The 244,674-nt window shown below is 43.4% G+C and overlaps 4 protein-coding genes across 13 annotated transcripts in view; 2 read left to right on the top strand and 2 right to left on the bottom strand.

Annotated features, from left to right (window-relative positions):
- Positions 1-1,555: 1,555 nt before the first annotated feature.
- On the bottom strand, positions 1,556-56,806 carry Kiaa0895 (KIAA0895 ortholog). 6 transcript variants are annotated; one of them, XR_005974743.1, is made up of 8 exons: positions 41,212-41,446; positions 28,618-29,312; positions 18,954-19,097; positions 17,549-17,681; positions 16,365-16,670; positions 9,650-9,747; positions 3,989-4,578; positions 1,556-1,598 (listed from the first exon to the last, which is right to left on the bottom strand). XR_005974743.1 is itself a non-coding variant. In XM_041657281.1 (7 exons), the coding sequence occupies exons 1-7, from the start codon at positions 56,804-56,806 to the stop codon at positions 4,420-4,422; spliced, it is 1,578 nt and encodes a 525-aa protein (XP_041513215.1). In that variant the 3' UTR covers positions 3,955-4,419. The 6 variants fall into 6 exon arrangements, 2 of the variants coding, with proteins under 2 accessions (XP_041513215.1, XP_041513214.1); XR_005974745.1 differs by having other exon boundaries at positions 28,618-28,913; XR_005974744.1 differs by lacking the exon at positions 18,954-19,097.
- Positions 56,639-117,845, top strand: Anln (anillin actin binding protein). Of its 3 annotated transcripts, none has more exons than XM_041657278.1 (24): positions 56,639-56,776; positions 63,875-64,025; positions 65,731-66,042; positions 69,245-69,630; positions 71,483-71,705; positions 74,633-74,823; positions 75,941-76,048; positions 79,596-79,722; positions 83,781-83,891; positions 85,574-85,803; positions 87,046-87,191; positions 87,499-87,646; positions 89,377-89,512; positions 89,832-90,014; positions 92,341-92,467; positions 94,584-94,632; positions 94,726-94,782; positions 96,320-96,358; positions 96,690-96,711; positions 99,378-99,490; positions 107,243-107,329; positions 109,676-109,783; positions 114,364-114,536; positions 116,261-117,845. In XM_041657278.1, the coding sequence occupies exons 1-24, from the start codon at positions 56,759-56,761 to the stop codon at positions 116,382-116,384; spliced, it is 3,369 nt and encodes a 1,122-aa protein (XP_041513212.1). In that variant the 5' UTR covers positions 56,639-56,758; the 3' UTR covers positions 116,385-117,845. The 3 variants fall into 3 exon arrangements, with proteins under 3 accessions (XP_041513212.1, XP_041513213.1, XP_041513211.1); XM_041657277.1 differs by having other exon boundaries at positions 56,640-56,776; positions 85,571-85,803; XM_041657279.1 differs by lacking the exon at positions 83,781-83,891 and having other exon boundaries at positions 85,571-85,803.
- Positions 117,846-128,854: 11,009 nt separating this feature from the next.
- On the top strand, positions 128,855-202,934 carry LOC121451515 (zinc finger protein 420-like). 2 transcript variants are annotated; one of them, XM_041657100.1, is made up of 9 exons: positions 128,855-128,994; positions 131,699-131,780; positions 139,966-140,058; positions 150,987-151,081; positions 161,521-161,647; positions 165,211-165,303; positions 168,100-168,206; positions 169,318-170,359; positions 202,016-202,934. In XM_041657100.1, the coding sequence occupies exons 4-9, from the start codon at positions 151,067-151,069 to the stop codon at positions 202,879-202,881; spliced, it is 2,250 nt and encodes a 749-aa protein (XP_041513034.1). In that variant the 5' UTR covers positions 128,855-128,994; positions 131,699-131,780; positions 139,966-140,058; positions 150,987-151,066; the 3' UTR covers positions 202,882-202,934. The 2 variants fall into 2 exon arrangements, 1 of the variants encoding a protein (XP_041513034.1); XR_005974736.1 differs by lacking the exons at positions 150,987-151,081; positions 161,521-161,647; positions 165,211-165,303; ... (1 more) ...; positions 169,318-170,359; positions 202,016-202,934 and adding an exon at positions 143,706-143,817.
- Positions 202,935-229,704: 26,770 nt separating this feature from the next.
- LOC121451237 (zinc finger protein 809-like) overlaps positions 229,705-244,674 on the bottom strand; it is a 20,379-nt gene continuing 5,409 nt past the window's right edge. The window contains exons 4-6 of one of the 2 annotated variants that reach the window (XM_041656696.1): positions 237,701-237,795; positions 232,114-232,362; positions 229,705-229,934 (exon numbers count right to left, since the gene is read on the bottom strand). In XM_041656696.1, the coding sequence (XP_041512630.1) occupies positions 229,857-229,934; positions 232,114-232,362; positions 237,701-237,795 (422 nt within the window). In that variant the 3' untranslated portion in view covers positions 229,705-229,856. Of the gene's footprint in view, positions 229,935-232,113; positions 232,363-235,880; positions 236,989-237,700; positions 237,796-244,674 lie in introns of those variants that run through there. The other variant, XM_041656695.1, reaches the window with a different exon arrangement.

The raw sequence follows: 244,674 nt of genomic DNA, 5'->3' as shown, positions 1-244,674 counted from the left end.
TCAGATCCCGCTGCCATCACTGCCTCTGCTCCATTCCCCTTTGACACCTTGGAGGTCAAAATGCAGCGAGGGCATCTTCATCTCAGCTTCATCTGCAACCAGCTCTAAGTGAAAGCCATGTTTTTAGCACCCCGTGCATACTGTTGCCCTCTTTCCTACACTGGGAACTTAGCATGTCTCTACTTCCAACTGGGCAGCATCCCAGGCACCCCACGGGTGCTGCTTGTTGTTGTAAGACTGGCTGACAGGCTGCATGAATTAACTAGTTAGATTCTAGGGTCTGAGTGTCTTCCAAAGAGGGTATGATAGCTAAAAGTGAATACATGCAGTATGGTACCACAGCCACCTGTTAAAGCCAGCAGAGTTGTTTTCCAAGTGTTCCTAAAACCAAGTCAGGGCCCATTCCTGCACCCCCCCCCCCCCCATAGATTCATCTCTGTATCCAGAATCAGGCACATAACGGCACCTGAGTGAGTGGGTAAAGGAATGAGAGCTTAGGGAGTCAAGGCAACACGGGAAGAAGTTTGGGGGACAGAAGGAGCAGCACTCGGCTCCTGGGCGTGGCATGTGCTTTGGCTCACCTGCCAAAGGAAGCACCAGGCCCCAAGCAATAGAGAGGCCAGGGGAGACAAAGGTCTCCACTTGAGCCCTCTGCTGGCCACGTCAGCAAAGACCTGAGCACTGAACAGAGAAACTTGTGTTGGCCAGTGGAAGCCAGTGCTGGCTTCTCACCTGTGGGGTGTCTCTCCCTCCTCCACTGTGCAGCCTCTGTGCTTCTGAGATTCCTCTGGTCCCATTCGCCCTTTGGGACTGGGTGCCCCATCTTCATTACTGTCAGTGGAAGCCAAGCCAGTGAAGGGTGGAGATAAGCTGGACAGAAGGTGGACAGCCAGTGTGACAGCTTCAGAGGTTTCATCATGGCGGGAAGCATGGTAGCAAGCAAGCAGACCTGGTACTGGAGAAGGAGCTGCGGATTCTACATCTGAATCTGCCGGCAGCAGGAATAGAGAGACAGACACTGGGCCTAAAGTGGCATATTCCTCCAATAAGGCTACACCAAATCCAACAAGGCCACACCTCCTTATACTTCTGATGACTAAGCATTCAAGCATATAAGCCGATAGGGGCCATTCTTATTCACCCACCACCACAGGTGGTTTTGGGCTTTCCCAGACCTCGCTTTTATGGCATTGATGGGGAAATGCTGAGACGGTGGCCCTGAGAACGGCAGCATATGCCAGAGACTGTGGAGGGGTAGCCCTGTTAAATCTGTTGTGCACAACTAAGCATGTTAGTGGCAAAGCTTTCGTGACAGCACCCGGCCCAGAACCAGGAGGACCCTTCAATGTGCACCAACATCATGAGGTATAGGGAGATGTGACCAGGTAAATGACTGATCCGGAGTGGTTTGCTGGGGTGCAGTAACTGTCCGGGTCGGTGTACAACTGTGCTTTAGCAGGATATTTAGTAAAGAGAAATAGTTCCAAGTGTCTGTGTGATAGAAGATGCAAGGTCATGGGAGCCCTCTGGCTTCCATCGTGATGAAGTAGTTGTTACACGATGGAGCTCAAATTTTGCTGTGGGAAGTTGGCAGGGACCTGTAGAGAAACGGCGCTGTGGGAAACAAGCGACAGTGACAACAGGAGGAAGAGGCACTGTAGCTCGCATGGGCAAGGATTCCTGAGGCTTTCTGCGTCCCAGAAGCTACACAGCTAATTGTGATTGGCCTGGGAGTTTGGTCCAATCTCAGAATCATAGAATACAAAAAACAGATAGCAGAGAGGCAGGAATGGCTGGGACCACCTGGGATGGCAAGAAGAAGGGCAGGGGATCAGCACCTGAGCCTTTGGTCTGCTTCCCAGGGTATCCCCATCCTCCCAGGGACAGAGGGCCACTTTGGTTTTCAGTTGTGGAGCTCATTGTCCATGCTGGGTGTGGCAGTGTGCCATTCTAAGGACAACTAGAGACAGCAGTGGGCAGAGTGTGCTCTGTTTCCTCATAGAGATGACTGACTTGCCTCCTTACAGGTGGCCGGGGCAGGAAGGACAAGGAAGAAACGCTCTCTTCCTGCAAGAGGCTTTTGGCCTGTTTCTCCTTTCCTGAGTTTGGGTTTACTTGGCTCTGGGTTCTGGGGCTTAGCAGGGTGAGTTTCAGTGGTGAGTGGAGGATGGAAGATGGGATTATTGAGAGGCAGGTGGATCTCTGAGTTTGAGGCCAGCCTGGTCTATAGAGTTAGTTCCAGGACAGCCTGGGCCATACACCGTCCAAAAACCTTAAAAAAATATTTTAGGAAACAAAAACTGATCTTACGCTCAATATAAGAAAGAGAATAAATATCATCAACCTTAACTTATTTTTTTGCTGCTGTTGTTTTGAGATAGGGCCTCACTATGTCTCCCTGGCCTTTCCAAGGACTCTCCAAGACAGTCCCAGGTCTTCAGACCCCTCTGTTGTTCTGAGACCACTTTTAGATGCTGTTAACTTTTGAAGATTTTTAAGGCCAGTCAATGTGATTTAAGGTCATTTTTTTTTCTCTTCAGAATGCTTCTGAATTTTATTCCTTTTATTTTTGCACCAAAGTGGTAAGGCAAGAAAGCAGGTTCCCTTTCCAAACCGGCCAGAGACAGAAGGCCCACTCACTCTGGAACCACTGCAGATAACCCTAGAGGAAATTAAGGCAGCTCAGATTCTCCTTTACATGTTAACCCTAAGGTAAGATTGCAACTTTACCGCCAGCAAGAGTTGACTGCGAGCTTCTGGGTGTAGATCCCAAGACATAAACACTGCCCTTCTTTCTCCTGCAAGACTGCTTGCAGTCACTTGGATGAATTAGGTGAGAGAACGTGAGATAAGGCTGGAGCATCTGCTGCAAGGAGAGGTACACCTGAGAGGTCAGGAGCAGACGTCTTGCCTCTCCTAAGTCCTGCCCCTCTGGCAAACGCTGTAGGGACACCTGTGGGTTATCATTGTATGGAGTGAAGAGGTAGTTTTTCAAGCTCCCAAAGGCCTTGCTCTACTGCCAAAGGCAAGAGGTGGGGCTCTTAGTTAGAGAGCCTGGGGTTACTTGTGACATTATTTTCTGAAGGAAGCCCTTCCCATCTGTGGTCTGTGAAGGAGAAGAATCATAACTCAGGCTTTCTAGCAGGCTCGGCTTCACAGTATATGTCTCCAGCACATTTCTGCCTGCGCTGAGGCAGAGATGAGCTCTCAGAGGTGTTGGAAGCCAGCACAGCAATCCTGGAGCAGTTACGGCAGCACTCTTGCTGGTCGGTAAATGGTAGGAAAAACCAATTATGAGCCTGGGTGCACAGGCTACAAAGTGTACATGGAATTCTCCTAAGTTCAAGCTGGATCAGAATTGACCAAAGGCCCCAGAAATTTCATTTTTTGAGCCATGGCCAGGTTTATTCAAGGCCAGCCTGTCTGTCCTCGCCTCATGACACATTCCAAACAAGGTGAGTGGCCTCACTTTTCCTGACTGTTTCATCTGAGTGGATGGATGGATGGATGGATGGATGGATGAGCGAATGAATGAAGGACTAAGATAAAAGGCAGAAAGCAGCGACTCACTTTCGAGCCACTCGCTGGAGGGAACTGTCACTCGATTCCCTTGCCAAGGGAAGGATCTTAAAAGCTGACTGAAGATTAAAGGGGCAACTATGTTTTCATATATGTGTGGTTCGGAGGTAACTGGACAGGCCCTGAGCTGTGGGTGACCTCTAGTTACAACCACCTGCTGTCCTCTTCAGTGTACTCTAGAAATGGTGGTGGGGAGGACAAGGAGAAACAAACGTAGAGCCTTGGGTGTGGATCAGTGGCAGATTATACCCATGTCTGATCCTTTGCCACACACACACACACACACACACACACACACACCTTCTCGAGCTTATATAAACTCAGAAAAATAAAAATGAAAATGTATAAAACAAAGAACTTAATGAAAAGTTTTCAAATTTCTTTTCATTTTCCTTTTAACATTACTTACCATAGGAAAAATAAGAACTCTTAGATATTGCCAGCCTTTTGGCAAGTTACAAAATGAGTATTTTGAAGAAGAACCATCACCACTGTTTAGCAGAGGAAATAGAACCTTGGAGTTTATACAGTACAGCGTGGATCTTGGCCACCTCCACCCTGGAGCTGGCGTCGGTGCTCAGGTTTACAGTTCATCCCGGAGTCTTCAGCAGCAGCAATCTCCATTTGTCTCTGCTGAGACCTGGATGAAGAGAAGTGACTTCCACCTGCAGGCTATAGAAACATTTTAGGAAAATAGTTTCAGGTTTACATATAACCTAAATTTCAGCTGGATACTGAGGGCTGGTCTTCGGAAAGCTGAGCTCAGCCACCACTCTCCTCTGCGGTGCAGGCGCTAGGTGCCCCAGCCACTAGCAGCCGTGGAGGAGTCGCCGCCACTGCTTAGATGAGGTCTTTCAGCTCGGCATCAGTCAGCTCATTCACCTCCATGATCCTCTCCAAGTGCTCCATGTAGCGGCTGTGGTCTTGCAGGAAGTGGGGGACTCTCATGTTCTCAGTAACTGCCAACCCTTTTAAGCGATCCACATCTTCATAAGATACCTGAAAAAAGGAACTGCTTTTTACAACTACAAGTTACATTCTGGAAGTGATTTTTTTTTTTTTCTCCAGGACCTTAAATATGTGGATATGAGACCAGGTGTGGTGGCTCTCATCTTTAACCCCAGTGCTTGGGAACTTGGAGGCAGATATCGGTGACTCTCTGAGTTTGAGGCCAGCCTGGGCTACATGATGAGATCCTGTATCAAAACACAAAACAAAAAACAAATATGTGGACTGTCAGGTTACTAGCTGCAAAATACAAAAGCAAACAAAAATTGTCGTTTACTTTCCTTTACTACATTAAATATTATTTTATGCCCTCTCACGGCTAAGCATAAGCATAAAAGAGAGAAAATCAGTATTTGACTTCACACTCTTATCTTGGAACAGAATCCGTTTGTTTAAAGTCAGGTGCTAAGCTTCCTGTGTTGGTGGTGACGCTGAGGATCAGACTTTGGCCTTGAACATGCTAGGCAAGTGAACCATTGAGCTGTATTCTCAGGTAGGAGAGACTAAACTCAAATCTCTTGATTTAAGAGATGATGCACGCCTTTAATCCCAGCATGCAGGAGGCAGAGGCAGGCAGGCAGGCAGATCTCTGAATTGGAGGCCAGCCTGGGCTACACAGTGAGTTCCAGGACAGAAAGGACTACACAGAGAAACCCTGTCTTGAAGAGAAAAACCTAAATAAGGGAAGCAAAATGCAGCTAGCATGATGAAACCTGAAGAAGAAAACTCTTGTGGACTGACTTCTTGACTCTCCCATCAAGCTGGCAGACATAACTTGTTATATTCTCCTGCTTCTCACCCTCCATGCTGGTCAGCTTTCCCAGAGCCAGAGGTGATATGCAGGCTGCTGGGGTGGAATTGTCACCCACAGTCTAACTCAGCTGTAGTCTCTGTGATGTGCCCACTGAGGGCAAGCAGTGGAAGTCTTACAGGGACAGCCAGCTGCTGCTGGTCACAATTGAGGCTCGCTCCATAGGAAAGAATCTGTGTAAAGGAACTGTAAAGCTACCCCGAAGCCTGTGACTGAGGTTGTAACTCTAGTTGGGAAGCTGCTGCTGCTTGTCTGGTAGAGAAGGCAGTGTGCCTACCAAATGACCATCTAAATAACCGTGTGTATGCCCACGGATGAATACTACTATCTGCTATCAGAGCAGCTTCATTTTGCAGGGGGCAGGAGTTAATGGAGAAACACCTAACTGATCAATGCATCAAGAACTAAGTGCCATTTGAATGGGCAGCCCCAAGTGAGCCATCTCTAGCACTCTCCCGCACTCAGGGCACATCACAGAGGGTCAGACAGAAGGGAATAGGGAGTGGTTTGGGATGCTGAGTTCGGCTGAACTCACAGCAGCTGGGATGGCTCATGAAGCCCACCCCTCCCTGAGGATCCTAAGAAGTTGGTGGTTGGTGGAAAATGAGAGACATTTTCCTCAGTGTTGCCATTGTCAAGTTGCCCATGTGTCTATAATCAACCCTTCACCCAACTTTAAAGAAACTTGTTGAGTCATGAAAACCATACGTGGAGCAGAGAATAGTGTCACACACCTTTAATCCCAGCACTCGGGAGGCAGAAGCAGGCAGATTTCTGTGAGTTCAAGGCCAGCCTGTCTACACTGGAGTTCCAGGACAGCCAGGGATTTACAGTGAGAGAGACCCTGTTTCAAAACAAACACGCCCATGAAAGTAGAAGGGGATCTAGTTGAGAAGAAAAAAACTTCTTATAAGTCTTTAAGTTATTTTTACCTTTAAATTCCAAATTAAGGCTGAATTTATTTATTTTTGAGTTTGGGGTCTCTCACTATGTAGCCCTGTTGGCCTAGTACTCACTATATAGATGAGGCTGGCCTCAAACTCAGAGATCCGCCTGCCTCTGCCTCCCAGGTGGTGGGATTAAGGCATGCACCAAGCCTGTCCTGGTAAGGCTGATTTTCAATACTCCGACTTCTGATTACCACTCTTCCAGGTTGGCAGGAAGTCTTTTTGAGAAGAAATCATAGTCATATCTCACTTTTATCTTATGAATCTTAATGTTTATATTTCAGTTACCTACTACTATCTATACCCCTAAATGTAATAGAAATAGGTTTTCTGTTTATGACAGAGACAAGAGGAAAATGTCCAAGAGTATCTTGTCTGCCACAGGACATATTGTATTGTTTACAGACTTCTGGGTAATGGCAGCCCTGCCTTAAGCAAGTCTAATGCTAACTTTAAAAAACACATTTTTTATGTACTCAAGCAGGGTGTGGGTGTACTTTAGTGCACTGGAAGGTGCAAGCACAACTTGGCAGTTGTCCGGCTTGGGCGAGTGCCTTTACCAGCAGAAACAGCGTGCCAGCCCAAATGGCAACATTTTTAAACAATATTGACTCATTTCCTGTTTTTATCATATTTTGATAATTTTTCTCATAGTGCTTCAATATAACAACATATATAGCCAATTAATCACCCTACAACAGCCTCTGTTTAAAAAAATTCAAAGCCGTTAAATAAGACAAGAAATGAGTAAACATAGTAAACAGTGCATGCCAAAAGAAAAGAGAAGCTGCAACCTGTGCCAAACCACCAAGCCATGAACAGAGGCATATATGTGTGCCTGAAGGACATGAAACATGCTGGCCCAGTGAACACGCAAAGGATAAGAAAACAAAACAGCCTGGCAAGGAAAAGTTTCAGTGGTTTGGACAGAGGAAACCAGCACAACAATCCTTAAGGAAAGGTCTGATCCAGATGAGGGCTTTCACTCTGCAACTGTGGCGCTGGCCGAGCTGAGGGAGCTGCACCAGACAAGGTGGGGCTTAGAACACAAAGAGCAGGGAAAGCAGCAGTGCTGCTGCAGGAGCGTAGGCACAGCTGTTGAGTCCCAGGCCACCCAGGGCTACATGGTGAGACTGCAGTAATTTAAAACAAAATGTCCCCTAAATGGATTGTCACTATTATAAGGTGTGGCCTTGTTGGAGGAAGTATGCCACTGTGGGGGCAGGCTTAAGCTTCCCACAGTGTGACAGTCAGTTGACTTCCTGTTGTCTGTAAGGTGTGGTACTCTCAGCTCCAGCATCATGTCTGCCTGCACCCCGCCATGCTTCCTGCTATGATGATAATGGACTGAACTCTGAAACTGTAAGCAAACCACCCCAGTTAAATGATTTCTTTATAACAGTTGCCATGATCATGTTGATTTCACAGCAATAAACCCAACTAAGACAGAGACCCTATCTCAGAATAAATCAGTAAAATCAGAGAGTTACAGACAAGCCGCTCTCTTGTAAGGAGTGAATGTGGTCGGCTTGAGTGGAGGCCAATGCTCACTAACTGTCCCCAAATTCCTAGCGCCCGAGAATGACACTGAAGTCTATTTACTCTGCCTGTGCAGAGGCCAGGTGGCAGTGGATCTGTTTGTAACACGACTTCCTAAATAGACATATTTTAAACGTTTTTAAAAATATGTTTGTTTGTCTGCATGTATATGTGTGTATGACATATGTGACTGTACTTTTGAAGAGCAGAAGAGGGTTCTGGATCCCCGGGAACTGGAGTTATGGATGGTTATAAGCTGCCATGTGTGTGCTGAGAATGAATCCAGATCCTCTGCCAGAGTAACAGGTGCTCTTAACCCATCTCTCCAGCTCCCTAAATAAATTTTCTAATGACTTATTTTTATTTGTGTATATGCAGGTGTGCATGTGTATGCAGGTGTGCACAGGTGTGCGTGTGAGTGCAGGTGTGCATGTGAGTGCAGGTGTGCATGTGTATGCAGGTGTGCATGTGAGTGCAGGTGTGCACAGGTGTGCGTGTGAGTGCAGGTGTGCATGTGAGTGCAGGTGTGCGTGTGAGTGCAGGTGTGCATGTGAGTGCAGGTGTGCGTGTGAGTGCAGGTGTGCATGTGAGTGCAGGTGTGCGTGTGAGTGCAGGTGTGCATGTGAGTGCAGGTTTGCGTGTGTATGCAGGTGCCTACTGAGGTCAAAAGAAAGAATAGGTCCCCTGAAGTAGAGTTACAGGTGGTTATGAACCATTCCATCTGGGGTGCTGAGAACCAAGCTCAGGTCCTTTGCAAGAACAGCAAAGGCTCTTAGGAACTGAGTCATCTCCCCAGGTCCCCAGTTTCTGGAATATTTGAAGCACACTGTTATGACTTGTGTAGAAAGGATTCCTTTCAAATGTCAGCATTCAATGTCAAAGCACTTGGTCATCTGAGTCCCCAAGGGCCACATGCAACAAGATTGGTACTGTATTTTAATGTTATAATGAATTAATGATAAATTAGATAATATCCTTGCTCACGGGAGAGCTTAGCAAGGCAAAGTGCCACAACTACAGCTTCCTTCATACTTTTACAGAGAAACCCTTTTCATTTCATTTATTTATTTATTGTGTACACAGTGTTCTGCCTGAATGTCTGCCTGCGGGCCAGAAGAGGGCACCAGACCTCAGATGGTTGTGAGCATGAGGTTGGTTGTGAGCATTAGGTGTTGGGAATAGAACTCAGACCTCTGGAAGAGCAGCCAGTGCTCTTAACCACTGAGCCACCTCTCCAGGCCGAGAAAACCTTTTTAAAGATAGATATGGTAGTGCATGCCCAGAATTCTTGCAGGCACTGTCCAAAAAATAAAATAAAATATAAAAGACTTAGTGGTAGTGGCACACACCTTAACCTCAGCACTCAGGAGGCAGAGGCAGGTGGATCCTAGGACAGCCAGAGATACACAGAGAAACCCTGTGTTGAAAACAAAACAAGCTTAGAGTCATCTTCAGCAGCACATCTATTTGGAGGCTATCCTGGCACGAGATCCTGGTTCAATAACAGACAAAATCCAAAAGCAAACCCAAAAAGATGTTTTGTTTTTTAAAAAAGATGCACATAAAAATAAGGTATTTTCCCAAATTCCCTATTCCTCTGTCTCTTACTGATCACACAGAAAGTTTCCTTCTGTTGTCACAATAAGAAACTTGTTCCAACAACAACAAAGTAACAAACAGTTTGAACTTGAGTGTTTGACCGCACAATGGAAGGAAAGGCAATGCTGACAGGGAGCGCTGGAGGGCTGGGTCGCTGTGCACTCACCTTGCCCAGGGCAGTCAGCAGATGAAAGTCTATGGACTCTCTGAATCGAAGGATTTGAAGGATTCCATCCAAGTACACCTGGTCTTTACTGAAACACCCTGGAGGAACCAGAACAATGTTTACTTTCTTTCTCTTTAAGAGACTATTTTATTTTTAATTTTGTGTGTGTGTGCTTGTGTGGTGTGTGTACCTCAGTATGGACACCTGAGGAGGCCAGAAGCCTTAGCTCTCTTGGCTGAAGCTGTGAGTTGCCCAGAGTGGGTACTGGGAAATGGACTCAGGCCCTCTGCACAATCAGCACACATTTCATTGCTCAACCATTTTTCCAGCCTCAGCGGTTACTTTTTATGTTTAAAGAAACATAAAATTGGATGCTAGCCATTCTCTTTACAAAGGAGCAGCTCTGTTTTTAAAATAGCCTACTTTTATTTTTTGAGACAGGGTCGCACACACTAGATAGCTTTAGCTGTGCTGGCACTCTCTGTAGACCAGGCTAGCCTTGAGCTCTGAGAGATCCACCTGCTTCTGCTTCGTGCTGGGATTAAAGGTGTGCACCACCATGCCCGGCCCATGTTTGCTTTTATTCAATTATTTTTACAACATAAAATGCAAGATCTTGGAAAGTAACAAATAGTATTGATAGTACACAGCCCAGTACTTTGACCTGAAGAACTCATTTTACTGCTTTTTGTTAATTAAAATGACATCCTCCCCAAATTTAAACACTGGGACTTAAAAGTCAGTGCCTTACAAACATTACCCCACCACACACCTGAGCATGAAGGTGATGCCTTGGTGTGATGGGGAGATAGGGTAGAGGTCTTACGAGGGCACTATGGACATGAGGGTTCTATTTTCCTCTGTTTGCTCTGCCCTGCCCTAACTCCTTCATAAAGATCATGACACTGGACACTGGTACGTTCCTGTGACTGCAGCTATTTGGGAGATTGAGGCAAAAGGATGTTGAATGTGATCATCCTGGGTGAAATAACATGATACTGTTTTGGTTGATTAGCATTGTCTTGTTTTTGTTTTCATTTTTTGAGACTAGAGTTCAGGCTCAGGAAACATCTCAGTCTGTAAAGAGCTCGCCTCTTAAACATAAAGACCTGAGTTCAATTCTAAAAACCTACATCTAAGAACTGTCAATGAAACTGACTCTTGTTGTGAAGCCCAGGCTGGCTTTGAAGGCACATCCATTTCCCACCTCAGCCTCCCAAGAGTGGAATTACAGGCATGTGCTATCACACCCAGCTAAAACTATGACTTAATGGTTTAAAAACCAGAAAGCCAAGATTGAGCTACACAGGGAGTTCCTAGTCAGCCAGGCTTACATTGAGATTCTATCTTAAAACAAAACAAAAACCTAACATCATGGGTTTGTACTCAGTTGGTACAGTGCATGCAGGGACCCCTGGCTTGGACTCCCAGCGCTACACAAACCTGATAGTGGTGCACATCTGTAATTGTAGATCAGAAGTACATAGCAAATCTTAAACCAACCTGGACTACCAAACCTTGTCTCAGAAAAACATAAAACAGCAAAATGCCAACCAACCAACCACCCCCCCCCACTACACACACACACACACACACACACACACACACACACACACACACACGTAATGGATGCCTGTAATCCTGATACTCTGGAGGCAGAAGGAAGATGATCTCAAAGTCAACAATAGTCATAGCCACATAACTGCAAGGCTAGCCTGAGTCTCATAGTGAGCCCGACTCAAAATATAAATAACTCGAAATAAATACACTCCATGTGATTTTTATATCGTTTCTCCCAAGAAAGTAGGGATGACACCCAGAATTTAAGGAATGTATAGGATTAGACCAGGCATGATGGCCCACACCTTTAATCCCAGAACTTGGGAGGCAGAGGCTGGTGAATCTCTGTGAATTTGAGACCAGCCTGGTCTACAGAGTGAGTTCCAGGACAGGCTCCAAAGCTACAAAGAAATCCTGTCTTAAAACAAATAGACAAGCCGGGGGGTGGTGGCGCACGCCTTTAATCCCAGCACTTGTGTAGCGAGCTGCATGGTGTCACACCTGATGGAGATGTATAATCAACTCCTGAGATGGCTAAGGCCTGACCTATGCCTGATTACGTAATGATTACCAGCTGCTTGCATATGCATGGGCCTATGGGCAGTGCCCACCTGGCAATCCGGGATTGGCAGCCCGTGCCTACTTAAGGGCTGGGAGAGGTTTGCCCGGGGAGAGAGGAAGGAAAGAAAGAGGAGAGAGAGGAGAGAGAAAAAGGAAAGAAACAAAGAGAGAAAGGAGAGAGCGGAAGAGAGAGAGAGTGAATAAAGGTCCTGGAATAAACTGCAGTGAAAAGAGCTCCGGTGGTCGCGTCATCCTTGCGGGTCGAGGGTGGACGTGACACACTTGGGAGGCAGAGGCAGGTGGATCTCTGTGAGTTCGAGACCAGCCTGATCTACAGAGCTAGTTCCAGGACAGGCTCCAAAACCACAGAGAAACCCTGTCTCGAAAAACCAAAAAAAAAAAACAAAAAAAAACAAATAAACAAACAAAGAATAGAAAATTTCATAGGTTTCTTGAGCTTTTAAAAAACAATATGTAAGTAGACTATATTCTATATAGCCTCATATTAAGGAATTCTTGCTAATTTTATTAGGCATGCTAGTAGCACAGTGATTAGGAACGATACTGTTCTAATTACCTAGAGATACACACTGAGACATCCGTGATATGATATCTGAATTAGATTTACATTGTTATAGGAAAGCAGGAACACTGAAAAGCAGATGATTCAGTAAGAATATGTCAGTGAAACCCTGTCTCGAAAAATCAAAAAAAAAAAAAAGAATATGTCAGTGGATGCTAAGCTCAAGTAATGTATTCACGAGGGCTCATTGAATTAAAATTGTCCTTGTTTTATATAAATTTCAGGATGTCTCCTTTTTTTGAGACAGGATTTCTCTGTAGTTTTGGAGCCTGTCCTGGAACTAGCTCTTGTGGACCAGATTGGACTCGAACTCACAGAGATCTGCCTGCCTCTGCCTCCCGAGTGCTGGGATTAAAGGTGTGCTCCACACACACACAAATGTTATTCAAGAAGTAAAAGGTCAAGTGAAATGAAGAAGCAATTCTCAAAAGAACTATAAATGCTAATAAATACATAAAAGTATGCAGCATCCTTGCCCATGGGAAACATGTAGATCAAAACCGCATAGACCCTGCATTTCATCCTGGTCAGAATTGCTACCATCAAGAAAATAAATCACTGCAAATGCTGGTAATGATGTACGAGGAAATGGATACTGAATATTAACAATGCAGCCACTATGGAAATCAGTATGGAGAAGTCCAAAAAGGATAAATAGAAACTGTTCTCTTCTTCCTGATTTTTTATATTAGTACCAGTTTTGGGGTTTTTTGTTTGTTTGTTTGTTTGTTTGGTTGGTAGGGTTTTTTTTTTTTTGGCCCATAGTAGATACATAAAAATTGAATAAATGATAAAAAAATAAAAAAATAAATAAAGGTATGCTCCACCACCACCCGGCTCAGGATGTCTCTTTTAAAAAAGTTTTCAGGGGTGGAGTTGCTGCTCTTGCAGAAAACCTGAATTTGATTCCCAGCACCCACACTGAGGCTCACAACCATCTCTAACTCTAGCTTCAGGGGATCCGACAAACTTTCTGCACTTCATGGATACCAGGCATGCATAGATATACATGCAGGCAAACACCCATATACATAAAAATTTTTAATTAAGATTAAAGAAAAAGTCAAAAGAGCTCAAGTGGCCTAGTCAGAGACGTGCTTGCTGTGGAAGCGGGCCTGAGTCTGACCTCCAGCACCTCTGTAAAGAGCTGAGGTGGTCATGCATGCAGATAATCCCAGTGCTGTGAAGGCAGGAGACCAGTGGATCTCTGGAACTTACTGGACAGCCAGTCTAGTAGAGCCCATGCGCCTAAGTCCAAGTCAGAGACTCTGTCTCAAAATATAAGGTAGGAAAACAAAGTTGGGTAGGCAGCACAGTCACTTCCTAGGTATGGAAGAGAATGCAGTTAAGGTCATTCTTGGGTATACAATTGAGACTTTGTCTCAATTATTTTTAAAATGGGGGTGGGGAGTACGGTGGTAGGCCATGGTGGCACACGGTTTGAATCCAGCAAGTGTGAGTTCAAGGCCAACAAAGATTACAAATGGAGTTTCTATGCTAGCTAGGGCTGCTTAGCAGGACTTGTCTGGGGAAAGCTTGAGGCAGCTCAGGGGGCTCACAGTGGGCTTACCATGTCCACCTAATTCCCTGAGTTCCAGCCCTGAAACCCATGTGAAAAGCTGGATGCAGTGGTAGCATCTGTAGCAGGAGCTTCCTGAGAAGCTTGGGGAGCCAGGCAGCCTAGAGCAGGTAACATGGCGGAAACATGTTGTCTCCTGTTTCTTCCTCAATAAAGTGAATGGACTCTCAAAAGCTGTCCTGTTGTACTGAGAACTCAAGAACAATGGCAAGGGGTTTTTGATCCTACTGCACGTACTGACTTTGTGGGAGCCTAGGCAGTTTGGATGCTCACCTTACTAGACCTGGATGGAGGTGGGTGGTCCTTGGGACTTCCCACAGGGCAGGGAACCCTGATGGCTCTTTGGGCAGACAGAGGGAGGGGGACTTGATCGGGGGAGGGGGAGGGAAATGGGAAGCGGTGGCAGGGAGGAGGCAGAAATCGTAAATAAATAAATAAATAAATAAATAAATAAATAGAAAAGCTGTCCTGTTATCTCCACATGCATGCCATGGCGCCTGTGAACCTATACAAACATATCTCACACACACACACACACACACACTCACACACACACACACACTCACACACACACTAAAAAAATAAATAAAAATTTCTTCAAATAAAAACATACTATGAAGGTATATGGCACTTTGACAAGGATACTGGAAGCTGACTTCTGATCTTAACATGTTTTCTCTCCACTAAAAACCTCAGACAGAAAGCTAGGAAAAACAACAACAACAAACCTAACCCTGCCTCCTGTATCCTCAGTATGGATAGGTGGCTGAAGCTGTCAAACACAACATGATCAAGAAACTGAATGATAAAAATATCTGGAAAAAAAAAAAGCCCAAGCAGATAGAAAGAAATACAAAGATCAACTAAACAAATTAAAAGATGTTCCACACCATAATCATCAGGTAAACACAAATCAAGACTACAGTAAGATGCGGTTTCACATTTAAACCAATTGTTGGTTTAAACAATGAAAATCGCAAATGTTAGCAAAGATGTGGAGAAAACCATTTAACACTGGTGAGGATGAGCCAGCAGTCACACGGTGCCTCTGAAGCTCAACAGTCACCCTGTTCCTGGACTATTCTACTCCTGGGCAGAGGTGACCCCGGAAGCTGAGGTGAAGAGTTCAGCAGGATGAGCTGTGGAGGAGATGTGTAGGCAGAGTAATGGAAACACAGCTGCACACGAGCACATAAACACAGCGGAGCGTTATTCCTGAGGGCCTAAAGATGGAAACTAACGAACAACCGCCAGATGGCAAAAAAATAAAGAATTATTTCAGCCACAGCATGAATCTGAAAGTGTCCATCCAGGTCTGGTTTCCCATGACATTAATCCCTGCACTCAGAGGCAGAGGCAGGTGAATCTCTGTGAGTTTGAGGCCACCATGGTCAACAGAGTGAGTTCCAGATCATCCAGGGCTACACAGTGAGATAGTTTCAACAAGAAAAACCAAAACTGGGGGGTAGGGGGGTGGGGGGAGGTCCTGATGACTGGAGGAATCCAGCTAAAAAGGATCACATTATAATTCTATTCATATGACATATGACATGTTCAAAGTAGGTAAATTTACAGAAACTGAAAGGAAAACCCACTGAAAGTACTGCCTGAAAGCTGTGAGAGAGAGTATATGGGGCATGAACGCTAGTGGATATCTGTTTCTTGGGAGGGGGGGGGGTGAGGGCTGGGTGGAGAGAATATTCCAAAATTAGTGGTGATAACTGTGTGGCTCTATAATATTGAAAAAAAATGAAGCTTACATTTTAAATAGCTGAACTAATTGTAAGGCATATGCTGTCTCCAGTATCTCAATAAAGGTGTCTCTAAAGGTTGGAGAGATGGCTCTGTGGTTAAGAATGCTTACTGCTGTTACAAAAGACTCAGGTTGGGTTTCCATTACCACATCAGGTAACTCAAAACTGCTGTAACTCAATTTCCAGGGATTCTGATGCCCTCGGGCCTCTGAGGGCACCAGGTACACACATGGTACACATGAACTCATAGAGGCACACACACATACACATAAGTAAAAATAAATAAATCTTAGAAAATGAGAAAGAAATAGCAAAAAAAATTAATAGCTGGTTAGTGATTGGTTGATCAAGAAGGTTGTATGTGTGCTCATTCTATTTTTTAAGTTACAAAAATTTTTACATTTGTGTGTATATGTGTGTGTGTCATAGTGCTCAAGTGGTTGGATCAGAAGGCAACTTGTAGAAGTCACCTCTCTCCTTCCTCTGTGTGAAGTCTCAGGGATCAAATTCAGGCCACAGGTTTGGCAGCTAGCACCTTTCCCTGCTGAGTCATCTTGCTGGCCCTCCTGGCCTTTTTAAATCAGGGTCTCACTATATAGCTGGCTAGCCTTAAACCTGTTAGCCTCCTGTTTAACAACTAGCCAGACAGTCAGTATCCTGCCACTGAGGGACACTTACCTGGCTGGGAAGTATCAGTCCACCCTCTCTTGGCTCTTACACAGTAATCCCATCTTGTATTAGGGTCCTTGACAAACTTGCTGATATCTTTAAAGAGTTCACAGAAAGACATCTGGCTGGCTTGATACACTGTATAGTAAAGGAGGGCAGCCCTCCATAGGAAGGGGTCTTTTCTGAACAGGACGCTATGAATGCTGGCCAGCCCTTCCTCTGTAGGGTTGTTTGGCTTTAGCTCATGTTTTTTGCGGCCAATCCAACTGTTCCATGGCTGCTGGAGGTTGTTAATTCCCCGAAAGTAATGCGTGCCTACAGAGAGAAAAAGTATGAATGACAGGCAATGACACTGTTTTGATAACTTCCCCAAAGAAAATTTGCATTTAGGTCTGGAATATTCTCCCTTCAAGTCCTAAGTGCTAAAGGCTTGTCCCCAACATGGAGCTCCTAGGAGGTGGTAGGACTGAGGGTAAGGCCTAGTGACAGTGTGGAGTTTTTCCTCTGCCTTCTCTGCTGTCTTGGCCATGTTCGGTGGCCACATACACCCACCATGATGTCTTACCAAGCTGTCTTACCAGGCTCAAAGGCAGTAAGGAGTTTAAACCTACAAAAACATCAGTCAAAATAAACATTTCTTTTTAAGTTGACTGTTTTGGGCTATATGAGACCTTGTCTCAGAAAACAAATTTAAAAGTTAAAGAAAAAAATCCCCAAGCTCCTAAGGCCAGAAAAAGGTCTTTCACAGATCAAAGACCTAGACACTCTCTTCATGTGTAAATTTTCTCTTCATGCATACTATTTGTAAAGGGATACAAATATCTCTTTAAAGAGATAATATACCTTCCCTTCTCAGAAAGCAACCTCCAGTACGGTGGCTTGTGGGACAGCAGCCAGGGAGCATGTTAATCCTGGCTGGTTCTCTGAGTCTTCAGAGAAGGGTAACTTTTCCTTTTCTTTCCTAAGCATGCATCTCCTCAACTTCAGATGGAAGACTAAATCCCAAAGAACTGAAATGAATTTCCAAGAGTGTTCTAAAATTATAATTTGAAATGACATAAATTCCAAGTAAAGCTTAACAGCCTCATGAATTTTTACCAAATACTGCTAGGGAAAAGCCACACCCTCTGGAAGAATACTTCCTTAGGGGGATTCGTGACAGTAAAATGAGGACGTGGAAAGGGTTGTCCTACCTATCTCATGCCTCAGCATCCCCTCCAGCCAATGCTCTCGCGCAGTAGAAATATTGATGGTTAGAGTTGGGCATCCATTTACCACTGTCATGGATGCCCTGGAAAGCAGGTCTTCAGTGAGATGAACTACAATCTAGGTAGAGAAAAAAGCACATTTATACGGCTGGGAGGACAACCCAGTGGGTTAGGGCACTCAACATAAAGGCTGACAACCGAAGCTCTCCAAAACCAACATGTTAGAAGGAAAATCAACTCCCTAAAGTTGTTCCCTGTCCCCTGACCACCATACACACTGTGGCATGCATGTTTCCACAAACATACACATACAAATATATAATTATATAACATACACATGCACACACACACACACACACACATAGACTGGGAAAAGGGAGAAAGTTTTTACAAAAAATAATGGGCGCATACATTAACTAAGTTGCATTAATTAATTAAGTTGATAAAATGTATATCCGGTCACATTTGAACCTTCTAATCTTAACCCTCTGAGAATTTAAGAACCTTTATTGGACTGAAAAGAAAGTGAAGGGGGCTGGTTGTGGTAGCACACGCCTTTAATCCCAGCACTTGGGAGGCAGAGGCAGGGGGTTCTCTGTGAATTCAAGTCTACCCTGGTCTACACAGCCAGTTCCAGGACAGTTAGCAGACCGATAGCACGAGAGAGAGAGAGAGAGAGAGAGAGAGAGAGAGAGAGAGAGAGACCCTATCTTTAAAACAAAGAAAGTAGTTGGCTGTGCTAAGGAAGACAGAACTACAATTTGTAATTTTAATGGTGGAGAAAGGGGTACAATGGGGACTAGGAGGATCAAGGCAAGAGGAACAAGGTCTAGTTGGCTACAGAGAGAATTCAAGGCCACCCTGAGTAATTTAGTAAAATTCTGTCTCAAGCAAAAAGAAGAGGGAATAGAGCTTCAAGGTAGCGTGCTTGCCCAAGGCCCTGAGTTCAAGTCTCAGTGCTTTAAAAAAGGGGGAGGGAGTGACAAGATGGCTCAGTGGACAAAGGTGCTTGCCCTGCAAGATGGCAACTCAAGTTTGCGCCCCAGAATCCACACGGGGACTAGGAAGAACCAGCTCATGGGTGGGGAGTGGGGAGGACCTGTTCCTTGTCAGTGCCAAGGTTTTGAGACTGAGAATGAGACTGGTCTATCAACAAGAGAACACTGCAGCAAATTCTCCCAGTAATTCTTCCTGAGTAACACACAAAATACCATAAGCTGCACATATAAGAATCAAATAAGAGCAAAAGAAAGGTGGCAAGAGGCCAGTTCAGTGAATTAAAGGGACTGATCAGACAAAACCTGCAGGGAAAAAAAAAAAAACATGTATGTGTCACTGACTGCAAGTGCCAATATCACAGCCAGGTCCCCAAGTCACCCACGGCCCATACCTCTCCTAGGCAGCCTTCCTTCACCATGTACTTCCTAACATGACTCCAGATTCGAGTTTTAGACAACAAGCTACCACCAGTAGCTTGTTCGAATTTCTCATAACTTCCGTATTTCTGTAAAGTCAGCTCCATAATATTGATGGACTGTAAAAGAAAGGGAGATAAGGACAGTGAACAGCTCATGCCACTCTGAAACGAGACAAAGGGAGCTAATTATCACCTAATTTGTCAAGACTTGTTCAGATTTATTGATTACTGAATTAAGCTGCAATCCCTGCTGTGCATTTTTCTAAGTTTAAACAGTTTCCACCGACTTTTCCAAATTTGCAAATGTTCTTCTTGCTGGCCCAGCATTGCATTCATGGTCTACAGAGTCAGATCCTCCCAGGGCTGCACGGTGAGACTGACTACAAAGGTCCAAAGGGAGAAGGCTGGTGAACAACACTCTCTTTCCTGTCTTCTCATGTCTTTAGCCAGAGCAGAGGCTAAAAACCGCACATCATGCCTACACCTGCTGCTGGGCAAAGAAGGTTCTGGCTCCTGGACAAGATATATTGTGGCTTCGAAGAACTCCAATATAAATAAAGTATGTCTCTAGGTCAGTTAATATGCTATAAGTACCATTTAAATAAAGGGAAAAAGTCCTTTAAAAACATACAAAATAACCAGTCCTCTGTAACAACCTATAAAATCTGCTTACAATGCATTTATTTATCTATTTATTCTATGTTACGGGTGTTTGCCTGATGGATATCTGTGCACCACTTGCATGCATCTTCTATTGTCTTGCTTTGTTTTGTGAAAAGTAACAAGAAAATTTTATTCAAAAGGAAGGCAAAAGTACTGGTCAGAAATACAGACATCAGGCCACAAGAATGAAAGAGTACTTAAGCGCCAAAAGCTACTTTTTATTCTGGTGCCAAAAAAAGTAAAACAAAATCACAGTCTTAAAATCCTTCCGTCTTTCATCCAGGGCAACGTTTCATCTACTTCCCATCACCCTAAAAAGTTGAGACCTTTTCCCAACACACACAGAAAAGGTGAAGACTACTAAAAATCTGGTGATAAAAACAAATCATTAGAGCCTCCAAGAGAACCACAGGATACAAAAATGTAAGTCAGAAGAAACCTGTTCTTCAAAGATCTTTTGGGAAGGAAAAAAATCCCCCGTATCTGGCTGCTCTTGAGAGGCCCCACCCTGGCTCCCGGCACTCACACAACGGCCCACATGGTCTGTAACTCTAGTCCCAGAGGATCTAACACTCTCTTCTGGCCTCCGCAGGCATCCATGCATGAAGCGGACTTACCAACATACAGGGAAAATACCCATACACATAAAAATAAACACATCTCTTTAAAACCACACATATGCATACAAAGAAATCTTTAAGAAAATCTATGAAAAGAAATCTTATTTCTGGGCTTTTGTGGACTGGAAAGGATCTAATTGAGAAACAGTTACAGGGTCATTACATGCCCTGTGCTGCCAGGCTGTCTCCCATATTCTAGGTGTGTCACTGTGACCAATCACTGAAGTGTGACACCCAGTGGTGGGTGTAATAATAATGACAATCTACGTCATAGCTGAGAAAATGCATCAACCTTTGTCGTCGGTCAACTATTACATCATCACTGCTGTGGTTCCATTCTTTATTAAACAATGCACTTGAATGTCATACCAGGAGGGGACAATCACACCACAAATGTAGCAACGCACAGATACATCCCTAACCAACTAGGACGGCATCAGAAAGTTACCACACGACAAACTACTCCTGAAAGCCTTGTTATTCAGCGTGGCCGAGGGCAGAGACACTGGAGTAGCCAAGCTGTCCCGAAATGTAGACCTCAATGCTCATCTTTAAGCCTATTAAATCAGAACCTGGGTTTGGCTTGTTTGTTTTTGTTTTGGTGGTGGTAGTGCTTCGAGAAGGGGACTCAATGTATACAGATCAGACTGATCACAGTTCACAGAGATCTGCCTCCCTCTGCCTCTTGAGTGCTGGGACTAAAGGTGAGGGACAGCATGCCAGCTTTCAAACCCTGCTTTTGAAACAAGGTTCCCAGGTGATTCAAATACAGTAAAGTGCAAGAAATATGCAGAACTGTAAGTAGAGCACAGGAGTCCCCGTGTGCTGATTGCTTTGTATGACAACTAAGATGACTAAAAGTACAAATTAGCAATAATTAAAACCAGATCAACAAGGACATTTTACATACTCCAGTGAAGAGTGTGGGAGCTGGGCTTTAAACACCGCAGAAGAGAGTGAGTGTCCCCTCTGTATTGGAGAGGCAGACCTAAAAGAAGTTTAAATTTTTTGGTTGTAATTTATGCTTATGCTTTTCAAATGTTTTTCTTTCCATATTTAATTTTTCCTTTATTATTCCTCCAAGGGTCTTCTTTAAAGCATGCACTTACGATGTGGTCATCGGCTTACTACACAGGTGTCCCTTCTATTGATACCCTTGTCAAAGAAGAAGTACAAATAGTGGTGTGTGTTCAAGAGGGCACACAACAGAACACCATTTCCTCCACCCCATCTTGACTTGTCCGACACCACCATAGCAGCAATACTATATAGGGTTACACGGATGTTTCCAAAAACCTTGTTTAAATATTTCACACCAACAATTGGGACTGCAGATACATCTTGCCTGGTAAGCATGGAGTCTCAGGTCTGATGCAGTACTGCATTAAGTAAAAACAGACAGACAGACAGGGGTCTGTAATCCCAGCACTGGGGAGGTCAGAACTTCACAGGCATTCTCTGTTAGAGAGTTTGAAGCCAACCTGAGCTACAGAAGACCATGTCTTTAAAAAGAAAAAGTCCATCGTATGTGGCTTATATGGACACAGTATTTAATATCTACTAGATGCTCAAAAAATAATTTTGCTTCTTCCTGTCATCAGTAATTCTGAATGTTAGAATCTCTGCCCCCAGAATCGAAAGGTAAAGAACATGACTGAACAGAAGAAGAGGGCCAGGTTTTCCTGTTTTTCTTCCTCTCTCGGAGACAGTTTTCTGTAGCTAAGACTGGCCTCAAACTCCTAACCCTTCTGTCTTTGTCTCCAAAGTTGGGATTACAGATGTATGTATCACAATGGGCTCTATTTTCCTGTGTGTCCACATTCTCAATACAGATGTGGGATGCAGGGCATCAGTACAAGTCAATGTACCAGTCAACAAGTCTCAGAGGCCGCTCAACTTTATAATTAGAAATCAATCTATCACATTTTCCAGACAACATTTACATTTTCTTCTTTTTTAAGTTTTTTTAAAAAATATTTTTAATGTGTTTTGCCTCCATGTATCGGTGCATCACGTGTGTTTGTGCCTGCAAAGGCCAGAAGAAGGCATCAGACCCCTGGAACTGGAGTTTTAGATGGTAACTATGTGGATGCTGGGAGCTGAAGAGGATACAGTGCTCTTAACCATTGAGCCATCTCTCCAAGGCCTAGATTCTTTTAAAAGTAAGCAAATTTCTTACTGATGGCAGGCAGACAGAAATTCTAAAATATGAAAAATGAAGAGAAAACTACTTCATATCCACTAGGCTGACTATAGGAAAAAACAAAACCAGAACAAGAACACAAAAAAAGCTGATGAACATGTAGAGAAACCAGAACCTCTAGTCACTACTGAGTGATAGCAGCCAGTGGTAATCATTTTGAAGTTCATTGTAAGGTTAAAACTAGCACAAGAGGGCTGGAGAGATGGCTCAGTGGTTAAGAGCATTGCCTGCTTTTCCAAAGGTCCTGAGTTCAATTCCCGGCAACCACATGGTGGCTCACAACCATCTGTAACAAGGTCTGCTGTCCTCTTCTGGTCTGCAAACACACACAGATTGAATATTGTATACATAATAAATAAATATTTAAAAAAAACTAGCACAAGACATCTAAGTAATTTATCTACAAAATGAAAATCTTTTTCTCTATAAAATGTCCGCCATTGTGTTTGAGGGGATGACAAACTTCCTAAAAATTTCCGTGTCTGCTAACTGATCTGCTTTTGGTTTACTTGCTGGTTTTGTCTTCAGTTCAGTAACTGCGAAGTCTGACCATCAGTCACAGGCACTTCCACAGTTGTGAGCTAACAAAGCAATTTCTCCTCTCAAGTGCAGTCCCCGTCAGAGAAAGCCTTGCACGCTGGAGGCACGGGCACACAGCCATGTGAGCCCGCTAGAGGGCAGTTAGGTTTGCCTTTCCCAGATTCGCCTCTGCTGGTAACACGGAGATGCCAAGTCCTTGCCCTACTTACCTTACAGAATTGCTGTACGGATACAATGGAGACGGGAAGTGAGCATGCTTTGTGATCTGCTTCCAAAACCACTGGACAGTGTTGAATTTGTCAGAACTTCTAGTCTTTAATTTTAGAATTCGGGGTAAACATTTTACCCTCTAACTTTTTTTGGTTTTGGTTTTGGTTTTTTGAGACAGGGTTTCTCTGTGTAAAAGCCCTGACTGTCCTGGAACTAGCTCTTGTAGACCAGGCTGGCCTCAAACTCACAGAGATCGGCCTGCCTCTGCCTCCCGAGTGCTGGGATTAAAGGTGTGCGCCACCACTGCTCAGCTAAAAATTTCTTTAATTAAAAAAAATTCTGGCTGTATTAGGTAATGAACCTGGGGCCTCATGCACTCTAGGCAAGAGCTCCAGCACTGAACTACAGCCATAGGCTGTCTTAGTGAGCTATGACTGCCAACTTGACACAGCCTAGAGCCATCTGAGAGAGAAACTGCCTAGACTAGATTATCCTGTGACAAGTCTGGGGAAATGTCATTATTGTTAACTGATGTGGGAGGGCCTAGCCCAGGTGGCACCATTTCCTGGGTAGGTAGACCTGGGATATATAAAAAAAGCTAGGGAAGTATGACCCTGCCTATAAGTGAGCCATCAAGCAGACTTTTCCCATGATTTCTGCTGCATTCCCTTAGCTATGGCGAGTCCCTTGGTTAGAGTAATGCTTCATGGAATAGCAAGCAGGCCTGCCTTCCAACTCCAGCCCTGTGTGTGCATGCATATAGATCCTTGGGAGCTATCCACCATGATTTTGGTTTGTTGACTTCGGAACGCACACATTCCTCCTGTTTGCAGACCAACAAGCTGCAGAGATCTGTGGTTATAAGTGGAGCTTTTTACATGAGCTTGGAGATCACACTCAGGTGTTCATGCTTTAGTGCCAAGCACTTTACTAACTGAGCATCTCCCCTGCCACCAAGTCTTTTTCTTTACATCAATGCTGTCTAAACCATTTCCCAGAAGTCATCTACATAATTTCATATTGAAAGATTTCATGCTCAAGTGAGTTTAGACAACGTTAGATGACATAAAGTCACAATACTCTTAAGTCACTATTGTGACAGCTGTGCCAGGGCGCCTCGGCAATGAATAGAACGTGTGCGAAGCAATGCACAAACTCTCTCCTCTCTCTAAACTCAGAACGAAAAGCAACATTTCAAACCTACATGAGTTTTCCAATGGTGGTCACTTCTTCTTGGCAACAAATTTGACAAATAAATACTTATAATTGCTTAATCAGATCATCACAGCCAAATTTGAGGGGATGTAATAATAAACTTACATAGCATTGCCCACAGTAGTGGCCACACCACAAGGTCTTCAATGTAAGCAGTAACTATTGTGTAAAGTACTGCATAACATACTCAGGAAAGACAACATAAGAGCACTTTAAAAAATCTCTACGCTGTAACCAATATACAAACAGTATGTAGGCTGAAGTTGACCCATGGGTCACTAAAATTGGGCCTTCTCTAAAATTATACCCACCAGGAAAAAGAAATATTAATTTGTCTAGCTGTTATTCATTCAAACTTAAGCCAACTCCTGTGTCAATCACTATTACTTTCATATTTCAGAATCTAAGTTCATCTCCTGCTATTAGGCTGGCAGAGATGACATCTAAACACACATGATGATACTCTGAATGTGTTACAAAGAAAGTATTGTGAAATCATGGGAAAATGCAAGTAGATGTGGGACATTAGAGGAAACAAGCTATTACAGGCAGAGGGGATGGTTACTGTTAAAACACACAGGGATCAAAGACGGTGAATCCTGGTTTGGGGAAGCTCAGTGCAGGGAACTGCGCTGAACCCAGTGATGGCTGGAATATGTAACCTACCCTGTTAGTAAGGAGGTGCTATCTAGGAGAAAAGGCAAACGGAAGCTTGACAGTTATAGCGGTGGATAAATGCAATGGCAGGTACTTGTACAAGATGCTCTGAGGGATAGCACTAACTGGTGAAAGGCTTTGCAGTTTGGACTTAGGGGCCGAGAGAGTGCCTGACGGCCGACATGGTAGAAGAAAACTGACTCCCACAAATTGTTCTCTGGCTCCACACATGCACCATGGCATCTGAGTACTCCAACAAAAACAGTATTTTTTTTAAAGCTTTTTGGTTTCAATATAAAATTTTAGGAAGCCTGAAATGTTGCTGGGAGGGAAAGTGACATGACCAGATCTGAACCTTAGGAAGACCTGACAGCAACGTGGGAAGCAGGGAGGAGACTAGGACAAAGACAACACTTCTGCCAATAATCAAGTTTGCCATAACATAAACTGCATTATAATAAAAAGAAACATCCCAAATACTTATAAACCATTCTACCTATCCACATATGTAGAGCCCAGGGAACGAACAGACCCTAGACATTGAGTCCTGTCCAGTACATGCCAAAGTCAGACATAGGAGGGGAATGGCACTAGCCTGTTCCTCTTCTATGTTCTGTGTGGTCAGGGCTGGAGGTGGACTGGGTGCATACAAAGGTGAGAGGACATGAGAATGCGATGGCTACTAGGGTATTTGTAAACAGCATAACAGTGCAAACCATTCCCTCACACCTCCCACGGAACAAGCAGCTTCCTAGTAAAGCCTGTGGAGCGCATGCGCTGCCACTCCCAAAGGTCAATGTGCAAAGCCTTCAGTGCCGCATCAACTCTGGTGTGAAAGAGAATCCTTTGGTTATGAGGTTAAGAAATGACCCCACTTCTCCTCTATGTAGTATATAAAATTTCCAAGGGACATAGTAATCTCCAAATAACCTATTAGAAAGCCTTATTATGTTGAGGTATGTGTAAAAGATTTGTGATCTTCTAAATAGAAAAATGTGTCATCTGGAGAGAGGTGTAATTGAAAAACTTGGTTTCTTTTCTCTTCTATTTTTTAAGACAGGGTTTCTTGGTCTCTCTACATAGTCCTGGCTGTCCTGGAACTCACTACGAAGACCAGGCTGTCATGGAATTCACTGTGTAAACCAGGCTGGCCTTGAACTACATACTCCTGGATGTCCTGGATCTCACATAGTTCTGCCTGCCTCTGCCTCTGAGATTAAAAGCCTGAACCACCACACCCACCCCTAGGTTTCTGGAAAGTTTAAATATATCCAAGAGCAGGAAGACTGAGGCTACGCCAGTTTCTAGCCTATCTAGACAGGGCTCACCAAACTCTGTCCTGGCTCATAGTCCAGCCTGCTGCCCAAACTGGACACCGTGGTGGCTTAGTCCCGGAACTCCTTGACCACTGGCAGGGAGACCAGTGGGAATGGTCAGAGTCTGCATGCCACCTTGTCCCACTCTGGTAGGCTGATTGCTCTCCAGTTCATGACCGTAGTGTCTCCAACAGCAGAGAGACTGCCTCCGATGCGCCCAGAGTAGGAGGCTCACGACACTGCTGCTGAGTCCTGGGGGCCTCTTCGTTTTCAGGGCCGGGCAGGGGAGATGTGTGACTTCGTATTATAACTCAGATCCTGAAGAGGGTTTTAATCATCATTTTCTACATTCTGTGATTTTTCTTTCAACTTGATTAAAGTGCCTTAAAAAGTAAAACTGGAATAGATTCCATTTCCCTGCTTATGGTATTTAAGGTACACGCCAGCTAGGATTACTGGTGCTATTTGAAACCTGGGGCAATTCAAATACATTTAATTACTGCAGATGAAAGTGGGTTAACATGACAGTAGAGCCTCAGGGCAGCCAGTGTCAACTGCCTTCCAAAGAAATGATAGAGAATTCATTTTGATGTGAAATGGTACTTTCCTGCTCAATGCACAGGGATGCTGTATACTGAGCTTCATATTAAAGAATAGTGGTACATAAATCTCAGTTGGCATTTTCAGCACTGAGGGAAAATAAATAAATAATATTTTTACAATTATAAAATTTAAATTTATGGCCGGGTAGTGGTGGTGCACGCCTTTAATCCCAGCACTCAGGAGGCAGAGGGAGGCGGATCTCTGTGAGTTTGAGGCCAGCCTGGTCTATAAGAGTTAGTTCCAGGACAGAGTCCAAAGCTACAGAGAAACCCTGTCTCAAAAAAAAAAAAAAATCAAAGTTGATTTAGTAACATTCTTGACAAAAAACAGGGGGTATAGGAGTCACTGTCAACTAAAAAGAACAGCAAAGTAGGCTTGGGATGTAGCTCAGTTGGTAGAGGATGAAGTCTAGAGTTTGATCCCCAGCACCACAAAAAGTAAGCAGACAGGTTGGGTGGTGGCCCAGGCCTTTTATCCCAGCACTTGGTCACCATCTTTTCTGTTTGTCTGCTTTTGTGTTGTGAGAAACAGAGGCAGGAGGATCTCTGTGAGTTCAAGGCCAGCCTGGTCACAGAGTGAGTTCCTGGACAGGCTCCAAAGATACACAGAGAAACCCTGTCTTGAACCACGCCCCCCAAAAGGTAAGCAGACCTTTTGAGAGAAGATCAAGGTCACCTCCCTACGTGGGGGGACTCTAGGCCAGGCTGGGCCACCTGAAATCCTGTCTGAACCACAAACAGAAGGGTGAGTGCTCACTGAGAAATACAAAGGCAAGAGTAAGAGAGTTCTTTTACCAAGGAAAATACATAGCATATTTGAAATCATTTTAATAATTTGAGAACACTTTATAAGCTATGTGTGATAACACATTCCTGTAATCCCAGGAGTTAGATTCTATTTATTTTTAGTAACATTGTACGTGAGGGTGGCACATACATGCACGAGAAGTCAGGACAGTCTGCAGAAGTCAGTTCTCTCCCTCCTAACCTTGTGGATCTTCGAAATCGATTGACCTGAGGTTGTAAGACTTGGTGGTAGGCACCAATACCTGCTGAGCCTTCTCACCAACCCAATCCCAGCACTTGAGAGGTGGAAGCAGGAATATCTGGAGTTCAAGACTAACTTCAGCCCTCGGTTAACCTCGGTTACTGGATCCTGTCTCTGATACGTTTGTGAAGGGATGGTGGTGTTAGAACAATTGCTTAGCATGTACAAGACCCTGGGTTTGATCTCCTGTACTCCAAGGAGAAAAAACTGACTATAAAACAAACAGTAAAGTCTACCTAACCTTCATCTGTAGGCTAGCTAATGAATCACAAGTTCACAACTTCCAAATCAAAGCACAGAATCAGAAGTGGTTCCCAAGTATAGTGTCTTTTAGTCAGAGAACACAGTGTAGTCTTTGTATATTTTGATTGGTGCAACACAGTTCTCATGGACCAAAAACACGAGCAAAAACACTCACCTGCAGATTGCTTATCACATAGTTACCCATCCTTGGTGGTGGTTGATCACAGAGGATAGTAAGGTGTCTCTTTTTGCTTATAAAATGGTAGGTAACTGCTTTCGCTACATAACCATGATACACTACTACAGAAGTGGCATTTTACCTGCTTAAGAAATCGGTCAGAGGCGTTGCTGTGTTTGGCTAACACACCAGGCAGAGCGGGGTTGGCATATTCAAACTGAGGGTTGTAAGTATAGTCTGACTTGAAGAACCGTAGCTTTTCTTTCTCCAGGTTGGTGGGCTTTATGGCAGTAAGGATACAGAGCTTCTTCCCAGAAAGCTCGTCTCCCTTCTCAAAGCTTCTACACAACTGAGGCTGCTGCTTGGGCTTTGGGACGGGGGTGACACTGCGGCGGCTCACCTTGCTTTTCGGTTTAGGTGGCAGTGCTAGGCCGCTCCCTGTAACAGAGATACCACGGGTAAACTTTACAGGACTTGGTACTGGATTAGGGACAAAAACAGCAGACTGCCTGTCCAGGCAGTACCAAGTACCACTGCTGATTACAGACACCAGGGCTGTCATCCTGTGAGAATCTTTGCTATGAGAGGAACTAGGAGATTTGCTGGGCTTTCTACATCTTTTGGAGAAGGTAGAGGAAAACTGCTTTTGTGAATGGTGCTTTCTCTCCTCCTTGCTTTGTAGTAGAACATTGTAACTACTGGTTCCAGTTGTAAAAGTGTCCTTGAGCACTCCAGAGGACAAACTTGAAAAGCTTCTTTTGCTGTCAATGATCAATGCCTCTTCTGCATTTAGAACAGACTTCTTAGCAAGTTCATGTTCAGGCCAGTGAAGCTTTTCTGTGATACAAACAAAACCAAAACAGAAACAATAGAGATGCCAGGTGAAGCAAACTACTTATTAGATGGGAAGTATCCTGAAGGGTCTGCGTATAACTTGCAAGCATCTTTAGGAATGCTATTCTAAATATTAAAAGGTCATATTATGATCCATAAATTATATATCAAATTGTTCAGCTTCAAGCTATGCATGTGGTCAAAGTCTAAAAGCACATGCAATAATGCATAAGAATATTCTAAATACCTCACTACTGTGAACTTCACAAGGATAGATTTTATAATATCAAAGCACAATCCAAGACACTCCCAAGGTAAATACAATCTTGACATCTGGAACTAAATACAAAGATAGCCACCAGTAAAAGCAAACTGCAGGCTGTGGCACCTCCCACCTGTAATCTCAGAATTCAGGAGACTGAAGCAGAAGGACTATCTGGGGTCTGAGGCCAGCCTGGACTAACTAGTGAGTTCCAGCCCAGAGTTAGAGAGGAAAACCTTATTTATCTTAAAAACAAACAATAGCTGGGAATGTTGGCACATGCATTTAATCCTAGCACTTGGCAGGCCAAGGCAGGCGGACCTCTGAGCTCAAGATCAGTTGCTGGAGTTCCATGACACAGAGACAAACAACTCAAACCAAATAAACACCCACTTCCAAAAAGCAAAACTCCCAAAATACAAACACAGCAGTGTCATGAATAATCTTTCTGTGTGCTGCGAAGATGTGTCCCTTGGATTGGTTTAATAAAGAGCTGAACGGCCAATAGCTAGGCAGGATTTGGGGGCAGAGAAGACGCTGAGAGGGAGAAGAGCAGATGGGTGAGCCAGACGCGGCCTAATGGGAAAGGACATAATGGAGATGAGGGAACGAGCGCTTGGGAGAACACAGATTAAAAAATATGGGCTGCCGGGCGGTGGTGGCGCACGCCTTTAATCCCAGCACTTGGGAGGCAGAGACAGAAGGATCTCTGTGAGTTCCAGGCCAGCCTGGTCTACAAGAACTAGTTCCAGGACAGGAACCAAAGCTTCAGAGAAACCCTGTCTCGAAAAAAACAAACAAACAAAGAGCTAGTTAGAAAGAAGCCTAAGCTAAGGCTGAGCTTTCATAATTAATAATAAGTCTCTGTCATTTTTAGTGAGCTGGTGGCCCAAAAAGAAAAGTCCATCTATACAACAATACGTTTCTACCTGGAAAAAAAATTGTTTAAGATTCGAGAGATAATCAGCTAGGTGCAGTGGCACAGACCTTTAATCTCAGTGCTTGGGAAGCCGAAGCAGTGGATACGTATGAGTTTGAGACAGCCTGGTCTACAGTGCATTTCAGGTCAGCTAGGGCTCCACAGTGACACCTGTTTTAAAGGGAAAAATCAACTGATGATATGTGTTTAACTATGTTTTAGTAAGATCAGTCACCATTTATAACTGAGAGCTGGGGATGTAGCTTGGTGACAGAATGTTTGCTATTTCTCCAGCACAAAAAACCACCGCAACAATATTAATTTTGGGGGGAAGTGGTGGTAGCACATGCCTGTAATTCCTGAATTTAAAAGGTAGAAGCAAGAGGATCATAATTTCAAGGTTATCCTTAGATGCATACTTTCGAGCCAGCCTGGGCTACATGAGATGCTGTTGCCAAAAAAGAAAAAAAAAGATCATTATTACAAAAGTCCAGTATTTTGAATGGCAAATTGAAGACTTTGTCTTTAAGTCTTCCAAATGCTTTAAACAGCTAAGAGCCATCTAGGCTACTGCCCGTGCACTAGTTTCAAGCTGTTAGCTGGGCAAGGTGGCTCACATGTGGATTCCAGCATTTCAGAAATACAAGTTGAAGACCAAGAGTCTAAGATCAATCTACACAGAGAGCTCTAATATAACCTGGGTACATGAGACCCTATCTCAAAAAGTTATTTATGTCATTTATATCATCTTTCTATTCCACAAATGGATGGCATAGTGGGCACATATATCTAACAAACATCTACATAAATGCATATTGAAATTGTTCCTGTACACAGCCTGCTTTCCCCACTAGTGCTAGGGACTGAGGCAATGGTCTCCATACTCTAGGTAAGCGCTCTACCACTTGTCTCTCACCTGACTTCTGACTCTGAAGACAGGGTATCCCTATGAAGCCTTTTAATAACAGCACAGCCCATGGTTAAAAGAGGCATTATGGGCTGGGCCGTGGTGGCGCACGCCTTTAATCCCAGGACTTGGGCAAAAGGCAGGTGGATCTCTGTGAGTCTGAGGCCAGCCTGGTCTACAGAGTGAGTTCTAGGCCAAGACTACACAGAGAAAGCCTGTCTGGAAAAACTAACAAAAAAGAGGTGTTATGGCTATCTCGGGGGGGGTGGGGCTCCTGTAATGTTAGGGGCAGAGACATGGGGGGGCTCCTGTAATGTTAGGGCAGAGACATGGGGGGGCTCCTTTAATGTTAGGGGCAGAGACATGGGGGGTGCTCCTGTAATGTTAGGGCAGAGACATGGGGGGGGGCTCCTGTAATGTTAGGGCAGAGACATGGGGGGGCTCCTGTAATGTTAGGGCAGAGACATGGGGGGAGCTCCTGTAATGTTAGGGGCAGAGACATGGGGGGGGGCTCCTGTAATGTTAGGGGCAGAGACATGGGGGGGGGCTCCTGTAATGTTAGGGCAGAGACATGGGGGGGCTCCTGTAATGTTAGGGCACAGACATGGGGGGGAGCTCCTGTAATGTTAGGGCAGAGACAAGGAATGGTGGCAAACGTCCCTCACAGGACAGTTACCAACACAATGAAATATCCCAAACCAACATCATGTCAAAGTAGAACAATGTCTCACTTGGTAGCCCAGGGTGGCCTAGAACTCACTATGCATCCTAGACTGACCTCAAACTCACAGTGATCCTCTTACTTGGCTTCCCAAGTTCTGTGATTATAAACGTGTGTCACCAAGGCTGGTGAAATGTCAGTTTTTACAGTGTAGAAGTTCATGGGTTACAGTGAAGAAACAATGCTAGGTCAAAGATAGACAATAGACATTCCGGGCATGTAAGATATCTAAAAACCCTTTAACTAAAAGTTCTTGTCTATAATCCCAGTACTCACTGGGGAGGTAAAGGCAAGAGGATCTGGTCATTTTGGTCAGTCTGCGTCATGTGAGACCCCGACTCAAACAAACAACAAAAACAAAATAAAATTTCTTAGACAATGTAAAAGTTTAATTTTAGTGTCTAAAGGATAATGTAAAAGTATGGATTTGTAAGAGCCAAATGTAACTATATGCAAATGTTTAGAGGTGGAGGGGCTGAAAGGATGGATGCCTCAGTGGTTAGGAGCACTGGCTGGTCTTCCAGAGGACCTGAACTTGATTCCCAACACCCACATGGAAGCTCACAACTGTCTGTAACTCCAGTCTCAGGGGATCCAATGCCTTCTTCTGTTCTCCTAGGGCACCAGGCATGCACATGGTACACAGACATACATGCAAACAAAAGGCTCATAGACATAAATTAGATGTAGCAGGTTTTATGGGGTCATACTGTAGACTGGACAAAGGAGTAATTTAAGGTGTTAAAGATTCAATCAGCCAAAAGTAAAAGGACAAATATCATTTCCATCACAGACTGGTTGGTAACAGTTTCCCAGGGTAATCAAATTGGGCTGGCAAGGCAGATGAGCTACAGAGCACCAGGACATAGGACAATGTGGATGAGCTACAGAGCACCAGGACACAGGACAAGACGGATGAGCTACAGAGCACTAGGACACAGGACAAGGTGGATGAGCTACAGAGCACCAGGACACAGGCAGTGCTCCAAACGCCTAGGAACAATGTCACTTTCCCTAAAAGGACACAGGTCAGGAGATAAGAGGTCACAATGGAAGGCAATGAGATGGACACAAAAGGAAAAGAGAGGACAGAGAACATGGGAATTGGAAGACTCGGGGAGCAGGGTAGGATCAAGAGCACCCTGGAACGGAAAGGGAGGTAACCAAGTTCTTTTTCCCATCTGATCCTCATGGATCAAAGTAAGTTAAGCCATAGTAAAGCCAATTAATAAAAATTACTCTGTAGAATTCCCAGAGTGTTGTGCTGATTTCTATTATTTTATTTTTTGAGACAGGGTCTCACTCTGTGGAAGCCAGACTGGCCTGGAACTCATTTGCAGGCCAGGCCAGCATTCTCAGTTCCCCAGTGCTGAGATTACATTCAGAAATTTTAAAGTACTCTTAAGACCCAGGTTATCTCATTAATTTATTTTACTTAGCATAAAGTACTACAGACCTCCAAATCAACATTTTTTTTTCCAGTTTCAAAAGGCTGGGCATGGTGGCACACACCTTTAATCCAAGCAGAAGCAGGTAGATCTCTATAAATTGAAGACCAGCTTAGTCTATATAGTGAGTTCCAGGCCAGCCAGGACCACACAATGAATTACTATACTCCAGAGTAATTTTTAAAAAATCCCTGAGCCTGAAGATGTAGCCTACTTTACCTAGCAAGGATGAAGCTCTGGATTCAGTGCCCCAGCACCATGTAACAATGTTGCAGCACACTTGGGAAGGAGATATTAGTTCAAGGTTATCTTAAACTACACAGTATTTGAGACAAGCTTGGATTACAAAAAAAAAAAAAAATTAAAAAAAACTAAAGCTCTCACCTCTCCCTTGAGGAGTCCACACCCACACTTGGAGAGGTCTTACTTCCCCTGATTCTGCTTTGAGAAGTCATACCAATGCTTTCTTAGGTGTGTTTTTGCTTCCTTCTGAGTTCCTCTCTTACCCTTGTGTTTAGCCCTATATGAAAATGTCTTTATTTATCCCCACTGCTTTCAGGATTGCCTGGGAGGAGCAGGAGGGAGAAGCTGGAAGTGCATATAATCAAGTGCATGTGATTGTTAACGTGTGTGGAACTGCAAAGAATAAAGATGTTCTATGAAAAACAACAATCCTGCTTGAAAATACAAAACTGCAGAAATTTTTATGGAGGAGTAGGAAGTAACAGAGGGATGCCTGACAGAACTCCTCTCCCCAGGCATCCTGGCATTTCAGTTCACTTGGTAATGATCTACTGGAGGCCTCCTTCCATCTGTTCTAGAGTCTTCCAGAACGTATGGTGAGGCCAGTCCTGCCAAATGCTGGATAGCTCACAGCATCCAGCCAAGTGGGCCACATAGCAGTCCTGCAGGAAACTCATTTAAGATGTGTACAGTTTATTCCCCAGTCACACTAACCCTAGTTCAGCTGTATTAAACAGTACAGAGCCTACGTTGTTAGTGGCTCACACATCTAATCCTAGTACTTGGGAGGCTGAGGCAGAAGTATTGTCATAGTCAGAAGTGAGCCAGAGCTACAGAGCAAGAATCTGGGTTTCAAAGAACAAACAAAAATTATAAGGAACATCAAGATGTGCCATGGGTAAAGGCATTTGCCATCAACCCTGTCAACTTGAGTTGGATTCCTGGAACCCACATGGTCAAGAGACAGAACAGTTCCCAAAGCTGTCCCCTACCTCCAGAGCACTTCAGCCAATCACAGATCTTTCATTAAAAACCTGGACTGACTGCAGAGCTAGCCAGGAACCTATGGCTGAGGAGGTCGGATGCCCTTGGGAAGAACCTACTACTGTTATTTTGCTAAATAGCCATAGCATCTTACTGCCTAATAAACCTTGTCCTTATCCCGTAGGTCAGGACAGCTCTTGGCCTCATTGCAGGAGACACTGTCTAACAGAGAATTACATATACATGACTGTGGAATGGTCAGCCCAACACAACATCTGTATCAGCCCCTACTTCCAGAACTCAGGGAACACAGCAGAAAAGAAGGTGAAAGGGTTGTAAGAGACAGAAAATAGGGTGGATTGCTGTGAAGTAGGGTCTTCTGGACACAGGAGGGCTGCTGCACCCATATAACTCCGAGCAGCTCTGGCTGCCTACATAAGACCTATATAAGATCAAGCCAGCAATGGCTGCTGGAGGAGGGAGAGAATTTTTCATTAGTGGTCACTGGTAAATTGCTCATATTCCTGTAAGTGTCCCTCCACAGGCCAACAAAGCATGAAGTGGAGAGGACGCCCTGGAAGGAGGACAGCATGGGTGTGAGAGAGGGGTGAGAGGATGGGGAGGGTCGAGTACAACACCAGTACAATATATACACATCCCATTACTACAACCAGGCTAGACTTGTTGGCCATTTTAAAATATCAACAGTATTACTGCATTAGAATCACTTCTCAGCATTTGCACTCCGGTAGATATACTGAATTTCCCCAAACGACGGAAGCTTCCGATGTATCTAGAACACGAGAAAAAGACACTTGGACTCCTGGCTTCATCCCCAGCTCTTTCAAAGGCTCTCTGTAATATCAGCCTAATCATTAAACTCATCAGGGGCTCTTGTTCCTTATCTAATAGTATGGGGGAGAAGGGCCACTGCTCAATAAACAAGTGTTCCCCTATTGGGAATGGTTAGGTTTCAGCAGAATTTTACAAGGTCCTTGCTGGAAGACAGACCAAGGAAAGCAACACCGGGTGGAAAAACACTGAGTAAACAAAATGGCCTTTTTGTTTTTGTTTTTGGCCTACAAAATGGCACTTTTTGTTTTTCTGTTCTGGGTCTATCTTCCTGTTTTTTGGCTCAGCATTTTGTTGTTTTGTTTTTAACGTGTCTTTCTGTCTGTCTGAGCGAATATATGCCCCTTGTGTACAGGTGCCCTCAGACGCCAGAAGAGAGACAGTCGCCTCTCTTGGAGCTTGAGTGACTGGTGTGGTGGGCACAGAGGTACTGAACGCTGGTCCCCTAAAAGCAAAAAGTACTCTTAACTGATGAGCTGTCTCTCCACTCCCCACCCCTTTTCTTTGTGCAAGATCTCACCGTGTCACTCTGGCTAGCCTGGAACTCTTTATGTAGAACAGGCTGGCCTAGAACTCAGAGATCTGCTTCTGAATACAGTTCTGGGTTTTGAACCTAGGGTCCTAAATATGCTACATAGCGGTCCTGCCACTTAGTTATACTCCCAGCCAAATGAATATTTCATAGGATTCATTAATACTTATAAAACCTGTCAACTTGGATTAATGTTGAAATAGGAAGCGCAGTTGCAAAAAGGAGTGTAAAACAGAACAAAACAAAACTTCATAATGTCCAAAGATAAACGCTCTAATGTTATTGAGTATTTCATCACTTAAGCTCAAATGACGTCTATCAACAATATTAACTTCTCAGAATACTGGAGTAGTCTGCATGGAAATTAAACTGAGGTTACAAGTGACAACGCTGGGGAACATCAGAGAAAGCTGGATAAAGGAAGCCGGATCAAGGGAGTGCATGGTTACATTTATATTTAGTTCAGAAGCAGCAAAAGTAGTTTAGGCTTCTGTGGCTTATGCTTGTAATCCTAGCACTTAGGGGGTGCTAAGAAAGGAGGCCAGCCCAGGTTACACAGTGAGTTCCAATCTGGGCTAGAATGAGAACCTATCTAAAAGCAACACTCTCTCTGCCCCGCACAAAGAAAGAATAGAAACCAAGGTCCAAGCAAACAATTCTCTCCTCTTTCTTTCTTCTCAGTATCTCCCTCCCTAGGCTACCTTTCCTAAGCAGGAGGAAGCAGGAAGTGAACAAACCCGCTGTCAGCAGTTCTGCACTACAGGAGAGTTCACGGTGTTGCTGGACAAGGTTATCAATACAACAACCATGAGGCTGCAACGGTGACAGTCGCTTCATGGAGGTGACTTCAGGGTGCTAGGAGAGTCTGGTATGCAGTGAAATGCCCTTACAAAGTGCTCTTCGAAATGAAGAATAAGAAGCTACTAACCAAACATCCCGAGAGAAGAGGTGTCTAGGGATAAAATGACGAGTTGAGAGACTGACAACATGACAGGAGTGGGGAGATTAAGGGGGATGCGGGAGATGAGGAAGTAGGGGAAGGATCTGACTTGGACTGCATAGCTGTGGGCAGTTTTCTCCTAGAGCTGGGGAGAAATTTGTCTCTGTTGCTAAGTTACGGTCACTGCTCTCTTTTACTACCACCACCGCCATCAGGGCTTCTGTAGGGCTTTGCAGACTTCTCACTGTGAACAACAGAAAGTCAGTCTCATTAAAAGATGCTTATTAGGGTTGGTGAGATGGCTCAGTGGGTAAAGGTGCTTGTCACATCTGACAACCTCAATTCCATCTACAACTTACAACGTAGGAGAGAACCAAATCTTGACAATCATGCTCACCTCCACATGTACGCTGCTGCACGCTCATCCCCACAAGTCATCTTCATATATATGCTGCTGCACGCTTATCTCCCCAACCCCTTACACATGCACATGCACGCGTGTGCGCGTGCGCACACACACACACACATAGTGTAAAGAGAAAAAAAATAACTGCTTAAGGATTGTTATTAATAAGGTAACACTAAAGCAGTCTCAACCAGAACTATGAAGTAGACGTTTTAAGTATGTTAAGTATGGTGGTTCTTAACTGTAACCCTAGCACTTGGGAGACAGAAGCAGGAGACACTCAAATTTAAGGCCGTCATGGGTTATATAGTAAGACTGTCTCTAAAAACTGAAAGAAAACCAGGCATTGTGGAGAATCCCTTTAAACCCAGCACTCTGGAGTCTACAGTAGGTGGGTCTCTTGATTGAGGCTAGTTGGTCTACTAGAAAGTTCCAGGACAGTCAGGGCTGCAAACTGACAGCCTGTCTCCAAACAGAAACTGAGAGCAAAAAAAGAGGGGGTGCTGAAATGCCGTTCCACATACTGGGGTTGCAGGTGTGAGTCACCATGCCAGGACACTGTCGGTTTTGTTTAGTCTTCTGAGACAGCGTCTCACATATCCCAGGCTGGCCTCAAACTAACTGTGTAGCTAAGGATAACCATGAACCCCTGATTTTCCAAATCCTGAGGTTTCAGGTGCCTCCCACCATTTGGCTGGTTGTCGGAGTCTTAATGGAAAAGAATATTATCGCAGAAAGGTATAAGCCAATGAAACAGCTGGTGTGGTTCCTCACGAGATCCTGGAGACAGGATCCCTCTGTGAGTCCTGTGCCAGTCATAGCTACAAAGTGAAGCAGTGTGCCTAAAAGGAAACAGAAGAAGAACAAAAGGTTATAAGAGGTGAGCTAGGTATGGTGTTGCTGACCATAATTGCAGTACTCAGGAGACAAGGCCAGAAGCCACTCTGGGCTATGCAGAAAATAGGAGAGAAAGAGAAAGGAGCAAGGGAGAGAGGGGAAGGAGAGGGGAGTGGGAAAAGGTAAGGAAACGTTTCTGCCTTGATGACATTTTTCCGTAGCTTCCATGGGGCCTTGGGTCATCTTACCCTCCAGTCAGCAGTGTCACTGGGATGTCTTGTTTATAGCACATCGTGACTAGGTCAAAAGTGGGCATCGTATAAAATGACCTCACAAAAAAACTGCACTTCAGTTTTGAAACGAAAAATTCCACTTTATATTTATAGCTTTTTTTTTCTGTTTGAACTTCTGATCCTCCTACCTCCTGAGTGCCAGGGTCATAAGTGTGTACTACCATGGTGCTTGGCAGTAGAACCAGGCCTTCTTGTATGCTATGCAAGCACTCTCTCAGCTGAGCCATATCCCCAGCTCCCAGCTCCTTTATGTTTATTTTAGGATAGGCTCTCAATAAATTTCCCAGTAAGACCTTGAACTCGCCATCTTTCTGCCTCATCTTCCCAAGTAGCTGGGATTACAGGCCTATGCCACCAGGCTACTGCGAAGCTTAAAAAAAAAAAAGGAATGCATTTTCATCAATACTCTTATCACAATCAAGTTGTTCTACTAGTGGGAAGAATGATCACCTGAGACATGCAGAGTAAGGGAAGGTCAGGGTAGTCCAGGGTGTGTTTTACGGTTTGGTTGTCCCATTCATTGATTGATTGACATTTCAGTAAAAAAAGCTAGACTACAGTAGAGTCTGTCTAAAATAATGATGATGATGATAATGAAACCCCTCTGTAACAGAAGTGAATGTTTAAAAATTCTAGAGACTAAAGTCTTCTAATGGATAGTGTTTCTCTACCAAATTATCTACATCAGTGTATGCAAGACCAACTTGGAGCAGTGCTTGTACTCCACTGAATTATGGGGAAAGAACTGACCCAACAAAAGTGGGTCTTCTGTTTAAAAATCAATCCATCCGCAAGCTGACTCTACATACTCAGGCAATCTTCTCTGTATTGCAGACTATCAAAATATCTACTTTCTAACATTATCCTTAAATCATACACTATGTTAATCATATACTATACTAATATTTTAATCATATTCTCACTATAATGACTTTAGATTTGGGAGAAATTATTTTAATCAGTGCAATTTCTAAACCCAGTGACCCATGTGGATGACAGAATCTATTTTCCTCAAGGCAATGTTTTTAACTAGATGACAGGGAGAGGCATATTTTGCCGCCCACAGGGCATTTTTAGTTGTCACAATTCTCTGTGTGAGAAAACAGTCACTCACAATAAAGAATTAACTTCTCCAGTATTAGAGGCTGAAGTTGAGAAGTCTTGCTCTCTATCATAAAAAGGACTGGTATTTTAAATTAATGTTTTTAGTATATAAAACTATGTACTTCTGTCTGTGTGTCTTGCTGTAAACCTAGTTCACGGCAGGAAAGCAGGCTATCAGACCTACTATGACACCCTCATGCACTCAGTCACTGAAACTTGCTTACATTGTCCCCTTCTGCCAGATTGCTGTTTTCAAGCAGCTTTGGACATTGTGTTGTTTTGGTTTTTTTGTTTGTTTTTGGAGACAGGGTATCACTGGCTGGCCTGGAACTTGTTATTATAGGCGGGGCTGACTTCAAACTTGTGGAAACTGGCCTGCGTCTATCTCTGATGCCCTATTCTAAGATGAAAGAGTAATATCTACATCAAATCACAATTTCAAAAGCCTACTGCCAATTTAAGTGGCCTCTAAGATCTTGGCTTTTATAACTGTAAGTTTCCTGTCAACCTAACAACAGGGTAAACTGTAGGTTATTAGGACTGCACAAAATCACTTCTGCACATAGCATAGAAAATTAAGATTAGATATATTTTCAATGAAAAAATAACTTAGTTTTTCCATTTTAAAAACACTGCTGCAACATACATACCTGAGTTTCAAAGCACCATTATGAAACCTATTACTTTGCATGCTAACTTAAAAAAAAAAAACAGCCAGTGATGTCCATAATCTCAGCCCTTGGGAGACTGGAGCAGGATTATAAATTCAAAGCCAGTCTAGGTAACATAGACAGTCCCTGCCTCAAATCATCTAACTCAGAAAATTGGCCTACTGGGTACTCCAATACCCTGAAGCTAAAAGTTCTAGACTTATTTTTGACTCTAGTTTGGGAAATAGTTATTTTCCTTAACTTTCGTGTTTTTGTACCTATCCTGAAGAAATGTTTTCATGCAGAATCAAACTCATGGGAAATGGCCCAGGAACTGTATAATATTATTATAGATTTAAATATTGCTAATATGCAAAGTAACTTAAAAGTGAAAGACAAGTCAACTTTCCAGCCTTGAATCTAAACACCCATTCTTGTTAATAACATCAATTCAAGCTGTTTAAGAATAAAAGCATACAAAGCATACACAACGTAAACTGAAATGTGGAGATGTTTCCTTAGCTGACTTTTTTTTTTAACATTCTAGAAAATATAACACCTCACTACACACCTAAATGCTCCGAAATAGGCTGTACTCTAGACTACACTCTTAGATTGCACAGCTCGTGCCTGTGGCTAGTTAACTGACAACAGGAAAGGGACAGTGTTCCCTTCATTCTGCAGGCATCGGGGTGCGGCGCTGCGTACATGCGCGACTGCTGCGTCCTGGTTCTCCGAGTCCAGACCCCAAAGGTCTCCACCCGCTGCAGCCGCACCACCCTGGAGGGCCCTGTCTGCACTCACCCGTCACGCGAATAGACTCCAGCATCGTCCCACCGCGGCCAAGGCCGAGGCAGGAGGGCCGCTGCGGGGAAGACTCCCGGGAGGTAGCTTGGGACCAGCCGGGGCAGGAACGACAGCGCAAGGCGGAGGAGGACGTCGGATACAGCTGCTGGAAGGTGCACTGATGGTTCCACCTGGCCTCAGCGCTGAGAACCCGCCACCATGACGTCGCTGCTCCCCCGTTGCTAGGAAACGCTTCTGCCTTCTGTGCACACCCGGCGCCACCAAACGTGCTCGCCGCTGGAGGCGCTCCTGTGACTGAGATCCTGCTCGCGGGGAGAGAGGCGAACTACAACTCCCAGTGTGCACAGCGCGGACCAGCTCCGGAGGGGCTGGTCCACCACCACAGTTTAGGTGTCTAGGCGGAGGCACACTTGGTTTTGAATTTGACAGTTAGGGAAAGTCTGTAAGACTCAAGGGGCCTTAATTTTCTGATAGCCGCGTGAAATAGGAATGGTGTGATGATTCTCAGTTTTAGCTGAACATGGCAAATGTAGTTCCCTGACCCTTCAGCTAATTTACATGATATGAAACAAGTCGATTTTAGATTGAACCAATTTTTTAAAAAGTGGATGGCCAGGTGTGGTGGCACACGCCTACTGTAATCCCAACATAAAGAATAAACAAACAAACAATATTTTTTAATTGAAAAAAGAGGTGACAGAGAGATGGCTCAGCAGTTAAGAGCACTTGCTGCTTTTGCAGAGGATCTGGGTTTGTTTCCCAGCACCCACATGGCAGATCACAACTACCTGTAACTCCAGTTCCAGGGGATCTATCCCCCCACTCCGATTGTTTTCCCCAGGTACCTGTGCTCACACAGTCCACAAACACTCATGACACATATACACACAATTTTTTAAAAAATAAATTGAAAAAGGAAGCATACTGGGGATGTAGCTCAGCTGGGGGAGGGCTTGCCTGGCATTCACAAGCCCTGCCTTTGGTTCCTGGTGTGCACAAACCTGGCCTGAGAACTAAGCTGTGATTAGGGAAGTGGGGGCAGGAGGATCAAGATGTGTTCCTCTGTGAGCTTGAGGCCAGCCTGGGTTACAAAGATTTGATTTGTGTACCCAATTTATTTATCTATACATTGGGGTTGCATAAAGGGATTTTCAGAGGAAAAGGTTAATAAGGAATAATTAAATCATAAATTTATTTTAAACCAATTATTTCTATACATAGAATTTCACCATTTTTAAAATATGAAAGCAAATTTTCACACTGATATGGATGTGCTGGTTCATTTTTACATAAAGAATTAATCTCAGCTGAATATTTAAGAATGTAGGACAGAGCATCTTCAATACTGCTTTCTCTTTGTGTGTGTGTGTGTGTGTGTGTGTGTGTGTGTGTGTGTGTGTAAGCCCTTGTGTGCAATGGCATGTGTGGAGGTCAGAAGACAGCTTGCAGGAATCATTTCTCTCCTTCCACTAAATAGGTTCTGATACTCAAGCTTAGATAGTCAGGCTTGGTGGTAGACCCTTTACCTGCTGAGCATCTCACCAGCCTTCATCTTCCACATTTTTTAGAGGTGATTTTTTTTATAATTATCAAGAAGAGAGCACCATTTTACATAAGCACATAGTACAAAATTACATATGTATGTTTAAGGATATTTCAGAATGTCATAAATTCTGTCCTAATCCCAAAACTAAATTCATTTCAATTAAAAAATAAAATAAGCCAGGTGGTGGTGGTGCACACCTTTAATCCCAACACTTGGGAGGAAGACGCAGGTGGATCTCTGAGTTTGAGGCCAGCCTGATCTACAGAGTGAGTTCCAGGACAGGCTCCAAAGCTACAGAGAAACCCTGTCTCACAAAAATCAAAAACAAAACAAAAACACCTCAGCAACTCAAAAAGCCAATTTTTTTCCTTCAGGGATTGTGGTAGTGGTGACACAAGGCTTCATGTAGCCCAGGTTGACCGAGCACTCACTACACAGTTGAGGGTAACTTTGAACCCCTGACCCTCCTCTTTGTTCAGGCACTCAAGTGCTGGGATTATAAGAGTGTACCAGTGTACCACTACACATGGCTAAAACAACACTATTCTTAACACTTTTAAAAGGTCCTTAATGTGGACTTTAAAAAATTATTTTGTGTGTCTGAATGTTTTTCTTCAAGTGTGTGCTACATGCATGCCAAGTGCCCACAGAGGCTAGAAGAGGGCATCAAATTCCCTGAAACTGGCTTTATGGATGGTTCTGAGCCACCACATGGGTTCTGGGAACTAAACCCAGGTCCTCTGCAAGAGCAGCAAACGCTCTTTACTACTGGGCCATCTCTCCAGCCCTTCAAACATTCTAACACAATACAATCCACACATATACTAGGTACTTACATGCTGAGGGGTGATGGTGGAAAAATATTAAAATCCTTTGCTTCCATTATTACATCATTACATTGTGCTTCCATAAGAGCAGAAAACCTTATCTACACAATAAAAACACTGTGACTCTTAACATCCAGTCGTCTGGAATCCAAGCTGAGGAGTTTTAGGTGGCATTCATCCGTGTTGATGGGTGACAGCCCGCAATGTAAAGTACGTCTTGTGTTCACAGCCAAGGCTGCAGCAACTCACTTCATGTCATGCAGGAGAGTGATACCAGAAGAGCTCTGCATTCAGTACACTGATTGGAAGTCAATATTTGATCATTACATGTCCAGAAACCTTTCACTGCTGACAAAAGTTTTCAAAGCCCCCACATTCAGTTACATGACTCCATCTGGAGTTGCAACCCTGTTTCCAAAGCAGAGTCCTAGATGATCCTTGCAGTCTCACCCTGACTCAAGTCTGTTTTCACAGCCCAGTGGACGGAAAGGTCCTACTGAAGTCAGATCGTGTCACTCTCTCACCTCCCCTGTGAAGTCCTTTATGACCTAGCTCTGGTCTTCTTTTTGATGTCATCTCCTACTGTGCCCTCAGTCCCTCCTAGAGACCTGGTGGCAACCTTGATGCTTCTCAATGACAGACACTGCATTTGTGATCGATCCTTCCTGCTTGGAATGCACCTCCCCCACTTCAGTCCTGTCTTGATCCAAATGTCACTCTTCTCTAAGGCTTTTCCAGCCGCACTCCTTAAAATTCCTCTTCTCCATACTGCATAGCCCTTTTCTGCACGTAATTTCCCCTTAGCACTTATTTGGCATTGTTTTTTTCCTATGGTTTTCTGGAATTTTTCCTACTGTCCGTACCATTCACAGGACACACAATGTTGTGTTCCTTTAGGGCTATAGAGGTTAAAACTAGGGCCTTACACATAAACTGACCTCTGCTTGTTCACTTCTGCCCTCTCATCAAGAACAGTACCTAGGGAGTGGGGAGCTGGAGAGACAGCTCAGCGGTTAAGATCGCTTTTTGCTCTTGAGGAGGACCTATATGCCAGCTAGCAACCATCTAGAACGCTGGTGTTGGGGGATCCAGTTATGACTTCTCAGGCACAACAAGCATGTAGTGCACAAACATATACAAAAAAACCCTTACATATGACATAAAAATAAAAAAAAAATTAAAAGGGAAAAAGATGAAGAAGAGTGCCTGGTACCTAGCAGACAATAAACGTCTGTGAACTGGAAAGTGAGCAGCAGAGTGTATGCTTGTCAGTGCTGAACTCAAGAAACAACAGGATCAGATGGGTCTCCAGATGCACCTGCATTTTAGGTCAAGTATTTGCCTAAACAGTGAGAGTGGCAGTACAGGGCTATATTCAGAAACTTGTTTTTCAAGTTTTCTATGAGCACCTTACCCTTCAGATTTCTAGTTTCTAAAGTAACTGTAGCTTTCAGGGCTATTTCCCATAAAGGAAAACTTGTGGACAGCAAACAGTCCTATACCCATTGTGCAGCCTGTTGCCCTTAACAGTATATACAAGACAAGGGTCTTGAGAACCTCAGTTTCGTCACAACACAGAGCTGTCCCTGGCATGGTCTCACTCTCCGCCCAGGTGCAGCACACAGGAGTGAGTTCACTTCAGCTGCTGTCACTCATTTGCCTCTGTGGAAACACGTCCTTGTGACTGAACGCCTTACACACATGATGTCTCGTAACCCTCAGAGTGTAAACTGTCGGGTGCGCTCAGTAAAGCTGCTACTGCATGAGACGTTAGACCACTCTCATTTTTAGGCCCTGCTCTCTAGGGTTCATGTTGTCAACCAGAAGGGTAGAAGGTTTATAAAGTCATAAGCTCATAGTTCATGCAGCGTTTACTCTGAATGTGTTTACCAGCATGCTTAATCAAGTGTCAGTTTTCTTTGTATGTCACTAACTTTTTTATTTTTCACTGCTGGCTATCCAATTCAGAGCTTTGTAGGTACTATGCAAGAGTCTAGCGTTGCACTATGACCTCAACCCCACTTTCATTACAAGTTTAAATAACCAAAATGTATGCATTTCACAGAGTTTTATATACAAGCATCTGGCTTAATGTTTTAGAATATAGAAGAACCTTACTGACTAGTAGGGAAGATTTTAAATACTGATATGCATTACATATATGAATATATATTACATGCATACATACACATATATACATACTTAGTATATATACATGTATATTAAAAGTATACCTCCTCTTCAGTGTTCATCAGTCTTAAGGATTTTGGGGTTTGGGTTGGTGGCACACGCCTTTAATACTAGCACTTCAGAGACAGAAGCAAGCAGATCTCTGGCCTGCTTGATCTAATGAGTTCTATGCCAGTCGGAGCTACATAGTGACACCCTATCTCAAACCAAAATCAAAAATGAAAACCTTAAGAATTCTAAAACTGGGGTTGGAGAGATGGCTTAGTGGTTACTACTTGCTGTTGCAGAGGACCTGAGTTCAATTTCCAGCACCCACAACCATCTGTAACTCCAGTTCTAGGGGCACCAACACCTTCGGACTTCCACAGGCACATGGTACACATAAATGCAAGCAGACAAAATATTCATATACATAGAATAAAATGAATAAATCTTTTTTTAAATTTAAATATGGCCAGGTGTGGTGAGGTATGCCTTTAATCTCAGTACTATGGAGGCAGGGACAGGTAGATCTCAGTGAGTTTGCTCATCTACAGAGTAAACCAAAGAAATGCAGTGAGACTGTTCTTTTAAAAGACAATTCTAAAACTGAATTTGGTGAATTTGATGCCTTTGTACTTATCCCAATTATAATCTTAACCTCACCCTTATTTTTATGTTCATCCTACCAATACTTTTTGTCTTTTTTATTTTAAAATTTTTTTTTCTTTTTGGGCTTTTGAGACATGGTTTCTCTGTATAACAGTCCTGGATGTCCTGGAACTCCCTCTGTAGACCAGGCTGGCTTCAAACTCACAGAGATCCTCCTGCCTCTGCCTCCTGAGTGCTGGGACTAAAGGCATGCACCACCAGGGCCCCACTTATTTTAAAAAACTTTAATAAGTGCTCTACGAAGAAATATGTCAATATAATGAAAGCATTTAAAATTATGTTTTACATCTATTATCCAGGCACTTGCTAACAAATTCATGAACACGAGTTTTTCTAAGACAATAGTGCTGCTTTTCACCAATCCCAGCTATGTAATTATTCATCTTCATCAAATCTGTACATGTGCATTGTTAATTATTGACTCATTCATTGCCTGCTCAGTGTCTGCACTGGGCACAGCATCTGCAGCTGTCCCATTCTACTGTTGAGTCAGCACTGTTTTTACACACTGCCAGAATAATGAACAATTCTTTCTTTCTGAGAAAACTTGTATACCTGTTTCTACATCCACCATTAAGACTGAGATAAAAGGACTGATTTAATTACTACTTACTCCTCTAATTTGCTCTCCCTCTCATCCCTCCTTCTTTATTCCCTATCCCCTTTCTTCTTTCCTTTTTCCTCCATTTTCAAATTGCTGTAAAAATCAAGATTGTATTAAAATTAAAGCCAGGTGTAGTGCCATATACTCATAATCCCAGCACTTGGGAGGTAAAAAGATTAGGAATCCAAAGTTATCCTCTACATGGTTTGAGGCCATCCTGAGCTGCAAGAGTCTCCAACAAAGAAAATAACAGTTGGTCAGTGGTGGCGCATGCCTTTAATCCCAGCACTCAAGAAGCAGAGGCAGGCTGATCTCTGTGAGTTTGAGGCCAGCCTGGTCTACAGAACGAGTTCCAGGACAGCCAGGGATTTTACACAGAGATCCTGTCTCAGGGGTAGAGAGACAGAGACAGAGACAGAGAGAGAGACAGAGAGGAAGGGAGGGAGGTAAAGAGGAAGAAAGGAAAGAAAAAAGAAAAGAAGGAAGGAAGGAAGGAAGGAAGGAAGGAAGGAAGGAAGGAAGGAAACAACAACAAAAGTCTAGTCAGACTAGGTGATGCTTGGGAGACAGAAGTGATGGGATCCTAACTTTGAGGACAAGGTCCAACATGGGACCTTACCTCAATAACATCTTTCTCGGGCTAACAAAATGGCTCAATAAGGTCCTGCTGCCAAGCCTGAGGCTCTGAGTTCAATATCTGGAACCCACGTGGCAGAAGAATAGGAGTCATTCCCACAAGTTGTCCTCCGACTCCACATATGCATTATCTTTGGATTCTGTGAATGAGAAAGGCAGTCTTAGTCAAGGCTTAGACAGAAGGGGAAAAAAGATAGGAAGAACCAAATGACATTCCCTCTTTCAAACTGATTCTATAGAGTGTCAAGATGGCATAAAACTAGCCAGCACAATGTATGTGAAACTTGTCAAGTCCCTCTTCTGAGTCCATTGAGATCATCATGGGATGTCTGTCTCTCTTTTCAGCATGTTTGGTATTTATTGTTGTGGAGACCTGAAGCCTTGGCTGTTTGCGCAGATGCAGCTGCTGCTCCTGCCTTATAGTCTGTAGCGGAGGATGTTGGTTCTGTCTTCCTGGGCTGTAAGTCTAGAGACTTGACTTCTTTCCTTGTAGAATTTCCTAAGACTTTGTTTATGTGTTTGGTTCATGATGGTCAGGACATGAGTGATGGGGTTTGGTGACAACTCAGGTCATAGAGAGCTTGGATGTGGATGTGTTGCTTTAGTGACCTGCAGCTGGAACAGCTCCACCTGCAGACCATCCAGCGGCTTCCGCAGCTCCACCCTTCCTTGCCTCAAAGGTTCCCAGCTCAGCTATGGCTGGGCTGCTCATTGTTACTTTGACTGGTCCAGATTTTTAATCTTTTAATTTGGTTTTTAAATATTTTAATTTGTTAAGTATTTTAATTTGTTTTTAAATCTTTTAATTTGGTGGTTTATGATGATTTGTGAGTTTTAAAATTTGTATATATTGAACCAACCTTGAATCCCTTACATGAAACTACCTTGCTTGTGATGTATGTTTGGTTTGTATGTTTGCTTGGTTGGTTGGCTGGGTTTTTGTTGTTGTGGTTGTTGTTTTGTTTTTTGCTTTTTTTTTGAGACAGTCTTTCATTATGCAGTCCTGGTGGCTGGTACTCAAGAGATCTGCCTGTCCCTTCCTGTCACGTGCCAGGTTTATAGGCATGTGCAACCAAATATAGTGTATGACTATAACGTAATCTTGACTTTATAAGTAATTTGGGAGACTCTGCGTCTATGTTCATCAGACAGACTGGTTCGTAGGGTTTGTTTGTTGTGTCATCATCTGCTTTGGGTATCAGAATTATGCTAGCTTTACAGAATGAGTTTGGTAGTGTTCTTGCCCTTTCTTCCTTATTCGTATTATTATGTGTGTATGACACATTAGTATGGATGAGGATGTGTGCCACAGGAAGCCAGAAGAGGATATTGGATCCCTGGAGTGTTTGTGAGCCAATATCAGTGTTGGGACCTGAGAAAAGAAGCAAGCATTAACTGCTGAGCCATCTTTCTGGCCCCTGTGGGGAGTCTTTTAACTACTATTTTTTTAAATTATATTTCTTATCCAACCACAATTATTTTTAATCTATGAAATAGTTTCCTTACAAATTAAGTCATTTTTAGAGGAGTGACATTTACTATTGATGTGATCTGTTTGCTTAATATGACTGTAGTCAAAAAGGAAGTTAGGCTTGTTATTTTTCCAGAAATTGCAAAGAGTACCATCATTAAGAAAAGGAAGAGAGGTGGACTGGAGAGATGGCTCAGTGGTTAAGAACACTGGCTGCTCTTCCAGAGGTCCTGAGTTCAATTCCCAGCAACCGCATGGTGGCTCACAATCATCTGTAATGAGATTTGGCACCCTCCTCTGGTGTGCGGACATACATGGAGGCAGAATGTTGTATACATAATAAATAAATAAATCTTTTTTTTTAAAAAAAAAAAAAAAAGAAGGACGGGAGAGATGGCTCAGAGGTTAAGAGCACTGGCTGATCTTCTGGAGGTCCTGAGTTCAATTCCCAGCAACCACATGGTGGCTCACAACCATCTGTAATGAGATCTGGTGCCCTCTTCTGGCCTGCAGGCATACAAGGAGGCTGAACACTGTGTACACAATAAATAAATAAATCTTCAAAAAAAAAACATTTATCATGTGTTCCTTGATTAATAAAAAAAAAAGAGAAAGATTTGTACCCATCTTTTTGGGACATGTAAGTAGAGAGTGAAGTTTCACAGTTGGAGAATCTGTGGATGTTGTTGGAGGAGCTGGAGATGTTCTCCAGCAGGCAGGGAATCCGTCTTCCTCAAACACTGCTGTTGGGGCCAGAAATTTTTACCCCAGATGGGTACGAGTGGATGTGTTTGACCTTTGTTCCTGTTTGTAAGAGTTGAAATGACAGAATACTGAATTCTCAACTCTTAGCTTCTGGTAAGGCCCTGCATCCAGTACAACCATTTTGGGTGTCACACTGTTGCTGGCCTCATGGTCTTGTAGTGGCACTTGAGCTCCAGTGAGCTGGATTCCAAACAGAGTGGCTAGAGAATTACTGATGCAGTACGTGCTTTTCTTGCAAACAGCTAAAGCACAGAAGAGAATATCATTTTCTTCATGCCACTAGCACCTTGTGTTGATTATATTTAAAAAAATCAGTGCAGGAGATGAGGAAATGACTCAGTAAAGATGATTTCCATGCAACATTCGTGAAACCCAAATCCCTCCCCCAAACCCATGTAAGGCAAAAAGAGAAAACCAATTCTGTGATTTCTTCTTTGACAACAACATGTCTGCCATGACATCCTCACAGACACAAGCTTAGTGTACACCCTATAATCCTAGCATCTGGGAGGCAGGGGAAGGAGGATTAGAACTTCATGGTTAGCCTCAGCTACATGGGGAGTTAGAGGCCACCCTGGACTACATAAGATTCTAGCTCAAAGCAAAACAGAAGAAAATAAGATAGCAAAATAAAAGCCAGGCATTGGTGGCGCACACCTTTAATCCCACACTTGGGAGGCAGAGGCAGGCAGATCTCTGTGAGTTCGAGGCCAGCCTGGTCTACAAGTTCTAGTTCCAGGCTCCAAAAGCTTCAGAGAAACCTTGTCTCGAAAAACCAAAAAAAAAAAAAAAAAAAAAAAAAAAAAAAAAAAAAAAAAAAGGTAGCAAAATAAAATAAAGTCATTTCCCTGCAAGTAATTTTAACTAAACTCATTAGGTCACAAAACAAACAAACGAACGAACAAAAAAGGAAAAAAGAAGGAAAGAAAGCTCCATGAAAGTAGAAATGGGGAGATATGAAGAGGAAGGGAAAGAATAGAATGGGAAGGGAACACAAGAGGGTAATGAATAATTAAAATGCATTACATATATGTACAAATATGTCATCATGAAAATCATTAATACATATTTAATGAATGTATGTTAATTATGTTAATAAAAACTTTTTAAAAAGAGGTTGGGCAGTGTTTGAAGAATAAATCCAGTGGTATGGATAAGTCCCCCAAGATTCAGCCAATGGCTATGTATTAAAGGCAGTAAGTTAGGGTTTCTATTGCTGTGGAGAGACGCCATGACCACAGCAACTCTTTTTGTTGGTGTTTTGTTTTTGTTTTTTTTTGTTTGCTTTGCTTTTCCATGATTGTCCTGAAACTCACTTTGTAGACCAGGCTGGCCTTGAACTCACAGAGATCTGCCTGCCTGCCTGAGTGCTGTGCTGGGATTAAAGGCACCACCACTGCCCAGCAGACCACAGCAACTCTTATAAAGGAATACATTTAATTGGGGGTGGCTTACATTTTAGAGGTTTAGTCCATTAACATGACCGTGTGGCATGGAGGCATACAGGCAGACATGTTTCTGGAAAAGGACCTGAGAGTAGTACTATCTCAACCTATAAGCAACAGGAAATGAACAGATACACTGGGAGTGGCTTGAGCATATAAGAGATCTCAAAGTCCGCCTCCACAGTGACACACTCCCTCCAACAAGACCATACCTACTCTAACAAAGCCACACTCCTAGCAGTGCCACTCCCTATTAGCTTATAGGGACCAATTATATTCAAACTACCACAAACACCAAATGGTTAGCCTTGAAAACACACATATATATATATGTTTTACAAGTAACATTATGTAGATTAACCAGGTTGTATTTATAAGTATATATACACACATATGCACAAATAGGTATGTAGTAACAATTAAGAAAAAAGAGGTCATAAATTTGAAAGAGAGCAAGAGGTATGTGTATGTGGAGGTTGGAGGGAGGAAAGGGAATGAGGAAACGATGTAGTTAAATTGCTATCCTTGTATGTCTGTATAATGAATAGGCACATGGATGCTAGGGCATGCTTGTGAAAGCTAGAGTACAATTTTGGTATTGATCTGGGACTAGAGAGCACATGCTCTTAAGGATTGAGCTATCTCTCTAGTCCCAGTTCAATGCCATGTCTTGTATGTTCTCATTTGCCTTTCTGGTCTGCTTTGTAAGAAGACCTTTTTAATTGTGAAGCCTGTGTCTTAGACTGCTCAGTCTGCAAAATAAGAAATAAACTTTAAAAAATTACTAAATGTTGGTCAGGCATGGTGTAGTCCATGCCTTTATTTATTTTTATTTTTTTATTTTTGGTTTTTCGAGACAGGGTTTCTCTATAGCTTTGGAGCCTGTCCTGGAACTAGCTCTTGTAGACCAGGTTGGCCTTGAACTCACAGAGATCCACCTGCCTCTGCCTCCTGAGTGCTGGAATTAAAGGTGTGTGCCACTACTGCCTGGTTGGTACATGCCTTTAGTTCTAGCATTTGGGAGGCAGAGGTAAGGAGGATCTCTATGATCTATAAAAACCCTAGGACAGCCAGAAGAATATACAAGCCCTGTCTCAAAAAATAAACAGAAAGAGCTAAGTTATGAAGTTTTGTCGTGGCAGAAGATGAACTAACACAACTGGATGATGTCAGACTCTTGAAGGTAGGGGAGCAGAAAGTGAAAAGGACTAAATGGTCCCTGCTTTGGAAGTTTAGTGAGAGGAGAGATGAATTCTAACAAAAAACTTGATGCATTTCTTTGACTAAAATCTAAGGGAAATATGTCCTTGGCACTCGGAGAATGTGGGTATTGAGCCAGGAGTGCTGATGCTGAGTTCCAATCACAGCAGGAGGCAGAGGCAGACAGAGCTCTGTGAGAAGGAGGTCACAGTGAGACTGCCTCAAAGCACCAAAACCAAACACAACTACAAAGTAAGTTTTATGAAAATAGCCTTATGAAATAAATGTGGGTATGGAAAAGTCATATACACACACATATATTAATACATAAATTATAAGATTGGTACAGTGGCACACCTGTATTATATACATAGTCTCCGTCTTTGGAAGGTGGAGGCAGAAAGATAGGATCATCTTCAGTTTGAGGCTATTCTGGGATATAGGTAACCTAGTGTGGGGAGTCCTTCTGTATATGTGTTGCTTTTATCGGTTAATGAGTAAAGAAGCTGCTTTGGCTTGTGATAGGGCAGAATAGAGCTAGGCAGGAAAACTAAATTGAATGCTGGGAAAAAGTAGGCAGAGTCAGTGAGAGGCCAGGTAGCCACCAGAGGAGAAAGACGCAAGCTGGTATTTGGATCCTTGCCTCATAGTAAAATATAAAATAATAGAATGGGCTAATTTAAGATATAAGAGCTAGCTAAAATATGCTTAAGCTATTGGCCAAACAGTATTGCAAATAATATAGTTTCTGAGTGATTATTTCAGGTCTAGGTAGCCGGGAATCAACAAGCAGATTCTGCCAACAGCAACCCTTTCTCCAAAAAAAAAAAAAAATCCCCAAATTCAAACAAACTGAAACATTTTCATTGACTAAACTAGGAAAGGGAAAAGATTACACAATGCTAAAAGCAATTAATAACACAGTTCATTTTTGATAATATTCCCCTACCACACCCAATAATAGAGATTGTACACAGGGCCCCTCCTACATGCTATACAAACACTCTATCACTGAGTCACATCCAAACCCATTTTTAGTTACTTTAAGACAGAATCTCACTAAATGACCCAGTCTGGCTCCAAATTTGTAACCCTCTCACCTTAGTCAGTCTGAAGTGGCTAGGATTATAAGCATGCACCACCATGCCCACCTGTGTATAAAATTACTGTTTGTTTTTAAAACAAGGTCTTACTAGGTAGCCCAAGCTGGTTTGAAGCTCACTATGTAGCAAAGGCTAGCCCTGCATGGAAGTCATTCTGCCTCAGCCTTTTGTCCCCATGCTTCACTTGATATTAACTTTTGGTAGTTCTCATTTCTTCGCTACAATACATGTATAAACAAGTGGCCATCAGCCAGGTAACCTGAGGCGGAGAACTTTTGTCTGATCCTTCTCGTCACTGCCTTCTGCTCAGGTCTCGGCCTTTTTTCCCTCTGTAAAAATACAAATATCTATGTTATTGTATTACTTTGTCAATTGTGGGACTGTATGTGAATTTTGAAAAATTAACTGGAAATGGATGTATTTGGAGTTCTTGATGAGGTTAATGCTACCACATTTTTGTGGGGTCTTTAAGCTCCCCATTACTTTTATCTACAAGAGACATAATTACTTGTTTGAAAGAACAGATCTTCCAAAGAGGAAATACTCATTTTCTCGAGCTCATCATCTCTGCTTTGTCTTTATAAAAGACATACATTTTATGTATGGGTGGTCTGCCTGCATGTAGTTCTGTGAATCATGTGTGTACCTGGTGTCCACAGATGCTAAAGGGGGAACTGGACACCAGGGATTGGCGTTATGAATGGTTATGAGACACTGTGTGACTGCTGGGAATTGAAGGTGGGTCCTTTGGAAAAACCGCAATGCTCTCGATTGCAGAGCCATCCCTCCAGTCCTTGGTTATCATTTTAAATGAACATGTATGTATGTGTATTTTTTTTCTTTCCTTCTTTTTCTTAGGCAGAGGTTGGTCTTGAACTCCTGATTCTTCTCCCTCCTCCCAAGTGCTGAGACTGTATGCATTACCACCACAGCTAGCAAAGATTTTTTTAATGAGAAAAGTTATTCCAGGTAATAAACAAAAGAATGAACTGCCGTGGGAGACAACCGTGGCCGTCTAGGGGAGCAGCCTTGAATCTGAAGCATGGTGTCTGGTCATACCAGGCGCTTCCGACATGGGAGCTATGGGACTGTGGGAGCTACTGTCCCTACTGTTACTACAACTAAGACATAGTCAATGGCCAATGCTTCAGGGCTTGTACGGAGAGAGAGACTACAAGTTTAGAGCAGGTCTATTGCTTTGCGCAAGCTGGCTAGAATCAAATTGTTGTTTATAATGAAACCAAGGATCCCAGAGCAACAGCCACAAGGCACAACGGCTACATAAATTTCCCATGACTCATTCCCAAGACTGACATACACAACCACACCCCACATACACACACCCCTTTACTGAATCTTAAAAAAGATTCAGGCTTCGTTTCCCTTTGGTTCATAAGTAGCACATTTGACTTATATTCTAGCAATCCCATACATGACACACTTTTATCATCCCACAGCTCCAAGGAACTGGGGAAGTTTATTATTCCTGTTATATTGTGGTCCCAGCATGGAAGCTGTGTTATTATTATTATTATTGGTTTTTCGAGACAGGGTTTCTCTGTAGCTTTGGAGCCTGTCCTGGAAGTAGCTCTTGTAGACCAGGCTGGCCTCAAACTCACAGAGATCCACCCGTCTCTGCCTCCTGAGTGCTAAAAATAAAGGTGTGCGCCACCACCTCCGACAAAGCTCTATTCTTAAAAGCTGTATTCTTTTATTCCATGTCCAGAATTCAGTTTATGACGATCTATAGATTATTTTTGTTTTTACATGCATTTATTTACTTTGGGTGTGCAGGTCACAGGACAATTTGCTGGACCTGATTTTGGCCTAGAATTCAGGTTCCAAGGCTTGGCAGCCAGGGCCTTCATAGCATGAGCCTTGTTGCCAGTCCCAAGCTTCCTATTTTTATTTAGCTCTCTGACTCGGGACGTGACCCTTCGACACGTTGCCGTCGAGTTTTCTGCTCAATAAGGAAAACATCCTCCATCCTGTCATGGGCCGAGTTAGTATACACAAACTCACCAGAAGCCTTGCTCATGTATTTTTCTCTTACACACTCCTCAGAACTTTAGGTCTCACAAACCAACCTGGGCACACAGAGCATGTAGATTTGGGTGCTTTCTCAACCGTTTTGGGTAAGGCAAACAGTTCTACAACTGGAGCTTTGACAGCCCTGTTTTGTTAGACACACTGCTTCTTGGACAGCCTGGGTCTGAGCATCTACAAACTCCCCTCCCAGGAAGAGGAAAAAGAAACTCAGATAAAGAGATATTGGGGAAGTAATTTCTGTCCTGCTTACTGGCTGGTAAACGGGAACTTTTATTAAAAACGGGCCTTTCAATTGTCCCTGCTCTCAAATGTGGACGATTGAACTAGGAGGCTTCCCTAGTGTTCTCAGTGCTGACCTTTGGGTACAGGTGGGTGGGATTTGAAACCGAGGGGCCTGTGAATGAACTTGTCGCACGGTCTATTACTGTTATTTTTCCCAAGGACAAAGAACTAGTCACTGAATGCGAGTGTGGGGACCCACCAGAGTGGCCTCTCAGGAGTGTCAAGCTTGCAGCCCAATGCCTCTTCTGGTGGCAGGAGACAGATGACATCAAGCCCAAGGGCCAAGAAGACCCAGGCCGGATTCGTAAAGGCCCACCGAGGAAGAAGGCAGGGCGGAGGGAGCTGACGGAACCACGAAAGGACCTGCTAGGGCATGCGTGGGTGCGAGCGGGACGGCAGGCGCTCTCCCTAGGCAGTTCAACGGCAGGAGCGACCCCACCCACGACGACCAGCGAGGTCAGCAGCTCGGGACAGGCAAGAGCAGCCGTGTCACGTGACCAGGCTCCGGGGCGGGGACAAACGCGGCTCAGCCCGTCCGGCCCCGCCCGGCTCCCGCGCATGCGCGCCGTCCGGGGCGCTGAAATTCAAATTTGAACGGCCGTGGTCAGCGACAGAACCGGCACTGTGGGCAGAGCCGACTGGGTGTGGAAGAGCCCGCCGCCCGGCCTCCTGCCTTCCTCCGGAGCTGCGCCGAGCCCGCACTCACTTCTTTCCTCCTCCTGAATTTGAACCACCGGACCCACCGTCTCGTCTGCCACTCGTGAGGCCTGGGGCGATGGACCCGTTTACAGAGGTGAGAGACTCTGCGGGTGCTGTGAACCATGACCCCCGCGGACCCCCGCCCGCGCTGCCTGTCAGCGTGCGGCCCACCGGCGGGCCGCCCGGCGCGTGCGCTCCGCGGGCGTGCAGCCGGGCGGAAGCCGCGGGGTCGCAGGCCGCCTGCCAGGCTTTGCGGCGCCGCCTGCGGCTCCGGCTGCCGCGGAGGAGACGGCGGCTTTAGACTCTGGGGTAAGGCAGGGAAGACAGGGCCTCAAAAACCCCGCCCTGGCCGCGAACTCCTTCCTCCACCTCCCAAGTGCGAGCGCCGGGCGCTCTGGCGTGCCCCGGCCCTCCGGTTCCCGGTGACAGAGAGCGCACTTCCCTCCTTTCTCCGTCCCGCCTTCTCCCGGGAGAGAGCGGCTTGCGGTGGGCTGGGACCGGTCCTGCCGGAAAGCTGGAATAGTTGGCAGGGTGGAGTCTGCCCGGTGACTCGTACTGTGTGCTGGGAATCCGATGGGAGGTGATAAAGGGCTTCACCGGCCCTGAGGAGCTGTGCACTTAAAGAATCCCGTGATGAAATCAGCCAAGTCCCAGCGACCAGGTGCTCTAGCCGCGAGTTCCTTCGGACGTCTCTGCTCTGCTAACTTTAGACGTCTCATGCGCAGGATTAACACTGATTAAAAGGGAACAGTGTTTATTGTGTGAACCGGAATTATTAGCCTGTGATGGAAGGCTACTGTACTGTCCAGTGTTTATGTAGCACATCATTCCAACAGTGTCTTCCTCTTCTCTCCCTTGGGAATAGGGTCTCGTACGTTGTTAACCCTATTCTTTATCTCTAGTTTTAGCTTCGTGTTGCAGCTGTGCTCTGACATTAAGGAATTTCCCGTTGCTATTTGCCCACTCTTTTATTCCAGAACAGTTCCTCTTTTTCTTTTCTTTCTTTAAGCTGATTTGCAAATTTCAAGACTATGTTGTGAGTTTTGCAAAGTGGGCGTACGGTGTTTCTTTACTACATTGGAAAATGTCATAGAAGATAGTAATAATTTAATTTGGGTAGTGTACCTAATAGTTAAATTCACAAGCTAAGCCTAAGATATTGAGTTTCAACAATTAAAGGTTTCAACACGACCGTTGTGTTTTCCCCATGTTTGAAGTTCTCCGTTATTTTGAGGGAAACAACACTTTGTTAACTTTAACCCAGAAGAGGGTTGGAGAGATGGCTAAGCTGTTGGAAACACTGACTGCTCTTCCAGAGGACTCAGGTTCAAGTCCCAGCACCCATTCTCCTCTCACAGCAGTCTGTGACTCTGGTCTCAGGAGATCCAGTGTCTCCTTCTAGCCTCCACAGGCGCCAGATCCATACACATGTGGTACCCAGGAGCACGTGAAGGCTAAAGACCCTTACACATAAAAATAAATGAACTGCAGAAAATTCTCGTGGAAACATCCAGGACATTGTGGCAGCTTTAGAGAATAGGGATGACTGTTCACCAAATACTTGTCATTTACAGTGAATCTCTGAAAGATTGACTTATGTCAGCTGGACAGTGGCAGGCAGATCGCTGAGTTCAAGCCAGCCTGATCTACAGAGCAAGTTCCAGGACAGCCATGGCTACGTACACAGAAACTTTGTCCCAAAATATATATTCGTTTGCCTATGAGTTTGAATTTTTTATTGAAAGCATTTATTCTTAAAACTTGCATGTCAGTAAAAATTACCAGAATTCTAGATTATATTACCATTAAAAATGATATTCCATATTACTAAAAGAATAAAATAGGGGCTAGAGAGATGGCTCAGTGATTAAGAGCATTGCCTGCTCTTCCAAAAGTCCTGAGTTCAATTCCCGGCAACCACATGGTGGCTCACAACCATCTGTAATGAGGTCTGGTGCCTTCTTCTGGCCTGCAGGCATACATGCAGACAGAATATTGTATACATAATAAATAAATAAATATTTAAAAAAAGAATAAAATTACTTTGAACAATGCTGTATGTTTTTAATAATCGACAGGATCAACACACTTCAGAAGTTTGGTTGAAATTTGTACTTTTACTTAAAAATGCCCTTTGGAAGCTCGTACAAAACTCAGATAAAGAGAATCTTCCAGTCTGGGGCATTTTAGAACGTGTTTGGAAAGTGTGCATGCCTTAACTTGTAGTTTATATTCTGAAAAGCGAGGTCCGTTGCTACTGGAATCACAGCTCTGACAGCTTTACCTTAATTGGTAATGAGGGCCCCGTAGTGAGCTCCAGCTTCGAGGTGCTCAGTGATAGCGTTCATAACATTTATGCACTGTGAAATGAATTTCTGATAGGGTTTTGGTTTTTTTTTTTTTTTGTCTAAAAAAGGACTAATGTCAATATAAATGACTTTTTAAACAAGTGTCTTACTCAAAACCATGCAACACAGAAAGTTATTAGGAATTATTTTTAAAAAACTTCGCCCAGAGTGATTCCTTACCAATGCTGTCATGAAACAGAAAAGAAATAAACCCATTGCCTCATTCTCTTACTAACTCCTGTTTCACATGCTACAGTCCTGGACAACACTCTTTCCCTCTGGCCTGTGCTCTCTGCTGCCCTGATGTCGGCGGTTCTCACTTTACCAGCCTTTTCTGCTGTATAAACTCACATTTAGTTTCCAGTTTGCAAGTTCATCTCTGGAGCTTCATTGCCAAATCACAAATATCACTTGCAACTATCTGTTAAATGTGTTTCCTTCCAGAATGTGTGCATTCTAAATGGGCTGTTTTCTCCCATTCAGACATGTTTTCTCCAACATCAAACATACTTAAAAGCATCTTGTTGAATTAACATACCAGAAGTTTTACTTTTGGTCAGGATTGAACACAAGTCCTTGTAAAGACTGAGCTACACCCCCACACCCCATTTGAGATAGGCTCTGTGCATCCCATATTGATCTCCAACTTTCTGTAATCTTGAAGTCCTGATCCTCCTGTTTCCATCCTCCGGGTGCTAGGGTTATAGGTGTACTCTACCACACCTTCCTGAAGGTGTGATGAAACAGTAATAGCATTTGAAGCCGTGGGTTTCACTACAGCATTTCCATACGGATGTGTCGTTTTACTTTGTTTTACTTCATCCCTCTCTCCCACTGCTTTCCTTTTTACGTCCTCCATCCTATTCCTCTGGCTGGTTCCTGAAGCTCTATTTTTTTTTTTTAAGGAAAATATTTTATATTTAAATGATGCAATATAAAGGTCTACTTAAAATACTGAGCACTTACATTTATGTAATTTAGAGGACATTATTTCTTGAATAAAATACCTTTGGCACTTAGTAATCTTATTTTGTTCTTTAGAGTATTTAAAATTTTCCTCTATCATGTGTGAGTTTTGACTCCATTGCAAACAGTAGAGCACTTGTGTGTATTTGAATGGCAAAACCAACCACATTCTTGTGTTGTGAACCATTGCTGTGCCGACTCAAGTACTTGACTGGAGGGAATGGAATGCTGGGCATGTCCATGGTGGATATAGTTAGGGTGATGGTGTTTTCTCAGAGTGATAGACTTTCTCAAAAGATTAGCAAACTGTTATGAATTTGTATAGCAGTCTGATCACTTTTGAGTTGATTGAAGAAGAATTCTTTAGGGGATGAAGGTCGTGGGCTCATAAAATATTTTATTTTTTTTCTTTTTTACTGTGTATATTTTTTTTTAATTTATTTATTTATTAAGGATTTCTGCCTCCTCCCTGCCACCGCCTCCCATTTCCCTCCCCCTCCCCCCCATCAAGTCCCCCTCCCTCATCTGCTCGAAGAGCAATCAGGGTTCCCTGACCTGTGGGAAGTCCAAGGACCGCCCACCTCTATCCAGGTCTAGTAAGGTGAGCATCCAAACTGCCTAGGCTCCCCCTCATAAAATATTTTAATTGCCCAGCATTTTGATTGTCATTTCTTTCAATGAACCTTAAGTTAGAAGAGGTATCTAAGTGCAGAGTTGCGCCTTAACCCAAATTTTATTCATGTTTTGTTTTGTTTTAGGTGGAGTCTTTCTTAAACACCAGGCTAGCTGGAACTAGCTTTGTGTATCCCATGCTGGCTTCCCACTCCTGATCTCTCTACCTCCTCCCTCCTCAGCCTTGCGAATACTGGGACTACAAGAGTGGCCACCACACTTGATAGGCCTTGTGCTCCTTCTAAGGCTTTCTTAAAGGAATTCAAATAAATAGCTTAATCCCTATTTGTATTAATTACTGCTTTATATATGCAGTGTAATGAATATCTATGCCTTTTAATTGTGTGCATTTGAGGGAGAGTAAATTGTTTTATATCACATTGGTTCAAATAGGAATGTCTATCAATTGAGAGTAAGAAATAAGGAATATTCATGAATTTATCCAGTGACTAGGATTTGAACTTACGATATTTTATATCTTTATTAGTTTTTATTTAATAAAACAAGATATTTTAGCATTTTTCTCCTTGGGAAGTGTGTTATGAAAGCCTTCCTGTTTGGGTGACTTTTTTGCTGTTTGTCACAACTTCAGATCTGAGCATCTGTATTAGTTTTGAAACTGTAACAAATTATAAATTTAGATGGCTTAAACTGGGTATTGTGTTGTACCCCTTCCAATCCCAGTACTCAGGAGGCAGAGGCTAGTGTATCTCTTGCGGGTTTGAGATCAACCTGGTCTACATAAGATCCAGGAGACCCTGTCTCAAATAAATAAATAAATAGCTCAAAATTTTTCAGTTCTATCGGTCATAGGTTTGAAGTGGGTTTAATCGAGTCAGAGTCAAGTGTGGGTAAGATTTCATTCCTTCCGGAAGCTCTAAGAGAAAATCTGTTTTCTCACCCCTTTGCTCTAAGGTCACATTGATAGGTCAAAGGGTTAGAACACAAGCATTTTTTGAAGTACCATTTTTCTGTCTAGCATACTGACTTAAACAACAAGTACTTTCTGTTAAATATATTTTAATGGGAGATACTGGAGAAGGTGGCTCAGTGGCGAAGAGCTCATGTTGCTCTTGAAGAAGACTTGGGCTCAGTTCCCAGCACTTATGTGGCAATTCACAGCCATCTATAACTCCAGTTCTGGGGGTGACTGTCCTCTTCTGACCTCCACGGGCACAGGCATGCATGCTGTTCACCTACATCCAGGCATATACTCAGATTTTTTTTTTTAATTTTTCTTGCTGGAGATGGTTCGGCAGTTAAAGAAAGCTGTTCCGCAGAGGGGTGGAGTTCTGTTCTCAGCACTGCACTGAGTGGCTCACAACCGCTTCTTCTGGCCTCCACGAGCACTTAGATGGATGCATGTGTGAATTTTTACATGCAAACAAACAAAGTTACGTTATTTACTTGGGGGGGGGGTGGTAGTGCATGCATGTCAGGCACATGTGGAACGCAGAAGACAATTGGTTCTTTCCTTCTACCACAGGTTCCAAGGATAAATTCTAGCGTCAAACTTGGCAGCATATGCTTTAACCTACTGTGCAGTCTCACCATATTCCCTCCCTGCTCCTCCACACCCACAATCTCTTTTTTATTCCGTGACACAGGAGTTTGGCCAGTTGGGCTCAACTGGCTGTTTATCTGTTGGTTTTATCTGGCAGTTTTGTAGCGTTTCTGAGTGTTATAGAAAATTACCTGGAGCTAAATGCCATAATGCTGGCATTCGGTGGAGTTGTTTCTCGAGCATGCCAAACCTGGACTTTGCTCATGATGTGCCTGAAGGGGAACCCCAAACAGTGGGGGCTTCCTCCCTGACCCCTGATAAGCACAAACCACACCCAAACGCCTGTTTGCACAGAGAGGAAGAAAAGTTAAAGTGGCTGCTTTCTGACTCAGGCAGAAAACAGCAAATGACCTCATAACGTGTAATTTTTAAGGGAGGTCTGTGTGAGAATGGGCTAGGATGTGGTGGTAAAGGAGATAGGGTGTGAGGGGGAAGAGGACACGGGGAAGGACAGAGGACTGCCTCTGGATAGAGAGGAGACAGACACGGCCCATAGGCAAGTGGTGGTTTATACAGGGAAAGGGAACCCTGTGTTAGGATGAGGTATTTAATTTTAATTGGCCATGTTAATGAGGTGAGCCAAAGGAGGCATTTTTTTCTTTTCTTTTTTTCTTTTTTTTTTTTCATGACAGGCTTTCTTTGTAGCTTTGGAGCTTATCCTGGAACTAGCTCTGTAGACCAGGCTGGCCTCAAACTCATAGAGATCCTCCTGTCTCTGCCTCTCGAGTGCTGGGATTAAAGATGTGCACCACCACTGGCTCAAAGGGGGCTTTTGATTTCTGGACTTTGGTACCAGGAGGAAGAAGTGGCCAAATAAGGGAATAGACATTGGTGGCTAGCTTTAGGAATGTAATTTAAAGGTTTTTAGTAAGGTAGAGGGGATGGGGGAGGAGTATGTGCCAGAGCCACATGCTCAAGAGGGCTAGTGTCCCTTCAGTGCCAGTCCAAGAAAGGGAGTACAGAAACTGCAAGCCTTTTGGGGACTTAACATTGAAAGTCACACAGTGTGTTACTTCTGCCATATTTTATTAGTCAAAGCAAATCATAAGGCCTGGCCAGCCAACCCAGATTCAAGAATGATGATACAGAGTTCCTTTGTGTGTGTGTGTTTGTGTGGCTATGTGTGCAGGTGTGCATGCGTGTGCACATGGTGGCAAGGGTTTGATGTGTTTTCTTCCTCAGTCTTTCTCCACTCTATGTCTTGAGCCAGGTTTTTCACTGAGTTTCAGGAATCCTGACCTTGTCCCTCCCTAGTGGTTCCTGATGTATGCCACCATGCTTGGCTTTAAGTGGGTACTAGGGGTCCGAATTTAGGTCCTTAATTAAGCTTGCACGGCAGGCACTTTATCCACCAAACTATCACCCCAGTCTCAAATTATACCTTTTGATTGGAACAAAAACTTGAAGCATTTTAAATCTTAGATAGGTGTCTTTACATACTGCTTGTTAATATTTAGATTGAATCTCGTAATTTTGATGTTGAGATGCTCGTTCATCTGGTAAATTTTGGTTTGATTATTTGGGATTTTACCTTTGAAATGTGTTTGACTGTTATCCTACATACCAGTTATTGGTTTTAGCAGGCATCTAAGGTTTTGTGGACCTCTAGCTAACCTTGTGTTTTAACATTGGTATAATATAGAAGTTGCTTGAACGAACCCGTGCCAGACGAGAGAATCTTCAGAGAAAAATGGCTGAGAGGCCCACGGCAGCAGCAAGGTCTGCACATGCTAAGCGAGGCAGAGAGCCACTTTCAGAAGCCAATAATCAGCAGTCCCTCTCAGGGGGTGAAGGTAAGACTGGGCAGGGGTGGGGAAGGGCTAAAAATGTCATGGATTTTGGAGGATATGAGCCCCAAACATTTTATTATGTACATATAAGAACCCGTCTTTAGAAGACAAATGCAACAGCCAATGGGGCCAGGGCAGCCTTCTGTTATTTTTCAAGGTTGTTAGCTCAGGTCTCCGATCTGCCAGAAGCCAGAACAGAGAACTTTGGTGTCTATGAAACTCATGCTCTTAACTTTAAAAAATTTAAAACTTTTTTTGGAGATTTACTTATCTTCATTTTATTTGTATAACTGTTTTACCTGTATGCGTGTCTGTGTAGCATATGTGTGCAGTGCCTGTGGAGACTAGAAGAAGGCACTAAAACCCCTGGAGCTGGAGTTCTAGACAATTGGTAGCTGCCATGTGGGTTCTGGGTTCTCTGGAAGGAAGAACGGAGTTCTCTTAGCCGCTGGACCATGTTTCCAGTGGGCATCTTCCAAGTTTTTGTTTGTTTAAAAGAATATATTGCTGTCTGTGTGGGCAAGTGTGCCCTGGTGCGTGTATGGAGACAGACCATAGGCCTATTCCTTAGATTGGTTTCCTCTCTTCACCTTTCGTGTGGGTTCTGGACAGCAAACTCAGGTTACCAGGAATGTGCAGCAAGCTTGTTTACCCACTGAACCATCTCACTGGCCTTTCATTCTAGTTTAAAATATTAATGTTCTTGACTGGGAAGATGAGTCAGTGGATAAAGTACTTGAAGCACAGTTGTAAGGACAGGAGTTTGAATTCCCAGCACTCATGTAAATTCTGGAACATGGCAAGGACACAGGAGGTGGGGACAGGGTTGTCACGGCAAACTGGACATCTAGTTTAGCTGAACTGATGAGCTCTGAGTTCAAGAGAGAGATCCTGCTTCCAGCTACAGTGATAAGATAAAGCACGTGGAGGAAGACACCCATTTCAACCTGACTGACCTGCATGTGCACCTGCACAGGCCTGTGCCATGCACAGAAGAGCACGCGTACACATCCCCTCCACATACTCTTCCCGAGAGGTGTAGTGAGGCCGTGTCCTGGGTAAAGTGAAGCCTTGTTTTGAATGATGCCCTTAGGATCTCTCACATCCCGTACAGATGGCCATAGAAGTTTCAGTGATGAGACGCTAAATATTTGTGCTGGTTTGTTTGCTTGCTGTAGAACAGATAGTTCATTTGCCCTCAGACCCACTTCTCTCCCCTTCTGCCTTACTTTAGCTATTGTCAGTGAAAGGTTGTTTCACAAACAAAAAAACAAACAAATCAGAAAGCCTGTTTTCTACAACTTAGTTTCTCCAGGCTTGATTTTTCTTCCCTTAAAATAAGGTGATTGAGCTATGAGATCCTTAAAGTTCTTTAGAGTACTTGGTATTCTTGTGTGTGTGCTGTTTGTTCCTGTTATCTTAAAACTCTATACAATCTTATGTGTGCATCTTGACGATGTTTACATTTATTTTCGTTGAGGGTTTTAACAGAAAAAAATGACATGTTTGCCCAAAAAAAGGTGGGTTGTTTTTTTTTTTTTTGCCTAATTTCAAAGTTAATAAAAGATAGGTTTTTGCATTTTTCTTATAACAGAAGTAGCTCAAGTATTAGAGAAGTCTGATCCCTCATTAGTAAGTACCCACCTAGTTTTCAGACTGTGAAACTGCAGGATTTCAGTGTGGGTTTTTGTTGTTCTTTTGAATCTAGAGAAATCTTGTACGAAACCATCACCATCAAAAAAACGATGTTCTGACAAAATTGAAGTTGAAGTTTTGGACTTGGAAAATAAAGAACCTGTTGAGCCAGCTGCTGCAAAACCTTGTTCTCCAAGGCCTGAACCCCCTCAGGCGCAGCCCCCAGCACCAGCTGCCATCAGTGATTCCGTGGCTGCCCCAACATCGCTGCTCAGCATGGGCAGAGGACTGAACTCAAGATCAGAAGCATCTGCCGCCTCCTCTGTTAAAACTCGAATGCAAAAACTTGCTGAGCAACGGCGCCATTGGGATAGTGATATAGCAGGTATTAAATGATATGGGTGGTCCTTGAATTTCTTTTGGTAAGATTCAGCTTGTAGCTGGATGTGGGGGTTCTTGTTTTTAATCCCAGCATCTGGGAGGCTGATACAGGAGGTTTATAAATTTGAGGCCAGCCTGGAGTAGCATGAAAGGTAAGTGCTTTTGTTTTATCTGTATGTGTGTTCTTTGCTTCTAGATAATTGATATGCCAGGAATATATTCATAAAAAATGAATGAAAATGAAACATTCTCACCGAAGTAGATCTTGAGGTTCTTGAACTAATACAGAAACTTCACCTAGTACTGAATTACTTTCCATTTGCAGTGAAAAAGTACTGACCCTCAGCTCTATATTCTGGAATCCTATTCTTCGGTTCACTTATCAAATTAGAGACTAAGGTGTGCAGTGCTCCTTGGTAGGGAAGAAAGGTTTCTAAAGCACAGTCTCATGCCACAGTCTGGGAAAGGGTAAATGAGTGACCCTTCCCTGCAGGCCAGTTAGTGGTTCTGTACAGTGCTATTTTTGTCACTAACTGTATGGATTCCTTGACTTGTTGGGTAAAATCCTTGAAATGGCTTCCCATAAATACCCGTATTTGGAAAGGAACTGAGGTCCAGAGAAAATATAGATAAGAAAAACTTTAGATTAGCATCTCAAAAGTATGGGGAACTCAAGGTGTGCTTTTGTCTCTTATAAAACCCTTTAATTAGGGTGCATGGCCAGAACTAAGACAAAGCAATATGAATAGATTGATAAGCTTCATTTTTAATGTAAAGAAGTTATGGGTTTTCCAGTATGTAACTAAGTATACACCGTGTATGCCTGGCCTGTTGAGCCCAGGGAAGGGTGTCAGAGCCCCAGGGACTGTTGAAAGCTGCCATGTGGTTATTGGGAACTGAACCCAGGTTTTCTGGGAGAACAGCAAATACTATTAATTGCTGAACCAAACAGCCCCTGCACCAAAAATTTAAAAGAACATTTATTTTAGTCCATGTATGCTTGTGTGCATATGTGTCTGCTTGAGTGTATACATGCATACAGCTGCACATCTGTGTCTATGTGGAGGAGGGCAGTGGGTCCGTCAGAGAGAGAGCCAGAGTTACAGGGTTGCAGGATCCCAGCTTGTTCTATGGTGTTGGGGTCTGAATAACAGTTCTTGTAATTGCACTGTAAGTACTCTTTTTTTTTTTTTTTTTGGTTTTTCAAGACGGGATTTCTCTGTGGCTTTGGAGCCTGTCCTGGAACTAGCTCTGTAGACCAGGCTGGTCTTGAACTCACAGAGATCCGCCTGCCTCTGCCTCCCGAGTGCTGGGATTAAAGGCGTGCGCCACCATCACCTGGCCACTGTAGGTACTCTTAACCCTGAGCCATTTCTCCAGCTCCTCATTACTATGCTTTTTTTTTTTTTTTTTTTTTAATTTTCGAGACAGGGTTTCTCTGTAGCTTTTTGGTTCCTGCCCTAGAACTAGCTTTTCTAGACCAGGCTGGCCTCAAACTCACAGAGATCCGCCTGCCTCTGCCTCCCGAGTTTACTATGCATTTTAACTGAGATTTTGAGTAGTATTGGACAACAGAAAGTTTGAGGCGTCTTCCTGCCCCGCCTTTATTTATTTATTTGTTTGTTTGTTTATTTTAAAGGTTTTATTTTTGTAAGTGTAGGGGTGGTAGCATTCATGGGGAGTCAGAGGACAACTTACAGGATTCAATTCTCTCCTGCCACCATGTGGTCTGGGAAATGGAACTCAGATTGTTACAGTGGTTCTCAACCTTCTTAACGCTGAGGCTCTTACACTTCCTCATGTTGTGGTGGCCCCCAACCAGAAAATTATTTTCGTTGCTACTTCTTAATTCTAATTTTGCTACTGTTATGAATCATAATGTAAGTATCTGATAATGCAGATGGTTTTAGGTGACCACTGTGAAAGGTTTTAGGTGACCCCAATGAGGTCGAGACCCACAGCTTGAGAACCACTAATCTATACCCACTGAGCCATTTTATCACCCCTTGTTTTTAAGTAAAATGAACTTATTTCAGCACATATTTATATAAAAAGAGTTTATAAGGAGGAAGAACCTTTTGAAACAAGATTCCTGAGGTTTTAGAGGGGTGGAGTTTTAGAGGGGTGAGGCCGGGGTAGAAGCTTGGGCAGAAGGAGGATGGGGTTTGGGGTGTCTCTCTCTTAATTGCATATATAGAGAATGATTTGCCCCAAACCTTGGTTTCCTTATATACAAGGTTTTTGAACATACAGGCCTAGATCCTTCATCAGGTATTACTAGCTGAGATTTGTTACACATGAAATACTGAATTGTTCAACTCTATGCTATCCTAACAGCCATTTACCATAAGTAACCTTTATTTAAATTAATTAAAATTGGGTTCCATTTCTCAGTTCCCCTAGGCACATTTCAGTCCTTACACACGTGTTGAGCGCTACGTATGTATGTAGGTGTAGACACCTCTATTATCTTAGAGCTTTATGTTGGGCATCATTGGTCGACTTCAATTTTTAAAACAAAAGGATTCTGTAGGTTATAACTCAAAGAATTAAACGTGAAATATACAATAGTATCTTTAAATTGTAAAATATTTCATTTGTTTGTATATGATACATATGTGTGCCTCAGCACATGTGTTCTCACTGTTGTGTCCATCTTTACATAGGTTGACAAGATTCAAAATCAGCTTCCCATGCTTGAATTACAGGCACTTTGTCCATGGAGCTATAACCCTAGCACCCAGCCCTACACTGGTATTTTATAGCATCCATAACCTATTAAAAAATAAATAAATAAATAACCCAAAAAAGTACATGTTATAAGTGTTTCGGGGCTGGAAACACTCAGTGGTTAAGAGCACTGCCTGCTCTTCCAAAGGTCCTGAGTTCAATTCCCGGCAACCACATGGTGGCTCACAACCATCTGTAACGAGGTCTGGTGTCCTCTTCTGGCCTGCGGGCATACACACAGACAGAATATTGTATACATAATAAATAAATAAATATTTAAAAAATAAATATTTATTAAAAAAAGAGTGTTTCAATTTGGATTAAGTACAATTTGATTTGAAAAACATGTCACATTTAAGTAATGTAATATTTCATGCATGCAATTAATCCCTTAAAAATTCTGTACGAGTTGAATGTGTGATTATACATAAAAAACTGTTGAATATGGCTTTTGATTTATCTGAAAACATTTTCAGATGATGTATCGGAAGGCTCACACTTCTCACCAATGCCATCTGAGGAAAAGGCTGCTTCTCCTTCCAAGCCACCCCTTTCAAATGCCTCAACTACCCCAGTTGGGAGAAGGGGCCGTCTGGCCAACCTTGCTGCGACGATTTGCTCCTGGGAAGATGATGTAAGCCACTCATCTGCAAAGCAAAATAGTGTACAAGAACAGCCTGGTACCACTTGTTTATCCAAATCTTCCTCTGCAAGTGGAGCATCTGCTAGCATCAATAGTAGCAGTGTTCAACAGGAAGCTACATGCTGTTCCCAAAAGGATTGCAATGCCTCTGTCAGTAAAGCTCCATCTTCAAGTGCTGCCGATAGATCATTGCTTAAAGCCTCGGCGTCCAGCTCTGTGGTGAGTCAATACCATTTTGGTCTTTTGAAACTTTTGTTATAAATAGTAATATTACTATGTATTATGTAGTATATGTCCTGCATATTTATGTGTTTTTTGAATGTTTTATAAAAAGTGAAAACTATAAATTTGGTAATTAAGATAGATTAACATTAACATTAAAATTAACATTTTGTGACTGAAATTATATTAATTAAATTTTTAAAATCAAGAGTATATAATAATGGAATATGATGGGGCCTCTTTGGGGCCATTTGGGGAAAAACTAAAATTAATCCCTCCATTAAAATACCTCTATAAGTATGTATAAATATGAAATACTGACTATTTCTGGGTAGAGAGTATAACCCTGTATTTGTAGTTGCCTCCAAGGAAGGCCCATTGACAAACAGGAATGTAGCAGTGACATTTTCTCTATTTAACACTTGAAGTGTTTGGAACTTTTACTTTATGCATGTAATGTTATCTCAGTAATTTAACAAAAAGGAAAAAGAGTGTTGATATTATTGCTGAAGATGACCTGTCAGTGTAGACAGTTTTGGATCAACCTGCCTTCAATCCCACCTCTGAAATATAGTGAGAAATGTGACTAGGTACAAGTTATTTAATATTGTAAAAGCTTATTTTCTTTATTATATAAAATCAGCGTACGGGGTTATTAGAAAATTAAGTTGATCTGCTTAAAATACATAGCATAGTTCCTGGCTGAATCCTAGTTATTTTTATCATCAACTTTTAAGTCTATGATTCAGTGTTTGAACAGTTCTAATCTCAAATATTCAATTCCAAAGTGATTCAAAATTCTGAATGAAGCCTTCTGAGTGCTTGATACTACAAGTGGGAAGTTCCACGAGAAACTGCTTCATTTCATGCATTTTGTTATTTGTGATACTGGGAATTGAACCCAAAGCTTCCTGAATGCTGAGCAAACACTGTTTCATTGAGCTGTGCTCCCACCCTTTCTGCATGAAAAAAAATTTTTTTTTATCTTTTCTGGTGTTTTGAGACAGGGTTTCTCTGTGTAGCCCTAGCTGTCATGGAACTCATTCTGTAGACCAGGCTGACCCTAAACTCAGAAATCTACCTGCCTCGGCCTCCCAAATGCTGGGATTAAAGGTGTGCACCACCACTGCTAGGCTGAAAGTATTGTTTTGTTTGAGTTTGTTTGGTTTTTTGAGACAGGGTTTCTCTGTAGTTTTGGAGCCTGCCCTGGAACTAGCTCTTGTAGACCAGGCTGGCCTCGAACTCACAGAGATCCACCTGCCTCTGCCTCCCGAGTGCTGGGATTAAAGGCGTGCGCCACTACCGCCCAGCGAAATATTTATTTTTAAGATAATCTAAAATTGTTTCCAAGCATTATCTAAGGTATATATGTAACAGAATTTAATTATGTCTTTAAGCTTGGGTCCCATCCCAATGATACTTCATTGTTAAATATTTTAAAAAGAAATTCAAAGTCTTAAACACTTCTATCCCAAGTACTTTTGAGTCATGAATACTCAAGTCATATCTTATTGAATTGATATTAATTTAGTTAAAAATAATTTGATGTAACATAATTTGAAAGTTTAATAAAAGTACTAATCCAATAATTTGAAATTTTTCTAATAAAACTGTGAGTGACCCTACCTCTGATATCTACTTAGATGTCAATATATTGTGAGACTAAATTGCCTACAATTTAAACAGCAGCATTTTATAAGCTGATTAAAAAACATTCAAGTTAGTATGATATATTAGAGACCAGAAGAACAGTATTTTTGGTGAGTTGTTTAGTGGCTGCCAAGGAAGTGGGTCTTGAGTTGTTTGTGGCTCTAACTATGATAGAATTGCTGTTTACCCTGTGTTTCAGAAAGCTACCTCTTCCCCTGTGAAATCTGAGACTCTCACCCCCAGTACTAAGAGCTGTGAGGCCCAAATTCCTGAGATACTTCACAGAAGCGTTAGTCCTCTGAAAACAGAGGCATTGAAGCCAAGGGAGAAAGCAGCATTACCCCAGGCAGTTCAGACCAAAGAGGAAGCAAACAGGGACGTTTGTCTGCAGTCCCAACCCAGAGACAAACCTGCAACACCAGGTTACGTATGCTCATTTTCAACGTTTTATTTTATGTTCACTTATTGTTTTCCAGTTTGTGAGCCAAGATCTTTATATGTATCTCAGGCTGGCCTGGGACTTACAGTAGCCCAGGCTGGTCTCCATCTGTAGATCCCCATAGTCTCCAGGGTCTGGGGAATTGCTATGCCTACAAAGATGACCTTGACATAATGATGTTTTATCTTCCCAACCACTGAATTGAAGCTTTCTTACTGGGCTCTGATAGAAAACATATTCATTAGAGAACACTAGCTGTTTGCTGGTAAGAAGCATTTAATCTCTCTTATGTTGCAACAGTTCACACAGGATGATCAGGCTACCTCTGTTTTCTGATCTAGTAAAGCACATAAAATAGAACCTACATCTTGGGGGACTAGTGGAGATCCAGTCTTCAGGATGTAGAACACTACTTTCCAGTCTTTACTCTGACGAGAGTAAATCTAATCCTACCTTGGCTAAGCTGTGGGGGCTATCAAACTCCTAGGATCCGCTTGTCTCTGCTCCACCCCACCACTAGAGACACTAGTGTGCATATAGAATATTGCATGCCCATTATATTTACATATATGTATACTTTGTATATATAAGTAAAGTTTGTATTTCTTATAGTAGTAAGCTGATGTTCTATAAAATGCTATATTTATCTCGTGACTTATTGACTGAGAAACAGAAGACTAAAACAGCATAAAATACATGGTGACAGACTTTGCAGTGCACTGTGTAACTTTGTGTGTGATGCATACGTCTGAGTATATTGGAGTGCCTGCATGCACATGTGGAAGTGAGAGGAGGGCATTGTTAGTCTTCCTCTCATGAGACAGGATCTCCCATTAAACTGAAAACTCCATTTAGCCAGGCTAGCTAGCCAGTGAGCACCCAGGAACCATATATCTCTACCTTCCAAGGCTAGGGTACAAGCATATAAATTTGTACCTGTCTTTTTTCACACAGATGCTGAGGATTTAAATTCAGGTCCTCATGCTTGCAGGGCAAATGGTCTTACCTACTGAGCCATCTCCCTGTCCACTCCCCACCTTTTTTTGAGTGTATTTCTTTTTTTGACACAGGAGCTAATGTGCTCCAGACTTGCCCTAAGCTTACTCTGTAGGTAAGGATGATTTTGGACTTTTGATCTTCTTATTGCAGGCATGCACCCCCATGCCCAGTTTATGCAGTGCTGGGGATTAAACAATGGGACTTTGTGCCCTTTGAGTGTATATTCTACCAACTGCCATATCCCTAGCCTGTGTTTAACTTCCTGAAAACACAGTCTTTCTCAAGTAGAGTAAGCAGAAAGCCACTGACAATTTCTAGATGCACTAAGATGAGGATTAGAAATGGGGAGGTCAATGGTAGAGCTCTTGGATGCACAGGCTCTGGGTCTAATGTCCAGCACTCACGAAGCTGCAGGCGGGGTGATGACGACAGTGACAACAGAAAAGAAAGAATTACAGGATCCTTTGGAGTCACAATGATTTTTGGTTGGTTGGTTGGTTTTGGTTTTCAAGACAAGGTTTTTCTGTGTAACAGTCCTGGCTGTCCCTCAGACTCAGATCCACCTGCCTCTACTTCCCACGTGCTGGGATTAAAAATATATACCTGAAGTGGCAGTAAAAGACACGTAGTCCTCAAACTATGGCCATATGTTGAATTCTGCTGTTTGTTTTCGTTTCCTCTTCAAATAAAGTTTATTATAATAGCCACATCTGTGTATTTCTTTCCTGTGACTTCTTTCAGTCTTTACTTTCATGTCTGTCGCAAGAAAGTGTTGTCAGCCTCCAATATATTAACTCTACTTTAAATAACAACCTTTTGGTAGAGGTGGCAATATATATAAGTGTGTGTGTTGTTCTCTTTTACACTTGATCTTAGCCAAAAGGCTGAGAAGCGATGTGTTGTCCTCTTTTTAAAATAATATTCTGCAACAGGTGTGTTTGTGTGTGTGTGTGTGTGTGTGTGTACTTTGTACTGTTTCACATAGCAGTCTTTTACGACTATTAGTTATGTAACTCATAATTTATAAAAAGAAATAATTTATGTGCCTATTTGAATGCTGTGGCCTGCATGAGTGTCAGAGGACAGCTGTCTGGAGTTGCTTTCTTTTTTTGTTTTTGTTTTTTAGAGACAGGGTTTCACTGTAGTTTTAGAGCCTGTCCTGGAACTAGCTTTTGTAGACCAGGCTGGCCTCGAATTCACAGAAATCCACCTGCCTCTGCCTCCCGAGTACTGGGATTAAAGGCGTGTGCCACCACCGCCTGGCTTTGGAGTTGCTTTTTATCGTGTTATTTTTAGGCTGGGCCTCTTGTTTATTTCTCTGTTGTGCTCTTGAATTTCCAGCCATTTCTCCTCCCATTTGACTGTAGAGTGCTGAGTCTGGGATTTCAGATGAATGGTTTTAGTGAACCACTAAATCTATAAGGATTCTGAGGATCAATGCAGGCTCTCAGGGCTTTGCGGCAAGCACTTTTAACAGCTAAGCCAGCTTCTCGTCCCCTTCCCCCCTTTTTAATTAACTAAATCCTATACATTTTAGGACATAGGGGCTGAAGAGATGACTCATCATTTAAGATGATATGTACAGCTGTTTCAGAGCAAATTGAGTTCAATTCTCAGCCCTAATGTCAGGCAGTTCAAAAGTGCCTGTAACTCCAGCTCCAGGGGAATTGACATCTGACTTATTTATGTTGGTACTTCTACTAATGGGCACCACTATACAGAGACACATACATACATATAATTAAAAAATTTAGAGCATGTTATTAATAGATTCTTTGAACAATTTTAGTTTCTTTTTTGAATGACTATTTCTAGAAACAAAGCATTTTGTACCTAATGGATTTTAGAATTTTGCCTTGGATATGATAATTGCTAGTTTTTTGACTAGATTTCAAAACTATGTTTTTATAGGAGGAAGAGGAATTAAGCCTTTCCTGGAACGCTTTGGAGAGCGTTGTCAAGAACACAGCAAAGAAAGTCCAAGTTACAGAGCATCCCATAGAACCCCCAATATCACTCCAAATACAAAGGCCATCCAGGAAAGGTTATTCAAGCAAAACACATGTTCTTCTACTACCCATGTAGCACAGCAGCTCAAACAGGTAAGGGTTTCTGCATTAATTCTTATTCTATGACCTCAGCATGGAACCTAAGAAATAAATATGAGTCTCTTTAAAAAAAGATGTGCTTATTTTAAGTGTCAGGGTTTTTTGCCTGCATGTATGTGTGTGCACCACATACATGCAGTGCCTGCAGAGGCCAGAAGAGGTTACCAGATCCCCTGGAACTGGGATGGTTGTGAGCCTCCTTTGAGTTATTGGAACTGAACCTGGGTCCTCTGTAAAAGCAGGCAGTGCTCTTACCCACTGAGCCATCTTTCCAGCCCAAATATGGGTCTTTTTGGCTGAGCTAGAGAGAATCCTTTTGAGGACATGCTCTAGTTATAAGACATAACTCGTTCTGTAGCCTAGGCTACCTTGGAATTCACTAGGCAGCCCAGGCTAGCCCTATGTTCTTGGTAGTCCTTCTACCTCAGCTTTCCATGTGCTGGGATTATAGATTTGATCACTATCCCTGACTTTAATAAGCAACACTTCGGCTCACTGTACCTTTTACTGCAAATTGGACATGAAAAACTATATCATTATTAACTCCTTTCTATCAATGCTAAAATATTCCTAAGTCACAGAAAACAAAACACAACAATTCAAACACACTTTGCCTTGTTATACCAAGGCACCACCTCCTTTCTCCCTCCCATTTAGACAGAACTTCTAGCAACTGCCTATACTGGCTCTGCTCTCTTCCCCCTGCCAGCCCTGTTATGAGTCTTTATATTTTATAACTGAGTACAATTTTTTTTTTTTTGAGACAGAGTTTCTTTGTGTAGCGTTGGCTGTCCTGTAACTCGGTCTGTAAAACAGGCTGGACTTGAACCCATGGAGATCCATCTGCCTCTACCTCCCGAGTGCCACCATCGCCAGCAAGAAAAATGATTTTTTAACTCTTCCTTTGATAAGCCCTTATGAAGTTCTAGCTGATCTTTAACTAGCTCTATAACTGAGGATCATCTTGAGCTGCTCCTGCTGCCTCCACCTCCCAAGTGCTCGGACTACAGTTGTATGCTACCATGCTTTTAAGAAATGTTTTACTAGTATTTGGATATTCTTAAATGCTGTTGGCTCTTGTGTAAAATACTGCCTTATCTAACGGGTTTAGGAACGTGAAAAAGAACTAGCATGTCTTCGTGGTCGATTTGACAAGGGCAGTTTATGGAGTGCAGAAAAGGATGAAAAGTCAAGAAGCAAACAGCTAGAAACCCAAAAGGTAATGTGAACAAGAAATATAAAAGTCCCTGATGTACTAAAGTAATAGTAGTTTTTAAGTTTTTGGATTTGAGAGGATGGTCTCTAGATCTAGCTTAGACTGTTACAAACTAAGTAATCCTCTTGTTTCAGCCTTTCAAGTTCTTGGATTATAGGTGTGAGTCACTGTGCCCAGCTTCGTAAAATCGATTTTAAACACCTTCTTTCCAATGACCTTACTCTTTCCCTTTCCTGGTGCTTAGGTGTAAATAACTCCTTTCCTTGTTGTTTCCATTTCCATCCCACTCTACAGCTTTCTCACTGACCTCACAGAAAGTCTTAGTGCTCTACTTAGATGCTGATTTTAAATACTTCTTAAGAATCTATGATTCTCCTTGGTGACTATTTAAGTTTTCTACTGTTCTAGTTTGTTTCTCTATTGTGATAATGCTCTGACTAAAAACAGCTTGGGGAAAGAGGGGTTTATTTGGGCTTACATCTTATAGTCCATTATGGAAAAAAAGTCCAGGCAGAAATTGAAAGTAGGAACTTAAGCAGAGAACATGGAGGAAGGCTACTTACTGGCATGCTCTTCATTACTTGCTCAACCTGCCCAGGGATGACACCACCCACAGTGGGGTAGACACTTTCGCATCAATTATTAATCAAGAAAATGCCTCACAGACTTGCCTGTCAGCCAGTCTTCCAAGATGACCCTGACTTGTGTCAAGTTGACCAAAAACTACCCAGCACATCCACATATGATGCCTTTAGTGTCTGCAACCTTTTCAGGTTCCATATGCCTTCTAATTGTTTCTTTATTCTAGTTAGTCTTCAATAAGTCCCTCCTTAAACAGACACAGTCACACTTGGATATATAGATCCAGTTAATATTTTCTAATCTGTTACCAATCTTTCTGCCTGTCAGCCAGTGTGACAGTGTTCCAATTTTCTTTTCTCTTCCCTCTCCTTTTCTCAAGTTCATCCATGATTTTCTTTGACTGGTTTCAGATATTTAACTAGACTTCTTAGCAACGTTTGGCATTGTACCATAGTACCAGATTCCTAACAGTTTTCTCCTGTCCCTGGAGTCAGGAATCTTTAGATTATGTTGTAGTAAATAATTCCTTGGGAGCCTCTGAGATAGCAGCACTTATGCATGTGGCCAAACTTAAGAACATGATACTAACAGGGAGTTCAGAGCTTTCCTTCCCCAGAAACCCATTTGTTTATCACAAAAGGAGTAGGCAAAATCATGGGTGGAAAATACAGGAGTGTCATAAAAGTCCAGGGAGACAAACCTTTTTGAGAAGGAAGGGTTAGTTTATCCCCTGAGGGTTTAAATGAGTCCACTTGAGATTTGTCTGTTTGGTGTTTGTGCGTGCTGAGGTTTCAAGTCTGCTGTGATGTGTAAGGTGAAGAATGCAGGCATGAGGAGGGCTGGCAGGGGGAAGAGAGCAGAGCCAGTATAGGCAGTTGCTAGAAGCTCTGTCTAAATGGGAGGGAGAAAGGAGGTGGTGCCTTGGTATAAAAAGGCAAAGTGTGTTTGATTGTTGTGTTTTGTTTTCTGTGATTTAGGAATATTTTAGCATTGATAGAAAGGAGTTAAGTTAATAAGTTATGGTGAAGGGAAAGGAGCTGATGGGTGTAGGATGAGGGAGGGAACCGTTTGTGAAAAAGCAAGTGGAAACTGCTGGCCCTGATGTCTGGTGCACTGCTGGCCAGGTCTGAGGGTCTGTTAGTGGCTGTTGTGTTTATTTCTAGGAAAGGGAGGTGCTCACTTCTCTGCCTTTGACTAGAGCATGGCAGGGGAAATACTTGAAGGGAAGAGAGGCTAACTGAGAACCAGAAGGGACCAAGATAGTAGAGTTGAGACTTGGGTGGCCATGTGTCAGGGACTTTTCTGTTGAGATTCAGGTGGCCATGTGTCAGGGACTTTTCTATTGAGACTAGGGTGGGCATGTGTTGGTGACTTTTCTGCTGCTGTGATAAACACCGTGACAGAAGCCACTTAGGGAAGAAAGGGTTTGTTTTAGCATAGTGTTCCAGAGGTAGAGTCAACAATGGTGGGAAATGATGGTAACAATCAATGAAGCATAGAGGCAGGAACCGGCTGGCCATCCTTTCATCTACAAACAGAAAACAGAACAGGAAGTAGGGTAAGGCTATAAACCATCAAAACCCATTCCCGTGATATACTTCCCTCCAGCATGACTCCATATTCAAAAGGTTCCAAAACCTCCCCAAATAACACCTCCAGCTGGCAGCCACATGTTCAAATACATGAACTGTAGGGGACATTTTTTATTCAAACCACCAGAACTGTAAGAGTATACATGTGTACTATAACAATATTGCATAGGAATAGCCCAAGAGTCTAGGTGTTGATTTGAAGAATTTTGGTCAGTCCTGGGTTAGGGTTTTTCCAAACAAGAGGTCTGGAAGGTTGGTGGTATGAACACTATGATGTCATTGGTGAGGAAGTGGTTGCAGTGAAGAGTTCTGAGGTTGAGGTCCACCCTGGGTGGAGGTGAGGGATAAGAAAGTAAGTAGAATCAAGGAAGAAGAGCATCAGCTGACCAGAGGGGAGAGAGTGTTGGGGAGATTGGAGGCACAGTCAGGATTGGGTGTATGGAGAAGCACAAACCATTTTCAGGGGAGGCCAAATTGGAGTGTTGGCAAAGGGTTTTGGAGCTGACATTTTGATGCAGCTGAGAGGTTGCTTGGATAGCCCTGGTGGCCCCTTGTTGATGCAGGCCTTAAACTAGAGAAGCACTTGTGAGTTCAGAGAAGACTCTTAATGATGCTAAGAAACTCCAGGTTGTTGCTGGTGTGGCCTGTGGTCATGGAGCGCACTAAATTCTGGGGGCCAATCTTGGAGTAATAGCTTTGAACGAGGGTTAATAAGACACTGCAGAGGTGCGGTTCTCGTGTTGTCACGCTCGGGTGAGAAGTCTGTTGTAGGTGTTTTATTGTTTCCATCCTTCTCACAGTCATTGACTCACTGTGTAGACCAGGCCGGCCTGGAGTTATAGATGTGTGCCACCATGCCTGGCCATCATAAACTGTCTCCACTGAGGGGAGTTAGCAGTGGACTGGGCAGTAGTAACTAAGCCTGTCCATCAGAAAGTCCAGTATTGAGACAGTAAAACAACGCATGCTTTTCTTCTTTATTTTCGGATCTACTTTTATCCTTGTTTTGTTTTGGAATTTTATACTTTGAGTAAATGATGTTTAAATAGAATCTTCATGTCAGAACTGTCTCAGTAGAGAAAAAGACAGGGGAAATTGTTTTTGTGTTACCTTCACTTTAGTTGGTTTGTGTATAACTGAGATCTGATGTGAATTTTCATTCTTTTTCACTTCCTAGTCTTATAAAATATTTTAAATAATGGAAGTCTTACACCAGGGAAGCTATTAACACTGTCCTGGACCCTTTTAATAGTATATTATTTCTTTTATACTCAAAAACATATAGAATGTTATTTAATAATAGTTCTATTTCATTTAATAAACTAAGATTTATAATTCTGAGAAATAGAATTTACCTCTCCGTTTGCCTTTTGCAGGATATTCACTGTCAGAATACTCCCCTCAAGAAACATCAAGTTGTTCCAAACACCCCATCAGCTGCTGTAACAGATAAAGTGGCCGAAAATCAAACTGCAGTGAAGATCTCGAGTGCAGAACCTTCAGGTTAGTGTCCCCTGCTACGTAGCTGAAGCTGTGCTGCTGCAGACGGCCGAGATGACTCAGGACGAGCCCTGCTGTGCCATACACAGGCAGAGCTATTTTCCTCAACAGTCAGCTCATTTCTGACCATTTAGTTCTTCCCAGTCTAAGAACTCCCTCTTGGCTAATGTGTTGTCCCCTCCCCAAGGAGAGACAGGCTTTGTTCTGTCTTATAGCCCTAGAAAATATAGTCCTTTGTGGCAAAGGAACCATAGTGGCCAAAGCTAGGAAGCTCCCCTTCTCTCCTCTCCACTCCTCTCCCCTCTCCGTGTCTCTTCCTCCTTCCTTTCTCCCCCTCCCCCCATTTCCCCATCCCTCTTTCTTCTTGGAGATAGGATCTTACTGTGCAACCCAGACTAGCCTAGAACATTTAATCCTCCTGCTTCAGTGTGCTAAGTGTTGGAATTATAGTTGAGTCACCACACCTGGCTTATCACAAACACTTTGAAATTTTATTTTCCTTTCTTACTTTCTTTTCTTTCCTCTTACCTTCCCTTCTTGCGACAGGGTCTTACTATGTAGCTTCTGCTGTTCTGGAACTCTGTAGACCAGGCTAACCTCAAACTTAGAGATCAGCCTGTCTCTGCCTCCTAAATGCTGGGATTAAAGGTGAGCACCACCATGCACCTGGCATTTTTATCTTAATAATGTAGAATCATATAAACTCAGGTTCAGAGGATAAGAGCACTGGCTGCTCTTCCAGAGGTCCTGAGTTCAATTCCCAGCCCCTGCATGGTATCTCATAACCATCTGTAATGAGATCTGGTGCCCTCTTCTGGCCCGTAGGCATACGTGCAGACAGGACACTGTATGCATAATAAATAAATAAAGCTAAAAATAAGAATCACATAAACTCTACCAGCTTTAGCTAGGCATGGTGGTCCATGTCTTTAATCTCAGTCTTCTATGGGCTAAGAGAGGATTCATAATGTTAAATCAAGCCTGAGCTTCAATAATGAAACTCCACCCTTATCCCATCCCCCAAAACCAGTTTTAACAACTTACTGGCTTTAGGTGCACGTTTCAGTAGAGGTAACTATGTTCGTTTGTCATCAATCTCCAGAACTTAGTCAGCTTGCAAAATTGAAACTATACCTGTTAAACAAAAATTCTCCTTGATGCTTAATCCTCCCATTTTACATTGTTGTTGTGAATTTGTCTTCTTAAAATGCCTCATGAGAAGAAACACTCAGTAGTCTTTTAATCTTTAAGAATGCAGTCCGAGATTCTGTAGGAGAAGCTTAAAATTGTGACTAGCACCTGGACTCCCTAAGAACTCGAGTTCTCCTGCATGTCCTGCAGTTTTCACACGGCACCAGAACTGTCACAGCTTGATGTATTTCTGGATTCCCTATTTCTGGAAAGTGAGACCCTGGGTGAAGGAGGCCCCTGTAGCTGGACACTGTCTCCACGTGTACACTTGCAGTGCCTTCTCCCTCTCTGCTGCTATGCACAGTTTGCCTGTGCCCCTGTTGCAGTTTTTGAAGACGGAAGTACCCAGTAATGGAATTGCTGCATCATGTTTTGTTGTAGTTTCACTGTTTTATGTTCTCACTAACAGTGCACAAAGTTCTAATTTTTCTGCTTTTTACCAGCATTGTTACTTTCTGTTTTGAGTGGTTTTTGATAACGATGTTTTTGTTTTGGGTAGTAGCCATCTTAATAAGTGTAAGGTGAATCCCATTGTGTTGTTTGTGTTTCTGAATAGTGATGGTGGACATTTTTGTTTCCTCTCTTAAAACATGACTTCTGTACTCATGCATCCCACACGCACACACTGTTTTTTTTCTGGGGGGAAAAAAGGCAGGACCTTACTAGGTCGGCTAGGATGGCCTGGAATCACTTCAAATTTCTGCCACTTTCCCCGCCAGGAGCTGGGTTTATAAGCATGTACTGCCATGCCTGTTTCAGTCTGTGTGTGCATGCACGCGTGTCTACATGGGTTTGGGGTATTTTTCCTTGGGAACCGTCCACCTTTTGTTGAAACAGGCTCTCTTACCTAGAACCTGTTTTTCCCTGATTAGGCGAGGGTGGCTGATCCATAAACTGGGCTTCTGCCTGTCTCCAGCTTCCTGGTGCTGGATTAGAAGTGGACACTGCCATGTTTGATTTTTATGTGCGTTCTGGGATTCAGCTCAGGTCCTCATGCTTGTGATTATTGGCAGGTACTTCGCTACTGACTGAGCTGCCACCACCACTGCCCCCGAAACCCTGCTTCCTTCATTTTTCAGCCATCCGATTTCTCATGGTTGGGTTGTTGTAGTCGTCTGTATATTCTGGATAGTAGCCTCTTTATCATGGATAGCTTTGTAATTGTTTTCTTTCCTTTTATGTGTTGCTGAAACCAAGGGTCTTACACCTGGCAGAGAAAGTACCATTAAGCTGAACCCAGTTATATAATACATTTTAGCAGGAAATGTGGATCTTTTCTCTCTTCCAGAAATGTTTTGACTATTTAGGGGGTTCTTAAATTCTATATAAATTTGAGGATGTCTTTCTGCTCTGAAAAGGAAGATTTTCATAGACATCACATTGAGTGTGCAGATTATCTGGTCCTGCTGGCGCTTTACCAGATGTTTCCTCGTGTTTGTATCTTCCTTTTAGCAGAATTTTGCTGTTTTTAAGATACAAATGTTTGAGTCTTTGGCTGGGCTTATTCCTATGTATTTTCTTCTTTTATATTCTTACCTACCCCAAGCTATAGTCCAGGATCCCCTTGAACTTCAGATTCTCCTGCCTTCACTTCCCAAGTGCTAGGGTCACAGTTGTGCATGCGCCACCACACCTGGGTTATGCATTGGTCACAGGTGAGCATGTGCCACCACACCTGGGTTATGTGGTGGTCACAGGTGAGCATGCGCCACCACACCTCGGTTATGCGGTGGTCACAGGTGAGCATGCGCCACCACATCTGGGTTAGGCAGTGGTGAGGATTGCTCAGGCTTCCTGACAGCCAGAGAAACTAACACTCAGGAGTTATTTTGAAACTGTTCAGTGCTGTGTAGATGTATGTTTGTATGTATGTATCGTTGGTATCATTCAGTGTTATGCTCTGTAGCCTTTGCTGTCCTTGAATATGCTGCAATTCTGCTCTAGCCATGTGTTTTAAGATTTCAGGTGTGAGCCACCAATCACCCTTAGATGTTGACATTATCTCCTCTATGTAGCTTTGCTGAATTTACTAAATTTATTAGTTCTAACAGGCCATGTGCTGCCTTATGTTTTTGTTAGCATCTTCAGGGTTGTCAGCATTGGGGGATGCCATTTGTGAGCTGAAATCGTGGTAATTCTGTTCTGGTTTGGATGCCTTTTATATCTTTATTGTTTATTTGGTTGTTTTTGATAAGACTTTAAAATGATTGTGTTCAGTAGGGAGAGCAGGCATGCCTTATGTTTCCCATCTTAGAGGAATGCTGTCAGTCTCTTGTCAGTGAGTGTGTTAGTGTTACCTAAGACTTTTCATCTATTGTCTGAGGAAATGATCTTCTGGACTTAGTTTTGAGTGATTTTGTTTACACTTTTTCTTTTTTTAGGTGAAAACTAATTATGGAATAGGCTGAATAAAGAAAACTTGTACTATTGTTGTCATTTTTCCTCGTGGTGGAGAGAAAAACAGGAAATTAAGAGAAAACAGATAAAACACTTCTCCCTCCATTTATAGATTCCAATATTTAAAAGTATAAGCATGGCTTTCTTTCTTTTTCTTTCTTTCTTTTTCTTTTTTTTTTTTTCTTTTTCTTTTTCTTTTTTTTTTTTTTTTTTTTTGAGACAGGGTTTTTCTAGCTTTGGAACCTGTCCTGGATCTAGCTGTTGTAGACCAGGCTGGTCTCGAACTCATAGAAATCCGCCTGCCTCTGCCTCCCAAGTGCTGGGATTAAAGGTGTGCACCACCACCACCCGGCCAAGCATAGCTTTCTAATAAAGATTTATGACTCTCTAATTTTACATTTTCAGGTTATTCCTGGCACATATGTGCATGCACACACACACACATTAATTTGATTTTTTTCAAACTCTTTTAGGTTCCAATGAAAGTAAAATGACCAAGTCCAGCCCTTTGAAAATAACGTTGTTTTTAGAAGAGGAAAAGTCCTTAAAAGTCACATCAGACCTGAAGGCTGAGCAGGAAACTGGTTGGTTTACAGCATTATTCTTTTTAGTTCTAGATCCCTTGTAAGAAATAACAAAATAATGTAACTGTAATGTAATGTAATGTAACTCATTTTAACTGTCCTGTTACTTTACAATACCTTTTTGTCACACTAGGATGCACTGTAGCTTCCATTGGGCTGTGGTACTGTTGGTTTTTGTTTGGTTTGTCTTTTATTTTTTATTCATTTTGCATTTCAACCACAGTTGTCCCTGCTACCCACTCCTCCCAAAGGGTAAGGCCTCCCATGGGGAGTCAGCAGTGCTACCGTTAGCGGTTAAATCACTCGAGATGGGACTGATATTTTCCTGTGCTGACTACTGCATGATATGACATGTAACAATAGAAGGGACTTCTTGGACAGTGCTGTTTAAGGTTTATTATTTATTGTTTTATTTTATTTATTTTCAGGACAGGGTTTCACTGTGTGGCCATTGCTGTCGTAGACTCACTTTGTAGACCAGGCTGGCCTCAAACTCCCAAAGATCCACTTGCCTCTGTCTCCTGAGTGCTGGAACTAAAGGCATGTGCCACCATTGCCTGTAGGAGATGGGAGGCCGCTAGTTAGTTCCCGGCCGCCTGGCTAGCTTAGACCTGAAATAATCACACAGAAACTGTATTAATTAAATCACTGCTTGGCCCATTATCTCTAGCTTATTATTGGCTAACTCTTACATATTAATTTAGCCCATTTTTATTAATCTGTGTATCACCACATTGCTGTGGCTTACCGGCTAAAGTTCCCAGCATCTTTCTTTGGAGGCTCCATGGCTTCTCTCTAGGCTTTCCCTGCCTAGTTCTGTTCTTCCCTGCCATAGGCTCAAAGCAGTTCTTTATTCATTAACCAATAAAAGCAACACATAGACAGAAGGACCTCCTATACCAATTGCCTGTCGTGACTTATTATTTTTAAATTGTGTGTGTGTGTGTGTGTGTGTCTTTATGGTGGTGTGTTCAGATGTGCCTTTAGAGGCCAAAACAAAGTGTTTTGTTTTGGAGCTGGAGTTACAGGTCGTTGTGAGTTGCCCATTGTGGGTGCTAAGAACTGTACTTGGGTCCTCTAGAATAATAGCAGACTTTAACCACCAAGCCTTATCTCCAGCCCTTGAGTACCTTTTGAAAGTCAGAATCTTATTCCTATTTAATACTGTCACTTAAATCCAAAGCATTACGTTTACTTTCCTTTCTTAAAAAATATTTATTTATCCAGGACAGGCTCCAAAGCCACAGAGAAACCCTTCGAAAAACCAAAAAAAAAAAAAAAATTATTTATTTATTATGTATACAATATATGCCTGCGGGCCAGAAGAGGGCACCAGACCTCATTACAGATGGTTGTGAGCCACCATGTGGTTGCTGGGAATTGAATTCAGAACCTTTGGAAGAGCAGGCAATGCTCTTAACCGCTGAGCCATCTCTCCAGCCCCTAAGTTTACTTTCTTTGTAAATCTAATCTTTATATCTTAGAAAATATCTCAGAATTTTTTAAAATATTGTTAAATATGAGCTTTGTCTTGATTTTATAAGCATTGGAAGTTGTCCTCTCTCCATTGTTAGGAAGTGATTTTTCTTAGGGTAACCCTGTTTATTTTAGTAAACATGGAGACTCAGCCTCCTCTGCCACATTGGTTCTTAGTGTCTACCCACTGAAATGTTTTTCAGAAGTAGTGCGTGAAATTGAAATGAATGTGGATGATGATATCAATAGCTCCAAAGTCATTAATGACATCTTCAGTGATGTCCTAGAGGAAGGTGAACTGGATGTGGAAAAGAGCCAAGAGGAGCTGGAGCGAGTGGACGCAGAGAACAGCGAAGAGCAGGAAGATGCACTGAATATCTCTTCAATGTCTTTGCTTAGTCCCTTGGCTCAGACGGTTGGTGTGGTAAGTCTAGAGGTAAGAAAAGACGACATGTACACAGGCTTATAACAAAATACACTGAATAATATACTTCTTCCACTTTTGGTAGATGGATTTCCCTCTACACTGTTAGAATTCTCTTAGTAACTCTAGTAGTTCCTGTGACCTCAGGTAAACATTGACTTTTTTTTTTTTCTTTTTTTTTTGAGACAGGGTTTCTCTGTAGCTTTGGAGCCTGTCCTGGAACTAGCTCTTGTAGAACAGGCTGGTCTCGAACTCACAGAGATCTGCCTGCCTCTGCCTCCCGAGTGCTGGGATTAAAGGCGTGCACCACCACCGCCTGGCTTAAAGTTAACATATTTTTGCCAATGAGAAATAAGTTTGTTTAACTGTGTAGTAAAATGTTTGCTTTTGGACTAAACAGACTTTTGAAAAGCATTTCTGGATCCTGCTGGCTGTGAAAGCATCTTCCTCTAAATAGTGTTGTGGAGATGTTTGAGTCTGTGTTACTGGCTGACTAGAGAGGTCAGGCGAATATGGTGCATGAGGCAGAACTTTGTGACTCAGTTCAGACTTAAAGAACTTTTTTCCCTCTTCATTTTTATTTTATGTGTATGTTGTTTTGCTTGAGTGCTTATCTGTGTATCATGTATGTGCCGTGCCTGCAGAAGCCATAGAAGGAATTGGATCCTCTGGGACTATATTTTAGAGATGGTTGTAAGCCACCACCATATGAGTGCTGGGAATTGAGGCCTGGTCCTCTAGAACATTAGTCATTGTTCTTAACTACCAAGTCCTCTCTCTAGCCCCCAGTGGAGCTTTTGAAGTTTGGTTCTGTGGTGTTTGGTCCTTCTCTGTGGACCAGTACTTCTGTGGCAGTAGGTATTTCAGTTTTCAGTGCATCTCATGGATTTGCTGATTTGTGTGTTATTTATCTATTTATTTTGTAGAAATTTAATCTGTTTAGTTATTTTTATTATAAAGCAGTAGATGTGTTAGATATGTATTTCTTCATAGCAGAAAGGAATTAATTACATTCTCAGAATTAAATGAAATATCATTTAGGATTAGTGTTGTCTATCCATAACATCTGGTATGTAAATCCTGGGTGTAGTGATACATGTCTGTAACCCCAGGTTGAAGGGGGTTTTGGCAAGAAGATCAAGAGTTGGAAACTAGTCTGGACTATATAATGAAGACCACGTCTCTTAAATAAAAACAAAAAATATAAAAATGTTGAAAGTCTAACATCTCATTTACTTGTTTACTTTTATGTAGAATGTAATTTCTTCACCCAAATTGGAGTTAGGAGACACTAGCCCAAGTGCTGCAAGTCCCAAACCCGGAAAATTCCAGAGGACCCGTGTTCCTCGAGCCGAGTCTGGTGATAGCATCAGTTCTGAGGATCGTGATCTTCTCTATAGGTAAGGTGTATGGGGAAGGCTCGCCTCCACCGCATCGTCTGAGGTTGATGTGAGAAGCATCACAGCTTAGCTCTTGTTTACGAAGCTTTGTAAGCTTGGGATGACTGTGGCTGGGGAGTGAACTCAGGACCTCAGGCGTGCTGAGCAGGAAGTCTGCCACTGATGAGCAGCCCCAGCTTGGAATAACTTCTGTCGGTTTTCCTTTCACCAAATAACATTTCCGTTTTGGGGAAGTGTGCTGATGCTTCAGTCTGAGATTTGGTTTCTGTTGTTCGGTGGATTTCTGACAGTGGCTCTTTCCCTGCAGCATTGATGCATACAGGTCTCAAAGATTCAAAGAAGCAGAACGTCCTTCCATAAAGCAAGTGATTGTTCGAAAAGAAGATGTTGCTTCAAAATTGGGTGAAAAGAATAATGTCTTTTCTTGTCAAATTAATATCAAACAAAAAATGCAGGTATGTTTTGGCATGTGAAGGGAATGTGGACTTTCTTGAACTAGATTGTGAGCTTGCGGCCCTACTAACCTCAGCCCCTAGGGACTGGAGTGAGGCTAGCATGTGGGAGCTTAGTTACTCTTGATTCAGTTTAACATCAGGAATACACCCCTTTTAGAAAGTTGGAAGCTGGTTCACATTGCTGTGACATCATCACCCTGGAGCAGATTGTGTAGCTCTGTAGTATAGTGATGCCTAGCATGTGTGAGGCCCTGGGTTCAATCCCCAGCACCTCTCTACTGCCCAAAACGTAATTATAACTGTTAGTTGGATGATAGTATGTGAAACTTACTGTGATCTTAAAGGGGTTTTATGCTAAATAAAACATTTTGTTTGCTTGGGGTTTTCTGTGTGGGCGCGGGGATAAGAACCCAGGTCCCCATGCTTGTGCAGCAGACCCTTTGCCAATTGACCCACCAAATGACCGTGTGGAGCTCACGTCAGCACAATAGCAACTTCTGAAAACAAAAACTGCACTATAAAGTTGCTGCTAATTGCTAAGGAACAGTGGTAGGAAAATACTAAAAATTTGTTCCAGCCGGGCAGTGGTGGCACATGCCTTTAATCCCAGCACTTGGGAGGCAGAGGCAGGCGGTTCTCTGTGAGTTTGAGGCCAGCGTGGTCTATAAGAGCTAGTTCCAGGACAGGCTTCAAAAAGCTAGAGAAACCCTGTCTCGAAAAACAAAAACAACCAAAAAAAAAAAAAAAGTCCAATTAGTTAGGGCAGTATGGTATATTTATTTATTTTGAGACAGGGTCTCCCGATGTAACCTTAGCTGGCCTGGAGCTTGCTATGTACCCAGACTTGCCTCAGACTCAGATCTGCGTATTTCAGCCTCCTGAGTGTGGAAACTAAAGGACTGTTGTGTGTTTTTTGTTCGCTTTGATTTGTTTTGTGGTTTTTCAAGACAGAGTTTCTCTATATAGCTCTGGCTGTCTTGTAACTTTCTCTGTAGACTAGGCTGGCCTTGAACTAACTCAGAGAGATTCCCCTGCCTCTGCATATGCCACTATGCCCACCTGACTATCATGTTTTATAGGAGCAGAAAACTGCATGTATACTAAAAATTCATTTTATGGCATGGAGTATGACCTTCATAGCCAGCAGAGTCATGAACTGTGGGAGACAAAAAAGAGAGTTTGGTTCATCAGGACTTAGTAGCTGGTGTTGGTCACCAGACTTGAGTGTCTGCTCCAGCCTTTTGGATAAGGAGGGTTTTCATCCCTTCCCTTGATGAGATAACTGTGTGCTCAACATTCCGAGATCCCCTAGTAAATATCTGATCACAAAGGCCTCCATGCCTCCTGCAATACAGGAGTGTCACATTGTAGGTTGTCTTCATTGGTGTTACATGGCGTGTGATGTACATGCTGTTTTCAGAAGTATGGCCACAGGAAGGTGTGCAGGGATAAGTGCTGTCAGGAACATCTTGGATTCATCACATAATTTAACTGTGAACTAATGTTTGATTGTTTGTATTGACAACCTTTTACTGTTGTTATATTTTTTGTGATGCTCACAGTTATTTATGTTCCTAGCTAACCCACAGTTATAGAATCTGTAATCTAAACACTTGTGCAGTAAAACTAACATTTGGACTTTTCTAAAATATTTGGAAACTGTGCAGTGTAATTAGAATTAAAATTTAAATAAGGTGGTAATTAATCAATTCCTCTTGTGCTTTCACTAGGAGCTCAATAATGACATAAATTTGCAGCAGACAGTGATCTATCAGGCCAGCCAGGCTCTAAACTGCTGTGTTGATGAAGAACATGGGAAAGGATCCCTGGAAGAAGCTGAGGCAGAAAGACTTCTTCTGATTGCAAGTATGTGTATTGCACCTGGAATACAGTATCCTAAATGAACATACATGTGCACGTTCCTGTCTGTGTCTCACATCTAATGTGGGAATGGAGCAGTTGAGGTGGGAAGGTGAAAACCGATTAAAAACTGGCACTTTGTAAGGACCTGGGAACAGACTAGCAGATGACATTTCACCCAAACAGTTCCATCGAAGAGACAGTAACTGATTTTGTCTGTGTTGTTTTGTTCAGTTGCCAACTCATGTGCTCTCATGACTTGGCCTCATTCAGGTCCAGCTGCAGTTCTCATATTTAGAATCTTTGCTTGCTTATTTCTATGTAGCTGAGAAGAGAGCTCTTCTGATTGACGAACTGAATAAGCTGAAGAATGAAGGGCCTCAGAGGAGGAAGAAGGCTGGTATCGTGTCTCACAGTGACTTTGTTCCATCCAAAGGGTCAGTCACTTTGTCAGAAATCTGCTTGCCTCTGAAAGCAGATTTTGTCTGCAGCACCGCTCAGAAACCAGGTATGAAGCTGGATTACACAGAAAATTGTGAAGTCCACTTAGACTGCATTTGTTTGAGAAAGATTTAAGTATGCATTATGATACAAAACTTCCATCTTACCTTGTTGCAGTGGTATGCTTGTTCATCCTGGCTGCCCAGAACCAAAATAATAAAACAGAAACTGTATTAATTAAAACATTGCTTGGCCCATTAGCTCTAGCTTCTTGTTGGCTAACTCTTATATTAATTTAACCCATTTCTATTAATCTGTATATCGCCACATGGCAGTGGCTTACTGGCAAAGATTCAGCATGTCTATCTCTGGTGGCTCCATGGCATCTCTCTGACTCCGCCCTTCTTTCTCCCAGCATTCAGGGCAGTCCTCCCTGCCTAGCTCTGCTCCACCCTGCCCTGCTCTGCTGTGGGCTCAAAGCAGTTCTTTATTCATTAAGGGTAATCACAGCATACAGAGGGGACTCCCACATCATTACAGTTTTGTTCCTCATATTGTATGGACAATTTCTCATATTGAATAATTAGGGGAAATTTTACATAATAGGGTTAGCAACCCATGCAAGTATGTACATCCCTCTATCTCAAAGTAAGACAAAACATAATATGACAGAAAACATAGGTTTTTTTCCTAGGTTATCTTGACAAGGCATGACATTTGTCTTTCATTGGTGTAGGAGGCCCTTCTGTATTTGTGTTGCTTTCATTGGTTAATAAAGAAACTGCTTTGGGCCTGGTGATGGGGCAGAACTTAGGGAGGCGGAGAGACAGAACTGAATTCTGGGGGGAAGAAAGCAAAGAGAGAGAGCCGCTATGGAGCTGCCAGGTCAGACATGCTGAATCTTTTCCAGTAAGCCACGACTTCATGGTGACATACAGATTATTAGAAATGGGTTGAATCAAGATGTGAGAGTCGTCCAGTAAGAGGCTAGAACTAATGGGCCTGGCAGTGTTTAAATGAATACAGTTTCTGTGTGATTATTTCAGGTGTAAGCTAGCAGGGCGGCCGGGACAGAACAAGGGACCCCTCTCCTACATTTCATTATGATTAGTTTTGTTATGTGTCAGGTCATTTAAAAAGTTTACTTTATTCTTGTTAAAATTCACCCCATTTTATAAGTTCCTTCTAGAAATTTTGAATTATTGGTTGTGTGAGTGATAATTGCTCAGTGACTATACTATATTGAAGTTCTATCTCCTTTTCTTTTCTGGATTGGATAACCACAATGACCTTTTAAGATTACCTAATCTACAAAAAAATCATTTGAGAGTCATATGGATAAAGAGGAATATGGCAGTATGCTCTGAAAACAGCAGGATATTTCTAGAACACTCATGTGAAATGTTGGATAAGAATTGTTTTAAGATTCTTTTGTATTTTTATTTAATTAGAACTTTATCTTTGGAGTAAAGAAGTCTTAAAATTGAGAGGTGAATTTGAGGTTTGGGGAAAGAGTGGAGACATAACATGGTTGAGCCTTCAGTGGGACCATGTGGAGCAAGGTTGTCATCCCACTGCTTGGGAGGCTGCAGTGGTCCTGAGCTCAAGGCCAGATGAACAACTAAGTGACACCTGTGTGTCTCCAGAGTTTGGGGAGGGGTGGGGCCAGAGGTATAGTCTAAGATCCCGTGCTGCCTTACATGTATGATGAGTCCCTGAATTCAGTCCCTAGGACTTAATTTTTTTTTTTTTTTAAATAACATTCACTGGATGTGGCGGCTAGTGTTTATAATCCCAGTAGTTTGGAAGATTACAAAAGTATATCTTCTCAAATTCAAGCCCTGCCTGTGTTAGAGAAGGAGTTCCTGTTTCTGAACAAACAAATGAAGAAAAGTTTGAGTATTATTGTAGAAATGAGCCAATCTAGGTTATATTTCCTGTTGCCTGATTTTACTATAATGCCGAAAACTTGGTAATTTAGTCTTTGAAATATTGTTACTTAGTAATAAATAGTGAATAAATAGTTCATGTTTTATTACATATTATCCCTGAGTAACCCTTAATGGTTTTTAAATGTCAATTTTGAAATAACAAATCATAATTTACCTTTTAGAGGAATATACTTATTACTGCCTAATAGATTATAGCAGAAAGGGAAGAATGTAGAATGAAGTTATTTTGCTTTATGTAAGTAGAAGACTTGATGTTTATTCCTGGACCATAGGTATCAGCTTGTCTTTCTTAGTTTTTTTATTTTGAGAAATTTGATCTTAGACATTGTAAATATAAATTTTATGTGGGTCAAGTGCAGTATGACTTTTGATTCTCTAGAATGTTGTCTAGCGAAGTTTGATCCTCCTTTGCTAATTTTGCAATGTGGTTGCTTATTACAGATGCATCAAATTACTACTACTTAATTATGCTAAAAGCTGGAGCTGACCATATGGTCGCCACACCATTAGCAAGTACTTCAAACTCTCTGAGTGGTGACGCTCTGACATTTGCCACCACATTTACTCTGTAAGTAAATTGAGTATCTCATGATTCAGACAAGTTTTTCTTTAAATAGAGTGAGACAGTCTCGGCATTTGACTGATAACTTATGATCTCGTTTTATCTGTTGTAGTGCATGGGATGGAACTCAGCTTTGTGCATGCTAAACATGCATTACCAGCAAACTACATCCCAAACTTTTATAGATTTTTTTTTTTTTTGGTGTGGGGGCGTATTTTTCGAGATAGTTTCTCAGTGTAGCCCTGGCTGTCCTGGGACTCACTCTCTAGATCAGGCTGGTCTCATACTCAGAGATCTACCTGCCACTGCCAGACCCCAAACTTTTATAGTATTTAAAATGTATTTATGATTGTTTGCTAATTTATTATAATTAATGCAATATTTTTATTAGCATATGTTATATATAATGACATGTTATTTTAATTCCTGCAAATAATATATTTTTGGTTATATTAGCTCCCCACTACCCTTTTTTGTCTCATCTCACTCTGCTGATCCCTTTGTTGTCCATCTACTCTCAGTCCTTTGTCTTTTCATTTTGGTAGTACTAAAACCAAGCCTAGGACCTTGTGAACTAGGCAGGTACTCTACCACATGCATCCCCTTAATTTGTCTATTTTAGTTATTATTCAGTGAGCTAATGAGTTTAAATTAGGGTTGCACAGGACCATGGGTAAGGGGTTACTTACAATAGCATGGGCAACTTATCAGTGATTGCCCCACTGAAAAAAATGCCCCATGTCTTCCCCCACCCCAGTAACCATCAGCTGCCAGTGTCTCGGTTGGAGATAGGCCCTTGAAGCACCTCCCGCAAATTTTTTCCCTTTCTTCTTCCTCTTCCTCTTCTTTTTTCTTTTTCCTTTTAAGTTTATTTATGAGATTCTGGAGAAATGGCCCAATGGTTAAGAACATAGGCTATTATTCAGAGGACCAAGTTTAGTTCCCAATATCCTTGTGGCAGCTCACAACAATTTGTAGCTCTAGTTAGTTCCTGAGGATCCAATGCTGTCTTCTAACTTCTGCAGCCACCACATACAGGTGTGATCCATAGACATGCATGTAGACAAAACACCCGTACACATAAAATAAAAATAATTAATCTTTAAGAATGTATTTGTGATTATTATCTGTGTGTGTGTATACTTGCATGATGTGGGTGCATGAGTTTGTGTTTAATAGTGAATGTGTGGAAGTTAGAGGATAACTAGAATCTGTTCTCTCCTTCTGCGTTTATGTGAGCTCTGGGTATTGAACTTAGGTTGCTAGGCCTATGCAGCAAGCCCCTTTAGCTTCTGAGCCATCATCTGGACCCCTGTTTATTCTTTAAATATGAACAGATAACTCAATTTTCAGTTGTTCAGGTTTAGCTCGTCTTTCTGATTTATACTGATTTATATATATTGATACTTTTTTGACTATAGATATGCAGTATGTATTGTGCTTCAGTATTTTGCACCATTATTTTTATAGATGCTTTAAATCACATAATATTTTTTTATTTTTGAGTTGAGTTTTCAAGACAAGGTTTCTCCTTGTAGTCCTGGCTATCATGGTATTTGTTCTGTAAACCAGGCTGGCCTCAAACTCAGAGATCTGCCTGTCTCTGTCTTCCAAGTGCTGGAATTAAAGGCATGCGCAATCTTGCCTAGCTGTAACAATATTTTATTATCGCTAAAAGATAATTAGTATCAAATACATATTAAACTGCAGTCAAAATCTTATTTTTAAAAAATCTTTCTGCTTTTATCATTACTAGTATTATTTATTCTATAAACTTCTAAAATTGCCTGCATACAGCAGCCCAGGAATGAGGGAGTCAGAAGGACAGCTTGTGGGAGTCCTCTTTGCTCTGCCGGTCTTGGGATAGAGTTCAGTGCTCATGCAACCTCGGTGGCAGGCACATTTACCTCACTGGCCTTACTTTATTATTAGTAACACAAGTATCTCCGAACTATATCTTAGAAAATACATGTTTTACCATTTTTTTTATCATTCTTTACAGGTTTAGTTGTATACGATGGAATCTTTTACTTTGAGTCTTGTAACCGTGTTTGTGCATTGTTTTTAAAGACATGAGTTTAGTTTTTTATTACAGTTTTATTTAATACTTTTTTTTTTCCAGGAATGATGTTTCCAATGACTTTGAAATAAATGTTGAAGTTTACAGCTTGGTAAGCAGTTAAAAAGCTTTCTGAAATGAACAATAATATATTTCCTTAATAATACCAAATTTTAAGATCGTTATGCTTTGGATTTGTGTGTAGGTACAAAAGAAAGATTCATCAGGCCCTGATAAGAAGAAGAAAGCATTAAAGTCCAAGGTGAGAGTTACAGAGACCTAGTAAAAGCATCTAAGTCAGTGTTCTATTGCTGTGAGAGACTCTGTGGCCATGCAATGCTTATAAGGGAAGCATCTAATTGGAGCTAGCTTATGTTCAGGTTTAGTCCGTTATGGTCACAGCAGGAAACATGGCAGGCAGACACGGTGCTAGAGAGGTGGCTTGAGTTCTACATCTGAATCAGCAGGCAGCAGGAGAGAGAGACTGGGCCTGGCTTGAGCTTCTGAAACCTTCAAGTCCGTCCCCTGTGACACTTCCTTTAACAAGGCCACACACTCTAAGGCCACACCTTCTAATGGTGCCACTCTCTGGTAAGTTTCGGTGATTTAAAGTTTTCTTTTTTTTTTAAATCAGTTACAGGATCCAAATTTCTATTTACTGAATTAAGTATAGGTATGACTGTAGAATGTAAACATACACAAGTCATTATGATAAGTGTAATCAGGGCCCTTCTAATACATGCAAATATCTTATTTTCTGAATATTGCTTAAAAATTGAGTTTATAGCTTACTTCAGCTCCTTTGTGCTCCTGTCTCGGCAGGTCTGCACAGGCCAAGGTTGAGAAATATGATTACTGGGGTCTTGGTTTCCGCCTTTCTAATCTTTGCTCTTTTGTTTTCTTCCTAAGTCATTAGACATTTCTTCTGGCTGGGTGGTGGGGGCACATGAATTTAATCCAAACACTTGGGAGGCAGATCTTGGACAGCGTGGTCTACAGAGTGAGTTCCAGGACAGCCAGGACTACCCAAAGAAACCCTGTCTCAAAAAACCAAAAAAGAAAATTTTTTTCTCTCCCCAGTTTTAAAGTCTTCCTTTATTCTAAATTTTTTGTTGGGTAGAAGTGGAGAGAACATTATACACACACACACACACGTAGAAGTGGAGAGAACATTATACACACACACACACACACAGGTAGAAGTGGAGAGAACATTATACACACACACACAGGTAGAAGTGGAGAGAACATTATACACACACACAGGTAGAAGTGGAGAGAACATTATACACACACACACACACACACACAGTTAGAAGTGGAGAGAACATTATACATACACACACAAACACACACACAGGTAGAAATGGAGAGAACATTATACACACACACAGGTAGAAGTGGAGAGAACATTATACACACACACACACACACACAGGTAGAAGTGGAGAGAACATTATACACACACACACACACAGGTAGAAGTGGAGAGAACATTATACATACACACACACACAGGTAGAAGTGGAGAGAACATTATACACACACACACACACAAACACACACACAGGTAGAAGTGGAGAGAACATTATACACACACACAGGTAGAAGTGGAGAGAACATTATACACATGCGCGCGCGCTACTTTCAAAGAGTAAAGCAGTGTTTGAAAAGCCTTGATAAAGGAATTTGGTGTGGTCTGTAATGTTTATATTTAACAGTTATTTTCTGTGCAAGAACATTAAAGCTCTGAATTGCAATATTTAATAGAAAATATGCTAAGCTCTCTCCTTTTCCAGGCTATTACTCCAAAGAGACTTCTCACATCTATAACTTCAGTAAGTAGAATTTTTCTAAAACTCAAATTCTCTTGATAAATCTACATTTTTAATAATACTACAAATTAAGAAACTAGCTTTAGCCTTCACTAGTATAGAAGTCTTTAAAATGCACTGACGGGTCCCAGGACTTGAGAGACAGAAGCAGGGGCAAGTCCAATATGGACTACAAAGACAGACTTTCTCAAAGTAAGTGAATGTTAATTATTGGAACTTATATAGGAAGCGTGTTTTCTCAACTGTAGTCCTTGTAGTGTTAAAATTTTGTACTTTATTTCATACTAAATAATAGATAATTAATGTGTCTTCTTCATCTTTTTTTTTTTGTTAGAAAAGCAACCTTCATTCTTCAGGTGAGTGGATCTAAACTATTTGAAGCTTTAGAATAAGTAAATTTAGCAGTTTCATACCTTTATAAATATATCCAACCATGCTAGGCGGGTGGTGGCACACGCCTTAATCCCAGACTCGGGAGGCAGAGGCAGGCAGGTCTCTGGGAGTTCGAGGCCAGCCTGGTCTACAAGAACTAGTTCCGGGACAGGCACCAAAGCTACAGAGAAACCCTGTCTCGAAAAACAAAACAAAAAAACAAACAAACAAAAATTTATCCAACCATGCACACCCATATACATATGCCTTCTTGATTTGATTTGAAAAATTATTTTCTTTTTTAAGAGTTTTAAAAATTTTTTTCATGTGATGTGTATTTGTGTGTGGCTCCTCTGGAACTGAAGTTACAGGTGGCTATGAATCTCTTATAGGTACTAAGGATTAAACCTGGGTTCTCTAAAGAAGGTCCAGTGCTCTTAAGCACTGAACTGCTTCTCTAGCCCCTTAAGATAGATTTTTAATTTTAATTGTGTGTGTGCGTGTGTGTGTGCATGCCTGTTGGCACGTACATATCTCCATGTGCAATGCAGGTGCACATAGAGGCCAGAAGAGGATGTTGGATTTCCTGGAGCTAGAGTTAAAGGCAATTGTGAGCCACCCCTTAATAAGTGCTGGAAATTGAACTCTGGTCCCCTGTAAGGACATTGAGCATTCTTAACTATTGAGCCATCTCTCCAGCCACAGGAAAACATTTCCTACAGGAATTTTTTTTATTACTGGCCAGAATAGATTGTAGTCTGATTTGTTAGGCAGCAATATAAGCTAATCATTAAGGGTTTTTTCAGATTGCAGCAGTCATGACTAGTCACTTAGTAATTTCAGCCCTGCTTCACTTTTTTTATTATCAACACCATGGAGTTGGCTTCTTTTTTGGTTTTTCTCGAGACAGGATTTCTTTGTGTACCAGTCCTAGCTATCCTGGAGCTAGCTTTTGTAGACCAGGCTGGCCTCAAACTCACAGAGATCCGCCTGCCTCTGCCTCCCGAGTGCTGTGATTAAAGGCATGTGCCACCACCGCCCAACTGGTTTGCTTCTGTAACTTACTGATTTCAACTAGCATTGTAACATGTCAACAAAGCATCTCTCTAGGGCCCTGGGAACTGGGTTGCTAGTGAACAAGAAAAGTCCTCTGTAATGAATTTAGGCTCAGGTTTTCAAAGTGGGTTGTGATGGAACTGGCCTCATTTATGTTGTGTGTTTGTTCTCTCAACTGTGGTACAAGAAAGTTACTAAGATCACTCAGGATTACCAATAGTAAGGGAGTCTTTTCCATATTTCTTGTCATTTTATTTACTGATATGTGTCTGTGTATACATGCACATATATAGGTCAGAGTTTGTTCTCTTCTTACACTTTATAGGTTCCAGTGATGGAAACTGGGCCGTAAGGTTTGGCTTGGCAAATGCCTTTACCTACTGAGCCATCTAGCTGGTCAGCTTCTCTGAATTTTTTATGGGGAATTTGCTTTATGTCAAAATTTTTAGGTTCTGTGTCAATAAAAACATAATTTTACCAAATGTTAAGAAGTGCCTGCATTTCAGTTAAAAATAATTAAATACTTTTCTTTTGTTAGGAAAGCTTGATCTTTGATTTTCTTCCATATTTAAAGTTGAGGTGAGACAGTGATATGGCTGAGCAGGTAGATTCTTATATGTAGGCCTTAAGGTCTGAGTTTGATCCTGGGGTGCCACAACATGGCAGAAAAGAACTGACTTGTCAAATTGTTCTTTTTTGTTGTTGTTTTGTTTTTTCGAGACAGGGTTTCTCTGTGGCTTTGGAGCCTGTCCTGGAACTAGCTCTTGTAGACCAGGCTGGTCTCGAACTCACAGAGATCCCTCTGCCTCTGCCTCCCGAGTGCTGGGATTAAAGGTGTGCGCTACCACTGCCCGGCTCAAATTGTTCTCTTGATCCTCACAAGACTGCACGTGCACACAAACAATCAAATACACTAAAGTAAAACTGGAGGACATTGCACATGGAGCCTCAAACTTGTGAGTGATCTCGATCCTGGAAAAGCTGAAGCAAGAGGATTGCTGTGCTTTCATGGCCATTCTGGGCAGTCTGTACTTCAGCCTGCCTGGCCAAAGGGATGCATCCCTGTCACAAAAGACAAAGAATGAAAAGGAAAATGAGGCAGATTCTCTCTGGCAGGTTTTATTTCATACTTGTGGATAGTGAGAAGTCATTGCTTATTACTTAGTGTCATGGTCACCTTGCTAATGCTGTGGAGACCATGACCAAAGCATCACTTAGAAAAAAAGGCATTTAATTGGGGATTTGCTTCCAGTTTCAGAGGGTGAGTCCATCATCATGGCAGGCACCAGACAGGCTATAACTGAGAGCTTTACTTTCTGATCCACAGGCAGTGGTTTGGGGCATTGGGAGGTAGGTGTTGAAAGAGGTTGAGACTGGGCTTGGCATGGGCTGTTTAAATCTCAAAGCCCACTCCCAGTGATACATCTCCCATGAGGCCACACAGCAAGGCTATTCTAGCAAGGTCACACACCCTCATACTTCTCAAATGATTTAGCAGCTGAGAACTAAGCATTGAAACATGAGCCTATGGGGCCATTTCTATTCAAACTTAGGAAAGCCAAACTGAACTAAATTTTGCTGCATTTCTCTACAGTTATGGCCAGTCCAGGAGGTCTCGGTGCTGTGCGCACTAGCAACTTTACCCTTGTTGGATCTCATACACTGTCATTATCTTCCGTTGGAGACACTAAGTTTGCTTTGGACAAGGTAACTCTACTAGACTTATGATTGTGTGTACACTTAAAAATATTAGTCTATAGAAATTCCAAAATACTTTCAAATGTTTGAAATCTTTGGCTTAAATACACATTCTTAGAATTGTACATTTTAATAGATAGAGGTATACATGAGTGATATATGTTGGAAGTATTTTGCATATTGATACTATTAAATAGATTTAAATAAAATCTTTGGTCTAGTTTCTGTGACAATTCTGATTAACATTAAGTGTCGCATTTAGGTATTGTTTATATTTTGAAACAATTCAATATGTTATGGATTTAGCTTTATATATTTTATAGGACAAGTTCCTGCTGTGTCATTGAGGCTTGCCCAAAACTTGCTAAATAGCCCAGGCTAGAACTTCCTTGGTCCTCCTGCCCTAACCTCTCACTGTTGGGATTATAGGCATGTGCCAGTCACAGCTTTTTAATTTACGAGATCTTTCCCATTCTTCCTTCCTAAATTTTACGCTTCAGACTTCAGGTCTGTACTTTTCACTGTGGAGTGCTTCTCACCATAGTGTGAGGTGAGTGAGCATTGAAATAGACTGTGGTAGGGAGCTCGCTCAGATTGACTCCTGATAGATACATAAATATAGTGACTGTTTTTTAAATACAGATTTTTTTAAAAAATAGAGTTTTTAAATCTTAATTAAAATTTTTTATTGGCATGTAATAATTTGCGTATTTACTTTAACACATGTGCACAGTGTGTCTGATCCAGTCAAGATAATTAGATTTTATATCTGTTCATTCTTTACTGTTTAGAACTTTTGAGATCCTGTCTTAGTATTTTCTTAAAATACTTAATAGGTTATTATGCAAATAATCCTCCCACTGTGATGTGGACACTAGAATTTATTCCTTCTAATGGTAGATTTTTTTCCTGGGGTTTTTGTTTTTGAGTTAAGGACTCCCATAGCCCAGGCTACCATCAATCTTGTGTGTGGCCGAGGCTGACCCAGAACTCCCAGCCTTCCATCCCTACCTCTGAATTGCTGAGACTCCCAGCTTGGGATACTGTGCCTAGCCTGATTGTGTTCTAGTACTTGCTTGACTTCCCACCTCCTCCACTGCCCCCCTTTCCTGTTTACCTTCTCCATCTCTAATGGCTATTGACTTCAGGTGGACTGTGAAAATTCTTCCCGGGTGGAGAGAGCATGCAGCCTTTGGGTACTTTGTATTGGGTTTCTGTAGTCAGAACAGAGAGGTTAAACTGCTGAAGAGAGGCTGGGCTTCTGTCGTTCGGGCAGATTGTAGTTTATATCTCCTTCTCTGGTAGCACTGGAGGCCGACCCCAGCTTTCATGCAAGCTGTGCTGGTAACTTCATTCTCATGGCTCTTACTTCCCCGTAGGGGATATTAGATTAATACTAGTCAGCCTAACATTAAAACTATGGAAATATTAATAGACAGTGCTGACCATGATTTAATTTTTACTACTGCTAATGCAAAAATTATTTTAACATGCTAATAGCTAAAATTGTATGTGAGTTTTATTTAGTAATTTGACTAGTCTTAACACATTGAGTGATTCTGGATTTTTTTGTTTTCTTTTTGTTTTCTTTTTTGTTTATTTTAGATAAATTTTGATGTAAGAGAACAGGAGCTACTGGGCTATTTGTTCCAGGAAAAGGTTGCTTTATTTTCTTTACTTAAAATTAATGTGCTTAAGAAATCATTTTCTGCCTGTATTATTTCTTAATCATGTTATGTTAAAGCTGCTGGTTAAGTATATGTTCTGATGAATAAGTTGAACTTAATAATTTTAAAAAAGAACTAATGTTCTCTTCAAAACAATAACCAATCCTTGATTTTTGGTCCATGTGTGTTTGTTTCCATAACCACTCTTGTATATTTTTTTGTTTATTTGAATAATTAACAATATGCATGTAGAAACAAAAAATTCATTCTTTGGGCTCTTATATATGGGCGTCTTTTAATATACTTTCATAATTCTAAATTATGAAAGTTTTCTTTCATAAACTATGTAAGGTTTTCTTTATATATAAACTATATAAAGTTTTCTTTCATAAACTATATAAAGAAAACTATAAGTTTTAAATTTTCTCATTGTTTTCCTTGTAGGTTTACTTTAGAATTTACTATATATACTTCCTTCCATTTTGTGCTTCTTTGTTGTTGTTTGAGACAGGGTTTCTTTATGCAACAGCTTTGGCTGGTTGTCTGGAACTTGCTCTGTAGGCCAGGCTGGACTCAGACAGAGAGATCCACCTGCCTCTGTCTCCTGAGCTCTGGAATTAAAGGCAGTGCTACCACCGCCTGGCTTTTTTTTTTTTTTAAGACAGGGTTTCATTTATATTTGGCTGGATTTGAACTTACTATGTAGCCAAAAGATGACTGTCAACTTCTTACCTAGCAACCTTCCAAGTGCTGGAATCACAGCCCATTGGTCTTCACGGCTTAACATTGGGTGCTGGGAATCAAACCCAGAGCTTCATGCACACTAGGCGAGCACTCTACCAACTAAGCTGCATTCCCAGCCTACATTTTATAATTTTTTGAAATCTATATTCATGTTGATTATTTTTCTGATAAAATTATTCTAATTTGACTATATTTGATAGACTAAAAGAACTATTGGTATGATATTTTAAAATTGTTTTTATGTGTATGAGTGTTTTGGCTGCATATGTGTATGTGTACCATGTGTGTGCCTGGTTCCTGCAGAGGTCGCAAGGAGGGAGTTAGATCCCCAGAACCCCAAGTAGTAGATTTTTGTGTTATCTAGGCTGAAAACTAATTTAAAGGCTGAGTCCTGGCACTTAAATGGTGAATCTCAGTCAGTTGCAGTCTCAAATCCAATGCGACATCCAGAATACTTTTGCTTTATATGTTTCTGAGAAAAGGGTGTTCCAAAGTTCAGCTGACTTGAAGGAGCCTCTTATATAGAGAGAGGTTTCCTTTAGGAAGTGGAAATGTCAGTTCAAATATTTTAGGGAAAACAGTGATGAAGTAAAACCATCAGAATGACAGGATTTTGAGCTTAGAAATAGAGTGATTAGTCCATTGTTTTGGGGTCCCTGTTTCAATGGTGTGTTTGTGTGTGTTGATAATAGGTGCTTCTTCACTTGAAATGACTTCATATCCTGATAATCTCATCATCAATTGAAAATCACTTAAGATACCTAAACCTACTAAGCATGGCTTAGCCCTCCCTCCATAAACATTAGCCTGTGCTTGAACAAATTTATCTAACATAAATCCTATTGTATAAGAAAGTAAGGAGTATCTCATGCACTTTGCCAAATTTTTTAATTAGTAAAAGCTTGCCAAAGACATGAGATGCTCTAAAGTAACAGTCCCCTCTCTGTGGCTGATGAGAACCTGTGACGGGCAATGATGTCCAGCCCCGAGAGACTCAACAGAGAGCTGTACTGCGTCTCGTTAGCCTGGGAAAGATAAAATTCAAAGACAGTTTCTGCTAAGTGCATATTTACTTATTGCACAGTATCAAATGCCATAAGTTGAATCATAACTGGTTAAGAATATTTATGTGTTTAAATTTCTTTCCTTTAAAACAAACTTGTTTTCTTGTGACAAGTGATGTACATGAAAGCTCATCTGCAGTAATAGAAAGAACACCCACAGTTGACTGACTGTCGTCATGCTATGCACATTTTATTCAAGGGGCAGGTAGGATGACAAGCCTGTGGACCTGAGTTTGGTCACGGGAACCATGTAAAGGTAGAAGGAGAGAACAGACTCCATCAAGTTGTCCTCTCACCTCCACAAGTGTGCTATGTGCGCACACACAAATGAAAACCAGATAAAATAGTCCAGATGGTAAACTGTGTAAAAAATTTTTAAATTTAGGTAAATATAAAGAACTTAAGGCAAAATTCAGTGAGTTTTGACAAGTGTACACCAAGCACGGTATACAGCATTTCTACCATCCCTTGTTATCAGCCCCAGCCACACAGACGCCTGTTCTCACTTCTGCCCTCATGCGTTATTTTGGCTCCGTGTTAAACTTCCTTTAGGAACATGTGCGGTCTTTTAGTCTAACCCCTTTTGCTCAACGTTATAGGTTTTGAGGTTTATTCATGTTATGTGTTAGGAGTTCATTGTTTCGAAAACGATCAGCTGGGTGTCATGGTTTACATCTTTAATCCCTGTACTTGAAGCAGAGGTAGATAGACCTCTCTGAGTTTAAGGTCAGCCTGGACTAAGTGAGGCCCTGTCTTCCTTAGGATTCAGGCATTATGCTGGCCAGCCCCCTGTCACCTGACAGGATGCACCTAGTAGCAATTCAGACAAATACTTAGTCAGCCAGTGCCCTAGATTACCTACGCCATGCACTGCATAGCTGTTTAAGGCTCTGCAGGCATGCACAAAAGGTCCCTTTAAGAGACAAGCTCCACCCATTCCAGCTCTCCCCCACCCCCAAGAGGCAGACAGGCTTATTTGTGATTTTGTGATTCTCTATCTCTATCTCTCTATCTCTCTCTCTCCATCCCTCCCCCCCTTTCCCATTCCCTGTCTCCCAATAAAAACGTTTGTAAGCATGGTCTGTATAGCATATCTGTCTCTCACCTGCCGTGGAGTTCCTTGAACTCGCTCGCACTGGATCCTAACAGTCTTGAAAAAAGAAAAACAGAAAAACAACCCTCGACACAGATCAATAAATTGGAAATGATTCATTGAGTTAGAATTCATTCAACAAAAGTACAAACTTAAATGAACAGTTTAGTGGCACTTAATACATTGATGGGCATGTTCAGCTATCATCTCTTTTTTCCAAGATAAACCCATGTCTCCAAAACTTTGAGTTCTTCTGTGATGTTTGAGTTGTTTCTGTCATTTTAGCTTGATTCTGTGGTTGTGTGTATATCCAGGAATGTGACTGGGGAATCATAATGATAGTCTGGATTATCCTTATAAAGAACCACAGTAATAGGAGGTTCCACTTCCAGGGTTTTTCTTTTTGAGACATGACCTTCCTAGGAGCTATGAAGTGGCTTACTGGTTTGAGACAGGCTCTGCCCTCCATTTCAGGCATTTCTCCGGTTAGGGCTGTGAGTTTGAGCCACCGTAACCACCTTTCTTGTGAGTCTGATTTGCATTGAGTTTGTCTTTTGGCTCTTTTGCTGTTGAATTCTTTGGCTTTTCCAGGCACGACACATGTGGATCATTTTTTTTTAATTTTTTTTTAATATTTATTTATTTTATTATGTATACAATATTCTGTCTGTATGCCTGAAGGCCAGAGGAGGGCGCCAGACCTCTTTACAGATGGTTGTGAGCCACCATGTGGTTGCTAGGAATTGAACTCAGGACCTTTGGAAGAGCAGGCAATGCTCTTAACCACTGAGCCATCTCTCCAGCCCACATGTGGATCATTTGATTGACATGTGAGTAGTGCAAATGTCTCATGGTAAGAGGTGTCATGATAGTTCTTTTTAAATTACGTTTATTTACTTTGTGCGTGTGCTTGTGCATGCCATAGCACTCATGTAAGTTCAAGGACAGTCTTTCCTTCCCCTGTGTCAATTCCTGGGAATGAAATACAGGCTGTAAGGCTTGGTGGCAAGCATTTCTGCCCAGGGAGCCATCTTGGTGGCCCTGTTTTTGTTTATGTTGTTTTGAGACAAAGCCTTAGGTGTCCAGTCTGGCCTTGAATTTGCCTTGTATCTGAGGATGAGCTTGAACTCTATCCCAGACTCCACTCCGCCTCCTCCTGTGTAGATGAAATTTGTGCCACTACTCTGGGCTGTAATTGTGTTCATTGTTTTTAGATGTTTCTGTTAGCATATTAATATACATATTAGTGCATTTTAGTTTGTTTTTTTTTTCATACTTGCACATTCCCTCCAGAAACCCTAGCCCCTTTTGTGACTACACCACTGAAGATGTCTTCCCTCCCCACCGTTCATCTCCCTGTAAATCCCCAGGGAGGGGTGGGGCCCTATGAGCATCTCCCCCTTCCGAGACAGAATGCTGACAGGCCTAATCTTGCAGAGCTCCTGAGCGGGTGGCCACAGCCCTTAAGAGTTCAGGGATGTAGTGGCCATGTTATGATGCAGGGATCCCTGAAGCCGGTGCGTCCCACACCACCCCTCCTCTCCCTGTTAGATTATTGCCCCTTCCTTCACGCGGCAGTCCTTTGTTCTCTAAATTTTAGCAGATTATGAGTCTCTGTGCTCTTAATTTCTGAGGACCCTCTTTTCTGAAAGGTTTTTAATTTTGATAAAGCCTGTTTTTTTTCATCTTACTTGTGCTTTTTATATCTTATCTGACAATTCATTGCTAAATCTATGAGCATGAAATTTTACTTCTGTATTTTCTTCTTTTGGTGATAGTAGCTTTCATATTTAAGTCATAATCTATTCTAAGTTAACATTGATGTTATGAGGTCGAGGTTCAGCTGTTCTGCTTAGTAGGATTTTTTTTTTCTTCTCATGTTGGCATAAACTAGAATCATTTGAGATTAAGAAACCTCAACTGAGCCAGGCGATAGTGGCGCGCACCATTAATCCCAGCATTCAAGGAGGCAGAGGCGGACGGATCTCTGTGAGTTTAAGGCCAGTCTGGTCTACAAAGTGAGTTATAGGACAGCCAGAGAGACACAGAGAAACCCTGTCTCAAAAAAAATACCAGAAAAAGAAAGAAAGAGAAAACGAAAGAAACCTCAATTGAGAAAATACTTCCACCAGTTTGGCTTGTGGGCAAGCCTGTGGGACATTTTCTTTGATTGACGTGGAAGGCTGCAGCTTACAGTGGGCACTGGCACTACTAAGCAGGTGGTCTTGGGCTACATAAGACAAAAGGCTGAGCAAGCCAGTCGGCAGCACTTCTCCACGGCTTCTGCTTCAGTTCCTGCCTCCGTTCCTGCCCTGGCTTCTCTCAGGGGTGGACGGTGACTGGAAGTGTAAGATGAAATACATCCATTTCCCTCCAAGTTGCTTTGAGTCGCAGTGGGAACCCGATGAAGACACCAGCCTACACTTCTGCATGTGAATTTCCAGTTTTCTCACTACCATTTGCTCAAGACTGCTTGTTTCTTAGAATAGTCTTGGCACAGTTTTCAAAAATTAATTGGCAAAAAATAATCACATATCAATATGTGGGGTTATTTCTGGTCTCTGTCTTTGATTACTGCAGATTGGGTCAGGCTTTGTGCATGCCACGCAGTCCTCCGCCTCTGGCACAGCTTCAGTTCTTTCTTGGCTCTCGGTTCTGTTTCGTGTGCCCGTGTGTTGATCTCTCTATCTGCTGCTTTCATACTGTGTCCATTATTTCAACTTTGAATTAATTTGTGAAACTGGGAAGTATGATTCCTCCATGTGTTCTTTTTGATGGTTTTGATTACTTACTTGCAGTCCTTGCAATTTCATATAGATTTAAGGATTGGCTTTCCTGTTGTGTGGCTTATTTGTCTTTATTGCTAAGTACTGCTGCATTGTAGGAGTGTACAGTGCTGGTCTATCCAGACTCCTGAGTGTCTCCCAATAAAGGAGTCGGCAGCTCCTAGTCTCAAATCTCCTTTCTTTTCTCATTAATTTGGATCTTGGAACTTTTGTTTTTGTAAAATTCTACCTTGAATGAATTTATTCTTTAATTAAAAGTATCTATTGCTGAGGAACCAGTGGCTCTTTTATACTTCAGCTTTAGAATGTAATGTATTTTCATAGTATAGTATTTTGTGTTCATGATTTATCAAGAAAGATCAAACTTTGAAACGATTTTACAAATAAGTTCCCCTTTTTCTTCACAGGTACCTTTTTTATCTCCTTTGGAAGGTCATATCTGCTTAAAAATCAGCTGTCAAGTGAATTCAAGTGTTGAAGAGAAAGGTTTCCTAGTGAGTAACATCTCTGTTCTTCTTTACCGTCTTTTGCCTTCCTGAAGGAAGAAAGCCTATATGATCACATGATAAATTGGTTTTGTAAGGATTTGTTGCGTTTCCCTCTAAGCCACTGACTGTACTGGTGTTAGGATATAATTAGACACAGAAAAGAATCTCTTTAAATTGGCTTTAAAATTTTTAATTATATTTATTTATTTGGGAAGTGCACATGTATGCCACAGTGTGTTTATGGAGTTCAGAGGATAAGTTGCAGAAATTGGTTCTCTTTACCTTGAGGGTTCTGGAGATCAAACTTAAGTCATAAGCCGTTATCCACTAAGCCATCTTGCTGGTCCAGGAGGAGCTTTAATTTAGTATGGAGGAAGGAAGTGAACCTACAAGTGCATTACATCATAAGAGAAAGCAGAGGGCGCACTGCTGGGAACTGAGAGAGCATAAGCTGCTTAGTAAGTCAGCAGAAGCAGGGAGAGATGCTGCGGGCAAGTGGGACAGTGTCCTGAGTGTCCCTTCCCCGTCACCCCAACCAAAGGGAAGGAGGAGAGAGTGCTGAATATTTCCGGATAGTAAGGGCTTAGCCTGGGGACAGAGGTTAGAGAAATGGACCAAGTATTTTAAAGAAATTGAACTTCATTCTGAAGCCAATTGAGTGACTATTACAGATTTTTAAGAGATGAAGATAGCCACATTTTGGGTTTAGGATAATCACAGTGAGTGGTGTGTAGAAGGTGGTTTAGAGAACAGCAATCTGAAAGATGGGCTCGCTCACTAGGTCTCAGCCACTCTACATGAGAGACGAGAGAAGGCAAGCGTGGGTCCTAGTGACTTGTCTGCAGGAAGTGAGACGGAAAAGGCAGGAGAGTGCTCAGACTGATCCCTGCCTTGCACTAGTTGGGTAGCAGGATGCTGCTGAGGAAGGACACTGGGGAGTAAATCTACTTCTCTTAGTGACACTTAAAGTAGAAGTGGTGGGCTTCTTGAGATATTGGTCTCATTTTACAAAGAATATACATTGGTCATCTCAATTTTGCCATTACATTTGTTTTGTTGCTTTTTTTAACAGTCTGTTTTATATAGCACTGGTCATTCTAGAACTTGCTACGTAGACCAGGCTGGCCTTGAACTCAGAGATCCACCTGCCTCCCTGCCTCTGCTAGAATTAAAATCTTGTGCCACCACACCCAGCTCCACTCTTTTTTTTTTTTTTTTTTTTTTTGCTAGTTGGAGGATGCTTGTTCGTTCCCAGCTGCCCAGACCACAAAATAACCACTCAGAAACTATATTATTTAAATCACTGCTTGGCCAATCACTTAAGTGTATTGCTAGCTAGCTCTTACATCTTTGGTTAACCCATTTTTATTATTTTATATTTTACTATGAGGTTTGTGGCCTGCCGGCAAGGTTCCAACTAACAACTTGCGTCTTTTTTCCCCATGGTGTCTCCTCTGACTCCGCCTACTCTGTCTGTATATATATATCTTTTACAGCCTGGCTATATTTGGTTAAGCCATTGACTAAAAGCAGCTTTTTTATTCATTAACCAATAAAAGCAACACATAGACAGAAAGACTTTCCACAACATTTCCCCTTTTCTATTTAAATAAAAAGGAAGGTTTTAACTTTAACATAGTAAAATTACCTATAATAAAACAGTTATTAAGCAAGAATTATAATTACAGTATTGATATCTATTTTATCTTTTATCATAACTAAGGAAAACTATAACTATTTTTTAACTCCATCAAAGATACCAGAAGGATATAACATTACCTAAGTAAACAGGAAGTGAATTGTAAGCTACTTTCAAAACTCTAGAATTGATAGAGACATCTCGCTGCCTGGACAGTCACCCAAAGATTTTTTTGTAACATTGGAGCATCCATCTCTAGCCTACGGGCCCATAGTATTTGGCAGACTTTTTTATGAAGCAGGAAATTTTAAAGACAGCTTTGCCTATATTGGCAGATTGTCAGTCACATCAGTCTCTGCTTTATCACATTTGATAATCTAGTCATCCTTTAATCACATACTAATATTCTTCTTGTCTAAAGTCTGTACATCCCAGTGAACTTGTGTGTGATTAGGACAGCCATTCAGAAGATGTGGCACTTCAAGACAGGGACTACTAGCTTCTGCTGACCTTGACCTCACAGTGATCACAAGCACCACACTGCCCGGCTTGGTCTAGATATTCTTAAATGCATTTTTGATAGAACAATCTGACTTTTATTGCTAAAGTAAAAGACACGATAAACTCATACAAACAAATTTTCACATAAAAATATAACAGATAAAAACATTTTTCTTTAATTTTCTCATGTCAGTGTTTCAATTGACTTCCAGACCATATTTGAAGATGTTAGTGGTTTTGGTGCCTGGCATCGAAGATGGTGTGTTCTCTCTGGAAACTGTATCTCCTACTGGACTTACCCAGATGATGAGAGGCGAAAGGTAATTGATACAACTCTAGTCAGTGGTGGAAGTCCTGCTGGACTTTCCTGGTGCTTCATGCGTAAGTATCCCCTGTTCCCACCCCTTAATTCCCTTTCTATGCGTTAACACATAACTATTCATGTTTTGTTTGTGTACTCTTCTACAGCTAAAAATATGTGATAGTAATTATATATGTATTTACAGATCATTTCCCTGAGCCCCAGCCTTATATTTAATATACTTACTCAGCAGGGTTTGGTACTGCTTACCTGGATCCTCAGACTCTTTATTATATCCAGGTATCTTTGTAAAGCAATAGACATACCTGTAATGTTTTTAATAGTTTCTAAACAGCATTACATTTTACTAAATAGCATTGCATCATAATATGTAGACGGAGGCCTCTTGTCTGTTCCCAGCTGCCCAGACCATGAAATAATTACTCGAAAACTATATTATTTGCAATATTGTTTGGCCAATAGCTTAAGTGTATTTCTGGCTTACTCTTATATCTTAAATTAACCCATTTCTATTATTTTATATTTTACCACGAGGCTCATGGCCATTGTGATGATTTGAATGAGAATGCCCCCCCCCCCATAAGCTCATATATTTGAATGCTTGATCTCCAGTTGATGGAACTGTTTGGGAAGGATTAGGAGGTATACTGGCTAATTCTCATATAAGCTCAAGTTATCTAAAAGGAGGGAACCTTAATTGAGAAAATGCCTCTAGGATGATCCTATTGTAAGGCATTTTCTTAATTAGTGATTGGAGTGGGCACAGCCATTGTAGGTGGTGCCATCCCTGGGGTCGTGTCCAAGGTTCTACAAGAAAGCAGGCTGAGCAGGCCTTGGGAACAAGCCAATAAGCAGCACCTCTCCTGGCCTCTGCATCAGCTTCTGCCTCCAGGTCTCTGCCCTGTTTGAGTTCCTATCCTGTCCTGACTTCCTTCAGTGATAAACAGTAATATAGAAGTGTAAGCCAAATAAGCCCCTTCCTCCTCAAGTTGTTGTGGTCATGGTGTTTCATTGCAGCAGTGGGAACCCTAACTAGGATAGGAGGTGTGGCCTTTTTGGAGGTGTGTCACTTTGAAGTCTCAAAAGCCCATGCCATTCCCAGTTAGCTCTCTCTGCCTCCAGCTTGGGGATTAGAGGCTGTAAGTTCTTCGCTACTGCTCCAGTGCCATGCCTGATTGCTTGCTGCCATGCCCCTCGTCATAATAGACTCTAACCCTAAGGAGCCATGAGCCCCCCCCCCCCCCGCCCCAAAACATTTTCTTTTACTAGTTTAATGCTTTGAATTTGTATTCCCTTAGGATAAATTTCTTTCTGATAAAATCATAGGATCAGAATATCCTCACTTGTTTCTTAATTGCTGTTGTCATCTCAGCAACCAGTAATAGATCATTTATCTTGCCACCAACAGGGATATAAGAATTTCTATTAACCTGCAGCCAGATGATTTTTTTCTTGTCCTATCCGGACTTAATCAACCTGGGATTTTAAAAATAACCTCTGGTACTTTAATTTATTTTTAAAATTACTAAAGGAGTTGGCAGTTTTATTGGTCGTGTATAAATTCTTGTACCCATATGTATCCTTTTTATATTTCCCTGACTATTTGATGTCATTAACTTTTGTCTTCACTTTGGTTCTTATACCATAGGAATATCATAGCTTCCAATACTACAAAGTAATTATTTTGCAAATACATGATAAATATGAACATATAAAGTAAGATATATAGGTGTCCTTTTGTTGAAAAGAGAATAGGAAGCCTGGCAGTGGTAGTGCATGCCTTTAATCCCAGCACTTGGGAGGCAGAGGCAGGAGGATCTCTGTGAGTTCAAGGCCAGCCTGGTCTACAAGAGCTAGTTCCAGGATAAGCTCCAAAGCTACAGAGAAACCCTGTCTCAAAAAACCAAAAAGGAAGGAAGGAAGGAAGGAAGGAGGGAAAAAATAATGTCTATAAAAGGTAATTAAGTTGAATACGTGTTTCTTTTCTTATAATATTTATTTATTTATTTATTGTGTATACAGTATTCAGCCTGCATGTATGTCTGCAGGCCAGAAAAAGGCACGAGACTTCATTATGGATGGTTGTGAGCCACCATGTGGTTGCTGGGAATTGAACTCAGGACCTCTGAAAAAGCAGCCAGAGCTCTTAACCACTGAGCCGTTTCTCCAGCCCCGAATACATGTTTCTAATTGTTAAAAGGGAAGTATATTGGGGGGGGGGGTTCATTTACACTGTTTTGTTATTCATCTGTGTGTACACGACATACATGCAGGTGCCTGCAGAGGCCAGAAGATGGTTGGAATCCCTGGCTGCTGTGAGTCCCGTGATGTGGGTGCTGGGAACCGAAGCCAGGTCCTCTGCAATAATGTCAGGCACCCTTAGCTGTTAAGCTATCTGTTAAGCTGTCTGTCGTTTTTTGAAGTTTTCCATAAAAGTATTGTACATTTCTTTTAGATGCATAACATGGTTGGCAAGAGCCATCAGTTGGTAATTTACGTTTCTATTTGTATGCCCAGCAAATTCATAGATACCATTGAATGTTTTTATAAGTATAATATAAATTTTTACATTTATTTTTTAATTACAAACCACTTTCTGGTGTTGTGAAAGATAGTTTTCAGGTTAGATCCAGTTCGCATTCTCCAAGTTCTGTGTCCAGAGTTCACGGTATCTTCAGCAGTGGGGGCTCACTTTTAGGTTCTGGGAGGCAATGAAGAGCAATAGCAGTAGCCAGTATTGTTTGGGAGTCTCTTGGATTCCTCTGGAGCTGCTGGTCCTGGGGCTTTTCTTCAATAGTCTCTGGCTTTTATCATCCCAAGTGGCATAACTTCATTGAAACTGTCTGCCTGTCTTTCTGTCTGTCTGTGTGTGCATGTACACTTATATTTACTACATGCAATTTTAGGTAAATACCATATTCTCTACAGTTATTTCAAGTATTCTTCCCCACCCTTAACTAAGCCTCCCCATCATTTTTTTCCCTTCCCCTTTCATATGACTTGCATCCTGCTATTCCCCTCTCTGGATCTTTCCCCACTCCATGATCTGTCCCCTTTTACTTTCTTGGCTTCTGTATTACTTCAGGTCATATAGTCACACCTGGACTTGGCGCTGGGAGCCACAAAAGAGAGAGAACATAGTATTTGTCTTTCTGGGTCTAGATTACTTCACTCAATATATTTTCTGAATCCATCCATTAGTCTGCAAATCTCATTATTTCATTTTCTTTACAGCTGAATAGTATTCCATTGCATGTGTGTACCACATTCTCGTTATCCTTTCATCAGGTGAAGGACATGTGTGTTATCTTCATGTTCTAATTGTTGTGAATTAAGCAGCAGTGAACATGGCTGAACAACTGTCTGTGGGGAGGATGCTGAGTCCTGTGGGCATATGCAAAGGAATGGTGTGGCTGGTTCTTGTGCCTATTTTATTTCAGCTACCACAATATAATATCTTGTAGCTCCATTCTTGTTCATCTTTCACAAACTACAAAGTTCTCTGCTTTCTTCTAAGACAGAGCAATAACCTATTGTGTATATATGCCATAGTTTTTAAATAATTCTTATTTTGATGGACCCTTAGGTTTCTCCCATATCATAACTAATATGAGTAATCCTGCCGTAGGCTGTCTTTGACACACTAATGTTATTTCCAGAGCAGTCCCACCAGTTCTTCTGGAGCAGTGCTTCTCAATCTTTCTAGTGCTGTGACCCCTAATACTATTCTCTTGTGTGGTTGTCCACCCCCCAGCCAGAAATTACTTCATTGCTACTTCATAACTGTGCTTTTGCTACTGTTATAAACTGTTATGTAAATATCTAATATGTATGATGGTCTTTGGCAACCCCTGGGAAAGGGTCATTCAACCCGCTAAAGGGTTGAGACTCACAAGTTGAAAACCACTGCTATAATGGGACTATAATGGATCATATGTGATCCTACTTTTAAAAAATTTGAGGCACTTTCAGTTATCTAAAATGAGTTTTTCTAGATAATATTTTAATGCTTTACATTGTTTTTGGATGTGCATCGTGTATTGTGAGAATGCATATTCAGACGTGTGCACATGTATATATGCATATATTGTCATTCGATGGTAATTGGGGGGTTTCCCAAAAGTTTACGTGGGAACATAGATTTATATTATTGAGCATGTACCCAAACCCAAGTGAGCCGGAGCAGTCCATTGCCTGTATAGTTCCTGAATTGTGTTCCTTTGTATTTGAATAGAAACTGGCTGTTATCAAGTGTTTGATAAGGAAGAACTTAATCTCATTGTTTAAACCAGAGGTGTGTGCAGCCTGACGTAGGTGAGAGGTCCTAGCTGCCAATAGGTTGCTAAGTTCATTGACCAGAGAGAGATGTGTGTATGACCTAAGCCAAGTGGAGTCCCAGGCTGCTAAGCCATTTCTTAGGCTTGGCTGCTTCATGCTTGCTTGTTTTCTGGTTGTTAAATATTACATTTTAAATAACAGCTTTTTGACTTTATGCTAACTTAAGCACTACTTAATGCTTACTGCATTAAGTAACCTTGCTTGTTCTCTACTAATACTTTTTATATTTTGTTTTTAAAGAATCCCGTAGGAAGGATAAATCTGGCCAATTGTATCAGTCATCAGGTAGAACCAGCCAACAGAGAATTCTGTGCAAGACGCAACACTATGGAATTAATTACTGTCCGACCACAAAGAGAAGATGACCGAGAGACTCTTGTCAGCCAGTGCAGGGACACACTCTGTGTCACCAAGTATGTACTGCTCCCATGCTTGTTTCTGTCAACTAAGTAATTGCCAGCTTCGTTCTTAGGGTGTGTGGAAAATACAATTGATGGTCCTCAACTTTGAAAAGGGTAACATTCTGGTGAGATACATATAAATACATACACATATATAATAATAAGAGAGCAGCCTATAATATATATATATAACACATATATATTATAACCTATATTATAACTCATACATAACAGTAAAAGAAAAACCTGTAATAACTGACTAAATTTAATTAAGAAAAGTTAAAGACTGAATCTCAGTTGGTCATGGCTGTTCTCTAGGCAGTTAGCTGGTAATCTTTGAGTTAAGCTTAAAAATTTCATGTATAGTTGAGAAGTCAAGCATATTTCTCTTCATTAGGAAATACCCTCATAACTGGGCAGTGGTAGCACACGCCAGTAATCCCAGCACAAGCAGGCAGATCTCTGAGTTCAAGGCCAACCTGATCTACAAAGTGAGCTCCAGTACAGCCAGGGCTGTTACACAGAGAAACTCTTGTCTTGAAGAAGAAAAAAAAAAGTATTCTCACTTAATTAGATTACTTTTTTTTTTTTTTTTTTTTTTTTTTTTTTTTTTTTTTTGTGGTTTTTCGAGACAGGGTTTCTCTGTGGTTTTGGAGCCTGTCCCGGAACTAGCTCTTGTAGACCAGGCTGGTCTCGAACTCACAGAGATCCGCCTGCCTCTGCCTCCCGAGTGCTGGGATTAAAGGCGTGCGCCACCACTGCCCGGCATAATTAGATTACTTTAAAAATCGATTTTAGGCCGGGTGGTGGTGGCGCATGCCTTTAATCCCAGCACTCGGGAGGCAGAGGCAGGCGGATCTCTGTGAGTTCGAGACCAGCCTGGTCTACAAGAGCTAGTTCCAGGACAGGCTCCAAAGCTACAGAGAAACCCTGTCTCGAAAAACCAAAAAAAGAAAAAAAAAATCGATTTTAGTCTGCAGGTTTCTGGTTGGAGGTTAAATAACACCATGGCAAAAAGCAACTTGAGGAAAGGGTTTATTTGGCTTTCACTTCCACAACACAGTCCACCACTGAGGGAAGTCAGTGCAGGAACTCAAGTAGGAGCCTAGGGACAGGACCTGAAACAGAAGCTATGGGGAAATGCTGCTTACTGGCTTGCTCCTTGTGGCTTGCTCAGCCTGCTTTCTTTAGAACCCAGCACCACCTGCTCAATGTGGGACCATCCACCATGGGCTGGGCCCTCCCACATCAATCTGTAATCAAGAAAATGCCCCACAGAGATTTTCCTACAGGCCATCTGATGGAGGCATGTTCACAAAGGGTTCCCTTTTCCCGGATGACCCTAGTTGTATCAAGTCAGCAAAAAGACTGCCCAGCACAAATGCCCAAGAAAAACTCGAAGACGATCTTGAGTGAGCAGTTGTGACTCGAGGTGGAGATGAGAATGTGACACAATCTAGTCATCAAGCCATTGCTGGATATACAGAGGGGCTTGTGTGGAAATCACTCAGTGAGACCTGAGATCCCATCTCAAAAAAAAAAACAAGGAAACACTAAGGAATTAGTGTGAGTCATGACAGTACTCTGTTGTGCTCTTCCCTGTGTGGCTCTAGGTTAGCATCAGATGGAAGGTAGGCAGCTAGTCTTGGTTCATTTAGGGATTTATGTTTTTCTAGAACGGGTGTGTGGAGGCATGGAATGGTGGGAAGGAGGCTGACCTCTGCTTGCCCTTGCAGGAACTGGCTCTCTGCAGACACTAAAGAGGAGCGGGATCTCTGGATGCAGAAACTCAATCAGGTGATTGTCGATATTCGCCTCTGGCAGCCTGACGCTTGCTACAAGCCCGTTGGAAAGCCTTAAACTGTGGGAACTTTCGTATCATGGAGAGGCTTCGCTAGCTGTGTCAAAACGTGTCTTAAGAAGACATATAGTTAGGAGCATCATTTGCAAGTTGTATTTTATGCTTTAGATATAAAGGGTCTGTGCAAATATTCATTACATATTATGCAGTATTTATTTCCTTTTATGTAAAACTTCACCTAGTTTCTCTTGCATTCATCAGTGTTTGAGAGTCAATTCATGGTAATTGATTTGCTAAATCTTAAGAGTCTCATTTTCTAGACACCTAATTAGCCAGTTATTTGTGGCAAAAAAGAAAAAAAATCGTTAAGTTCTGAGTTGTCTTTTGGAGCTGCAGGTTTTGAGGTGTCAGGTCTCCTGTAGGTCACAAACAGAAACCTCTGGTTTGATGATTCTCCAGGCTCAGTGATTTTTTTTTAAAGGGGGGGTGATCATTCATGGCTTGTGATATGGTGTGTAGAGTACTGAACGCACTCTCAGAGGGTTTTGCAGAAACATGTTTAATGATGGAAATGAGAGAAAACAACAGAAGCTTATTAGTTTAATGTGACCTTGGGCTGCTTTCTGGAGAGTTGTGGACATAGGTGACACTATCTGATATTTGGGGCTAAATATTTTATATAAAAGCATTAAGAATCACATTGCTTGCATTCACTCCATTTCTATCTATGCAGCGTGGTGCACATTTCCATAGTGTTCAGGCTTTATTAAAGTTACTTTTTCATATAGCTTAGAGATTCTTCATATTAACATATTAATTTTTCTCTTATAAGAACAAATATAAATTAAAGAACATTTACATAAAAATATTTAAACTTTTACCAAGCTGCTGTGAACTACTACTTTGCTTGCCAAAGTTCTTGTCTTTTTCTTTCCTTTCATATCCATCTATGACAGTTTCTAGAAGTGTTTTGAGATCATTGACAAACAGTAAGCCATGTTCCCTTTAAAAGCCCAATACCTTCTTGCAGTTTAGAAATGCTGAAGTGCATGGCTCCGGTTTTCAGTACAGTTTGTTTGTCTTCTCCAACTGTGATTGATGGTTTCGTTTATAAACACTAAATTCTGTCACCTGCTATTATATTTGTTACTCATCTAAATGTCTTTTCTTATGTATATTATAAAAATATTTTATGACTGCCTACATAAATAAATAATTGTAAATGGTCAAAAGAATCATTTATTTAAGAAACACTGTGTGGTGTAATTTCTTTGTATGTCTTGGTGGTGTTGACAGTACCTCATCCATATTCTCATCTCTAGCCTAATCTTCGTCTCACTGAGTGTTGTGGGGATTGTTGTTAATAGAGCAGTATTCAGCACACTGTGGTGATGGGATGTGTATTTGAAGAGGCAGTGGATGAGACTGACAGTGATCTGTATATCCCTTACAAATATGTATAGTCTTCTGTATGAAAATGTTCCATATATACTATTTATAATATAAAGAAAAAACAAGTATGTCTTAAAGCTCATCTGATTTTCATATATATAATTATATATATGAAATTCAATTTTAAATATTTTAGTGTATATGCTGGTTATTTTTAATGGTTAATGAAACCATCTAGAATCTCCTGAGTAGGGAGTCTTTTTAATTTTTCGGGACAGGATTTCTTTAGAACAACCCAGGCTGTACTGGAACTCATTTTGTAGACCAGGCTGGCCTCAAACTCACGGAGATCTACTTGCCTCTGCCTCCCAAGTGCTGAGATTAAAGGCATGCGCCACCACCGGCCGTCTTGAGTTTAGAGTCTTTTTTTTTTTAATATTTACTTATTTATTTATTTATTATTTATACAATATTCTGTCTGTGTGTGTGTCTGCAGGCCAGAAGAGGGCACCAGACCTCATTACAAATGGTTGTGAGCCACTATGTGGTTGCCAGGAATTGAACTCAGGACCTTTGGAAGAGCAGGCATTGCTCTTAACCGCTGAGCCATCTCTCCAGCCCTTGAGTTTAGAGTCTTAATGAGGAACTATCTAGAATAGGTTGGCCTGTGAGCATTCTGTGGGGAACATTATTTTTATTTGTGTGTGTGTGTGTGTGTGTGCGTGCATGCGTGCGCACGCGCGTGTGTGTATGTGTGTGTGAGAGAGAGTGAGAGAGAGGCCATGTATGAAAACCCATTACTATTATGTATAATATATTAACATTTGCTAATAAAATACTTTAAAGTTCTTTCCTTACAAATATCTGTAGATAAGATAAACACAAAAGGTGATTATTCACAACCTGGTAATAAAAGAATTAATGTATAAAATATAAGAGACTGGCTACTGTTGAGCATTTATTGTGTATCAAGTTATCCTTGATGTTGCAGGCATTATTTTACCAACCTAATAAAATGAACTTTAGCACTAAATTAACATTTCTGGGCCACTACAAGTGACAGACATATATAACCTTTATCCACATGATTTACCTTTTTATTGTGATAGTTCTCAAATTAGTGAGGAAAAGAAAATTTAACCATTATTGAGATCTGGGTACCCACATTAGAAGTCCGAGGGCCAGGCACCTGTGGGATGCACTGTATCAAGGGTGAACATTACAGCAGAACAGTTGTTCTCTGGAAGTCTTTAGCCTTGAAGAAATCTTGGTGGAAATTCGTGCTTGTCTTCTGTGGTTTCTGGAGTTGCTTTGCTGAAGCAGCTTAACAGTCTTTGCATGCCTTTGGTGGCAAGATGAAGCTACTGGCCCACCTGAAGCTCTTGGATTACTGGGTACTGCAAATGGTACACAATAAAAGACTAATATAGCAGGGCATGATGCTTTCCTTCAGAGAAACATATAGGACATTAGTATGTGGAGCTTGTTTACCCAAAAAACAACTGAAGTCCCCCCAAAACCAAATAGGAGACCTGAGTCCCATATGGAAAAGCCTTTATTCTTACACAAGTTTGCAAACTCGGTCTCTCCATGTGTCCAATGTATTGGAGTGATCTGAGCTCAGTTGGGGTTGGGTTTTTATAGTAACAAAGGTGGGGGTGATGGATTTTTAAGGTTCAGTAGCCCTGATTGGCTGACACTTGTCAGCCAATTAGGTGTCCTGGTGAAAAGAGATGGGTGTGTGCTGGCAGGTGGTCCTATCTACAATGGGTGGAACATTAGGAATTTCCTCTGGATGGTCTGTTCCTGGGTGGTGCCTGGGTAGTCTCAGTTTGCGGTCTTTCTTGGAACCAGGGTAAACTACTAAGACGCAGGCCTCTTAGAGCTTGTCATGGCTGGGTCCCGCACTCCCCTTTGTCTCTGTAGCCACCAGTCCACCAGTCCACCTTGGCCCACCTTATCTGGTTCTCTCACCAACTCTCTCTTATCATTTCCTTCAAGCCCTGGCGACACTAAAACACGATTGAGTCACCATTTCCTATTTCCTCTCTAGGTGACCCTAGTGATCCACTTCTGAGTATTCGTGTTGTGTGGATGGTCCTAAGGATGGAACCTAGGGATCTGTGCTTGCTGGGGAAAGTGCTAGGCACTGAGCTACACCCCTGTCTTAACAACAACAACAGCAGCACCTTTTTATTCTGTGAAAGGGTCTGACTCTAGCTCTAACTGGCCTTGAATTTCTGGTCTCATTTTAACTGGCCTGTTGTAAGCATGGGCTTCCAGCCCTGGGATTCAGACTCCAACTCCTCATGAGTTCTCATACATCCTGATGTCTTGAATCCTAAGATTTTTATTTATTTATTTATTTATTTATTTATTTTTTAATTGTGTAAAGGAAGAAAAAAAAAACAAGTTTCCACCTCCTCCCAGCCTCCCATTTCCCTCCCCCTCCTCCCACCCATCTCCCCCTCCTCCCACCCTTCTCCCCCTCCTCCCACCCTTCTCCCCCTCCTCCCACTCCTCTCCTCCTCCCTCTCCAGTCCAAAGAGCAGTCAGGGTTCCCTGCCCTGTGGTAAGTCCTAGGTCCTCCCACCTCTGTCCATATCTAGGAAGGTGAACATCCAAACTGGCTAGGCTCCCACAAAGCCAGCACATTGCGTAGGATCAAAACCCCGTGCCATTGTCCTTGGCTTCTCATCAGCCCTCATTGTTCGCCATGTTCAGAGAGTCCAGTTTTAACCCATGCTTTTTCAGTCACAGTCCAGCTGGCCTTGGTGAGCTCCCAGTAGATCAGCTCCACTGTCTCAATGGGTGGGTGCACCCCTCGTGGTCCCGACTTCTTTGCTCATGTTCTCCCTCCTTCTGCTCCTCGGCCTTTTGGCTAAGATCAAGTGTAGAATCCTAAGATTTTTAACGAATCCCGGTCTCCATAGCAACCCTGCTTCTGTCTTGACTGAACCTACAGAGACGGAAAACAAGAATCCTAGTTTCCCAAGCTCAAGGGTGGGTTGTTTACAGCGAGGGAGTAGGAACCAGATGAAAGACCCGGATAAATCCAGACCCCTCCAGCAGAAAGAATAGAGCCAAAAATCTAGCAGGAAAAATAAGCCAAATATCTAAGAGAGAAGAACCAAAAATCTAGATTAGCCGGTTCAATGACTGTTCCAGGAACTAGCTGACCATAAAGTTAGATTATAATCTTGAGAATAATCTTGAGAAATGGGGAGTTACCCCCTTGTGATTATTTTCGGAATTTTTCAATGATCACTGGTATTTTTGGAATTTTCCAATGACACCCTCCTTACCCCTTTTAGATTGTGGTTTTTTTCCCTAAATACCCCCTCTCCCAGCTACTCGGGGTCGAACTCCTCTTCCCCTGCCTGGGAAATGAGTTTCGGCCCCAGCACACTGGCTCCTGTTAATAAACCTTGTGTGATTGCAGCAAGGACGGTCTCTTGTGAGTTCCTGGTGGGGGGGGGGGGTTGCTATCCTGAGACTTGAGTGAGAGTCTCTCCACTCCGGGGGTCTTTCACAGACAGCTTGGCAGGGATAGGGGCTACAGATAAATGATAAAGATGACAAACTTCCACCTTCTTTACCGTCCTGACTGGAGACAAAGGCCTCGCCGGCTTTTTCTCCTGCCAATGGGCCTCCTTTCTGGCTTACGTGTCCAGGCCACTTGAATATCTTAACCATGTTCAAGACCAGTCCTGAACAGGGTTATCTGATACTGTGGGCCGATCCAAGCCCCTTACTTCTAAGTTGAAGTCAGAGATGAGAGGAAGAGGGGCCCTTCCATCCCTCCAGGGGGAAATGGACTTTGGTTGCCAAGCCCCCCCCCCTCTCTCTCCCTCTCTCTCTCTGTACTTTGCTGTGTGTGTAGTTCTTCACCAGTGATAAAGCATGTAACCTCTTACCTTGCTGTGTCTGAGATTTTCTTGCCTTTTAACTCTTTAATGGGTGGAGAAAACAAACCCAGTCAGGACCCCCAGATGGAAACAACAGCTCTGAACATCTGGTTCAGCCTAGGCTGTAATTCTGTGCCCTGGCATGCCAGTCTACTTGTTCTGTAACACATATCTACACCACTGGATGCTGTCCCCTGGCTTCCCATTCCTATGCCATTTTGGGTTTGTCCTCTATACTCCCAGAACCTCTGGTCCCAAGCTCCAGGGGTCATCCTACCTGGGCTTCAGGGCACTGTAGCCTACACTAGTAATACCAGTAATGTGTATCACTGGGACATCAAGTTCTGTTAGCTTTCCCAGATACTTGAAGCTCTGTCTATGTTCTGAGCTCTCAGTGACTCTAGGTGGCCCTCACATGGCCCTGACTCAAGGTGGTTTACTCACCCTAGTAGTAAATCAGTTCTGGCCTGGCCTGGCCTGGTTGGGCCATCTTGAGTTGTATGATGTTTTACTGTTTTGGCTTTTTGAGGGGCCAGCCACCCAGCTCCCAAGTAAATCACACACACACACAGAGGCTTATTATTACTTCTGAATGCCTCGCCTTAGCTTGGCTTGTTTCTTGCCAGCTTTTCTAATTATCCTGACTACCTTTTGTCTCTGGGCTTTTATCTTTTTCTATTTCTGTATACTTTTCTTTCCTTCTTATTCCATGACTGGCTGGTGGCTGGCCCCTGATGTCCTTCTCGTCTTGTTTTCTCTCTCTCTCTCTCTCTCTCTCTCTCTCTCTCTCTCTCATTTCTCCTTCTATTTATACTCTCTGTTTGCTACGCCCCCATCCTTGCTCCCGCCTTGCTATTGGCTGTTCATCAATTTATTAGGACCATCAGGTGGTTTAGACAAGCACAGTAGTAACACAGATTCACAGAATTAAACAAATGCAGATAAGCAAAAGTTACACACCTGAAAATAATATTCCCCAACAGGGGACCTTAAGGATGTCACACTTGATGCCTTTTGGAATCCATGTGAATGCTGAGGTCCTTAGCATAGTGTCATACCTGCCAGGATGCTAACTGAATAGGAGTAGAATACAAGGGACTTCTGTGTACTTGAACCAGGATTTGTACAATTTGTCTTTGTTAGGGTTTCTATTGTTGTGAGTAGACACCATGACCATGGCAATTCTTATAAGGAAAAACATTTATGGAGTGGTTTACATTTTCAGAAGTTAAGTCCATTATCATCATAGTGGGACATGGGGGCATACAGGCAGATGTGGTACTGGAGAAGTAGCTGAGAGTCTTACATCTTGACCTGCAGACAACAGGAAGTGATCTGAGTCACTAGGAGTGGCTTAAGCTAATGTGAGATCTCAAAGTCTTGTTCTCTGAGGACAGAATAAGAAGTTTTAGCCAGGAAGGGTGGTTAACCAGGAGACAGTGCCAGGCCACAGTGTAAGGGATTTGGTCTGGATGACTGAAAACAAAGTCCTGGGCCTTAAGAATAAATTTAAGATCAAAGGAACCTTCAGGAGGCCATCCAGCCTGGAAGTCTGGCCACTCTAATGAGCAGAAGACCTTAAGTTGCCCTGGTTTCACACAAGCTACAGAGACTGCGTAGCATTCCTGAAGTTCTGGAAATGAGAAAGAAAAAACAAAGTCCAAGGGGGCCCTAGGTTTAGAGGAAGTTTGGCTTATGGTGGAGATTAAATCACAAGTACAAGAAGACTAGGGCTGGAGAGATGGCTCAGAGGTTAAGAGCACTGACTGTTCTTCCAGAGGTTCTGAGTTCAATTCCCAGCAACCACATGGTGACTCACAATCATCTGTAATGAGATCTGATGCCCTCTTCTGGCCTGCAGGAATATGTGCAGGAAGAACCCTGTATATATAATAAATAAATCTTTAAAAATAAAAACAAGAAGACTGACAGCAACCAAGACAATGAATAAACAAACATGAGGAGGTGAAAAGCACAGGAGAACTCTGTGATGGGCCATGTAGTCCTGGTCCAGTCCTGAAGTGCCACAAATGCACAATTCTATGGACTTCTGGCTCAGAGGTTAACAGCATGTCCACCGATTCTCTGTTGAACCCCAATTTGTCCGTACACCAGACACAAAATCCAGAGAAAACTTACAAGTTGACTAAAACCAGTAGAATAAAGTTTGCTAAAGACTGGGGTATCCCTCCAAATTGCACAAAGTCCCAGGTTCGGGCACCAAAAATGTTGGATCCCAGGGTGTGCAAATTAAGAAGAACAGATCACTGAAGTCTAGGAGCCAAAAGCAAGCTTTATTCCAATCACCATGGGGCACATAAATACTTCCATAGGTCAGAGTTCGGGCTTCTGACATTCTGACAATGGAAGCAGGTTTTGAGTCTCTTCTTTTTATTTTTTTATTTATTATGTATACAATATTCTGTCTGCATGTATGTCTGCAAACCAGAAGAGGGCATCAGACCTCATTACAGATGGTTGTGAGCCACCATGTGGTTGTTGGGAATTGAACTCAGGACCGTGGAAGAGCAGGCACTACTCTTAACCACTGAGCCATCTCTCCAGCCCCTTGAGTCTCTTCTTAAAGTCAAATCAAGCTTCAGGTGTGGGTAAAAGAGCATTTACAACCTTGAGGTCAGGGTTAGAGTCATGTTACATGTTAAGTTTTACAACTTTTGATTATATGATGCTAATTTAGGATGTTTGCAGGAGCCTGAGGCTGACACAGCCACTTCTCACTGTCCCTGAAAGGATGCAAGGCAGAGAGCAGAATCTCAGAGAGGGGAAGTTGAAAGTTAAGGGAGTACAATGCAGGGAGTCCCATAGAGGCAATGGTTAGGAGCTAAGCGGCTCTCACTGCGCTGCTGGAACTGCTGAGTTGGGAGGCAACTGTTAAAACTTTACCTCTGCACACAGTAGCTGCCAGGATATCTGCTCTCAAGGCAGAAAGCGGTTGTTAAAGGTTAACAGTGGCTTTATTTTCCCCCCAAATGTGTTTAAGCTTACAGTTTTATGTTCTGGGCTCTTCGGTAGAAATCTAGGGAACTCGGTTGACCTTGGGAGGCAAAAGGCAAAATATCATTCTAGTCCTTCTCTTCACCGTGGCAAAGGACTCCAAATATGCTTACTGAATACCATACTTGGTCAGTTACACCAGCACTGGACAGTAAATCATGTTTTAAATCTTAGCAGTTGTAGATAAAGCTCAAGTAAAAAACTAAGCAGTTTTCAACATCTTATTAAAAGATCTGAGCCAGGTGGTGGTGGTGCTCGCCTTTAATCCCAGCACTCAAGAGGCAGAGGCAGGTGGATCTCTGTGAGTTCGAGGCCAGCCTGGTCTACAAGAGCTAGTCCCAGGAGAGGCTCCAAAGCTACAGAGAAACCCTGGCTTGAAAAACCAAAAATAAAAAATAAAAAAATAAAAGATCTGAATACAAATTACATACACAGCATAATTAAGATTAGGTGTGCACGCATGCGCATACACACACACACACAGGCTCACCAAGCTAAGGTACTGTGAATGGATTGACAAAAGACAGAAAATGGTCCTTCCCCATCCAGAGTGAGTATTTTTTTTTAATTAAGATTAAGAAAAGGACATCAGAACGGGAACACTTGATTTTCTTCAAAACGTCTTTTAAATCAAAACAACGCTCAGCATTTTGTTAGCTTGGCTAAATATCAAGCTAGGCACATCCTGTCTTTTCAAAGCTAATAAGTAACAAACATAGGCACACATTTTCAAGAACTACAATATTGTTCAAAACTTAACAAAGCAGAAGGAGGGAGAACATGGGCAAGGAAGTCAGGACCACGAGGGGTGCACCCACCCACTGAGATAGTGGGACTGATTTAATGGGAGCTCACCAAGGCCGGCTGGACTGGGACTGAATTAGCTTGTGATCAAACCGGACTCTCTGAACGTGGCTGACAAGAAGGGCTGACTGAGAAGCCAAGGACAATGGCACTGGGTTTTGATCCTACTTCATGTTCTGGCTTTGTGGGAGCCTAGCCAGTTTGGATGTTCACCTTCCTAGACCAGGATGTAGCGGGGAGGACCTTGGACTTCCCACAGGGCAGGGAACCCTGACTGCTCTTCGGACTGGAGAGGAGGGGAAGGGGAATGGGAGGAGGGGAGGAGGTGGAAATTTTTAATAAATAAAAAAAAGAAGCAAAAAGCAAAAAAAAAAAAAAAAAAAAACTTAACGAAGCATATTTACAGAAATCGGTGATCTGCTGTAACTGCCTGCATACAATTAGCTTGTGTTTCTTTAGCTGCCCATTAATTGTTATTGCCTCTGATCCTGTCAGCACTGAGGAGGAACGATTCCCAGGGTCTAGGGTGACTGCTGGTATTTCCCAGATAAGAAACCTGAGAAGCATCAGTTCCCAAGAATTTTAGAGAAAAATACTTGAGGAAAACGGGGTTTCCAGGAATGATCACATCTGACCCCTGCGTGACAGTAAAAACCACCAAGAGAATCGTCAACTTTGTAAGAGAGAAGAGAGCGTGCAGGCTGGGCGGTCCCAGCAGAATTCTGGGCTGTTCCCAGGTCTGCTGGTCCGTGTTGAGTGAGAAACTGTCCCCATGGGCTTTGCCTTGTGGAGCTGCGTTGGACAAGTACTCAAATGCTGATCTGAAACTAGGCCACAGGGCTCCCAACGCAGTGCAGCATCTCAGTTCCTTGTGGTAGAAAACAGCATTGCATAGCTAAAATAAAATTTAAAACAAATTTGACATACTCTTTGTTTGCATATATTGCTTCAAGACAAAGCTGAAATGAAATTTCATTTATATTTTAATAAATAAAACTTGCCTGAAGTTCAGAGAGTAAAACATTCGCACTGCTCAGCCTTACAGACCAGGCAGGAGTGACACACACCTTTAATCCCGGTAGACCACGACCACTGCAACTCTTATAAAGGAAGACGTCTCGCTGGGGTTGGCTTACAGTAACAGAGGCTCACTTCATTATTGGCATGGTGGCATGAGGCAGACGTGGTGCTGGAGAAGGAGCTGAGAGTTCTACATTTGGGTCTGCAGGCAGCAGGAAGAGAAACTGGGAAACTGGCTTGAGCATCCGAGACCTCAAAGCCCACCCCCAGTGACACACTTCTGCCAGCAATGCCACACCTACTCCCACAAGGCCACACCTTGTAAGAGTCTCGCTCCCTGAGTCTATAGAGGTCATTTTCTTTCAGACCTCCACAGTGGCCCATTGTTGGCCATCACAATACCTTACACCTTCAGCCCTCCAACAGAAGAATGGAGCTGCCCTTTTCTTTGCTCTGTAGAATGCCTGCCTCTGTGAGTGTCTGGCTGTGCGAGTGTGTTACGGCTAAGAAGGTGCCATTTTATGCTGGGCATTCTTCTTGGTACCCACCAGCTGCTTGTCTCTGACTCCAGTCCCTGGAAGATAAGTTCCTCAGTAACTCTGATCAGAGACCCCCATGTACAGCCATGACTATCTACTTGTTATGATCTGACTGCCTTTTTTGTTTCTGTAACTTGCTTACACAGATACCCAAGGATTGTTTTGAGTTTCCTTAATCACTTGACTTGGCAGAACAGGGCAGTTTTTGCTTGATTGCATAGTTGTTGAGGGTCTTCTTTTGGCTTTCCCTTTAAAAGTTCTTTCCTATACCTTCCTTCACAGCAATCTCGAATGTGTCTCCCAGACTGTTCATTCTGATAACAGCTAATCAATACAACTTTTAATTATGATTGGATTGAGTCTATGATCTTTTCCCAGGGAGTCACAAAAGTAGCACAAGTGTAGTACTTTTAATAAAATTTGTAAATTGTTGTTGCCTGCTGTGTTTGAGATTCTTCCCTCCTGCTACCTGGGGTGCCGGAGGTTTCTACTGTCTCAGTTCTTTAATTGGCAGAGGAGGCGAACCTGCTCCAAACCCTACTTCGCCTCCAAACCCTAGGACCGGATCGTATAGCCTTCTGTACAAGGCTAAGCGCAAATGTTCAACTGGCCATCTTAGGGCACACAGGAAGCCCTACCTTAAGATACTATTCATCCCGAAAATTGCAGACAATAAACCAGTTCCACAATTGTCTAATTGGAGCAAGCTTTAGTTTAGAGGGGCACCGGGGGACTGGCCAGCAGGCTGTCTCACCCTGATCTGGGATTTTAGAGAGCAGACCCTTCTGGCCTCTTGAGGTCCCTTTTACGAGGGAGAGATAAGAACTGGCGTTAGAGATTGCTAGAGAAATACAATGAAAGAGGAAGACATCGTGTAAATGGCGTCATTATGTTTTGCAGGTTACATCAGATTTAAGGAACAAACTTATTCTTTTTGTTTGTTTGTTTCGAGATAGGGTTTCTTTGTATCTTTGGAGTCTGTGCTAGAACTAGCTTTTGTAGACCAGGTTGGCCTCGAACTCACAGAGATCCGCCTACCTCTGCCTCCCGAGTGCTGGGATTAAAGGCGTGTGCCACCACTGCAAGGCACAAAAATATTTTCTATTTAAGAATAAGTTTGTTGTCGGGCACTTGGGAGCAGGTTCCAAAGCTACAGAGAAAACCTGTCTCAAAAAGCCAAAAAAAAGGGGGGAGGGGGAAGGAAAGGATTTTTGTAAAAAAGTATGGAAGTTTAATGCAGTGGGCTTCTTCATTTACAAGGTATGTTGTTCCTGTTTTGGTCTCACATTATCTACCACCAAGAAACTGTCATTTTTGTTGTTTGCTTTTGAGACATGGTTTACTCTGTAGCTTTTGAACTCGCTCTTGTAGACCAGGCTGACCTCGAACTCACAGAGATCCCCCTGCCTCAGCCTCTTGAGTGCTGGGATTAAAGGAGTGCGCCGCCGCCGCCACCACCACCACCAAAATGTCATTCTTAAATGCTGGGAATGAAGTTAGTGGTCTAGTTTTTTGGTTTTTTTTTTTTTTTTTTTTTTTTTTTGGTTTTTCGAGACAGGGTTTCTCTGTGGTTTTGGAGCCTGTCCTGGAACTAGCTCTTGTAGACCAGGCTGGTCTCGAATTCACAGAGAACCGCCTGCCTCTGCCTCCCGAGTGCTGGGATTAAAGGCGTGCGCCACCACGGCCCGGAGTAGTGGTCTAGTTTTATCAACCCATGGATTGGTACCCCTCTCTGTCACTCAGGGTCTGAGCCGGTGAGAACTGAAGCTTTGTCCAATCGAAGGCGCCGGGGTGAGAAACGTGCAATCAGGCGAAGAGACCGAGAGTAGGGGGCGGGCTTTTGCGGTCTTGCTGGGGCCTTTGTCCCTGACACGCCGTCGGACCACCATCTTGGGATCTGGAGCCGGCCTCCCAGGTTCCGGGGACTCTGTCGGTACCGGCACGGTTCTGCGCCGCGCAGCGAGGACGCGGGGTGTCCGGACTCCGCCATGGTGAGCGCGAGGTCCCCGCGGAGCTGGTGTCGGCGGCGGCAGAGTCCCCAAGCCCTAGCCCTCCGTCCCTCCGGCCGTGGGGTGGGGGCTGGGCGGGCTCCCGGCATCCTGGCGTCCTGTCGCATCCCTGGTCCCTGCGTAGGAACTCGAGTCCGGCTGCAGCGCTTTCCGCAGCTCTGGCCTGGCGGGGGTCGCGCGGGGGACAGGACTGTGGCAGGAGGCCCAGGGTTGCAGGCCCCCGTCTCTGGACGAAGGCCCCCGCGGGGTTTGGGGCTTGTGGCACTTCTCTGCAGACAGCTGATCTGAAAGGACTTTTGTCAGCTGGCTCCCTGGCCCCAGCCACTCGTTGCCCCAGGATTTTCCTGGACCTGCGTCGCTGTACGGCTCCACCCCGCTCCCTCTGCCCTGTGTGCCTCTTGCTTTAAGTCTTATTTCTGAATCTCGGGCCCGCTCTATAGGACTAGCTTTTCAACAGTACTGATTTTAGACGTGTGTCTCTTGATTTCTCACTACCGCTTCCCCTTGAGGCGTTTATTTTCTTGAGTCCAGTTCTCTAGAGCACGGACTGGAATTCGGATTCCCACATACCCATTGGGCACTATCGTATGGCTCTCTGTCTTGGAACCCAGGGGAGCATCCCAGGGAAGCACTCTGTCACGAGCCCAGCCCGCGTGTGACAGGAGTGTCTGATGAGGAGTCCAGCAGCCCAGGTGTCCAGGCTCTTCTCAGAGGCAAACAAAGAATTGAAGTAGGGTCTTTGAAGAAAATAACCATCTCTTGAAGCGGAAAACACCCTGGCAGGAAGGATGGGGTCTCCAGAGCAGGGAGACCTTGACGTGGTCTGAAGTAGTCATCTTGTTATCTTTTGGGGACCTGGGTTAATCCCATCTCCCTACATTCAGTCTCTAGCCCAGGCAGTCTTGATCAGGATGGAGATAACCAAGGGTAGAGACCCTGGTCAATGGATGGTATTGCTATACACACACACACACACACACACACGCACGCACGCACGCACGCACGCTCTCACGCACCTGCCTTAAGTGGGAAGTTCTATCTTCCCTGCTGGCCTGTCCCTATCATCCCTGACACCCAGTCTTCTCTCTCTCTGTCCCCCACGACTCCCACCCCTGCTCTCCCCGCCCCCCACCGCACCTTTTGAGGCAGGACTCCTCACACTGTAGCCAGTCTGGCACAGCTTATGATGGTCCTACCACAGCCTCACTTCCCTGTCCCCCTTTCTCTCCCCACCCCTTCCCTGTTCCTTGTTAGCATCTCTTATAAATCCTGAGTGTGAGGACCTGACTGGAAAAGGACTTTTGCTGGCTGAGCCTCTACCCAGGCAGATGGAGGGCGCTGGGATGTGGGCTTCCAGAGGTAGCTGTGTACAGAGGTGCCTGCCTTCCTTCATCTACATGTCCCCTTAGTGCCCTGTTAAGGAGAAAGAGGAGAGGGCTTTTAGATCCAGGCTCAACTCACCTTCACGTCAGACATGGTGGTGTAGGAGGCTGAGACCAGCTCAGGCTACAGAGTTCAGGGCCACCCTAAGCAATTTAAACCCTGTCCAGAGGGCCCTGGGTTCCAATCCCAGTCACCTCTCTGTGGGACTTCAGAGATGTCAGTACTCTCTTCTTGAAGACTGGGGTGCTGTCATCCCCTGACTCTCAGTGTCGTGGCCCACAAAGGCCCAAGTGAGGAACTGCTTTGGAGAGACCCATGCTGCTCAGAGCCCACAGGCCTGACAGGAGACCTGGGGCCTGAGGGAGGAGGTGAGGGTCTGCAGGAGAGTCAGGCAGAGGGACAGGGGTTAGGATGAGGTGACTGGTGGTCTGACCGTGTAGGTCAGTTATGAGGGAGGAGAGAAGTTTGCGGAGATTTGAAGAGTGAAGGCGTGACCAGATAGAAAGGAGGAAAATCAAGGGGACATGGGAAGAGCAAGGAAGCCCCTCCTCTGCAGAACCCCTCCCTCTGGAGAACCTCTGACCTAGAGAACTCCTCACTCTGGGGAGCCCCTCCCTCTGAAGAACACCCTTTTCTGGAGGACCACCCCCACTCTACGGAACCTCTCCACTCTGGAGAACCCCTCTCTCTGGAGAGTCCCACACTCTAGAGGAACTCCCCCACTATAGAGAACCCCCCTCTGGAGAACCCCCTCTGCAGTCTGATGGAAGGAACTCTTATTAGCTGAGGGTCAAGTAAAATGTTTGCTGTGAAGTCACCAGCATAGATTGTTACTTCTATATAGCAATATCTCCATTAAGAATATTAACATTGCTGGCGGTGGTGGCGCACGCCTTTTATCCCAGCACTTGGGAGGCAGAGGCAGGCAGATGTCTATGAGTTCGAGGCCAGACTGGTCAACAAGTGCTAGTTCCAGGACAGGCTCCAAAGCTACAAAGAAACCCTGTCCCCCCCACAAAAAAAGAAAGCAAAGATATTAATATTTTTGATCTGGAGAGATGATTTAGCGGTTAAGAGCACTGGCTGCTCTTCAGAGGACCAGAGTTCAATTCCCAGCGCTCACATGCCAGTTCACAACCGTCTGTAACTGCAGTTCCAGGGGATTGGACACCCTCACACGGACATACACGTAGGCAAAACCCCAATGCATGCAAAATATAAATAAATGAATCATGAAAGAATATTGAAATTTTAATGAAACAGTCTCAAAGCTGGAGCCTCTAAGACATTGACTCTTTTGCAGATGTAAACTTGAATTCTGGGACATCCCTGCGACACTATTTCGAGAAGGCCCAAGACACTTTACTCCCTGTAGGCCGGAAACGGTGAGTGTGTGGTCTAGCTTCCAGAACCAGGGGAAGGAAATCTGTAGCCTACATAATCAGACTGGTGTAGGTCCCCATCATCCATGCAGCTTGACTGTGGGGTCCTCTCCCCCAGAGTCTCTTGATCCCCAACACTTGGAGCCTTCATATTTGATTTCTGTAAGCTGCAATTTGATGCTTTTGTGTCTTTGCTCGTGATATCAGGTTCCATTCTGTCTCCCAGAACTAAGTCTGTTTTTGCCCTGAGCTCCATCTATGGGCTCTGGTGAATTTAGGCAGCCAGCACCAGGCCCTGGTCTGCTGGAGACAACTCACTCTGGCCTGCACAGGCCGTCAGTGGGTTCCTAGGACCGCCAGTGTGTTTGAGCTGCCAGACAATGGCCCAGGAAGATGTTAGTCCTGCCAGTAACATCAGTGGAAGTGGACTGTGGCTGTTTGCAGGGGATGTTTGTGGATTCGCAGATTTGTGCTGAAGGCGGTGATGATGTTGGCCTTGGTATAAGGGCCCCTTGTCTCTGCTGCTTCTGAGTACCGGGCATGTGCGGAAGCTGGAAACTGCAGCCATAGTGGAGTGGCTTAGGAAGCTGAACCTAGAGGACTTTTGTAAGCCTGGGCAGTGATGGCCACCTGTGCACCCTGCCCAGGAGGCTAAGCTAGTGCTGTTTGCCCTACCCTCCTACCCCAGACAGCCTGTGCAGGTCTGGGCGGTGCATCTCTGGTTTTGTGGCTCCGGCTGACCAGCTTTGAACGCTTGTGACTGTCTTTCTCTTTCCAGATCCAGGCCCATGGTGCCACTCTGCCTTGTTCTTGTTGTCACTGACCCATCTTTCCCTCGTGTCCCTTGGTCTCTCAACACATCTTTCCCCTGAGGCCTTTCCCTTCAGGCCCTAGGGTTGCTTAGGTATAGGCAGGAATAAGGATTCCCACTTCCTGACTTGTTGATCTTAACATCCCCCTCTTTCCCCCATTTCTCCCTCCCTCCTTCCTTTCCTCCCTCCCTCCCTCCGTCCCTCCCTCCCCCCCTCTCTCTCTGTATATGTCTGTCTGTCTGTCTGTTTGTCTGTAACTCGGAATTGAACCTAGACATTTCAACACGCTTGACAAGCTCTGTCACCCAGCCACGTCCCCATGGGATCCTTGGTTTGTCTTTAGACAAGCTCCTGGTCTGTAGCCCAGGCTAGTCTTGAATTCAGAATTATCCTGCCTTGGACTCCCAACTAGGATTGCAGGGCTGCTCCATGAGGTCTGGGCCCATGTCCTTCGCAGCAGTGAAGAGAAGACCCCCCCACCCCCACCCCATTCAGTGACTGGCACTTGGCAGGATCCTTGAGCAAAAATGTACCTTTTTGCTTCCCAGGTTCTACCTTGGCCTCCAGCAGCAGGCCTTGAGGTTGGGGTTTCTCAAATGCTCGAAATGTGTCTTTATTTGTGGTGTTCGTGCACCCAGCCCAAGGCATTAAAGATGATGCTTGTGGAATCCAGATGTAAATGGCTATAGGGACAGGTACAGATGTGATAGGGGACTCGGGGACAGGTACAGATGTGGTGAGAGGGGACTCGGGGACAGGTACAGATGTGGTGAGAGGGGACTCGGGGACAGGTACAGATGTGGTGAGAGGGGACTCGGGGACAGGTACAGATGTGGTGAGAGGGGACTCGGGGACAGGTACAGATGTGAGAGGGGACTCGGGGACAGGTACAGATGTGAGAGAGGACTGGGGACAGGTACAGATGTGAGAGGGGACTCAGGGACAGGTACAGATGTGAGAGGGGACTGGGGACAGGTACAGATGTGAGAGGGGACTGGGGACAGGTACAGATGTGAGAGAGGACTGGGGACAGGTACAGATGTGAGAGGGGACTCAGGGACAGGTACAGATGTGAGAGGGGACTCGGGGACACAGATGTGATAGGGGACTCGGGGACAGGTACCGATGTGATAGGGGACTCGGGGACAGGTACAGATGTGAGAGGGGACTGGGGACAGGTACAGATGAGAGGGGACTGGGGACAGGTACAGATGTGAGAGGGGACTTGGGGACAGGTACAGATGTGGTGAGAGGGGACTCGGGGACAGGTACAGATGTGGTGAGAGGGGACTCGGGGACAGGTACAGATGTGGTGAGAGGGGACTCGGGGACAGGTACAGATGTGGTGAGAGGGGACTCGGGGACAGGTACAGATGTGGTGAGAGGGGACTCGGGGACAGGTACAGATGTGGTGAGAGGGGACTCGGGGACAGGTACAGATGTGGTGAGAGGGGACTCGGGGACAGGTACAGATGTGGTGAGAGGGGACAGACACAGCAAGAAGCAGACAGGCAGAGACCACTATTAGGCCTTGTGTGCTCTAACTCCTTCCTCCCCTCCCTCCTTCTTTGCTGAGAGGTGCAAGCCTTTGGATGGGGGTGGGGACAGTGGGGCGGGACTGGGGACAATGGGGCGGGGCATGGTGAGGTGATGCTCATGCTTGTGATGGGAGGCAAAGTAGAGTGTATTTGTCTCTGCCCCGAGGGGTGCCGACAGGCCCCAACTTTCAGCATTTTCCTAGGGTTGGTAACTGATAAGAGTCAAAAGTGAGGGGGCTGGAGAGATGGCTCAGCGGTTAAGAGCACGTACTGCTCTTCCAAAGGTCCTGAGTTCAATTCCCAGCAACCACATGGTGGCTCACAACCATCTGTAACGAGATCTGGCGCCCTCTTCTGGCTTGCGGGCATACATGGAGGCAGAATGTTGTATACATAATAAATAAATCTTTAAAAAAAAAAAAAGTCAAAAGTGATAGGCATAAAGGACTGGTTTTCCCTCTTTGGACCTTGAGCTTCAGAAGTTTCCACCCACCAATAGGGACAGTCCTTGGATGGGCTGTAGAAACTTACCAAAGAAGACTGGAAAGTCCTGCCTGGTGTCTAATCTCTTCCCCGTGCAAGCTGCAGGGCTGTTTTTCCTGTTTCTAGAGGAAGGAGCAGGGGATGTTACTGCTCCAGGTCCCCATGGGGGTGGAGGCCAGTCAGAAGACGGGGACCTGAGGAGGTTCTCTGTGTACTGGACGTCCTCTAGTTGAGAGGGCAGTGGGACTCAGACACCACATTTCCTTCTGCCTCAGTTTGGCTCTGTGTGGAAGTTTTACCAACTGCCCATCATCTTTGTGAGTTCCAGGCCGCTAAAGATCCCCAGCTGTCAAATCGGGAAACCAGGTTCACTCAGCAGCCACGCTTTCTTTTCACGTCTTGCTGGTTTTAAGACAAGGCTTATCCAGGCTCACCATATAGACCCAGCTGGCTTTAAATACACTTTGATCCTCCTGCTTCTGCCCTGATTGTTGGGGCTCCAGCTTTGACTACCCCTTGCTTCTGTCTTATAAATTCTGATGCTGTATTGTAGCTGCGTTACCCATGTTGGTTGCTTTCCCTCCGGGTTCCTGCACTGTGACTTTAAGAGTTGAAGACAATAACAGGTCCTTACAGGGTCACTGAACAGATTTAATTTAACACATGTGCAGATTGAATGAATAAGGGGGTGGGGGGAGGATGGCTCAGTCAGTAAAATGCATGCCATGCAACAAGAGGACCTGGCATGCTAGCGTGCTGTAACCGCAGTACTAGGGGAACAGAGGCAAGCGGATCACAGTCTGACTGAGAGAGGCACCCTGTCTCAGAAACACAGCAGAAAGTTAACAGAGGGAGTCACAACCTCGACTTCTCAGGCACACATATGTCTACACATGTGCCGTGTGCACCCACACATGGGGAGAGAGAACAAGAAGATAAAAGAATGAATGATTTTGTCTCTACCTTTTGTTTGTTCTTATTTTTTTGGTAGTGTTTGTTTTATTTGGGTAATGTTTGATTTTTGTTTGTTTTGAGATAGGAACCCATTATATAGCTCACACCGGGTTGGGATTCACTGTATAGTCCATTATGGCTTCAAACTCATGGAACCTCTACCTCAGCCTCCGAAGTGCTGATAGGCGCGCACACTATTCCTACCTACACCACTTGTCTTACCCTTATCCACTCAGCCCATGGCTTCTCGTAACCCTTTAAGCACACAGAGACAGGGTGGGTCTCCCCCGAGTCCCACTCAGAATTGACCACATAATCCGCCCCCCTCTGCACCTTGTGAAGAAAGTTCAGCTGAAGTTTACACTCAGAGCTATTTCCCAGCCAGGGACTGGGAGGAGATGGGGCTTAAACCGGCCATCTATGGCTCCAATGTTCTGGTTTCAGCAGGCCCTGACTACAAATTGGCTCTGATTTTCAGCCTTTGGTCCCAGGAGGGCATGGCTTGATGAGGAAAATGGAGCATGGGGGACTGAAGCTGTGCCTTGCGAGGGTGTCTGCAGGGGCCTGACGACACAGCCACTCCCTCTGCATCTTGGCTTTGCTGCCTCCAGGAGAAGGAAGGGCTGGAGAGAGATCCCCAGCGCAGTAGTTGGGGGTGCAGCTCTATTTATTCACAGAAGAAGCAGGAGCAGTGGATTCTCCCGACCCCCAGTGCTTGGCTTCCCCTTTCTCCTGGGCTGTGTCTGTACAGGAAGGTTTAGACATCAGGTTCCTCCCTTTGCCACCTGGGCACCTGACGCCCTGTGTTCCTCCCCTGACTACAATGGCCAGTGTAGATATGGTACTGTGTGGTCGCTGGCATCTGCCTTCAATGGGGAGGTTTGAGGGCAGGTCTCAGAAAATTGGATGTAGGACCTAAGAACACAGAGGTCCCCACGAGAGGATGAAAGACAGCTGGGGGACCATGGTACTCATCTGTAAGTGGGGTACCATCAAATCGTTTAGGTTGTGCAGGCATGGTGGTGTTTGCCTAAATTCTGACACTTGACACACTGAGGCAGGAGAACTGGGAATTTGAGGCTAGCTTAGTCTATATAGTGAGACTTCATCACCAACAGGGGTGGTGTTTGTATTTGAATTCCAATGTGATTCTAGGCAGACAATTTTTCTAGGTACAGTTTTCTCACCTATGCAGTGGATCTAGGCAATGCGGCAGGGAATGGAGCCAGGCTGGTCACCTCACTACAGCCAGAAGCAGGGCCGCATCTCAGCAGCCCCCTAGGACTTCTAATAATCTGTTCTGACCTGCTTACACCGTTTTGGTGTTTATCCTGTGGATCTGGTGTCTCACACATGTGAGATTTTATACTGTTAATTTTTCAACACTAGCGTGCATCACATGATCATAATTTATGTTTTCAAAGACAGTGTCCCATGAAGCCTGGGCTAGTTTTGAACTTGTCATATAGACAAACTTCTGATCTTCCTGCATCTACCTCCTGAGTGCTGAGATCATGGGTGTGCACCCCTGGCTCCTGTTTGTGTAGTGTCTTGGTGTTCTATTGCTGTGAAGAGACACAGTGACCACGGCAACTCCTATAAAGGAAAACTTTTAACTGGGACAGGCTTACAGGTTCAGAGTTTTAATCCATTGTTAACATGGTGGGGACCTTGGTGGTGCACATAGGCAGACATGGTGCCGGAGGAGTAGCTGAGAATTCTACATCTGGATCAGCAGGCAGCAGAGAGAGAGAGAGAGACACTGGGCCTGGCTTGAGCTTTTGTAACCTCAAAAGCCAGTGGCACACTCTTCCTCCATCAAGGCCACACCTGCTTCAACAATGCCATACCTCCTACCTGTGGGACCATGTTCATTCAAACCACCACAAGTAGTTTGCAATCTTTATGTGCTGTTCCTCTTGATTATTTTGTTGAAAAAGTTTAATGATAGCCTTTTTACCAGGTACGCATTTATTGGGGAGATGGTGTGTGTGCTGTGGTGAATATGTTGTTGTCAGAAGACAACTTGAAGGACTTGGTTCCCTCCATCATGTAGGTCCTGGGGATTCAACTCAGGTCATCAGACTTGGTGGCAAATACCTTTCTCCCCTGAGCCATCTCACCAGCCCTTGTTAACAAATTTTTTCATGTACGTTCTCAATGGTACTGGATCTGTGGTTTGACTACAGACAGTTGTGTCCATGACTAATTTTATTTATTTATTTATTTATTTATTTATTTATTTGAAATAAGGTCTTACTCTGAAGAATAGGCTGGCTTGGACCTTTGATGCCCACCTTGACCTTGATCTTGCAGTCCCTTGCCTCAGCCTCCAGAGGGCTGGGGTTACTGTCATGGGCCACTATACCCCCGAGTGTGTACCCTCATCACCACCCCAAGGTCTTAGGCTCTGTATCTGTGTCTTCCTCCCTCTCCAGGATTTTGCTGGGTATCCCAGCTTGGCCTCAAACACATGATGAAGGTTACTGAATGTAGGCATTACAAACAAGATGCCCCACTCTGGGCTGGAGACAGGATTTCATTCTTTGTCCCGACTGGCCCCAAACTCAGTTTTCTGCACCAGCCTCTCAGGTAGCTTGAAACATGTACACATCTCAGCATTCAGCTAAGCCTCTCTTAACAGTCAGTGGCTGCCTGGACACCCTATCTCCTCTGTGGCTATGGTGCGGCCATCCTGAAGCACAGGAGAAGCACGCTGCTTTCCAGGTCAGAACTGTTTTCTTTCTAAGAACTAGCGTATAATTCCTGTGCCATTTTGGAGCCTTCATTTCTCTCTGTTTCTTTGTCTTTTAAAACTCTATTGTAGCCCAAGGTAGCTTTAAACTTACTTTATATAGTTTTAAAAGCATTATGCAAGCCAGGTGGTGGTGGCTCACCCCTTTAGTCCCAGCACTTGGGAGGCAGAGGCAGGTGGATCTCTGAGTTCGAGGCCAGCCTGGTCTACAGAGTGAATTCCAAGACAGCCAGGGCTACACAGAGAGAACCCTGTCTCAAACTCCCCTTCCCCAAGAAAAAAAGCATTGTAATACTGGTAGTATGGTTATAGCTGGGAAGTCGGCAGGGCCTTTTATAAGGGATTTAGGCGTACCTCTTCAAGACTGTACAATTCTCTAGAAAAGAAGTTTGTTAGTTTCAATGTCCCTGATTGAATTGTTAGATCTACTGAGGATCCTTGAGTTTCTTGAGTCTCTCTGTGTATATCTCTCCTATGAAGATAAAATTCTCTTGCTGAAACTGTATTTTCATGTGCTTTCTCTTCTGGAACATAACACTAGTGTGTGCTTCCTTAATGTCCATTAGTATATATCAAAAGGTCAGTTATTCCTTAAGTGTTTCTCATTTCTTCACCTGCTTCAATTATTTAAAGATGAAATCATTGTGCTTTGGATTTTTTCTCTGCCTTATCAATTCAGCTGTAGAGTCTTTGCTTTTTACTCTTTTTCTTCTTTGTCTTTGTTTGTTACTTTGGAGGTTGTCTTTCCTTTTTTACATTTCTTTCTTTTGAGGCGGGTCTATGTAGTCCCTGTCGGCCTAGAACTTGCTGTGTAGTCCAAGCTGGCCTTGAACTCACAGAGATCTGCCAGCCTTTTCCTCCCCGGTGCTGGGATTAACGGCCTCTGTCCCTGTGCCTGGCTCTGTTTTTCCACTTTTTTTATTTTTTGAATTGAACTCAGAGTTTCTGACCGGTTCTTTTTATCTCTTTTCTGAGTTCCCTGTGCTCTAACGGAGTTTTTCCAGTGGTTGTATTTTCTCTTTATTATCTTCTGTTACCTTAAATAGTCTCCAGATCTTTATTTTGGGTTGTTTATCATGCAGCTTACTGCCACTTGAAGGTAGCAGTCCGGTCGGTGAACAGGGAGAGAGTGTTTCTGATTCACTTGAGGGCCGCACTCCCGTCGGGGAACAGGGAGAGAGTGTTTCTGATTCACTTGAGGGCCACACTCCCGTAGGGGAACAGGGAGAGAGTGTTTCTGATTCACTTGAGGGCCACACTCCCGTCGGGGAACAGGGAAAGAGTGTTTCTGATTCACTTGAGGGCCACACTCCCGTCGGGGAACAGGGAGAGAGTGTTTCTGATTCACTTGAGGGCCACACTCCCGTCGGGGAACAGGGAGAGAGTGTTTCTGATTCACTTGAGGGCCACACTCCCGTCGGGGAACAGGGAGAGAGTGTTTCTGATTCACTTGAGGGCCACACTCCCGTCGGGGAACAGGGAAAGAGTGTTTCTGATTCACTTGAGGGCAGCAGTCCTGTCGGGGAACAGGGAGAGAGTCTCTGATTCACTGGTCACAGTGCGGTCTTTGCAGTGGAGCCGTCGTCATTCGTGAGTGGTCCTCACTTGGAACGTTACAAAGCTGATGTGTTGTTTCCCATTTGCAGGACACCGCATGACCGGAGCAGAGTTCATCTTTAAGTGGGCGCTGAGATTCAGGCCATGGACCGTAGCAGAAGGCTCAGTTCGATGCCTCCCAGGTCAGTCAGTGCATATGGCAGAAGGGTGTCAACAAGGAGAGCACATCATGTACTGGTTGTGTTGAGCTGATTTTATACCCAAATGGTTCCTGTAGATAGTTAGTCCTGTGAGTCAGACATGTGTTTTCTGCAGTTCCTGAAGAGGGTTCTCCTATTAACACAGTCCCCAGTTTCTGCTTCGAAGTATATTTTCTTAGATTTGTTAAAATTTCAATCCTATATAGTACTTAGATCCAGTGGTTCTCAACCTATGGGTTGCGCCCCCTCTGGGGGTTGAATGACCCTTTCATAAGGGTTGCCTAAGACTATTGGAAAACACAGATACTTACAGAATGATTCATAACAGTAACAAAATTACAGGTGTGAAGTAACAATTAAACTAATCTTATGGTTGGGGTCACCACAACATGAAGAACTGTATTAAAGACTCTCAGCATTGGGAAGGTTGAGAACCTCTGACTTAGATGTTTTTATTGCTTAGTCCCTGGACCTAAATTCTCGCTTCCATTCTTTTTAAAGTTAAGCAGTTGCTAACATCGGTTTTCAACACTTGCTATGGTCCTGTTTATTCTTTATAGCTGTGGTGGTGATGCCAATAGTAATCACACAGACAACTCTGTGTAACAGCCCTGGCAGTCCTGCCTGGAACTCGCTTTGTGCACCTGGCTGGTCTGGAACTCACAGAGATCCGCTTGCCTCTGTCTCTGGAGTGCTGGGATTAAAGGTGTTATCTTACATTCATTGTAAGAAGAAAAGTGAACCAAAGATAGGAAGATTATGGTGACGTAGAGCTCAGACAGTGTTTCCTGGGAGGAGAAAAAAAGTAGGTGTGAGGTTTTAGGAAGAGTGTAAAAGCTGAACTCAATGTTAAGGAGTTATTTGTTTATTTTAGTTCAAGTTGGATTTAACTGATTTCCAAATTTGGCACATCATGCTTGATCTTGGGTGGTGGTATTTTTAATATCATTTTCTGTGTTCATAAAGTGAATGCCAGGGTTTAGACCAGCCATGAAACTCAAGAGAAAGACTTGTGGCAAATAGGAATCGAAAAAGCAGTACATCAAAGCAGTACATCAAATGAAGACTGTTGATTTAGGTAAAACATTTATTGTGAGCACTCAAACCACATTTCAGGTCCGAACATAAAGGATGAAAAGTCTTCAGCAATGTGGGACTGCACCGTAGTGAGCCTGGTGAACTGTGGATGGGAAAAGAGCCGCTGCTCTCTTTTTAAAGAGTTAGAATAAAATGTAGATTGTAAGCATTCAGCTGAAGACAAAAGGACTTGGGCAGAAAGCAAGACAGCTGAGAACGTGCGTGCTGGCTTTTTGTGTCGCCAAACCCAGCACTTTTATAACTGAGGAAGCCCTCTGATGTGCTGACCGTCTTGGTGTCTATAAGAAGATCCAAGAGTCACACTGTTATACTCCATATATTTGATGAGGGATATCCTTCAAAATCAGTGTAATCTTACTGACACATCAAGAGGTTTCATATTCAAGATGCCTCTAGGAGATTCATCAATGCTAGAAGTTCCCTTTTAAGGCAGCATTTAATGCCTAATGTGGCGCGCGCCATGGCGCCGTCATGTCGTGGGTGTGTTGGCACGGAGCCTGGGCGCCATTTGCTGTTCCATGTTAAACTTGGTAAACAACTTGTGCGCATGCGCGCATGCTCCCCTAGCACGGGGAGTCTTTCGATCTGGCCATTCGATCCGGCCAATCATAATTTAGCACGATCACTCCATTCTGGCCTGAGCCATTGGGTTGATGACACGTCAGGGCTTTGTCTGGCACCGTATATATTCTTCTGCTTCCGCGGGGATGGGGTCTTTTTGCCTCTCTCAATTCTCAAGTGTAAGCGCTCCAATAAAGTGTGTTCTGAGAAGAATCCTGTTGTGGTCGTCTCTTCTGCTGGCGGAATCGGCTTGCCGCAAGTGGTGCCGAAACCCGGAAGTGGAAGTGGAAGCGGGAGGATTCAGAACTCAGATGCTTGGAGCAGGTGGTGCCCTCCGGCCAGGAACAACCGGTTTGGGTCCCGGCAAGACTGACGAGAGAGCTGAAACGGATACAGGACAATGAGGACGACCCTCGTGGTGCTGATTCTCCTCCTGTGGATGCCAATGATAAAGATGAAAATGACGCAACTGTGGGCAGTAACCAGGGCACGGCCAATACCTATGCCTGTTCACGCTAATTCCTCTATTATTCCCACCTTGTTTTCCACCTCATGCGATATGAAAGCCCCTTGTATGGTCCCAAGAGATGATAAGATAGAACGGTTTAATTTAACTAAAGTTGTGCTTAATGGGACCTTTTGTTTTTCCTTAGAACATAAAACCCCATGCATTCTGTTAAAACAAAAGAATTTGATTAATTGGATGGATCCCTTGCTTTATAGTCAGGTGAATATAGGCATATTGGCATCAGCTTTAAATCAGATTGTTCAGGGTGCTCAATCAGGCGGTGGTACATCCAGTAATGCGACTTCAGTTAACGTTACCACCTTGATTATGAATACCACATTGTTGGTGCCTATGAAAGATCCCTCTCTTAGAGAGTATAATAGCACTGAATTTAAAGCATCCCCACATTGTCCCAGATTTTTCTTTCCCTCCCACCTATACTGCCTGTCAAGGCAGGACATGGGAGGAGTTGCAGATTTCACAGGGATTCTCCCTTTCTCCGTCTATGAAGAGATACTTTTTTTTTTTTTTTTTTTTTTTTTTTTTTGGTTTTTCGAGACAGGGTTTCTCTGTGGTTTTGGAGCCTGTCCTGGAACTAGCTCTGTAGACCAGGCTGGTCTTGAACTCACAGAGATCCGCCTCCCTCTGCCTCCCGAGTGCTGGGATTAAAGGCGTGCGCCACCATCGCCCGGCTGAAGAGATACTTTTATAATCAATCAAATGAAAATTCTACGATAGGGGATGGGTGGTCCTGGTATCAATGGTTGGTTTCCAATGAGGCAGGAGCAACAGCAGACATTTCCGCCTTAGCCCAAATACAAAAGCTCACCACCCGGCTGATTAATGTTTCTGGTATAGTTTCCGAAACATCCCTTGGTAGGCGACTTCGTGTACTTCAGGAGGAGGAGCTGGCCAATACTACCTTGGCGGCAGCACCAGTGTGTGTGCCTTCTCCTTTTGTGTTTCTGCTAACTAATATTACTAATGCTACCCAAGAGGTAGATTGCAGGAGTACCGATTGCTTTCTAGCTCAATGCTGGAATGCTTCATGGAACATTGTAGTGGTTATGAAGATACCAACATTCATGCCAATTCCTGTTAAAACGGATCCTGATGCGTTCCCACTTGTTACTCTTCTACGAGAACGAAGGGATTTTGGACTCACCGCCGCTATAGTAACAGCGATAGCGGTGTCAGCGGCTGCCGCGGTTACCGCAGCAGTGGCTATGGCCAATCAAGTACAAACTGCAGATACCATTAATAATGTGGTTGCAGAGGCCGCTACAGTGCTGGATACTCAAAGTAAAATAAATAGACACATGCTGTCAGGCATAGTGGCAGCTAATCAAAGAATTGATTTTTTACAAAGTCAAATTGATGATTTGGCTGATCTGGTTCAAATGGGTTGCATTTCGTACCAAAAGCATGTATGCATAACCCCACTTTCCTTTAATAATTCCAGAAACGAATCAAAGATCCTAGGCGAATTCCTTGCCGGCACCTGGTCCAAAGAAGCGGGGAACCTGATCCAGGACCAGCTGTTGCAGATTGCTACCTTGAATGATACTCGTGTACAGCCCATGACCCTTGGACAATTTACTGATTGGCTGCAATCCGCTTTTTCTTTAAGGAGTGGGTGGGGGTTGGCATGTTCGGTGCCATATGTTGCCTCGGCGTGTTTTTCTGCCTTTGGCTTCTGCGCCGATTTCGTGCACGGCAAGCTTGGGACAAAGCAATTATAGTCCAGACCCTTGCCGCCCTCGAACATGGCACCTCCCCTCAGGTCAGGCTGTCTAGCCTCAAGCATGACCTATAACTGGATGTGGCCTCCGCACCCCAAGTCATTAAAGACATTGCACTGGGACAGGCACACCCTATTCTCTCTGTCTTTTAAAACGTGCTGGTAGTCCTTGCACCTCATAGGCCTTGCTGCCATTGCACATGAGAGGATACACAGCATGACGTGCACAGCGCACCCTAACCCTTGATCGTTGGGGACATCATGAGGTCTCGAACTGGATCGGGTTCCTGCTTTAAAATACAAAGGGGGGAGATGTGGCGCGCGCCAAGGCGCCGTCATGTCGTGGGTGTGTTGGCACAGAGCCTGGGCGCCATTTGCTGTTCCATGTTAAACTTGGTAAACAACTTGTGCACATGTGCGCATGTTCCCCTAGCGCGGGGAGTCTTTCGATCTGGCCATTCGATCTGGCCAATCATAATTTAGCACGATCACTCCATTCTGGCCTGAGCCATTGGGTTGATGACACGTCAGGGCTTTGTCTAGCACCGTATATATTCTTCTGCTTCCACTGGGACGGGGTCTTCTTGCCTCTCTCAATTCTCAAGTGTAAGCGCTCCAATAAAGTGTGTTCTGAGAAGAATCCTGTTGTGGTCGTCTCTTCTGCTGGCGGAAGCGGCTTGCCGCAGCCTAAAATGTGAAAAACATAAGGAAGCAAACCATTTAATGGGTGTGGGATAATGTTCTATTACAGATGGAACTGAGAAAATGGTAGGTACACACGAGAAAAGTAGTGTAAATATAGTTATCCGAGAAATCTTTTGTTAAGTAGCTATACTTCAGAAAACATTGGGATATATGTGCTAGGGAAAGGCCCCATGAGTAAAGGGTTGGGAAAATATTTTTCAATCAAACGGACCTAAGAAATAAGCAGATGTAGCTATCCTAACATCTAACAAAATAGACTTCAAACTAAAATTAATCAAAAGAGACAAAGAAAGATATTTCATATTAGTCTCAGGAAAAATCCATCAAGAGGAAATCTCAATACTGAACATCTATGCCCCAAATACAAGGGCACCCTCATATGTAAAAGAAACACTTCAAAAGCTTAAATCATACATTAAACCCCACACACTAATAGTGGGAGACTTCAATACTCCCCTCTCACCACTGGACAGGTCTGTCAGACAAAAAATTAACAGAGAAATAAGGGAACTAACAGGTGTTATGACTCAAATGGACTTAACAGACATATATAGAACATTTTATCCAAACATAAAAGAATATACCTTCTTCTCAGCACCTCATGGAACCTTTTCAAAAACTGACCACATACTCGGTAACCTCAACAGATACAAAAAAAAAAAAAAAAAGAAAAAGAAAGAAAGAAATAACCCCATGTATCTTATTGGATCACCTAAAATTAGAAACCAACAGCAACACTAATACCAGAAAGCCCACAAACATGGAAATTAAACAGTGCTCACCTGAAGCATCAATGTGTCAAGGAAGAAATCATACCCAAATTTATGGGACATGATGAAAGCAATGTTACAAAGAAAGTTTGTAACACTAACTGCACTAACTGCCTACATAAAGAAACTGGAAAAAATCCCACACTAGTAAATTAACAGAACATTTGAAAACTCTAGAACAAAAGAAAGCAAACTCACCCAAGAGGACTAGATGGCAGGAAATAATCAAATTGAAAGCTGAAATCAATAAAATAGAAACAAAGAAAACAATACAAAGAATAAATGAGACAAAGAGTTGGTTCTTTGAAAAAAATCAACAAAATAGACAAACTTTAATCCAAGCTAACCAAAAGGCAGAGAGAGAATATCCAAATTAACAAATCAAAAATGAAAAGGGGACATAAAAACAGACACAAAGGAAATCTAGAGAATCATTAGGTCATATTTTGAAAACCTGTACTCCACAAAATTGGAAAATTTAAAGGAAATGGACAACTTTTTTGATAAATATCACTTACCAAAATTAAATCAAGACCAGATAAGCAAATTAAACAGACCTATAACTGCTGAAGAAATAGAAACAGTCATCAAAAGTCTCCCAACCAAACAAAGCCCAGGACCAGATGGTTTCAGCTCAGAATTCTTCATGACTTTCAAAGAAGAATTAATAACAATACTCCTCGAATGGTTCCACATAATAGAAAGAGAAGGAATATTGCCCAACTCTTTTCATGAGGCTACAATTACCTTGTTATCCAAACCACATAAAGACATTACTAAGAAAGAGAATTACAGACCAGTCTCACTCATGAACATTGATGCAAAAAATACTAAATAAAATACTGGCAAGTCGAATCCAAGAACGTATTAGAAAAAGCATCCACCATTATCAAGTTGACTTCATCCCAGAGATGTAGGGATGGTTCAACATAAGAAAATCTGTCGACATAATCCACCATATAAACAAACTGAAAAATAAAAACCACATGCTAATTTCATTAGATGTTGAAAAAGCCTTCAACAAAATACAACATCCCTTCATGATAAAGGTCTTAGAGCAGGGATACCAGGGACATTCCTAAACATAAAAAAGGCAATATACATCAAGCCAACAGCCAACATCAAAATAAATGAAGAGAAACTCAAAGCAATCCCACTGAAATCAAGAGCAAGGCAAGGTTGTCCACTCTCTCCATATCTGGCTATAGTTTTTGAGGTCCTAGCTAGAGCAATAAGACAACAAGAAGAAATCAAGGGGATATAAATCAGAAAAGAAGAAGTCAAATTCTCACTATTTACTGATAATATATTAGTTTACATAAGCAACTCCAACAATTCTACCAAGGAACTTCTACAACTCATAAACACTCTCAGTAATGTAACAGGATACAAGATTATCTCAAAAAAAAATCAGTGGCCCTCTTTTACACAGATGATAAATAGGCTGAGAAAGAAATCAGAGAAATATCACCTTCACAATAGCCACAAATAACATAAAATACCTCAGAGTAACTCTAACCAAACAAGTGGAAGACTTGGATGACAAGAACTTTAAATCTTTGAAGAAAGAAATTGAAGAAGAGAGAAAATGGAAAGATCTCCCATGCTCTTGGGTAAGTAGAATTAACATAATAAAAATGTCAGTCTTAACAAAAGCAACCTACAGATTCAGTGCAAGGCCCATCAAAATCTCAGCAAAATTCTTCAAAGACCTCGAAAGAACGGTACTCAACTTCATATGGAAAACCAAAAACCCAGGATAGCCAAAACAATCCTGTACAATAAAGAAACTTCTGGAGGCATCAAAATCCCTGGCTTCAAACTCTACTTCAGAGCTGCAGTACCAAAAACAGCCTGGTATTGGCAGAAAAACATAAAAACAGGAAGTCCAATGGAAATGAATCGAAGACCTAGATACCAATCCACACACTTACGAACACCTGATTTTTGACAAAGCAAAAAATATTACACGGAAAAAAGAAAGCATATTTAACATCTGTGTCTTCTGGCGTTTGTATCTTCCACCTTCTTTTGCTGCATCTCCATGTTCTCTTCCTTCTGCTCTGGTCACACGGTCCTCAGTGCTGAGCTTCTCAGACTCACTAAGCTAATTGTGTCCTACGGCCTTTGCCCAGCTACAGGGCTCGATCCAGTCAGTTTGTGTCTACTCAAATTCTCTACCCTGTGATCACTTGCCTCATTTTCCTCCATGTCATTGTGTGGTTTGTGTATATTCTGTAGCTGTCTGAATCTTCCCTGCTAAGATGTTTCCTTCCCCAAGGCAAGACTTCATTCTCTCACTGGTGCCTAGAACACAGCTGGTACGGTAGTGACCATTTGCCAAATGAATACACTCATCTCAGCAGTCACCCTCAACTTCACCCTTTAGTAGGCCATGGCTCTCTCATCTATGAAGTGAGGGATGTGAACTCAGGGCTGTCAAGGTCTCTGCCAAATGCACATCAAAGTCAGCCTCCAATCCAAGATACTCAAGGGCTGTATATGGAGCACAGCCTTAGCTAAAAGGAGGAAGGACTAGGTGGGATAGAGACATCACTCTTGGGCTTTTGCCAATGGAAGGGTCAATCTCCCAGCTTTTGGAAAGGCCTTTGATTTCTTTTTTTTTTTTATATTTATTTATTTATTATGGATACAATATTCTGTTTGTATATATGCCTACAGGCCAGAAGAGGGCACCAGACCCCATTACAGATGGTTGTGAGCCACCATGTGGTTGCTGGGAATCGAACTCAGGTCCTTTGGAAGAGCACGCAATGCTCTTAACCGCTGAGCCATCTCTCCAGCCCCCAGGCCTTTGATTTCATATAATGTGGGAAGTACCCTCTATTAGGGAGATGCTTGCTCATATCATGCCTATCTCATGGGATGAGGGCATCAGCTCTGCAGTGGCACCAGGCTGGTCATCTTCAGTCTCTTGACTCTCACTATGGAAGCTATGTGACCTCCAGGATTCCCTGTGGGGCAGTTGGTCCCTGCTCAGATGACAGAGAGTCCTTTCCATTGAACCCTTCTGCCTGCTTCCCAGTGGTCCCCAGCTAGAACAGCCATCCAGTCGATAGCAAAGCCGAGAGCATTCGTGAGTGTGCAAGCATATGGATGTTGGGAAAGGGCTGAGCACAGCAGTGCTGACTTTACCCATGATGCCTGGCCTTCATTTGAAGTTAGCCTAGCCAGGGCTGGAAAGATGGCTTAGTGGTAAGAATGCTCGTTGTGGGGCTGGAAAGATGTCTCAGGAGTTAAGAGCACTGCCTGCTATTCTAGAGGTTCTGAGTCAATTCTCAGCCAACCACATGGTGGCTCACAACCATCTGTAATGAGATCTTATGCCCTCTTCTGGCATGAAAGCATGCCTGCATGCAGAATACCATATGTGTGATAAATAAATCTTATTAAAAAAAAAAGAATGCTCGTTGTGCTGGGTGGTGGCGGCACACGCCTTTAATCCCAGCACTCAGGAGGCAGAAGCAGGCAGTCCTCTATGAGGCCAGCCTGGTCTACAGAGCAAGTTCCAGGACAGGTTCCAGAAGTCACACAGAGAAACTCTGTCAAAAAAAAGATTCAGTTCTCAGTACCCAATGATGGTGTAACCTTCCATAAATCCAATTCCAGAGACTCTGACCCCTCCTCTGACCTTTGAGGACATGCAGCACTCATATGATGTCCACACACATATACAGACAAAACATTCATGCAGAAAATATTTTAAAAATACTTTAAAGTGTCTGGGCTGGTAACAATGGCCATACACCTGTAACCCCCAAATTTAGACTCTTGAAGGAAAAGTATTGAGTTTGAGCCTATCCTAGGCCACATAGACCTGCATTGCCTCAGAAACAATTTCAGCTGTGTAGTAGGAGCTGCGGGCCTCTTCCCACAGCCTGGCTTCTGGTCACCTGGCCAGCTTATGCCCTGAAATAACAACACACAAATTGTATTCATTTAAACACTGCCTGGCCCATTAGCTCTAGCTTCTTACTGGCTAATTCTTACATCTTGATTCCCCTTTACTATTTATGTGTGTAGCACCCCAAGGTGCGTTTACCAGGAAGATTCTAGCCTACGTCCATCCTGGGTCGGAGCTTCATCGCGTCTGCCTGGAAGAGGGGAGCATGGCGTCTGAGCTCACTTCCTCTTCCTCCCAGCATTCTGTTCTGTTTATTCCACCCACCTATGTTCTAACCTATCAGGGCCAAGCAGTTTCTTTATTAATTAACCAATGACCTTCCTCCATCACAGATGCAGCTCAGTGGAAGAACAGCTGCCTAGAATTGAATGTTTAGGGCTGGGGCCATGACTCGGCAGTAGGGCGCTTGGCTAATATGTGCAAAGGCTTGTGTTTCATCTGTAGCAGCACTGGAACAATGAGGAGTTAACTGCCCTTTACTGCCAGATTCTTGCTAAGGCACAAACATGCAACGATTATCCAGAATATAATTCCAACCTCCACGTGATTACTGTGAGAAAATTACAGTCTAAAAGTCTAAAGTTGTATTGAGGGCATTTAATCCTTAAAGAAGAGGGCAAAGACAGTACTGAGTGAATAGGAATTATATGAATATGGTTAAAAAATATTTTTAGGAGAGCTATGGAAGTTTTGGTGAAAGCAAGAATGAAGTTTTTAATACCTACACAGTAATCATGCCTGAAAATGTACTGAGAGACAGGCAATGTGCACAGTGTGAAGAAAAGGTGTGAACTTACCCTGGGGACTGGGCTCTGTGCCCTTCACCCCAGCAGGGCTTTACCCTGAGGACTGGGCTCTGTGCCCTTCACCCCAGCAGGGCTTTACCCTGGGGACTGGGCACTATGCAGGGCTCTTTGTGACTGATCTGTCACGACTGTTGCATTGGTACCAACACCACAGTCCCCGGTGTGGGGAGGAAGAAGGAATTAACAGGAATTGAGCGCCTAGATGAGTTAAGTTTCAAACGAAGTAAGCCTGAGCTTCAGAGAGTGTCCCAGCCTGGAGTCTGAATGATTTGCCAGCAGGGCTTGGTGATATGCACTCCACTGACTCTCAATTTCCTAAGTGACAAAGCTGGAAGGGGTAGTGGGTAGTTGTACAACCAAACAAAAAAATTTGATTTAAAAGTCACGGTGTTCACTTGACTCTGTGGGAAGGAAGAATTGCCCCTGGAAGAACATGAGAGTTTTCTAGAAGTTATGAAATATTAAATGTTTGCATTCCTTAGTATCTCAGAATGACAATTTGTTCTGTTTCAAGGTGAGCCTGGTTAAGGAGGTGCAGTGCTCAGGAGTCCATAGTCTCAAGCCTGGAAAGCATAAGAAAGGCTAATAATTCAAGGCCAGCCTCTAATTGGGCTACAGTGATAGCTGCAGGCTGTCCTGAGCAGGAAGGTCTGCCTTCTGGCTCCATTTCCCTAGGCTTTGTGCCACCTGCTGTTACTCAGAGTCCGAGGGGGTGAGAAACAAAACCCTGTCTGGCCCAGCGCTAAGATGAGGAATGTCCAGTCTTTGAACAAACCATCTTGTGATCTGTCTTCAGGCTCATCTTGATCAAGAGGCTCTAATGCCACTTCTGTTTCTTGGTGACATGCTGCTCCCTTGAGAACCACAGTGAGGACAATGGAACTGGAAATGGTGAGTCTGTGACACATCTCTGGCAAGGAACACAGGCCTGATCGGTCTGTGGGCTTCTTATTTACATTACACCAAAGATATAATTTACATCATGGTTTAATGAATAAACACATTTTGCAAATCGGTTTTCTTTGGGTGGGACCCCTGGTAGGTAACCCCATGCTCCCAGGGATGGCCCCACCTTCTTGCACACTGGGATTCAATGGGTTATTTAAGGAAAAGAAGGATGTGAAGTTGGGATGGAGTGTTCCAGGGAGAAGAAGGGGTGGGCTGGGTGTGGATAAATAAAACGCATTGTCTAGACTGGCTGTGGACACCTTTAATCCCAGCACTTGAAGGCAGAGACAGGCAGATCTCAGTGAGTTCAAGGCCATCCTGGTTTACAAAGCAAGTGCCAGGACAGCCAGAACTGTTAAACAGTTGAACAGAGAAACTCTGTCTCCAAAACCAAAAAGAAAACCAAAAACAAACAAACAAAAAAAAAACCCATTGTCTTCATCTATGAAATTTTTGAAGAATTAAAAATGTTTTAGCCGGGCGGTGGTGGCGCACGCCTTTAATCCCAGCACTCAGGAGGCAGAGGCAGGTGGATCTCTGTGAGTTCGAGACCAGCCTGGTCTACAAGAGCTAGTTCCAGGACAGACTCCAAAACCCCAGAGAAACCCTGTCTCAAAAAAACCAAAAAAAAAAAAAATGTTTTAAAACTTAGGTAGAAAAATATATGTTTGTTTATATACTTTTCTTGTCTATGAAAAACAAATCTCTAACTTCACAGAGGAGACACCAAGTGACTGACCTTGGCTTGGAAACACAGGTTGTTGTAGGGAGGCCACTTGTTTGTTCCTGACTGCCCAGACCTGAAATAATCACACAGAAACTGTATTAATTACAACACTGCTTGGCCTATTAGCTTACACATATTTCTAGCTCATATATCTTAAATTAACCCATTTCTATTAATTTGTGTATTGCTACATGGCTGTGGCTCACCAGCAAGTTTCTGTCCTGCGTCTGTCTCTGGCGGAGCTATGTGGCTTCTCACTGACTCCGCCTCCTTTCTCCCAGCATTCAGTTTAGTTTTCTCACCTAGTTCTACTCTGCCCTATCAACAGGCCAAGGCAGTTTCTTTATTCATTAACCAATAAAAGCCTAGTCCAGAGCACATATGTGTGTGCCTTCTCAGCTGGTGAATCCCTGGAACCTCCTCTGCTTTTGCCATCCCCAGTCCTTAGACCTAGCCTTGCCACACAGCCTGTCTGCTAGGCTCGCCTGGTGAATGCCTGTCTTCGTCACAGTTTCTACTGCTGTGCTGAAAAAACATGACCAAGGCAACCTGGAGGAAAAGGGTTTATTTCAGCTTACATGACCTGATCACAGCGTTATGCCCAAATTATGGAGTCTCCCCAAAACCACCTAGGAGACCAAGTCCAGTATGGAAAAGCAAAGAGTCTTTATTCTTTTTATTCTTTTTTTTTTTTTTTTTTTTTTTGGTTTTTCAAGACAGGGTTTCTCTGTAGCTTTGGAGCCTGTTCTGGAACTAGTTCTTGTAGACCAGGCTGGCCTCGAACTCACAGAGATCCACCTGCCTCTGCCTCCCAAGTGCTGGGATTAAAGGCATGCACCACCGCCACCTGACATCAAAACCAACTTAAAAACCAGTGACTTCCATGCCCTCAGCAGCTGTGCCAATGGCCTCCATTTGAGGCCATGGTGACATGCAGACCCAGGTGACTGCCAAGGACCATGCCTGGGTCTGTGGTCCTTTCACAACTTGGGTCTATGTTGAAGTCCATGTCCCATGTTGCCACCAGGCCCACGCAGAGCCCCAAGGTTGGAGTCTGGGGTCCATGCTCCAGCAGGGGCCATATAGATCTGGGTGGCCTGTGCTGCCACCTCGGGCCTTGGTGTCATCTGGGCCCCAGCTGCTTGCTGAGGGCCATGTGTAGGTTCTGAGGTCTAGCTGCAGCTGGGGTCTGTGTCATCTCAGAGGATTATAAGAACCATGCATGATGAAATCAGAGGCCATGCTGAGCCAGCCCCACCCTTTGGCCCTGGGAAAGCTGGGAGAGATGGCTCCATCCCTCACCACAGGCGAGGGACGACCGACCCTGCTGGCATGAGTGTAGATCTCACTCTCCCCCTCATCTAAGGAAGGCTGCCCCAGTGGCCCGACTGACCAGCTCAGCTACCACCCAGGTCATAGCCTTGAGTTGGCACACCCTAACATCTACTACATCTAGAGCCTGGTAGAGTTTGTGAAGGAACTGGCCCTGGAGATCCGCAGCATCTCCATGACTGGGGGCAGCCACAGGATATCCCAGGGGAGTTCCAGTGAGGATCCAGTGAGGATGGTGTGTTGAATGGCACAGGTTGAAGAAACCCAGGCTAACTCCAAGATAAACAAATTTTATTTTCTTATTATAAGTGGAAAACTCATGAAACAGGAACCAGAAGTCCAACCTCAGTTGTGTAGCGTAGAAACCACAGAGAGAGAAAGAGAGAGAGAAAGCCCTGGGCACCAGCAGCTTTTCTTTAGGTACCAAAAAGGTCACTCCCCTAACCTGGTCCAACTTCTTGAAAATCAGTGACTGACAGAGATTCCCCATCACTTCCCCCTTTTGTATAAATAAGAGAGTTTTAAACCCAATACAAAGCGGGGCGGTGGTGGCGCGCGCCTTTAATCCCAGCACTCAGGAGGCAGAGGCAGGCGGATCTCTGTAAGTTCGAGACCAGCCTGGTCTACAAGAGCTAGTTCCAGGACAGGCACCAAAAACTACAGAGGAACCCTGTCTCGAAAAAATCCAAAATAAATAAATAAATAAATAAATAAATAAAGTCAATACAAAGCTATAGGGGGCTGGAGAGATGGCTCAGCTGTTAAGAGCACTGACTGCTCTTCCAGGGTCCTGAGTTCAATTCCCAACAACCACGTGGTGGCTCCCAACCATCTATAATGAGATCTGGTGCCCTCTTCTGGCCTACAGGCAGGATACTGCATAAATAAATGAATAAATAAATCTTAAAAAAACATATATACTAGGAACAGATATCAAGTATAAAATTAGGATTATAACCAACATAAACAATATTAAGCAAGGAACACATGCTAAATGTTTTAATAATAAACATTTTATCCTAAAGAGTCTAAGTCTTGCTTTGGAAATGGCTTGGCTAGATCATAAGGGTACAGTAACTATGACTATCTAATCTTTAACCCCATCGAAGGCCTGAGAAGGGAGATATTACTTGAGTAGGCAGGAAGTGTAATCAAGCAGCTTCCAAAGCGTGTAGTATATGACAGAGACAACTGGCTGCCTGAGCAATCACTCAGAGTTTCATTTGCAATGTTGAAGCAACCAACTTTGACTAAGGCCTAGCATAACTGACAGACCATTTTTAGAAGCAGGAAAATTTTCAGAACTGTTTTGTACTGTCTTGGCAAGGTTTGGCAGTCTTTTTTGTGAGTGTGTTCTGTTTATTCAGTCCAGACACCATGTACTTTGTCAGTGGTCAAGGCATAGGCAGTTCCTTGCCCAAAGGCCAGTTGTGCCAAGAAGAAAATAAACGCCAAGTAGAGTGTCTTAAGTGCTCAACATTCTCTCAGGAATAGATCGGTACTGTCAGGAACAACCGTGTCTCATGTCAACAGAACTCTAAGTTATTTAAATGCCATGATCTACAGATCCTTGAAGTGGCTGAAGATTAGCTATCTAGGCAGAATACAATCTCTCTGTATCTAAAGAACCTAATTAATCTGACTATATGTATAACATACATGAATAACTATTGACCTATAATACTTAATACCTGTATACTTAAAGACTAAGACTTCATATCAGAATATTAAATAATCTGCAAACAACTGTGAAGTAAATGAGGACAGTGACCTCAAAATGTAAACAATGTATAAGTATCTTGATCAGAGAGGTAGGGCTATATAATACAATATGATAAATATATCCTAAAAATTATATCAGTATACAAAATGTCTTAAACAGAGGTAGAAACATGCATGCATACAATCTGACAAAATAACTTTTCATAGGTATACAAATATTGTAAACAAATAACAAGATAATTTGAACTTGTATCAATATACAAGAATCTATACCAGTGTAAATTGTCCATAAAGAATAACTCACAAGTATTCATTCTAATACCCACTATTATTGGTAGTAGTATGAATAAGTTCACGCTAAATTACCTATTATCCTATTCAGTTTTTCCTCTTTTTTGGTTCATTTTTATGTCTATTTTATCATCCAGACCAGTATGATTTTTTTACAGTAGGCATTGGATTTAAAATGTTTTTTTTTATTTTTTTTGTTTTTTTTTATTTTTTATTGAAAAAAAAATTTCCACCTCCTCCCAGCCTCCCATTTCCCTCCCCCTCCTTCCGCCCCTAAAATTTTTTTGATGAGACATGTTTTCCACAGTAACTGGGAATGATTGGATCACGTTCCACGTGGAGGCCTGCAAGAGGCCCCCCAAAGGAGTTTTCTGATCGTATTGGGCTGTCTTGTGTGCCTTTGTCAACCTACACTCACTGGTTTAATGTCGGCTTTGCCACACCTTCTACATACACCTGAAGGCTGAGTCCTCCTATTCTTGGCATTTCCAGAGGAGATGTTATTCCTAGAAATTTTTTGTCTACAATCCCTTTTCAGATGTCCTATTCTACCACAGTTAAAACCTTAGGCATTTTGCCGTCTTCTCATACTGTTGGAAATTGCTTCTCCTACCCAAGCTTCGGTACTATAGTCAAATGTCTCAACATTTATCGTATGTAAGATTCATTTATCTCTTGGTGCTCATCTAACCAAGGAATGAAGTCTGTTCAGTAAAGATAATGTCATCCTTGGACGTAATTTTTATGGCGTACATATTACCTTCCTGAAGAAACACTCTATCTGTCAATCTATTATAACTGTCAATAGATTTCGATGAATACATGTAACAGCACGAATTCTCTCAGACAATGTCTCAGCACCCTCTGTCACTGACAGGGTTTTATCCGTCAAATTGGTCATGTCCTTTTTTAGAGTGCTAATAATTTTCCCTTTTAGCTTGTCATTATCAGTCTGTAATGACTATATCATTTCTAAAAGTGCTTCATTCTTGGCTCTATTATCAAGCCACTTTTTAAAATATTTATTTATTTATTATGTATACAATGTTCTGTCTGTGTGTATATGTCTGCAGGCCAGAAGAGGGTACCAAACCCCTTTACAGATGGTTGTGAGCCACCATGTGGTTGCTGGGAATTGAACTCAGGACCTTTGGAAGAGCAGGCAATGCTCTTAACCTCTGAGCCATCTCTCCAGTCCTTATCAAGCCATTTTTAAAGGAGAAAATATGGAAGGCAAAGCTAATTCCTAGAATTAAATATAGTGATGTAGAAGAGAAATCACATAAGCCTTGCATGACGCTATTCATGGTATAAGTAAAAAAGCTGTTGACCTCTTGCATCATTAAATTATCTGTCATCTTGACCTTATAAATTACAAATTTGACCTTACAAATCTCACCTGTAATGAGTTGGAGTAGGTGCAATAACCGTTACCGGACAGTAGGTGTCGCAGCTGTAGTTCTGTGGCTGGCTTGAACAGTTCGAATTGCTTTTAGCGTGTTAGATACTGAAAGATATGCTTAAATTAAAAGCGGTTATTCAGTGCAAGTAACAGACTTTGTGCCCCGCGGAAACCCCTGACTGGACGGCAGCAGCAGGAACAGCAAAGGAGCAACACCCGGGGAAGCCCACGCCTCACCTGCACTTCCGCAGGGTGCCAGGGAAGCTGGACCCAGAAGGGCTCCAAGAGGGCACCCAGGCCAGAGACTGCTGCTGCAGAGCGCAGCGCGGGGTGCTACACGGGGCCTGGCAGTGGCTGGCTGAAGCCACGGGTGAGAAGAGTCAGTGCCCAAATACCCAGATGCACCATGCGGAGCCTGGCGGCAGGAGTCCCAAATCCCCCAAGCCCCACCTTGGGCACCAACTGTTGAATGGCACGGGTTGAAGAAATCCAGGCTAACTCCAAGATAAACCAATTATATTTACTTTATTATAAGGGGCAAACTTATGAAACAGGAACTAGAAGTCCAACCTCAGTTGTATAGTGCGGGGAAACACAGAGAGAAAGAGCCCTGGGCAGGCAGGCAGCTTTTCTCCAGGTACCCAAAAGGTCACACCCTAACCTGGTCCAACAGGGTCCTTGAACCAGACCAGTGACTCGTTGCAATGAGCTTTTGCTAGTAAAGCTGACTGGACAAAGGGCAGACTGTGTGGTGCACCTCTGCCAGTGCCACTGGGATGTATGAAGAGCCGTTGGAGGGTGGAAATGCTAGAGAACTGAGCAGGTTTTTGTTTTGCTTTGTTCTTGTATTTTTGTTTGTTTGTTTGTTTGTTTGTTTTGTTTTATTTTAAATTTTCTTTTGGGAGGGCACTGCATGGGTGAGGGAAGGATATGGGGGGACTGGAAAGTGACTGGAATTAGGGTACATAATATGAGATTCCCAAAGAATCAATAAAGAAATTATGCTTAAAAAACACAGTAGACTCTATATACCAACCACAGAGAGTCCAAGAAGGAGATAATGGAAGCACTCCCATTTACAATAGCCTCAAAAGATATAAAATATCTAGGAATAACCCTAACCAAGGAAGTAGAAGATGTCTATAATGAAATCTTTAACAAAATCTCTGAAGAAAGACATTGAAGAACTCACTAGAAAATGGAAAAACCTGGATTGGTAGAATTGAAATTGTGAAAATGACTGTGTTATCATTCATGACGCAGGTGACCCTGGCAGGTCCCCTGGCAGGCAGAGAGAAGCCTAAGTATAGAGTTTATTTAGTGGGATTGGGAAGGGTATAAGGTATAAGGGTAAGGAGTTATAAAGGGGAGAGAGAGACAGAGACAGAGAGACAGAGAAAGAAAAGAAAGGAAGAAAGGGGAGGGAGAGGCAGAGACTACCTCTTCAGAGAGGGACGAAGGAGAGAGAGGGAAGGAGAGAGAGATGGAGAGGAGGCAGTAGATCAGTAGATCTGCTTGGCAGGAAGGGGGAGATTGGGAATGGGTGGGGCTTGTCTCTTAAAGGGACAGGTGACAGGGCAGACCAGCATATTTATTACAACAGACTGTTCTACCAAAAGCCATTTATAGGTTCAGCAAATCTCCGTCAAAATTCCTATAGTATTCTACATGTACACACACATACATGCCCACGAAAATAAATAGATAATTCTGAAATTCACACAGAACCACAAAAGTCCTAGCTGGGCAAAGCAATCCAAAGCAAAGGAACAGTGCTGGAAGGACGGTTACACCTGATTTCAGACTATGTTACAGAGCGATGGTAATGAAAACAACATGGCACTGTCACAAAACAAACTTGCATGTCAGCAGAACAAAGTAGAAGATCCAGACATGAGTGCATCTCGTTATAGGCATCTCAGTTTGTCAAAGATGCCCCAAAGATGCATTGGAGAAAAGACAGCATCTTTGATAAATGATGCTGGGAAAACTGGATGTCTATATAACGAAGAATAAAATAACCCCTTATCTACCACCCTGCACGGAAATCAACTCTCAATAGATCAGAGGGGTCCATGAGGAGCCTGGAGCTCTGAAACTGTTGGAAGAAAGTGAGGTAGTGCCCTGTAGGGTGTAGTTGTGGGAAGTGAGCTTTTCAATGTTTCCCAGGAGCCAAGGCCAATGATTGACAATGATTTGTATCCATACTATACAAAACTCTCAAAATCAAAGAGAAAAATGCATCTGAGGAGAGTTTTCGAAAAGAGAGCTAGAAACATGTAGGAATATCTCAAAAACCGTTCACCATCCTTAACACTTAGGGGCATGCTATTTAATACTAGTATTAGATTTTATCTCATTCCAGACCAAGCGAACAACGGACAGCAAATGCTGGCTGGGATGCAGAGAATGGGACCCTAATTCACATGAGTAGGATGCAAACTGGCGTAACCAGGGTGGTGAATTCTCCAAAAGCTAAAATCAGATCTCCCGTATGACCCAGTTACACCACTCCTTGGCATATAAAGACGTATATATTATTGATTGAAGCATAATTAGGATATCTCTTTTGGAAATTGTGTTGGGTGTCTGTAAGTTTCTGGCTTCCTGACAGAATGCAGAGCGAGGGCCTTCTTCTTCCCATGTCTGGTAATCCTTTGTTTTTTGGGTAGCCGCACCTCTCCCCTACGGCTCACCTCCTTCCCCTGGGCTTTCCATATGTGTAGGGAGCAAGCTATCAAATCCAGAGTGCTGACCATCAGGTCTAGCACTTCCTGTGTCTGGAGATGAAGTCCTAAGATTCTCCTCCCTGCAAACATTCCTATGCATTAAGTCCCTCTTCCCACATTTCTATTAAGTACCTGTTTTTCCTGGTGCAGTTTTACACAGTCGGTATTTTGTCTTTTTCTCAGCACTGAAGCTAAAATTGCTTGTGGGCATTTTCCATAAGAGCAAAGCTGAGAAGATTGGCTTGATTCCATGTAAACAATCTTTGGACTTCCTCCTCCTGCAGACTCAACCCTTGCCAGACTGCCTGCTAATTGACTGTCCCCTCAGACCTTGTGTGCGCGTCCAGTGCTTTGGCGCTGCGACACCACCATGTCATCTGCAGCATTCATGTCCAAGGTCCACACAGGAGTCACCAAAGAGATCTCCGCCATCTGTGTTGTCTCCTTTTCTATAACACCGCTAGGGAATGGAATCATTAGGAATCCATTAGTCTCTCTGAGCTGCAGGGAGATTGGCACGTGCCGGGGTCCCTTTCCTCCAGAGCTGGGGAGTTTCGCCTGTATTCCCTCAACGTGGCTTTGTTAAAGCTGAGGTAGTCAGAGCAGACTAGATTTCTGTAAGTAAGGCCTGGGCTCAGGAAGGTCTAAGATCTGCCAGGTTACTAGAGCTTTCTGTTCATTCTGCCCTGTTCATTTCTGCGGGCAAGTACGATAGAAGCTTGATTATTGGCAACAGCAGCAAGCAAACCTTGTTTGAAGTTACCTTCCAGGAGGAAATTCTGTGAGTTTGCCCTTTCTCTTCTGCCCTGGTCCCTTAGGATGAAGCCAGTGGAAACATACATTGTGTGTAAAATTCCCATGTTTTATCTGTGCTCTAGATGGGCTTGGGTGGATGAAATAGCAGAGTTTAGGTAACTGTCTTTCTCCCTTCAGAGGGATGTTAGTGGTCTGGAATTGCCCAATGTAGAACTCATGCTTGTGTGTGCCCTGACATTCCAAACTCATTTATATGGTTGTTGTCTAAACTATATAGAATTTAGAAGTCTGTCAATCATGTCCCTTTCAGAAGGGCCTCAGATATGTATAGATATTTATTGTTTGTGTCCATGTATAGAGGAAAAATCAAGTTTCTACTATTTAGGACCTTTAAAACACTTTGTATGCATAACCACTTTTCATCTGAGATATTTTATGTGACCCTAGATATATAGGTATACAAATGGCTCAAAGGTTTACTGATGAGAAACCATAAAGAAGTTATTTTAAAACGATTCTTTGGTATACATACAATTTTAATTAAAGATGAAGGCAAGGTGCATACTAAGCCGTGAAAGGCTTGTGTTTCTAACAATGCAATTCAGATATATACTAGTCTGATGCTTAGATGAAGGGTATGGAAAATGTTAAATCTTTCTATAATTAAGCCGTCATGTCTCTGTGGGAGTGGAAAATGTATTTACAATAAAAGCAGCATAGTTTAAAACATACCTGTGAGCCAGAGCTTTTCTGGTCGTTTCCCCTGGAGGTGTGTGGTGGAATCACTGCAGGGAGCTGATGAGTGCTCATACAACAGCTACGCCAGATCACGTGGTGCAGGGTGGGAGGAGCGCTGCCACACATCCCTTGGCTCCATGCACACTTAATTCAGAATTAATTTTTGGTTAACACATATTTAGGAAACCTTAAGTACTGACAAATTTTCCCCAATATCTACACCAGTGTACGTGATTCCATGTGGATTCCACAGTTGCTCCAGGCTCTCGGAATTGAACTCACGGTCCTGCCTTCCGCATGCACTATACCACAGCGGTGTGCTCCCAGCCCCATCTTCCTTTGCATTGTTTTGTTCATCCTTTACAGATTTAATGGTTACAGTATCTAAGTCTGTCTTTTGCTCATAATAATACAGACCATGCATATACATGTATTCCTCTATGAATCTGTGTTTCTGTTGTAATTCCTTAGAAAAGTTTCTGGTCATATTTTTTTGAATCACAAGATCAACACATAGATAAGACTTTTGTGTTGATTTTTTTCTCCTATCATAATACAGAATTCAAAACAGGCTACATTTTTATAAGACAATGATAAGACATATATACACATAAAATAATCAGTTCCCATTTTCTGTTCCTAAGGCTGAGCACAACTTGAATTGAAGACAAATTTGTCATTCTAGATGTTGGTATCATTTGAGGACGTAGCCGTGGACTTCACCCGGGAGGAGTGGCAGGACCTGGATGCTGCCCAGAGGACCCTCTACAGGGACGTGATGCTGGAGACCTACAGCAGCCTGGTGTCCTTGGGTGAGTCAGACTCCCGTAATTCCCAGAGGTACCAGTTGTAGAATTGTTGCTTACTTTTAATGCTAATCTGATATTGTACATTTTAATTGGCGTGGCAGCGATACGCATGGATAAGGAACAGGGTAGCTCTGTACCGCACATCATGTATGATGATCTGATTGGTGATAACTGATAGTGTACCAGCCCTGGATTCGCTTGTTTGTATTGTTGTATTTACATCTCTCTGATGTCATCTTAGAATATTTAGTTGGTGCCGTATATATGTGTATAATAGTAATAGTATTGTAGAACTTACGCTAGGCCTCCCCCTTCCTGCTATATCCTGCTAGTGCTTACCTTCTTCCCCTCCCCCATGCCCCGTGTCTTGCCCTTGCTCTATAGTTCCTATTGTTTTTCTGTCTGTTTGAGGCCACCTTTAGTTTGCAAGTTTGATGAGAACACAGAGGACTTTTCATTTTGTGCCTCACTCATTTCATCTACGCACTGTAACTTTCCTGGAGAGACTTAGGAAAAATGTGTTTGCTCCAAATACGAATGGAGTTTTATTACGCAAAGAAAGATTTCATCAGTGCTTGGTGAATATATGAGTTTATTGGGTTTATTTAGTGAGTAAATGTGACTCAGATATACAAAAAAAAAAAACAGAAGCAGAAAAAGCCTCCAACCTTAGTTAGTTTTTACTTACAGTTTTACCAACCTACAGGTGGGCAAAAGTGTGCCCAGGCTGGAATCTCAGCAGAGAAATACATGATAGTCTCGTAAGGGGATGCTACCAATCCTGGTCCCCTCCATAACGCTACATATCTTTGTTCACTTGATTACCATGGCTTTGTGCCAAGATTATCCTGTGTTTTAAGATGGTGCCAGTCTTTTCAAGCCCAGAATAACAGCCATAGTACAGATAACAGAACAGCCTGCTTGCCTGCCACTGTGACTGATGTTATTTTAAATCTATAATTCAGTGGTAAGGCATTTTGGGAAAATTTCTTTCAATTTTACTTGTAAACGTATTTGTATATCATGTTTGGGAAGTATCAATTTAGACTGTTTGTCCAGATTTAATGAGATCTTTTACTTTTCTGTGTTTAGTGAATGAGATCCTTTATATGGTCTAGAAATTAATCACTTGCTGAATAAATAATTTTATAGTATTTTCTCATTTTAGACATAACATTTAGTCTAATATAATCTCATTTGTTGGCTTTGCTTCTGTCGACTGGATTGGCATATATTAAAAGACTCCATCCGCATCATTGTTCCAGACCTTCCATGTAATTCTATGATCCATTGGTAATTGATTTCTCTATATGGTATGAAAAGAGTCTAGTCTTTGTTTGTTTGTTTGTTCTCAAGACAGTGGTCCTTTTCTATAGCATGTAAATATCCAGGTTTTGCAGAATAATTGATTCATGAGAACATACTTCTTTTCTGAATGTAAGTTCTGAAGCCTCTGTTGAGTGAGAAGCTCCCTAGCCCTCTGATGCCATGGGGGAGGGAAGATGTGTTTTCGCTCTAGGTTTACGTGGATCCTTTGTTGAGAGAGTCTTGTAGCAGGGAACACATTGCAGAGCAAGGCTTCTCAGCTCAGTCTCAGTAAGAGGAAAGGTAGGGGATGACACCTAAGTACCCCTGCAAAGTGTGTCCAGCGAGCTCCTTTCCTTCCCCTTTCACTTTCCCTGCTGATTGCATAGCAGACCACTGACCAGCACCTGCCCACCTGGTCTCTGCAGTGCATTTTTGATCCATACTAAGTATGCATGGGTTTTGTTTTGTTTTGTTTTATTCTTAACTGTGTACAGAGTGTTTTGTGCTCGTTCATTTCTATATGGAAGTACTGTTGTCTCTGGCATGAGGTTCCCTTGGTCGTTTTTGTAGTAGTTATGTTCCTCATCTTTATTTGTTGGAAATATCAGATCTGTCATTTGGATCTTGTGTCTTTGTCTGGATTCGAAGTCATTGTAATAGCTAGTATTGGAAACTTGGCTGTTCCTGTAATAGGTGCTCATTTATAAGGAACTGTAGGCTTCCTTCCTTGTGTTTTTGGGATTCTCTTTGTCTTGGAGTTCTTCTAGTTTGGATGTAAGTGATTTGTTGGTCCAAATCTTTTAGGTTCTATTGGACATGCCTGTCTATGTTTTTATAACCATTCTCTTTTCTTCTGGAACACAAATAATGTGAATGTTTATTTTCTTAAAAGGACCATGTTGGGCTGGAGAGATGGCTCAGTGGTTAAGAGCGTTGCCTGCTCTTCCAAAGGTCATGAGTTCAATTCCCAGCAACCACATGGTGGCTCACAACCATCTGTAATGAGATTTAGTGCCCTCTTCTGGCCTGCAGACACACACACACAGAATATTGTATACATAATAAATAAATAAATATTAAAAAAAAAAAGGACCATGTTACTGGGTGGTGGTGGTAGTGCACGCCTTTAATTCCAGCACTTGAAAGGCAGAGCAGGCGTATCTCTGTGAGTTTGAGGCCAGCCTGGTCTACAAAGCAAATTCTAGACAGCCAGGACTGTTATACAGAGAAACCCTGTCTGGAAAAAGGAAAAAAAAAAAAGAAACTATGTTCTCATATATATTCTTTTATTTTTAAAAATTTTGTGTGTATGGATATTTTGCCTTTTTTATGTCTGTGCACCACTTGTGTGCCTGGTGTCCTTGAAGGCCAGAAGAGGGCCTTAGATGCGTTCGAGCTGGAGCTTTAGATGGTTGTGATCAGGGCAGCATGTGCTCGTAACTACTGAGCAGACTCTCTAGACCATGTCTTCTCTTCTTCCCAATTCTTTTTTGTTGTTGTTGTTGTTGTTGTTGTTGTTGTTGTTTTTCGAGACAGGGTTTCTTTGTGGCTTTGGAGCCTGTCCTGGAACTAGCTCTGTAGACCAGGCTGGTCTCGAACTCACAGAAATCCGCCTGCCTCTGCCTCCCGAGTACTGGGATTAAAGGCGTGCGCCACCATCGCCGGGCACGTTCCCAATTCTTTAATTTCCTTTTGTTTAAGGTAGCCAGTCTTTGTCTCCGTGTTTCTCTCTGCATGGTCGTTCCAGCTGTGTGTGTTTTTTTTTCTTTGATCAGTTGAGCTCTTCCCCTACAAATCTTCTGGGTGGTTCTTTCTTTATGACTACTTTTCTTTTTTAATTTATCCTTTATAGCAGACAAATTGTCTATTGAGTTTCCGTAAGTCAGCGCTTTTACATGACTGCTGGGGACTGAACTAGGGTCTTCTTACTTCCATTACAGGGGCTTTACCCACTGTTCCACCATCCATCTCCCCTGGAAGATTTCTTAAAATCCTTAAGTGCCACTTGGGGACAACACTTCCATCAGTGGAGAGTGTGAGTGAAAACCCACTTTAATAAAAATGTGTAAATCACTGAGAGCTAGGGCTGTAGCTCGGTTGACAGTGACTTTCCTACCTAGTGTTAGGCCACAGGTTTAGTCTCTGGTCCACCCAAAAATAAATAAATAAAAAGGAAGGAAGGAAGACTTTCTAATCGCCTCCCATTAGTGGCCTTGATTAGCACTTTGTCACAACCCTGTATTGTTTCTCACTCACAGGGCACTGCATGACCAAACCTGAGTTGATCTTGAACTTAGAGCATGGACTTGGGCCATGGAGCACGACAGATGCCTCAGTCTGGAGCCTCTCAGGTCAGTGAATGAACAAGGCGAGAGAGGGCGGGACACAGAGGCCGCCATTCTGTTCATCTCAGGCCGTTTTCAACAAGGTCCATCTAAACCCAGTCCTGAGGACAGCTCGCCTCCTGGACCAGACACCTGTTCTATCCGTTTTCCCAACATTCTGTGTTAAACTACCAGTTTCTTGATGTTGAGGAATCGCTTTTTTTGTTGTTCTGCTCTTCAGAACCATCCAGCTGCCTTACCTGGGTCTTCAATTGTGTGTGTTCCCTTCCCTTTGCCACCGCATGTTTTAAGTTAGGCATTTATTGACATTATTTCAATACCAGCTTGTTGACAAGTGCTTGTCTTTGCAATTCTCATGATCCCTAATCACACACAAATGCTTCTCCTCTTAAAATACTTCCATATAGTGTGAAAAAAGCAGAGCAAGGGACATGTGTTCTGGTGAGGTAGGCAGCACAGAGAACGTTTCTCAGGCGCGGAGGGAGAACAAGAGGCTTTAGAGGGGGAAATAGTAAAGAACTTTTCGTTTATTTCAGTTTTACTGTGCGATGACTATTTTCCACATTTGCCATGAAGTACTCATGTGGGTTTAAATTTAAGACTAGCTAGGGAACGTGATTAGAAACTACCAGCCAAACAAGAGTCCAGTTTGTCTGTGCTTCTGTCACTGTGCACAGAGGACATCAGAAGAAGGGAGGGAGGGAGGGAGGGAGGGAGGGAGGGAGGGAGAGAGAGAGAGAGAGAAGGAGGAGGAGGAGGAGGAGAGAGAGTGCCAGCGAGCTCGGTCAGTAAAGTGCTTGCCTTCAAAGGCTGCAGACCTGAATTTCTGTACACAACTACAAAAATTAAGACATGGTTTGGGGGCCCCTGGTTGTAAACTTGGTGCTTCGGAGTTGGAGACAGGCAGATCCCCAGGCTTGATGGCCAGCCAGTCTCATAAATTGCTGAGCCTCAGGTCCCAGTGAGAGATATTGTCTCAAACAAGGAAGCAATACCAGAGGTTCACCCTCTGAGTTCCCCGTGTGTGTGCACATGTTCATACACACAAACACACTGCGTGTGCACTATATGAGCCTGCATGTACAAGGTCATTTTAACTCTTGTATGGAAAATTTGGCTTCTTGGATAAGAAATTCAGCAGACGGGCGGTGGTGGCGCACGCCTTTAATCCCAGCACTCGGGAGGCAGAGGCAGGCAGATCTCTGTGAGTTCGAGGCCAGCCTGGTCTACAAGAGCTAGTTCCAGGACAGGAACCAAAAAGCTACAGAGAAACCCTGTCTCGAAAAAATCAATAAATAAATAAATAAATAAATAAATAAATAAATAAATTCAGCAGAGTGATTCTGAAAAAAGATACAATCTCAGATCTTGGAAGAGAAAAGCTAAATTAAAAACAGAAACAAAAAACACTCTTTGGAAAGTACACAGTGGGGAAGAAATAATCCCAATGATGTGTTTAAGGACAACATTGAGCAAGTGTAACAATTACATAGTAATAAGTAGAAGAAGACAGGATGATTGTCAGCACTTCTAGACAGAAGAGCTCTTGGGGAGTTTTATGAGGTATCTAATCTGTGAATCTTTTATTAAACAGTGAATTGAGAATAAGGTCAACACAAAAAATACTGCATGAAATTAGTGTATAATATTGTACAAACCTTGGCCAAGAGACAGGTGTCCACATATACGGCATTTACAACTACAAGTTGCTAGACTCTGAGAATACTTCCTCAGAGGTTGTTACAGTTAAGACGCCCAGAGGACAGAATATGGGCAGAGTATTGAAAAGTATACGCAAAATGTGTGATTAGTTTGTTTGTGTTTGGTTTGGTTTTGAGACAGGATCTCACTATGTAGCTCTGGCTGGTCTGGAACATTATATAGATCTGGCTGGCCTTGAACTCGCAGAGATCTCCAGAATGCTGGCATTAAACACGTGTGCCACCACACCCAGTAGTTCCTTTTGAATATAAGTCTACTATCATAGCTGATTGATTAACAGAAACTCTGAATTCCAAAAAGTATAGTCTTTGGTGTTTTAAACCCTGAAAATATAAACTGCCAATCAAGATTATTCCATGAAGCAAAGTCTAAAATCAGATAATGTTATGAATTTCTGTGATAAGCATAAATGGAATCACTCCATGAATACTAAGTCACTATTACAGAAGATACTTAAAGCAAAGTAACAACATTCTTTTTGTAAAGGCAAGCCACAAGCAACATTTCTCATAAAAACAATCATTCCCACAAAACCCCATGGAAGATCCTGCTGTTCTTTATCAAAGCAAAGTATACTGTCTGAAACAAAGTAGCAATCTTCACCCTAACGTGGTATACTAGGGAGAGAGAATGTTTATAACCTCCATCCTAAAGGTAGCTAGTAGAGGAGGGTTTCCTGTTTCACAGATGAAGGAGCATGGCAGGATACATTTAGAAACCAGAGAAACAGGACAGGTAGAATAACAAGAGGGAACATCGCTATAAAGACACCTAAGCTGAGAAACGGGTTGGGTGTTTATTGCCATGTATTTCAACAGAGCAGCAATGCACCAGAGAGCCAGGACTTAACACTGCAGTATTTCTCAGGGTATTGTTTTATTCTAATTCGTTAAAGACTAGGAGGTGTACAATTATACGATGATATTGTAAAAGTTCAAATGCATATTAGGCAATAGTGGCGTATGCCTTTACTCTTTACTCTCTAACACTTGGGAGGCAGAGGCAGGAGATCGGATCTTGTATTTGAATTACATAAAGCTGTGCCCAATTCATAGTAGTTGAAATTTTTCCTATTTTCAGGTGTCAACAAAATGAGTAGCCTGGTCAAGACCAGCCAGAAAAATGGAGACAGACATTTCTGGCGAATTGAAATCGACAGAAATGCTTCAAACGAAGAACTCATTGAAGTAGGTAAAGCTGCTGTCAGCCCAAACTGTGTCCTGACTGACTTCATTTTCTCTGCCAGCTGAAGAATAGAAAGGCAAAAACAGGAAAGGCCGGCAGTATTGTAGGTGCCACAGCCAGCCTCAAGGGAACTATCAGATGGAGCAGGCAGATCATCCTGGAGAAAGAAAACACACGAGGCACACAGAGAAAGACCTCTACAGAGCCAAGGGCCCCAGGAGTCTGAAACCCAGTTTCTTATTAAGGACGTGAGGGTTTCAAGGGTATTTGAGTGCTCGAGGGGTCTTCACCCCTACTTTAGGGTTGGTCCATCTGAACAAAAAGAGAGTGGCTAACAGGCCCTTCACTTTGGTGGGAACTTGTACTGACCCACCCTCGCACTGATTGGAGACCCATCGCCACGGTGCCCTCCTGGCGGCAGCAGAAGCCCACCAGGCCTTTCTTTTAAGCTGCCAGGCTTTTATCTCAGGTCAGGAAAGTGAGGAAGAAGCTGCTATCATGGAAGTCCATCTTCTTTATTACCTAGTTATGGCCCCTCTTCCTATCTGGCCACCCACCAGGGACCTAACGCCACATCCCTCAAAACCATATTCCAACTTTGATCATGAAAAATAGAAACTGCTTTAGGAATGTTTCCATGGGAACTTAATCTATGGCAGGATGAACGTCTCAGTAGTGAACCTGGTGAGATGTGGGCTACAAAAGAATCTGACATTTTACAGTAATTGAAACCCTCCAGTTACCTTGCGCTTCTGGGTAACACACAGTCAATCATGCCATTTTGATTAAAGATAAACCTACAAAGGCAGGGTCGGTAACACAAAAGTTTTCGTTTGTAGAGGAGTCTTCACCCCTAGGAAATCCTGTGATAAGGCGTGACCTATTCAAGTCATGGCACGGACTAGGATGCAAAATTCTAATAGGATGTATCTGAGACAGCATTCTTTGACTAAATTCATCCAGTAAATGAAGTAAAATAGACAGCAGAGAGAAATTATTTCAATGTGTGGTTGTGAGAAGTGTCATTAAGTAATCATGATAAGCAAAACAAAATAAATTCTATAGGACTCTCCCTGTGAATACGAGGAATTTAACAAACCCTTCTGTCTTCAGGCAGAACTAAAGATACACGAGGAAATCCACCAAGGATCAAAGCCCTATGAATGTGAAGTGTGTTTGGAAGCGTTGTACCTGAAGTCAGACTGTAGCAGAGATCAGAGGTATCACACGTGTGAGAATCCGTACGAATGTAAGGCGTGCAGACAAGCTTTCTATCCTAAGTCTGCCTTCAGGCAGTGCCAGAGGCTCGGGAGGGGTGAGAAGCCCCATGCATGCATGGAATGTGGGAAAACATTCTACTGCAAGTCCCACCTGACCGTCCACCAGAGGACGCACACGGGCGAGAAGCCCTATGAATGTAAAGACTGCAGTAAAGCTTTCTATAGCAAGTCACAGCTCAACGTCCACCTGAGAATTCACACAGGGGAGAAGCCCTACGAATGTAAAGACTGTAGAAAAGCCTTCTACCGCAACTCCGACCTCACCGTCCACCAGAGGACACACACGGGCGAGAAGCCCTATGCATGCAAAGTCTGCAATAAAGCCTTCTACTGCAATTCCCAGCTCACTGTCCATCACAGGACGCACACCGGTGAGAAGCCCTACGAATGTCACGTATGTACGAAAGCCTTCTACTGCAAGTCACAGCTCGCTGTCCATCACAGGACGCACACTGGCGAGAAACCCTACGAATGTAAAGAATGCAGGAAGGCCTTCCAGTGCAGGTCGGACCTCACTCGACACTGGAGGACGCACACTGGCGAGAGGCCGTACGAGTGTAATGAGTGTAGGAAAGCCTTCTATCGCAAGTCCGACCTGACCGTCCATCAGAGGACGCACACAGGCGAGAAGCCCTACGCATGTAAAGAATGCAGGAAAGCCTTCTACTGCAATTCCCAGCTCACTGTCCATCAGAGATACCACACGGGTGAGAAGCCGTATGAATGTAAAGACTGTGGGAAAGCCTTCCAGTGCAAGTATGAACTCACGCGACATCAGAGAACACATACAGGTGAGAAACCGTATGTGTGTCTAGAGTGCAAGAAGGCTTTCTACACCAAGTCAGACCTCACTCGGCATCTGAAAACGCATGCAGGTGACAAACCCTGAGTACAGAGGGTGCAGTAAAGCCCGGCACAGCCAGTCGGTCTTGAGGTGGCATCAGAGGACACATATAAAACTATTGCCATAAAATTAGCCCTCTATATCAGAATTCATACAGATGCAAAAATACCCATGAAAATAAAGTAAGAAAGCTGTCTGCTGTAGCTCATCTCCATGTACAGACCAATACATTTAGGGAGTGCGAGCAGATTTTGTGTGGTCATCATGTAGCATTCACAGGCGAACGGCTCTTTGAATATAAAAAACCCTAGAACACATTTTTAAACCATAAAGTGCATTCAGTGGGCAGAAAAGCTCATTCAGGTAGACTTTATCAATATGTCTATCACAGAAAACTTCGATACCTAAGTCAGACCTCAGTCTACATCAGAAACCTCATAAAGATGAAGTTGTGCACAGCAAGTGATTTAGGCAGATATGGGTGTTTATCCTGACCCATGTGGGTGATCTTGGCAGAGACACATAGGGACTTGATATATACCAGCATAGCAAGACACCAGACCAAAAGATGGGGAAAGCCAGGTGTGTGGTGCACATCTTTAATCCTAGCACTCAGGAGGCAGTGTCATGTGGACCGCTGACTTTGAGGCTAACCTGGCCAACATAGCGTGTTCTGGGCCAACTAGGGCTATACAGTGAAAGCCGGCCACAAACGTGAGAAAATCTTGAGTGTCAGTAGATGCCGCGTTGTTGTTAAACCGTAAGAAAGTAAAGGATGTCAGAAACCTTAATACTTGGAACTCAACTGACATCAGAACACAACAAAAGGATGATAAAGCATCAGAGTGTTTCCAGGCGTGTAGGTGCCCCATTTCTCCTGGCCTTGCATCAGTATAGTATTCTCAGTATTCATCAGCATACACGCACTCTAGAAACCCCATTACCACAGACGCTAGGGGCTGTGCTCACACGGTAGCAAGCATGGCACTGGTTGTGAGAATAGGAACATGTCTGCACTTTTAAATTAGTAGAACTGGGATGGGGCTCAGTCACAGTGCCCTTGGGAAGCACATGCGTGTGCTCTCCGTTTGTATCTGAAGCTTCTCACATGTCACCCAGATTCTCAGCATTCGTGCTCATCAAACAGTTGTTACAGAGTGTAAGCAGTTGTGAAGAGGTTGTAACAAATCCATCATACGTCATTTTGAGCACCGTTTTCAGCCTGAGCCATTCTCATAGTCATGGTAATACTGCTTTGTGCCCTTGAGAGCTTGGATTAGAGGAATGGGCTTCCATGCAACCATATATTTCTTTAATATGTGAATTTTTTTCAGTAAAATTTCAACATTTTTATACATCATAAATTTGGGGAAGAAAATTTCAGTTTATGTAACTTGCATGTTAATTTCCAGATGGAATTGTTTGAAATGGTATTGGAAATTAAGCATTCAACTGTATACTACCAAATAAACGCAATGGTATTTCCAGCCAGTGTCTATTAAGCTTTTTGTTTGGGCATTTATATGTTCTCATAACTAGAGTTTGGTAGTGGTTAATGAATGTAGCAGGCAAAGACCAACAATGCTGATAAAGATTTAGCAGTACACAATTACTCCTCACAACAGAAATTTTTTCTGTATGTTAGTATTTTGGGTTAATGCTTTGCCTGTAGAATACTCAGCATGATGGTATAGGAAATACATATACTTTGTATAAGAAATAATAGTGAAAGAAAATGGAAGTGGTAGGATACATGCCTTTGTATGTATGTAGTCTTGATGGGAATCTTCATTATACATTGGATAGATGAATGGATAGATAGATAGATAGATAGATAGATAGATAGATGGATGGATGATAGATAATAGATTGATTGATAGCAGATAGATGATAGGTAGATAGATGATAGATTGATTGATGATACATGATAGGTAGATGGATGGATGGATAGATAGATGATAGATGATAGATAGATGATAGATAGATGATAGATAGATAGATAGATAGATAGGTAGATAGATATTGTGATTTACACTACTCATTGTCTTTCTGTCACTGTGACTAAGTCTCAGCAGAAAAAAATTAAGGATTGAAGTAGTTGTTTTGGGTTGTGGCTTCAAAGGATTTTGTTAATGGCCACTCTGCCAAAGACCAGTGTGAAGAACATTTGGTGACAGGTGGTTGTGGTAATGACAGGGAATGCACCAAGGAAGAGACCGTATACAGTATTACATCTCCCAAAGCATGACCCTAATGACTTAATTCAACTAACACCTCCAAAACCAAGTCCACATTTGAGTTCAAGTGTATGGGAGAAATTTCATTCCAAAGCCAAAATGCACTAAAAATATCCACCTTTAATAAAACTCCATTCCACTCATAAATCTTTTCCTGCTCTCTCTGGTAGAAGACAAACAGGTATCTTTAAAAATGAAAAAAATATATAAAACAAGCCTGAATAGGAGAACAAATGAGCACAAGAACAGCCAAAGAAAGAGCACATGAAACACATATAGATGAGAGATTCACAATGGGGACACGCCAGAATCCCCTAACCCACAAAAACTACTGTAGGCGATTGTGGCTGACATCAGCAGTTCTCATTGTCTTGGTGGGTGGAATGCCAACCGCAGTCACCCCCCTTCGTTCCTCATTCCTGTGGGTGTAAGTAGGGCAAAGACAATGTTCCAAGTACGTCTACCCAATGTTTTTTTTCTGAAGACTATATACTTTTCCTTCCCTAGTGTAGACCTCTCAGGGTGTACCGTGAACAAAAGGAGTGAAATATTGATGTAAAATTTTTAAAACTGGTGTATTCTTCCCCTAAGTGAAATTGTATGGGATGCATATGTATGTATATATGTGACATATTCCCTAATGTTTCTAAAGATACATATAGTTTTAAATAAGATGTCATTAAATGTGTCATTAGATGTGACAACTTAGTTGAGATGCATTGGACCTTAAATGTTACATGGAAACCATGTGCAGCAATGATGAGGACAATTGTGATTTAGAAAATCACTCTTATTTCTGGAGGCTGGAGGGTCTCCGGGTGTTTGTCTGTGAGAACATGTTCTCATTTTAGTCTTAACTTGGCTTTGTCACCCAGATCTATGTGAAGTTATTTGGGGATTTATCTTGATTGAATCTTTATATCTATATCATGCTGATGTTTCCCCGAAAGACCTTTTAGGACTGTGTGAGACTGACTGTTGGCATACAGGTATGATTCTTCAACAAGTGTGGCAATCTCCAGAAAGACACAGCAGAGATACTTGGTCAGAGTGTGGGTGTGTGTGTGCATGTGTGTGAGTGTGTGTGGTGTTGTAACATGAATGGGGGCCTGTTTGTTGGGGTTTTCTGTCCTGCCCAGTTCCCCACAGCCAGCAAGTCCCAAAGAAAATCACACAGAGATCTTTGTAAGTTATAAAGCTGATTGGCCCATTATTAGCTCTTATGACTTATATTAACCCATTATTCTGATCTATTTTAGCTATGTGGCTCAGTACCTTTTTCAGCTGGCAGGTCACATCCTGCTTCTTTGGAGTCTGGGCAGGAGTGGGAGAAATCAACTTCCTCCTTCCCAGAATTCTCCTGTTCTCATTGCATCATTTCTACTTCCTGTCTGGTTTTCCCACCTATACTTCCTGCCTGGCCAATCAGCGTTTATTTAAAATATGATTGACAGATTACAGACAATTCTCCGGCACCATGGTGTGGTGTCTGTGTGTGGTGTGGGTGTGTATGTATGTGGGGGTGGGGGGGGGAGTGTGGGAGGGGGTGTCTGGGGGGGTGGGTGTTTGTGTGTGTGGTGTGTGTAGTGTGGAGGTGTGTGGTGTGTGTGTGTTGGATGTTGTGCCCTTGTGTGGAATATCTGAGATGGGCGGGGAGAAGAATGGTGACTGAAGGTCTAGTTACCTTTCTTGTTGTGACAGACACCATGACCAAGGCAGTTTGCACAAGAAATGGCTGATTTTCATTTAGAGCTGGTTTGTCAGCGTGGACCAGCATGACAGCTGGAATAGGGCGCTGAAGGCTCACATCTGGAACTGCTAGCATGAAGCCGGGAGAGCAAACTAGAAATAGTGAAAGCCACTCCCAAAGCCTGCCTCCAGTGACACAGTCCTTCACCAAAGTCACACTTCTTAAACCCGCCCCCAAACAGCACCACCAGCTGGGGTCCAAGTGTTCAAACACAGGAGCCCTTGGAAGGTGTTCTCTTTCAAACCAACACACCTCCATTGCAGGAGCTTCACCGCTGGGGACAAACCAGCACACCTCCATTGCAGGAGCTTCACCCCTGGGGACAAACCAGCACACCTCCATTGCAGGAGCTTCACCGCTTGGGGACAATGGGAAGTACATTGGCTATCTAATTGTAGGAAGGAATGCCATTACACCAGCTCCAGACAACATTCTGTTACTGTCAGTAACACTGATGCTCTGGGAGACAGTCCTGAAACTCCTGTCCCCACTCCAGATGGCTCCATGACTCTGGGGACTGCTATATTGCTGCTATAAAGCAATATAAATATAAATGCTGTTAATTAATTGCACATAAATCTCAATGCAAAGATGTGGAGAGATGCATGATACAGAAGAACCAGCTATTTTACTGAAAAACAGTGAACACAGAAGAGTTCATTATGCTCGATTCGAAGTTAATTATAGAGCAAGAATATTTATTCAAAGTATAATGTAGAAGGACAATATTAAACTGCTATGGGTGATATAATTCTGTTCACAACTCAGTGAAGATACACCTGTATTCACCTATAAATAGGAAAAAAAAAACCTGTAATGGAACGCCACACACAGTATCTGTTGTAAATGTTCTGTTCTGTCTATTGGCTTTGGAAGGAGGATGAGGTATAGAGAGTAGGAATTAAAAATATGAATGTGGATTGAAGTTACAAATGGCTACTGAATCACCTTGGGCTAGGCAGAAGGTTGTAGCCAGGCGTGGTGGTATACACCTGTAATCCGGGCACTAATAAAGCCAAGGCAAGTAAGTTAGGATCTTGAAAACAGAAGAATATAATAGGACCCTGAAAAAAAAAGCCACCAACAATAAAAGGAGCAAGGGAAGGCACACAGAGAACTGCAAATACTGACCCAAGCAGGTGCTGGGAAAGATACTGGGATGGTATGAAGAGAAGGGGTTCAAGGCTCAGGAGGAAAGATGAACAGGAAGAAGAATACCGTGTGATCCATAGTACAGACAACTAGAAGTGAGCATTTTACACCAGTCCACCGTGACCACTTTGAATTTCCCGACACAATAAATAATAAATGTTTGAGGTAGTGGATATTATAATATGTATAAAAGAATTAACCAAAAAAAGCTCCAAGGATGTTTTTATAGTGATAAATGTAGAGATTCCCCAGGACTATGAAAGGCTTAGGAAATAAGTGAAGGTCGGAATAACGTAGAGGTCACGTACCTGTTACCAGAGGACAGTGGCAGTTCTATTGTGAGCAGCTCTTCAAACAGCTTGGCAATTGCACCTGGAAATGCATCATTGAGGCGGAATGAGCAGCAGGCAAACACTGGGTGTGCCTGAAAATGATTCTTGCTAAATAAAGTTGATATTGAAAATCAGTGTCAATGAAATATACAATTCATTTTTAAAGTCTGCTCATATTTTATGAAAAATAAACTTCAGAAGTTCTTAGTGCTTTTTGGAGAAAGTTAAGGAGTGGAATGAACACATTTATTTCTGAGACTATAAACTCATTAACTGCTACTGGTTCTAAATCTTTATCACGATCTTTTAAACCTTAAACATGCCTCGTTATTTTTTTGAAAATAGATCTTTTTTGCACACAATCTGTTTGGATTGTGGTTCCCCCACCTTCCTGAATCCATATCCATTCTTGCTTTTTTATTAGAAAACAAACATGCTTGAAGTTTTTGTCATACAAGTTTTTCACTTGCTTGGTTAGGGTTACCCCAAAATATTTTATATTATTTGAGGCTATTGTGAATGGCGTTGTTTTCCTAATTTCTTCCTCAGTTCGTTTGCCATTTGTTTATAGAAGGACTTCCTTAAGACCCAGTTTACCGTTCTTGGGCATGTACCTAGAACATGCTCCATCCTTCCGCAAGGACATGTGCTTAGCTATGCTCATTCAGGCTTTATTCATAGTGCCAGAGCTGGAAACAACCTAGATGTCCCTCAACCAAAGAATGGATAACTAAAATGTGGCACATTCACACAAAGGAGTGTCACTCAGCCATTAAAAAAAAAAAAAGCATAGTGAAATTTGCAGACAAATGGCTGGAACCAGAAAAAATCATCTTGAGGAAGGCAACCCAGGCCCAGAAAGACATGATATGCACGTACGTATAAGTGGATATTGGTTGTTAAGTAAAGGATAATCATGCTACAATCCATAGACCCAGAGAGGCTAAGTAACAAGGAGGGGCCCAGGGGGACACCTAGATTTCCCTGCAAAGTGGGTGGATGTGGGCACGGAAACAAGAGGGATCAGGTTAGGGAGGGAGAGAGATGGCTGGAACTGGCGGGCATTTGGGGAACGATGTGAAGGGTCCCTGGGACTATTTTTTTACCTAACTTTATTTTATGTGCATTGGTGTGAAGTTGTCAGATCCCCTGGAACTGGATCTTCAGACAGTTGTGAGCTGCCATGTGGGTGCTGGGAATTGAACCCGGGTCCTCTGGAAGAGCAGTCAGTGCTCTTAACCGCTGAGCCATTTCTCCAGCCGCCATGAGTACTAAAATTAAAGGTGTACACAACTATCCCCAGCTTATAAGCATTTTTAGAGGTGGTATGAGGTTTTGCTTTTCATGAAATACTAAGGTTTAAAATGTGTACCTAGCCCATAATCATACAAAATGTACATAGCACATTTTTCAAGGCAAGTTCTTAATTCCAGAAGATAATATTAATGTATTTTCCTGGGTGACATCCTTCTATGGGGAAGGACTATTAGCACACAGTGAATGTCAGGCATCCTTCTATGGGAGAAGGACTATGTAGCACTTCGATAATTTTCTCTTGGCACTGCTGGTGATGGTGAGGTTCTCTTTTAGAAGTTTTCATAAACAAAAGTATTTAAGTGAAACCGCAGTGTTGCTACTTGGATACTACAAGATACCCACACCACATACACACGGATAACAGACAGAACGTGGATTTATGCTGTCAAAATACCACACACTTTGCGTCACCAGGGCCGAGTGATGCCTCATTAGATAAAGACATTCGCCACTAAACTTGCAGACCTGAGTTCTATCCTCAGGCCCAGGATTCACGGGTGAGAACACACAGACTGTCAAACCTCCACACATGCGCCAATGAGCATGCTTGCCTATGCATATACACAACTATAAAAGGAAAACCTTAACTTCACACAAACAAGAACACGCCTTCTAATTTGGGAACAGAGTTGTTTTTTATTGTGAGTCCTCAAATATATGTTAAAGTCCTTGTGTGAAAATTTTTTACGCTAAATGATTACAAGTTGAGATCAACAGGGTGGCCTGTCATATAATCGCAATGAGATATTGGAGAGAAACGTCCCTCCATTGTCAGAATGGGTCACCTGTTCCCCTGAGTTTTCCAAACGAATAGTCTAAGGAGACACTGTGTTCCTCAGTCTGACCATCCGATTACTGGCATAGCCCAAGAAACCAGAATTATCCATTCAGGAATCTCATGTTGGGAGAAAGAAGATGCTGGAAAGCAGTCAGGACTCAGGATTGTGACACAGGAAGTGCTCTAGTTAGTGGCGGTGCCGTGGCTAGGTAGCTCGCCTCTCAGATCTCACAGTGCTGGCCACTCACCAGACAGCCTCGCTGAAGACAACTTCCGACAGTAGGAGGTCAGTGGTGGACGGGACCCACCTTGCCCAAGTCTGCTTAGATGTGCATATCCCTGGCCTATTTCAATTTAATCTCATTTCAGGTCCCTGAAGGGGGACTGGAGTGGGTTGCTGACTTCTTGGGGTACAGGCTGTGACCCTAAGTTAAGAAAAAGAACCATGCCCCCCAAGCCCAGATCCTCCTAGACCTGGAAGCAGCTTTATAGACTTCTGCACAACTGCAACCATATTCCAACCACCACCTTCCTCTTCCAAAAGATTGTTGACTACTGTCCGTGCTGCATATATCAGGCAGTATCCTGTGTCTCCCCCGACCCCAGCATGTCAAGATTCCTGTTGTACACTCAACTGCACTCCTAGACGCTACAGTGAGAGCAAAGGAGGAAATGACATACGATTTTCTTCACTGCTGCACTTTGGTGCCTCCTCGTTTGAGCGTATTTTATAAAATCTTTTCTTCTAAGAACGGACTTCATTTTGTTCCTGCGTGGCATTTCTGAGGAGAGGGCATCATCATCTAGAACGAATCCTTGATGTAAGCTGAGCTCTTGCTCACTCTCTCCACAGTTTAATCGCTGTACTTGCTCCACGTTGTTTCATAGCTTTTTTGTTTTGTTTTCTGTTGTTCAAAACAGAGTTTCTCTGTAGCTTTGGAGCCTGTACTGTGGACCAGGCTGGCCTCGAACTCACAGAGATCCGCCTGCCTCTGCCTTCTGCGTGCTGGGATTAAAGGATGTACCCCCACCACCCAGCCATAGCTTTTCTTTAAATATTGTATACCACATATTTCAGGGATGTGTCCCTCTCGTTCAGGAGCGTGCAATGGTGTACATGTGGAGGAGTCTTGTTAGGTTGGGTCTCTTCTTCCACCCTTATGTGGGCTCTAGGGTCAGACTCCACTCGTCAGCCTCGTCCATAAGCATTTGGCCCCCAGAGCCATCTCACTAGCATCTAAAGATGTCTCGGTTTGAAAATACAGTTTCACCAGAGGTCAAATGGACAGATGGTGGAAAGACATGGAATGTGATTTCTGTGGAATCGAGAGCGTGGGCAGCTCAAGTTTGGATCCTCCATTGAGATCGCACCCTCGTCTGAGCTTTTGGGTGGAGTTTTGGTATTTTGTGGAACTCCCAGACAGCTGGAGAATGGACTAATGAGCAGAGAGCAGGACGAGCATTTAGACTTTTCCGCATAGCCACCGCCTTTCCCAGCAAGTGCACATCTTTTGCTCCTGCATACTGGATACAGGTAAAATGATGTGTTTATTTAACTTGGAGGTTTGTGTTTCACTAGATTTGGACATTTCCCACCAGGCCTTTTATATGTGGGGAAACAAGCAGAGTATTAAAATTACAAATGAAGCTTGATAATTCGTTTCTACTTCCCTGATACATTATAAAACAGAAAGTGTCCTTAAAACTAACAAGACCCGCCGCAGGGTGGCGCACGCCTTTAATCTCAGCACTCGGGAGGCAGGGGCAGGTGGATCTCTGTGAGTTTGAGGACAGCCTGGTCTACAGAGCGAGTGCCAGGACAGGCTCCAAAGCTACAGAGAAACCCTGTCTTGAAAAACCAAAACAAACAAACAAACCTAACAAGACCCATTGTTTAATTTCCATTTTTTTCAAAAAGAATTGTGATACTGTTCAGTTGGCTTGCTGGCAGTAAGAGCCCTAGCATTCACTCTGACAATAGTGTGGCAACCGTCTTCTGTGCTCCATAAGAAGTCACCAGCAAAAACACAGAGAACTCCAAAACCCTGTTGTTAGGAATATTTTCCTAATGCGAGCTCTCTGCCAATGCAAATTTCCAATCAAGCCAAATCAAAACAAACCAAATTAAGAAATATCCAGGTTTAATGGGTGATGGAGGAAGTTCATTGGCTAATAAAGGCACTGCCCTGGCCCATTTTATTGGTTAGAGGATAGGTGGGAGGAGTAAACAGAACAAAATGCTGGGAGGAAGAGGAAGTGAGCTCAGAGAAGCCACAGCTCTCCTCTCTGGAGCAGACGCCTGAGAGAGACGCCATGCCCTGCTCCCGGGATGAAGCTCCGACCCAGGATGGACTAGGTTAGAATCTCCCCGGTAAGCGCACCTTGGGGTGCCATACACAGATGATTAGAGATGGGTTGATCGGGATGTGAGAATTAGCCTGTAAGGGCTAGGGCTAAAGGGCCAAGCAGTGATTAAAAGAATACAGTGTCTGTGTAATTATTTCGGGGCATAAGCTAGCCGAGCAGGCGGCTGGGGTGCTGGGAACGCAGCCCCACCGCCCCTATTACCACAAATGGGAGTCCTGCAAGAGAAAACCAGAGGCCGCAAACGCAACCACCGGGAGGAAGGAAAAGAGACCACATGTTCATCTTTGGGGAGTTCATTTAAATAGTTTATGGGAGTGGTCCTGACACCCCCCACCTCCAGGGTGTCCTGGCCTACTGGGATTTGGAGTCCAGACCAATATAACTCTCAGGCCTGGGGGCTGGGATAGATGCGAGGGGCTGGGGCCTACACTCCCAACTTAACACCTGTCTGACTCAAGAGTCTTAACTCTTGAGTGAACACAACCAAACACAGAGTATGCACCCTCTCTGAGAGTGCTGGAGACAGCAGTCCAGGACCTGAATACACCTGAGCAGCATCAGGACCTCCAGGGCACTTACCAAAGCATGTGTGAAATCAGAACCATTATCCCTGTGTTGATGGTAGAGTGAGATCTATTCAGCTCACACACTTGTCCACCACCAGTAAACTAAAGATCAGTTGCATCACTCAGTCAGGTGATTGCCTTTCCTCACCCGTACCATCAGGAACTGAAGACCTCCATTTGACTATGACAGGATGGCCACTTGTGTAGTATCCCAATAGCCAAGGGGGTTCCACATATAAAGGCCTGTAGCGTGGTTCTAGCAAACCTTGGCCAGTTCACATTGTTGGACCCTGAAGTCCAACTACCAGGAGGAGTCGCCCCAAGAGACCATCTCTCACACCACAGTTGATGTAAAAGCATGAGAATTTTATTAATTCTGTCATGACAGGGTCTTTCAGCATTCGAGAAGCCAGAAAGACCGGCTGGTACAGGCTACTTTTAAAGCAAAAAGCCACAGAAACAATGGGGGAGTCTGGGCGTTGTTCTTTAACTATTATGAGTGGCTTATTCAAAAGGGCTATTACCAATAATTGGCTGGAGAGTGGTTGCCAGATCAGATGAGGTAAGAGAAAACATCTGTGGACATCTGTGGGTTATCTTGTCCCAGTTTCAGGAATGGAGCTCTATTTGGAGAACACTCACAAGGACTCAGGGAGATGGAAAGTTCACAACATTTTAGTACGTGCATGTGTAGTTGTTAGGTCTTTGGTTCCCAGGGGAGGGGGGGCACTACTGCTGAGAGGCCTCCGCTTAAAGTTCTACATCAGCTCTTATTCAACCCCTGCAGGAGACCTACATAGATGGTTACAACATTATCATCTCTGTTAGAGTCAAGATGACATGACCAGAAAGGGCTTTGTGCGTGCAGTCTCCTCGGAGCTATGAAGAGCCTTTTAAAAACATGACCACAGTTCACTTTCCAGCTTCGGCTGGTCACTCAAAAGAGTATGAACTGAAGTTGACCGCCAATTACATAGACTTTTATTCCATTAAGTAGCACACATGTGGATGTAGCATCAAGATGCCTGCAAAGGAACATTTTCTAACTTTGTTTAATCTTCCCGAGGCTGTGACCCTTTAATACAGCTCCTCCTGTTGTGGTGATCCCCTACTATAAAATTTTGTTGCCATTTCATAACTGTTATGAAATGTTATGTTTGCTACTGTTATGAATCATAATGTAAATATCAGATTGCAGGATGTACGATATGCGACACCAAAGGGGTCACAACCCACAGGTTGAGAACCACTGGTTTAGACTGAAGTAAAAAGTCTGGCTTGACTTAGTGATGTAATGTGATCGTCCAGTGGAATGGGTAAAAAGCATATTTATTTTCTTTTTTTGAGAAATTTTCAGGGAAGTGATGAAACCCTTATGAAGGGATCTCCAGCTCATCCTTGCCTGCAGTGTTTAGGATCACGTATCATTATTTGGAGTACAATAAAAGCACAGACACCCACGCAGTATTGTGGTAGCCAAGGGTATAGCACACAGAGAATCCTGTGCCCCGGCTCCAGCAAAGTTGTGATTCTATCAGGTAAAGGTGTGGGTCACGTGATGAGAAGTGTAAGAAATGGGTGAAACGAGATGGACATTTGTAGGTCAGACGAAATGACAGTTTTCTAAATGGGAGTAAAGTTAGGTTCAAACCGAGCAGCAAGAGTGGTGCCCTCGTGTTTTATTGCTGCTGTATTTTATTATCTCTCATAAGCTCCTTCTGTTGGTGTGAATGTGGAACTGCCAGACTGGTGAAGTATCAACGTTCGTAATGCAGTGTGACATTTGGAAAGATGCTTGAAGAAACTGCAGCTTTAAAAACAAACAAGAGCACTGGAACGTGGCTCAGGGGTGAAGAGCACTCGTTCCTCTTCAGAGGACCTGGTTAGGTTCCCAGCACCCATATGTTGGCAACAACTCCAAAGTCAGGGGATCCAGCACCCTCTTCTGGCCTTTGTGGGTATCAAGCATGCATATGGTAGTATCCAAACACATACACACTGGCAAAGCACTAGTACATACAAAATAAAAATAAATCTTTAAAAAAATCTGGAAATACAAGGAGCTACTAATAAAACCAAATTCTGGAAACACCCACCCCCTTTGTTGACCTGAGACCTCATGGAATCCTAACCAGAGTCTCAACCAGAGCTCTTGGTAAGAACCCATAGAACCCACCTGTCTATTAACCACCCCACGCACCCCTTGGCTCCAAACCCACATGAAGCCCATCCTGGAACCACAGAGTGGATCCTAGACTGATAATTAAACATTCTCCATTTGGGTCCACAGACATCCATGCAGGGGTGATTGTAAACACTGCTGCTCAAATGGAAAGGTATTATGGCACCTGGAAGCCAAGGAATACCACTACATCATATAGCACAGCAAACCTCACATGAGATTTATCGGGAGGAAAGAAACCAGGAGGGTGGCCACCTCTCCTTGAGCAAGAAACACCAGCAAACTGAACAGGACAGAGAGCTTTCATAGAGCTTTTAGTAAAGGGACAGAACTATTCAGGGTGGAGCTTTTCAGGGTGGAGACTGGTGGGATTTTGTGTCCAGAGATTGGGCTTTTTACTCTGTAGGGTGGGGTCAGGGTCCAGCAGTTAGGGCAGTTAGAGTGTTCTGTGGGTGGAACCTGGCAGTTAGGGGTTCTCGAGGGAGGGGCCTGGCCACTCATGTGGCCCAAGGGGCTTACGTTCCCCCCTTTTATGTTTATTATTGATAAACAACCAGGCCATGGGGAAGAGGGTGATGATATCATTAGACCACTTCCTGTTGAATCAGGACATTAAGGTTCTTTGGGGCCGTCTTGATCTCCATCATCAGGATGGAACCAGGGGCTGCAGGTCTCTGGCTCTGTAGCTAGGAGTTAGTAATTCTGTAATAGTAACTGGTTAAAAGGCTGGCTAGAAATCTCTTGGATCTGTTGTTGAAGAAATCTAGACAAGAAGTTTATAAGGCAGGGAGCAACCAGTAGGACTATTCTTATCTATGTTATAAGAGTTAATAAAAAGCCTGAGCTAATGAGCCAATTGGTTTGATTAATGTAGACCTCTGTGATTTCTTTGGGACTTAATGACTGCAGGAACTGGGCAGGACAGAAACCCTGACAACACATGGTGGGGCCCTGAAGGGTGCTGCAGGGGGTATGCCCCTGTGGTGGGCAGCCCAAAAGGCATACAAGATTCTTAAAAGGTCAGAGATAAGAGACTTATGTCTGCTGAGGCTAAGGAGAGAGTGTGGGTATTGAGCCTGGGTGATATATTTGGTGGGGTTTGATGAGACTGGTAAAGCTGTCCCCCAACCCTGACAATAGGGGAGCAAGAAGATGTAGGTCTGTAAATCTCTGTCAGGACTAAAATAGGTGGTCCGAGTGTCCAGAAGGAGGGAGACAGATCACCCTGATACTGTGATGTCTGCTCCCAGAGGGAGGTGGCAGTGTTTGGGCAAAGGGGACCCAGCCCCTCAGCCATCCATGGCCAGATCTAGGAGGTCATCTGAAGGCCCCCCTGGGCTTGATGTCCCCATACCATGAGGGACATAAGCACAGTCAACACCCTAATGCCTTTCTTGATGGCACCTTGGACATAGTCTGGGTGGTATATGAGGGATCAGACAGGCCCAGGCCCAGAGAACCTTCTGACTGCATTTGAAACAGAGACCCAGAGGTTTAAGGCTTTGGGAGGCCAGGGAGCCTGGGCAGTTGCTATGGCCACTCAAAAGGTCTTCACTAGCATCAGGTATTTTTGGTTTTGGCTTTCTCATCTCTCCCATGGTACACCTTAAAGGCCCTTGCAAGTTACAAACTGATCCCTACCACTGGGGTACTGTAATTTCATTCAGGGTCCTGGTCAGGGACTGCCTCAGCCCTGACTGGGTGGGCAGCCTATAGCTAATAAAGGAGAAAGAGAAACCAGAGAGGCTGGACAGGAAGAGAAGGGACTGTGGGCTGAGGCTTGTTAGTGTAATCAAAAATAGTGGAAGAAGCCAGGTGGACAGTGGTGGCACAAGCAGAGGCAGGCAGATCTATGAGTTCAAGGTCAGCCTGATCTACAAGAGCAAGTTCTAGGACAGCCAGGGACATTAAAAAAAAAAAAAAAAAGAATCATCTTGTTTGTTTGGGCCTCACAGCTAGGAGGAATTGTTTTCCCTTGGATGGCTTATGTCATGTGGTCACTTTTATCAAGATTGGAGTGAGGTCACATGGCAATGTCCATCCTTTCCAACCCTACTGAAGATGGCTGTCAGTCACAAAGCTGCCTCCATTCCAGTGAGGGAGCAGCAGCTAAGGTGGCAGCAATCCACACGTTTCCTTTAAGTTTATCTTTGTATAGATTTGTAACTTCCATTCCTTGTGTTCTGAGCTTCTGTTGCAGATTTTTCAGGGTTTTAATCAGACCCAGTATGCTTACAAATCTTGAGATACAGAAAGTTTCACAATAGTTTTTCAAATCTTGAGATAAAATTTATACCTTAGCAAAATTTTTAAAGAAAAACCAAAAAGGTATGAGAGGCAATAATCCCTATTGGCAACAGTCCGTACCTTTGTTTTGCTCTCCTTTCTCTGTCACACAGCAGGTGGCTTGCCTGATATGGGACTGAGATTTTGGAAGAAACCTTTTTTTTTATAATATTTATTTATTTATTTATTATGTATACAATATTCTGTCCGTGTGTATGTCTGCAGGCTAGAAGAGGGCACCAGACCCCATTACAGATGGTTGTGAGCCACCATGTGGTTGCTGGGAATTGAACTCAGGACCTTTCGTAGAGCAGGCAGTGCTCTTAACCTCTGAGCCATCTCTCCAGCCCCAGGAAGAAACCTTTTAACAAGCATTCCTGGGTCTACAGGATGGGGTGCCATTCCCTAACTAAAGCCAGATTTAATTCAAGCGGGACAGCACAAAACAGCAGTATAATGCCACTCATACTTAAAAGATACCTGGGTCCCTGTAAAATTGAGGGCAAAGAAGGCTTAGAGCTAGGACATTTTTGAGTCTTGGCTATAGGCAAAGAATGCTGCAGGAGGGTGGGGGCTGAAAGATGCCCCAGCCCCTGAGAGCTGAGAGATGCACCAGCCCCTGAGGAGTGTGTGCAGGGTTGTGCAGGGTGTGTGCAGAGTGTGTATAGGGTATGTGCAGGGTGTGTGCAGAGTGTGCGGGGTGTGTGCAGGGTGTGTGCAAGGTATGTGCAGGGTGTGTGCAAGGTATGTGCAAGGTGTGCAGGGTGTGTGCAGAGTGTGTACAGGGTGTGTACAGGGTGTTGCAGAGTGTTGCGGGGTGTGTGCAGAGTGTGTACAGGATGTGTGCAGGGTGTGTACAGGGTGTGTACAGGGTGTGTGTATGGGGTATGTAAAGAGTGTGTACAGGGTGTGTGCAGGGTGTGCAGAGTGTGTACAGGGTGTGTGGGGTATGTAAAGAGTGTGTGCAGGGTGTGTGCAGAGTGTGTATAGGGTGTGTGCAGGGTGTGTGCATGTTGCAACTGGCCTACCCCTTCTACTCCTCTGCTTTCTCCCCATCTTGCTAGGTCTCACTCCTAGCTCCTACTTCGCAACAAACTTACTGATCCATCTATGGTAACTTAAAAGACTGGACATTTACATAGAGTGTGTTGGGGGGAGACTAGACAAAGACAAATAGAGCTTGGAGCAGAGAAATGGGGATTCTCTTTCTGTTTCCCCATCACTCACAATATTTGTAAAGGTTCAGAGGGGTATTAGGATCTGAGCTGCCATTAGCTGGCACTTTGGATTGATTATCTAAGGGGTACTGAAGCCAAATTTGATTTCAAAAGTGGATAAATTTAGATCCCTTCAGAGAGGCTGGAAGTTTTCTAAGAGGTGTCCCAAGGGGGAATGAGCAAGTATGGAAGACACATTCCCATGGATGAGAGAAAAGGAAATCGTCACTGCAGCCTGTAGCTGTGGGCATCCCCAGGACTCAAAGGACCAAATGAGAACCAAGCTATTCAGTGGGTCATCACCATACTCAACAGGGATCAGGGACTTAGCCTGGCTAAGCCAGGGGAGAGACTTAGTGCCTGGTACCATGGCTTCCATAGATGCAAGACAGTGTGAAAAATTTGAGTTCTAGGGGGAGACTTTTATTGACAGGAAAGAGACTGGGAATTGGGTCACAAAATCCATGAGGTCCTAAAGTAGCTTTGGGATAATAGTCAGCTCCAGGGGCAATGTGGAGAAAGAGAACAGGAGGGGGCACCTGGTTTGGCCTAAAGAAACTGCAGGATTGCAGCTCCAGGGGTGGGGGATGGGGATAGGTGAAGAGGGCCAGCCACAGCCTTAAAGACTGGGCTGGAGTTACCTCTGCCTCCAAGAGTACCAGAGGGGTGCCGGACACTTAACAAACAGTCACTTCCTCAGACTCAGGGAAACATTTACACAACCAAAGGGGAAACTTACCTAATTGCTGCTGGTGAATAGGGTTCTGAGTGATCAGTGAGCCAGAAGGTGAGTCTGATACAGGTGGACTGGAGATGAGGGATGGGGTCTTAGTGCAGCTTTAGAGTATGGGGGCATTGGCACCAAATGTAACCATTGTAGCTCAGATGGAAAGGTATCCTGGCAGCTGGAAGCCAAGGGATACCACAAAGTCACACCACACAACAAACTTCACACAAGCGATTTATTGGGAGAGAAAGAAAACAGGAGGGTAGCTGCCTCTGCTCGAACAAGAAATAGCAGCAAACTGAGCAGGATACAGGACTTATATAGAGTTTCTTAGGAAGGGGGCGGAACTCTTCAGGATAGAGATTGGTGGGATTTCATGTCCAGAGATTGGGCTTTTTACTCTGTAGGGTGGGATCAGGGTCCAGCAGTTAGGGCAGTTAGAGTATTCTGTGGGTGGAACCTGGCAGTTGGAGGTCCCTGAAGGAGGGGCCTGGCCACTCATGTGGCTCAAGGGGCTTCTAGTAATAACAACAATTATCCAGAATTCTAACAGAGGCATGGCCAGATATCCATGCCAATAAATTTCACTAATGACCCATCAGCAGCTAGATCCCATCACAAAACCACAAACAACACAAATGACCGATATGTCTTTTCCAGAAACTAGCACCTTTGATGCTACACTCCCTGAGAAAACAACTTAGCTGCTGCACCATAAACCAGTGACTCAAAAAGGGAATTATAAATATGCCTGAGGAATTCAATGAGGGTATTCAATGAAGACTGCAAAAAGACAATCAAAATAATTAAAACCAGTCAGGATGTGAAAGTAGTTTAACAAAGAATTAGAATCTCTGCAGAAAAACTAAGCAATTAAAATGAGAAATGAAAATCTCAGAAAGCTAAACAAAACTCCCAAAGGAAAGCCTTCAACAGATTGGGTCAAGTGGAAGAGAGGACTGCAGGCCTTGACAGCAGGGGAGATGAACTAGAGCACTGATTTTATAGTAAAACTATAGAGCTGTAGTCAAATGGGCATTCTGTTGGACAAAAACAGATACATTGATCAAAGGAATAGAACTGAAGACCGGACATGTGCGCATACACTTACAGACACCTGATATTTGACAAAGAGGTCAAAATGTCACACTGGAGAAAAGACCACATCTTCAACGAACAGCACTGGTGGAACTGGACGGCTGCATGAAGAGGACTGAAACTCGATTCTTGTCTCTCACACTGAACAAAACCTCAACAGAAGCCCTGACACCCTGAATCAAACAGATTCTCAGAAGAGAAATCATTTGAATATAGGAAAGTGGTTCCTAAACAGGACCCCAATAGGACAGACATTCAGACCAAGTGGGGCCACGTGAAACAGAAAGATTTCTGTACAGAAGGACACTATCATTCAAGTGCACCGGCTGGCTACAGAATGGGAAAAATCTGACATAAAGTTAGTATTTAGAATATACAAAGAGCTCAAAAAACTAAACACCAAGAAATCATGCAACCACATTTAAAAATGGGGCCTGTGTCCCGTGCTACCGTCTCGCCAGCAAGAACGACGCGGCACATTCAGGATCCTTCTGCAGAAAAGCTTTATGCATCTTGAGAGGGAGAGCATAAGCTTACGGAGCGAAGACCTCAAGGATCGAAAACCCGGCCCTTATATAGCTTAACAGTCCTCGCCTCGGACGTGTCAAACTCTGACTGGCTGCAGCCTGTCAAACCCTATGACGCCACGGGAGAGGCAGAGAGCAAGGGATGGAAAGTTACTATGTGCATGAGCACTGGCTTGACAAGGTAAACTGTCATTTACCATGCACATGCGCACTGGCTTGATTACAGTGGTGGTGCTGATGGTCAGCGTCATCTTGCAATGGAGTATGGGGGAACGGCTCCCCACAGGCCTGGAACTAAATAGTGTCAAAATATGAAACACAAATGAATGAGAAATATTCTTTAAAATGTTCGCTATCCTTAGCCATCAGGAAAATGCAAATTTAAACTTTGAGAGTGGTCAGAATAGCCACGACCAAAAACAATTTAAATGACAGCAGACACTGAGGAGTATGTGGGGAAAAGAGGTTTCTTCCTCACGGCTGACTGAAGTAGAGACTAGTGCAGCCATGGAGGAAAGCAGCATAAAGATTCCCCAATAACTGAAGCTAGTTACCACACATTCTAGCTACCACTCTTGGACATATATTTGAAGGATTCTATATATCATTATAGAGATACCAGGTCATCCATGTCCATTGCTGCTCTGTTCACAGTAGCCAGATGTCCATCTACTGATGAATGGATAACAAAAAATGTGGTACACTAATAGAATATTATTTAGCTGTTAAGAAAAACTTAATTATTAAATCCATAGGTATATGGATAGAACTGGAAACAATCATCTTGAGGAAGATAAACACTGCATGTTCTATCATAAGTTAGCTTTTATAGAAGAAGAAGAAGAAGAAGAAGAAGGAGGAGGAGGAGGAGGAGGAGGAGGAGGAGGAGAAGAACTAAAGTTTCTAAAGTTTGCTTCGGGAATAGCTTGTGCCTAGTTCTTCTGTGTCATGCCAATTGTTTCTGGCACTGTGGATAAGAGCCTCATAAACTCTGTAAACCTTCTAAATATCGATAGGTATTGAATAAGATATATCTGCATACAATCACTTACTTTTCAAAACAGTTTAACTCTGTCCATTGTGGTATAAATAAAGTGATGTAGAAGTTTATTACTAAATTCTGTAGAGATGCTGCTCCAACAAATCCAAACCTTCTTCCGAGCAGGATAAGCAGAACGAACTCCAGTATCCCTAAGAGCCACTTCTGTATCTCATCTGGTTAAAGCGGGACTAAGGGGCTTAAGGGCTCTAATTCCTCCATGTCTGTCACCTGTCCCTCCCCCAACCAGGACGAATCTTACCCTGGCATCCTGGAACAGAGAACAAGCCACCAGATGGCCCACAGCAATGTCTTCAGAGACTATTTCTCAGCGACAAAGGGGGTGTGGTCAGAACCAAGGTAAAGTCACATTGTAATCTGCACCTGCCAGCTGAAGCAGAAGGGTTATAGTTCTGAGGTTACAGCATAGGCTTCATGATAAAACCTTTTCTCAAACCAGCAAGATGGAGCTGCTTATGTCCACCCTTCCAAAGGAAACCGGAAGCCAGGAGATTATAAAACATGATTCTTATGTATGGCTCCTGGCAGTAGCTAAACATGCTCTAGCCTCATTTCCTGTTTACATTCTATTTTTTTACTTATATATTTGCTTCAGATACTGGCATGTTCCTCCTCAAGAGTGAGGGGTTAAACCAGCAAGTGCAGAAACTTACCAGTCTGCAGCAAATACTCTTCCTTGGTTTTGTTGCTTTTTTTGTTTTTAAAACATTCTGTTAGGTAATTTGATAATGGAGTTTGTGTAACTAGTGGAAATTTCATATCATTTATTGTCAGAAAAAGTTAAAAATTTTTATTTATAGTCTCTCTATTAAGAATTATTAAGTCTTAAAACAGTTATCACTTGATCGTTTATAGCATTGGGCAAAGCTGCATGAGCTTAAACTTTGTCTCAAATTATGCTGATTTCATATTATATGGACGTCTATTTTTATGAATCATAACGATCACTTTTATAAAGATATACTCAACCAGTCTGCCTCCATCTTAGGCTTGGAAGCCATCTTATATTAAAGACAAACTAGGTTCATTCCTGTTTATGATTAAATTTGTTTCTCAAAGATTCAGCTATATATGCCCTGCCTTAACTACAAATGGCTCTGCACTGCTTGTTCCAGGAAACCACAACCAAGCCTTTGTTTCAAAAGGTAGTCGAATCTGTGGGATTAACAGTGTCGCGCACCTTTTAACCCAGCACTAGGAAGGCAGAGGCAGGCAGATCTCTGTGAGTTCATGGCCAGCCTGGTCTACATAGTAAGTTTCCAGAACAGCCAGGGCTATATAGAAAGACTCTATTTCGGGGGGTGCGGGGGGGGGGGGGGGGAGTCATCCGCCGGGCAGTGCTGGTGCACGCCTTTAATCCTAGCACTTGGGAGGCAGAGGCAGGCGAATCTCTGTGAGTTCGAGGCCAGCCTGGTCTATAAGAGCTAGTCCCAGGACAGGCTCCAAAGCTACAGAGCAACCCTGTCTCGTAAAACAAAAACAAACAAGTCTGATACTATTTTCATTTATAAATACATTTTAGCCGATGTAACCTTAGTTAGAAGATTCAGTGTAAATGCACAGCTGGGGTTGATTCTCCGCAAAAAGCCCTGCCTTAAATACTAGGAGCCAAGAACTTGTCCTTTACTGTCCCACAGGGTCTGAGAAGGTGGGACGAGCCGAGCCTCTGAGGCCCTGCGGTGATGATCGTCCAATCAAGCACTCAGACCGAAAGCAGGGGCGGGCTGAAGTCTGCGCCACCTGTTCGCCATCTTGGGTCCGGTCCAGATATTCCGTACTGCCCAGACGGCCCGGGAAGTTCTACACGTGGCCGCGTGAGGAACCACGATGAGGACCCTGGTGCCCCGGAGTCTGGAGATGGTGAGTCTGTGGCGGGTGGTCCCCAGCCCCGAGTCCGCACTCCCCCGGCTGGATCCGGGCTCCCCGCGCATCCTGTCGCCTCCCTGGTCCCCGCGCGGGGACTCTCCGCCCCTCTGGCCCGGAGCGTGTGTTGTGCCGGACTGGAAGGGAAGCGATAACCGTGCCTGGACCCGGCGCCTTGGCTCTTCATTGTCTATGTCCCTCAGCTTCTCATCTCTGTCCCCTGGCTCCCTCTCCGATTCCCGACAATGCACCAGGGTTTTAGGTGTTCAGCCTGGTGCCTAGATGGTCTCCCATCTGTCCCCGGGACCTCAGCTCGACTCTATCCCCCCAGGTACCTGGAACTCCATCTATTTGTGTCGTGAACTCCATCTCTTGGCTCTCAGTTTGGCAAAGCACCTCTGGCCTGGGCCTGGGCATGCCATGGGAGCCGGGGCCCTCCTGTGTGTTCCTGCGGCTGGATAGGTGTGCAGGGGACAGCAGAGGCCCTGTGCCCGCGGGTACTGGGACCCCCAGGACGGGCGCGGGGAGCATCGCTGAGCGCTGGTGTTATCCCTGGTGAGCAGATCACGATCACAAAAGCATGGAGTGGCTAGGCCTCTGGGGGTTGGTTTCGCCAGGCGCCTGCAGACCGCTAAACCAAAGGCGCTTTTGTCAGTCTCTTCTTCCTTCGGACCAGGACTTCCATTTTCCGTGTGTCACAGTGAACGTGGATGGGACGCCTTTTCCTTTATTTGGCAGTTGTGGTGAGCCTAGTACTCATGTAGAGAGGGCTAGCCTCAAACTCACAGAAATCTGCTTGCTTCTTCCTCTGCCTCCCCAGTGCTGGGATTAAAGGCACCACCACCCAGCTTTTGTTTAAGGTTTTAAAGAACTGAAATGTCAATTTATAAAATGCCTTTACTGATTTTCATTTTAAGAAATAGAGTGCGGAATTCCCTCTTTGGCATGCCGGTTTCCTCTCAGCACTTGTAATTTGTCTCTTTTTAAAACTGTTTTTATAGTTATATGTAGAGTGCAGGCATCCTGCTACTTGATGCATTTAATATCTGGTGCGAGTCTGTTAGAATTCAAACCGTCAAAAGCCGCTGGGCCCGGCTGTGGAAGCATACGCCTTTAATCCCAGCAGCACTCAGGACCTAGGGGCAGATGGATCTCTGTGAGTTCGAGGCCAGCCTGGTCTACAAGAGCTAGTTCCAGGACAGGCTCCAAAGCTACAGAGAAACTCTGCCTCGAAAAACAAAAACAAAAAGCCAGTGGAAGAGAGCACTCACGCAAAGTTGGTGAATGGATGGAGTTCTATGTTTTTCTCCTTTTTAACTACTTTACCACGGAAGTAGTTAAGCGCCATTCGATTTTAGATCCAGAGAGACTTGCATGTGCTCAGATGCCTTTGTTTCCAGAACTTTAGGTTTTTCTGTATTCAATAAACGGAGGTCCTCCGTACAAGGACCAACTTCTTTCAGGAAGGGGAAGGTTTCAGAGGACTTGGAGACTTCATTTGAGAAATCACAGGTATAGCTGTCTGTGTTGTAATCCTTCGGAAAACTCTATGTTTTCTGAAATCCTTACATTAACAGATTTGTGGATTGGTTTTTCTTTCTCCCATGAAACAAATCAAATGTCGCCTGCTATGAGACCGCCACAGAATAGAATGAACCCCCACTTTGTGTTCCAAAAGCTAAAGACTTGGGATGAAGAGAACTGTGTCGTTACAGGAGCGGGAGCAGGTATCATTTGAGGATGTAGCCATGAACTTCACCCGGGAGGAGTGGCAGGATCTGGATGCTGCCCAGAGGACCCTCTACAGGGACGTTATGCTGGAGACCTACAGCAGCCTGGTGTCCTTGGGTGAGTCAGACTCCTCTAGAACCTCCAGAAGCAATTCTTTCTTTTTTTTTAGTTGATTAAGGTAGGAATCACTGCTAATTTAACACCAATCCAGTGCACATTTCCAAGTGTTTGGGAGCAGTGGGGTTTGCAGCACCTTAGGTCATCTGTGATGGTCAGACGAATGGATGTAAGAGAGACGTTTATCAGCCCGGCTTTACTTTTTTCTATTGTGAACATTTTAATTTATCTGATAAATGTTTTGAAGAATTTAATTGCTTTTGATCTTGTTTGCTGTTCTGTAGAATATAAGTTCCTCCTCACTTCCACAGACATCCCACTAAAAACCACTCGCTGCTTTTCCAACCCCAGCATGCATTTTCCATACTCAAGAGTTAACACTGTTTTTTTTTTTTTTGTTAACACTGTTTTTATCTCTATTTCTTGGCTGTCATCTTTATTTCGGAGTTTGGGTAGCATAAAGGTGTGTGTGTGTGTGTGTGTGTGCGCGCGCGCGCACATGCACATGTGTGCCTATACATTTCACTTATATCTTTGACTTTTCTGGGAAGCATATGGAGGTCTTCCTACCGTCGGGGTGTTCAATGTCCTTATATGTTATGGAAATTAATGTCATGTTAAATGAGTTGTCTAGCAGTATTTTCTTATTCTGTAAGTTGATTTCTTCTAATAAAACTTTTCTGTATAGATGATTTGGAGATTGATGCTCTCCCGTGTGTTGACTCATGTTTCTGTTCTCCACATGTATTAAAACACTGATGCTGCTCATACATTCTAGGAGCTTCATGGCTTTCAACTCTCATATCTAACTTTGGACTCAGTTTTAGGTGACTTCTATGGTGACAATGTAGCATCCTTTACCTCTCTCTTCTTATCTTGTGGATGCCCTGTGTCTTAGCTCAAAATTGACACAAGAGAACTTCCCTTGTGAATATGAGATCTTAGACTTGTTGAAACCAGCCGGTGATGGTTAGTGGTCCATTGCACCAACAAAAACCGGAGACAGGCATTTTAAAAGGAGGCACAGTGTGCTTTTGCTTGTGGTTTCGTTTCCAGTTGATTTAGAGTTCCAAATGCATCTTTATTTAAAAATCTGAACTAAAATTTGGCATTTTCCACTAACTAGGGGAGCAAAGATCTGCACAGGCTCATACTCTTTTGCTTGGCCGCTGTTCTTGTGTGGGCTCGTGGCAGCTGGGCCCTTTTGTATGGGCTCGTGGCAGCTGGGCCCTTTTGTGCGGGCTCATGCCAGCTGGGCCCTTTTGTGCGGGCTCGTGGCAGCTGGGCCCTTTTGTGCGGGCTTGTGGCAATTGGGCCCTCTTGACAGCTCTGACAGCAGCTATCGCTAAGCTGTCCTAATTTCTGCTTTCTGACTCCTGTTGGCCACAACGTCAAGAAGAGATGAGCCAGGGATAGCCGGGAGGGGTTTGGCGGCATGGTGGCTTCTGAAGTTTTCTGGCTGCCTACTTATGTGCAGTTTTTAGAGAGGACAGTCTACCTTATCTGGCCAGAAATATGTCTCAGAAAGGAATGCAGGGTTGCATTCCGTGTTAAGAAACGGCAGAAGGAAAGATGGGGAGGAGCTGGGCCTTTGGTGAGGAAGAACATCGTGCTATCAGATATGTGTATCTAGAGACCTCAGCTCCATATCAGGAAATATTGTTGAAAAAACACATCTCTGTCCTGTTCAGGGCCTTAGAGGAAAATATTTCATGCGTTCTTCATTGCTTATGCTGGAGGCTACGGATTTATTGGTCGTATGTAATCATTACTCTGTGGAGACAGTCATGCCTAACATATGAGGGTTTATGTGAAGATAGGGTATTATTATTAATTTGTTTGTTTTTTGGACAGGATTCCTCTGTGTAGCCATGGCTGTCCTGGAACTCACTCTGTAGACCAGGCTGGCCTCGAACTCAGAGATCTGCCTGCCTCTTGGGTGCTGAGATTAAAGGTGTGCACCACCACCATATTTTTTAAACTGCCCTTTCTGCATCTATTGTGACATTCCTGTGGTTTATTGTTCGATGTTTAAATGTGACAATTTAAACTTGTGAGTTCCCGAATGGGCATTTGGTACTGTAGGATAGCCACCAGAGAAGACAGCTTGGGCATGGGCGTAAGCCAATAAATAGAAAGTCTTTATTTCCAGGCCTGGCAACTACACGGGGTGTTCAGGATCCCAGTGAAGCACCAGGCCTTTCTCAGTGGGAGCTTTTAAGACACAGATTACATCCTGGGTTGGCAAGAACAGTAGCCGGAAGCAGGACTGCAGAAACCAGAAGGCAAGGTTGGTACGTTTAGAGACTGTCCCAGAACTATGGGCTCCGATGGGTTAGACCTTTGTTTTAGTTTTGGCCAGTGGAACTGTGTACATGCTGTGTGTTATGACCTGAGGGTGCCTCCATTATGGAGTCAGTTGTGCTGGTCTGGGGCCTGTTACAGTGGGATCCCCAGGAGCTATCACACGGGATCCTTTTTATAAGCTTCTTATTTTCTTTTGTTTGTTGGTGGTGGCTTTCGGGGAGGGTTTTGTTTTGTTTTGTCTTATTTTGTTTTTCGAGACAGGGTTTCTCTGTGTAACAGCTCTGGATAGCCTGAAACTTGCTCTGTAGACCAGGCTGGCCTTAAACACAGAGGTTCACCTGCTTCTGCCTCCCAAGCACTGGGATTAAGGAACATGCCACAACACTTGGCCGTGTATAATCTTTTTATGTGTTTGTTTTCTAGTTTTGTTGAAAATTTTTGCACCTGTGTTCACTAGGAATACACACCTGTAATTTGGTTGCTGTGTTCCTGTGTAGCTTGGACAACATTGTAGAGCCCAGGTGGTCACAACAGGAGCTTGGCCGCTCCTCCAGGAGGTCTTCAGTGCGCAGCATCGTACACTGTCCTCTGGAACAGCTAGGATTGTGTTTATCTCAGAGTTTTACTGTAGTGTGGCAGACGTGGAGTCGCTGTTGGTCAGATCCGTTATGCTTCCTTTGAACTCTCTAGACCTGAGTGTGCTAATCTACCCCAAGATGTAAAACTTTCTCACTGAATCAATATTATAATGTCTTTTCCCTTCTCCTCTGGAATACTCATCAGAATTATTTTCCTTTGCATCAGTGGGAGGGAGTTGAGCAGGTGGTATATTACATGCCCTGTGTATCTACATGGAGGTCACAGGATACGCGTAGGTTTGGGTCCTTGTGTCCCACTTTGAGATGGTGTTTCTTGTTGGTTTTGTGCTGCGTATGTCAATCTAGGTGGCCGTGAGCTTGCTGGGGATTCTCTTGTCTCCATCTCCTGTCGTCCACAGGGGCACCAGGGACGATGAGTGTGTGAAGTCTCCAGTTTTGGTCATTGTTGGTTTTTCTGTGTTTATGTTTTGTTTTGTGTTTATACTGTGTATCTGAAATCAGGTCCTCATGCTGCACAGTCCTTTTACCCACTGAGTCCTCTCCCCAGCCTCTGATGTGCTTCCCAATCACTTTGGAATCTTAGAATTTTACTCCCCAATCCCTGTTCATCAATTGAGTTCTTCTGTAAAGCTTTGACTAGTTCTCCCCCCACACACAAAATATATTTAATAAACTTGTTATATAAAATCAAACGCAAATGCTTATTAATAATTCAAAGTGACTTCTAGCCAGGAGTGCTTGCATTTAGGAAAACTGAAACATTTGCATATTCATAACCACACAGAGACTTAATGTTAATTCTAAATGCTTGGCTGATGGCTCAGGCTTGTTACCAACTAGGTCTTACAACTGAACTCCTATTTCTTGTCTAAGATCTACCATGTGGTTGATGGCTTGTTACCTCACTTTCTACACGTCCTGCTTCCTCTGCGTCTGGCTGAAGGTAGTATTCCAGTCAACAAAGAAAGAGAGCATCTCTCCCACCAGCCTGTAACCACCGATCATAGCACCATTTGTGAACCGGAGCTGGCTGCTGTCTTGTGGACCTGTCTCGGCATCCTGGCTTCATTCCTCTATTGCTCCACACTTACAGGGCACTGTCTGAACAAACCTGAGTTGATCTTCAAGCTGGAGCAAGGACTTGGGCCATGTACTGCAGCGGAAGCCTCGGACAGGAGCCTCCCAGGTCAGTGACTGCGTGGCGAGCATGGAAGGAAACTCATTAGTCTCTGGCCCGCTTGGGCTTTTGTGCTGACTTTATCTAAAGCCACTCCTGAGGACTAAGTCTCATAAATAAACGTCGGCATGAAGAAAGTGCTCGATATTAACTTGTAAACCAGAACGCCTCTAAGATGAGGGGAGAAATTCATACATGTGCTTCAATAGCAGCCCTTAATGCAAGTCATCTCAGGCTTCCAATCAGGGCTGACACGAGCTAACTAAATTCTTAGAAACACCTGCGTTTGTTTGCTAATGAAAACACAGACTGTACAGATAGAAAGTGATATCTGAAGCAAACTAAATGCAAGGAAAATCAAAACTAGGTTTTCTTATAAAAGCTGAAGCATATGGAAAGCCAAAGGAAGTCTGTTTATTATGAAACTATGAACTATTCATTATGAAGAGATATCAAATATAAATATATATTCCCTGAACATTTGTGAGCCAATGTTCTTATAAATGACGTGCCCCAAAGTGTCAGTTCTGTTAGTTAATGTCAGTACCCACTCTTGAGGGGATAGACTAAACAGACAAACCGGAAGTCACATGGGTAAACCTCTGTTTCATGCTCGAAGCAAAGCATTTCCTTTAGTATAAGCAAGAACCAGGGTGCTCATTTTTTCTTCCTTGTTAAAATAAGGTTTAAACTGGGTGTGCTGGCATACAGCTTTCCTCTCAGTGCTCTGAGCTTGAGGCTAGCCTCCTCCACAGCAACTTTACATAGTGAGACCCTGTCTAAAACCTATGGCAGAATTGCCTAGAAGCTCATGGGCCAGCTAGCCTGGGGTCTGCAGTACAGAAGAAACAAGGAGAACCTGGCTCGATGAGGTAGAGAACGAACTCTGGAAAATTGTCCTCTGACTTCCAATCGTGTGTGTGTGTGTGTGTGTGTGTGTGTGTGTGTGTGTGTGTGTGTGTATACATGCCTATATTCACCCCATATAATGATGATTTTAAAAATTAAAAGCATACACACTATAGTCAATAATGTCCAGTTGTTCATTCACTCAGGAAGTTTTTCTTTTTTTTTTTTTAAATGAAATATAAAACTGCTGTCTGTGGTAAGTTTCCTTTGCCTGTCTATACACATGATGGAGATAAATAAGGACAAAGCAGATAAACCTGTAGGCCCATGTTTACTGAGCAGTTACTCATGATAACCATGGTATGATATTGCCCCATCTGCTCATCACTGAACTCAGAGAAGGCTGTACATAAAAAGTGTATCACTCAGCCTTCAATAAGAATCATTGGCCAGGTGATGGTTAATCCCAGCACTTGGGACAGAGAGACAGGCGGAGCTCTGTGAGTTCGAGGCCAGCCTGGTCTACAGAGTGAGTTTCAGGACAGCCACAGCTACACAGAGAAACCCTGTCTCAGGCCTTGGTCTTACAGAAACAGGGATGGAAGTGAAATAAGTTAGAACTGAAATAGAAAATATCTCCTTTGTATTATGTACTGAATACAGAACTGAAGTCAAGAGTAAAACTGGGTGGATTCAGTAGGGGTAATGAACCAGCTCAGGGGAAGATGGGAGAGGGCCTTGTCCTATAAGATGTGGTAAGTAACTTTATAGTTTGCATTTGAGGTGTCATGGTGTTTGCCTTTACTCCCAGCACTTGGGGGGCAGAGGCAGGTGACCACTCTGGTCTACATAGCAAGTCCCAGGCCAGCTGGAGTGACCAAGTGAGTCCTGGTCTCCAGTGTACACACGTTTTTCATTCAGAATTGTCAGCTATGCACAGAAAAATGCACTGCCGTGATAAACTCTGGTCGCTATTTAGTTTTCATGAAGGTGTTTTTTGTTGTTTTAGAAGGTGAAGAAGAGGTGTAAAACATGCATCAAAGAGAGAATTTGGGAAAGGTGTCTTCTGCTTCTGAGGAAGATGCTTTGCCTCACAAACCCCACGGAGTGTTCTATTGCTTTTACCCAGTGCGAAGTAAACCTTTTAAATACATATATTTAGCAATCTTTTCCCTAACATGTATTCCTGCTTAGGAGAGAAAACATTTGGCTATGCTTACATCTTATATATAACTATTTAAAAGTAAATCTCTTTTACCCATGAAAGAGGTGTGCCATAGATGATATTATACGTATAGTTAGTATCATAGAGGATTGGAGCAACCAGGACCTAGCAAGGGAAAAATCATTGTTGGGACCTACAGCGGAGAAAGAGGTGAGTAGCTTCTCTTTGTGCTTCCCCAGAAGAAAACACAACAGTAAAAGACGTGACCCAGCATGTAGTGTGTGCTAGTCCCATTTGTTACACAGATCCGTGAAGCACTAATCTTTACACTCATTACTATTCTATAATTTCTAGGAGGGAAAAGTCCACTTTATGTTAGATTTGCATAAAAAGACTATAATGTGATTCACGGATAGGGATGTTTTTCATCTGATTTCAGATCTTCCTATATTGACTATCCAGAATGTGACCAGCCAGGAAAATCATAAGGTGCATTTGTGGGAAGTTGAAACTCTCCAAACCAAGGCATCAAGTGAGAAGATTGTAAGTAAAGCATTAAATTTGGGCAATTCATCAAATCTGACCATAAAGAGGGAAACCTATTATCCCTAAGAATTTGATGTGAAGCTGGCAAGAAGGCACAGTTATTACCGTGCCGCCTTGTGAGCATGAGGACCTAAGTTTGCTCTCCAGCACCCAAGGAAAAAGTTGTGAGTGGCAGCGGGAAGTTCTTATCCCAGTGTTCAGGAGACTGGGAAAGAAGGCCGTCCAGGACGTCCTGGACATCTTAACTAAGTCAGCAAGCCCCACCTTTAATGAGAGACATGAGAGACCCTTTCTCAAAAACAAAGGTGGACAATCAGCCTCTGGTCCCCACCTGGAAGCACACAGGCGGACACACATGCATAGACATATGTACTCATGCACACCTGCACACAGGCAGACACACATGCATAGACATATGTACTCATGCACACCTGCACACAGGCGGACACACATGCATAGACATATGTACTCATGCACACCTGCACACAGGCGGACACACATGCATAGACATATGTACTCATGCACACCTGCACACAGGTGGACACACATGCATAGACATATATGTACTCATCTTCCTGACACTCTCAGACACTTAGCCCAGGCAAGAATGTACCATTTCTCGATATTTAGCTTCTTAATTACAGGGAGGAGAATAACTCAATTTTTCATGCAGTCGGCAAACCTTTTGCATCCTGCATATCTTGTCCATAACAACAATGATCTTTAGTATGTTTGACCAGGAATATCATTCTAAGCTAACGCAGTGTGATACATAAAGAAGTTTCATTTAAAGATACCTGTAGTAAATTCAGTAAATATTGAAAAGTCATTTAAGTGACACTTGTATATGTAGCACAAAACATAGATCACGTGAAGTTGTTCAGCCACTACTAATAAATACACTTGGGATTCTGTGCTGTATAAATCAATTCAATACATGGCAAAACGCACATGTGTGAGAAATCAGACCTCACAGAACCTCAAGAACAGAGGCCAGAACAAAGGCCTCTTTGTAGGTATAAGAAATATAACAAATTCTTTATTTCAAGGCTGGAGAGATGGCTCAGAGGTTAAGAGCATTGCCTGCTCTTCCAAAGGTCCTGAGTTCAATTCCCAGCAACCACATGGTGGCTCACAACCATCTGTAATGGGGTCTGGTGCCCTCTTCTGGCCTGCAAGCATACACACAGACAGAATATTGTATACATAATAAATAAATAAATATTTTTTTAAAAAAAATTCTTTATTTCAAGGCAGAGCTAAAGAAGGAGCAGAAGACCCATCCAGGGTCAAAGTCCTGTGGAACTGAAGTGAATAGGAAGACATTTCGCCAGAAATCACAGGGCACCAGGAGTCAAACGTCTCAGACCCGTAGGAAAATCGTCCGTTATGTGTCAACTCGCAGTGAAGCTCAGGGGCTTCGTAAGAGTGGGGAAGGCAGGGAAGCTTCCTTCCAGAGCCCACATGCTACCGTATGTCAGGAAGCGCCTACGGGTGTGCAGCGTTGTGAACGTACGGACTGCAGAGAGGCTTCCGTCTGCAGCTCAGAACATCAGAGAATTCATCCAAGCAAGAAGCCCTATGAATGTACAGCATGTGGGAAGGCTTTCTCCTTCAGGTCATACCTCACCCAACATCAGAAAATCCACACAGGCAAGAAGGCCTTTGCGTGTTCAGAGTGTGGGAGGGCCTTCTACACTAAGGGGAAACTTACTGCCCATCAGCTAATCCATACAGAGGAGAAGCCCTACGAGTGTACAAAATGTGGGAAGGCTTTCTCCCTCAAGACGTACCTCACTCAACATCAGAAAATCCACACAGGCAAGAAGCCTTATGAGTGTGCAGAGTGCGGGAGAGCCTTCTACCGATTAACACACCTCACGTTACATCAGAGAACTCATACGGGGGAGAAGCCCTATGCTTGTACAAAATGCCAGAAAGCTTTCTACTGCCAGTCCCAGCTTAAGCTACACCAGCGAACTCATACGGGGGAGAGGCCTTTTAAGTGCATGGAATGTGGAAGACCTTTCTACTATAAGTCACACCTAACTCGACATCAGAGAATTCACAGCAATGAGAAGAAGCCCTTTGAATGTGCAGAATGTGAGAGAGCCTTCTACTGCAAGTCGGATCTCACTGCACATCAGAGGTCTCACACGGGTGAGAAGCCCTATGCATGTATGGAGTGTAGGAAATCATTCCACCAGAAGTCCACACTCCTCCTACATCAGAGGACTCACATAGGCGAGAAGTCGTATGCGTGCTCAGACTGTGGCAAAGTTTTCTACTGCAAGTCACATCTCACTCTCCATCAGACCATACATACAGATACACGCCCCTATGTGTGCACAGAGTGTGGCAAATATTTCTACTATAAGTCACTACTCATTGTACATGGACGGATTCACACAGGCGATAAGCCCTATAAATGTGGAGAATGTGGGAAAGCCTTCTCCCGCAAGCCACACCTCACTCGACATCAAAGTACTCACACAGGTCAGAGTGATCTGAATGCAAATCAGGTGGGACCGCTTTCTGCTGCTAGTCACACCAGGGAGCACACGCATGTGGCAGGCGTTCTGAAGGAAAAGAATGCAGGATAGCTCTCAACTTCATGTCACAAGTGACAGTGGGCGGCTCAGATGAGGAGCCCCAAGGAGGGAACTGTATACCTCGAGTCACAGCGAAGAATAAACGGGAATGACCATCCTATGGCGGGAAAAGTGCAAGGGGCTTGGTGCAAGTCACGGTTCTGCGGCATCAGGAGGTGCAGTCAGCCCAGAAGCCCTGTGACCGTGTGGAGTGAAGCTCAGCGTTCTCTACGTCACCACTCATGCGCATTAGCACTCTCTCACACAGAGCTACAAGAAGCTTTACCCGTGCAAAGAAAGTCATTCCCCATTCGTACCTACCTCAGCACAAGAGGTCACATGGATGAGAATGTAAGTTTTGGCATTTTTAAATTATTTATTGAAAACTGAAACTTGGGGATAAATATTAAGGAATAAATGTGAGAAATTCACAGAGTAACTGAGAATCCACCTTCTCTACTTCCTCAATCTGAGAGCATGCAACCCCTTGGCCCCGCCTCTTTCTTCACTGTGTGCCTCTCTTTCTCCTCTTAGTTGGCCAGAGAACTCGATGGCCCATTCTGGTCGGCTGATTGTGAACTTTGTCCCCTAAGCCGAGATCAACTCCACTGGTGGTGGTCTGGAGCGATTAACACCAGCAGATCTCCCCCAGCGCAGAAAACCCTAGTAGACCCATTAGCCCTCACCAGACGACAGAAGGCCCGCGAGTCAGAAGACTGATGGTTATAACAACTATGAAAATGTATCCGACACCTACATGATCAGGACTTCTGCCTGGGGGAGTTCTGTAAGAAAATCCATACATGATAAAAACCTAGGAATTTAAGGAATGTAAGAAAATTTTATGATACAGGAGCCAAGATGGCCATGGTGCTCATGACGCCTGCAGGGGGCAGTCGAGTCTCCTGAATCCCTCTCCCCCACAGCAGACTGCCACTGGCAACAGATGAGAGATGCTTTAACCCAATCAGTGCCCTCCTCCCTCCCCATCACCCCTGCAGTCAGCATGGAGGAGCTGCCACCACCACCACCACTGCCAAAACCTAATCCCAAACCTGAGTACTGCCCTACAGCGAGGAACTTAGAGAGGAGCATCAGAGAGAATGGCTGTACCTTCACCAGGTGTGTCCTGGCACTTCTGTAATTTCTGATATCAGAATCTTTTTAAAATATTTGAAGATTCGTTCAAGATGGTGGTAGTCCCCGACACTGGTAGTACCACAAAGCATCTTGTGGGTGGGTCCCTGGTCACTCTCTTGGGACTTGACCCTCAGCACGGAGCCACCATTGCTCCTGAGCTGCCCAAGGGCTGCAGGCAAGACGGTCATACTCAATGAGACTTTGCCAAGGGCGGAGCCATGTGCAGTGGCCTGGAGCTCTATCAGGTCCTGCCCTGGACACCCTACCCAGCTGAAAGATCACCCTGACCCGGCAACAGCAGGATATCTGAGAGGAGCCTCAGCAATAGTTCAGTGTTTGTTCTGCTTCAGAAACCAGAGATCTTGAGCCAGACCAGCGACTCATTGCAATAAGTATGTGCATGTAAAGCTATTTGGACAAAAAATAATACACTGTGTGACATGCTGCAGTTTGCTATGCCACTTCTATAAATAAGCATCCAAGAGAGGCAGGGAGGACAGTGGAAGGGAGCGGCCCGTGAAGAGAGACAGAGCTAGAGCCACGGGTGGCGACAGGTGTGGGAGTGCAGCAACAGGACGGGGAGCATGCCATGGTCAAGTAGGGGAAGCAGCCTGCAGCGCATGCGAGCTCTGGTCCCAAAGACGCTCCCCAGCCTCCAGGGTCACCCTCGCTCCTAGCAACATCAGGATGTCCATGGAGATTGGTTCATTTCCTGGACTGGGCCTTCTCACAAATCCTCCATGGTCTGTGCTACCGCCAGAGGTCATGTTGCTATATGAGGCCTGTGCTACAGCTGCAGCCAGTGGTGCCTGTGGTCTGGACTGCTTGTGCAGGCTGTGTTAATGCCTTTAGACTGTTGCTACCAGATACCATAGGGTGGCTGTGGCCTTTGCTCAGTGTGGGGGCCATGTTGGCATCAGTGGTCTGTATTTCTGCCGGAGTCCACTGTTGATGTCCATGGTTCATGCTGCCATCAGAGGTCATGTTGGCCTCCATGGTCAGTGCTGCCACCAGAGACTGCTGATTTTCTTGGTCCATAGGACAAGTGGATGTCTATGGAATGGGTTGCTGCCTGAGGCCATGTTGATGTTTGTAGTCATTGTTGCCACCAGATGTCAGTGGTCTGAGCTCTTGCTGGAGGTCATGTTTGTCTATAGTCTGCCCCACCACAGGGGATGGTGTAGCTATCCATGGTCCATGTTGTCTGCCCCACCACAGGGGACGGTATAGCTATCCATGGTCCATGTTGTCTGCTCCACCACAGGGGACGGTGTAGCTATCCATGGTCTGTGTTACCACCAGAGGCCATGCTGCTGCTGAGGGTCATGTTGGTGCTTGTGATCAGGGCTGCCAAGGAGACCTTGATGTCTGTGGTCTCTGATGTCATTGGAGGCAATGGTGATGTCTGTGGAGGTCTGTGCAGCCACCAGAGACCATGATGAGGTCCGTGGTCTATGCTGTCTTCAGAGACCATGTTGAGGTCCATCTTCTATTATTCACAGAGTCCATGTCGACGTCCGTGGTCAGTGCAGCCTTGGGAAACCATGTAGAAGTCCATGATCCAGGCTGCTGTTGGTTGTTGTGGACAAGGGAGCATCTGTTGCAATGGTATCAATGACTCCAGCCAGACTCAAATTGAGAATGAGAGACAGTGAAGACTCCTGCAACAACCTACACACACACACACACACACACACACACACACACACACACACACCAAGAGAAAAGAGCAGTCTAGACAGGAAGCCATTGGGGAAATACTTAAAAATTGTGATAAAGATGCTGAAGTAGCTCTTCACAGTTGCTGGCTTCTGGTAGGGGATGGGAAAGAACTCAGCTATCTTTAAGGGGCTGGCCCCTGGGGGTTTTACCACGCTCTAATGAGTATATGGCAATCTGAATTGTACTTGGTGTTTTTGGGGACAGGGCACAAGGGTGAGAGGTAGGACCTGGGAGGAATGGGGAGTGTGACCAGGATACGTTGTATGAAATTCCCAAATAATAAAAATATTATGCTGGAAAAATATCTCTATTATAAAAACAGAAAAGACTCTGCTTTTCTATCTTATGAAATCGCAATGTCTGTGTATATGAGTGAATGGGCAACCCCGTGAATGTGAAGAACACAGAAAAGGCTGCTCAGGCAATTTTGTGTCACTTCGCCTCTGAAATCTCACTCGGTTGAAGGATCCCTTGAGAGTAATGAACACCCGAAAGCTCTGCTCTGAGAGGGTACACAGGCCAGCCTTCACGTTACCTCTTACAAGTGAGAGACCATGCCGGGGAATACTTAGCCATGTAGTGACACATGCTTTCATTGCTAATCAATTCATGTCCTGGTGCTGCAGCTTTATTAAGATACCAGTGCTGAATGCTAGTCTCAGTGAGACAGTAAAATGCCGAGCAGTGAAACAAACGGCTGGGTGTGGTAGCGCACGCCTTTAGCCCCCCCCCCCCCCCCCCCCCCCCCCCCCGCAGACACAGTAGCGCATGCCATTAGCCCCCACGGAGACAGGCACCTGTGAGTCTGAGGCCAGCCAGGGCGAGACGGTAAGAACAGTCAGCAGAGCATTCTACCATACACATGTCTTGTCACATGTCAGCCATACGAGCTGGGAAAAGCACGAATGTAAAGAGGACCAAAGCTGTCTTCACTGAACGCGGAAGACCAGAACTTCAACAGCAGCGAGAGGCATAGTGAAGGAAAATATGAAGCCATAATTCACCTGCTTCCTTATCAGACATTTGTAATGAAATCTTGCAGACATGAGGACTATGCTATTAAAAAGGATTTTAGTTTCACTTACATCATTGGACATCAAATTACTTTTAAAAATTCAGGCTGTTGATTAATCTCAGTGGTCAACTTGATCCACTCTAGAATAGCCTAAGTGATGATCCTTTGAGGAAACCCGTGGGGGAATATTTTTATTATATTAGTTATTATGGGAATGCATACCCACCATTGATGGTGCCTTGATCTGGGCTAGAGTCCAGGGCTGTATACAGAGACAAAAACTGACCAAGGCAAGCATTGCTCTTTGCTTCATGACTCTGGATACAGTATTACAAGCTGCTTCAAGCTCTCATTGTCCTGACTTAAACCAGTAACAGATTCATTTCTTTGATGTAGGAAATTTCAAGACAATATGACATTGCATCTGTAGCATGGCTTATGCCCCGAAATAATTACACGGAAACTGTATTCTTTTAAACACTGCCTGGCCCATTAGTTCCAGCCTCTTATTGGCTGTGTCCTGCAGAATGTCTCACAGACTCTTTCGTGAGTCAGGAACCCCGAAAGACCATCTCACCTTTAGGCAAGTTTAGCAGTCCTCTCTCTGCGGGTTCTTTGTGTCCAGTTTATGCATCAGTCCAGGCAAGAGCAGTTTCTTGCCCAAATGGCTATCAAGCTCCATAAGGATCCTCTTTGATGCCCATCTTCCTCTTGAAGTAGCTGGTGCTGCCAGGAGCAGACGTGTCTCCTTATCATGAAAAGCCCTAAGTTGTTAAAACATTTAAAATGCCATATTCTGCAGTCTTTGAAAGATATGAAGAATGTCTATCTAACTGAAATGTATCTCTATATATCTAGAAAATCTAACTAACATGACTACAAGCTTTACTATTATCGATAAGTATCCACTAGCAACCTATATTTCCTATTATACATTACATTTTAAATTAATTACACAATCACAATACCTTAATCAATATCAGAAATACATATACATGTAACAAAATTGACCTTAAAATTCATACCAATGCAAATTATTCATACCTATATCATTTCCCCCTTTAAATGTAAAAGAACATTTATAAACAATATTTTGGGAACATGGGCACAGTTTTTTCTCTCCAAACTGCTTCCTGCTGAATGGAGGCGCTGTTAATCAGATCATTTAGGGTGTAACCTGTGTGCCAGGTTTATCTCAGTTGGCAGTTGAGTGAAGTAATTTTTTGAGGGTGTTCACAGCAACTTTTCGGGAGGTCGTGATCTATCATACCATATTGGGATAGAATTAATCCACAGGGTCTGGTCCTCTGTGAAAACAAAAGAAGACCCGCTCCAAAGCATCATATCCTTATACCCAAATTTTGAAATCATAATACTCTTATATCCATTCTGGTTTAGCTTGGCAGCGCATGTAATGAAATGTCTCTCTGTACTTAGCTCCTTCATAGTCAAAAATTTTAAAGAAAACACAATGTACATAATAATCCAGACTCTCTGTGAATTTTCTATTTTTACGTGGCTTATTTTTCTTTATTTCTTTTAATCTATAAGTATCTGTACTCTGTCTCTTTAAAGATTTTACCCCTTTTTTTTAAACCATTAACTTTATTCTCTATATTCTTTTTCTTCTCTCTCTCAAGCCTATGTACATTCATCCAACACTGTGATCCATTTATAGGTCTTCTATGTCTGAAATCTGTTTTATTGTGAATCTGTAATTTTTTTACTATCCAGGAGCACTTTGTTTTGCGCCTTTAAATCACTAAGTGCTTAAGAATCTAAGCTGTGACATTCTTAGGTCAAAAACAGGTACTGCCTGCTGGCCCTGCCCAATCTAACATGGCGGAGCCGCTCATGCCTCTGATCCTTGCACATTGCACCAGTAGTGTGGTGGAGCTGCTTGTGCCTCTGAGCCACAGCACACAATGACTTCCTTTTAGGCACACAGCAGTCTAGTTGCCATCAAACAAATCATAGCACTTTACTCCAAATGCTCCATTCAAAAGCTCTGTCTCCCACAGGAGCCAGACAGAGATCGCAATGGCGGCACAGCCCAGAAAGCCGGCATTTTAAAACAGCCAGTTTTTTCCTGCTGCCGAGTCAGGAAAATTTCAAAATGGAGGACGTACCATTTTGTGCTAGCTCTGGGGCCGCCAGGTAGGAGCGGCACTCAGCAGTTTAATTCTGAGACTGAGCGTGCAGCACAGAAATTATTTTCATCCAAGTTACAGCCAAATCTGACACAGTCTGCACACAGTGTGCACACTGCACAGTCTGAAAACACGTCTCTGTATGGCGGCAGGAATCCGCCATGCTCTTCCGCCTGCCTAAGCCTGATCCGGCCATCTGCCCAGGTGCAGGCAGGGAGCACTGAGCCATCAGCATGGTCTCAGAGCACTCTCCTTCCAATCCCAAGCGGGAACACAAACATCCAGTCCCATAAAATCCATTGAAATGCTTTAAAGCCAGAGTTCACGCTGGCAGCACAGCCCCAGGAAGCCGCGCTTTAAAATGACGCAGCGTTTTTTCTGCTGCTGATGCTGAATCAGGAAATCTCTCTACAGCACGCCACCAACTAACAGCCAAAAGCTGTGTTAAACTCTGTTTTTTTCTCTGATTAAAATTAAGCTCTCTCAGGTTTTACGTGGCGTTCATTACCACGCTGGGCGCCACTCTGTTGTGAGGAGCTGCGGCCGGCCGCTTCCCTGCCGCCCTAGCTCCCAGCCGCCAGCTAGCTCTAGCTTATGCCCTGAAATAATTACACGGAAACTGTATTCTTTTAAACACTGCCTGGCCCATTAGTTCCAGCCTCTTATTGGCTAGCTCTTACATATTGACCTAACCCATTTCTAATATCCCTGTAACACCACGAGGTGTCTTACCAGGGAAGATCTTAACCTGTGCCTGTGTCCGGTAGGAGAATCATGGCGACTCCTTGATTCAGATTCTTTCTCCCAGCATTCTGTTCTGTTTACTCCGCCTACCTAACTTTATGTCCTACCTAACTTTAAAGGGCCAAGGCAGTTTCTTTATTTAACCAATGAAACAACAGATGGAAAGATGACCCTCCTCCATCATCACTTAACCTATATAAGCTGACACAGTAATAAACTGAGTTCCTGCTTTTACTTGACTCCCTATTGCGTCTGATTGTCCTGTGTCGTGGGGCTGCAGAAAGGGCAGAGAGTGCATTCACCTTTCCTTGGGGAATATGGCTAAGGAGGCCTGACAACTGGTGCCCAATGTGGGGCTCGGCTGGTCCCAGGGCTAAGCGGACAATCAAGGTGAGTGGGCCCAGCACTTAGGGTGCTGGGATATATGCTACTCTTCCTAGGCCTGGAATTGTCAGACCACAGTGCAATCCAGGCATGGGAGGATATAATTACCCTGGCCCCCTGGGTACCCATCGGGAATCTTTTCTCGTGGAAGACTTGAAACCGGGTGGAGACTCTGGCCAGAGAAAGGGAAAAGCACTTTGATATACCCCCACCATTGGGGTTCTATCCACCTATTACGGCCCGTAAGGCATGTGTTCATCCCACTGCTCTGCCTCCCCCAACAGAGCGTAAGGAAAAGGCTAGAGACGGGGAAAGGTCTAAAGAATCTGAAAATAACCAACTGGCTAGAAGGGTGGGGGAGGAGACAGGTGAGGAGCAGGAAAAGGTCAAAGATCAGGAGAGGTCTGAAGAATCCAAAGCAACCAAAAGAACGGGAAGTCAAGATGTAAAAAATAAATAAGTAAAATAATAATAATAAAAACAAATGCTTCCATTGGGATCAACCTACCCCTGGACCCAGGAATACCACTCTTGGGAATATACCCAAGAGAGGCCTTATCATACAACAAAAGTATATGCTCTACTATGTTCATAGCAACATTGTTTGTAATAGCCAGAACCTGGAAACAACCTAGATGCCCTTCAATGAAAGAATGAATGAAGACAGTATGGAATATATACATATTAGAGTACTACTCAGCAGTAAAAAACAAAGACTTCTTGAATTTTGCATGCAAATGGATGGAAATAGAAAACACTATCCTGAGTGGGGTAAGCCAGAACCAAAAAGAGGAACATGGGATATACTCACTCATATTTGGTTTCTAGCCGTAAACAAAGGACATTGAGCCTATAATTAGTGATCCTAGAGAAGCTAAATAAGAAGAACCTAAAGAAAAACATATAGGCATCCTCCTGAATATTAACCTTCATCAGGCGATGAAAGGAGACAGAGACCCACATTGGAGTACCGGACAGAAATCTCAAGGTCCAAATCAGGAGCAGAAGGAGAGAGAGCACAAGCAAGGAACTCAGGACCACGAGGGGTGCACCCACACACTGAGACAATGGGGATGTTCTATCGGGAACTCACCAAGGCCAGCTGGCCTGGATCTGAAAAAGCCGGGGATAAAACCGGACTCTCTGAACATAGCGGACAATGAGGACTACTGAGAACTCAAGAACAATGGCAATGGGTTTTTGATCCTACTGCACGTACTGGCTTTGTGGGACCCTAGGCAGTTTGGATGCTCACCTTACTAGATAGACCTGGATGGAGGTGGGTGGTCCTTGGACTTCCCACAGGGCAGGGAACCCTGATTGCTCTTTGGACTGACGAGGGAGGGGGACTTGATTGGGGGAGGGGGAGGGAAATGGGAGGTGGTGGCGGGGAAGAGACAGAAATCTTTAATAAATAAAAAAAATAAAAAAAACAAAAAACAAATGCTTCCATAACTCTTAACAGGACTTGATTGATATATGTACATTATACATTACATTTAAAGGAATCTAAGTGATATTTGAACTTATAAATAATAAACAAGTTAACAGTTCAAAAAAAAGGCATTCTAAAGGCTAGCAAACACCTATATAAATGATTAACATCCTTAACTATCAGGAAAATAGAGCTTAAAACTACTGTAAAATTCCATCTCACCACAGTCAGAATCTTCATCAATACCAATACAAATGACAGCAAATATATTGGTGGCCAACAGCCTGTTTAGAAATCTGTTTGGGGGGGGGTGGTGCTGGAGAGATGGCTCAGTGGTTAAGAGCACTGACTGCTCTTCCAGAGGACCCGGGTTCAATTCCCGGCACCCACATGGCAGCTCATAACTGTCTGAAGATCTAGTTCCAGGGGACCTGACACCTTCACACCAATGCACATAAAATTAAATAAAATTTTAAAGAAAGAAGAAATCTGTTTGGATGCTGGGTTGTGGTGGCACGTGCCTTTAATCCTAGCACTTGGGAGGCAGAGCCAGGAGGAGCTCCAATTTCTAGGGCCAATCTGGTCTACAGAGTGAGTTCCAGGACAGCCAGGGCTTCACAGAGAAATCCTGTCTTGGAAAGGAAGGGAGGGAGGGAAGGAGGGACGGAGGGAGGGAGACAAAGAGAGAAAGAGGGAGGAAAGGAAGGAAGAAGGAAAGGAAGAGAGAGAGAAGGAAAGAAGTAAAGGAGAGAGAGAGATCACTCTGGACATTCCTCAAACTAGAAATAGAACCCAGTTATCTTCAACCTCCATTTATACCGAAGGGATTTTATTTCCCACCAGAGATGTTTTCACATCCGTGTTCATGACTGATCTATTGAGAATAGCTGGAAATGTAGTCAGCCTGGTGTCCATCACCTGCTGAATGTATAATGAAATTATGGCACATACACCAAATGGAATTCTATTCAGCTCCAATGATAAAAGAAATATACAGGTGAATGGCCAGAACTAGAAGTGTTAGAATAAGTGACCCAGAGAAACCAAAGCTGTGCATTCTCTATCATGTGTGCATCCCAGTTTCTAGAATCTAATCTTGTGCATTTAACCTGGAGCACTTCTGGAAATTAGTAGTCTAGAAATAGGCTGTGGTGGGTGCCTTAATGGAGGGGGAATACTAGAAACAGGTTAAATGAAAGTAGATATTTGGAATATGAGAGGTGGGAAGGTTTAAGCAGGGAAGAGACTGGGGCATTTGGGGAGATATCTGAGCAAGCCATATGGAAACCGATTATCTTTCAGCCAATTAAAAGTACGATACAAATAATGGTTTGAAAGGAAGATACCCTGCAAGGCTAAATAATGTTTCTCCTAGAAGCAGTGAGTTACTCTACAAAGACCCCAGTAAGAGGCGTGAGTTGCTTGTTAAGGGAGAACTCAGAAGCCCACAAAACAACCAGCTCTTGATATTACTCTGGGTTGCTCATCAAAACTAACTAATATGACCCTATTTCTGCAGACACCTCCTATACACACTGTAAGATGAGAACAAAAACTGCGAGACTTGGGCTGCAAACTTTCACTGTGAGGCATAACAATGTCAGACGGTGCTTTGAAGATTTCGGGGGGGGGGGTGTATCAACAGCCTCATCCAGCTTGAAACCTTTAAACTACAAGACCACCGAGCCAGTCAAGATGTGCCTACTAGTGCAAGAGTGGCCTAGCTCCTAAACAACTAACAGCTATAAGAATCTGAGGCCTGCTGCACGAGAGAGAACCTATGCCCAGTACTGGGAGTCAAGCAGGCACGGAAGTAGTTGGAAGAAGGAGGGGGTGAAATGGTGTAAGTACAGCACTCATGGGCTGGCTAGTTATTTGTCAACACAAGCTACAGTTATCTAAGAGCAGGTTTTATCTAAGAGCAGGGAACCTTGGTTGACAAAATGCTTCCATCAGCTTAACCATGGGCCTTTTCATGGTTTATGATTGATGCAGAAGGGCCCAGTCCATTGCATGTTTTGCTAGGACTCATAGGTGTGAGCCTACTCCAGCTGTTTTACACACACCTGTTACCTGCTTTTTCTACAATGTGGATTTCAGTACAGATTGGTAATGCTAATATATCTAAAACCTTTATGTCTTTTTGTAAACCAAAAAGTCATGTAAGCTTCAGAGAATCTGGGGGAATCATAAGACTTGGATCCACTTCACACTGATCAAAAGGACTCCAGAGACATGCAGCCTAAGTTTCCCACCTGAGAATGGAGTGGAGACCCAAAAAATGTGAACCTATTTCCACATTGACCCAAGGTCAGAGAGTTGGAACTTACCTCTATTCCTTCAAGGTTATTGTGTTTCTACTTCAAACAAAGCTCCCAACTAGATTTAGAGCAGAGAGTTCTGCTCGCTCAAGGTTATTGTCAACAGGTGTGGCTAATAGCCAGCCCTTGTATTTCAGGAATAGAGAAGTAGATATGTTTCTACCTCAACAAAAGTCTAAGGATCCAACTAAGGTTTCAGTTCCTTTAAGAAGATAACAGCAGATTACACCAAGGGAGTGGTGTGCCCACAGAATGTTTTGGTCTAGGGTGTAAGTGTGGCTTGTTTTGTTCTAGCAACAGAATGTTGAACTAAGAAGGTAGCCTGCAACCTTCAACTGGTCTGTTCATTTCTTTGTATCACGTTAATGCAGTTTTTTCATCTTACTCCTACCTCTCGGGGTCAGTTTATTTTAAGCAATTGGAAATTAAATGTGGGCAGTTTTCACTATACACTGGAACTCCCTCCTGGTACTATTCTATGGTTTTCTGTTTTATTATTTTTGTGTCTTTGTACTCTTTACTTATATTTCTAATCCCCATGCCCCTACCCTGGCAGGTGGTATTTTTGTCGAGGGTAGGACTCCTCCCCTCTACAAACTATTAGTACTGTATGTCTGAAAGTTCCAAATGTAATATTTTCCTTTAAGTTCCTGAATTATAATTTCTGCCCTGTTGTGGGATATTGGTACACTGTGTGAAGATATATTGGTGTGATTGGTTTAATAAAGAACTGAACAGTCAATATCTAGGCAGAAAGTTTAGGCAGGTCTTCCAGACAGAAAGAGGAAGTAAGAGACATGGAGGGAGTTGGACATACAAAATGAAAGGTAAAAAGCCACATGGTAAAATGTAGATTCATAGAAATGGGTTAAGTTATAAGAACTTGACAGGAATAAGCCTAAGCTATAGGCCAAGTTTTCATAATTAATAATACATCTCTGTGTCATTATTTGGGAGTTGGCTAGGGCCTTAGAGAGCTGAGAAAAAGTTCTGAGTAGGTTTTGTGCTTAAATATACAGAACTGTCACTCTTTTAAGATGCCCTGCTACTAAGCGCTTGAAGGGGGTTTATGACCAGTGGAAGGCATGCTACTTGGTGGTAGGAGACAAGGTGGAAGTGACCAATAGGGTTGGACAGGTAGATCATCTCCAGGAGAGGGTCTACTCATGGACCCAGACCATGTGCTAAGCAGACCCATGAAGCAGAGGGCCCACCAGATAACAATTTAAGCTTTGACTCGCATGGTCAGAGAAGGCTGCAGAAGCACAAAAAGTCAGGTCCAAACCAAGAAAACCTCTAGACAGATAGAGTATGTTTTAAAATGCTCTTAGATGCTGAAGAAAAAAAAGAATGGGTACAGATAGTTGTTTGGGTGGAAGCTTCACTCCAGCCCCTGGCATCCATATACCCAAAGAGTCTGGAATGTTTGGGTGGAAGTTCTACCCCAAGCCCCCTCCCCAAAAGTTGCCACAGTCTGGACTCTGCCGCCGAGAAAGCCCACCAACCCCAAGGACATCAAAAGGCCCCACTTCATGGGTTCCGCTCGTGGTCTCCTCAACTTCCCCTGGGGCCACCCGGGAATGCTTTGCTCGGAATAAACCTGGATTTATTAATTTGTTTTGATTGGCTTGTTACATCAGTGGTGGCAGATTCCCATTAACCAGGAATTCAACTTAACAATAGTCATAAAAATAAATAGTTTAAAAATAATAAAGTCTTTTAAGAAAGAGTAAAGCAATATAAAAGAAAAAAGCCACATAGAGGTGAGAAATACACAGGGCATCTGGATCCCGCATAGTGCTTTGTTAACCTTAAATTTTTTGAAGGCTGATTAGCAAGCAGCAGCTGCTGAGAGACGGTTATGGAAGGGACTGCTGAATAAACCAGCTGACATACTTCAGCGGCGCTGTGGCATCAGAATGGAAAGACTACAGGACAGAGGACATATATGATGATCTCTCTACTTTGGGAACAGCTCTGAGACTGGATGAGAAATGATAAATCTTGTTGGCTACAGAGTCCTCATGACTTATTATTGCAAGTCATCCTTTCATATGATATGAATAGAGGTTTGGTTACACAGTCCAAACAAACCCTTAAAATTAGCAGATGCCTTGTATCTGCTCAAACACGCACACAAAAATCACCTTTAACTTACCTGTGCACACTGCACATTTCATGCTTGTGTTAATACTGATATATATATTACCTTTAAAAGATTGTGTTTTCAGAAAAAAGGGATCAGACACCAATAAAGACAAGTATTCCAGACGATTCTGTCTCTCAGAATGCCGCTGTTGCAGTTTCCTCTAAATTCTGCATGCAGAACAACTTGAAAGCTGCTAGCAGCGCTGGTCCAGGGTCGCAGACTCTACAGCAAGAATTCAGCTAAGCTTTGCAGTTTCATCACATAGAGACTAAACAAAACATAATACAGCTAGCTCGTTCAGAACACGACTATTATCCCAGTTTTTTCAGGGTTCCCGGAAGATGCCATCACCCCCAGACAACAGGAAGCAGTTCAGAGAACATGATGCCCACATTCTCAAGAGATAGTATGGGTGGGTTTTGGTCATTCCGTAGGTTAAGTATATTTGTCATTGTTTGGGGTTTGGTTACGGTTGTAACTGGTCATGGTCAGAAAAAAGCTGAACAAAGAAAATTAGATTCAGGGATCTTGTTCTGAAAAGAAAAAGGGGGATATAGAAATTATAGTATAAAAGGGTGGATTATTTTTTTTTATAAATATTTTATTTATTTATTATGTTTACAATATTCTGTCTGTGTGTATGTCTGCAGGCCAGAAGAGGGCACCAGACCTCATTACAGATGGTTGTGAGCCACCATGTGGTTGCTGGGAATTGAACTCAGGACCTTTGGAAGAGCAGGCAATGCTCTTAACCTCTGAGCCATCTCTCCAGCCCAAAAGGGTGGATTATTGAATCTACTTTCAAACTAAAAAAGCCTATTAATCTCAAATATTTTACATTGGCATGGATTTTTATATATTGATACTAATTTAAGATTATTTTGTTATCATATATGACATACATAACATACATATAATATATACCTATATTTGTTTAAGATATTGTACCTATGTGGCTCATTCAAAAAAGTATGATGGGCATTGAAGAACCAGCTATGGATTTTGCTTTCAATGTGGCAAAGCCAGCCATCTTGGCAAGAAACTGCCCTTGCCTCGACTGCTAACAGTATGTTGTCCAAACTGAACAAGCAGGACACAGAAGAAGGTAACTGCTGAGCTTTGACAAGACAAAGTAGGTCAGTCCTTCAAACTGCTTCGCAGAGAAGTCTGCCAGATATTCTAAACCTGCAGACTGAAGATGCCCCAGCCTCTCAGCGGAAGCTTGGGTGACTGTCCAGGCAGCCAGATGGACGTTGTTTGCCCTGCACTAACTGTTTACTCAGGTAATGTTATACCTTTATTGGGTCTCTGAAGTTAAAAATGTGATAATTATAGTTACAATTTTCCTTGTTACCAAATTCAGAAAAGAAATTCACAAAAGAGGCATAAAGTATATAAGGTTGAGAGACATGAAAGCTTAAATTATTTAATTAAATGTTTTTAAACAAGGCAATGGAGGTGCACATCTTTAATCCCAGCACTTGGGAGCAGAGGCAGGTGTATTTCTGTAAGTTTGATGCCAGCCTGGTCTACAAAGCAAGTTTTAGGACAACTAGGACTATTACACAGAGAAATTCTGTCTCAAAAAATCAGAAAGAAAGAAAAGGAGGGAGGGAAGGAGGGAGGGAGGGAGGGAGGGAGGGAGAGAGAGAGAGAGAGAGAATGTTTTTAGTTCTAAAAAGATACTTTTAAGATGGTAATACAAGTTATAGTAAAGAACTGTTTAGGTTTACAACTTTAGATTCATCAAGATAAGATAGATAATAGAGCATTTTCTGTGAATATGCAAAAATACAAATGGATTGGACATTGTAAATTTTGTTTTTTGATTTTTCAAGACAGGGTTTCTCTGTAGCTTTGGTATTGCTGGGTCTTGAGGAAGGTTGTTTCCTAATTTTCTGAGAAATTGCCACACTGACATCCAAAGGGGTTGTACCAGCTTACATTCCCACCAGCAATGCAGAAGTGTTCCCTTTCCCCCACAACCTGTCCAGCATAAGTTGTCATCAGTGTTTTTGATCTTGGCCATTCCTGCAGGTGTAAGATGGAATCTCAGAGTTGTTTTGATTTGCATTTCTCTGATGACTAAGGATGTTGAACATTTCCTTAAGTGTCTTTCAGCCATTTTAGATTCCTCTGTTGAGAGTTCTCTGTTTAGGTCTGTACTCCATTTTTTTTATTTGATTATGTGATCTTTTGGTGTCCAATTTCTTGAGTTCCTTGTATATTTTGGAGATCAGACTTCTGTCTGATGTGGGGTTAGTGAAGATCTTTTCCCATTCTGTAGGCTGTCATTTTGTCTTGTTGATCGTGTCCTTTGCTTTATAGAAGATTTTCAGTTTCAGGAGGCCCCCATTTATTAATTGTTTCTCTCAGTGTCTGTGCTGCTGGGGTTATATTTAGGAAGTGATTCCCTGTGCCAATACGTTCAAGTATACTTCCCACTTTCTCTTCTATAAGGTTCAGTGTAGCTGGCTTTATGTTGAGGTCTTTGATCCATTTGGACTTGAATTTTGTGCATGGTGATAGATATGGATCTATTTTCATTCTTCTACATGTTGATATCCAGTTATGCCAGCACCACTTGTTAAATATGCTTTCTTTTTTCCATTTGATATTTTTTGCTTCTTTATCAAAGATCGTGTGTTTGAAGATGTGTGTATTGATATCCGGGTCTTCTATTAGGTTTCATTGGTTCTCCTGTCTGTTCATATACCAATACCAGGCTGTTTTCAGTACTGTAACTCTGTAGTAGAGTTTGAAGTCAGGGATTGTGATGCCTCCAAAAGTTCTTTTATTGTACAGGATTGTTTTGGCTATCCTGGGTTTTTTGCTTTTCCATATGAAATGGAGTACAGACCTAAACAGAGAACTCTCAACAGAGGAATCTAAAATGGCTGAAAGACACTTAAGGAAATATTCAACATCCTTAGTTCTTTCAAGGTCTTTGAAGAATTTTGCTGGGAATTTGATGGGCATTGCGTTGAAGTGAATGTAATTCTTACCTACTATTTTTTCTTATTGTATATAATTTTACTTTGACAGGGTTAAAACATTTCCTTCTTATTTAGAGAGAAGGGGGAAATGGGCAGGATATTTGTACAGTATGTGGATACATTGCTGTGATTGGTTTAATAAGGAGTTGAATGACCAGTATCTAGACAGGAGGTATAGGCAGGAATTCCAGGCAGAGAGAAGTAGAAGGAGAAAATCGAGGTCAGGGGAGATGCCAGTGGGACATCATAGAGGGAGTCAGACATGCAGAATGAAGGAAAGGTAAAAAGCCACATGGCAAAGTGTAGATGAACAGAAATGGTTTAATTTCAGTTATAATAGCTTGATAGGAACAAGCTTAAGCTATAGGCCAAACTTTCATAAGTAATAATAAGTCTCTGTCATCATTTGGGAGTTCGCTGGCAGGACAGAGAAAGGTTCATTACACTGCCCCATCTATATTTGTCTCCGCAGGTTTCCACATGGTTGACAGACACATGCAAGCATCAGCTGCTGACTACAACCTGCTCCAAACAACTGAGAGTCCCACAGGGACTTGCAGTCCAGGGAATGTGATTGCTTCTTTTCTCCAGCTGGGTCTGCAAACCACATGCTTCTGATGAAGGCCCCTTTACCTGAATTCACTCCTAGCTTTTGACTAGCATTCCAGCCCGCCTAGGCCCTGACAATAATGTCCTGGTTTTAGCAGGACCTAGCTACAGAAGAAAGTATGGTGCCCCTTGTCCCCCAACAGGCTGGAATATTAGATCAAAAGGCCACTCTCTGTCGTAGGGGACAAAATAGCTACCTTAGTGCCCATTAGCATACCAGGAAAGGTGCCTGTTAAAGCCAAATAGACTCAGATCTATCAACAGGTAGATTCATTAGCTGAAATAGTTCTATAGGACACTCCAGCTGTCCTATGTAAAACAGAGAGGTTACTGTATCATTTTAAGAAAAAAAAATTTCTATATAAACCACTCAGGAATCATTGGAAATAATCTGACTGTACTAAAAAAAAATCATTGCAAGAAAGAGAAGCTGAGTTGAAGTGAATAACTGGAAGCCATTCTCCTCTCCAGGTTCCTCTAGGTGGTGACTCTGAAGTCAGCCATCACAAGGCTTTTGGCCCTTAGGTTTCTGCTAATGCTGGTGGATTTTGCATCACTAATGCCTCAACTAAACAATAATTCCTGCCTGGGTACCATTAGGCTGGTGGTTTTTAAGTCCTAACATAAACAGTTACCAACACAAAGTCAAAGACTGAACTCAGAATACAACTCGAGAGGGTGATATGAGAGCCAAAGTTACATTTTGAATTTTACTGACTAGGCCTTAGAGAGCCAGGAAGCAAAAATGCCTCTGATCAGCAAGCCCTTTCCTCAGAGAGTTCCTGAAGTGCTGGAGGCTATTGTTTACGGGAGCTAACAAACCACCTGTTTTCACTCCCAAAACAAGTTTGTTTGACCCATCTGCACCAGATATGCTTAATCACAGGTGGGCAGGAGAAACATGGGCAGGAAATGTCAGGATATCTGCTCTTCTCTGATTGAACCTGATGGGAATACAATGAATTATGGGTTTTCCTTCTCAAGCCCTTGCAAAACTTGATTCAGGGCCATTTCCTGGGAAACCTGCTACAGACCTGGCCAGAGCCTATCTACCTGGTCAATACTTAATTAAATAAAACATGCTCCAAGTTTGGCTTTAAAATGTGGTAGTGGTCTCATTCCTTTTTGGGGGGTTAAACAGATTTTTATTGAGCTCTACATTTTTCTCTGCTCCCCTCCCTCTCCCTCCCCTTCTCTTGAACCCTCTCCCAAGGTCCCCATACTCCCAATTTACTCAGGATATCTTGTCTTTTTCTACTTCCCAAGTAGATTAGATCCATATATGTCTCTCTTAGAGTCCTCATTGTTGTCTAGGTTCTCTAGGCTTGTGATTTGTAGGCTGGTTTTTTTTTTGATTTATGTTTAAAAACCACTTATGAGTAAGTACATATGATAATTGTCTTTCTGGATCTGGGTTACCTCACTCAAAATGATGTTTTCTAGCTCCATCCGTTTTCCTTCAAATTTCAAGATATAGTTATTTTTTTCTGCTGTGTAGTACTCCATTGTGTAAATGTACCGGTAGTGGTCTCATTCTTAGCCAGTGGGATTAGCAGCCACCCCTGGGCAAGTGGTCCTGGGTGGTATAAGAAAACAGGATGAGCAAGCCATGGTGTGCAAGCCAGTAACAAACATTCCTCCATGACGTCTGCTTTACTTCCTGCCTTCAGGTTCCTGCCTTGAGTTCCTGTTCTGACTTCCCTAATGACAAACTGTATTCTGCAAGATGAAATTAACCCTTTCCTTCTCAAGGGCTTTTAGTCATCTTGTTTATTACAGCAATAAAAACCTAAGCAACACAACTCATGGATTAATGTTTCACAAAAATTTAAAAATTTAGACCAAGGTTGAAACGTCTAAGTGTAGAAGAGTGCATGTTCAGTCTTAAGTTTCGGATTTGTGTTGAAGACCAGGTATTACAGTTTTGTCCCCTATCTGTGATGATATTAAGCAGACAGAGCCAGTGGGAGCAAATGAGGCCATGGAGAAGAATTCTAGAGGAGATACTGGTTTCCCAGTTTCTTTTCCCTCTCTTGTCTTCCTGACTACACAAGGTGAGCTGCTCTGTGCTTCTCCATGCTCATTCAAGAGAATTTTCTGCACCAAAGGATCAAAGTAAAATACTGACAGCCTTAAAAAACCAATTTGTCTCTACTGGAGGATGTCTTCTTTGAGTGCTTTGTCAGCTAATAGCAAGCTTACAGAATACTGTCAACTGGTTTTCAACAAAGGTTGTAGTACTATTCAGAAAACAAATTATTGGCACTTCATTCTGATAAGTACAATGTGGTGGCAGTCAGATACAGGTCTGGAACAGAGGTGGCAATTCCTGCTTTTCACAGAGGCACCAGCCTGGCATCAGTCCTAATTCTCAGGAAGCCAGAGAAAGACATTGGGACACAGTGGAACAAACTGCCCACATCTAGACCCTCGAGTCTCTGTGGGAAAAGAGTGCACTGGACATTGGCTCTCTAGTCCCTATAGATCTGTGTGTACCCCCAAAACCAGGCTTCTACCACCAGTGCCCCAAGGATCAGGGCAGAATCCGACTTTTTCTTCATTATACCTAAGATCACTTTAGAGACTGGGGTTTGGGCTCCAGGCGTCTCTAATGTCGGTGTTGGCATGGGGTCTGACTTCTCAAGTTCCAGTGGTCACTGCAGGATCCAGAGTCTATACTGCCATGGTCATAGAGGTCACTTCAGGTCTGTGACTCTAACCACAGCCTCCAGATAATACACAGACCGCAGTGGGTTCAACATGTGTTATCCTGCCCCAAACAGGCTCACAAAATGCGAGATGCAATCACAGTTTAGACTCTACATGCTCACCTTCATGCTTAGTGTGCAGCCCACTCTCCAACCTGTTCTCATACAGCCGAGAAGGGTTTACCTCAGCAACTGCACTGGACGGTCAACACCAAGTCTCACCATCCCTACAGCAGAAACTTCGTGCTTCGTGAACTCTTCTTTCTAGGAAGAGTCACGGAAAACAAAATATCCAAACAGGTTTGGAAAAAGAGGAGATCAAACTGAAAGTGAATTCCACTCCCACAGGTGCGTGAAACACGTCCAACAAAGACCATGACACAACCGCAACCACCAGCACAACCTACCCTAACCCGCCAACGCCCTATCAGGAATCCCAACCACAGAGACAGTTAACATGTCAGAGAGAGAATCAATGCTCCTCCAGGCCAGTGGTTCTCAACCTTCCTGATGCTGCGACCCTTTAATATAGTTCCTCATGTTGTCGTGACCCCCAACCATACAATTATTTGTGTTGTGTACTTCACAACTGCAATTTTGCTACTGTTTTGAGTTGAAATGTAAATATCTGTGTTTTCTAATGGTCTTTCTGGGATCAAGACCCACAGGTTGAGAACAACTCATAAAGGATATTTCAACAAACAGATGCACAAATTTAGAAATTTACCCAAGGGCTGGAGAGTTGGCTCAGTGGCTAAGAGCATTGCCTCCTCTTCCAGCGGTTGTGAGTTCAATTCCCAGCAACCATATGGTGGCTCACAACCATCTGTAATGAGGTCTGGTGCCCTCTTCTGGCCTGCAGACATACACACAGACAGAATATTGTATGCATAATAAATAAATAAATATTTTTTAAAAAAAATAGAAATTTACCCAAACTAGTCTCCAAAATGAACGTGCTAGAAAACTTCCAAAAGTTAGAGGAAAAGTGGGCAACCAAGAACAAGAGGTATGTAGAGCTTCAAATAGACATGACCACCGACGAAACTCAGGGCAATAGAATAATAGTAAAAATATCAAAGGAAAGAAAATGTAGGGAATATTATTCAAGACACTGGGTAGGCGAGAACTTTCTTTTTGAATGCAACACAAATAGCACAGGAATCAGTCCTAAATATTGACAGATGTGACTACATGAAATAAAACTTTTCTGCACAGCAAAGGAAGCTGTGAGCACACAGCCCACAGAATGGGGGAACATCTCTACCAGCGATGCTTCAGAGAGGGGGCTGACATGCAGAACTTACAGAGAACTGCAGAAATTAAATAACAAGAAAATAAAACTGCCAATCAGCAAATGGGATAACGGAAGAAAAGTCAGTTTCAAAAGGGAAACACAAATGACTAATTAATTTTTTAAAGTGTTCAGTATCTCTAGCCATGAGGAAAATGCAAATTAAAATTACTTTGAGATACCACCTTACCCCAGTCGGAATCTCCCAACAAATGTTAGAGAGGGTGTGGAGAGAACCCCTTGCTCACTGATGGGAGGGTGCAAATTAATATAACTACTTTGGAGATTTCTCAAAAAAATTAAAGATAGAACTACCATGTGACCCAGCTATTTCTCTCCTGGTCAGACCCCCAGAAATTTCACACCCTACCATAGAGATATTTGTACTCCATGTTTATTGGTGCTCTATTCATATAACAAGGTAATGGAATTAGCCTAGTTGTCCATCGACAGATATAGATAATGGAAATCGGGTACATCCATACAATGGAATACTCTCCAGCTCTGAAGAAGAATGCAATCTGTTGTAGGACTCGGGGACAAGTCACTAGAGTGACTAGGTGTTTGACTTTGAAGAATCATTGTGGAAAGTGGTGATTGTTTTCCACGATTTGCAGAACTGCTCTGAAGGGGCATTGCAGCCCTTGCATGACTTTGGTCACAGATGCTTCGGGCACACCTGAATCTCTAGGATTATTGTGGACTGCAAATGTGCGGGGCAGGTGATACTGTCCTTTAGAGACATGTGAATTAGAATAGGTATCAGGAAATACTTTACCCCAAAAACAACTTTATGTAACAATCAATAAAAACACCTTGGTGTAGCTGTTCAGGGTTCAGTCCATCAGAGGCTGGACCTCCTCGCTGTCACACAGGCCTTAACATTTCTTATTGGAGTGACCTCTTTGATTGTCTCATGCAACACAGAACATCCCAACAGAAATCATGAAATTTGCGGGAAAATGGATGGACTTAGAATATATACTATTCAGTGAGGTCACCCACTTACAGCATGTCCCCCATCATATGCAGAACCTTCCCTGTAGTATGTGCAGAAAAATGGCAGTGAGTCACGACAAAGGATAGTCTTTCTAGTCTTAACTCTGTCATAGATTTTTTTTATCTTTTGTGATTAATGGATAGTAAAAGTGCAAAACCCGAAGTGGAGTCTCCATGGCCTCAGGATAGCTATCCTAACTATAGAACGTCATTGAGATGAATAGACTTTGAGTCTGGCTAATTTCACTGTGTGGTGGTTTTTTTTTTTTTCAAGATATATATAAATGATTTTTAATATAAAAATAAAAAGCTAGGTGTAAGATTGTAAAGGAGCAGCAGTAGACATGCAGGGAGCACAGAGAGGGTTAGGCCACACTGCACAAGGCACGGATTCCCCCACTAGGCGCTGCTGTCCCGGATGCAGGCACAGTGGCAGTTATTCCCATTGGAACTCACCCTGTTGTATGAGCACCGGAAGTCTCCAGTTGGAGCAAAAGCACCATGCCTTTTACCCAAAGGCCGGGAATCCCACATCACAGGTTCGCGCTTACAGTGCCTTTCCCGACCTCTTTGGAAGCAGAAATCGCCTGTGGGTCCCTAGCTCCTGATGCCGAACCGCACCAAGGACTGTTGGGGAAGGAGCTTAAAGTGAGCGGCTCCGTGCTGGAAGCACACTGGATCTCGGGAGACTCTCGCCTCCTCCGAATTTCCATCATGAACTTTCTTGACCAGCTTTCCTTAGTGGTGAACACCATACAGCGCTTTGGGCCCCCAATTTCTCGTTAAGCCTGGCTGGGAGAAGGCGCTCAGGTTTGAGCTTATGTCCCGTCTCTCCTAAACAGTAAAAGCAGTACAATCCTACGGAAGAGATTCCAGAAATAGTAACGGCTACTTAAATGCCGGGCCTAATGTTTTTTGCCTGACTTGGTCTTCAGGTCCTTAGGGGCCACATGTTTAGTCTGGTGCTTAAATGCTTGTTGCTGAAGAAAATAAAGCTGTACGGATATATATTATTTTTTTTTAAAAAAAGATTGTATAGTACTGTTTTGATTTCCACGAATTTACTATGAACTCTAGAAGGACACATTCCTTCTAAACTGTCAGGGGCAATCCACATTCCTAACATCGGAACTCTTGAGAGCCTTTCTTCCTCAAGTCATGAATGTTCAAGAAAACGATGAGTTTCATACTCTTCTCAAATGTTGGACATCCCGTGCCATCCCCTGATAATACCATGAGATCCACCGAGGAACCCCAGATATGTGCGCACCCTGAATGTGTTTCTCCTGAGTTGTGTGTGTCTCATACAGAGAGAATAAACTCCCTCTGACCTACGCCTGCGGAGTGTTGTTTCTCTTCCACAGCTCTGCTATGTGTATGTCTTAGGGTTTCCATTGCTCTTAGAAAGGAAAACATTTAATTGGGACTGGCTTACTGTTCAGATGTTTAGTCCTTTATCGACAGGGTGGAAAACATGGCAGCGTGCAGGCAGACATGGTGCTAGAGAAGGAGCTGAGAGTTCTACATTTTGATCCTCAGGCAGCAGGGACAGCGCTGACTTGAGCTTCCGAAACCTAAACCTCGAAGCCCACCCCATGGAGACGTACTTCCTCCAGCAAGGTCACATTCACTCCAACAAGTGCCACTTCTGATGGGCCAAGCATTCAAACACAGGAGTCCATGGGGGCATTCCCATCCAAGCCACCACAGTGTGTTTGGTTTTTTGTTTTGTTTTGTTTTGCTAGACAACAAAGTATCTCAAGGTAAGTGGCCCCAAAGATTCATTCTCCCAGAGATCTTATTTGAATTTCAAAGTGAGATGTTCACTGGCCTACACATCCCCTGAGAAAGGATAAAGTGTGACTCACCATCTGTGCAATTGCGGGGACATTCAATTTAGTAATATTTGATTTCCACTATAATCTGGCTGTCTTTTAGCACACAGTGAGCTTCTCTTCTTAAGTGAATTCCTTAAATAATTATTTAGAAGCCACCCTAGCTAGCTAACTCTTTACTTGTGAACTCTAGGTCTTTAGTTAAGACTTAACTAGATGAAGACTCTAGCAAATATTGAGGAGACACAAATTCTTGCTTTAAAATAGATGGCCTTGTAGGGGAGGAGATGCTAAGGTTATATGGTATTTTCAGAAAATAAATTCCATGTTCTGTCATACTGTTACTGACAGACATGGAGTTGGGGCATCATGTGGTGCTCATTCAAGTAGCAATGTTAACCTTTGCTTTAAATATATTATTAATTTTATGAAACCTAATGTCAAGTTATCATAATCATAATAATGCATATACAATTATTGTTTAAATGTTAAATTTCACAAAAATGTGTGCTATTCAATGTGTGTTAACAACAGGTTTGTACTTACTTATTCCCCAGGTCCAAAGCTCAGACAAGGTGCTAAGTGACTGAATAACGTCGGGCTTTTGTTTCTTTTATTTTTAATTATGTGTATATGTGTGCATGCATGCAGTTTGTGCATGAGTGTAGTGCCCAGAGAGGCCAGAAGCGGCGTCAAATCACTGCAGTTGAAGTTACAGGCGGCGGTGATCAAGCTGATGTGTGGACTGAGAAGCCCCAAAAGCAGTTGTTTTAACTAAGGCTTTACTGCTGTGAAGAGACATCATGACCACAGCAGCTCTTATAAAGGAACACATTGAATGGAGGCTGGCTTACAGTTTCAGAGGTTCAGTCCATTATGATCATGGTGGGTGGTACACAGGCAGATGTGGTGCTGGAGAAGGAACTGAGAGTTCTACATCTGGACACACAGGCAGCAGAGAGAGATGTTCCACAACGGGCCATTGGGCATAGCTTGAGCATCCATGAGACCTCAAACCATGCCTCCACAGTGACACTGTTGTTCCTGAGTCCTAGGACCCCCAAGAAGACCACCACGGAGCCATACTTCCCAATGCAAAAGCAAGGTTTCCTTTATTAAGTACAGGCTAGCACGGGTCCTCTGCCTCACAGTCTGACACAGCAGATGGAGGGAGAAGGACCCCGTCTACTATTGTAAGGGGTTTATAAAGACAAAAACCACAAAGCAGTCACAAGGTTACAGTCTCAAAATACAAAATTCCTGATCCTATAAATTGGCTAAAGGTGTGGTAAAGCTCAGCTGTTGGTTCCTGATAGGCTGTTAGTATCTAAGGGGGAGAGCACAGCCCCTGGTTACGCCCTCCAGACATCTGCTGACCCTGTGCTAACCACAGGGGCTGCTTGAAACATTGTCCAGCTGATATCACCCAGCTGAAAGGGGAAGATGGGTGAGGGAATGGGCTGCAGTCAGCAACTTTAACTTTCCTTTAAGAAGGGTCCTAGGGCCTTCAGCTTATCCCTGGGGCTGGGGTGGGGGTGGGAGAGTCAGCCTTCAGCTTATCCTGGGGACTGGGGTGTAGTTCAAGGTCCCAAAAGGTCCCAGCAGTGGGAGTTCTAAGTGGAGTTCAATCAAGAACTCTAGGTTCCTCAACCTGATGAAAATAACTTTCAATTTCTATTTCATCTTCACTGGGAATGGAATAATAGGCATGATGGTTAAGGAGAAAGGGCCTACCATAAAGCAACTCAAAAGGGCTCAGGCCCCTAGGGGAACGTGGGGTGGCTGGCCCTGAGACAAGTCAGGGCAATGGGGAGAAGGGAGAGCCAAGATAAACTGAATTCAATGGAGAGCTTGCTTAGTTGTTTGATGAGTCCCATTGTCCAGGAGATGTTGAGAGCTTCTGACATGAGCTCCATGACCCTGAGCCATCACACCTGCTGTTTCCCCGGAGACCGGAAACGCTTCTATCCATCCTGTAAAAGTGTCCACAAGTGTTAAGAGATAACAGAGTTTTTTATGAGTAGGCGTATGGGTAAAATTAACCTGTCAGTCTTTGCCTGGTTGGTGTCCATGAAGCTGGTGTATGTGGAGAGCTCCTTGTGGGTTGGTCTGGGCACACATCTGGCAGGAGGGGTGAACCTGTAAAATAGAATCTTGGGGATGGGAGGTGTTAAAAGGGGCTCCAAGAAGCAGAACAAAGCTTTGGGGAAGCGGCTAAGGATATCTCCACCCAGTAAAGGTGCTGGGCAAGCCAGTATTGCTAAGAAAGAATGAGAGAAAAAAAAAATGTCCTGCAAGATGGTAGGGCAAGCCGGGAGATGGTGGCACACGCCTTTAATCCCAGCACTTGGGAGGCAGAGGCAGGCGGATCTCTGTGAGTTCAAGACCAGCTTGGTCTACAGAGCTAGTTCCAGGATAGGCTCCAAAGCCACAGAGAAACCCTGTCTCGGGGGAAAAAAAAAAAAAAAAAAAAAAAGATGGTAGGGCAGTGGTAAAGTTTTAAGTGGGGAGGAATGGGTTCCATCTACCCCCATAGCTGAAGTTGGTGAGGGAAACTTAAGGCCCGAGTTAAAATAAAAGTAATGGACTTCCCTGCCACTTGTAGCATGACCCTAGGCTAGGAGAGGGTTATGGCATATACCAAATCTGGGCAGCATCAATCCTCTGCAAGGCTGAGATGTTCGAGAGCTGGCACGGTTTCACTTGCCGATGGTGATGAGGCTGGACCTCCGTGGCTTGGCATTGAGGACAAGCCCACATGGGAGCATTGTGATTTCCAGTGTCCAGGTTGCTGGCAGATAGGGTACAACCTCGGAGCAGGTGTAGTGCAATATTGTGCCATGTGACCATTTAGGCCACACTTGATAGAGCCCTGTGATTGGCTTCCCTTGTCCCCCTTCCTGTGACCTTAGGGCAGCTGCTAAGGCCTGGGCCTGTTTCACCAATTCCCATATAGGAGTTTGGGGACCATCCTCAACCTTTTTTTTTTTTTTAACTCTTTTTTAATATCTGGTACTGACTGAGGAAGCAGAACAATTAGTAGAAAAAAAAACTTAGCCACTGTTTCAACCGAGAGAGATTCAGAAGAAAAAAGGGAGCATGGGAGGGGCTAGCCCAGTGTGCAGAGGGGGTGTGCAGGGGTGGAGCAGTGAGGTGGGAGGGGAAGTGTGGGCTTGAGAGAGGGGGGAGGGGCCAGTGCCTCTGGTGCTGTGAGACGCTGGCTAAGGGGGGAGGGGCGAGAGCACAGAGGCCAAAAACCATGGACATATATATGTAAGCTCTGTTTATTTGTGTTAGACAGGCTCAATTTAAAAAGATTTTTGTAAGAGGCTCATAGGGGCTTTGAGCTATAAGTGCCCATTTTAGAGACCATGTCCAATCACGTGGCCTAAGTCCACTTTAGAGCATCTTCCAAAATGACTCTTAGGTCCAAAAGGGGCCGCAGAGATTGAATGTCCGGCATCCCAGGACAGACAGATCTTCGCCTCAGCCAAGCCTGATCCCACGGGATTGACCACAACCTGACTTGAATTCCCAGCGTGAGCTCACGACTTCAATGGGAATCTGAAAACGACAAAAATAAGTACGAATGGGTCCCCCCAAACCCTATAGCATAGACAAGAAAAGGGACTCACTAAGACGCAGCCGCTGTAGCCCTGAAGCAGGTTTTAAGCGTAGTGTAGAGAGCTCGGATGGTAGACTAGGGGCCTTTCAACACATGGCCTGCCACGTGGAAAGGGCCTGCCCTAGATCGGTGGAAACCTCCAAATTTTAGGAATATTTCTTTACACAAGCTCCCCGCCAACACAAAATTCCCAATCAAGCCAAATCAAAACAAGCCAAATTAAAAAGTATTCAGGTTTAATGGGAGATCTGCGCTCTCAGGAGGCCCAGAGGGGGAACCGGGAAGTTGAGGGAATGCCACCCCCTGGATGAAGAAAGGGAGACCACATGTTCCTCTTTCGGGAGATCACTTAAGTACCCTGGGGAGTGGTCCTGACCCCATCTCCAGGGAGGGGTCAGGATCTGGCCTGCTGGGATTTGGAGTCCAGACCAGGCCTGGGGGCTGGGATAGATGTGAGGGACTGGGGCCTATGCTCCCAACTTGACAGTAAGTAGCAGGGCCTTACCCTCAATTTGTGGAGTGCAACCAATAGCCTTGGGAAGCCTGAGTCGTTTGGGGGTTTTTATGGAACCCTGAGTTATTTGGGGGCTTCTATGGACCCTGAGTCATTTGGGGGTTTCTATGGAACCCTGAGTCATTTGGGGATTTCTATGGAACCCTTTGGGCCAACAACTCCATTAGAAGTAACCCATTCCTGACCCTTGGTGACAAAAGATGTCGAGTTGGGGCATTGTCGCCCCCATTATCTGGGGACTCTATCTAGGTTTATTTCGTGTATGTATATAGTTTAAGAAGCTTCTATACTGGCTTCTATCAGTTTCCATATGATCCCTCAAAGGGTGATTAGTGGTGTGTCCCTCCCTTAATTCCTTCTTTACCCTGTCGTGTCAGGTGTTCAGTTCACAAGGGTCCCTGGGAGAATCAGGGTCTCTCTAGGATGAATTTTAACCTTTGCAGCTGCAGGGGAGTCAGCCTCTGGTGAGCTGACCTGGAAAATACTTTTTATTATTATACTATTTACACCATTAGCAAGTCAATTTCTGCATACCAAAACCTCTTATCTGAAGCGCCCCAAAGGGTCAAATGCCAAAGCAATTCCCAGTCACAGGCATTTCAGTTTTCTGAGTCCTCCCACAGCCAAGTTTTGCATAGGCTTTGAACCTTTAGGAACCGCTCAGATAAGATTCACATACTTCAAACAGAAGGTGGCAGGCACAAAAGGCAGTGCTCACAAATGGATGATCAGAACCAGGTGCTAAAACTCCAGAATCAAAACAGCTGCAGAACTCTGAGGGAATTCCGATGACAACCCCCCCTTTTTCTCCTCCTTCGCATTAAATCCCCCTGTTCCAGTCTGCCCTCCCACTCCCGACTCTCCATTGTTACGTTCTATTTTCCCTTCCCCCTTGTCCTTTATATATCTATCCTCTGTGCTTATACAGAGTGCAGCATGCCTAGCAAAGGCTTAAAAGGCAATATCCACATATATGAGAATACATACCATATTTCCCATTTTCGGTCTGGGTTATCTTAGTAATGATGTTTTGCTGACTCCATCCCCTTACTTCTGAATCTCATGATTCTGTATAATATTCCATTATGTAAATATACCACATTTTTTAGCCTTTTATCTGCTGAGGGAAGGCTATTTCTAATCTCTATATAAAGATCAGCAATGAACATAGGTGAGCAAGTGTCAGTATAGCAGGATAGAGTCCTTTGGATATATACCCAGGGGTAGTACAGCTGTGATGTGGGATTCCCCCTCCGTGTGCTGTGGATACCATTAGTTAATAAAGAAGCTACTTTGGGCCTATTGCAGCGCAGGATAGAGCAAGGCAGGAATTCCAAGCAGATAGAGAAGGAAAAAGGCAGAGTCCAGGAGATGCCACATAGCCACCAGACAAGAAAGATGTCCTACAGGAGTCTGATGGACCTTGCCGGTAGGCCACAACTTCATGGGGATGCACAGATTAATAGAGATGGACTAATTTAAGATATAAAAACTAGCTAGCAATACGCCTAAGTGATTGGCCAAAGGCTGTTTTAATTAATACAGTTTCTGTGTGATTATTTCGGGTCTGAGTGGCCAGGAACGAACAAGCAGCCTCCACCTACATAGTTGGATGTTGAGGTAGATCTCCTAGCTTCTTGCGGATTCACCATACAATGGAGCTGCGTTCCCCTTTCTCCACATCCTGATGAGCAAGAGCTGTCGCTTCTTTTATTGATCTTGGCCATTGTGGCTGGTGTAGACAAAAACATCAAAGTTGTTTTCATTTGCATTTCCCTGATGACGAAGGGTGTTGAACATTTCTTCAAGTGCTTCTCAGCCACGTGTTGAACACAGCACAAGCAAGTGAGAATCTGTAGAAAAGAAGCGAGGCTAGAAGACATGATGTATTTATAAAAGGTGACATGGAGTACAGGAGGAAAGAGCCGCAAGTGTTCTAGGTGACAGCTGTCAGCCGTGACCACTGGGTACAATGAAGGATGACAGGCACATTGTTCACTTTTCTATTACTGTGACAAAACATCACAACCAAGGCAACTTACAAAATAAAATGTGAGCCAGGCGGTGGTGGCGCAAGCCTTTAATCCCAGCACTCAGCAGCCGGACAGGCAGACTCTGAGAGTTCAAGGCTAGCCTGGTCTACAAAGTGAGTTCCGGGACAGTTAGGATTGTTACACAGAGAACCCTGACTCAAAGAAGCCAAAAATGAATGAATGAATGAATGAATGAGATGAAGTGTTTGCTTAGGTTTATAATTTCAGAGGGTTGGAGTCCAGGATGGCAGAACAAAGGCATGGCGGCAGCAAGAGCTGAGACTTCACACATGATTCACTAGCAGGCCAAGAGCATACTGTGATTAGTTCCAGTCTTTTGAAAGCTCAAGTGGTACACACCTCCTGATCCATCCTTCCCACACAGTTCCACCAACTGGGAATGAGGTATTCAAACATGAGCCTATGAGGGCCATTCTCATTCAAATCACCACAGTCCAATCAGAAACTGTGATCAGATGTAAAAAAAAAATCTTTTTTTAAAAATATTTATTTATTATGTATACAATATTCTCTCTGTGTGTATGCCTGAAGGCCAGAAGAGGGCACCATACCCCACCACAGATGGTTGCTGGGAATTGAACTCAGGACCTTTGGAAGAGCAGGCAATGCTCTTCACCACTGAGCCATCTCTCCAGCCCTGTAAAAAAAAATCTTAAAGGTATATATGTTATCCCTGAACAATAAACAGATGACCCAACAAGCAGAAACAAAGTATTAGTTGAGTTTACTGGAGGCAAATTAATAAGGAATGAATCTGAGGCTTTTGTTTACTGTGCATGCCCATGTTGAAGAAGACAACCTTCTGAAGTCAGCTCACTGTTTTCTAAGGCAAAGCCTCTCGTTTCTGCCACCACGTACTCAAGCTTCTGGCTGCTCCTGCCTCCACACAAGCACCACAGATGCTGTGTCCCTACAATTGGCTTTTACATGGGCTGTGGGGGTCTGAAGTTGTCAGGATTGCATAGCAAGCCATTTACCCACTGAACCTTCTCCCCAAGCCCTGAACGCACACTCAATCCCAGTTTTCTACACCCCAGTGCTCTCCTGAAACCAGTGGTGTTGCCTATCATCTTTTCCTGGTGTTTCATCTTATGCAGGGGAAGACTGAGTTGTGGAGAGATGTTTGTCTTTGCTCATTCTGATAACTATTAAAATGCTTCTGTCTAATCGCCAACTGCCCCGAGCAAAATTAATCTAGTTTCACTTTCAGGTTTTGTAGCACAAATTCTAATTGATTTTAATAATGAAAAAACAGAGACAGATATAGAGGTAAATGCTAAAAGATCAGAGAGACAAAGGAGCAAGCCACAGCTACCTCTTACCTGGCCAACGTCACAGCCAAAAGGGGCAGAGGTCCACCTGCTCCGCCTCATCACTTCCTCTCTCTGCCTAGTCATATTACTTCCTGTTTCTGTCCAGTCATTCACTTCCTGTTTCTGCCCAGCTGTATCACTTCCTCTTTCCTCCTCCCAAGTGCTAGGATTAAAGGTATGTGTTACCACTCCCTGGCCTCTATGGTTATCTAGTGGCTAGCTCCACACTCTGATCTCCAGGGAAGCTTTGTTAGAGCACAAACAAGATTTTTCCATACAATAAGGATAACCATGATTTAACTATAAAACTGTATATACCCCTGCACTTGAGATTCGTGTCCCATGAACAGTACTTAGCAACACCATCAAGGCCAGTGGAGCTATCTGCAGTAGGGAGGAATGGAGGCTTCAAAACTATCTCCTGGTTCACTATAATTTCCAGGCAATAAAGAAATATTTCGTACTTTGCTAACTGTCCCTGACAAATGGAAATGTGACTATTCCCTATGTGTCCTCAGGCAGTGCAGTTCCTGGGCATCTGGGCAGAGGGTTCATCGCCGTTCACAGTTGTCACAGATGGTCAGACGGTCAGGGCATAAAGCTCCACAAGTGTGAACAGCGATGAAGTGACCACAGAAGTGAGGTGTGGACAAATCCCTCAACTGTGGAGAGCTGCCTGACAAACCAAATCAAGATTCAAACTGAAAGAGATTTGGTTATACAGCAAACTCCTAAGGCAACCAGGATCAAATGAGTCTGAAGATAACTTTGTCTGCATACAGATGAAAAAAAGGCAAAAAAAAAAATGCATGAAGACTGATTTTTACAGAAAGAGTGCAACAATGCATCATCATTTTATTGCAATTTTTCACATGGCTAATGTTGTTTTTCCAAACAACACATTCAAGGCAGATAACCCGGGCAAACTGTAATATAAAAGGACAGGGAACAAGCACGCTTGGTAAGCACACCACCACTGAGCCACTCCCAGATGCACTCTTTAAATGCTGATATGATCCTTAGTGATGAGATCCACAGGGTTTTTTAGCATGAATCTCTGATGAATGTGCAAAGGAATATAGCAAGCTACTTCCCGACCTGTAGTTTGTGTTTTGGCACCTGTGCAGCTTGTTTTTGTTTTTTTAACTCATCTGAAGCTGTGAGCCAACTTACATCTGCTTCTGTGCCACAGGACAGGGCCTAGGGATCAGACTTAGGTCGTCGGACTTGGTGACAAACACCTTTACACAATGAGCCCTTCCACCACTCTTCTTTGTTTACACATGTATTTAGATGTATACCCAAACTCACACAGAGAAACCAGTAATGTGCACTGAGTGACCACTTCCATCACTCCCCACCTATTCCTCTCATAAGCCCCCCCCCCCCCTAAACCCAGGGCTCATGGCCCAGCTAGACTAGGAATCAGCAAGTTCAAGTGATCCCCGTCTCTGCCATCTTCAGAGCTGGGCTGACAGGTATTTGTAGGGTTGCTGACTTGTCAAACAGGTGCTAGGATCATCATAATTATAAAGCAAGAGCCTGGGAGGCAGAGGAAGGAGGATCTCTGAGTTGTAGTAATAAGAGCGGCGGGGCTGCGTCCCCAGCACCCCGGCTGCCTGGCTAGTTTATGCCCCGAAATAACAACACACAAACTGTATTCATTTACTCACTGCTTGGCCCATTTCTATCTAGCCTCTTCTAGGCTAATTCTCACATATTAATTTAGCCCATTTCTAATCATCTGTGTAGCGCCCCTAGGTGCACTTACTGGGAAGATTCTAGCCTATGTCCATCCTGGGTCGGAGCTTCATCGCGTGCGTCTGCCTGGGAGCTGGGAGCATGGCGTCTCTGCTGAGGCGTCTGCTCCCGAGAGGAGAGCTGTGGAGTCTGAGCTCACTTCCTCTTCCTCCCAGCGTTCTGTTGTTTACTCCTCCCACCTATCTTCTAACCAATAAAATGGGCCAAGGCAGTTCCTTTATTAGCAATGACCTTCTTCCATCACTGAGTTAGAGGTCAGCCTGGTTTACAGAGCAAGTTCCAAGACAGTCAGGCTACACGGAGAAACCCTGTCTCAAAATACAGCCAGAGCTCTTAACCACCGAGCTCCCTGACACCATCTCTGTGGAGCCTCTGGGGACAGATAAGTCATGCAAGGAGTCTGTGAACACAGTGCCCTGCTCTTCTCCAGGCAGTGTTCTCTGTTCTTCACTCAGTACTTTTTTTTTGGTTTTTCGAGACAGGGTTTCTCTGTGGTTTTGGAGCCTGTCCTGGAACTAGCTCTTGTAGAGCAGGCTGGTCTCGAACTCACAGAGATCCATCTGCCTCTGCCTCCCGAGTGCTGGGATTAAAGGCATGCGCCACCAGCGTCCGGCTGTTCTTCACTCAGGAAGCTTCGTCCTGCATGCCTCTTCTGATGTGCTGTGAGCTGACACTTCCAGTGGAAAGACTTATTGCATTCTTTACACTCATAAAAATTATCGGATGAATGAGCTATCCTATGTGCGGTGAGCTGTGACTTATGGGAGAAAGTTTTCCTGCATTCTGTACATTCATAAGGCTTCTCACCTGTATGAGTTTGCTGATGTATGGCGAGCTTTGACTTGCGAGAAAAAGCTTTCATGCACTCTTTACATTTAAAGGGCTTCTCACCCAAGTGAGTTTTTCTATGTCGAGTCAGGTCTGACTTGTAATAGAAAGCTTTCATGCATTCCGTACATTTATGCGGCTTCTCACCTGTGTGGGTTCTTTCATGAACACTGAGATGGGACTTACGGAAGAAAGCTTTCCCACATTCTTTACACTCATATGTCCTCTCCTGTTTGTTGTGAGTTTTCTCGTGAGCAGTGAGGTCTGACTTCCAGTGGTACGTTTTACTACATACGGTGCATTCAAAGCGCTTCTCTGCATTATGAGTTCTTCTGTGATGCTTAATAAGGGTTGAGTTATTACAGAAAGATTTCCCACAGTCCTGACATTCGTAGAGTTTCCCACCTCGGTGTGATGTATGAGTCTTGCTTTTCTTTAACTTTTGGTGACATGTTTTTACAGGTGCTCTACCACGACGGGATTTTGGCCCTTTGTAGACTTCCTGTTTGGTCTTTAGTTTCCCCTTGAAGCAAAAGAATTTGTTAGATTTGTTAGTGCTTTTTCCTAGAATGAGCTGCTTGTTATTCCAAAGCATGATTTCCTAATGAACAATTTCTAATAATCCCTAAGTATTTCTGTGTGTTCTTTCCCATTTACTGATTCAGTCTCCTTACAAACAGTGTTAAAACATACGACATTCAACACGCTGCTTCCACATAAGCCACATTGTGGGCACAGAAAAGATTTCAAGTTTTACAGAATTTACTAGAAGTCTCTTTGATATGAAATTTCTTTTTTTTAATATTTATTTAGTTATACATATAAATATTCTGTCTGTGTATATGCCTGCAGACCAGAAGAGAGCACCAGACCTCATTACAGATGGTTGTGAGCCACCATGTGGTTGCTGGGAATTGAACTCTGGACCTTTGGAAGAACAGGCAATGCTCTTAACCACTGAGCCATCTCTCCAGCCCCTGAAATTTCTTTATGTAAAATGTTGCCTTTGTTTCAAAGGCTACCCCTTGATAATACTGAATGAATACACTATGAACTTTGTTGTTAAGCAAACTAAGATGCCGGGAGTCTTAGATGAAAATGATCAGGTTCTTCTCAGCCTGTATCTAACCAGGCTCACTATAGAAAAGCACATTCTAAGTGTGGAAATGTTTCATGTTCATTCTTGTGTTCATATTTGAAATATGGTTTGATCTTACACTAAATGTTTTACTTACTTTAATCATGTCTTGGTCAGTTATTGCAAGCTGTCCCAAATGTATCTCAGGATTTTCCTTGCTGGTGTCAATCAGGGCACTTACTTTATTGACATCTAAAATATTAAAAATGTCACGATTTAATAATAATATTTTTATAGAATTCAAACATAAAGTAAAGTCATGCCTGTTATGATCTGCTGGCCTGGGTACACCGTCCCTTTAAGAGACAAGCTCCACCCTCTCCCAACCCATCCCCTTCCACCAAGGGAAGCAGATATCCTGCCTCCTCCAGCCTGAGTGCTCTCTCATACTCTTCCTTCTCTCTCCTGAAGAGGTAGCTTCTCCTTTCCTCTCTTTCTCTCTGCCTCTTTCCTCATCCCCCTTCTCCCTCCCTCTTCCCTTCCCTTCCATAACCCACTAAATAAATATCCAACCTCACTCTGCATGGCATGCCTATCCATCCGCTGCACGGCTCCCTGTCTAGGACCCACTGCCCCTCATGGCCAGCTGCCCACAGACACCCCTTGGGGAATGGGACTGTTTTATTTTTACCATTGCAATGCCTTCATATGCTAGTGTGCTGGTTAGTTTTATATCAACTTGACAAAGAGGGAACCTCAATTAAGAAAATGTCTCAATCAGACTGGCTATGGGCAAGCCTGCGGGACATTTTCTTGACTGACGTGGAAAGGGAATGGGTCAGTGGCACCCCTTGGTTGGTGGTCCTAGGCCCTATAAGAAAGTAAACCGAGCAAGCCATAGGGAGCAAGCCAGTGAGCAGCATCCTCCAGTCCCTGCTGCAGTGACAGACTGTGCTGAAATAAATCTTTTCCTCCCCAAGGTGCTTTTGGTCATGGTGTTTTAGCATAGCAACAGAAACCTCAACTAAGACACCTATTGACCTGTGGCTAAGTGTACATATTTTATTCTACAATGAATATAAAAATTACTCCAACAGCCTTATCTCAGCTGGTCCGCCCGAGACCCCCCTGAGCGAGAACCCTAGTCCCCTGCATGGCTCCATTTCCACTCCACTCCAACAAGATGAAAGAAACAATCATGAACCAGGAAAAACTGGCCAAGCTGCAGGCACAAGTGCGCATTGGTGGGAAAGGAACTGCCCACAGAAAGAAGAAAGTAGCTCTGCAAGGCCAGGGAGCAGGGGTGCCTGGGATAGAGCAGGTGGCAAAGTTAGCAGAGGGCAGAGGCCTGCGGATTGGAACAGCCCTGGTGGGAGGAGAAAACAGGCGACAACAAGCCTGGGGGGTTGCGACTTGCAGCAGCCCAAGAAACACCACAGTCCCGGGTCACAGCGGGGCCTTACAGCCAGGGAGCTGCCCAGGATATGAGTATTTTCCTCCATGCCCCCCTCTGCAGGCCTCTTTGGAGGGGGGAGCCTGCACACCTGTGCACAGGAAATTGACTGCTTACAATTGAAAACTGCATGAATGAAAAACAGAGAATCTGGGGCTGGAGAGATGGCTCAGTGGTTAAGAGCATTGCCTGCTTTTCCAAAGGTCCTGAGTTCAATTCCCAGCAACCACATGGTGGCTCACAGAACCATCTGTAATGAGGTCTGGTGCCCTCTTCTGGCCTGCAGGCACACATGCAGACAAAATATTGTATACATAATAAATAAAAAAAATATATATATAAAAAAAACAAAACAGAGAATCTGAAATCATGGCCAGAGAAAAGTTAAATTTTTTTTAAGGAATATTGACAGCCAAGGACACAAGATCTCTGTGCCCACCAGTGCTGTCCCCGCTTCTTTCCTAAGCCAAGTTCTTCTTCACTGTGATAACACTCAAGGGCTCTTCCGCTGGCCAGCAGTTTCCCATCTAAACCCTCCTCTGTCCTGATATTGCTTATAAGAAAGGGTTCAGATTTCTTCCCCCTTCTATGGTACAGTTCTCATAAACTGACAGAGCAATGACTGCTTGCTGTTTGGGTCACAAGCTCAGGATACTAAATTTCTTTTGGTTATCCTCTAAAAATAAGTTTACACACTTTTAACCTAAATCTACGCTTTTTGCTAGGACTCAAAGGTATGAGTCTCTTTCTGCTGTTTTATAGATATCTGTTATTTGCTTTTTCTATAATGCGGATTTCAGTATGGGCCTAAAAATTTCAAATGTATTATTTTTCTTTAAGTATATTGAAAGACCCTCTGGACACCCCCCCCCTCCCAGAACCCGCAGCTGGCCTGCTCCCATGAGAACATCCTGTTCGCTTAAGACCCTCAGGACCCTCTCAGGACCTGCAGCTAGCCGGCTCTCATGAGAACATCCCGTTTGCTTAGGGAAACAGGATGCCTATAGTCAGCACATGTGCCCAACTTAGAATATCAGTAATTCACAGAAGAGACAACTCCCCCTATGAAAGATCCCAGCTTGGCTGCTGTAACGTCATTTCACAAAGCTTTTGACGAACGACTGTAAGTGCAGAGTAAGGTCAGGGTCCCTGGCGGCAAAACAGGATATTTATATCCATAGATTCGGACAGGACATCAATTAACAGGATGTCTGTTCCCATACATCTGTGCTGGGAAAAGGAAAAACCCCCTGTGCCCCTTGCCCCATTCCAACTGACCACTAACAATGCATCTGCTTCTGTAATCTGCTTCTGCTGCCCTCTTTCCTATAAAAAGACCTTCCCCCAGTCTGCAGGCGCGCTTGTCTTCCGAAAGACTAAGTCGCCCCAGGTACCTGTGTACTTAAGTACTTAATAAAGCCTCTTGCTATTTGCATCCGAAGAGTGACTCGCTGCTCCTTGGGAGGGTCTCCTCAGCCTGAAAGACTGCCCACCACTGGGGTCTTTCAATATAAATTTTAACTTCTGTTCCTAGTTTGAATTTGTCTCAACAGGCTTCCCCTTGGTTGGCAGACAACCAAGCATCAGTTGCTGACTACAGTCTGCTCCAAATGACTGTGGATCCTGGGCTTGCTGAAAACTGATGTGGACCAGTCTAGCCGATGTGAATGCTCCCTGGCTCTTCACAGAGCCCACAATCCAGATGCTCCTGATAAAAACCCACTGCCTGATAACCTCTGTTTGTGACTAGCATTTCTCCTTTGTTAGCTCTGGACAAGGACATCCCACAGTCAGCTGGAAGCAGTTAAGAAAAATACATCGTCCTGTAATCCCTGGTTGAGATGTTAAGTCAAAAGGGAACTCCCTTACAAAGGAAGACTCTGTACAGTTTTAGGAGAGAAATTCCACTTTTACACTAACCATTCAGGAAGTATAAGAGACAATTTGGCCAAAATTAGGAAAAGATTGCCAAGCCCCCCAAAAAAAAGATCCTTCACAAGGATGGCTTGAATCCTGGTTTAATAGTTAGCTCTCCTTGGTTAACCACCCTTATTTCTGCTGTTATAGGACCTTTACTGGTTTTGCTAATTACTTTGACTGTTGGCCCATGTATAATCAACAGACTGGTACAGTTTCTAAAACAAAGGTTTAGTCCCATTCCATTTATGCTAATGCTAATTCATGTCATTCGGTCTATTATTTCATTCACAACAAAGACGAAATAGAATTTGCAAGTTATTCTCATCAGGTTGAGGAACCTAGAGTTCAGGATTGAACTCCACTTAGAACTCCCAGTGGGGAATGAAAGGCCAGAAAAGATTCCATTGCTCTGCTGGGCCCAAAAGACCTTGAACTACACCCAGGCCCCCAGGATAAGCTTAAGGCTGCAGAGGAGCTGAAGGCCAACTCCCCACCCCTACCCCAGCCCCCAGGATAAGCTGAAGGCCCTAGGAACCCTCTTTAAGGAAAGTTAAAGTTGCTGACTGCAGCCCATTCCCTCACCCAACTTCCCCCATCAGCTGGGCAATGTTTCAAGCAGCCCCTGTGGTTAGCACAGGGTCAGCAGATGTCTGGAGGGCGTAACCAGGGGCTGTGCTCTCCCCCTTAGATACTAACAGCCTATCAGGAACCAACAGCTGAGCTTTACCACACCTTTAGCCAATTTATAGGATCAGGAATTTTGTATTTTGAGACTGTAACCTTGTGACTGCTTTGTGGTTTTTGTCTTTATAAACCCCTTACAAAAATAGACGGGGTCCTTCTCCCTCCATCTGCTGTGTCAGACTGTGAGGCAGAGGACCCATGCTAGCCTGTACTTAATAAAGGAAACCTTGCTTTTGCATTGGGAAGTATGGCTCCGTGGTGGTCTTCTTGGGGGTCCTAGGACTCAGGGACAACGTTTTGCATATTAAAACTACTAAATTTGGGGCTGGAGAGATGGCTCAGAGGTTAAGAGCACTGGCCGCTCTTCCAGAGGTTCTGAGTTCAATTCCCAGCAACCACATGGTGGCTCACAACCATCTGTACTGAGATCTGGCACCCTCCTCTGGTGTGCGGACATACATGGAGGCAGAATGTTGTATACATAATAAATAAATAAATCTTTAAAAAATGAAATAAAATAAAACTATTAAATTTATATCAGATGGTACAAATCAAAAATAGACTTTGTCCCATATATATACATAAAACACACATCTGATCCAAAATGTGTCTGCCAGTCCTCTAGCACAAGGTAATATAAAAACTAATTGATTATTGATTAAAAATGTGCTAAAGGCCTCAAAATTTTATAAAAAACATGTCAATAGCAGAGATTTAAAGAAAGAGTTTTCTATTACATGGCAACAAGCTAAGGAGATAGATTATAAGGAGATGTCCTAATTGTTCTTTCTATAACCAAACACCACTGCCTGTAGTGAGTAATCCAAAGGGCACTCAAAGGAATGAAATTTGGCAGATTGATGTGTTCCACTTTACAGAGTTTCGAAAATTAAAATATGTACACCACACCATTGACATTTAATCAGGTTTTCAATGGGCAGCTGCTTTGAGCTCAAAAAAGACTGATTTCAGTAATCACGCATTTATTAGAAGTTATGGCCATCATGGGTATACCTGCACAAATAAAGACAATTGTCCAGCATATGTCTCTAAGAAAATGAAACAGTTTTTTTGTTTATTATAATATAAAGCATATTACAGGTATGCCAAACAACCCTACAGGTCAGGCAGTTATAGAAAGATCAAATCAAACTATAAAGGAAATGTTAAACAAACAGAAAGTGATGGAAAATACCTCCAAAAATAGATAGCATAATACTTTATTAACCTTAAATATTCTTATGCTAATGAGAAAAGAATAACAGCAGCAGAGAGACATTGGATAATAATTTTAAAAAACCTTCTAAATTAAATCAGCTGGTGTATTTCAAGGGTGCGCTGATCTCAGAATAAAAACCAGATGTGCTACATTGGGGAAAGGGTCACTCTTGTTTCCATGGAGGAGGGGAGCCATGGATACCTTAGCTGAGAATTCACACTAGCTTAGAATGGGGCATAATAAAGGATTCTTTATTTAGGGATAGACTCACAGATCACAGTCCTCTGCATGAGCAGGGAACAGGAACCAAACAGAGCAGCCAAGGGGCTGTGCGTGTTTTTACATCTGTACACACAGTACGTGTGGCCACACCCAGAATGAGCCAGTATCTTAAAGGCTATTGGCTAAAGGGGTTCCCACAGCATTCCCATTTTATACAAGGAGAACTTCTGTGCCATTATCCTCCACCTGTAGCCTTAACCAAGCCTGTAGGGTAAAGGGGACAACTGGGGCAGGAAATCAACCACCCACTGAGCACCCTGACTCTAAACCCGCAGCCTGTGAAAGAAACACACCCTGGATCTGGGCCAGGGAGAGAAACATCTTTATCCCAGAACCCAAGACTAAAAACACGCGCCCTGGCTCTGAAACCAGTATCAAAGAAGCACTTTGTCCCTAAAATCAAAGACAGTGAAAAAAAAAATATGCCCTGGTCCTAAGATTAGAGTCGAAAAGCTAAAAAGGACCAGTGAAAGAAACACAGCTTGGCCATCTCTACCTCTGACCAGCTAAAATGACCAATCCCTGAGCAGGGAAAAACTAGCCAATGCCACTGGAAAAACTCCACCCCTAAGAAGCCCTATATAAGCCTCTCTGACTGTCTCTGGCAGAGGGAGCCACTCTCCTGGACTCCTCCCTCCCAAATAAATCTCTTTCTCAAAAGAGTCTTGCTGGAGCAGACTAGAAGAACCCGGCTGGGATGTCCCTTAGGGGACCGAGCTGAAAAACATTGCTGGGACGTTCCCTAGCGGGGGCTCAGCAAGGTAGAACAGAACAGAAGAACCTTGCTAGGAAGCTGCTTAAGGGGGCTGAGCAAGGCCAGGCAGGAAAAAGTAACAACTTTTCTCCAAAGAGGGAGGAGATGGCTGCATTTCTGCAGGGGCTTCCCTTGAGCAGAGTGTTAGCAAAAGAAGAAACATCTTGGGCCTGAGAAGATAGTTCTGCTAGGACGGACGTTCTCTTAAAGGAACAGAGCAGAGCTCAGCTGTAGCTGCTCTCCAGGAGAAGAACAGGATCCCTATATCCTGCAGGGTGACCATCCCCCACCACACCCAGCTTCAGGTAGCCTGGCTTCCCGCTGGTCAGGATACCTGTCCTCCAGGGCTGAGCTGTCCATTGCAACTCCAGCCTCCAGAGCTGTCCTGTTCTGTCTTCCCAATTAAGTCAGGCTATCTCTGCAACACTGTAACACATTCCTCTACAAAGCCAATATAGAAATAAAAATAAAGACAACTCATACACCAGAAACCATACAAAGAACATACAAAAATGTGCAACAGTGAAAATGAAACCGAATGAATGTTAAAAGGATAATAAAACAGGAGCTAATATAGCACATTAAGTATATTAAAATGTCTCTAGGCTACTGATTTCCAAATGTACCTGTATTTTAACCAGGATCACCATCAAGGCATCAATTTATATCCAACTACTAATTACACGCAAAAGTTAGAAAATGGTCATCTAATATACTTGGTCACAAAGCAAATCTCAATAGGTACAAAAAAAAAAAAAAGAAAGAAAGAAACCTAAGTATATTATTGGATAACCATGGATTAAAGCTAGACTTCAACAA

This window comes from Microtus oregoni, unplaced genomic scaffold (genome assembly GCF_018167655.1).
Source record: "Microtus oregoni isolate MIOR12 unplaced genomic scaffold, Mior012 000008F_ref0000371, whole genome shotgun sequence".
Taxonomy (NCBI): Eukaryota; Metazoa; Chordata; class Mammalia; order Rodentia; family Cricetidae; genus Microtus; species Microtus oregoni.
Note: the sequence above shows the minus strand (reverse complement) of the source record. Positions and strands in the feature narration are given on the sequence as shown.

Bases quoted from the DNA above. Each gene is read 5' to 3' on its own strand.
- Anln (XM_041657277.1), top strand. The intron at 85,804-87,045 runs GTAAGAAAAGAC...ACTTTTATGTAG, and splicing joins TTGGTGTGGTAAGTCTAGAG to AATGTAATTTCTTCACCCAA. The intron at 114,537-116,260 runs GTATGTACTGCT...TTGCCCTTGCAG, and splicing joins GACACACTCTGTGTCACCAA to GAACTGGCTCTCTGCAGACA.
- Kiaa0895 (XM_041657281.1), bottom strand. From the start codon at position 56,806: ATGGTTCACAGCACCCGCAGAGTCTCTCACCTCTGTAAACGGGTCCAT. The intron at 53,982-56,689 runs GTGAGTGCGGGC...GTATTTTTACAG, and splicing joins AATTCAGGAGGAGGAAAGAA to AGGGAAAAAAGGCCGAGACC. The intron at 9,748-16,364 runs GTAAGTGTCCCT...TGGTTCCTCCAG, and splicing joins GACTGATACTTCCCAGCCAG to GGTGTTTCAGTAAAGACCAG.
- LOC121451515 (XM_041657100.1), top strand. The intron at 165,304-168,099 runs GTCAGTGAATGA...TCCTATTTTCAG, and splicing joins CTCAGTCTGGAGCCTCTCAG to GTGTCAACAAAATGAGTAGC. The intron at 170,360-202,015 runs GTGACAAACCCT...TAATCCATACAG, and splicing joins GCATCTGAAAACGCATGCAG to AGGAGAAGCCCTACGAGTGT.